Source organism: Perca flavescens, chromosome 3, assembly GCF_004354835.1.
Source record: "Perca flavescens isolate YP-PL-M2 chromosome 3, PFLA_1.0, whole genome shotgun sequence".
NCBI lineage: Eukaryota > Metazoa > Chordata > Actinopteri > Perciformes > Percidae > Perca > Perca flavescens.
Genome location: NC_041333.1, coordinates 33849980 through 34138337, shown reverse-complemented (window position 1 = coordinate 34138337; position 288358 = coordinate 33849980). Strand labels below are relative to the sequence as shown.

The window sequence follows — 288358 nt, the reverse complement described above, 5'->3', positions numbered from 1 at the left end:
TACAAAAAAGAGACTTCAGATACAGTATTAGGGGACCACTAAGGTCTATATAAAAGATACTTCAGATACAGTATTAGGGGACCACTAAGGTCTATATAAAAGAGACTTCAGATACAGTATTAGGGGACCACTAAGGTCTATATAAAAGCATCCAAAGAGCAGCATCTCATGGGACCTTTAAGTCTTTGTAATGAAGTAGTCTTGGAAATTGTGACCCTGCAAGATCCCCAGTCTTTGCAAAATCGTATAGTCTATGACTAAAAACTCAGTGACATTATGACAGGTTGTCTTTAGATGTGAGGTGAAGTCAGACTTTAGTCTTTTCAGAGTCAGTTGTCCCTACTTGAATATATAAGTTTAATACAACACAAATGTGGCTAGAGAAGAACTTGGTACGGAATGCACAGATACAGTCAAGTACAGAACAATCATTTCAGCCTCATAGTGTGTGTGTGTGTGTGTGTGTGTGTGTGTGTGTGTGTGTGTGTGTGTGTGTGTGTGTGTGTGTGTGTGTGTGTGTGTGTGTGTGTGTGTGTGTGTGTGTGTGTGTGTGTGTGTGTGTGTGTGTGCGCGTACCACGTCTTACCAAATCACGTGTAATCACGCCACCTTGGAGGAAACACAACAATGCTGTTTGTAACCCTTGGCTCACACTGCTGGAGTCAGGAAAATCTACGTCCACGTCTTATCTTAACCTCGAGACACCCACAGCCTCCTCACACGCATGCTTCACAGGCAGTGAAGGCCTCTGAACATCAACCAAAGTCTTGATGACATTCACATAACTTTATAATTAATCTTTCTACAACACTCAGTTCTTATGCTTTAAAAGAAAAAAAATCAAACACATTTCTAACAGTCTAATTTATAAATAATAAATCCTCAATATGTCCATTTTTTGACATGGTATTCAAACTCTACTTCCACATTTGGTTTTGTGGAGGTGTTGTGTAACTTAAAACTATTGTGATCATAAGTTTCTTTCCTCACTGATACTGAACCACATTTTAGATCAGGTCCCTTAACTGTATGAGTGTTGTAGTCTTAGGTGTATTCATTAACATGAAAAAGTTCAGAAAATAGTACCCAAAAAACATCTGGAGACAAAAACCTGATACTAACTGTAAAATGCATTCTTACAACCTTAGTTTTATTTTGAAATTGTACATATATGTACATTTTCTTATATAGAGGATGTTTACGGAGTATATTTGGGTATAAACAATTTGAGAATGAGCCCTTAAATTGTCTGGCTTCATTTCAGTTGATCCTGCAGTAGAAGCAAATTCTCCGATCCTCAAGTATCAGCGACTTTCTTCTTACCACCTTGGGAATGAAGATCGATATTCTCTGAATGTGCTGAAGCGGCTAATTCCTCGCGTACATTCTCCAAGTTTATTGGTCCGTGGAGATGTTTTTGCTGAGCACGCTTGCTCTTCTCCAGCTTTATGTCCCTGTCGTGTTTGCTTGGCTGTTTTTTTCACTGTGGATCGTGTTTGTCCTTTAACGTTGCGTGCATGTTTCTGCCTGTTCATGTTTGATTTCTTGGGAGTTTTTTTTCTCTTCACTGCAGAAAATTGTTTTGTGTGGTTGAACATAGCTAAACTTTCCCCAAAAGCTATTATTGTAAATATGAATTTGTTTGGATGTGAACTGAATTTAGGTCACGTTAAAGGTCAAAGATGAAGCGTTACAGTGTGTAGTTGGACGCTGTAAGTTTTATAAAACAGCTGGCTAAAACATCTGTCCCTTTAAAGACAATCTTTTATAAACTCAACTCTTGATTTTTTATTTATTTTTAAAGATTTTTGGGGGCATTTCAGCCTTTAATGAAAAGAACACATAGATGAGAAAGGGGGAAGACATGCAGGAAATCATCACAGGTCGGACTCAAACCCTGGACCTTCTGAATCGAGGTATTACACTTCTATATATGTGCGCCTGCTCTACCAGCTGAGCTAACCCGGCCACGACTCTTGATTTGTTTGTTTTTTTAAGAATTTCCATTTTGTGCAGCTTTATACTTTCAATCCAATACATCTCAGAGGTAAATATTGTAATTTTTTTACTCCACTACATTTGTCTGACAGCTTTAGTCTTCCTGAATGAACTTACGCTCTCAGTTCATCCTGCAGTCATTTCTTTCTACCACCAGAGAACATGGAACCTTCTCTCTCTCTTTTTTTTTTTTTTTATTCATTAAAAAAAAAAATCCCACATTTATTATAATTAGTAACATTGCAGCAGCAGTGGATTGAGCGCAAGAGCAGCAGATGTCATCAAGCTGATCTCCTGCGCTGCAGATGCATGGACTCATCTGAGGCAGTATAGCGGCTGTAAAGTGGCTGAATCAACACAGAGCTGATTTCCATTTTCAGGGCACGGCCTCCGAACTGCAACGTGACAGGAATGGGTTTCAGGTGCAGAGCAGGTTTCTGTCGGACAGAAGAGCTGCAGCTCAGTGCTGGTAGAAGCATTCAGATCACTTACTTCAATAAAAGTACTGATACCACACTGAAAATACCCCATTACAAGCAAAAGTCCTGCACTCAAAACCTTACTTAAGTAAAAGTATGTAAGTATTATCAGCAAAATGTACTCAAAGTGCTTCAAGAAAGAGTACTCCTTGTGCAGTAAAATGTTCCCTGTCAGTATTTCCCTGTTATATCTGATGTTTCTGGATTAATATTACCTGCTGCATTCATGTGTATGTTGCATTTAATGGCTGTAGATGTTTACGGTTGTGCTCATTTTACCTCCTGTATATACTGTTTAATCTACAGCAGTGCATCATATTCTATAAGATCATCATGTTTGTAGCATCGCTGTCCTGTGAGAACCACGTATCTCTAAAAAGTTTTTAAACTTTTCATGGGGTCAGAAAAACAGCCCTGTTTTCAGCTTTGTGACGAAGCATTTTTCCAGCTGATCAGAGAGGCGTTTTGAAAGACTTTATTTAGTTTAAGAAGTAGGAGAACTTTCTTCTCTTTCTCAACACATAAATAAAACATTTCATCCTTCAGTTTATCACAGACATTCAACATCAACACATCTGGAGATACATGGTTTTCACTGGACAGGGAGGGGAATGAAAATCTATCATTTGAAAAGTATGTAAACCTAACGTCAGCGTGGCCTTTCCAGTGAAATGCCCGTCTGGTATGTCGGCACAGAATGACATCACGCGGCCTGCACCGTCTCATCTGCTGACAGCGGTCAGAATGACGACACCCACACATGGGAATAAATGCATAGTTTATCATATCATAACAATAAATTCTCAAGGCTACATCGTAAATAAAACAGTCTAGTAGATTGAGGGAGTGTAGCCTAAATTATGAAACGGGAAGTGAGGTGGACAAACCGTGTCATCAAGAAGAGGTACAAACGTGACGTTGCATTGACTATTTATATACTCATTCTGTGAGGAGCTGCAAGACAAAAGTTGCTCTAAAAAGGTTAAATTGCTGCAACTACTGAGAGTATACTGAGTGATCGCCTTGCATTTCATACAGCTACGAGCTACCAGAGATCACAATTTTAGGCTACTTCTGCTACAGTACAGTATCGCTTTAAGTTCCTCTAGATACCTGAATAAAAACAGCATCCTGCTGTGGAAACAAAAGAAAAGTCAACCATTCATCTATAGGCATATTTAAAAATAGGGGGGCTCCAGGGGTCTCAGTGGTGCAGACCACTGGGGTCATAAGAGATTTCTCAGGGGTTACATGATTTATTTGGGGGTTTAAGAGTTCTTGAGGGGTTGCAATGGCTATAGACCTCCATAAGGGTGCTCTTAAAGGTCCCATGGCATGAACATTTCACTTTATGAGGGTTTTTAACATTAATGTGAGTTCCCCCAGCCTGCCTATGGTCCCCCAGTGGCTAGAAATGGTGATAGGTGTAAACTGAGCCCTGGGTATCCTGCTCTGTCTTTGAGAAAATGAAAGCTCAGATAGGCCAATCAGGAATCTTCTCCTTATGAGGTCATAAGGAGCAAGGTTACCTCCCCTTTCTCTGCTTTGCCCGCCCAGAGAATTTGGCCCACCCATGAGAGAGTGAGATATCATGGCTTTCAAAGGAGCAAAGTGGCAGTTGGTCAAGGCCACACCCCCACCCTCCACCTTGCCCCCCCCCCCCTCTCCTCCTCAATAGCTACAGACACAGAAATGGCACATACTAAGGAAAGCTCAGGCTTTCGGGAAAGAGACTTCAGATACAGTATTAGGGGACCACAAAGGTCTAAAAGCCTCCAAAAAGCAGCATGCCATGGGACCTTTAAGGTTCTATAAAGTCGAGAGTCCCGGGGGATGTTCCTCAAGGTTTAAAGGGGGGGAATCAGGAGTTCTTAAGGGGTGGGGGTTTAAGTGTATTAAGTTGTTCTTGTGTGGGTTCGAGGAGACACCAAGTGGGTTTCTTGAGGAGGCAGAAATGATAGCCTAGGCTTCTTTAAAATCACTGGAAAAGTGCAAGAGTTAAAGGATATAGACTTTCAGAAGAACCACCATTTTATCCCTCACACACATATATTCAAGCATTAAGTCAAGATCAGAAAAAAAAAAAAAAAATTCCTTTAAGGAGGTCTCTTATTGGATAGGGAAGCAAACATGTTCTTCAGCTCCGGTGCCGAGAACACACTAAAAACATATAAACCCCCTCAGGACGTTTGGGTAAAGGTGGCAACAAAAATAACAGTCCCCCCCTCCCCATCTGCATCCTGCAGAACACCGATGCATCCCGGCAGCACCTGCCCCCCCTCCTCAGTCAGCAGCCCAAACTCTAGATGCAGTCATGTCTCTGTCCGCTCCGATCCGATCCGTCCCCGCTGCAGACGCATGCCAGCTGTGTGTGTGTGTGTGTGTGTGTGTGTGTGTGTGTGTGTGTGTGTGTGTGTGTGTGTGTGTGTGTGTGTGTGTGTGTGGGTGTGTGTGTGCAGTCACCTACATAACGTGTGCAGATGCGTGTAGTTAGTGTCCTAACGTCGTCAACAAGCAGTCGGTGCGGTTCGGCGCCTCGGTGCTGGTGATGTTGGACACCGGGTTCGGTGTCCAGAAGAACACGTAGTAAATCACCAGGATGAACGCAGCCACTGACACGCAGAGGAAATAGGCGATTGCCATCGCCACTTTCACCCAAATTTTAGTTGACATGTTGACGTGTTTGGCCCGCAGCTCCCCGGGATAGCTCGGCCTCCGCTTCATATCCCCGTTCAGCTTCTCCGCGGTCGCGGTGGCGGTCGCCTTCCTGCCGGCCGCTTTCATCTCGCTGTTGCCGTTATAACCTTATCCAGCGATTTTCCTCTTGCGGAGTGTTGTGTGTTCATTTGAGTCAGGACAGCAGAGCCAGATGCCCCCCCCTCTCTCTCCCCTTCCACGGCTCTCCTCTGCTCCGGGGGAATGGGATGCGGTCTAAACCGCAGGGCAGCCTGCTCGGGTCCCGCAGCCTCCTCCGGTTCCGTGTCCGCAGGACGGTTAGATCTCTGAGCCCTCTGAGTCCTCAGTGCGCACCGGACAAGCTGAACTCAGGGAGGCTGTCTCCGGCATCAGCTGGATGGGACCGCTGTCAAGCAAGCCACGGTTAGAGAGGCCGTTTCCGGTGGGAGTTTTCAAAATAAAACGAACTGTAACTACAAGAACGCAAATGATCAGACTCAGAAATCAGAATCAGAAAAGGATTTAATTATTGCCAAGTAAGTATAGCACTTACAAAACTGCCTTGGTTGTTGGTGCATACATACACATTAAATATTAGTATGAAATAAACTTAACAATAAATACAGAAACAAATACATATAACTATTTTACATTCAGAAAAAAAGACTGAATAGATTAGTGCATGATTAACTAAAAGTATAATTATTTATGTAAATAAGAAATAAAAGGTAAGATATGTGTATAAAGCTCAAATAAGAGTAGAAAAGAATAAATAGAAAATTATGGGGTGTAACGATACACTCAACTCATGATTGAATGATATTCTCACAATTTGACAGAATGAGCTGCAGACAAATGACTGAAAAATATAAATTCTATAAATTGTGCAAAACAAAACAACAGTGCCCTCTTATCAAAAGTGCAACTGAAATTGTTTTTAATCTCAAATAAAAAAAATGTAATAAAAAATTTATAATTTGATTTTCAAAACAAATCCCGCATCGAAATTACTAAATAGAAAAAAATCTCTTCAAATAAATCCATCTTATTATCTTATTCTGATGGAAAACTCGACATGTTTCCGGCGCCGCTCCTCGTGTCTCCGTCTCACTTGACGCAGCTCCGGACGAGGAGGGGCTGAAAGTGCGCAACACCTAACGATTGGGTCATAGTTTGAGAGAAACGTCCCGCAGCAGAAGATTGGAGAGATGCAGTCTTCATCCACACATTATCACTGCCTCTGATTTCTTCTCCAGCCTGCTAAATCTGCACAGCGGCGGGCAGCGAGAGCCCAAAAAACGAGACATCTAAACCCCCCCCCAAAAAAGCTTTCCCTTCACAGATGAGTCACCGGCTGCAGCCATTCAATGTAGGCTAGGGTGTGCATTGAGCGCTCTTCACAGGATTGAAAGAAGAGCTACGAGGCCATTCTTCTTCTTGTCCTGCAGCAGCCTGCAAGGTCAAAATGCACATATTCAGTATGTGCATGTGGCAGAATGGTTTTATACTGACACACTGCCTGGTGAGCAGGACATCAATTCATGTGTCTCTATGAAATGGCTGAAAAGAGAAGCAGCAAGGTTATCAGCACACCTAGTGAATGTAATCCAACATGGATGCATGCTATAGCTTTTAAAAACCTCCCACCGGACACTGAGTGGCTCACACACTGGAGCCCACCACGTTTGGAAAATAATGCAGCAAAAGTGCCCTCTTGGATGCCCTTCCAGTGGAGAAAATATGATGATGTACCCTCTACGAGTCAATTCAATTACATTTTATTTTGTGTCAAATCATAACAGACATTATCTCAGGACACTTTACAGATCCAGTCTGTCTAGACCACACCATTATTTACAAAGACCCAACAATTGCCCCAAGAGCAAGCAGTGGCGAGGAAAAACTTCCTTTTCAGGCAGACCCTGTTACTTGGTGGGTGGCCTTTTGCCACATCCTGTGGGGGAAAGAGGTGCCCTTAGTGGAGAAAATGTGATGATGTGCCATATGGAGCACTTTGATTAAAGAAAACCTGTGTCCTCTAGGATGCCCTTAGTGGAAAAAACGTAATAATGTACCATCTGAACGGTCTTTACAGTGGAGAAAATGTCACACAGTGCCTGGTCTTGAGTGCCTTTCTAGTGTATAAAACATGATGATGAGCCCTATACGGCACTAGCCTGGCTCCGCCTTACTACGTACTTCTGCTCAATTTTCATTTCCCTTCAGTACTCTGTACAAATGAAATGTATGAGTCTGGTAGGACCAGGTCAATACGGCGCCCTTCTAGTGGAGAAAACATGATGACGTGCCCTATACAGCGCCCTTCTAGTGGAAAAAACATGATGTTCCCTATACGGTATCCTTCTAGTGGAGAAAACATGATGTGCCCTATAAAGCGCCCTTCTAGTGGAGAAAACATGATGTACTCTATACAGCGCCCTTCTAGTGGAGAAAACATAATGATGTGCCCTATACAGTGCCCTTCTAGTGGAGAAAACACGATGTGCCATATACAGCGCTCTTCTAGTGGAGAAAACATGATGTGCCCTATACAGCGCCCTTCTAGTGGAAAAAACATGATGTGCCCTATACGGCGCCCTTCTAGTGGAGAAAACATGATGACGTGCCCTATACAGCGCCCTTCTAGTGGAATAAACATGATGTGCCCTATACGGTGTCCTTCTAGTGGAGAAAACATGATGTGCCCTATACAGCGCCCTTCTAGTGGAGAAAACATGATGTACTCTATACAGCGCCCTTCTAGTGGAGAAAACATAATGATGTGCCCTATACAGTGCCCTTCTAGTGGAGAAAACACGATGTGCCATATACAGCGCTCTTCTAGTGGAGAAAACATGATGTACTCTATACAGCGCCCTTCTAGTGGAGAAAACATGATGATGTGCCCTATACAGCGCCCTTCTAGTGGAAAAAACATGATGTGCCCTATACAGCGCCCTTCTAGTAGAGAAAACATGACGTGCCCTATACAGCGCCCTTCTAGTGGAGAAAACATGATGATGTGCCCTATACAGCGCCCTTCTAGTGGAGAAAACATGATGTGCCCTATACAGCACCCTTCTAGTGGAGAAAACATGATGTGCCCTATACAGTGCCCTTCTAGTGGAGAAAACATGATGTGCCCTATACGGTGTCCTTCTAGTGGAGAAAACATGATGTGCCCTATACAGTGCCCTTCTAGTGGACAAAACATGATGTGCCCTATACGGTGTCCTTCTAGTGGAGAAAACATGATGTGCCCTATACAGCACCCTTCTAGTGGAGAAAACATGATGTACTCTATACAGCGCCCTTCTAGTGGAGAAAACATGATGTGCCCTATACAGTGCCCTTCTAGTGGAGAAAACATAATGATGTGCCCTATACAGTGCCCTTCTAGTGGAGAAACATGATGTGCCCTATACAGTGCCCTTCTAGTGGAGAAACATGATGATGTGCCCTATTCAGTGCCCTTCTAGTGGAGAAAACATGATGATGTACCCTATACAGTGCCCTTCTAGTGGAGAAACATGATGTGCCCTATACAGTGCCCTTCTAGTGGAGAAAACATGATGTACCCTATACAGTGCCCTTCTAGTGGAGAAACATGATGTGCCCTATACAGTGCCCTTCTATTGGAGAAAACATGATGTGCCCTATACAGTGCCCTTCTAGTGGAGAAAACATGATGTACCCTATACAGTGCCCTTCTAGTGGAGAAAACATGATGTACCCTATACAGTGCCCTTCTAGTGGAGAAAACATGATGTGCCCTATACAGTGCCCTTCTAGTGGAGAAAACATGATGATGTGCCACATAGGCTGTTACCTTGCATGGCAACTGGATTCTCACGATATCACACGGAGATCCATCTTGTTTGGCTTCAGGTAATGCGTTTGTGTCCAAATCAACCGTGGCTCGGATCGGTCAGCGTCCTGGGAGGAGCTACTGGCATCTACTGCGGGGTTTCGGGGTGTGTGACGACATAGAGAGGCGACTGTTTCGTTCACAACAGCAGCTCCTATAGAGGTTAGCGTAGATGCTACAATAGCATCAGTTATATTAGAAGTGGAGAGAATTTCTTCATTGAAATAAGAGCAAAGAACAGGACTAAAGGCTTCTCTCGATGGAAAAGATGTTTTCGCTCTTCTCCCGACTGGCTTCGGCTAGAGTTTGACAGGCGGTTCATCAAATCACCAGTCAAGTGTTTTTTTTAAAGTGCGTGACCGCTTTCAATGCAGCTTCTCAGATCGCTCTGTGCAAAAAACATCTAACACGTCAGGTTATATAGGCTGCCCTTCATGCTAGAACACCTGCACATTGGTGCCACACTGCATGAAACTGGTGCTATTTTTATTTTTCTCGTCCCTAAGACAGCCACTGGTCTCACAGCTAGAGAAGAAATCAGACCAGACTTCAGACATCAGAGAAATACATTTATTGGCTAAATAGGAGAAACAAAAACTGCTAAAAGCAACTGCGTGCTTTACATTTCATGTGGGTACAAACATTAGGGCTCTCTCCGATGTGATGTTGGGGACATTTATTTAATTGATGGCTTTGATAACATTAAAAAGCTAAAATTTTGGATTCATGCTAGTCCTGATAATCTTTCTGAAAACCACAACCTTGTTAGTTCTTAAAACAATTTCATGTATCAAACAGGAAGACGTGGTAGAAATAGATTAACACGTTGAAATTTCTCCTGCCTAAGTTACAATCAGTCATCGAAGCTCAGAAAAACAAATATCCATATGCAAAAAGAAGTTTTTATAGCTCACAGGCTACATTTTGCCCCAAAGGTGGAATGTTCATTTCCATTTACAAACTGTACATATTGCCGTTCCTTTCGATCCAAATGCATAATTTCTATTCCTCTGATACAGAACACAAAAACATTAAAGCAACCCATTTATCCCAGTGTCCACAGGCATGGTTCAAAGACTTTGCAGAAACCAAGCACACTCAAAAACGAACCAAAAGCCCTTGGTTTGCTGAGGTATGAGTGAAGGCTTTCATACCAAAATAAAACGGCTCTGTCTTTCTAAATAAGAGACAGTTATGATCTCAAAACATGGCTGTTAAACAAAAATATATATATTTAACGTAAAGCCAATAACACTCATAACGTAAAGCGAGATCCTTGATTTTAAAAACAATTAAAAAGGCAGTGTGTCCCCTATAGAGAGGGGAACTCTTCCCAAACAGATATGAACAGATTTCTCTCTAGAAGTGAGGATTCACAAAATGACAGCGCAGTCTGCGTCAGAGAAAATCAAAGTCACATCTTTTTAGTAATCATGATTGTGAATTAAATAATTTAAAAACACGCAAAATGGACCGCCGCCTCTAAGTACATAATAGGTATTTTGATGGATTTGAGACGAGGGGGATGTTGTAGCAAAGTGCCCTCAAGCAACACATCTTAATCAGTTAATCTGGGTGAGAACATCTCAGATGAATGGCTGCTCATTGAAGTCGGTTATTCAACAACAGCAGGCCTGCACAGCTGGCTCTGATGCAAAACATAAAAAATAAATTACACTTAAAACATCACGATATACCTGCTGCGAAGCTCATGTAAACAGTCAGGGTGAAGATTCTTATTTTTGAAAGATCTTTAGTGTGTCCCGATGTCAGTGGGTCTGATATAAAAACTATTTCCATGTCCCAATAAGTAAAAGCCACAAAATAAAACCAAAGAGCAATGCAGGCTGTAGTCCCATCTCTGCATCATGAACACTAACTACTAATTAGACTGCATTCACTGTTTCCTAGGTGCTACGGTAGCATTTAGTTATGCTGCAAGTATGCTGGTTCCTACGAGTGATTGTCTGTCCGCATCGACAAATTAAGAAAACATCTACTTTAGACAGCTAGCCAGGATGTGAGGTCTTTCATTACGTTAGGTTTGAAACTGGTGCATTAGGCCAAATTGAGTGACTACACATAATAACGTAACACTCCGTTATGTTTTTATTTGATCACGGGTTTACGCGATTGGCCACTGCAGCGAGACGTCGGGTTGCAGTTCTCCATAAAATTCATTCTGTTTCAACTTTTGCCCGTGCAGGTTTTTTTTTTTTTTTTTTTTTTTTTAAACATCCCTTGCGGTCCCCTGGCACTACCCACATTCAAATGAATGAGAGGACTGGCATTTCCGCAGCAATGCCTGATTTGGTGTGAATGCAACCTAATGGTGATCACTGAGATTTGAAAACAGTCACAAGATGGAAATCACTCACAGCCGAAGCTTTAAAGTTGCAACAAAAAGATTAGCGCAACTGCAACGAGAGGCGTGACGAGTCAAGTTTTAAAATAAAAAGATTGTTTTGTCGGTGGAGGTTAAAATTAACGCGGTCTTGTTTTAGTCTCTAATCCAACACTGGGACTTGTAACCAACAAACAAAAACTCGCAACTCAATTAATAATAAAAAAGGTGTTCCCCCGATATTACACATCAAAAGTCTGTTTACAGATGTTGCTCCGGGGGGAGCTGCACAAAATCTGATAATCTGCGATACCTCTTGTCGGTGGTCAAATTGCATTGTGGGTAACGTTATTGGTGTTCAGCGCTAAATCTTTAAAGAGAGTACTCTTTAAAAATATAGCTACAGTAGTAGCAGCTGTTAACACAAGCTTCTATTAAATATGTTAGACTTGTTTACAACAAGACAGAAGGTCGCCACATGCTATGGTTAACTCATGAATAAGCTGGCACTAGTTAAGAGGCTGAATTAATCCAATCAATCGTTAATGAAGGGATTATTTTCCAGCCAAAACACAGAAATGAGCCACGTCTGTTCTGCTCCTGAGGCAGCTGAGCGGTATGTTTAAAATAATAAAAACATGTGGACCTCCAAACTGGTCCTCTGAAAGCTTCTATATAATAATCTCAGGTCAGGTAGGGCTTGGTGTTGTGAGTTTTCTACATACAGTACAAGTTCATTGCGAAACCTGCCCGCATATCCTGCTTCATTCAGCGTGGACTGGCCCGGCTCAGCAGGCATCTGCCTGGTTTAGGGGTGTTATCAATGGGCAAAAGACTGCGCATCAGAATGGATCAGCCTACAACATGTCAGTGCTTCAAACCACAATTGTTATCATCACCTAAAACACCTCTTACAGACCACCAGGTCAACCGCATCTGCATTTCCCCTTCTCCGGTCAAAAAAGATTTGGACCGGAGAAGGGAAGGTCGGCCAATTCCAGCTTCCAGGCTTGATGGGCTCAATTAATACAGTTAAAATCTATAAGAGGGGAGATTTGGCTTGTCGCCGACTTCTTTGAAGTTTTTGAGTGTGTCATTTTTCTTAAATGATCGGTGAAAACATATCTACACGTGTGGTCATTTGACAAAATCAAATGACGCTCCGTTCATTTTACCAGCCCAGAAAACCTTGAGACTCCACGGTGAGAACAAAACATTTTGAAAACCAGCGACTGACGCCGATTTCACTCTTCATATCTTAATACTTAACAGAGAGAGACAGAGCATGGCGGCGGCCCAGAGGTGATCAGACCCACTGATCCAAAAGACACAGCTGAGAGAGAGAAAGAGACAGAGAGAGAGAGAGGTCCGTCCACGGCGACGGCACAGTCCATCTCATGTTTCCATCCGCCTCAGAAGTGAGTCCGTTTGTTCCCAGCAGCTTCAGCCTGTTGACATAAACACAGGCAGTAAGTGGTTTGTGTGTGTGTGTGTGTGTGTTTGTGTTTAATACTTTGATCTAAAGCACATCACAGTAACATGATAATATAATAGGCTTTATTATTCTGAAATGGGAATCTGAATGCTCCTGTGGTACTTCTTCCACCACTGGTTGGTATATTAAAAGGGTTTTCTTTCTTCACACACAATTTTCAGACACAGCCCGTGCAGTGTAGTACATGCACGGTTTGCCCTTCCATCATCTGTTGCTGTCTGCCTCTCTCTCCACTGTGACTTCAAGAAATTGTGTTTGTGCAAAGTTTAATAAAATGCATAGACAGTATATAATGGACCAATAGACCCTGTTGTTCTGGACAGAGACCAGTGAAGGATATTAGAAGCACTTTACTGGTGCTGGCTGAGTGTTACTGCGCAGCCTCCAACTGAGAGAGACAACGTAGATGTGACGTGAGCAAAGTGTCTGAAAGTGTGAAGTCTTCTGGTAGCTGTGCCAAGAGAAATCTCAATCATTCCCAATCTTACAGAGACGGAGAGCGTAGGTATATGTAAGGAGATAACATGGGCACAGGCTAATTATTGCTAGTTAACTAAAATGCTAGTTAACATTAGTAATTAAACCTAAACAGCTCATGTAAGTCAAAACTGCCTGCAAGCTTCTGTACTAAAAACGGTAATTCCTCTACTATGTGACACAATCGTTAGCCTGTTTTTATAAAAACGTCTGCTACGGAGCCATAACGTGAGATACAAGATAATGGAGCCTTTTATACAGTCGTGTTTCTTTAGAAATAAACAACGGACAAATAGAGTCTTTAAACGCTTCAGATGTAAAGTTATTCGCTGTCAAAGTGACACCAAAATGAATGGCAGTCAGTGGAATGCTAATGGCGGGGTAATCGCTTTGTAGCGTCAAAATGGCGCCATATGAGGTTCGAGTTCTGAAGCGAAGCTCACCCCCTTGGTAAAATGAACCGTTGTTTACCATTTCAGTTCCTTTTAGAGCCACGCCTTTACGTTATGCAACGTGAGGTTTGTAAAATAAAATGAAACCTACAATCATGAACAGAAATGCACTTCATATTATAGATCAACAGGCAATTTCTAACTTCTTACACTTCCTTCTCTTAGAGAAATGAAGAAAAAAAAAAAAATGATTGTTGTTTTGTTTTTTTCCACCTGGACCTGTACGCTCTGTCATTTCTCCTCTGCTCTTCCAGCTGAGACTGTCACTCAGCGCTGAATCTGAACACTGACCGCGACACCACTGGAACCGTTTATTATTTTTTTTTTTTTAAATCATGGTGTTTGCCATGAGGGTCAGATACTCCACTGTGGAGCCTCACAATCATCACAAGATTTAATTCAATCAGACTTCAAACGGTCTCCGTTCTGTCTGCACGATCATCTGTCCGGCAGGCTGCAGCTCATTTCCTCTGAAAAGCCTTTTAAAAACTTAATTGTGCCTCTAATTTCCCCTGGTTTCCTGATCTCCACCCTGACACACACACACACACACACACACACACACACACACACACACACACACACACACACACACACATCAGATCAGATGTATGTGTGTGTGTGTGTGTGTGAAACACACACCATGCACTCATGAGCTCATCTGTCTTCTGCTGTTTATCACACATGAGTCATCAGAAGAAGTGTAGATGCAATCAGTGGCGTTTACACCAAAGAACACAAGACAACAGAAATCTGTCCTTACAATGTTTCATCTTACATTTTCTTTCACGTACTTTTACTGAACATCAGAAATTGAAAATTAAATAAGAATATCAACATGTTTCAGCCACACGTACAGTGTGTGTGTGTTGGGTTAATACACACAAACTGGACACAGTCTGTGGGGGTAAAATGGCACTGAGAGTCAACTAGGTCTGGACCTAACAAGATTTGTCATGACCAAATAAATATATTTATTGGTTGGTCGGTAATAGAGCTGAAAATTCCTCTATGTGCATGGCAAATTCAGGCTGAACTTAAAAATTGCTTTCCTAACTTTGTAAAGCAAAATGTAACAAAAAATACATAGATATATATTTACTGAAATGTTACTATTAAAAGTAGGTATTACAATTCGAGTGTAAACCTTTTAAAAACACAAAATTGAAACAGGAATTAAAATTACAGGATCTGTGCATCCCTATAAATTATTCACCCTTTGCAAACACGTGACCACGACCACGTCACCGGAAGCACAAGCTAAACAGTAGTAGGCGAGCGGAAAGTTTCATTAGTTTAAATCAGTAATAACACAAAACTTTATGGCTTCTTCTATTGAACAAGTTGTCGTGCTGTTATCGGTCAAGGTAGGGCATCTGGTAGGTGCTCACAAAGAGCGCTATTTGGAGAAGTTGGAGATTGCAGGATTGGATACCGACCTAGGGGTGGGAGATATTGACAAAAATGAATATCTCGATATTTTTTTTCATTATCTCGATATCGATATTCAGACGATATTTTTGAAATCCTTCTAGAAGTTAAAAGAAGCCCTGTTCGGAGGCTATTTTGGTGGTTCTCTTGGGAAAATGTACAAGCAAGATGAAATCATAACAATAAACAAAGGGCTCTGTTCTGTAACATATTGCACTTATTGGAAGCAGTCCTGGAGCTGGGACAGGGCCGGGTCAGACTAGGTTCTGATAGTCCTTCTGACTGAGACTTATGCTGGGATCAGGAGTTGGATGTGATCTGACTGGCCCAGGTGAGGGAGAGGAGCAGTTCTGTGTGCTTTTTTGATGTTAGAGTATATATGGTCTAGTGTGTTCTTCCCTCTAGTAACACAATCTACATGCTGGGAGAAAGCTGGAGGGGAACAGACTTTAAGGACGCCTTGTAAAAGTCCCCTGTATCCTGTATCCAGGTGATCGCACTGCAGTTTGTTCTCTATGGTTAGCAGTGAACCAAACTTTTGCTAACGTTAGCATCGGGGGCTATGTAGACGGCAGTGTGCTGTTTTCGTAGTAAATAAAATGGTCAGTATATTACCGACAGGGCTCCAGGTCAGGTGAGCCGTGCTGGGCAACGATCCTGCAGTTGGTACGCCATTCATTGTGCACAAAAATGCAGTCCTCCGCCTCTGGTCGTGCCGTACTTATTTTCTCATTCTGCCGGTAGATAGCTAGCTCGACGTGCTAGCGCCGACAACAACCTGGAGGGCTCGGTCAGGCTATGTCCTCCGGGATGTTATGAGCCGCCTGGAAGGCTCTCATTTAAATTCTCAATTCTAGATTGACAGTGGGCATTATTAAAGAGTAAGGGAAGAATCAATCAGTCCTCTTGTGGTTCTCTGATGTTTTTACTACTACTTCCAGTTGGAACAAGTTGACACAAAATCATTTGTTTTCCAAAAACTTAGCCATTAGCCAAAGTGATAAGGGCACAGCCACAAGCTGAGTGGTTGGAAGGAGAGCGTCTAACGACTAGACTTCCTCATCTTGTTTGTGGATTATTCACTTAGCTCACTTTTAAACCGCTCTGTGCAGAAAACAGAAGATGGGAAGATAGATCATATGAGCGCGAGTGGTTTCTATTCCCATTGGTGGCTGAAAATGTACACACTAATGAATCATGGTACAATCATGAGATGCTTTGGCTCCAAGTGCCTGAATCTACTGCATCAACCTCAACAACAGTAAAGGCTTTTTAGGGGGGTTGCATTAAATAAAGAGCACCTTCCCAAAAAACAACCCAAAATCACGCAGAGTCCCATCCCAGTCACAACAAAGTGCGACATTGTGAGGCCATGGGTTTCTGTTGGGACAGCATGTGATCTCATCTGCAGCTGTACAAGGCCTCAGTCTCAAAAACTATTCCTTTTTTGTCAAAATGATCTTTTACTATGCTCATCGTCCTCATTTCCTAAACAGCTCTCCTCTCACAAGATATCTCTGCATGAAAGCTATTTTCTAACAGGTTAGGACACCCCTGAAGTCCTAAATATTCCCAGGGTTCCCACACATTTTCAATAACATTTCAAAACTTTTCCATAATAAAATGTCCATGACCATTTACAATGTATTACATAAACATAACTGTATACTAATGTACTTAAATCCAAATGTTACTTGTTGTATGAAAACCTTTTTCAATCTCTAAATGTTTATATTTACTTCAAACTACTTAATGCATTTAATTATAAAATCATTTCTGGACGAAAAACCTATGTAATACTTAATATTTCATGGCTCTCTAATGACAGATACAAGTTGCATTGGTCATTAGAGAGCCATGAACTTTGAATGTACACTTGCTCGGCATGATTACTATAATATATCAGATTCAAACATATCAGCTAGCTGGAGGGAGAGATGGAACGCAGGGAGAAAATAAAGAAATGTACATGATAGTAAACAAAACGTCAAGCATATTAGAGCTACGTTACGTCAACAGCTACAGAAAATAATACACGGAAGATTATCCACGGAATGATATTGTAAAAATTAACTTCTTAAACAAAATTCTAGTACTTTTCCAAAACGTTTTTTAGATTTGACTAATTCAATGACTTTTCTAGAAAGGTGACTAATTGCTTTTACTTCTAGACCTAAAAGACGGACAAAAAACTGCATCCCTCTTTGAACTGACGTCCTACTGTGAGGCGCTTGATAAATACAGGCCAGGCCCTGATTTGTGAACAGATCCTCAATTTGGCTCTGCTCAGATACAAGTTGTCAGCCATGTTGGCTGAGGCACCACCCTCTCAATCTGTGCATCTTAAATCCAGATTTGTTTGGGACACTCAAAGGTAACTCCTGCCAGCTAACACATAAGGAGCTAACTCTTTGAGTCCTAAACATAACAGGTTTATCCCCTGGGATTGTTAACCTGACTCCACCAGATGGATCGCTTCGCATTTGCTCGGCATATCCATCTGGGAACTTTCCGTTGGAGAACTTTTGGGAAGGGGCGAAAATACTGGTTAGCTGTCTATCACCACCTAAACCCGCCTCAAAACCAACGCTGATTGGTCGGTCGTTTGGCGAACGGCTCCAAATTTTCTCTATCTCAAGATGCCAGACTGATCTGTGAGTGGAAAACTGGAGCTCGCCAGATCAGGACGGTCTCACGAGGCTATGGGATTGTTGCTCAAGACCTAGATACAGTCGTATACATTTCATTTATGAGAGTAAAACATTTAAAGATACGCAGCAAAGTAGCTGATGATTTTAAAATTTGGTTTGTTTGGTCGGACAATTTAGCTGGAGACATCTGGTTCCCAGGATGCCATGAATGTACAGAGAACAGAAAACAGGCTCACATTTCACTTTGATACCACTTTTCTCGCTCTTCAGTAGCAGCAAATATGTCATTTGATTCCCAAACTCTCATCAACCAGGAAAACTGAAGGAGCGAGAATGAGAGGAGGTAAGGGTTGGTCATGCAGGCAGCACGCCATGCATAGTCATCACAGCCACAAAAGGATGAAAAACAAAGAAGCAGAGAACAGGTGGAGGAAGGACAGGGGCAGTATACACCACACAGGGAGTAAAATACAACAAAGACCATCAGAGGAGGTGGAGTTAGTACTTTCAGTGCATCACAGGAGGAGCAGGAAGACAGCCAGGTCCAAACAACTTTTTGTGGTTTAAATATATCTTTGCATGTGTCATGCCACCAAACAGCTCCCACCATTATTTATTTAGACGTGAAAAAAAGCAAGGAGAACCACAACAAGAAAAAAAAGAAAAGAAAAAGAAAACAGAGTGAGGAGTGAGAGGATGTGAGAAGTACGCAGGGGGATTCTAACAGTAAGCCATAGTCTCAAAGTCCCTAATAATGGCCGCGCGTACCTGAGGATGTCTGCTCGGAGGACTCCACTGCCTCTGCTGTCGGAGCAGCGTTGCTCGGAGCAGCAGGCGCCGGGTCGTCATCTTTCCCTCCTGCTGGGTCAGAGGAGCTCTGGTCCGCCTCCAGGACGGCTGGAGACGGAGGAGGGGTGTCCAGTTGGTCTTCTGTCAGAGAGAAAGTAGTGTCTACATTAGTGTCTCATCTATTCGATTGATTTCTTACATGGTTTTGGTTTTTTTTACCATCCAAGAACACTTGATCCACCGCTCTGGTCCAGACCGAAATGTCTCAACACCTATTGGATGGATTGCCTTTTAGATTGCCTTAATGTTTTGTTCAGGCATTCGTGGTGCCCAGAGGATGTATCCCACTGACTCGGATGATCCCCTCACTTTTTATTTTAGTGCCAACATGAAGTTCTGAGTGAAATATCTGGACAACTAAAGGATGGATTGTCTTAATATTTGGTACAAACATTCATGTCCCCCCCCCCCACTCAAGATAAACTATAATAACTTAAGTGGTCCCTTACCTTTTTTTTACTTTTAAAGATTTATTTTTTCCAGGCTTTATTTTTGACAGGACAGCTGAAGACATGAAAGGGGAGAGAGAGAGGGGGAGTGACACGCAGCAAAGGGCCGCAGGTCGGAGTCGAACCCGGGTCCGCTGCGTCAAGGAGTAAACCTCTATATATGGGCGCCCGCTCTACCAACTGAGCTATCCGGGCACTCTGTGGTCCCTTACCTTTTCCTCTAGTGCCATTATCTGGTCAATTTCTTTTAAATTTGTCCAATATTTTGGTTTATGACCAAATACCTGCTAAATTATTGGCACTCCCATCAGCCTCAGGACAGAGCAGGTGTAAAAACAGCGTTTTCTCTGAAAACAATGCTGTGAGAGTGAACCAAAACAGTTATGGACCGGACAGTAAACAGAAACTGTAAAGCTCTGTGGCGCTGAGGGGAGCTAGCCTGGTGAGACTGTCCTGATCTGGCGAGCTCCAGTTTTCCACTCGCAGATCAGTCTGGCATCTTGAGATAGAGAAAATTTGGAGCCGTTAGCCAAACGACCGGGCCAATCAGCGTTGGTTTTGAGGTGGGTTAGGTGGTGATAGACAGATGGTTTATCCAATCAGCTAACCAGTATTATCAGCCAGCGGTAGCCCTAATTCTGTTAGCCGCTCGCTAATGCTTTTTTTCTCTTGGATCCTTCTTTTGGAATATGGTCCGGGAACCTGAAATGGTGCCTTTTATTCCTAAATTCTCGTTCACATGTTGCTTGCATGCTGAGCTAACGAGCTATGCTTTGCCTGCAGCAGCAGGGGCTTGTGGTTGTATTTTCATACGCTTTGTGGATCTGATTGGTTGATTTGGCCCGTCTATCACCAACATAGGTGATAAACAGATGGTTCATCCAATCAGCTAACCAGTATTTCCGCCCCTTCCCAAAAGTTCTCCAACGGAAAGTTCCCAGATGGATATGCCGAGCAAATGCGAAGCAATCCATCTGGCGGAGTCAGGTTAGAGGGGAGCTGTTGTCCAGGTGAGATTTCTCTGTAGGTTCATCACTAACAGAGACACCTTTCACATTGACATATTATTATTTGATACATTGTCATTGTAAAAATGACACAGATGATACTCTAATGTTCGATGCATTTAGTTTAGAGCACCACTCTAAACTAAAAGTGCAGCCTCACAGAGCCGCTAGAATAGCTTTAGACTCACAGGGCCTTATTTTAACAATCTGAGCGCACGGTGTAAAGCGCCTGGCGCAGTTGTGTTTAGGGCGTGAACAAATCCACTTTTGGTAGTTTGACGGCGGAAAAAAGGGTCCGTGCGCCGGGCGGATGGCTCATAAGGGTTGTACTTAGTCTTCATTAATTCATAGGTGTGTTTTGGGCGTAACATGCAATCAACCAATCAGATATCATCTCCCATTCCCTTTAATAGCCAGGCGCGTTTGGACCTTGGAGCATTGCTGTTATGATGGAGGATTTGCACCGTAATATTTTTATTTGTAATCTTCTGCATGTGTGTGTGCTGCTGGGTGCAAGATAGGACCCTTAGGTTTAGTTTTTTTAATTTATTTTAGGTCTGTATTACCTTGTGATGGGGCAGCAGGTGCATCCTGGTCATTCGACACAGCAACCTCACAGGGAGCGGGGTCAGAAACCTCACAGGGGGCGGGGTCAGAAACCTCACAGGGGGCGGGGTCAGAAACCTCACAGGGGGCGGGATCAGAAACCTCACAGGGGGCGGGGTCAGAAACCTCACAGGGGGCGGGGTCAGATGGCGGTGCGGTGGGGGAGTCTGTGGGGACGGACTCTGGTTCTGACACTATCACGGTCTGCTGGGCTTTAGTCTTTTCTGAAGGAGAGGAAATATCTATGGCTGAGCATGGGAACACAGAGAGGGAGGGGTGAGGTGGAGATTGGGGGAGAAAAGGATAATAAAGTAGAGGGGAGAAGGTGAGGAGGCAGGGATGGAGAGAGTAAGAAGAAAAGAGAAAGGAGAGATAAGATTAAGGTGAAACAAAGAAAGTCGAGCACAGAACAAACAGAAAGAGACAACTGGGCCGTATCCTACCTGGGTCCTCCTCTTTCTGTGGCTCAGCGGGTTCACCGGAGCCGGCAGCTTGGCTCTCTGTCTCCTCCTGCAGCTCCTGCTCCTTCTTTTGGGGGGGGCTGGCCTCAACGCTGGGGGGTTTCAGTGGGCTCTCGCCCTCCATGCTGCTCCGGGGCGATAGCATCTCCATCTCCTCCCCCCAGTCTGACACAGGCTGGTGGCCGTCCAGTGGGTAGAAAGGGCTGAGGGGCTTGCCTCCCTCTGGTGACTCCTGAACTGCCGACGGTGGGGGGATGTGGATCTTGGGCCTGGGGGGCCGCTGCTCTTTGGGGCTTCCTACCGACGTCCGTCGGGAACGAGGCGTGGGAGGTGTACGGGAGTTGTCTTTGCTCTTGGTTGGTTTCTCTTTCCCGGTGTCTTTCTTCTCGTCGCCCCTGGAGTCGTGCTCCGAGTCGCTCCCCTCGTCGTCGTCTCCGTCACTGGCGTCCTCCCATTCTTCGTCGTCATCTTCTCCGTCTCCATTCTTGGACTCCACCTGTGCAAAAAAAAGAAAAAAGAAATAAAAGGAAGGAAGGAGGGGATTACTGGGAAAGTCATTTTAAAGAGTTAAATCGAAAACCTGCAACAACGGAGTTTTTGGGGGAAACGAAACGAGCTGTTGATCAGTTGAACTTGAACCTGTTAGCAAACGGCTAGCTATTTACACATTCAACATTCACTCTCCTCTGTTGAGCTTTTAGGTTTGGTCTCCACCAACTCCTGAGGAAAACATCTGGCTCTGTAGCTGCTAGATGCTCCAGTATGTTCACGTGCTAGTTGCTAACTTTCTCTGTCTTCCATTTGTTGCTAAACAGGTAGAGTACAGTGGGTTTTTAGAACGTTGTGCTCTAAAATACTAAAACACCTCATTGAGTTGAGGGGAATTGCAGAGTCAGGTGATAACTCTGCAGGTTCATCACTACGAGCGACTTGTTTCACATAAAAATTGATTATAGTGGTTTTAAATGTGTCCATTATCTGCCCTAAAGCATTATTAAATGAAATGTTGGTTTCTTTGAGCAAGTGATGTCCGTACATGCAGTCTATGTGCCCTAGGTGATTAAAGTGCTTGCTGAGAGTTCCACTTTTTCAGGATCTCTCCCTTTTAAATAAAAAAACATATCAAACATGTCCAGTTAAGATGCCTGCCTGGGTCTGACTGCAGCTCCCACCACCTCCTGTAAGCTAACGGTGAGGTTGTTTGCATTTTTAATGAAGAAGCCCCTCTACCTTCTGTGCTGTGGGAGGTTTGGATTTTCCTTCCTTTTCCTCCTTTTTGGTCTTCTCCTCTCTCTTTGTATTGTCCTCCTCTTCTTTCTCTCCTTCCCAGCGGTTGTCGTGCATGCTGTCAAAGGCATCCAGGCATGTCAGAGGTTCAACGCACATCAATGTGAGAAGCAGCACACACAAACAACAAAGGAGCATACGAGTCTCCCCACATACACACAAATCAAAGCATTTTACAGAGTAAACAAATCAGGGAAGAACATGTATGAAACACCCAGAATTGTCTCGAACACAGCCGAATGAAAAGAGAACATACAGGCAGACGGCAGGATCTCTGCAGATACATACATTGCATGAATGTGTTCATCTCTTTAATGCTCTTTAAATGTAATAACTTTATATACATTGCTGTGTAGCTTCACATATTAGTTGATTTATATTATGTATTATTAATCAGAATCTGTAAAGTAACTAAAGCTTTCAAAGAAATGTAAAAGAGTAAAATGTACAATATTTGCCTCTGAGATGTATGGAGTACAATTATAAAGTAGCATTACACTAAAAACTCAAGTAAAGACCCTCAAAATTGTACTTAAGTACAGTACTTGAGTAATTCTACTACATTCCCCTACTGCCAGATTCACAATAACAAATTGAAACCTTCATCAATGAATCAATCTCGAAAATAATAATTAGTTGCATCATTAACGCCAGTAGTGTCTTCTATCGAGTTGGCGGTCCAAAGAAACACCGGCATCATCCTATCAGTTCTACAGTAGACTTGTTGTAGACAAACTATGGATCATTTTTGCTAGAGGAGAGACTGTGACGTCTGTGTGGATTTACCTGTAGCTCGGTTTCTGTCCTTGGCCCCTACCTCTGCCCCGCTCGACTCTCTGCCCTGGGGTCCTGCCCTGGGACAGGAAGTCGCCAATGGTCGGAGCTTTAGGAGGCCGCTTACTGTCGTCTGGAAGAAAAATTCAAAGGTGAGTATAAATCAAGTCAGTTGTAATACTTGATCTAAAACGGTAGGCTGAATCAGAGAGGAGAGGGAGTGGAAGGTGAGAAAAGAAACGGTGAACGCGTGTGGTCAAATACTCTACAGCAAGCAGTGTTTCCTTTAGGATTGTTTTTAGCAGTGGGGGCAGGTCTGTCCGAACAACTGGACGGGCCCAATAACCTCTGAATATTTGTACTTGTTGTTAAATTGCAATGTGAGCGGCAGCCAATGGGGGTTGCATTATGTTGGCAGGATAATTTAAAAAGCAACCACAACTACATTTTTTTTGTACAGCCCTACTTCTGATATCGTGGTGGCAGAAATTTTGCCATGGTTTGTAGTGGGCCACTACAAAATCAACATAGAGGAAAAACTGGCAAGTAAAACTTTTTGAAGCATAGTGTGTCAGCGGAATTGACCTTACCTTCGGTAAACATACAGTGTCATGGCATCTACATAAAACCAAACCTCTTAATAGAATGGCTGAAATTCCATGCTTTTTGGTCTAAATGGCATACCCAAATTAAAAGTAGTACAACTCCCACATACTTCGGAGAACAACACTGACACCACATTGAGCGTCATCAGCCCGGAAGTGAAATATTGTTTGCCGTGCCTTGGTTTTATTTTAGTTAGCCTAATAGCTGGTTTGATTTGCATTGAGAGATGATTTTATCGAAAGTACCCCATGCCAATCTCTAGGTATGGTGAAGGGTATGTGATGATGTGCGGCTATTTTAATTCCAAAGGCCAAGTAAACTTTATCAGGATGCGTAGTATCCTGGATCCATGAAATAACTGGCCTTTAAAAATAATCTGCCTGCCTCTATGGGAATTTAACATAGGGGTGTCTATACTTATGCCCTCTTTATTTTAAGGAAGAACATTTATTTATTTACGATACATTATTCATTCTCAAAGATGTTTTTTTTATTCCTCTTTTTAGTCAACTTTAGCATGGGTTCCTAAACTTATGAGCACCACTGTATTCCATACTAATCATGTTCTGTGTTAGGAGTGGCATTCTTTAATAATTCATCTATGATAAGATGGAAATTTATCCCGAGAGAAATTGTTGTGCAGCGGTTGCAGTACAAAGTAGGTAAGAGTGCAAATATATAAATAAAAACAAAATATAAACAATAAAGAGTATCAGTAAACAGTGTAAAAATCAAATGAACATGCCAGACAAAACAGTCCATTTCTGATGCTGTGGTCGGAGAGTCGATGTCTTATGTAACATCAGAGCAGCTGTCAACCTGCTGCAGAGTCCATCTGAACTCTGGGACGAGGTCAAACGTCTGTTTGTTTGTTAGCTAGTGGGTGATGGATGGCTCCGAGTGGAAGGGAAGGAGAGATCAAACGGATTTCAAAGGAGCGCTTTAGACTGGCTACCATGATAGGGATACTGCGTGTGACATAGAGAAAATACATCTTTTAAAACAGATCTGCTCTGGATTATGATTGGCTCAGCTGCATTCGTAACTGTTGGAAAATACTTTAGAAAACGAAGTGCATGACATCAGTAGCAGAACTTATGCATTTTTTGTTGCTGTGGGTTTATGTTATGAAACATTGCGAGGTAACCATTTTAGAAAACAATAAGCCCCAAGGTTTACCGTGATTTTAGAATAGCTAAGCTAAACTAGCTAAACTACAGCCTTTTGGGGCTTTTTTTAAACTTTATTCTAATGCCCTTTTAAGACTAACATTACGGCTACAAAAATACTGAAACACAGCAAATGTGCTGCGTTCGAGTGAAGGGGTGAAGCATACTAGAGGTTGTAAGATCAACATGAAAAGTCCAGTGTACAACATAATTAGGGTTCGAGTGAAATAGTGGCTTTATTCGCTTTTCAGATGTGGTGAATCATTTTGTTTTATATAAATGTAATAAATCTGGGATGACAAAACAACAGACCTTTGTTGGCAAAAAAAACATTTTAAAAACATCGGGTATGTAATGGTTAGTTTCCCAGTTAAGTAGCTACGAGTACCACATTAGTGGGTTGTACGTTGTTGGAACAAACCCTCTTAAAGTAATATTTTTTTATTTCAGTCGCAATCGTTGCTACAAAAAGGAAAGATCGATCCATCTCTCCCCTGATGATGAAATGAGAAAGATGCTAGTCTGGGAGGGATGTGACGGAGAGAGGAAATGATTACGAGAGGAAGGTAAAGTAAATAAAAATTAGTCAAAAGTGACAGAAATAGAACAGATGAGCAGCTTATGGAGGGAAAGAAAAGTACAGAAAGATAGCGATGGAAAGAAAACCATAGGAAGTGTGAAGGAATGAAAATGGTTACAGTTAAGGAAAGATATGAGAGGAGGAGGAGGGAGAAAGCAAAGAGAGGTCAGAGAGGAGATGCAGAGAGAGGGAGGGAGGAGGATAAGAGCTCAAAAAGGAGGAGAAAGGAGGAGAAGATGTGATAAAAAAAAGGTCAGGAAGAGAAAGATACAAGTACAAAAGAAATGAAGGGCTCAGTGAGGAGAAAAGAAAAAAAACGGAGAGGATGAAGAGATTTACCGGAGCAGCTCGGGGCTGTGAAGAGGACACTCAAGTCATTCCAGAAATGGTGAATAAAAAGAAACACACGCACATCACACAGCCAAAGCGAGTGCAGGCTTTAATGTGGAGCAGGTTTAATGTTATAATATCTTATATACTCAGAAAAAAAGAACACAAAGAAATGAAAGTAACCAGGACTGAACAGCCTTTTTTTTTTTTTAACCTCCTCACAGTACAGATCAGCCTGTAAGAACTGACTGGTGATTGCTTTTGACTGAGGATTCGACTTTCTGGCCACAGAAAAAGCAAACATCACTCATGAGATACTCCGAGAAAGTGGCAGTAGCACTAACGGTTCATGTCCACAGGGGACGGGAGGGACTGCGCTGCGTGACGGGTGTGCCTGTATCCAGACACAGCAGTTGTCAATTTCTCTTTCATGTCTAATGATCAGCGAAGGGAACATACATGCTACACCCTCCTACAACCGCCGAAAACACTTTGCTGCATCTCATTCGACGAACGCTTTCCACTCGCTGGCTTTCTGCTCCTGGATTTCAAACCGGTCAAACATGGCGGCTCGCTTGGAAACTTTTTTTTATCGATACAAAAAATAGTTCCTCAAAATGGGTTTCTTAAAAACCATTTCAGGAAAGATCAACAGGTTTTTGGATCTCCGCAAACATTGCAACGCCAACCTTTTCAAGAAGGTGGTTGAAGGAATGAAAGAGGGAGGCTGGGCGCCTGGGCAGCTCTCCTGGTACAGCGGGCGCACATATACAGAGGCTTAGTCCTCGAAGCGGCTGTCGCGGGTTCAAATCCGACCTGCGGCCCTTTGCTGCATGTCATTCCCCCCCTCTCTCTCTCTCTAATAAAGGCCTAAAATATAAAACATCTTTAAAAAAGAAAGAAAGAGGGAGGCTGTGTTCCAACAGTCGAACAAGGCCGCCAACGGTGGAAATATTTGACAAAAATCCTATTTTGACAGCTGCATGTAAACAAGAATATTTATATATATATACAGTGGGGGAAATAAGTATTTGACCCCTTGCTGATTTTGCAGGTTTGCCCACTTACAAAGAATGCAAAAATCTACAATTTTAATCATATGTACATTCTAACAGTGAAAGACAGAATCCCAAAGAAAATTCCAGAAAATCACATCATATGAATTTATTAAAATTGATAACCATCTGATGAGGAAAAACAAGTATTTGACCCCCTGGACAAACAGCATGTTAATATTTTGTAGAAAAGCCATTATTGGCCAGCACAGATGTCAAACGGTTTTTATAGTTGGTGACAAGGTTTGTGCACATTTCGCAGGGATGTTGGCCCACCCTCCCTGCAGACAGCCTCCAAATCATTCAGGTTCCGAGGTTGTCGCCTGGCAACTCGAATTTTAAGCTCCCTCCAAAGATTTTCAATCGATTCAGGTCTGGAGACTGGCTAGGCCACTCCAGAACCTTGATGTGCTTCTTCTTCAGCCACTCTTTTGTTGCTTTGGCCGTGTGCTTAGGGTCGTTGTCGTGCTGAAACACCCATCCTCGACCCATCTTCAGCTCTCTCACTGAGGGAAGGAGATGTCGGGTCCAGAATTCCACGATACATGGCCCCGTCCATCCTCCCCTCAATACGATGGAGTTGTCCCGTCCCTTGGCTGAAAAGCACCCCCAAAGCATGATGTTGCCACCACCATGCTTGACGGTGGGGATGGTGTTCTTTGGGTTGTACTCGGTGTTCTTTGCCCTCCAAACACGACGAGTTGAGTTGAGGCCAAAAAGTTCTATTTTGGTCTCATCTGACCACATCACCTTCTTCCAGGCCTCTTCTGAGTCGTCCAGGTGGTGAATGGCGAACTTCATGCGGGCCTGTACATGTTTCTTCTTGAGCAGGGGGACCTTGCGTGCGCTGCAGGATTTCAATCCATGACGGGCGTAGTGTTTACCAACCGTTTCTTTTGTAACTGTGGTCCCAGCTGCCTTCAGTTGATTCATCAGTTCCCCCCCTTGTGGTTTTGGGATGATTCCTCACCGTTCGCATGATCAGGGACACCCCACGAGGCAAGATCTTGTATGGAGGCCCAGACCGAGGGAGGTTGGCGGTTGTGTGGTGCTTCTTCCATTTCCTGATAACTGCACCGACAGTTGATCTTTTCTCTCAAGTTGCTTTCCGATTCTCTTGTAGCCCATCCCAGCCTTGTGCAGATCAACAATCTTGTCCCTGATGTCCGTAGAAAGCTCTTTGGTCTTGCCCATGGTAGTGATGTTGGATGCTGGTTGTTTGGGTGTTCACAGGTGTCTTTTATACAGGTAACGAGGTGAGGCAGGTATATTTGATGTAGATAATTGGTTCGGATTGGGGCTGTGTCTTAAAGAAAGACTAACTGGCTTGTAGGAGCCAGAATACTTGCTGTTTGTCCAGGGGGTCAAATACTTGTTTTTCCTCATCAGATGGTTATCAATTTTAATAAATTCATATGATGTGATTTTCTGGAATTTTCTTTGGGATTCTGTCTTTCACTGTTAGAATGTACATATGATTAAAATTGTAGATTTTTGCATTCTTTGTAAGTGGGCAAACCTGCAAAATCAGCAAGGGGTCAAATACTTATTTCCCCCACTGTATATATATATAAATAAGAGGAATATTTTCTTCATGTAAACGCAATCACACATCCTGAGGTTAGTGCGTTAGCAGTCAGAAGTTTTTTTTTTAGGTGTTTAACAGCCTCAAGGAAAAATTAGCAAATCTTTACAGATGGTCGCCCAGTTCCCGAAGCAAAACCCTGAGAAGGACTGGACTGTGTTTGAGGTCAAACCTCCACTTTAAGATTTGTACGGCCGGGTATTTGCAGGTTTCAGAGAGCTATATTTAAGACTTTGTATGAGCTTTAAAGATTAAACAGCCCTATTAAAAAACAAAAACATAAAAATGGGGAATAATATTAAGCAAATAAAAGAAGAAAAAAAGGAATTACTGTACATTAAATTAAAACAATTTAAGTTTTAAGATTCAGATTTTTACACAGTCACATATACACAAACTATTTATTTATTTAATAAGTTAATGAAAATTATAACTTCTTTTTTTCAGGAGGCCGAGTTAGGTTTGGGACTTTGGTTTTGGGTGCAGTTGTTGTGCTTCAGACAGACAGACAAATGGAACAAAATAATAATAATAATAAAAAAAAAAAAACACACAGCAAAGCAATCTCAGTCCCATGCTGTGGTCTAACCTGAGGCCCTGCCCCGAGGCTCTGTACGAGAGTTACGCCCCCGGGCTGCAGAGAGGACACACACAAACACATTACAGTACGGCCAACACACCCACCTTGTCCACGAGACAAATCAAAAGACATCATAACCATGTAAACATCATTAATCTTGCTACTGAGCCAAAGCGTATTATCACTACAGACGTAAACGCATGTGAGACACCAAGATGAGTGCTGTATCGTGGGGTAAAGGCTGCTAAAAATCGAAGTCTCATATAATACACATGTTGATATCATAATTCATTTATATACTGTAACTGTATTCCAGCGTTTAAAGAATTTGAATTGACGTAAAATGGTCTTCACTTTCAGTTTAAAGAACACTTGAAATGTACATATCTTTAAATAAAAAAGGCACTATAAACTAAGGCTGGGTAAAAAAACTTGATCTTCATTTGAAAGATCATATATTGAGTGATGAAATCCAGAGATCCACCCAAGAGACGCGCGGGAATGCTGGCGATCTCGGCAGACATTGCTGTCTTTTACTGGCTTTCACGTTTTAAAGTGAAGATACAGTAGGTATTATTTGAAACAACGTCCTAAGGCATCTATTGGTACCAACCGTGTGATGCTACTGTAGCTTGTTGGGAAGGGGGCTCGTAAGATACGCTAAGTTTTGTTGAGGTAAAAACTGGAATGGCCATTTTCAAAAGTGTCCCTAGACCTCTGAACCTCTGAATGATGAAGAAGATGATGGAAGTTTTTTCTCCTGCAGTACAAATGTATTAATTTTTCCTATTATGAAACGGTGTATGTGAATATATTTCTGCATACTGTGGTTCCTAAACAGTCTTGGAGTTGCATAGATTTGGTATGACTGGAAAGCTGGAACTCCTATAGATTCAATGAGCCCATTTTTATTCATGTGTGATGATGTTAGTCCACAAAGTGGCCATTTCAATGTAGTGAATCTATTTTTTTGAAACTTGACCTCACCTTATAAAATAAACCTGTTGTGACATCAAGAAACTTTGAGAATATCTTTCATATCCAAGCAAAAATTGGTTATGTAACTGAAATATTCCTTATCAAATCGATATTGAATCGAAATTTCTAATCCGTAAATCAGTGGTGATGCCTAACCCTACTCTAAACCAGAAATGTTATTTCTGCACCTGATCAAGTGGAAGTCAAAACTATGACTGAATATTTTATGATTGTGTAAGCCTGGAAAGATGATTACTTAAATTAAGAAAAAAGTTCTTCGGTTATTTTTTTAGCATTTTATTCTGTCAACATTGAGCGATTTTCTCGGGCCACTACAGCAAAACTTCCCCAAAGAAACGCCTTAGTTTTTCATTTTTATTATCTTTTATATTTTAATCATTCCAGACTGACTATTGTTTCATTAAAATATCTAGTTGTACTTGTTTAAATTTACATTACAAGCACCAAGCAACAGTAGAAGGGAAGAGCAGCATTAAAGATGCAAAGCCACTCAAAGGGACTTTGACTTGTGTCCTGGGATTACCACAGTCCCACAGTGAATTATTTTATCATCTGGATGACTGACTAAAATTACCAACACACATGAGCAGAACAAAGCCATAATAAAGCTGCTTACATTGTAAAGAGACTAAATGTGTTTTACTGGCCGCCAGGGTTAAATGTCAATTCACACAAAGACAGGGCTCTAAAATTAAACTTCTTAGTTTTAAAAACTTTTTTTCATTTACAAAGTAAAAACACAGACTGTTTTCGCAAACTTCATGCTAATACTGCTTGTGTTTTACATCCATGAACTGCAGATCAGTTTAAAACAGTTCAAGAGTTATAGAGTAGTAGTTAACAGAGCAGTTTCAGAGTAAAATGAAAGCACTTTTAAGTTCCCAACCAAAAAAATATAAATATAAATGCAAAAGATTACATTTACAGAAATTCTTTGATAGCAATCAATCAATGCATATTGTCAGTTTGTTTATTTTACCAGCTGCTCATATGAACTTTCTGTTTTAATCATGATTATTTAATGCTGGGTTAGGGTTAGTCTCGTGTGAGAGGCCAAGAGATAACGAACAGATGACGACAAGTTCTTTTCATCATTTTAAATATTAAAATATTTTTGGTTTACATGAGTGATTGTGTTGGTGAAACACCTGATTATGTTTGTTTATACGTATATTCAAGCATATTCCTAACTGAGAAGGCTCTGATTATATATATTTGTGTATTTGTGGCTGGTTTATAATGGTCATGGCTGTTTATCCACTTGTTGTTTCAAAGAAAGACTCAGTTGGCCCCCATAAAGGCAAGCTGGGGTCATTCTGAAAGCTCCTCTCAGATCAGCATTACCGCGACTTAAAAAGGTTGATTTGGACTCCAGGGAAATACAGCGATCATTTACATAACGAGCTTAATCAACTCTCATTTACATAACGGCCCTGATTAGCTGGGTGTTGCGTCCTGTGATGTGTTTTTACGATGTGCGTCTATGTGACGACGTGTTGAAGCGACATTGTGTCAGACGAGCAGAGACATGGGATGGAGGTCACCAGCTGTAGTGCAACCACAGCTACAGGACGTGTGTGAGTGTGTGTAAAATGTGTGTGTGGACTTGCCTCTCCTGCTGCCTTGTTCGGGTGTGATGCCCTCTGAGGCCCCATATGGGTCCTCCTTGAACCTGTGAAAAAAGCCGCAGGGTTAGAAAGACCAGACCAACACACACACACACACACACACACACACACACACACACACACACACACACACACACACACACACACACACACACACACACACACACACACACACACACACACACACACACACACACACACACCTCGTCATGCCTGTCAGTCTGAATAAGAGAACGACAAACACTGTCTACCATGTGGAGGAAGTATTCAGGTCCTTTACTTAAGTAAAAGTACTAATAACACACAAATGATTATTTTCATTATGGATTAATCTGCTGATTGTTTTCCCCATTAATCAGTTGTTTCGGTTGTGAAAATTAGCGAGAAATGTTCATCACAATTACCTATAACCCAAAGCAACACATTTCACAATGTTATTTTGTCCAACCGACAGTCCAAACCTCCACATTATAACTAATACGTTACAATTATTAACATTAATAAAAAAAGGAAAAGATGCAAATGTTCATGTTTGTAAAGCTGAAACCATGATATGTAAAAATACGTAAAATCTATCAATCGTTTAGCTATACAACTCACCCGAATCATCATCAGCACAAATGGCTGATGGGCCCCTACGATCGTCAGAACAGTAATCATGATAATCGATGAATCGTTTTACAGAGACGAGGCACAAATTTTTCAAATGTGATGATTCACTGCTTTTCTTTGTCATCGGATTGTAAACTAGATATTTTGGGGTTTTGCACTATTGATCAAATAAAACCGCAATTTGAATAAATCATCTTGTGCTTTGGGAAATTATAGCAGACACCTTCCCTTTTTTTTTTTTTTTTTTTTTATTGACAAAACGATTAATCAATTAACCGAGAGAATACCCGTCAGATTAATTGATAATAAAAACAATTGTTAGTTTCAGCTCTAGATAAAAAATAAATAAAAAATCTTGTTTTTAAAAACACATGCACTCAATGGCATGAGGCACACCGAAAAATCATGAAACAGCAGTTGCTCTGCATTGCAACAAGTTTCAGGCTTCTGCTTGACGCTCCTCCTCCGGCAGAAATCTATCATAGAAATAAATTCAAATTGAAGATGAAATGTTTTCTTCCTCACATGTTCTCTGTCTTCTGTGCGTCCCACTCTCGTCTCCACTGGCCTGTGGCGTTACGATGGCGTGCTAGTCTCTCCTCGTCAATCTGCTCGCGCTCCTTCTTCCAGCGCAGGTACTCGGCTCTCTCCCGGCCGGTCATTGACATGGTCATGTCCATAGAGCCTTTCTGTCCGGGCCTTCGACTCTACAGACAGGTCACAAAGTTAGAAAAATTAACAATGCTAGAGGAGGAAGCATAAGAATGGGTTTGGTTGTTAAAACGCTTTTCTGGCATAGGACCTTTTTAAAGGAACGGCTCTACTCACGGTCCACTCTTTTTCCAGTTCAGCTCCTGTCTTCACGTTATCAAAGTCCAGTCCTCCCCAGTTTCGTACATGTCTCCTGCTGCCCTCCTTGCGGTCTATGTCTGGCGCTGGGCCTGAACGTCTCGGGTCGTCCAGGAAGTTTCGGATCGGCTTGTCTCCATCCTGCTAAGGAGAGGAATTCTAAATGTGAAGCTCTGTCACGATTAAATAGCTTCCTCCATGTTCATTTTGGACACAGCTTGCTATGATCAAAATGTTGAAGTAAAGCCTACTTCGTTTCTCCCCAAAACACAATATCAACACTAAGAATTTGTACATTTATTATGAAAAAAAACAGATCACAGAAGGTCAGCAGATATTAAATCTGGGACGACTTAATAAAAAAAAGGGATTCAGTATATGACAGTTTAAAGTTTATTTTTAAAGCTGATTAACAGGCTGCCAAATGAGATTCTAAGGAGACAGATGCTAGGCAGGAATCTCTGGATGGGTTTGAAAGACAGACAAACCACCAAATAATGTGCTAAAACACTATAAAAATCATTTTTTTAAAACAGGGACTCTCATACCCGCTGTCCTCTCTCATACTCTGCTATTTTCTCCATTTCTTCATTCATCTTCTCAATGTTCTGTCGTCTCTTCTCCTCCCATTCCTGTCCAAAAATAACAACAACACAAGCTGCATCATTAATGACAAAGTCCCCTGTGTTGACACTCCCACTGCATCGCAAGCCTGGCTACATCAAAATGATTAAGGGCCAGGTTTGTCCATGTAGGATTATCGTTGATTTGAACGAGGCCTTAATCACAACCACCACTTTCTCTAAATGACCAGGTGTATCAGAAGATTTTCTAAGAAGAAATTCTAATCTAAATTCGAATTCTGCATTTGTGCAGTTTTACTGTGACTTCATATCAATAACGTTTAGTTATCATGTACCACTTAGTAAAGTAGTTAATCCGCACTCACCTTGGATTTCCTGTCCATGCCACCTGGTGTCCCTCCTCCTTCTCCACCTCCCCCACCTCCTTCTCCTCCTCTTCCTTCGCCTCCTCCTCTTCCTTCGCCTCCTCCTCTTCCCTCGCCTCCTCCTCTTCCTCTCCTTCCTCCTCTACGTCCATGTGCTACTAACTCCCCAGGTTCTCCATCTCTAGGTGTCCTGGGTTCCCATTCTCTTCTTTCATTGCGGCCTCCTCCTCCTCTCTGACTTCCCCGACTCATTCGTCCAGACCCCATCCTCCTTGGGGGGCTATGGCCGTCGCTGGGCCCTCGGTGTCCATCATTTGGCTCACCTCGGTGGCCATCATTTGGCTCTCCTCGGTGGCCATCATTTGGCTCTCCTCGGTGACCATCATTTGGCTCTCGGTGGCTGTCGCTGGGCCCTCGGGGGCCATGATTGGGCCTTTCTCGGTGGCTGTCGCTGGGCCCTCGGGGGCCATGATTGGGCCTTTCTCGGTGGCTGTCGCTGGGCCCTCGGGGGCCGTGATTGGGCCTTTCTCGGTGGCTGTCGGTGGGCCCTCGGGGGCCGTGATTGGGCCTTTCTCGGTGGCTGTCGCTGGGCCCTCGGGGGCCGTGATTGGGCCTTTCTCGGTGGCTGTCATTTGGCTCTCCTTTGTGACCATCGTTTGGCTCTCCTCGGTGGCCGTCGTTTGGCCCTCCTCGGTGGCTGTCGCTCTCCTCTGAGGTCTTCCGGCCGCGAGGCACTCCGGATTTCCAATCGTTCACGACTCTCTTGTCCTGCAGGAAACACACACAGTACTTACAGTGTGGACAGAAGGTTTATGTCGTAGTTACCGAGTACCATATTTTAATCATTTCAGTCAGCATGTGGAGCAGGAGGTCTCAACATGACGGCCGGGATTTTAAGGGGTCATAGAAAAAAATCCTTGCACGGTCAGAAGATGATTAGGATACATTCAAACTTAAAATTTAAATCCTACCAATGAAAAATAAATACATTTATGTTTTCCTATTCACACTAATAATAAATCACAGTGCACATTTACATTGTAGGCTGTTATGTTTGGTGGGTTGGTTCGCCTATTCACTACTCTGCATTAAAGAATGTTTTGGGTCTCATAAACCAAACAGATTGTAAATCACTGCAAGTCATCTGTAAACATGACTACTCTATCATATTCTAGTCTAGAAATTATTTTGGTTATTATTTGGCTGTGGTAAATGTCTCCAAAATTGAATTTAGCAGGTAAAACAAGTATTCCTGTGCTGAATGTACTTTTAATTTAAACAGAAAACAATATCCTCAATCTGAAGAATTGGTGCCACATAAAAAGTACAAAAACATAATCAGGGCTATGGATTATACAAAACTACAACATTACGAACTCAGAGAGCGAGACAGGGAGAGGCAGCGATTGCTCATCAGTTTTTTGAGGAGCTCTTCAAGCTCGAGGATCAGGAGACCGTTGTCAAGCATTGGAAAAGGCTTAACAGAATAATGAACTGAGTTTGCCCTTTTGCGATATAAATATCCATTCAGACTGGTGCACATGTGCAGAAGGCCCGTCTTTGTCTTGTAACCTTTGCAGGTTGAACACCGGGGGTCTGCTGTCATCAGTGGCCATTTTTGAGTCAATCTGGACCTCAGCAGGAGTCGACGGCACGGTTACGCCACCAACCCTCTTGGACTTGATTAGCAACTGTCCTGCTGCAGGAAGCAAATTAGAAACCTGCAACGAGTTTCGATCTCTAGTTGTCATCATTCATCTTTATGCTCTAGTTATGTACAGCAGCCTATTTTCATCATAATGTATGAAATGACAATGTGAAAGGTGTCTCTCGTAGTGACAGTTTTAATTTTGCAGAATCTGCAGCTCCTCTCGGCTTTACAGAGCTTTAAAGGTTTTAGCTCATTGTTAAAAACAACTGTTCTGGTTCCCTCTCACCGCTCTCATAGTATCATTATGCCACTGTACGCTACCTGCTAAAAAAAATCTCACTCGACTGAGGGGTCACCAGCTGATGATTTGATTTCAGTGGCTAGTCCCGAAGCTTATTATTCTATCATAATTATTTATCACACAATTTTTCAATTTCATTAATTTCTCAGAATGTGCATGTACGCTTTATGTGAGGTAGGACTGCACAATTATGTCCAAAATAATAATCATGATTTTGATCAATAATACTTGAAAATGTACTGATTTTAGGGACAAATAATTGTATGGAACACATTTAAATAAACAAGCATAAGAGAGCACTGCTTTTACTTCCGTGTTGTGCTACATTCTTGCTTATATACAAATCTTTCCATCAAAATAAGTAGGGCTGGACACAAAATACAACTATTTGCATATTCGTTCGAAGGGTAGGTATTTGGTTTTCAATTTTGGGATTCAATACTGTAGAATAACAGAATCCTAAAAAATCAATACCTTTAATTAAACCGAAAGACACCTGTTGCAGTACAGTGTTGTCATGGGTTAGTTTAGGAAACACTTGGATTTGATATGCAGTGGGGTTTTCTATGAGTGAAGCTCTTATTTTAAACGTCAATCTTGCAGGCGATCATGCTCATTTCACTGTGGGATGCCAAAATAGTGATAGTGATTAATATTCGATTAATTGTGCAGCCATAATGGGAAGCCAATGTCAATGCACTCCAGCCACTTTCCTTTTTTACGATTCAAAAACTGCCTAACAATGTAGCTCACAACATGATCTGTATGTGTTCATATGGTGCTGATGGTACACGGCAATGAATTTACATACCATGTGGTACATGATAACAGATGTAAGCGGGACTTAATTGCATACTTATCAAACATAAAGAGTTGGATAAACAGATTACAGAGCTTGGTTTGTGTACTTTAATATGTTGAATCAGAATCTCATTAACAGCATGTTGCCCAAACAGGTGAAATCATCTCAGCTCTATTTTAAGACAGAAAGGTTTGCCAAACCAAATCTTTGTACAGGAGAAGCAGAGCTCACCAACACTAAACAGAAAACTCTCATCTCATTAACTCATAAGCCTGTAATTCTGTGCCAAAAAACATAACCTCCTTGGCACAGGCTATTACTGACACAGGGCATGATGGGTAGAGCAGCAGGCGTGTGGTTGGTAAACAGATAAACAGAGTAATGAGAATCTATCAGCTGCGTCTTCTGTCTGCAGGATCATCACAAACCAGATAAAGAGGTTATCTTTTTTTACAGCCAGCAAAACAACGCCCAATGATGGAAAGATGCATCACGGAATCGTGGAACGGATATTCACTTAGAGCTGGGCCATATGGACCAAAAATCTTATCTCTATTTTTAGGCTGATGGAAACATATATAAGGATATATATCATGGTATTTCCTAAGAAGTGAGCTAAATGTTCAGTTGTAAGTCAAAGCCACATATGAGATGTCACAAGCACTGACTGCGATCAAATCAAATGCAAAGACAGGCGTTTCTTCCCTGTTTGACAATATACAGCTGCAAAACATATACATAACTAAATTAATATAAATACCCTACAATAAATAAAAATAGGCCTATCTCTGACAATGTTGTTTTCTAGAATAATAACTGACTCAGCACAAATTACAGTTTTCCTCTCCTGCTTAACCGTGAAACCTACGCTGTAGTTGTACTTGAAAACTTTACAGCTAATTCCTCCTTTGCTCTGACTCAAGCAAGAGCTCTCTTCCTCTAAGCACATCCACGTCTCTCACTGTCTGTCCCTCGCACACCGTAGGCTACACACTGAGCTATTTCCCAAAGGTAACTCTTAGAAGTCATCATTTTCGACCCAGTCGTATTTTACTCGGAGACGCAATGAATGTTATTTTGCGTTTCAACTCGCATGTTGTTTTAGGATTGAGCGCCATTTCATCTTTGAAGTAAACGAGCCTTTTGGTGTCTTTGTTCGCGCAACAGACAGAACAGAGGAAAGTTTAAAGAGTAGAGCCGACACACACCGCACTCTTTCAAGCCACTGGCCCGGGCTGATTGTATTTACTGGTCCAACGTAACTTTTTACTGGCTCCGGAGCATCGGTCAATCCCTATTGTTGGACCCCGTTGTGAGTGAGTGAGCCGGACAGACGCAGCGGAAGAGTGGCAGCGGGGTTATGCACAGTAGGGCTGTCCTCGACTAAAGAAATTCTTAGTCGACTAACACTTATACGATTTTGTCGACTAATCGATTAGTTGATTTAATTGACAGAGCTGTGCGCTTTGAGAGGTGGTTAAGACTAGAAAAGCACAAAATAAATGTAGTTAATTAACCATCTGTAAAACTGAGTTTCTCCACAATTAATCCTGCAAAAGCACCACTTTAAATCTTATGTTTACCATAAATGTGCTCATGAGTTTCTTGGAAATGAGTAATTAAGCATGAATATGCATAAAAATGACTTATCAACTAAAGAAATCTTAGTCGACTAAGACCAAAACGACCGATTAGTCGACTAATCAACTAAGATTTGGCAGCCCTAATGCACAGTGTGTGAGAGAGACGCACAGGCACAGCTTAGCAGAAGAAATGGGTCACGTACCGCAACATCAAACTACTAGGATATAAAACGGAATAGCCTCATCCTATATCTCATTTGAAAATATATCGATATGATTTAAATAGCCGATATACCGCCCAGCCCTATATTCACTGTGTTGTTTCACAGTTTTAAGGAATGAATGTGTGCATCTGTTGGATTATGATTAATCATCTCTCTGACTCAATAAAGATCTACATCAGGTCTTACCCCCGACTGCTTCGAAAGGTCGACTGTGACAGTGAAGTTTTCCTTGTCCGTCTTCCTCCTGTCCGTCTCTGGCTCGTGGGGGCGGGGTTTCCGAGGTGTTGTCACGGCGATGCCCTCCTGCTCTGCCTTCTTCTTGTCTTCCTCTATTTCCTGTTGAGGGTCGTGGGACAGAATGAGTGAGATGAGGCTACAGCCGCGTCGCCAAATCTAAAAACTCCAGATTAATTCTGAACAGGTATTTCAAGCAGTGTGTTCAAACTGGGGTTGCAAAATTTCGGGAATATTCAATTTTCCTTGCAAATTGACTGGAATAAAATAGAAATATAGGGGTTTTCTGCTCAGGCTGTACTACAACCCTTCTACTACCATAAGCAGATAGTAATTGTAAATCCTTCTACTAAAAACGAAAACCAACAATTAAGTTGAGTTGAACTTTAACTAAAACTCATAGAAAAAGGACACAAAAACCTTCCCTATTACATATTTGTCTATTTGCATGTGTTTTCTGAAGTTGCAAGGCGTTTGCCCCTGTCGGCCACCGTACTATGCAATATAAAATTGGGACACATCGAATGAGGTCAACACCATATTTTGTAAAATGGTGGACGTACCACTCTGCTGCATTTAAACCACAAACATATCATGTCAGCTAAATTACATGGTGCAGAGCAAAAGCTGGTCTTTTGCAGGTTGAAGAAAAAAAGTAATTCCTTTAAGCTAACTGAACTGAATGTAATTTGATTTACAATTAAATAAAAATAAAAGCAAATCTGGAGAGTCCACAAAGCATACAAGTTTAAAGTGGTTAAAGAGATCTGTGAAGTGATTGACAATACTAATTTTTTAAGTTCAATAAATGCAACACCTTTCCAAAAGTCAACGAGTAACCGTGATAAATAATCGTGATTATGATTTTTCCATAAACAAGCAGCCCTACACGATGATTCATACAAGTTACATTTTGCGTGTGTTTGTGTACAGTAGAGGTACTCCGTACCTGATACCTCTTGACCAGAGCTTCATTCTTCTTTCTCAGAGCTTCAATTCGTTTGTCTAACTCTGCATCCTTCTCCTCCTTGGTCTTAAGATCCACCGCTGAAGACTGGCACAGAGAGAAGGAGAGTTGGGAGAGCAAAGAAATGATGAGGAGGCCAATCTGTCCTTAATTAAGTACTAGAAAAATATAGATAATAATGTTGTGTTTACAGTTTTTAATTTCTCTCTCTCTCTTACTCACCATAGCTGCCTGTGACTTGTCTTCATACACAGGTGGCTGGCTGCTTGTTCCTCCTGTGGCGAGGAGGATGAAGAGGATGCTGCAGCACAAACCAGTCAAGGATTAGTCCATTAGTTACACTTGCATTTTTTAAAGTCTACCATCCACTACTGCCGCTTCACTTGGATGTTTGAGCTTTACTGTGCAGAGTTTGACACAAAAGTTGCTGAAAGGGGAAGGTTTATCTGAGCTCCCCTTATATTAGCATTTAACTTGGTGACATTAAAACTACTTTAGAGGCCAATCATGTGTGTTGTGGAAACTTAAAGCCTACACAGAGAATTAACTATTCGGTGAAATAGGAGAAATCTTTTTTTTTTTTTTTTTCAATTCAACTTTTGAAATAAACAATGTTTAAACATTTTTCAGGATTATTCGATATGAAAGAAAAAGTAGATTTAATGTTAACATAACCGTATCAATTTATATACCTTTACTTACTGTTTAACTACATTACTACATTCCTGTTTACATTGCATTGCTTATTCATTTTGTATTTATCTGTACCACAAATATATACAATTTTATACCTTTATTAGAATGCACTAATTTGATACTGACTCAAGTAGCTAGATCCGGTAGGTCAGTCACAAATCGGGGCCAATCCATCCAACTCAATTCTATGTTTATACTATATACATCATATACTTTCTATTTTAATTCCTGTTTAGGTTTTGAACAATGTGTTGCTGCACTTAAAGGTTCTCACTTAAATTAAAACTCCTGTTTATCCAGAAGATATTTTACGAAGTTGCTGGTGCATGCTTTATTATTTGTATGATAAATGTTAATTGGGTATGTATTTATTTGTTAGGCCCTAAAAAAGATGGATTGGTGCATCCCGAGATTTAAATTCTGCGCTGTTTTGTGTCTTGAACACTGGAGGGTGTGGATGATTGGGCCCAATTTAGAAAATTTTGCCCTACCTGTAATTCCTGCATATTTACCTAATACAAATACCAAACGTGTTGGTCACAGCAAGAGAAATGTGACTGCCATCTATTGCTAAACAACAATGAAGAGAACAATGCACAGATTAACCAGAAATGTAATCATTAAATAGCTGTAGTAGAATTGGCTCCCTATTACCTTTGTGACCTGAGTAAGCAAGGTTACAGCTGATCACAGAGTTAGGTTTCAACCGTGTGTGTGTGTGTGTGTGTGTGTGTGTGTGTGTGTGTGTGTGTGTGTCACAAGAACCCAAATGAATAAATCCTTCTGTAAGCGTATTAGAGCCGCAGACAGAATAGAAGTTACCTGAGTCACAGAACAAGCAGCCATGGTACACAACAACAACAACACAGACCTGCCCGGGACATTAAACCCTTACTGTACTTCCATGTTATATTTATTTTGGTTTTTCACTCTGCTGGGAAGTAATGTAAGCACACTGAGCCATGTCTGTTCGGATACAAAGCGCCGAACCGCCACGGTGAAAAACACACCACCCAGCCGACACCCCCGACACACACAAAAACAGAGAAATAAACATTTAGAGGCGTTTAAGCGACACATTGTAAATATTACCTGTATCAAGGGGAGCTGTAACGACAGTAAAGAGCAACGTTTGGACTCGTTACTCTTTTCCAATTCCTGCGCCTGTCCTCATTATTGTATTCGGCTTCCTGTTAGCTGCTTCTTCGTCTTGTGGCGTTATGGTGGGTTGTTGGAACGGTGCATACCGCCACCTAGTGTACGGGAGGCGTCTATCGTTTAGGTTGTAAATGTCGGTACACGCATGGTTCCCATTGACATATATAAGATGGGTACACCATAGACAGTATATAAGAAAGAAGGGGTACACGCATTGACATATATATAAAAGCGAAGCTTACCCATAGCTTACCCCCTTTGGGTACACAACATACACTTCTTCTTTATTTAATGGCGGGCTACAAACCAACTTTATATGCCGCCACATACTGTATCGGAGTATGCAACATTAACCTGTTACATTCACATTCTAATGGATAGAGAAGAAATAATTAAAAAGGAGAAGAAGAAAAAGACAAACCTACTCATATTCTATTTATTAATTTTGTTTCATGTAGTAAACATAAACTCATCACCCTTGAAGAGGAAACACATGTTCCAAGAATTTAAATAAATACTTTTGTAGTTAAGATAAGAGTTACCTCTCTTTTCCAGTTCCACCTAAGGCTAAAGAAGTGTTTGGGATGGTTTTCAATACTTGTTGACTAATACTGATCATAGTATACAGATTCTAATATATAAGCATATACAATTTGGACTCCAACTGAAGGACCAGAAAACAGTACTTGGGGATAACAATTTAATTATCTCGGCAAACTATTTTCCATATCCATATATAAGTGTCATTTCTTGAAAACCAGTCCTGTTTGCTGCATGTCTTAACAAAATAATACTGTATAAGAATTATGGTAAATGTTGTAAAATATCTGTATGAAAAAAAATATATGTACCTTAATGACCACTTGTGAGTTTTGTTTTTTGCCATTATTATTTATTACTATTTTAAGATTTCTTTTATGTGTTATTAATATCACTCGCTCGGTTGTATTTTCTTGAATATGCCTTTTTGATTGTAAAATTGTGAATAATTGAATGATAAAAAAAAGTTGTAAGACACTCATGCTCTCTGCTGCTCCGCCTTTACATGCTCGCAGTCTTCGCCAGGCCACAGTTGTCATGCAAGTTGATTTGCAAAGTGGATGCTTTTACACAGAGACATGGGGGCGTCTCACAGACACCCAGAGACTCAGAGAGAAGCCCAATACTTCTCCAGGCTTTTATCCTCTTACATAACATCATTACAGTTTCACAACATTCACTCTTAGGTTAGAGTTGATTATGTTTTGGCAGCTACAAGCACACAAGCACTTACCACAACAAGTCCCATAACATGACTGTTGAGTTAAAATGAAAGTTTGAGCGCTATACTTTAGTTTGCTCATATTCTCTGCTTTTTCCTCTACTGAAACTGCTGTCCTGCACTGGGCCTGAATATTTGGATTGTATGTGTGCACACACTTTTTTGCAACCTTTATTTAGTGCAATTAGAAAACTATATTTCTTAAAGCCTGCATGCATGCCCTGAATACAAAAAATATATAAAAAAAAGTAGCATGGAGTAATAGTGAGTGATGAAATGCAGTAAAATGCAATCATACAGGCACCGATAAAAATTATATTTGTAGATGTTGGTAATCTAGTTTTAAATTCAATTTAAGAGACATTTTACATACCAAGATATGTTGCTTATAATAATTAAAATCAGAAATCAAACTCAAAACAGTAAAAACTGGGTCTCAGATTATATCGTTTAATATAACATTTATTACATAGAAAATTGATTATAGATTAATAAACCATGCAAGTATATAATACTGACAACACTGCAATGTAAAACAATTATAAATGCATTAAAGACAAATTAAATTTCTGCACATATGATAAAAAAAAAAATCACAATCAGTACAGAAACACAAGATAAAACTGTAAAGGTAAAAAAGGTTTTGGCAAAAAACACCTTAGGTGACACTAATGTTTAAAGGTTAATTACCACCATGTTAAACAATATTTTAAACAATATCACATAACATAGCAGCCCCCTCCTGTGGGTTAGGGTGCAGCCCAACAGTGATCCCTATAATCACATCACAACAAAATTAAGAAAACAACCAACATATATATATATATATATATATATATATATATATATATATATACAATATCATATAATAAATATATACAAAACACCCTGTCACGATCAAAGGTTGACTTCTAACCTGCAAACCTTATTTTAGTAAATATATCTCCGTTTTTTTCTCCATTTAAATGTTGTTTTTGTTGCATAAATGTCTAACATCCATTGTTTTAAAATCAAGTCTATAACACACTGCATTACAGACAATGATGAAATTAACATATCTGATGTGAAAGCTGCTCTCCTCTCCTGGTCCTCAGGTTCACAGCGACTACAGCAGCACAGAGCATCAGCAGCAGGACACTGAGCACTGAGCATCTCACTTTGAAGAAGGTGGAGTAAATCCCAAAGGGCTCCATGTACACTAGAAGAGTTCTGCTTGTTGACACACACTGATCATCTTGGTCAATAACTAACCAACAGTACTCCCCTGCGTCTTCCACTGAGACATTAGAGATAACCAGGCTCCCATTAGACCAGCTCACTCTGCTCACGTTCAGATCAAACTGTATATGAAAGATTCTTCCTTCTGTTGGATTTGAGTTGATGAACCAAAGGCCCCACTTACCCTCTCTCCAATCTGTGCATCTGAGGGTGACTTCTTCTCCCTCTGAGAAGAGCTCTACAGCAGGTGGGCCAAATCTGGGGCACGCCACCAGCCAATACGTTTGCTCTCTCATAAAGGGCTTTACAGTTGTACCAATCTGAGTGATTTAATGTTAGAGATGAAAACACCAGCGAGTAGTTTTAGTCCACTGAAGGCGCAGTGTGGTTTTGTTGTCCTAGGTACGTCTCAGAGAGTGTTTTTGGATTAAACCTCTTCCAACGTAGGGGCTGGTCATCAGTGGCATCAGGGAGAGTGCACGGCAACATAGCTGTCTCTTCCACTGAGTGGTAGATTGTCTCTGATTGTAGGAACATCTGTACAGTGTGACTGCTAACACACTGCTGTTGGTTCATCACCAGACAGGTGTACCCTGTAAAGTCTGTCGCTGTGACGTTAAATACACAAAGAGCTGATGTATTTGTCACCACTTGGTATCTTCCTTTAACATTGTCCATCACTGATGTCATATTGTCCCCAAAAACTCTGGTCCAGATTTCTTGCTTGCCACTAAGCTCGAGCCACTGGATATCCAGGTTGTCAGCCGCTCCCTTCCACGGCAGGTCCAGTGTTTCTCCAAGGCTCGCTCAAATAGGTATCGTCTCATCCACTGAACAAATAGTAATACTAACGTTTTTATTATACGTCACTTTGCTCTCAGTCCAACAGTCCTCTTGGTACAGGCCGGAGTCTGAATGGGTCAGATTGAAGATCATGTAATAGGAAATATCTGCTCTGCTGACAAGTCGTTGTTACAAGTCTTCAGGTACTGTTGAGTGACCAGAGGTCAGAGGTGTTCCACAGGACGAGCTTCTCATCACCAACAGATCTGGAGATCAGGCAGAAGTCGGTGTTCGTTGGGAGATTAGAGAAGTAAGAGTCCTTTTCCTTTCGGATGATAAGTTCTTCTGCATGAATGTTGTTGATGAGCACAAAACAGCAGGAAAGAGAGCTCTGCGACTGCAGCCATTCTGCTCTGAGGTCAACAAACACTGACACCAGTTAATAAAAAATGTATCACAAAAAAAACAAAAAACAAACAAACACTGAAACCACTCAACTCATAAACTCTACATCAACCCTCATCAGCAGCTTCTAATTTGTGGTTTTAATAAACATGACTTCTTTATTTCATCATCATAGGACATTTTGAATCATTAGGCTCTCTATCAAGTAATCTATATCCTTTGGGGGTTTCTAAAAGCCTCGCAATATGTGCCTAATCTTTTGACCTGAACACTTTCAAAATGTAATCTTGAGTTTACTCAGAGAATTACTCAAATAATTACTAAGAATGTTTCCATTCTGGTTTGCTGCAGGTATGCATAGTTTACTTGCAACACATCTGACCTGTCTTAGTTAGCTGTGCTTAATTAATGCATCGATAAAACAACAGCAACATGGAGCTTTAAGTTTGTGTCATGCACAGAGTCTGTGTTAAGCAATAGACAAGACTCCAGACATGCCAGAAGCTCTGTGAGGCTGTACTTTGGCCTGTGAGGCTGCTAACATGCTCACATTGACAATGTTAACCTGCTGATTTTTAGCAGGTATAATGTTTACCATGTTCACCATCTTGCACTAAACACAAAGAAACAGCTGAGGGTGATGGGAAAGTCATTAGTTTGGTAGGTGTTTAGCCATGAACCAAGGTACAAATTGACATTTTGAGCTGAAATGTCTGTGCATTTTATTCCCCTTTGCTTAAAACTTGAATTAAAGGAGCAAGCTGATACATTTGGGTGAGAACCCCACAGATGAAAATCACATTGAGACAATTCTTCTGAAACGTTATGTTAAGATATGCATTTGAGGCATTATCTAATGAATTTAAGAAAAATCTACAAGACACATATAGACAAAGGGTAATGTAAAATAAACACCCTAATGTGTATTTTGGTAGTTTTCTTTCCACTTGAAAGAAGACATGTTATGGAAGCAAAATAGGCCAAAAACTCAAAATTGACCAGTGCATGAAAAAACTATGTTTTTCCTTTGTAATATTCTAATGTCATCATCACAAGCTACCCATAGTCTCTGTTAGCTTGTTCTTCTGCAGTTTGATCACAGGTGTGCAGTATAGAATGGTGTACAACATATTCTGAACAGGGGCAGAGCGTGGGATGGCTTCTGGCTTCTGGCTTCTAGGCCAACTTTACTGTCTTTCAGAGGCTGTAGTGAGTTCTATTTTAAAGCTAGAGTTAAGCTAGATATTAGTATCATATGAAACTAAATACTGTTTTAAAGTTAGTCTTATTTTTGAGGAGGATAAATCTGGCATGGCAATTTTTCAAAGGGGTCCATTGACCTCTCATCTGAATGGAAATGGGTTCTATGGGAACCCACAAATCTTAACTGACTTTACAGGCATGCTCACTTTCTGACAACCTCATGCGGTTTTTCCTTGGCAACTATCATGCTTTTCACAAATAGTTTACAGATTTTGAGGCATTCTATTTTTAAATCCCAGAGGCCCCCTAGGTCTGAGCTGAGCCCCGAATGTTTACAACATCTTACTCCGCCCATGGCTCTGAACAGAGACATCTTCAGTCCCTATGTACACACATTAAACTTGCGTAAAAGACATTACATATGCATCATGCAGTTTTGCCATAGATATCTTCATCCTCTATCATTTTTTCTGTAATTGTTTGCCATTGCACTATGCTACTATATGTGTGCCTTGTCTTGTATCTTGTTTTGTACCAGTTTTTGTATCTGATGTTTGCACCTCATGTTCACTCGTGGATTTGTTTAATGACTGTTTTACATTTTGGTGAAGAACGATGAGCACATGTGATTCTTAAATCCTCCACCAGAGAGCACCAGTGGCCAGCAGATTAACTTGACAACCCGGCAGTTATCAGGCTAAATATCCTGCGTCCTGCAGTTTCACTTTTGAAAAATAAAATAAAAATGTGCATATTCATAGATTAAAAACAGGCAATTGTGAAAGAAGTACAATACTCTGTTACAAGTAAAGGTCCCGCATTTACAGCCTATGAAAAGTAAAAGGACTCATTATGCAGAGTGACACATTTCAAAATAATGTTTATATTATTGAAGTCTTATTATCAATGAGAGCAACTTTTACTTATACTTTTGCTTAGCCTACTACCTGTTTACGACATTCCTGTTTATTATTATTATTATTATTATTATTATTAATAATCAGAATCTGCGCTGCGTCCTCCTTCGTTCTGTGGGCCAGCAGACTCTTTGTTGCGGTGTCAAACAGCGTCAACACTTATTTGACAGTTAATTTGTAGCATTCAAGACGCGGACATACCATTGACTCAACTTGGTGGGGAAACGTCACGACAAATTAGAAACACAATGCTCCTCCTGGGTAAAATTCTTGTGTTTGTTTGTCCTTACGCAAATATTTGGCGCTCTCATACTTCGTCACCTTACTTTATGCTTTGTTCCCGTTATAATTACTACAGCCACTAGTGGGCACTACCACTAGAAACGTAAATATAGGTCGTAATTGCTGCTTGAACAAATAACCTATGGGAGCGTTTTTCGGGGGAGGACAGTCTCGTCATGGCTTACAGGCAACCAAACAGATGCCATTGTTAAAGTCACTTCTAGTAATGTGTAAATAAAGCTTCAAGCTTCAATTAGTTTTATTTGTTAACCCGACTAGATGGCACTGTTGGTTTAAAGAAAAATGCTCAAGGACAATTCAGTGTTTTCAACCCTTTGTTGAACAGAGAATGCCGTCTATTGGACTCAGAAAAAAAAAAAAAATGCTTCACCGAGCTTGATTTGGACATCACTGGTCACTACTGACACCTGTGTTTTTCCTACCGGACAAGGCAAACTGCTGTGAATAAGGCCAATTAAAAAAGGATAAAGCAAAAACTAGTAAAGTGTTGTCACTGGTTAGCTTTAAGCAAGCATTTTAGTTTGGTTTTAAAGTTGTGGCTTGTGACTGCCCAAATGATGTGCAACTAAAGGGCACAGCACAATATGGAAGATACTCTTGAAAATGTCGTTGTTAATACCTATAATATCATTTTGAATTCAAGACTTGCACTTTACCCACATACACTGTAACATCCTCCCAATAGACACAAACACAGATATCATAACTGGATTATAATACACAAGGTAATTGGATCAATCACCTTCATGACTAAGCATATTTCAATAACCTCTCTCGCCTTTCAGTAGGATGACGCACCTGTTTTGAACAGGTAAGTACTAAGTCACACACACACACACACACACACACACACACACACACACAGACAGATGACAGACTATCCTGCGACCTACTTTCAATCAAAACAAACAGTTACGGTGTTGCGAGGCAGCTCACTATGTAATGACCACACACTATTTGTTCATCGCTTGATAAGGTCGTGCAACCTGAGCTGGGTGACTGTGTCTTCATATCACCTGCAGACATGCAGATGGGACCTGCTGCCAAGGTAAAGGTGGAGACAGGTGGACAACAACAGACCGCAGCAACGTTTACACTGATAAGACTGGTCTTATATCAAAGAGAGGATCAGAGTTCTCTCTAATCACAAAGTAACGAAATTTAACACAACTTCACATTACACAATGTGCCTTAAAGGAAGGCTAGGTAACTATTTCCAATATACACTTTTTATATTTTGTTTGAATTTTGTCCGACAGCAATACAGTCAATAACTTATGGGCTCTGAATAAGGAGCAAAAAAGATCCGTCATCTGTAGCTCCTGTAAAAACGCCCACCAATCACTTCACAATCCGCTGGAAAGAACCAATGAAATACCTTCTTGCCCCTGCCTTCGAAGGTAAAGGTACTTTATTTGTCACATACAAGTACATGTAGCGAAATTCATTCTCTGCATTTAACCCATCCCTAAAGGGAGCAGTGGGCAGCCAATGACAGCACCTGGGGACCAACTTCAGATCTGAGCCAGTGCCTTGATCAAGGGCACTGACTGGAGAACCTATAACCTGTTTTTGATGGTGGGGGAAACCTGAGCACCCAGAGGAAACCCACGCAAACATGGTGAGAACATGCAAACTCCACACAGAAAGGCCCTGGAACGACCTGGATTTGAACCCAAAACCTTCTTGCTGTGAGGCCACAGTGCTAACCATTGGGCCACCATGCTGCATTGCTGCAAAGAGATTGTACGGATTATTTTAAGTGGGGTCGTGAGAGGTACTTATCCATAGTCAGTGTATTACTAGTCCGGATCAACGGAAGTACATTTCCAGTATAAAGCCTGACATCCGGTGCTTGTCTTATGCGCCAGATGTCAGGCTTGTCAGGATGCCATCGCTACGGGAAACAACAGCTTCGAGTTAGCGAGCTACACGCTGAAAATGGCAAGTTTGAAGAAAATTTGGATCGTGCAACAAGGCAGGCCTGCTTGGTTCTTTCTGGGAATGATTGTAAAGATTTACAAAGAATATGTTCACGCAATTAACTCTCCAACAGGGACATTTTGGGGCCGATTGGCAGGAATTGCTTTGTACGAAATACACACAGCGATACACTGGTAAGGGCAAATTAAGTTAAGTTGAGCTGATCTGATGCTTCACTCATCTCTTCAAAGCCACCAGACTTTCACATCACATCATGTGTTGTCATGTCATGTTATCTTGTCATTACACATCACATCATGTTATGCTACGTGACCTCACATGACATTGCATCACATGACCTTAGATGCAATTGCATAATATACTGTAGAATATAGACTAATGTGATGTCTAATCTCCCCATGTTACATTGCATTACATATTATGTATTTTATATTTATATTGACATAGTATGATTCTCAAAGTACATATGGAGAATAGAACAGCCCAGAAAATATTATGTAATGACCTCATCCCTGTAGCATATTGTTTTTCATTTCTTTCACACATACTACACTATTCTAAACTATAAATTATGTAAACACGCTCACACATTGTTGAGAAGGCACATTTCACAGCAGTGTCTCAGTTAACAAATAATCTGATCAGCTTGTTAAAAAAAAAACTTACTAAAACATTCATGTTGCTGATTTATTAATTGTGATTCATTGATATGGGTCAGCAGCAATCCACGTACGCTGGATTAATCATAGTTTAATTATCTGGGAGCTCCACACACTGGTTTGAAATGGCAGCTTGGTGCAGAGTTGTGGATCCCCTTTCAGGTGGCGAATGGATGCAGAAGGGGACTCAGCGATGAGCTCATTGTTGTGAAAGCCAAACAGCAGCCTCCCCGGGGATAACATGAATACCCTTGAGGCTCCGATCACGGAGAGAAGAAAGTGATGATGGTTTCTCTTGTTGACATAAATAAACAGTTCTCGGGGGTTAACAGCAATGACAATGACTGCATGGAGCTCTTACAGCTGAAATATCAATTTATATGGGGGGTCACTAACTTTCCTCTAAGAAATGTGGATAATACCTGAAGTCTGCCTCTGCCCTACTTTACTCAATCACTTGTGTCTTTTTATTTTTGCCTTTGTAACTTTATAAAGCACTTCTATAATATAATTCCACACAGGAAAGTGATTACTGCGATCCTTGCACATTTATCTATCAAAATCCCCAACAGAGGATCCAAAGATGATATGATACGAATTCTTTAAAATCTCAAGCAGCACCAACAATAGGTTCACCAGATTGGTTTGTGATTTGTTGGATCCTCCTAATGAAAGTGATCTTAAGAAAACATATTAACAGTATATCATGTATGTATTTCACATGGACTGTAAAAATAAGGGACGAAGCTTCTAGGTCTGAAAAGTGAAGCCAATGTGGAAGAGCCTTAAAGCTGCATCTAATTTCCAGCAGGGATTATTTTCATAATGAGTTTATGGTCTCAGTCACTAGTTTCAAGTCTTCTGTAATACAGCATGAGGTTAATTTAGTAAATGATGGTCCTAATTATTTGAAAATAGACGATAAAGCAGGGGATGTTTTAGGGGTGTGGCTACACGTTGACTTGTCAATCAGGACAGAGGCTTAGCAATGCTAACCATGGCACTGTGTCAATTATTATATTATAGGCGTCATTCAAATGCAATTTCCCCATGCATTTTGTGTCTCTTTGTGGGTTTTTGTATCTTTGTAGTAGAGTTAACATTTTGGTTATTTTTGTTGTCTTTGTGGTTGTTTTGAGACTCTGTAAACATTGTGTCCCTTCGTGGTAGTTATTTTTACACATTATTTTGGACCGTTGTTGTCACCATAACACACAATTTTCACTCTGTTTCAGCTCTGTTTTTGCTCTTCAACTTCTCTGGTAAAAAAACTATGTTTACCAGCAAGTAGCTAACTCTGTCTGCCGTTTGGTACTGGGTATTTAGAAGAGTCGTATACCTCTTTGAAGGTTTACATTATTGAAATCATATATGAGGTACTGGAGATACAGGAAATACAAAAAACACAACTTGAGTCGAGGTGCCTGGGTTAGCTCACCTGGTATAGCGTGCGCCCCATGTACAGAGGCTCAGGTTCAACTCCGACCCACTGCCCTTTGCTGCATGTCATTACCACTTTCCTGTCTTCACCTGTCCTATCAAGGCCTAAAATGCCCCAAAAATAATCTTAAAAGAGAACACAACTTTAGCTGAAGTTGTTAATTTAGTTTGAACTATATTTTATTCTAATTATCAAAATTACTGTCACAATTGATTTGGTGTGTGGGAGGAAACCGAAGCACTTGGAGTAACCCAAGCAAACACAACGCTCCCCACACTGAGCCACGAACATGCTGCACCACGCCGCTCACCGCAGTGAGCTAAGACATGGCGCTGCTTTTTCCGAGGAGGAGGTGTCAAGGGGGAATGGAGGTGGTGCACAATTTAGAGGAAGTTTTAGATGTCAACCGTTGGGAGATCACTATCCACAAACGGCTTCTCACGAAGGATACCATCCTCCAAATAAGGATGTGGCTGCGAGGATGATGATATTGTGTCATCTGCACAGGGATGCACAGATGTGACACGGTATTGTCATCAGGGAGGCCTGGTGGCGGCCAAGGGGGTAAGCTTCGCTTCAGAACTCGAACCTCCGATGGCGCCATTTTGTTGCTACAAAGGTATCACCTCTTGTTAGTATTCCACTGACCGCCTTTTTGTTTTTTACGTCACTTGACTGTGAATAACTTTACATCTGAAGCGTTTAAAGACTCTATTTGTCCATTGTTTATTTCTAAAGAAACACGACAATGTATAAAAGGCTCTATTACCTTGTACCTCACGTTATGGCTCCGTTTTTATAAAAATAGATTGTGTCATAACCAAGTGCCTAACTGTCACACAGTAGAGGAATTACCGTATAGTACAGGAGAAGCTCGCAGGCAGTTTTGACTTATTATTAGCTGTTTAGGTTTAATTACTAATGTTAACAAGCATGTTAGTTAGCAATAATTAGCCTGTGCCCATGTTATCTCCTTACATACACCTACACTCTCCGTCTCTGTAAGATTGGGAATGATTGAGATTTCTCTTGGCACAGCTACCAGAAGACTTCCAACTTTCAGACACGTTGCTCACGTCACATTTACGTTGTCTCTCTCAGTTGGAGGCAAAGCAAGAGATCACCGGAAAAGTGCTTCTAATATCCTTCACTGGTCTCCGTCCAGAGCAACAGGGTCTATTGGTCCATTATATATATGTCAATGGTGGCGGTCAGTCACCTGGGAGAAGGGATGGTGGCTCCTCTGCATTCTTTGAGACAACCTTGGGTTTGTTGCAGGACTTTTGTTATTTATCCACGATTTTACCTTTCTGCAGTGGCTGCGTTTTTTTTGCCTTTTCGAGAAGCTGCTTTGTGTCTGTGAGTTGGGCTTTTAACTTTTGCAGCTCCATCAACGTGTTGTTTATCAATCTGATCGAGGAACTTTGGTCGCTTTTCACTGCTCTCCTAAAACTCGAATCTTCACAGCGTTTTTTGCGCCCCAGAGGCATTCTGGTAGCACCCTCTCTAAATACTGATCATTTGGTCTTTAGCAGCACTCATTTTTTCTAAGCCCAGTCTCAGTGTTCTCATGGTATCACTGTCTATGTAGTGTCTCATGACATCCAAGAATTTACGTATACATTTCTTGGGGTCAGAGGTATGATCCGTGCATGCCTGCAGATCGGCCTTGTAACAGATCATAAAGGTGATCATGTTTCTGTTCTTATCTCTCTCCTTAATCAGGTCTGGCTCACAGGCCCTCACTTTGTATTTTAGATGTGTGACGGTTTCAATCAGGTCGATATTCTCTCGGATGGCCTTGTTCAGCTCCTCTATTGTTTCTTTGAGATCAGACTGTGTCGTTCTCGAATCGTCCTCAACATCACTGAGGTTGTCCTTCACTTCGTATAATTTTAAGATTATTTTTTCGGGCATTTTAGGCCTTTATTTCCACAGGACAGAACCCGCAGCCTGCTGCGTCGAGGTGTAAATCTCTATACATGTGCGCCAACTCTACCAACTGAGCTAACCCGGCAAGGCACTTCGTTTAATTTAACAATTAGAACAGCGTTGTTGTCCTTTCTTTAGCCCAATCCTGTTGTAATTGTTTATTGTCCTTCATTAAATGAGATATCTACATTTTTTTCCAATTATATTTTGTCTGTCTACCTTATTCTCCAATGCAGAAACCTTTTCGGTAAGATCTTCCTTATACTTCAGACCATTAATCGTATTCTTCAGCTTTTCAATGTTCATCTCCAGTTCTTTGCGCTTAATTAATTATTTCATTAATTTGCATATCATTCTTTATTCTATTTTCTCTAACAATGAGTTTCTCTCTTTTTCATATGTTCTCCACCACCTCTTTGTACCATGTCTCCACTTGGAAGTCATTCATTTTCAATGGAAGCTGGCTTCTCTCAGCTGCAAAGAGCGGCAAATCTGTCGGCGTCGCGTTTTGGCTGTTTCGAGCGTCCAGAGCTTCAATCAGAAAGTTGAAAGTAGGTCAACTTTATGGTAACGAGCAATGACGCAGTTCAGCGGCAAGCAGCGGCAAACGCCAGCAACCAATCGGAATATAGACGTCCTTTGCGCTGGCTGATTCTGGAGAAACATACGATGTAAACTTTCGTTCCTACCAAGACATTAGTTCCATTAAAATGGAGGAAACGCTCATAATCGCCGTTGCTGGGTTCCCCTATCATTTATAATATGACGTTGTTTGCGTATATGGACCAGTTAACGTTACCTGCCGGTCACATGGTCTCTAAACAGTCCGCTCACGGTGAAGTCTTGCACGGGTCAACAGCTGGCGGCTGCTCGCTCTGCCTGCATTCTGCTGCGGTTCAGCGGCTAACTGCTAACAGACACCGCCGCGACCAACAAAAAATACTAATTCTGTCCTTATATATGTAATTTAAAAAGGTTTCTAGAGTCAACGTATTGGCTGGGCAGTGGCTGCTTGTGCTTTGTCTTCAATCGTGTGTTGAACATGATCGAAGAACGCTGCCACGTCAGAGCAGCCAAAGCGTCAAAAAGCCTCCCCGGACTTTCTGACAAGCGTCCTCGACAGGGCGGCCAGAGCTTCTTTGCAGCTCAATTCGGCGGCGGTGTGTACGTACAGTAACCCTAAAGCTGCTTACACATATAGCCAACGGCCGACCGTTGACAGAAAAGCCAGTCGAAATTATCAGTCTCCCCGTGTTGGTCCAAAAAGTGCCACAGAACACACCAACGAGACGAGACGAGACGTAATACATCTCTATAACAGCAGGCGGCGCTAATTTGTATTGTTGCCCAGGAAATGAAAACCGGCAGCTGATTGGACAAACGCGTCACGTGGGTTTGTTTTCTCCGGAAATTCAAAGCCAGACTGTCATGGCGGCTCGTTCAGAATACGATCTCATATCGTACTAAAATAGTTCACTGAAACGTGTTTCTGAAAACATTTTAAGCGAGAAATAGGCCGTGATGCAGCTGCTGAATCTGTCTTCATTTCAGATCAACAAAGGTCAGTTTAAAAGATTTTGAGAGACTCTAGTCACCTCATTCTGCTCCCCATTTCCGGGTGAGTCCCGACGGCCCTGCCGGCGACTGAACATGTCAGGTCGGCCCAAATAAACGCCGACAGCCCCCCAGACTGACGACGGCACGGGACACACCGAACAGATTCACGTCACTGACCTCGCCAGACTGTCCAACGGCCGATAACCGGATAAATGCGTCCCAGCTATAACCCTCTGTGACTGAGGATCTGAAGAGGATTGGATTAAGCAAGACTGGAAACCATTTTCTGGGTCACTGGACACTGTCAAGTTCCCCTCATCTGTCCCTCTACCTGACTCAGCTCTCCCTTGGACACACCTTGGACTTGTCCCTCTGAAAATGTGCACAATTTTTTATTTTGTTATCATTCACACTCCTGGCTCTGTGTTCTGTGTCTGCACCTGGGTTCTAAATTACACCTTAACTTTGTGTTGTTCCTGTGTGGTATACACAACTGTTGTGTTCACTGTTGCTGGTCGACATGGAGACCGACATGAAGGAGGAGGAGTTCAGTGACCATCCAGGTTGTTTTGACTGGAGAGAGGAAGGAGTTCTACCGCTAAAGTGAGACACAATGCGACAGATCTCATTTACATGCTTATCACAGCTGTCAGCGAGAGGAGAGCATGTACACCTTATCTGGTGCTGTCATGTCTCTCTAGTTGCATAGCTGCACTCAAGTTACACACACGCACATGCACACGCACGCACACATTACAGGGCAGAAAACAATGTTGATGCAGACTGGAACTGAAAACCTGGCAGATGACATCACCTCAGATGGTATCAGTCATTGGCATCAGCAGGTTTTTCGGGTGCTGACCCTTTAGCCTGCACTTGTTCCACGGATACAAATAAATAAAGATCCAAAACATCTTAAGAATGAACAAAATCTGATTAAGATGCAGTAATTAATACAATTTGATCTCAATATGAACATCTTTATGGGTGTGAAGAGAAGGTGTCAGTATAAAAAATAAACAATGACATGAATGACACATTTTACGTAAAGGAACTGTAGGGAGAATTGCGAAGATCCTGGACTTAGCCAAAATATTTGAACATCAACTTCTCAGTCCCTCCTCCTCCCCTTTCCGCTAAAGCCCAAAATCGTCTTCTAAGCCCCACCCCCCACAAGGGAGAATGCGTGTGCATGGGCACAGAAACCTGTGAACGATGAACACTGACAACATATTCTCACTCCATCGCGTAAAATATGGAAATATGGAATATGCAGCGTCATAACTAAACACGCTTGGTCGGAACTATTGGCGTCACCTTTTGATGCTATGGGTCAGGAGGTACGTTTAACTGACATGTGGCACAAGAACGGGACAGTTGTGTTTAGGAAAAGAAGAACAGAACAGTTGGGGTCAGGAAAAGATCGTGGGTAAAAAATGACACACAGGACAAAAGCAGGACATGAATCCTGGTCTCCTGGGTGAAAGTCCTGTGTTGTTTGACCCCTCCACCACCCCAACCACCCTCCCTACACGGCATTTCAGGCTTTCATACTACTCGCTACCGTATGTCACTCTTAATACTACGTCTTCTTAAAGCACCGTGGAGCTGCTGCTCTGCCCGGTGCGTTCCATACACATACTGAAGGGCGCTTTTTGCGTCGTATCAGATGCTGAGAGGCACTGCCCAAGTGTCCGTAATTTAAAAGTTGGGAGTGAGAACAGGTTGACACTGAAGGAATCCTAACTGGGTGAAGCTCAATGCAACGACGGCAGTGGTAGTGAAGACTGTCGGTACACAATCCGTTCTGCCTGCACGATCCGTTCTGTACATGCGCAAGATATTACTGTTTACGACCTGCACGATCTGTTCCACACTAACCTATGGCTAGCCTCCACCGGGAAGCTAACGTTAGTTTAGCTAACAGCTAATTCGGCTAACCGCTAGCTGAGAGCTAGATTCAGTCAAAAATGACGTTAAGTCAAACTTAATGGGAAAAGCAGGCTACAGCTACATTAAGACTTTACAGTAATAACAATAAAGACAAGTATTGAGTGATTGTATTTTAAATGAGCACAAGTAAAGTAGAACTGACGTAACAGCTGTTATATATGTTAAGGTTTATTTTTACGTTTTATTTTGAGGGTCTTTTAAAGTTATTACATGCTGTCTCAGCTAGCGGTTAGCCGAATTAGCTGTTAGCTAAACTAACGTTAGCTTGGCTGTCGACCGGAAGCGTGGAACAGATCGTGCAGTGTTGTAAATCCTCGTACAACAGCGCCTGCACGAACATTTTGCGCATGTGCAGAACGGATCGTGCAGGCAGAACAGATCGTGTACCGACAAAGACAACAACTTCCATGATCCCAAGCTACTTCACGACGTCACCAAACTGCACCTTTTGTTATTGTTTTGATAGAGAGACCCCTACTGGCAGAAAATGGCATGTACATTTAAGTATATTTATTCTAAAATTTTGATTTGTGTGTCATTGCTGCCATCAATTCAGATGTTGTGTCTCTGACATGTGAAGGATGTGGTGTGACCCACTGACAATAATGATTTTAAAGACTGATATTACAAAACGCAACAGAAGAAACTATTAATGAGACAGACAATACATTTGTAAGCACCAGTGACTTATTTTTGAATGAAATTCCTGGACCTGAGAATCTTTTGACAGCGTATAAGTAATCCATGGTTTTCATGATAAAAGAAAATCTGCAACAATATAACAAAAGCTCCCTAACAGGATCTTTGATGGCGACAGTGTTGACTTCCATTAGCATTCATTAGCTTGTCTCTACAAGCTTACTGTTCACCACGTCATGCAAAGTGTGTCTGTCTCTAAACTGGCAGAGGATGTTCGCCTGGGCATGTATCTAAGCGGGGACCCACCCCTGTACACTCCCCCGACCCCCTCCCCCACCACCTTCTCTCCAAACAGGGACATATGCACCAATCTGCTGCTGGAGGAAGTGTATATGTGGTGGTGGTGGTGGTGGTGTGGGGGGAGGGGGGGTCTTGAGACAAGCTGCCATTTCCAGGCGATTAAACAGCCTCCGACCCCACCACTGGGCTGAGCCACCCCTGTCTCCTGCCCTGCAGCTGAGGGGTGTGACCAGAAGACAATGATCTGATGGTTGGGGGTCAAAACAGTGGGGGTGTCTGAAGTCATTTGGGATGCTAATGTTATGCAGAGTTTTCAGACAAAAGGGTGTTAAAGCTTGAACAATTAGGCTGCTGTTATTATTGCAACTTTAACGTTGTCTGATATAATTGTTGCAGCCGACAGCCTGATCATCAGTTTGTTACGCGTCACAGTGAGATTAAAACATAAGCAAAAGAAATGCAAGTGCATGTGTATTTTAAAATGTGCCTGTAAAGTATTTATTAACTGCATGTGCCACGTGTTGGTGGCTGACTACATATTTGGATTAAGCGATTTGACATAAGAGGGTTCCAGTTTTAACAAAACATTCACTAATAACGGATTATAATTTCTAATGTTTGGGTTTAGGAAATCTATACCACATGCCATCGAATGGATTTCAATGGAAGCTTCAAGAGTAAAGACTCAGTTTGCTTTTCAGAGAAACTCTGGTTGTGTATAGCCATTACAGTTACCTCCGAAGTAGTCTATATCCTCGACGTTCCACTTCCGGGATTGCTCCGTTGCCGCAGGAAATTCCTCCAGATGTCCTTCTTTTCGGCCGGATGTTACCTTCAGCTTTCTTTGTGTTGCCGTTCTAAACTCTGGTGGATTTCTGAGAACTATGGTTAACTGCTCCTCAGATCTCTGCAGGGTGAATCCAGACAGACAGCTAGACTATCTGTCCAATCTGAGTTTTCTCTCGCACGACTAAATTAACTTTTGAACGTAAACATTCCCACAAAACAAGTTCCCGAGGCTATTTTGCAGCGGCTCCGTGCGGAGCTTAGCACCGCCCATGACAATTGTGATTGGTTTAAAGAAATGCCAATAAACCAGATCACATTTTTCTCCCATCCCGGAATGCTGTGTGGACTAGCCAGACCCTGTTTGGTCTTTGTCTGAAGGTGGAAACGGATTTATATTTGGAACCAATCCACTGTTGGACAAGCTGACATTCAGGGAAAACAAATGTTTTAATACTGAGCATGTGGACTCTAATTACAGTTAGTCAAGAGTAAATACTGAGTCACTGTTTGCACAAGACCGCAATTTACAGTTGTAATTACACGTCACCGCTTGCCTTTTTTTTGTGACATCGATTCCACTTTTACAGAGAAATTTCCAAAATTGGAATAAATTCATGAGAGTCTTGCTAGAGTTGCGGTGCGCTCCAGTCGCCTCAATTGTTTGGTGTAATGTGATCATAAAACTCAGTCCGAGTCATTCTTTTTCCTGTCTTTGCAAAATCTTATTGTCTGTGACTAAAAAGTCAGTGACATTATGACATATGTCTTTAGAAAGATCTATTCAAAGTCTTTTCAGAGTATGGGTGGTGATGGTGCAGTGGATATGTCATATGCTTTTGGTAATGTGGAATCCTGAATATTTTAATCATACAAAGGCTTGTTTACACCATGATGAGAGTCTAGCAAACCATCGGAAGTTTATCTTTCTTGGCATGAACCACATGCAAAACTAAATCCCAACTGTCAGAAGTAATTATATGTACTAATGGTTTTCACACTTGCAACAAATTCGTTATAACAAACAGATCTACTTAACACAAAAGGCTGACTGAGAAGGAAACTAGGGGAGAGGCAACTGGTTGATTCCAGTCATATGATGTGGAAATGTCTTGCGTCCTGACAGATACAAAGTTAAAGAGGGAGGAGGGGAGGGAAAATACAGCATGTGAGGAACATTACCTGACAAATGGTCTCTTGACAATAACGTTTTGCTGGATTGAGTTGACAGCCAGAGACAGACATGGACACATGGAGACACACAACTAGAAGAGAGTTAATATAAGCAATACAACTTTGTTTTATTTGTAATGCTGCAAGGAAGTCGCAGGATGTTGCAAATAAAAACAACAGAGGAAAGAAAGAGAGGGGGAGAAAGTGAGATAGCAGCATCCTGTCGGGGAGCATGTCAGCACTTGTCGAGGAAGAGGAGAAGGAAGTCATCTCAACTGCCCATCAAAATAAAAGCAAGTTAACTGGACTTGAAAAGACAATTTAGGTGCATTATTGGAGAGTACAGAAAGAAGCTCAAATGAAGAATTAAACTGATACTGAAAAACATTTCAGTGTTGCAATGTTGCAAATTAATACATGCACATAAAGCAAGACAGCATGTTTAGTTTATGAATGTCATATTTGGCTATGGACATTTTATGAGTTTATATTTATTTTTTCTACAATGCAAATATTCACTTTAAAACAAACAAGTGCATGTGGTCTGGACATTTTTAAATCTTTGGTATAAATGATACACAGTTAACATACATTTTATTCCTTTAATTTGCCCATATTTCACAGTGATTTACACGCAATATTATTACTGTTTGACTGTCTTAATAAATATATTTTTCATTCAACCATGTGCTGAAGCATTCAGACAATTGATCATGCATGTTTAGACCTATAAGATCCTACATTTGAACTACTTTAGTTACTTTTCCACCACTGAACACAACTGCGCTGCAAACTTTTTAACATACTACAGCAGTTTAACACTATACATCAACTGTTTTAACTGTTTTTAATTGTTGTTTTGTATCTGGTTTTATTTATTTTATTCTACGTATTCTTACGCACGTCTGTATGACTCTTGTCTTTTCTTGTTGCGCTGCAAGTGGCTGGTGCAGAATTTTATTTTTCATTTTTCTTACACAATGAGCTATGACAATTAAAATGAATCTGAATACAATCTGAAGAAAGACTTTTTTTCTCCACTGGGTTCAGTAAAGGTTGACGTGCGTTTTATTCTGAAAATCCCTACCGGAAGTCGGTTCTTGCTTTGACAGTCAGCAGAAGAAAACCGCTCAGACTGACACCAGCCCGGACAGAAAAGAGCACCGACGAGAAGCTGCTCCGTGATTCGGTACATCTCGCCCGTATTTTAGTTTTGATGGGTTAATCTAACAGAAAAGCAAACTGAATATTAACTGAAACAATCCAAACCTGGAAACTTGAAATGGAATGACACATTTTCACCGGAGTGGACTTTTACATCTTGTAGATCCTTCGCCGGTTGTTTAGGCACATTTTATCCCCTCTGATGTCCACCTGCTGCGGCCGGTTTCTGACCTGCAGACAGCCTCACCACGGAGCGTCAGATAGACCAAGTAAGTGCTTTATCTGTGGATGAAATTAATCTATTTTATTGCTGCTGAAGTTTAGTTCAGAATCTGACAGCTCAAACTTGCATCATCTGTCCAGCTGTGAGGGGAAAAAGCTTGGCTGAATGAATGTCACGCGGTACATATCTACTCTAAAATGATTTGCTAGTGTGTCTTTTTTTTTAATAACAGATCTACAATATTGACCATAGCTTGGACTGGACCACTTTGGTTTTTATTGTCAGTGTTCTTTCTTCGACTCTTTCGTGTTGTTTATTTAAATCTTTGAGACAACTCCGGACTTGATCAGAACAGATCATCGGCTGAAAAAATAAAAAAAAAAATAAAGAAAAAATTGATAGGCCTATAAATATAGTCTAATGGTTATTAGATATTGCTTTTAGCGATTCAACTTCGGTTATTTTATCTCTTTAACCATTTTCAAATTTTTATTCGGATGTTATTTTTTAAATGCTGACCCGAAATAAACCGTTTTTTTCGTGGAAAAAAAAACATTATTTTTTTAAAAATAACATTGGGCAACTTAGCCTACAAAACGTTACGTCGAGGATTTAGTCACGCTGTTTTGTGCTTTGAACGATATTTATCTTTATATTATTATTATTTATATTATATCATTAGTTGCTGTTAAAACGCAGAGAGAGACCCGCGTGGCTCGCCTTTTAGTGTGTGTGTGTGTGTGTGTGTGTGTGTGTGTGTGTGCGTGCGTGCGCGTGCGCGCTCTCCTCGTGCTCGGGCGGTACGGATCTGTTTACAAACAAGTCTCGTGATCTCATGAATGGGACCCGCCGCCGCCCCCTGGCGTCCTCCAGAAGAATATAGGTCGGTGGGTCAAACTTGTGTAGGAAGGAATTAAACAGAGTTTATGTATTTTATGCCGAAAAATACTTGAATTTTCTACTGTGGCCAATTTGTTGTCGAGTAAACTTTTAATATATTTAATTATTGATTTTTTTTTGAGTTACTTTTTTTGGATTAGTTCTTTGGCACTTGTGTTTTTAGTCCTGTGTGGCGAGCTGCATGGAAGGATTCACTCAGGAGGCAGAGTTACCGATTTTTCAAGCTATTTAATTGACATTGAACACACACTCACTGCCCAGAGGGCATCAATCCCCAGCCCGGGTCTCAGTCATGGTAACACCAACAAAAGTAGATAACCATGAACACATAAATCGACCACACAACACTAAAACCCAGATAACATAAATGCACACCCAGAACATGAACAGGACATCCTTAAAACACACTTTAACTAGGACAGGAACAGTTCAGAACACGGTCCTGTGAGCCTTTGCACTCCTTCAGCACCGAACAGTCAATATAGGGCCAACGGCCGTTACACTACTTATTATTTTGTAGTTTTTACAAAGGGTAAAAACTACAAAATAATAAGTATATAATTTTTTATAATAATAATAATTTTTTTTTTTTTTTTTTACCATTCCAATCTTTGGCTAATTTGTTGTTGACTAAACATACAATTTACTTTCTAGTGTTTTTAAATGTTTATTAGCAATATTATTATTATTATTATTGGATTTTATTGTAGCATATCGCTGTCTCGGTGTGTATTTATAGGTGCATGTCTGTGTGTGATTTAGACTATTACTGAGATGGCCCGTGCAGAGACCATCGAGAATGTCGGGGAAACTGGAGGAAGTGGAGGAAACGGCCCTCTTCCTAGCCACAACACCTGCCGCATGGAGCTGCCTCGCCCCTTCTACAACTGGCCCGGCCTGCTCACCACTACCAGCACCTCCACCGGCTCTGGGACTGGCACCGGTTCCAGACACCTCTACCATAACCACCACCATGTGCACCCTTTGCAGGCTCTCTACCTGTCTTACCCACTGGCTTATCTCCGCCCAGAGGGCCGGGGCGAGCCCCAGACTCACCAGCAGTTACCTGCGTTATCGCCATCACCAGAGCCTCCGCGCTCGCCACTCTGCAATCGGAGGGAAGGGAGGAGCAGAGGCGCAGTTGCACCCAGTGCCTTCTCAGGAGAGCAGTCGGGTAAGATAATGGTATTTACCTGTAATTAAAGGAAACGCGACATGAGTTGATACAAGTGGGATGATAAAAACAAAGCTTAGAGCAGGATAAAAAAAATCTTACATTAATAGTAAAAAGTAGGGCCTGGGTATCACCGATGATTTCTCGATTCCAATTCAAAGGACCTGATTCGATTACATTTCCGATTCAATTCAGTTACAATACCAGTTTAGCTTGGATATAAAAGAGATTCTCAGAGAACTAATGCTGTAAATTGTACAAGCAAGAAGCAAACCTCAATATTTCTTATAATGCCCCACCAGGTTAATGTTTACATTAAGAATTGACCCCCAAAAAGGAGGTTAATCCACCAGATCCATGGCGAAAAGGCATATATTAAAAGATCAATTTTGTGATTTTATCAATCGATATCAGATCACTAGTCCTACTAAGAATACGTGAGTTGTAGCATGGCGTCATTAAAACCACGCAGGTTAGTTCTCCTTTTGTTTCAAAAAACGGGTAAAGGGGGCAAATGTAACACCAAGCACGTCAGTAAAGATTTAGCCTGGCAGAACGAGCAACAACAGAGCCAGCATTGATTTATCAGCAGGTTCTCTGCTGTAAGAATACGCTGCAGATGATAAGCAGTGGAAGCAGTTTCTGGCAAAACGGCGGAAAAGATGTGACTCACATTTTTGCCTTTCAGACCTTCACCCTTAAATAAACATCAAAGTTATCAGTTAGCAGGGGAGTATCGGTTTATGTGCGTGAGGCGCCTGGGGCTGTGTTTCCATGACAGGAGACTGTTTGGCCAGTGTTGATGGGGGCAGGTGGAGGGATGTGTTACAACTCTAACAGAGAGGAACTTTTGGCCTTGTACCAGTAGACCACTGTGCTGCTGTATCATGAAGCTATTCGGACTATAAAAACTGCTCAAACCGGTTTTGTTCACTAGACAATGTACAATGTCTGTATATCTTGATGTTAATGTCTTGAGTTCATGAAGTGTGACGAGCTTACAAAAATAATAAAACATAACAACATACATAAGATAATTAAGTTCATAAGCAGACCCAAACAGAATCTGCAGATTATTATTATTATTATTTTCAATTTTCAGTGTTGATCCAGAATTAAAATGGGCATAATTTATTGGATTGTTTTGTCCTTGAAGTGGAGATATGTAAATATTCAGAGTTTTTCTTGTTGTTTAAATTCTGTGCATCTGCAGATTCCGTGTGGCCCTGTTCATCAGAAAAGTAGTACATATGGGAGTAGAAAAAGCTAAAAATGAACTACATCAATGAAAATGCCAGCCTGAATAAGTAGGTCTTCAGCTGATTTGTCAACAGAGCTTGCCAGGGTGTTCTTTTTCGGTTACTTTAGGAACAGTTAAAATACCAGTATCGGAGGACCTGAGGGCTCTTGTTGGTTGATAAGGGGATTCAAGTCTGAAGTGTAAGAAGGCTATATCAATAAGTCATTTATTCATGATTAGATCACAAGTACTTTGGGAACAAAATCTGTCACTCTGGATAGTAACAAAAATGTCTATGGGTTGTGAACTAATGTCTTCGGTTGTTTGTTTCTTGCCATTACAGTGATTCTGCCACAATCTCTGACAGTGAGTGATTTTCTTTTGGCTGCAGGAAGAAATCATATCCCAGTTTTTCATGTTCCGTCAAATCAGGAGCGCTTTGAGTTTAGTGAAGAGCGATCGTGGCCTGTGTCATGTAGAGTCATTTTAAACTTCAGTATCCTGGAGGGAAATCTGGAGGCTGTAAAAAGGGAAATTCAGGTGGCAGCAGCAGGTTTACATTTGGCACTAAGCCACTGTGTTGTGACAGATTTAAGACAAGTTACTCCACCTCTTCTCCTCCTCCTCCTCCTCCTCCTCCTCCTCTCAGCTGCAGGTCAGCTGTGCATCTCGGGCATGTTCAGACTTGTCCTCTGCAGTCTGACTGCAGCAGAGAAACAATCTGCTGCATTTCCTCCTGCTCTGAGCCCTCAGCGAAACAGCACAATGTCCAGTCAGTCAGTCAGTCAGTCAGTCAGTCAGTCAGTCAGTCAGTCAGCCAGTCAGCCAGTCAGCCAGTCAGTCAGTCAGTCAGTCAGTCAGTCAGTCAGTCAGTCAGTCAGTCAGTCAGTCAGTCAGTCAGCCAGTCAGTCAGTCAGTCAGTCAGTCAGTCAGCCAGTCAGCCAGTCAGTCAGTCAGTCAGTCATACTTACTTAGTTCACAAGAGGTATAATTGGCCTTTCAGTCAGGCTACAGATTTCTCAGCTCACTTGTAAGCCATTTATTTAGTCAGGTATTTAAGCTCTCTGGTTTAGTTTGTCAGACTTATCAGTCAGTCTTATTTATTGTATTTGACTCTATTGTGAAGCACTTTGTGATTTTTGTCTGTGAAAAGTGCTTTATAATTAAACTTTCATACTTACTTACTTACTTACTAGTTAATCAGTTAGTCAGATACTTGGGATAATCCACGAGTCTCCTAATGAATCAGTTAGATACTGTAATTAGCCAATTAGTTAATTTATTTGTACAGTCTGTACACGTCCCTGCACGGACCAAGTACAGAGTGTGGACTGGTAGCTGAAGAGGTGCCAGTTCATCTCTTTGGCACTGCCGAGGTGCACTTAAGCAAGGCCTCCAACCCCCAACTGTTTGGGGGGGGGCTGTGGCTCTGACATCACTCCATTCAGTTATAATAATATTAAACTTTATTCATGTAGCCCTTTTCAAAACAAAGTTATAACATGCTTAACAAGACTAACTAAAATGGCAGACAAGCAATGATACATTTAATGCATGTGTATAGTTCCTGCTTGCATGTGTGTTTGCTTGTCGGTTAGTAAGTTAGTTGGTTGTATAGGTCTGCAACTAACGATTATTTTCATTGTTGATTAATCTGTTGATTATTTTCTGGATTAATCGATGAGTTTGGTCTATAAAATGTCAGAATAAATGGTGAAGAATGTGGATCAGTGTTTCCCAAAGCCTCAGATGTCTCGTTTTGTCCACAACTCCAAGATATTCAGTTTACTGTCACAGAGGAGAGAAGGAACTAGAACAATATTCACATTTAACAAGCTGGAATCAGACATTTTTTTACTTTTTTCATAAGAAATGACTCAAACCGATTATTAAAAATAGTTGGCGATTAATTTAATAGTTGACAACTAATCAATTAATCTTTGCAGCTCTACACTGGTATTGTTGGTTTTTAGGTTATTCGTTGAGTCAATCAGTCAGTTAATTAGTCATTTTATTGGTAAAGTAACAACATAAGTAAAGTTCCAGCTCACCATTAAGCTTTTATCTGGATTAGTCTGTTGTGATTTTTAATGCCGCCCCTCCACCCGGCAACCAAGTCCCCCTCCAGTCTCCCCTGCCTCCCATTTCTAACTGGTCACAGGATCTCTCTCTGGTCACCTTGTCAGTCTCTCAGCCTATCAAACAGACAGGTTTACCCCCAGCCTCGCCCCCTTTCTCCCTCCACCCTATCACAGCTCAGCCCCCTACTCTGTCAGCCAATCGCATAGAGACGTCTCCAAGAGTGCTGCCTTAGAGTTACCTTGGCAACAAGCCAGGGTTTTCCCATTTGTTGTTTCTTTCTACCGCTCTCTCTTTTTTCTCTCCGTCTCTGTCTAGTCACCTGCATCTTTAAAGGATCAGTTGTAATCCTCCTAGAAAGGCAGATGCTGTGGTTGCCAGGGGTGCTCGTTTCTGTGGCAACTATATAGTTGTGGTTGCCACAGGCGCTCCGCTCTGTGATGGAGACGGATCATTTCACAGGAAAGCTGTGGACAAAGTCTGAAACAAGTGACATAGAAAGGTTAGAACGTGTTATCTAATCATCTTAAAGAGAAGTCGTAGTCAAAAGTACACAATGCCAAAGACATTGAAATTGAATTCAATATAATTAAACACTTTTAAATGTTGGATGGATAATCCAACAAAAGAAATAACAAGAGTGAGTGGAAAAAAATTAAAATAAAATTCTGTGCCATTAAATAACATTTGGGAAGTACTTTTAAATGTGTGTTTTCATTGTAAAAAATAAATGAAAAAATGCAGAAAGACGAAATAGAAGAAGTTTGCTGTGGTTTAGTTGAATATTTTAGTGGTTCTGATGTTTACGCTACTTCTACATTATAAAATAGGGTGTAACTGATTTAAAGAAGCAATATTAAGCAAGAAAACTATCAAAATAAGAAAGTGGGTACACATAAATAAATAAGAAACAAATGAATACTTTTTAGAAAAAGTTTTAAAACACAGCAGCTCTCATAAAAATCACAATTTCTCTGATTGCTTTAGGCCTGTTTGTCACACTAAAGTGACCAGACAGAAGGTACAGGTATCTGTTTAGAAAAAAAAAGTCTGTACTCAACAAACACACACACACAGTTCCTCTCAATACCAGACTTATTAAGCAGATTAAGAGATTACTCTCCAAAGTTCCATGAAGAGGATGAAGTCACCCCATCAGGCTCCTTAAGAAATATTGTGTGGCCAGAGAGAACTAAACAAACACCAGTAACTATTTTTGGTATCTTTTTTAATATCTATGTCTAAAGGTCAGTGTTTTTTTTGCAGATTAAGAAGATTCACTTACTGTTCTTTCTGCATCAAATATGTTAAACTTTAAAGTTACTCTCCACTTTATGCAAGTAAAAACATGCATGTGCACACACACACACACACACACACAAAAACACACACACAAAACACACACACATACACACATTTAACCTTTACAGGTATTTATCTCCGTATATTAAGGTTCTTTATTGGTCATTGTTTGTTATAAACAGTAACGGGCTGAAAGCAGGGTTTCTGCTGGGTCTTAAAAAGTCTAAAAAAGGCTTGAATTAATTCTCTGAAGTATGGTGTTCTAGGTCCTAAATAATTTTAAACCGGTCTTAATTTTCCCACGCTAAGGTAACGCTACCTCTAATGCTCATTGAAATGTCCCCGCAGTTGTAGTTCTTTCTGTCGCTAGTCCAAATATAATTCGCTGAATTACGACTACAAATGAGACCAACATGCAACTTATATTGCAGCCAATCTAGACACCAGTCCTTTAATGCCAATGAGGTAATCGGGGAAATGTTTCAGACAACATTTCCAGGAATCTGACATCTGACTGTTTTTTTTATGTTGTGATATAGGTCTTAAATGTCATTCATAATGGTTAAAAGATCTTAAAAAGTCCTACATTTGACTTGGTGAAACCTGTAGAAACCCTGGAAAGTTTTTGGGAAGTCTGTGTATGATGTTGTGTTTGTTTTGGATGTGTAAGGTATCTGTTGCTTGGCAGCCTGGTCTGTACAGCCTGCCTATGTGTTACTATATGTGCACAGATCCCTCCACCTTCAACAATTGAATTAATTCAATTCAATTCCATTTTATTTATAATATCAAATCATAACAAGAGTTATCTCAAGACACTTTACAGATAGAGTAGGTCTAGACCACACTCTATAATTTACAAAGCTCCAACAATTCCAGTAATTCCCCCAAGAGCAAGCATTTAGTGCGACAGTGGTGAGGAAAAACTCCCTTTTAGTGAGAAACCTGGGACAGACCCAGATTCTTGGTGGGCGGTGTCTGACGGTGCCAGTTGGGGCTGTGATCAACAGTGGCACTAACAGTCACAATAAAGATAATGGAACTATGACTAGAAATGATTAAGAATCACCAGAGGCTCTGTCTCTGGCTCTTCTGCATGGCTTTGTATAACCAGTATATTCCCCACTACATGAAGTTTAAATGCGTCTCACTTAGAGCATGAAATGTGGTAAAAGCAGGTGACCAGCATGCACTGCTGAGCCCAAGAGTCTACTGCTCTCTGGGAATCCCCACTCCCCTCCCTCTGACTCGTAGCAGATAGCAAAGAACCATGCTCTTCATACCATACTAGGGGCAGAAGATAGCAGAGAGAGTGATGAGTATGATATAATGCCAAACAAAAGTTGGATCAGGAAGAAATAGTCCCACTACAGAAGATCAGGTGCAACCTGAGGAGGGAGACACAAAGGGTATGAAAACTTGCCACAGAAGCTGGTTTTTAGTTCTGTGTGATGTGAACTTGTTTGCTTCATAAACTGAATAAAACAACTCTTAGCAGCATTGATCTCTGCTTAATTTTGGTGAATGTTTGGGACTCCTTGCTGTCTACCTTCTTGCTGAAAAGTTTGGAGGAGAGGGTTTCAGACTTTTCCACATAGCTCAGCTTTTACTCGCCAATGTCTTCTCAAGAGAGAACCAGAGAGCCAGAGCATAAGGGAAAACAATGGTAAATGTTTCTTGTTTCTTTGTTAGTATCTTATTTTCTGAATTAATTTCGCCGTTTTATGCTGCAGAATCGTACAGAGAGGAACGCCAGGAGGCCTCCAGCCGGCAGGGACCTCTGCCAGACCTGCTGCCCCAGAATGAGCACCCATCCTGGGCTTCCCCACATCACAGAGCCCCCAGAGGAGAGCCAGTGCAGGACCTGGAGGTCAGGAGAGTGGCCAACCAGCTGAGGGTCATTGGAGATGAATTTAACGCCACAATCCTCCTCAGAGCGGTAAGACAAGGGACAGGGCTTTGATGTGTTTAGTTACAAACCGGTTACGCCGCCTATCATGAGTAGGCGGCTTAAGAATTTCCTTAGTCAGGGACCGCCCTAGTTGACTGTTACACATATCGTCAATAAACAGAATTTTTTTTAATTATCCAATTGTAAACAACACCTGAGCATTCAGTCTCATTGCAGTGAACCTACAGTTTGTTTGAGTCTATGTCTGATCTATTGTGTACAGTGTTTTCGGTGTCTGTAAATGCAGCGCAGTCACATTGATTCTTCCTCTCTCTTTCTCTCTCCCTCTCTCTTTCTCACACACACACACACACACACACGCACACACTGTTGTGTGTTCTTGCATGGATGAGCATGTAATTGTGTGTGTGTGTGTGTGTGTGTGTGTGTGTGTGTGTGTGTGTGTGTGTGTGTGTGTGTGTGTGTGTGTGTGTGTGTGTGTGTGTGTGTGTGTGTGTGCGCATGTGAGGCATTAGTGAAGACAGATCAATACTTGCGCTTGTGAGTTAATCAGTGTCATCTATCAGCCTGTTTTTCTCTCATTTCACAAATTACAGTCATACTAAAAAGTCTTTCTGCCTCCCTCCTCTCCTTTCCCTCTTTGCCTTTCTTTCCTTCTTCTTTTCTCCACCAAAAATGACAGAAATTAGAATACTTTTTTGGAAACTTTATTACATAAACTACCCTCTATATTCCTTTCTTCCTACTGTCCTCCCTCATCCAATTTCACTCTCCTTTCTCTCTCTTTTGTATTTTACACTGTTTCCTTCCTCGTCACTTTTGCTCCACTCTTTATCATTCTCAATATGGATTTTATAACTTTATTAGTATAATAGTTTGTCAGAAACCGCAGTGTGAAAAGAAAACTGTGTCCATAAAGACCTAAAAACAACAAATGACTTCTACATTCAAACAATACTCAGAATAAATGAGTTTTTGTCTTCACTGCTGTCTGTTTCCTTTTATTGTTATGTCTTTATCTCACCCCTTCCTCCCTCCCTCCCTCCCTCCGTCCTCTAGATCGCGTGAGGAGTTGGCAGCAGCTCTTCACCTCCCCCACCACACACACACCTCCCCACTGCTCTCTCTCTCTCCCTCGCCATCCCGCCTTATGCACATAAACAAAGCTGACGTCACCTAGTCTTGACTCACCCTTAGACACGCGCGTGTGTGTGTGTTTGTGTTTGAGACAAAGACAGATATTTTTTTCTCGAGGGGAAATTGGGGAAATCGTGTGTGCTGTTTACAACCCAGCTGGGCCAAAAAAAGCACAATCAGGCACTTTTTCTTAAGCAGTTTAAAACAAAAGGAATGCGGGATGGATAACCACAGGCACAAGGTTCAGGCAGATTAGAGTAGCATCTTTAACACAGATACACACTTGTTTATCATCTTGTTCAAGCTTGTTTCTCTCTTTCTCTACCACTACATCCTTCTCCTTTTCACTCCTCACCCCAAAAAATGACATAATCTTTCCTCCATCTTTGCAAGAAAGCAAAAAAATCAGCTTCAAGGATTTCTTTCTTTCCAGCCAGGTAGTCATGATCTTGTTTTCAAATTATCCTTTTTTTTAAACATTTGGCACGTGTGTTCAGAAATGCTGCAGCGGCACAGACAGCTGTACATTATCATCTGATGCACTTTGAGAATAATAACAGTCAAACTTATGTAAACACTTAAAGGATCCAACATCTTGGTAGATATCCAAGTTCACTTTGGAAAAATGGATTTTGAACTGTTTCTCCTAGCTGCTGCTTCACATGCCAACAGGGACAAAAGGGAACAACATTGACTTGCATGAAGTTGCAATTATGTGATTAAGTCCATTATGTTTCATGAGCTGTTTGTAGGCCGTGCTAATAAATGCACATTTTTTTAGCATCTTGGCTCGCCTAAAAAGGTCAGCTATTGAATAATCCAACATGTTTTATCCGGACTAGTCTGACTCACCAGATGTAAACTGTATAAAACGATTGTCTTGGGCGGTGCTAAGCCCTGGATGCAGCGACGGTGCCCCCTGCAAACTAGTGTCGGGAGGGAACTTGTTTTGGTAGAATATTTGCACGTGGGGAGGCGAGCCCTGGCATTAAAATGGCTAAATCCCCACAAAAGATATATTATTCATTCTTTGTTTATCTTTACAACCATTCACCGAAAGAACCAAGCAGGCCTGCCTTTGTGCATGGACCAAATCTTCGCCAAACGTGCAGCGTGTAAGCTGCTAGCCTGGAGGTTGTTAATGTTGTTTCCCGTAGCGAAGGGGAGTTCAAAAACGGTAACACGCAGATAGCTGAAGGGGAGGACAATGCAACACAAAATGCGCGGCCAATGGCACTGATTGGTTTAAAGAACTAGAAACAAGCCAGTAGGGCTGCCACCTCTTAGTCGATTAGTCGACTAATCGGTCGTTTTGGTCTTAGTCGACTAAGATTTCTTTAGTCGATTAGTCATTTTCTATGCTTATTCATGCTTAATTACTCATTTCCAAGAAACTCATGAGCACATTTATGGTAAACATAATATTTAAAGTGGTGCTTTTGCAGGATTAATTGTGGAGAAACTCAGTTTTACAGATGGTTAATTAACTACATTTATATTGTGCTTTTCTAGTCTTAACCACCTCTCAAAGCGCACAGCTCTGTCAATTAAATCAACTAATCGATTAGTCGACAAAATTGTATAAGTGTTAGTCGACTAAGAATTTCTTTAGTGATAACCGGACATGAAAATGGACTGACATCTCTTTCTGTCTTTCTCTCTCACAGCACGCCGCCCCCCACTGGCAGGACTGGAGAGACGCTTGCCGAGGACTCCTCAACTTTGTCGCGCAGACTCTCAGCACTCTCTACAGGCTCACTTAGAGAGACAGAGAGCCGCCTCACCTGCGCGTAACCGGATACCTTGCCGACTTTATACATTCAGGACTTGGCCACGGACCGTCGGACTGTGGCTAGTGAACGGAAAACAACCCCGACTGGTTGCTGCGCTGTCATCTATTTGAACCCGGAGGATTCACGTGGCCTGAAAATCAAAAACATTTTTGTTCTGGAACAAAGAATTTAGTGAGGACTAGATCAGCAGCTGGAGGTGTCGGCGCCGCCTGTGGGCTGGATCGGGGAGCTACCTGTGGAAAGTGGACCCTGCCTGTCTGTCTGCCTGAAAGTCCGTCCGTCCGTCCGTCAGTCAGTCTGCTGGTACAGACTGCAGCTCACGGACCGACGGTTGCTTTCCTACCTGTATATTTTGTAAAAACCACTTGCTTTCACTGTCTTTGTCTCGGGGCTCGTCTCTCAGTCAGTGTGTGTGCGCATGTGTGTGTGTGTGTGTGTGTGCACATGAAAGACGTGGGTCAAATGAACAGGTGTATAGTTAGATATCAGTGCAAAAAAAGCTTTCATCCATTTTGGAAAATCGCCTACAGATATTTCACAATTGGGCTTTCAAAACCACAGATGAGTCTGATTGTAAGTGACCTGTTTTTGGAAGTGAAGGTCTTCATTATCTTGTGGAGCTTTTTCATTTAGCTTTAGCATCAGCCACCATTTTTCTGGAGGCAATTTTTGAAATAGATGATATCTCTTTAATTCTTCCCTTTGATGATGCAAAAAAAAGAAGAAAAAACCTTTAAAAAAAAACTTGATTTTGATTTGACCCCCATCTGATGTGTGCGTATTACTGTTGTGTCTTTATTTTGCCCCCTTAATTCTTATAAACTGTGAAACTGGAGTCTGTGTGTTTGCATCGCAGGGGACAAAAAAAGGCGGGTGTTATTCCACAGAGGGAACCTCTCTCCCAATCTGAGACTCCTTCACTTCATCATACAACGTGCCTTTCTGCTCAGTGCTCCGTTGAGTCCTAATCTCCAAAAACTAGGACAATCAGCCACACACACACACACACACACACTTCAAGTGCTTTGTTTGCAAGTGGTATTTGCATTAGCAAATGCTCCAGCGTCAGCACGGTTTAAGGTCATTTAAGGACAGAAATTGAAAAAAAAGGAAATTATTACAAATTATAAAAACAAGAAATGAGTGAGAACGGAGAAATGAGAGTGAAATTGGAGGAGGGAGGACTGATAAAAATTCTAAATTACATAGCTTAATCTCCGCCACACATTTTGCCAATGTACATTCCACCCCGTTCGTACTGCCAGTGTTGGGAGCTGGCAGCGTCTCACCCGCCCGCCTGTGTCGACAGTGTTTAGAGTTACTTGACTGCTTGTAAATATTCTTTTGGAAGATGAATCTGATCTAATTCCAATTTTTTTGATGGACTTTAAAAGTACTTGTGAAAGCGAGAGAGTTCACTGTGTTTGGGAGATCTTTTTTTGTTTTTTCTGAGCGGCCATTGGCGACAGTAGAGCGGGTTTGAATTTAAATCCAGTGGATTTGAGATGGTATTCAATGAGTTAAAGAAAAATATATAATTCGGATTTTTCTGATTGTTGAAAAGTATTTGATGATGTTTTGTAAAAAGAAATTACCCATTCGATTATTTTCACTGTAGTAGGAGAATATGTTCAATTGCTCACATTAAGAGCAATATTTATCTTTGGAATGTAGCCTGAATCTGTAGCTTGATTTGTTTGGTTTTCCTTTTTTTTACGTTAATGTATTATTTATTTTTGTCTTACATTCCTGATCAGAACTATGAATTAAGCTGTACTTGATTTGCAACTGTTAAAACAGAGATTAGATTTTTTTTAAATGGGAGCTAAAGCTGTTAAAATGCACATTGAAAGTGGATACATAATTTTGAAAAGCAGAACAAATGAAAATGTCAGCCTAGAAATTGTTACCTTTTTTTTCCATGTGCTTGAGATAAAAAAAAAAAAAATCTATCATTTAAAACGGTACTATGTTTTAAAGCAATGCTCATAATATTATTTACAACGTTTCTGGCCTCACTCACATCTTGTTTTTGGGAAACAAGAGGTGAGTGTGTAACAGGAAGCCACAAACCTCTCCAGACACCAAAAGTGAAGTATTGGCTTTCCATGTGTATATCAGGTGCAAAAGTACCCAAATTCCCCTTTTTTATTATACTCTTTTAAGCACAAAGAAGAAAAAAATCTGACAGTTAGCAATACTCTAAACTAAACTGAAAGTCCCGGTCATTGAAAATCAACTGGGTATTTCTGATGTCAATTGAATTCCAAACTATTTGCTACTGCTGCTAAACACGCTAAAAGTCATGTACTGTAACATACTTTTGATTAAAGTGAACACTTGGTGGAGCATTTTAATTTTATTTCAAGAAATATTTGACTGAAACGTGGACACTTACTGATCTATTCCACTTAAAATGCCTCAATAATTCAACAGGGATTGGCTGTTTTATGTTCCCACTCTCACTTGGCCTTAGCCACAATGTTTTATATGTTTGTAGCAGGGCTTTTTTATTTTTTTTTATTTCTGAAAGCCTTGATGTATAAAGTCCTAATAATACCTGCAGATGTTCAGCTAACATGACGCTTACAGAGAACAAACTACGCTAGCAGCAGTAGACACTTGTTAACTGCTTGCATATTCATATTTTTAGATCGGTTTGCTAGCAGTGCTTTTAGCCATGTTTGCTGTCATCGCATAGTAATGTTATGTGGCCCTGGTTCAGGGCTCGCCTCCCTCCCACCAACGATGCTCAGTGTCAGTCACATGCAGTTGCTGTTTTTCAACTTTTTTCTATTGTCAACTTTCTACATGAATTTTGTACTTTTTTTTCTTCTATTTTATACAATAAAGATACGGAGAACTACATTCACTTGTTTGGTGTTTAATGCCTAACATTAGATGCAGTAGATGTATTGTGTGTTGTATGAATGTAAGACTAAATAAATGACATATATATTTGTGTGCCTATGTTATTAGAACTAGTATTTAACTTGTTTGATAAAATATAAAACCATTAACAATTAAAGCTAGTTATTGTGCATAAACCTAACCAAACTGCGACTGTTTCTCAACGTTTTCTGGTTAGATATGAGGTCGTATTTCCTGCCACCACTAGGGGCGTTAATATATGAAACGCTCCTGTGGATGGGTCGTGTTAATTAGAGCATGGGTCAAACTCAAAGCCCGAGGGCCAAATACAGCCCCTCGCAGATTTTGATCCGGCCCACTTAGGTTCAAAATAAATTTTGGCCCATCTAGTTTTTGTTTCCTTTTCTGAACTTTTTGTCATTTTTCCTACGTTATTGGTGCTTTTTCTGACGTTTTTGTTGCTTTTTTTCAATGCGTTAAGCGCTTGTGTTGACGTTTTTGGTGCTTTTTTAGACAATTTTTTGCTTTTTCTCACCTTTTTGTCACTTTTTTCTATGATGGCTAAGGAACTTTTATGCCGGCTTTTTTGGGGCTTTATGAGGCCCAGACTGTAAGTGAAAAGGCTATTTGAGACGTGCAATAATCGGTCAAAATATTTGAGTTTTTCACTTAAATAAAAGCATGTCAATAAACTATACATGTCTGATTCTTATTTTCCAGTCTGGCCCTTTGTGAAGTTGAGTTAGACACCCCTGCATTAGAAGGTAGGAATAAATAACATATAAGGTCGTATGGTTTGGAGGACTACCTCGAGTAGATGATGACTTTATTTTGCTTGGAGATGAACTTTACACTGTGGGAATGTCATTTTGAGATGCCGCGGCCCGCAGCTCCCAGAAGATGTTTACAGATGTTAGTGGCTCTCTGGGGGTGGAGAAGCCGCCCTCTGGCCATGCGTGACATCGATGTGGCCTCCATCACATCTGGAGAGCAGCATGGATTAACAGACATGAGGTCAAGTCCTCACTGCTCTCACACACACACACACACCACAAGTGTTTACAATGATGGTCAACATGACAATCGCCAAGATGTGCTTCAAAATACTCCAGAATGTGTTTTGATGCTTATTAGGAGGCCTTGAATAACCCGGCGTATTGCACTGTGGATACAGCAACGTTACATCGTTCATTCATTTTTTTGACACACTTCATCTCATAAATAATAATAATAATACATTAACAGCAGGAATGTATGGAATTATTGTTTTTTTATCACTATTGATTGACTTCGTCTAATTTGTTTTTATAAAAATAAACATTAGAAGAAACACAACAAATGCATAACTGGCAATTTGAAAAAAATGTGTCTTTGGAAATTAAAAACGACACATGAAATGTTCTCTGATGATCCTTATCTGTTACTTCTTAGTAATAATTTGTTATTTTCCTTTAAATAAATGTATGTTCCGCTGCCATTATTACACATTTATAATTCAATTCTCAGGACACTTTACAGATATATCTAGTCCCCCCACCCCAAAATGTAAAATTTTCTGACACTTTATAGATAAAACCATTATTCAATGAATTGAGAAAATAATTGGAAGGATAATCAATATTGAAAACAACAGTTAGTTGCAGCCCTACTAATCTTTACATAATAAGCAAAGGCAAGAATTAATCAGTTTTAAGAAATAAGAAGGACCTCCTGGCGAGACACACACACACACACACACTCTGTAACTGAGTCAACAGGCAGCATTGGGACTAGATATCCTCACTTAAACTCCTCTACAGAATGAGCCAATCATGTAGCTCTCAGAGCAAAATCAGGGATCTGATTGGTTGCAACAACAGGCACTGTCTTGGTCTTTGCCGCTAACTGGAGAGAGTGACCACACAGCAGGAGCACTGGTCTGGGATTTAACTGTGTGTGTGTGTGTGTGTGTGTGTGTGTGTGTGTGTGTGTGTGTGTGTGTGTGTGTGTGTGTGTGTGTGTGTGTGTGTGTGTAAGAGAGATAGATAGAGAGAGAGCAAATGTAAGAGGACAGAGAAGACATGAAAGAAAGAGAAGGAGAGGAAAACAAGAGAAATAAAGTATAGCAGAGTCAGCATGTAGAGGGCATTAAGAGTACATTGAATGTGTGTGTTGGCAGATAAGAGTTTAGGTATAATTAATGGGGCAGAATGAGCTTAAAGGAACGTTCTATAATTAATCTTCTTTCCTAATCCCAGGAAAAGAGCAGTGGCACCCTGTGCTGCCTAACAGCTCCTCTCAGGACGTAAACACCACCCAAAAGTATACTTGTGTTACTTCAAACTGTACTATCTGTGTTGAACTTAAAATCCAGTGTATGAATGGACACACTCGTGTCTTAATTCAAATAAATTGTCACACATTACTGCAGCAGCTGTACAAAGGGACAGGGACTCACATTTGCTTCATCAATTTAACATTTATTGACTGATTGTTCTTTTATACCTTTACAGGAACAGTAAATATAAGAGAAACATATCTGACCATTTAAAACATTTACAACAACCAGTTACTATGTAATTTTGACTGACTTCTAAGTAATAATGTGCGTTATTAATGGCTAGTCCACACAGCTTCCGGCATGGGAGACAAACGTGCTCTGGTTTACTGGCATTTTTTTTTTTTAAACCAATCACAATCGTCATGGGCAGCGCTAAGCTCCGCATGGAGCCGCTGCAAAATAGCCTCGGGAAGGATTGGTGGAACATACGTACGTTAAAAAATTGTTTTAGTCGTTCAAGAGAAAACTCAGATTGGACAGATAGTCTAGCTAGCTGTCTGGATTTACCCTGTGGAGATCTGAGGAGAAGTTAACCATGTAGTACGCTCCATTTGCCTCGGAAGTCGGAAGCCGAAGCTGGGAATGACGTCACGCCCGAATTGATCGGATTTTCATTGTTTTCATTAGCAATGAAACGCACCAGAGCCTTTGAAGGGCTCATAAATCCTCATAAATCCACCAAGAGTTTAAAATTACAACACAAAAAAGCGGAAGGAAATGGACATCGGCGAAAAGACATGCATTCGGCAGAATTTCCTGCAACACCAGAACAATCCCGGAAGTGGAACATCGTGGATATAGACTATCTATTATATTATTGGATTATTAATCATGCATTAATGTCTAATTCTAATTTTTATATACTGTTGGGTAGTTTAATCTGTTACAATATGACATATTTTATAAGATGACGACACGTTTTCTATGTTAAATCTTAATCTGTGAAGTATCAAGTAACTAAATCGAATGTCAAATAGGGATATCGACTTTGTATGTTTATTATTTGGTCGACTGATTTATGCAATCTAAACCCAAACTGACTGAATGCTAAGTGCATTTTTGGGTGTCATGTGGAGCAACGTGTGTTCTGCAGTTTCCACCACAAAAAGAAAAGTTTCTGGTTTTGCAGAATGGACCATTTTAAAATAATAATATATTGTTGGATTATAATTATTGATGCATTAATGTGTTCTTCACTTTAATGTTGCCGCTGGTAAAGGTGGCGCTCACTAATTTAATTACTTTTTTTATTTATTTAACCTTTATTTAACCAGGAAGAAAATCGTTGAGATTAAAAATCTCTTTTTCAAGACTGTCCTGGCCAAGGCAGGCAGCAATACAACCACACATACAGTACATGCAAATACAAAATACACAGAAACACTAAAAACACAACTTTATATACTGCTAAACATCTTAACCTATAATAATATATCACCTCCTTCTCTCTGCTTCGCTCCACCTGCTGGGACTTGCTCTGTAGGTTTGACTGCAGCGCTGCGACTCCAAATGTTTCTTCAAATGTGACGTAGTGTTTTTGTAGCTAGATAGCACTTTGTCGCCACCAGCACAGAGTGTACAACCAACCTTGATATTGCCGTCTTTAGCTGACACAAACTCTAAATAGTGACTGGACTTCCAGCTAGAAAACGCGCATCTCTCTCCTCCCTCCATTGTTGTGTACGTATGTGTCTCTGCGTGGTAAACGTGAACTGTCCTCATGCTGAAAACGTGACTTGTCGCATACGTGACTTCACTCCCCGAGACGCAAGAAGAAAGCAAAAATATATATTTTTACTAAGGAAAATGACAAAAATAGTAACGCACAGTGACTTGGATAAGTAACTTTAATCTGATTACTGGTTTGGAAATATTAACGCGTTAGATTACTCGTTACTGAAAAAAGTGGTCAGATTAGAGTAACTCGTTACTAGTAAGCTTACTAGTTACTAGTAACGTGTTACGTGGCATCACTGTCTATGATTGTTTGATTGCTAACGTTAGCTCAAAACGCAATTCAAGTGACAGCCTTTGTTGTGTTTGATTGCTAACTTTTAGCCAGCAGTCATTTCAAAAACGTTTTAGCTATCTATGATTGTTTTATTGCTAACGTTAGCTCAAAACGCCGTTAGCATCTAGTAGGCTACTTGTCGCAAAGTGATGCATGCGTGACTCTCATCGGCACTCGACTCACATTGGGCAGTGACACCCTCCCCCTGTCCTTGGGGCTCCATCTTAAGGCCGGGACACACAGGGCCAAAAATCGGCCGTTTGACAGTCTGGCGAGGTCAGTGACTCGAGTCTGTTCGGTGTGTCCCGTGCCGTCGTCAGTCTTGGGGGCTGTCGGCGTTCATTTTGCCCGACCTGACATGTTCAGTCGGCGGCAGGGCAGTCGGGACTCACCCGGAAATGGCGAGCAGAATGAGGTGACTAGAGTCTCTCAAAATCTGACAAAAATCTTTTAAACTGACCTTTGTTGATCTGAAATGAAGACAAACAAACAAACCCATGTGACGCATTCGTCCAATCAGCTGCCGGTTTTCATTTTTTGGGCAACAATACAGATTAGTTCCGCCTGTTGTTATGGAGACGTATTACGTCTCTTCTCTTTGGTGTGTTGTGTGGCACTTTTTGGACCAACACGGGGAGACTGATCATTTCGACTGGCTTTTCTGTCAATGGTCGGCCGTCTGGCTGGTGTGTCCTGGCCAGTGATGCAGTGAGTAACGAGTAATCTAACGCGTTAATATTTCCAAACCAGTAATCAGATTAAAGTTACTTATCCAAGTCACTGTGCGTTACTATTTTTGTCGTTTTCCTTAGTAAAAATATATATTTTTGCTTTCTTCTTGCGTCTTGGGAAGTGAAGTCATATATGCGACAAGTCACGTTTTCAGCATGAGGACAGTTCACGTTTACCACGCAGCGATACAAACGTAAACAACAATGGAGGGAGGAGAGAGATGCGCGTTTTCTAGCTGGAAATACAGTCACTATTTAGAGTTTGAGTCAGCTAAAGACGGCAATATCAAGGTTGGTTGTACACTCTGTGCTGGTGGCGACAAAGTGCTATCTAGCTACAAAAACACTACGTCACATTTGAAGAAACATTTGGAGTCGCAGCGCTGCAGTCAAACCTACAGAGCAAGTCCCAGCAGGTGGAGCGAAGCAGAAAGCAGGAGGCCCCCCCACCACCCAAACAACTAAAGCTGGACTTCGGTGCAAAACCAGTAAGTGGGGGAGAGTTGAAGAAGTTGGTCGGGCAGTATGTTGAAGAGGAAATGCTGCCCTTAAACACGTTTGACTGGCTCTCTTTCGTGCCATAATAAACCAGATCCTACTACTGGCAACGCCGAGCTGCCTCACAGTAAACCGGTTGTCATGTTTATGTTGAGGCTGTGGGGGGGGTTGTCGGCAGTTGCTGCATGTAACTAATAAAGTAATCTGTAAAGTAACTTCGTTACTTTTAAAATCAAGTAATCTGTAAAGTAACTAAGTTACTTTTTCAAAGTAACTGTGGCAACACTGGTTCTGGCTATAACCCTCCCCCCTGGCCTTGGGGCTCCGCCCACTCACAGACGTGCACGAGCATTGCTGCGACGTTGCTTCCGAGCAGAGCGGAGAAAGGACCGCAATTTTACTTATATGTCTCATTCACCAGTAAACAAACACATACATAGGCTAATATTACCATACTGAATGTTTAAAACAAACATGACTACTGCTAGTAATGCAGCAACCACGGGCTTGTACACGGGAGGGGTAGGTACAGCAGCGGGGCAAGGAGGCATTTCATTGGTTCTTTCCAAGCGGACTGCGAGGCAGTGATTGGTGGGAGTTTTCACAGGATTACAACAGCTGCAGATGACGGATCTTTTTCACTGTTTTTTTCAGATTTCATTAATTCTTTATAGATGTCGGGGTGTAAAGATAATTTCAAACAATATAAAAAAAAAATAGTGGAAATTGTTACCAACTCTGCCAAATACTGTACTTAAGGAAATGTACTTAGTTACATTCACACACTGCAAAATTCACGTCACATATGGTAGTGAAACTATATTAAACTAAACCAAAAAACAAAACAACTAATGACTCAGTTCCCACACTGCTTTTGTGGGTGCAGAGGTTAAACTGCATCCAGATAAGTGTCATTTGTTTCATCTACAGTAACACACATCTCTCCCATTCAGGTTTCACAGGTCTGGCAGGTAAAACAGGTTCCTGCAACGCCACTCCTAGGGGACGAGGTTAGACACCGGACCACACTGCTGGTTTTCCCCCTGTAATGCTCTGACTGTTGTTGTTTTTGCTTCTGCTATATTCTGAACAAAGAGGACAGGAAATGCCTTGAGGCTCATTTGAATGCTGTATCGTCACCGAGACAGCAATGTATGGTTTTGTGAGTCAGGCGGTGGGAGGTTATGACCAAATACAGTCATACACTCTGCGAAGCATCATATGAATTACTGTATTCCCCCTTCAAACTCCGAATACTGACTTACTGTACATAAATCCACCTCACTGATTCCTTGTAGTACAACAAGTCGCCCAAAAGCGACTAGTTTGCAGGTATGTAAAGTATAATTCAACTGTAATAATTTTGACTTATGTTTGTGTTAAGGTTTGATTTTTTTTTTTTTTAGAGAAAATAGCATGCTGATGCAACATTACAGCGAAAGTTGTGGCTTTAAAAATTCCCCCAGCAGCAAATGAATGCAGCACAATTATGGCAAAAATATGTGACTACACATGGTGGATATTCATCACCAAATGCTGATATACAGTCATAAAAAAAACATGATTGTTATTTAATAAATCCAGAGACCTGAAGCAGAATTATTTTACTAAACAATGTTTTATTAGCAAATGTAAAAAAGAAATTCACTGGGTACTTGAGATCAAATGCCAAAAAAATGAAACAACAGACTAATTTTATGCTTAGTGGAGCACAGACTGATATAAATAATCTGACGGAACAAACTAAGGGAAAGACAGACGTTTGCTGGACTTGTATTTGCATGTAAAATTTTTTAGTTTGGTCCAAAGTAGTCGACCACGCCGTTGCCTTTACGACCATCGAAGAAGAAGAAGTTTCGATGTGGAGCATCTCTTTGGGAGAGAGCCTAAAGGGAAAGACAGGGAGGGAGGGAGGGAGGGAGGGAGGGAGGGATAGAGAGAGAGAGAAAACAAAGGACATATATTGTGACAATATAAACTGCTGGTCAAAAGTTTGTAATCTTCTGCCACAAAAACTTGATTGGGTCCAATCTGAGAAGACTGCTCTATATGTTTGATGGTCTTTGATGCTTTTAGGTTGTAGAAAGCCCTCTTTACAAATAGATGTTATTTAGTTTTGTAGATGGAGAACAAAACGCTGTACAATGGTTCAACCAGACTGACAACAAAGATCCCTCTGAGCAACAGTTGAATAAGAAGAGAAGAAATCAGCAGCAAAGAAACTGGAAGCTTAGCATCAACATGTGGGCAGAGTTAAACAGGAACAGCTTCCTGTTTAAGTGTCAAGTGCTCAATAATATAGCCCATAACAAGCTGGAATTAACATTTAGCAGAAGCCTTCTTCAAACTTCACAATAGAAACAGAAGGTTAGTCTAAGGTTAGCACTGTTGGAACATCAGCTGAACAAACTATGGACTGATAAATCACAGTTTAGACCTCTTCAATCTAACCACTGAGCAGACTGCAGAAGGACCAAAGTAAAACACAACAACTCAATATTTAGAGCCACGTTGCACCGCTGTGCTTCAATAATGATCGAGGGTAACTTAGGCTTTTCTGGACTGGAAAACAGATTCCAAGTTCCAACAATAGTCTCCCATCGTGCAACACTGTGGGGAATTTGACTAAATGGAAGTTTGAGTCATTTCGCCATTCTTAGTTTTGGGGCAAAAGTAATTACTATACATTTGGTGTCTGAATCATACAGTTTATATCGCTGTTAAAATAGGTCCTATTGAAAGAAAGAAGAAAAACATCAGGATAAGAGCTAACACAAGGTTGTGTACATAGTAATGAAGTAATCAGTCAGAACGCCACAAAATATTTTGGCAAGTCAAATTGTAAACTAAGTGAAAGTTTCAATGTACCAACCGGTATGAACACAAAGAACCATTTTAATGCCAGTTTTCCAGTTTTGTGGGAGCATACAGACACACACAGCCCCGTCTATCTCACTTAAAGTTCAGCTCATAAGGTGCGCTTCATTTTCTGTGTGCGAGTGAAAATAATCAAGATTCACCCAGCGAGACATCGGTCGGCCAGTTGCAGTGGGTTTCATCATCATCGTCGAGACGGCAGTCGGCGTTCTGCCATACAATGCACTCAGTCCACACACACACACACACACACACACACACACACACACACACCTGACCTCCTGTTCACCTCAGCACACACACACGCACGCACACACACACACACACACACACACACACACACACACACACACACACACACACACACACACACCTGACCTCCTGTTCACCTCAGCCTCAGGTCAGCATGCACACAGCTCAGAAAGAAAACTGTTTCTAATCAACTTCGTGAACTCTTATTCAGGTCACTAAAGAAATCTCTCTCTCTCTCTCTGCATTAAATAATGATACTGTTTTCATCTGTGAGATGAATCTTAAAGACCACAGTCACCAAACTGACTCTGTGAATCCCATCTGAGGAAACTTGCACATCCAGCTGCACATCAAAATCTAATTTAAAGACTTATCAATAATTATATTTCAAGACCTTTTGGCTGAAATTTAACAAAAACAATGGCACCAAATCAAGATCTTGTCAATTTAAGAATTCATGGTGAAACTACGTAAGTTAACTAAGGAAGGGATGATTGATCAGTGACTGGCTCTCAAATATCACCAAAAACCCATATTGGTCAGGCTCTAATCTATATTCTGAGGGAATACTATGTACAAATGATGTGAATGGAACGGTTCAGTCATACGTTTTCCACTGGATTTCCCTCTGAAGACCCCCATTATGTTCTTATATGCTGAAACGTCAATGTGTTTATTATGTCTTTCAGCTTTGTAAATCATTTCCCCTTTTGAGACACTGCTGCCGGAGCGTCACACTGAGTTTCATTGTGGTCACGGTGAAAATCATTTCTACACACAGTCGCTGCAGTCATTCTGAGGCTGAGCCAGAAGCCAGCGGAGAGGCCACCTGTCGGCGGACTGACTCCCTCACATGCCAGAATGGCCGTCTCCATCGCTTGCTACAGCACAGTGAATATCATAAGATGCGTCAGAGATCGTTTCCTGGAGTTACGAAGCTCCTATATGATTGTTGTACATTTACAGAAAAGCTTACTTTTACATGCTTACCTTGACAACTTCCTGTCCCAGAACTCCTCCCACGACGGCGCACACTGGAGACATCTCAGAGAAGCAGTAGCTGAGGACAAACATAGAAAGAGTGATGTTGATGAGAACCTCAGAAAGGTAAATGTAAACAAGAACTACCGACTTCACCAACCAGTCTGTCCACTGACTTGATTCCCATTGTGCCAAGTTTGAAAAACGTCTTGCATAAAATACACAGAGTATCGTATGCATTGCTTTCAGCCATGCCGCAAAATCTTGGTTAGATAGCCAAATGAGTTGAATTTGCACTTCACATTCATGTTGTACCAGTCCAATAGGACAGTGAAATAAACCTTGTGTTGTAAGAAAACTTTTTTTATTTGTTATCAATCTATTTTGATGCGTTTTCCCATAACTTTTGTAATTTTACATAGGTTTAAAAATATCGAAATGAATATCGATATCACAATATTCATAATCGATATCGCAATATTCATAATTGATATTGCAATATCACATTTTGTCAATATAGTGCAACCCTAATCTGGATCTGCGTGACGCTAATGCAAGAGGCATTCAAAACGATCATGAAATTGCATTTTTTAAACTTTTTAAAGATTAATTTAAGACATTTTAATACCTTTGTTTTTTAGATTATTGAATTCAAATGGTTTTTAAGACTTTTTAAGGATCCGTGAGAACCCTGTGTTAAGGGATCAAACTTACTTATTTTTTTTTTATTATAAATAAACCAACCCACATCTGTTCACACCACTGGTTACAGCAAATTAAAGAACCACGATAAAACGTCTTTAAATTTAAACTCAAGGACACTTCCAACAGGACATTTTGGTGTTATGGGTCTCGTGGGTGGTTAAGTGTTACCGAATCCTGCTTCAACGTTTTGCTTTCAAGACCCTTTCAGCACTGTGTTGCACACAAGCATGTACTTCCTATGCAGAGCGAATAATCCATCCAGTGTCTCACTTTTAAAAAGACACAAGACAGGTGAAGACGCTTTCTACCTGATGAAGTCCTCATTCAGGAGGTCACTGCTCACTGCCAAGGCCTCCAGGACGTCATCGCGGATCTGTCTCAGAAGCTGACTGTCCTCTGGAAAGGATTGTGGGTCGGGGTCACGGCCTTTGTCGGTGCGAAACTTCAACAGAACTGTGGAGACGGAGGGAAGGGGGGAGCGGGTGGCAGGAGGAACATAAACAGAAATAAGCGACAGGTTTAAGAGGCCGGAAACGAGTTTAAACCATTTTTCTAAAGCTATATTTTCCATATAATCTATTGCAGTACTGCCCTTTATAATTTCAACACGCTTTCAAGAGACTTCCACAGTGAATTATCATCTTATGGAAAGACAGCATCTTGTCTCTGAAACAGGATAAGATCTGTATGTGGTTGCACCATTTCATCCGATTAGACCTACATTTCCCCACATCAAATTAAGAGCGTGCACACACACGCAGACTGCAAAGACGCACACATACACCTACACATTCAGTGAGGAAATATTAGGTTGAGAAAGAAAAAAAAAAAAAAACTCTTTCCTGTGTTTAAGAGTCGGCTGCAGGACTGATTGAGAAATGAAAAATCAGAAGCACGCACTGCACTTTATTTGGTCATGAGCAATATTTCAAATAACCGACTTCTCCTTGCCAACTGTGCCACACAGACGCACGCATCAACACTTCGCCTACATGTTTCCTGTTCGTCCATTAACTCAAACCACATGAGAAAGTCAAGTCCTCCCACGGCCATTTCCACCAGCGTGGCACACACGCACGCACGCACGCACACATACACAGGCAATGAATCACGTTCGCACCTCAGCTCTGCCCTTTAATCAGTGAAACTTTTGTAAGTAAAACAAAGTTACACACTCGGGTCTGTGCCAGGCAGGAAATCAAACAGAATTTCATAACACAGAATATAACAATGTGCATATGGATGGAACAATGATAGTATCTTTAAAACTACACATGTAGTAGTGATACGTAATAAAGACTCCAGATTGAAGTCGAGGGACACACACACACACACACACACACACACACACACACACACACACACACACACACACACACACACACACACACACACACACACACACACACACACACACACACACACACACACACACACACACACACACACACACACACACACACACACACACACACACACACACTTCCTAGTCAGACAGGAAGCAGTTGTAACAGAGGAAGAGCCACTTCCTCATCGGCCGCCCAAAACAACAAACCGCTGGCTCCAATTATAGAAACAGCGAAGGAATAATAACACTGCCTCTCATCTCACATTTACTAAATAAAACAACAACTAGGCGTGTTTCCACTCAGAAATCAGACTGAAGGCAGGGTGAGGCTACAGTGGGTTTCAGAGTGGGGAGTTATTAGACGGCTGGCACACACCTAAAATTAACATGTGCACACATCAGTGGTGGAAGAAGTCAGGGTGGTTCATGGAAAGATTGTAGATTAGCCCAATTTATTTGAAAGTGTAGAAATTATGATCTGATAAAAACACTACATGTTGCCGTTATGCAAGAGAACACTAGTTAGCGAGCGAGCACATACATTTAACCAGGTAGCTAAGAGTAATGTAAAAGTAAAACTTGTAACATGTAGTAGTTTTGTTAGATGTACTTTTTGCAAAGAAATTCCTGATAAGAGATCAATATTTTAAACTGGTGTGCTTTAAATGTATTATCAGAGTTCGTACAGCTTTTTTAGAATACAATTCAAGCACTGTCAAGTTGCCTAAATCACACACGAGTGGTTGTGTCAATTGAAACACCAGATTACGTTGAAAATCAAGCATTTTTCAAGGAGTATACTCAAATATATTTCTAACCTTGAAAACATAAACACTTAAAATGAAACATTTTCCAAACTTTTAAAACTCCATAAGACTTCTGTATGATATTAGTCTATATACACGACGTTCCACTTCTGGGATTGCTACCAGAAATTCCGCCGGATGTCACTCTTTTCGGAGGTCCCGTTACCTTACGCTTTCTTTGTGTTGACATTTTAAACTCCGGTGGATTTCTGAGGACTATGGTTAACTGCTCCTCAGATCTCTGCAGGGTAAATCCAGACAGCTAGCTAGACTATCTGTCCAATCTGAGTTTTCTGTTGCACGACTAAAACTACTTTTGAACGTACACATGTTCCACCAAAACAAGTTCCTTCCCGAGGTGATTTTGCAGAGGCACCGTGGCTCCGCTCGACGCTTTAGCACCGCCGAAGAAGAGTGTGATTGGTTTAAAGAAATGCCAATACACCAGAACATGTTTTTCAACCATCCTGGAATGCTGTGTGGACTAGCCAGACCCTCCTCCGCAGCGCTGTGGAGGAAAGTCTGGCTAGGCCTGACTAGTGGCATTTTTCCATCACATGGTACCTGCTCGACTCGCCTCTACTCGCCTATTTTGGTTTTCCATTAAGAAAAAAAGTCCCTGGTACCTGCTAACAGGTACCTTTCTTAGTACCACCTCCGTCTGAGCCGATACCAAAAGGTGACGTGAGAACCTGCAGACTACTGATTGGTCTGAGAGAATCGTCACTAATCACTGCGTCATCATTGCTATAGCGACGGACGGGGATGTCCTGAACAAACGCGCCATTTTTAAATAGTTTAGCCAGCGATGTTTTTTTTTTTTTGCTGCCTCCAGCTTCTTTTGAAACAAAATGTGTCTTCGAGAATCAAAAACCACACACCTTCGACGTTCTGTGTGTGTGTCGCGTTACGTCACGGCAGTTTCCTGCGGTGTCGCTATGTGGACCAGCCCTGCTCGCCTCACGCATGAGGCGGTACCAAATCTGCGATGGAAAAAGGAGGACGGGGCGCCGCGGCCGAGTCGAGCCGAGTAGAGCTGGTACTAGGAGTGGGTAAGCGCCAGAATAGGATATAAACCTGAACCATATCTTGCATTTAGTATTTGGGGCCTATAAACCTGCCAAAGTTTAATTTAAATTTACATTATTTACTACATTTATGTAGAAACAGTTTTATATTAATTATTATTAATTATGTCAGTTTTCATAAATCATTTGCACCCAATAGCCATTTATTGGATATTTCCTGCTCTCATACGCTTGTCATGCAGTGTAGGTGTCAGGCTGTTCTCTATTCTACGCTCAGTGCACATGACTGGCCATGGACAGCCTGTGATGGAAACTAGCATGTAGTGTGTGGGGATGGTGCAGGGCCAGGTGACAGGAGAGACAATAACAACTCCTAAGAGAAGGGCATCAGACACTGTAAATAACCTAAAAAACAGGAAGGTACTTTTGAGATTTACTTAAAAGAGTCAAAAAGTTCCTTTGGGTTGATGGTTCCTAAATATTTCACAGATTGTATGCGAGTGGTCATGTGCAACTCAGCGTATCGATATTCTATTTTTTCTTCTCCATCATATTTTGGCCCGGGCTTGACATTTAACGGTTTGACCTTCTCTCTAGAATGACATTTTATTAAACAACCTTTATGGAAAGGATTTTCCATACACGTGCAATGATAGCTTATCAGCTAAATTAGAACCAGTGACTTTGCATGTGCATGCTATGCGTTTCAGTCTCGCTGCAGGGATCCTACGCATTTTCAGTTTCTATTCTTGTTTAGACCTTTCAGGATTCTTCGTTATATTTGATCAATTCTCTGTATGGAAATTCTGTTTGTGTCCTGCCTCCTACACAGAAGACGTTTCGTGTAGTCTACCGCTCATTTAACTGATAGTTGTGTCAACTAGAAGATCACTTTTACTGAAAGAATTAATCTCTTAATAATAATTTGAATCCACAGAATAACATAAAATACATCGCAGACGATAAAGCTAATTTTTCAAATTTAGAGTCTGTTACCACCCCTTTCATATTAAAGCTGTCCTATTAATTAAAGGCGGAAATACCCCCAAAAAAAGGAATATATATATATATATATATATTTTTTTAAAATACCGTGAAGCATGAAGTAGTCCACTGGTGTTCGCTTCATCCCGGCTTTGGCCTTCTCAGTTGTCCAGTCGACCTCCAGAGCCTCCTTCAGTGTGCAGAAACTGGCCATCTGATTGGTTGGAGATTAATAACATTAAGGAGGTTAATTTAATTTATTCCATACTCATCTTTAGAATGAATAAAATTAATATCTGGCGGTCCTTTAATAAAGGAAAGAAATGTATGTGGATTCTCTGTATATTTAGATGTGTGCGGGCTGATTACTGACTAGAAACAACAGAAAGCAATACAAAAGAAAGACTGCATTCCATTTTGGAAATAAGATAAATGATTAGAAGTATTTTTGTGTAATTTTCTCAATATGTACCACTCCTAATATCTATTTATTTACTATATTATTTTTTGTAGTCCAGCCAACATTTAAAAAGGAAGTCATTTTATCCACCACCCATATGGTTTATTTTTTTAAGCCAAATAGATGGAAATCATTTTTATTTATGCATTTTCATAACTTATATATGTAAATAATACATTCTTTATATCAGGTTGGCTAATGGAATAAAATAAAACAATATGTATCTGTGAAATATGGACTTCCATGGTTTAAAGACGCACTCATTTACCTTTTTCACCATGGTGGTCTCATTGGGGTCGACTTTGGCTTTCTTTGCCTCTGGACCATCGCTAGAATTTCCAGTCGGTTTCACCACTTTAAGTTTCTCCCTAAAAAGTGAGAGTGAAGAGAAAGATGTCCTACATTACCGAAAAACACAACAATTACATTAGATATCAAAACTCACAGAAGGAGAAAAAAACGTGGTTTGGTTTATTGGTATTTCTTTAAACCAATCACAATCGTCTTGGGCGGAGCTAAGCGCTGGTAGGAGCAACGGTGCCGCTGCAAAATAGCCTCTGGAAGGAACTTGTTTTGGTGGAACGTGTGCATGTAGGGAGGCGAGCTCTGGAATTAAAATGACTGTCGAGTGTGTGATGAGAATTTTACCCCCAAAAAAAGATGAATATAAATGTTATTGTCGGTTGTAGTCTGGAGGATGTTTCCCAAATCGACCGAAGTTTAGAACGCCAACACAAAGAAAGCAGAAGGTGACGGACATCTGGCCGAAAATGAGGGACATCTGGCGGAACATCTGACGGCACCGGAACAATCCATTAAATAAAACGTCGTCGAAATAGACTACGTATGCTGTAACCATTGGGCTACCAAGGTGTAACGACCAGTCATTGTTTTATTCTCCACCTCCCCCTGTAATGTTAAATGTAAAAATCTAGACACACCCTAGCAGCAGCAAATGTAATTTGCAGCCAGGGTCAGTCCAGCAACTCTCCGTTGGCTTGTGAGCTGGAAAAACCAAATTCTGGTCAGGCCAATCACATCGTGTATAGTGTCGGTGGGCGGGGCTTAACATAATGACGGCAGAGTTGCGACGGTTCAGCGTGAATTCCCCGCTACTTGAAAACAAAGAAGATGGCTGCTGCTGCTGCTGCTGCTGCTGCTGCTGCTGGCTAACAGCGGCCTTTGGAATCGGCTTTGGCCGCGACTCTGGAAGACTTGGAGTTCAGCTTTTCTTTGAGAAAAGAACAAAGAACGGCACTGAAGTCATTCTTAAAAAAAAGGAAGATGTGTTCGGAGTTTTGCCGACCGGATACGGCAGAAGTTTAATCTATCAACCAGCGTTGCTCTGCCTGGTTGTAGCGCTATCCTATCGCGTGCAGAGGGAATTTGAAAGACAACCATTTATCCCGCCCCTTGGATTGAGCCCTGCCAACGGTTTGTTCCCAGACCCAACATCTTGATGTGTCTGGCTTGTCAGGCTAAATATCTACTGCAGTGCTCTCAAGCAAGGCACTTAACCCGCAGCAACTCCCACATGTGTGACAGTCACAAATTCAAGCTAAGCACACACGCACTTACTCGACGTAGTTGTGCTCCTGTCCGAGGTTGCAGAACATGTAACCATAGTAACCATAGACGTCCCCACAGAAGACCTTGATGTTGTGCTGAGAACAGAGCTGGTCGACCCGCACCATCAGGTCTCTGGAGCAGCCTGTGAGACACACCTGAGGGAGACAAAAACACACACAGTGGAAGTTTTGATCAGAGAGGCTGCCTGCTAGACAAATGGTTGCCTGATCAATAGTCTCGCTTTGTCTGGAGGAGGGTCTGGCTACTCCACATAGAGAAAACTCAGATTGGACAGATAGTCTAGCTAGCTGTCTGGATTTACCCTGCAGAGATCTGAGGAGCAGTTAACCATAGTCCTCATAAATCCACCAAATCTAAAATTCCAACACAAAGAAAGTGGAAGAAAACAGAAAATACATGCATCCGGCAGAATTTCCTGCAGCAACCCAGCAATCCCGGAAGTGCAATGCGAAGCATATAGACTACCTGATCAATTACCAGTATTGCACCAGTAATGCCAAAGTGCTTCTAAACAACAGCAGCTGACCCCTTAAACTGCAAGTACACCAACAAATATCCATCATTTTACAAATATGATCACTTATAAAGCAAAAAAACGACAAACGTGTAAGATGAGGTGAAAAACGTTGCAGATAGATAGAAGGGGTCAGCTGCTGCTTTTTCCCCCTCATTTCTATTTAATGCTTGTTTGACTTTCTTCGTCAGCACATCTTACTGTAAACAAGTACTATTTACATATTTTCTGTAAGATTTGTATTTTCTCCACCTTTCAGCACCTTTAATCTCTAAAAATGAAAATGTATGAAACTGAACTCCCACTGTGTTGGTCTGTCTGGCACTTTCTCCTCCTCCACCAGCCTTTGCCTTTGTTTATCTGCTCATTTCCATTCCTATTAATTAATTAATGGCTTGCAGTAACAGAAAATATCAAACAATGTTGTCTTGCTTTTAATACTTAAAAGGGACAGACACATTTTACGGTAACAATTTATTTAAAAGGGGTGTGCATAAGACTGACATGACACAGTCATGAACATGAAGGAGTCTTTGTGAATGTTCGGTAAATGTGTCATTTGGTAAATTATGACACTTTTAATGCTAAGTTAGCATTGTTTGAGATGTTTGTGCTATGACAACTTGACACTAATCTACATCATAACCTGTCATAAATATGTCATGGCAGGTCTAATTATCAAACTTAAATAAACTATTTTATGAATGAAGTGTTACCCATTTTAAAACAAATCCATCAGTAGCTCAACAGTGGCTGATCAGCTATCAAACTGACCACGACACATCTACTGCAGCAGCCACAGCAGCTTTTGGCCATAGCTACCCTCCCCGAATAAACCACCAAACAAGGCTAAAGCTAACACAGCGACACAGTGTGCCACAGTAAGACCAGGGCTGGTGTCTGGCTGAGTGTAAACAACTGACCGGTGGGCTGGGTCCACCTTATCCTGCACACCCAGTCCAGCACACCCAAAACACCCTCAGCTCTCTGATAAGACTGATGCTGAATCACACAGTGTTCCCAAATACAGAAAAGTATTTAGAGTAGGACCTCATACTCCGTTAAATAAAACGAAATGCGGGCGCCCGGATAGCTCAGTTGGTAGATAGATAGATAAATATATAGATAGACAGACAGACAGTAGGGCTGCCACCTCTTAGTTGATTAGTCGACTAATCGGTCGTTTTGGTCTTAGTCGACTAAGATTTCTTTAGTAATTTTTTATGCTTATTCATGCTTAATTACTCATTTCCAAGAAACTTCTGAGCACATTTATGGTAAACACAAGATTTAAAGTGGTGCTTTTGCAGGAGAATATCAGCAATTGTGGAGAAACTCATTTTTACACACATTTATATTGTCGATTAGTCAACAAAATCGTATAAGTGTTAGTCGACTAAGAATTTCTTTAGTCGAGGACAGCCCTAATAGATAGATAGATAGATAGATAGAGGTTTCCAACTTGACGCAGCGGGGGCCAGGGTTTGACTCCGACCTGCGGCCCTTTGCTGCATGTCATTCCCCCTCTCTCTGCCCTTTAATGTCTTCAGCGCTCCTGTCAAAAAAAAAGGCCGGAAATGCGCCCCCCCTCCCCCCAAAAAAAAAAAAAAAAAAGTCTTTAAATAAAACTAAATATCCCAATTTTATACAAAGTGCAACAACTTTAGAAGAAAATCTTCTCTTACAGCCTGTTGGATGCACAACATCAGCCATTAACCTCCAAACTTTTCCTTCCTATGAATGATTTGTGAGCATTATTTGACCCAGAGCCAGCGTGTGGTGAGTATCAGAAAAACAAGGAAGTGATGCGAGAAAAGCTGGAATCTTCCTTTTTTTAATTTGTTTATGAATGGTATTAAAAAGGCAAAGAAACACTATTTTCTTAACTAGAATCTTACTTTGAGCCATGCAGTCCAACATAAACACTGGCGTATTAGACAAATTAGAAGAAAACTTTGTTCAACGTTTCTTTCATAAAAGATATTTTTGGATTTTTTGTTTTTGCTCTTCTTGTCGGGTATTTCCATGCAACAATCACAATTTAACTACAAAATAAATCTGAACCTGTTAGCAGTTATTAGTATGTCTTATTATATTAGTCTGTTTGTGTTGCAGGGATAAACCCTTTCGATCAAATCTGAGCATTTGACTGTTAAACTCTTTTTACAATTAATAATTATCTTTTTAACTTTACATTTTATTGTTACTTATTTAGTCACAAATATCTACTTTGCAGAGGATTACTAAGAATAAAAAAAAAAAAGTTATCGGGAGTTGAAAGAAAGAAAGTTGTTAGACTTTTAGGACTTTATGTATTTTTCTGTTCCTACTAAGAAATTAAAATTAACCACAGGAGACAAAAAAAAAATTAAATTGTACTGTAAACATGCTAAGAGAGTGACCAAGATTATCCGTAGTGAGTCAGCTGTACTCTGCAAGTTCCCGGATGGACAGAGTGTGTTTTTCTATTGTATGTCATCCCTCAGTAATACGTACTGTGGCCGAGACGGTTCAACACAAACACAAAAGCCACAACACAAATATACAGTACATACATATGGAAATACAAAGATATTGAATAACATTGCTTATTTGTGACAATCACATAGCGACAGTAATCATAATAAGCAAGGAACCATGTTTAACTTACTTCTCAAACATACAAGAAACAACAACGTTTGTCAACAGCACACTCACTTCCACTGTTACTTATGTATTTATTTGTGTTGTAGCTTTTGTGTTTGTGTTGAACCACCTTGGCCACCGTAAATAAGGCCTCTCATATGAAAACTGTGACCACACTTCAACCACTCCACTTTAAATCACCCTCAATCTTCCTGCTGAGCCACACAAAGATACACTGGAAGCAGATAAAAGTGATGACAGTCTACAGCAGATGTCTAAGCTATCCTATGTGAATAAAGGCCTAAAATACCCCAAAAATAATCTCTTTAAAAACTATAATCACAAGATTGTAACAATTATGTCATCATGTTTTATAACGGTATATACCCAGTGGAAATCGAAACCATAATCCTCGATTCACACACTCTCAGAGATATAATATTGTTGCTCATTCGCAAATTCTTTGCAAACAATCAGAAAACCCCAAAGGTTCTTGCAACCACAGTTTGAGTTATGATACGATAAAACCTTTTATCTTCTCAACATGGTGACTCTGTCCTTGAGCACCCTTAAAGCTGAAATGGTTTTTAAGGATTTTTAATCATAGCCTTTTTGCACAATCCACCAATTTTTGAACAGTGCAGCATGACAATGACAGTTCAAATTTTCCACACTGTTCACCCAGTGTGGATGTAAAACATGAAAGGCCTCATCTTTGTAGTTTCATCTTCATTTCATTTCCGTTTCAAAGCCGAGGTTCTAAAATACAGAGCAGCAAAAAAATGTCTCTTTGCAGTTCCAGTTGTTTAAATTCACCATTATACAAATCCCAACTCCAATGAAGTTGGGACACTGTGTAAAATGTAAATAAAAAACAGAATACTATGATTTGCAAATCCTTTTCAACCTATATCTAATTGAATACACTACAAAGAAAAGATATGTAATGTTCAAACTGATAAACTTTATTGGTTTTTTTTTGTAAATATTCACTCATTTAGAATTTGATGCCTGCAACACACTCCAAAAAAGCTGGGACAGGGGCATGTTTACCACTGTGTTACATCACCTTTCCTTTAAACAACACTCAATAAGTGTTTGGGAACTGAGGACAACTGAGGACACATGATGTTAAAGCTTGGTAGGTGGAATTCTTTCCCATTCTTGCTTGACGCACGACCTCAGTCCGGGGTATTTTGCGCCACACATTTTCAAAGGGAGAGAGGTCTGGACTGCAGGCAGGCCAGTCTAGTACCTGCACTCTTTTACTAAAGTAGGGCTGTGTATTGGCAAGAATCTGGCGATACGATACGTATCACGATACCATACATTTTAGGGATGCACCGCATATTCGGCCGCCAAAAATCTTCGGCCGAAATATTTTTATCACCGAAACAATACGGCCGAAAATGTTGTGATGGCACAAACAGAAACCGCGACCTGCACGTGTGTCAGTAGCCGATCCGTTCCACCTGCAAAGCGTCTCCTCAGCAAAGAGGTTGAGACGGACCACGGAGTGAAAACAATGAGAAGTACTTAGAGCTCTTAGAGTCGGTCAGCACACGTTTCAGTCAGATCTATTCGGATCCTCTGCACTTCATCGCGACTGTACTTGATCCGCGTTATAAAGACCATTACTTGGATGCGGAAATAAAGCAGGGCGCACGAGAAATGATCCAGGCCGCGATGGATGAGGAGAACCCGCACGGAGATGGAGACGGAGCAGCGCCCAGCGCAGGAGGAGATCAGAGCGCAGAAAAAAAGACTTGTCTCTCTGCACCAGATGAGGGGCATGCACCCTCGTTGTCTGATATGTTCAGTGAAATCCTGCAAGAAAGTGCCTCAAATAATAATAATAATAATAATAATAATAATAATAATAATAATAATAATAATAACAATAGGTAAGCTATTCTGTTCTTAGGCTACTATATGCTGTATGTGACTATCAGATTGTAGCCATATTTCTGCTAGATTTTTTTTAATTCAACTTTAATATTAATTTATATAATTACAATGCCTTGATTTTAGTAAAGTTAGTACACAGTCATAGCCATAAATGCAATGGTACTAATAATTGGCATAATTTCTTTCGGTGTTTCGGTTTACGGTCTTGGTTTCCTCTTTTTCAGTTTTCGGTTTTGGCCAAGAATTTTCATTTCGGTACATCCCTAATATATTTCGATACTGTGCGTAAGGCGATATATTGGGATTTTTTTTAAGTATAATTTTAGAAAAACTAATATTTCAAAAAAGACATGATGTTCATAAAAGTCAAAGAAGATTACTTTAGGTAAACAATTCAGTACACAGAAAATCTAAGTTTGGGATTGTGGTTCACAGGTTCTTAGTGAGCTAATTTGTATATGCTAAACTAGGCTAAAGTTCAGCCATAGCTACATTGTTAGCTTCTAGCAAAAAGTCAGGCACTGTTAGGTAAGGACACTAGTGGTGCATCTCAGCATAGCCACCTAGCGGTAGGGGGTTTAAACACAACATAAACGTGAACCACTGTCTTACATGAATATTTAACGTGAAAAAAATAAAATAATAATCGATATTGCCTTTTTGAAAATCGATACAGTATTGCAAAATAAAATATCGCGATATTCAAGTGTATTGATTTTTTCCTTACACCCCATACTACAGGCCACGCTGTTGTAACACGGGCCGAATGTGGCTTAGCATTGTCCTGCTGAAATTAGCAGGTATGTCCCTGAAAATGGTGTTGCTTGGATGGCAGCATATGTTGCACCAAAACCTGTATGTACCTTTCAGCATTAATGGTGCCTTCAGATGTGCATGCCATGGGCACTAACACACCCCCATACCATCACAGAGGTTAGCTTTTGAACTTTGCGCTGATAACAATCTGGATGGTCCTTTTCCTCTTTGGCCCGGAGGACATGACGTCCATGATTTCCAAAAACAATTTGAAATGTGGACTCGTCAGACCACAGCACACTTTTCCACTTTGCGTCAGTCCATCTCAGATGAGCTCGGGCCCAGAAAAGTCGGCGGCGTTTCTGGGTGTTGTTGATAAATGGCTTTCGCTTTGCATGGTAGAGTTTTAACTTGCACTTGTAGATGTAGCGACGGACTGTGTTAACTGACAATGGTTTTCACTCTTCTGAAGAGTCCATCATGTTTTTTTAATCCTCCGTGTCCTCCTTGGTTACAAGCAACTGTGTGAAGGGAGCGTGGTTGCAGTGCGCTGTCACGTAAGGTTTGTATCATGTGGGCACGCCAACAGTTTTGTTTTCTTAGAAGCACTATCGCTTTAAGTAAAAGTATGTAAGTATCATCACGAAAGTGTACTTAAAGTATAAAAGTACTCACATTTTAGAAACTGGAAACGATCCAAACAGTTCTGTCAATCAACTAAGCGTGTAATGGTCTAATAATTTTAGCTGTACTTGTAGGCCGTTATATTGTTTGGTAGTTTCATTTATAAGAAAACATATTTTATAAATTACTGTTTGTAATGTGTTTTGTGTGAGAGAAAAAAAAAATCGGATTTTGTAAAGTAACTAAAGCTGTCAGATTAATGTAGTGGAGTAAAAAGGACATTTCTCTCTGAAATATAGCGGAGTAGAAGAAGAAAGCGGCATGTATAGAAAAGACTCACGTAAATTGCCTCAAATTTGTACTTAAGTAGTACTTGAGTAAATGTACTTAGTTACACCACCGTCACTAGCAAATACTCCTCCTTCTAACCCTAACATCTGCTTTTAAGAAAAGCCCAATCATTCAGCTTAGCTCTTAAATATCCCATTTCTTTGCTGACACTGCACATTTTCGAATAGAGATGTCTTTCAGTTACCCAGTCTCAGTCTGAATGTCTCGTATAAACCTTCGTTTCCACTCACCGCATCGAATTGCAGAAAGAAGTCATCTGGTTTGTCTTCGATTCGGTCCGGATCTGCGTGGACCTCCACCATTGGGTTAAGGTTCTGCCCTCGCTCCAAAGAGGCCCGGGCTCGGTTCTGACCCTGAGCCGTCACTGGAACCAGGAACTGAGCACGACATGACTCCTCCGTTACCTGGTGAAAAACAAACAAACAGGGAACACATAGCAGGGTGAGGATTTTACTGGATGTGAATTAGCTTAAGATTAATATACACTCTGCATTCAAAGGAAATTTGTCTCCTCTAGAAATTCTGTTTCTATTGTTTAAAAATGTTATTTTTTTAATATATATATATATATATATATATATATATATATATATATATATATTTTAAATATGTATCAATTGTTTAGTCACACAGCACCAAATAATAATAATACATTTTATTTATGGACGCCTTTCTCGACACTCAAGAACACCTTAAATGTACAAATAATAAAAACAGATGACAGCAAAGAGAGCAAATACATGCATGCTGTAGATTAAATATTCAATTCAAAACGTGATATGAAGACAGAATTAAGCTGTTCTGGCAATGTTACCTGAATAATTATTAATGCAAAATAGCTGGTTTGTTTCCTTACTGAAAGTGAAAATCATTACTTTGCTACAGGCACCATCTAATGGACATACAGTACACATACAGTACTGCAAAAACTGAAACTGCCAGAAAAGGCCATTTACTATTCCATTATTTCTATGGGCTATAAATATATCGTACAGATTTTTAGTTGATAGCTGCAAACAAACAATTTCTAGATTAAAACTGATGCCCAAGCCCACTCTGTAGGCGACTGTAACCTTTGATGAGGACAGCGAGAAAAGCACCCGAGTATTTTTTTTGGTGTGCACTGCGTGAGCATGTTTACCTGTTCATGATCCAGCAAAGTGAGTGCTTTAACTCCAGCCAGGATTAAGTTCTTGGCCACTTCAGCCCCCAGACCACCTAAACCTGCCAGGAGCACACGGGACCCTCGTAACCTGTATAACAAACATGCATGGGGTTGAAAATCGGTTTTGGAATGCGATCTTGTACAAAATGGGTTTTGTTTTTAAGGAATTAGTTAATAAACTAACTGCAGGTCTCATTAAAAAAAAAAAAAAAAATCAACTTTGCACTGATGTTGCTTATATAAATGTGGAGACACAGATGCAGCATCAACATAAAAGGCAAAAACAAAATTGACTTCTATTACAAGCAAACCTACGATCAGAGTTAATAAGTACAATATGTAATATACTTACTGCAATAAATCCAAAGATGACCCCAATGCGTCATCAGATATTAAGGAAACATGCTAAGTTGGAACACTCTTTTCTGACAACAATGTTAATGCCAGTATTCGAGCTGCAAAGATTAATCGATTAGTTGTCAAATCTTAAATTCATCGCCAACTATTTTGATAATCGATTAGTCTGTTTGAGTAATTTTTTTAAAACAAAAGTAAAAATTCTTTGATTCCAGCTTCATAAATGTGAATATTTTCTAGTTTCTTCTCTCCTCTGTGACAGTAATCTGAATATCTTTAAGTTGTGGACAAAACAAGACATTTGAGGACGTCATCTTGGGCTTTTGGGAAACACTGATCCACATGTTTCACCATTTTCTGACATTTTAGAGACCAAACAACTAATCGATTAATTGAGAAAAAAAATCAACAGATTAATCGACTATGAAAATAATCTTTAGAAATTTCCTTTCCGTGAAGGAATTTATGTTTATGTTTTGATCTGTGTGTTGTTATCAACGGCCCAGTCTGACAGCCAGATATACCTGTAAAAACGTAAACCCAGCGCGCTACAGCTGTAACGTTAACACAGCCATGAAAGCAGCAAACAAACCAACAGGATCGACGGAGATAGATTCTACATGACATAAAAAAAGAAAACAGCATGTTTCTAAAAGTTGCGTGACCAGAGACGTTACAAACCCCTGGTAAATATTGGAGATGTATTTGAAAGATGGAGACAGCTTAGAGCCCAGAGTTAATTTCCTCCTGAACAGGTAAGCATTAGCTTCAGGCTAATTTATCACGGCACAGGCATTTTATGTAATTTCAACATTTGTGTACTCACATTGAATTATATAGCTAGAGTACCTGAGTTGGTTAGTCGCAAAAACAATTGAGACACAGCCAGTAAAGTGATCCTGACTGGTCCTGGCTAACGCCGCCATGCTAACTGCTAGCTAACGTTACCAGAGGACCAGGCAAGCGGGCCACGGTTGTTTAGAACGTGTAGCCTGTTCAGCGGTCGTATTTTAAGCCAAGAGAGGACCGAGACTTTGAAGTGTGTTAAGCAATTGTTGCCGTAATTCTAAACCAATAGTGTTATTTTTAGCTGTTTCTACCGTAATTCTAAGCGTAGGAAGTGTGTCTGTCCGTCGGGTGGAGAGGACGGTGAGGTTGTTGTTTTTAGCGCTTCCTACCATAATTTTAAGCCGAAAAAGTGTGCCTGTCAGTTGGGTACAGAGTGCCGCGTGCGTGACCACGGGCTTTCATGACCGTCAATATAGCCAGCATCTAACATTAGCTACTCCGCTGTGCTGTGGAGTAGTAATGGCCAAATGAAGCTTTGTGTACCATTTTCTTTATTTTCTGAGCCCACTAGGCGCTCTTGGTTTTAAGAGAAAGGCCTAAGGCATAGAGAGCCGAAGTCACGCCCCTTCCAGTGGACCTCATGGGACCTTCACTCAGAAAAAATATGAACGGTAGTGAACTGGGAGAGGCAAATTATTTTTTGATCCCGTTTGAATTGAGCCATGGATTACAAATATGATGTTTGTCAATTTAAAAGATAATTTTTCAACCAAAGAAAGCCTCAGTTGGCCGTAAGTTTGTCATAGTACCACTTAGTTTAGTGTGAAACCGCTCAGTGGACTACATCTCCCATCTCACACAATCTACCTCACCTAGCTTGATGCTCTGCTTGCTCGCTAGCTAGCTAGCTTAGCTCTGTTCCACAACACATGTAACGTTATCTTACCTGATGTGTTTTATCCAGTGAAGTGTTTTCAGCAGATAAGCAAAAGAACAAGCGAGATCCTCGGCTCATCAGAGTAACGTTACATCCCCGGTACGATACACACAGACATCGTAGCTTCAGCGAGACGTCATCCATGAGACATTGAAGTGTGTAGTCTTTTTAATTACGTATTGTATAATGCAAAGCAAAATTCCTCATAACTGTGTCCTCATAACTGGTAAATAAAGCTGATTCTGATTCTTCTGATTTCACGGTCTTATACCTCAACAGTTTAACAATAAACGGAAACTTTCTTTGGTTGAAAAATTGACGAATTTTAAATTGACGAACATCATATTTGTAATCCATGGCTCAATTCAAACGGGATCAAAAAATAATTATTATCTCTCTATTGACTCTCCTTCATATTTCTTTTCCAAATTAAGGTCCTATGGACCAGAAGTAGAGGGCGTGACTTTGGCTCTCTATTGCTATTCAGTGTGGTTTCAACCCTTTGTTGAACAGAGAGTGCCATCTGGTGGGCTCAGAAAATAAAGACAATGCTTCACGAAGCTTCACTTGGTCATCACTACTGGGGAGTAAGGTCTGACTATGTGAGACAAGCGTCCAACAACATTGTTGTGGATGCTGCGGTCTCAGCCTGGCAACCTCCATGAACTTCGAGTCTGGGGAGGAGGGGGCGGGGGAGAGTATTTTGAATTTGTACTGCAGTAACTATTTTAAACACTAGCGGTCAGTATTACATATTACACCTTTAAGGGTTTTCTGTTTTGACTAAAATGTAAGTCAGATTTTAGGATTCGTGTATTTCATTTACATGGAGCATTACAAGTGCTGTTTTCTCAATATAACCTAACGATTAAGAGTCCTGTGACCACTTATAAATATGTAACTGTATGATTGGTAAGCCTGAATTGAAATAAATATTCGGGCTGTTATTAACGTTACCCCCCACAGCACAACCATGCAATCAATGAATACTCCCCACACTAACACTGCCTACTGAAATAATGATTAAGTCCCCAAACTTGTTAAATCAAACAGTTTGGTCAAACCCGAGCAAGAGTGCAACAAATCAAACCTTCCGATGCACCGATTAGCCTGGCGAGCGAACTCCGCTAACTGACCTTTTCTGGGCATCTAGCCCCCACAAACGGATCTGGCGGTCGTACTGTGCCGCCTCCTCCTCGCTGATGACCGGGTCCTCCTTCTCAATCATATCGATCATTTCTGATATCTCGAAAGACGATAATCAATGTGTAAAGTAGCCTTTTTTTATGCAGCTATGCTAGTAGATGTTTCAAATGCCGCGACAGTCCCGCTGAATGAATAGGCGCTGAATGATGACGTCATCAATGTGTTTTCTACGGTGTTTTTTTTTTTTTTATTAAGTAGCCCAATCGATTTTTTGACATTTTCTTCTTTTATTTTTCAATTTGTTAAATGACATTACTTTCCATTTGTCTTTATCGTTGCGTTAGGTTTTTTAAAGTCTACATTTGTTTGTAATGTTCATTTCAATCTGTAAAGGCCACTGTTATGTTTTAGTGTGTGTGTGATTGGTGTAAACCATGGATGTAGCCTATAGGCCTAAATAGAACCAATAGCTTTTGTTCTACATTTCAAACAGTCCAACAAGCTGGCAGGCCTGACACTTGGGTAGGCCTATATTTTCCCTGGATGTAGTCTTTTAACATCCTCACAGGATTTCACAAAGGACTTTGCTTGTTATGTGCCTTCAGACAGCTTAATTAATCTAACACAGACAGCTGAATGAGCAGTCAAGGAAGCTATTTTATACAAGTCTTATCTAGGCAGCAGCATTATACAGGATGCCTGTCCAGAGGCCTGAATGATATGTGTATATGTTTTCTATTGCAACAACTAAAATCCAATATTACACACCTGCTCAGCCTGTTAATGTTTTTAATTGGGATCATTAAACCTTTACCCAAAGTTCTCCTTCCCTGTCATTTCACAAAACCATTATAGGCATAACATTTTATAAGACAGACACCTATTTATTTACTGAAGTCCCCAAAGTACAATATTTTAGACATTTAGTGATACTGCTAACAATTTTATATTTGTGAGACTGAGAGCAACAGCAAAATGAACAACAGTAGAATTGGTTGAATAATGCACCTCTAAAGCATCACTTGAAATAATAACAGAATAACCTGCAGGCCAATCCTGCATTAGCAGATCCTGAGAACATTTATCGAGGGGCGGCTTTGTTAAAATCGTGTATTAATATTTTTTATTTTTCAGTTGACTTTTGTACCAATATATTGCCAAAGACATTTGTGTTTAATCAATTTTTAAAGAATCTACACAGCAAACCTCTAGATTGTATTTCAGCATAGCCCCCTACTGCAGGTTAATTTTCCAGGATATCCAGCCTGAAATAGAAGATGAAGAATAGAAATGTAGTGACGTCTGACAGCATATTCATTGTACATATTTATTATAATTACATAAAGCCAATACAACTCAGCAACGTGCATATATATATATATATATATATATATATATATATATATATATATATATATGACTGTTTTTTTTCACCTATATTTTTTAATTTTTCTCTGCAACTGTTTGCACTGTCAGGATTATAACCTAATTCCACTGTATTTTGTTGTGCCATGACAATAAAGGAATTCTATTCTATTCCAGAAGTAATATATAATAGGCCTATGTAAACAAGTAAGGCCTAGTAAAACAGTAATTAAATGTCTATCAAGGTAAAATGACAATTTCTCACCCAGCATATTCCTTGGAGCACGTTGGCACCAAGATCTTGGTTGCAGCTGTCGCCGTGGTCCTGCTGCACTCCCTGTCAAGCTCTGCTGGGCCCTGGAGTGTCATGCTGCGTCCTGCTACGTCCATCCATGCTCTGCTGGGCCGCGCTACATCCTGTAACACCCTGCAGCGCACTGATATGATATGAACTACTACGACTATCATTTGAAGTATTCCTTATCTTTAAAGTGACTATTATTGCCTTTGTTTATCACATCCCCAACCGGCATCGTCAGACACCGCCTACCAAGAGCCTGGGTCTGTCCGAGGTTTCTTCCTAATAGGGAGTTTTTTCTCACCACTGTCGCTCTGCTTGCTCTTGGGGGAATTATTAGAATTGTTGGGGCTTTGTAAATTATAGAGTGTGGTCTAGACCTACTCTATCTGTAAAGTGTCTTGAGATAACTCTTGTTATGAATTGATACTATAAATAAAATTGCATTGAACTGAATTGAATAAGGTGCAAGTGCACTTGACAATCAAACTTGGGGCTCATTTTACCCATTGTACTCCCCATTCGGCAATTTCCTTTTTATATCAATTGGCAAAATGCAAAGATAGATGCAAACAACATTACCACAGATAAAAAATAATTCATACAAAAAAATAAAATAAGGTGGGAATATTAAGGACAAATTACAACAACAACAAAAAAACAGGATTACATGTATACAAAAATAAAAATTCCAGGCGGATGATTCAGGGGGAAAAAAGCGAATTTCCAAATTGTCCAAAAGACAAACAAACTGAGGGACTTGAGTACAGAATTCAGTTCTATGAAACATGTTTTGTTAAAAATTGGTTATGAATCAGAAAAGCTCTGTTTGTGAAGATAAAATGTGGCATCTAGAATAATGAAATTAATCAGATTCTCAAGAGCGCCATTAACTGGATTATCATGAAAACACGGTAGATGCTAGATCGGATCCGCTAGATGTGTCGACGTCAAAGGACGTGCCTCATGGGTCGTGGCCCGCCTTATTCTGCCTCTGATTGGCTTACTCTGATATTGTAACCTAACCCTAACCAATCCCCACTCCCCACGCCTAAACCTAACCACATCTAGCAGATCCGATTTAGGATCTACCTGAAAACAGACCATTCGGTAATTTCCGTGAGAAGCGTACAAGAACGTCATTATGTCATTCTCGGAGAACCCCAACCCCTTTCTCTTCGGAAAAGACAATCGGCCATTTTAAGTTTATCAGTCGTCATTTCACATCTCAGGACGGAGAGTTAGGACTTAATTTCACCATGTTTCTTTTCTAACTGTGGTGGAGAATTGTCTACTATAAACTGAAACTCTTCCTAAAATCAAAAACAAGTAAATCCCAGTGTTGAGTTGTTGCACCTTAATGTAGCTAGAGGAAATGGCTGTGGAAAGCATGACTGTCCATCCAAACTCCCCAACTACCAACCACGAACACAACAGTTTCCTGACTGACGAAAGGTCGAGTAAATCTACAATCATATTTAAATGAAATTCTTTATCTGTCCTGTGCAAAGTAATAAGTATATGTATACAGAAGGCTATGTAAACAGATAGCCTAGTAAAACAGTAAGTAAAGGTAAATGAAGGTAAATTGATAATATAAAAGGTAAATGCCTAAGAAAACTGTCATTATTTAAATATTTTGTAATCACTATTTGCTCTGGAAGTGCACTTGCGAGTCAATTTTTTTTTTAAATAAAAAACATTAATATTAAAAAACACGAATTAGACAATGTAATCACATAACATATAAAACGTAACAGTAATCCAACTTCATAAATTTGATGAAGAATACTATGAAAAATGCATACACATGAAACGCAAGGCACATCCGGGGCAATGACTCATTAAAAATTATAACACAAGGTGATCTTCAAAGTTTTGCAGTATTTTTATGGCTTCCATGTTTGTTTGTTTTACAAATTTAAATTATCGGACAAAGTATTTATTTCATTATCATTAGTATTAATTACAGAAGATATGTAGTATATTTTCCAAATGAAATAAGACCCCAATAAGATTTTTTTTAATGATTATGATAGAAATACTGGGTCTTACGAGTCAAACTCGGGGGCTCATTTTACCCTCTGTATTCCCCATTCGGCAACTTCCGTGACAAGCGTACAAGAACGTTATTCGTCATGATGTCATCATCGGAGAACCCCGCCCCCCTTTCTCTTAGGAGAAGACAGTCGGCCATTTTAAGTTTATCAGTCGTCATTTCACATCGCTACTGTAGGACGGAGAACGTCAGGACTCAATTTCATCATATTTCTCTTACAACTGTGGTGGAGAATTGCCTACTATGAACTGAAACTCTTCCTAAAATCAAAAACAAGTAGATCCCAGTGTCGAGTTGTAATTTTTTGCACCTCAATGTAGCTAGAGGAAATGGCTGTGGAAAGCATGACTGTCCATCCAAACTCCCCAACTACCAACCACGAACACAACAGTCTCCTGACTGACGAAAGGTCGAGTAATTCTACAATCATATTTAAATGAAATTATTTATTTGTCCTGTGCTTTTACACAAAAAGCCCGGGGTTTCTTTTTTTTTTTCTGTCAAAGGGATTAAACTCGCCTTTTTCTGGAAAACGAGTGCAGAGGTAAAGAACGCCATGTTGACACGACTCCGCCAACTGGGACGCCAAATAGCACTTGGGATAATAACGTTGTTATTCCCTGTATTTTATTACGTTATCACAATCAACGATCAATCGACTCAAGCCAACTTGTCTGAAGAAAAAAAGACGAGATTGAAACAGCTGATTAATCAAACTTTCACCGCCTTTCAACGGTTATAAAGCATCGGTTAATTTATTGCCCATTGTTAACAACACTTAACTAATTTACTTTAATTCAATTAAGTGTGTGTATGGTAACAATTACTTCTAATGCCGCAGATGCCAAAAAACATTGTCTTTTGCTAACGACGGGCCTAACTTCAGGCTAACTTAGCAACATGGCTAATGTTACCAACGAATACAATTGGCATGAGAGAGAGGCTAAGCTAACGGCTAATGTTTTTTGCTAATGGTAATTTTGACGTTTCAAATCGCTGCATCGTTGAATTAAACATGGCGTTTACTAATATTATGAGACCAGCTTGGTGAATGTTGGATCAATCAGTATGGGCTACTAGCTAACTGTTAAAGTATCTTATAATCAAAGCAACGTGTCGCTCAATTGACGGTAGCTAGCTTTAACGTTAACTTACGCACTTAGAAATAGTAGTCGAGTCGTCGTCTTTCGGCCTAAATAACACTCATTAGAAAGCTTATTTAGCTCCCGATCGCAGTAAGATGAGGGATTTCTTCCCCTCGAGTCTCAAATTCTAGCTATCTTCAAATAATGAGTTTTTGTAAAGTTGCCGACTAATCAGTTTTTTAGCGTGTTAACAGTAATTTAGCCATCTATTTTAAACGCGTTTGTGCAGCCTGCTGTCATGGATATTTGTCTAACCTATCACTTTTATTCACAGTCGTGCCCACACTGACTCGTCCCAAACATCCACAAAAGTCCCCAGAAAATGTGTAAAACGTCTGCAAAGCATCCCAGAAGTGTTTCAAGTAAAACACAAAGTTCCCTTTTTTCCACAGTCCCCAGTTGGCAAGTGTGCTGTATGTAACTCAGTTGGCCCCATTTCCAAGTCCCACAGACACCAGTAGTGTCCCTAAAAGATTAGGGGAAAACTTTTTTTCAATGGTTTTGAGTGCAAAATGTGAAGGAAACCTGTCACAGTAAGTATTCCCCATTTTAATCATGGCCCTTTGCTTCTAGAACTATTGAGTTATGGACTCACCCAATAAGCTAATAATGTACCATAATGCATAGTTAATCCTTTGATTCAATCATCCTTAATAGACCAGATTAATCATGTGCTCTGTTGAACTTTCAGGATTTGTCACAGTTGTCTGCTTGTTGTTCAGAGACGTTAACCATTAGTTTGATATATAGTTAATGGATATAAATGGAAACTTGTTTGGCATATTTTACATGGGTGACATACGTCACAGACCTGAATTCTACTGCACTTAGCAGTACATTGGTACTTGTGTAGGGTCTAATAACAGTTTTTCCTCTCATAGGTCTATTAAGCCAAAATGTGTGTTGGTAAACTATTAACATGTAAGTTTATGCTGACCTGTCAATTTTTTTTTTTTAGCATAGAGAAGTCTGGATGGTATTTGTTTGCATTGTAAGTTTTTCCTTAAACTGGGACATTGTTGGCGGCAGGTGATGTGTGTATAGTATCTCGACAGGCCAGAGAGGCCATCAGCTTCTGCCTGTACTGAATCCCAGCCACTCCCTATTCATAAAAACCTGCTTCCATAATACAGTGAAATCCCTGTGCTATGATTGAGAGGCCTCCATTGTGACAGGAGAGTTATCCTTGTGACAGGTCTGTGGGCCTGATTCTCGCAGGTTTTAATTAACAGGCCAGCTTCATCGCCCATACCAATTGTGAGGTAGAGGAGTGACTTGGCTGTTGAGATGATACTCCTGAGTTTTTGGGGTTTGGATTTAAAGCTGATAGCTGGTGCAGGACAAAGAACCTGTTTGAGTTTAGCAAAGTATTTGAGACAGGGAGATAAAAAGTTTACGTTTTAAGCTATTTTGAGGGAAAATGCTGAATTTGATACTGAGCTTTGGAGCGAAGTTGCATATAGAATGACAGCGGAAAGTTGATAAAGGTAACTGAGATTCTTTTTCAGGGAGAGCATAGTTTATTTTGGATTTCATTCCGTCTTTTGTTCCAGAGCAAAACCAAATGAGCCCAAACGTGAAGACGTGCTTGTTCAAGATTGTGTTCTATAATAAACAGCAGATAACGAGAGTTTGTTCGTGGAGCAATTCTGGGTTTTATACCCATTCTAAAAAACAACAGGTTTACTAAATTATCTGGATAACTTTGCTGCATAAGACCTGTAACTCCCTTACATCTTCTCCAAGCAAAGTTACCCAGAGTAAATTCACCTCTTAAAGCAAAACCCTGATGGTTTTTTAGTCTCTGCAGTGGCTTCAGACTCATTAAAAATATTTTCTTAAGTTCACAACCTCTAATAGGACTTCCCTACAATGTTAAAATGATGATTTTACAAAAGTTGTTTACTTTGAATTTGTTTTCGTTTAGTTCCAAGGATGAAATGAAGTGATGAATGCACTGGTAATTGGAAACACGGCTCTGTATGGTCATTAATGTATTGCTTTGCAGACGAACACTTTGTTCAGAGATACAGCGATTAAGCACAGATTACTAAGGCTGATCACTTAGGATCTCGTGGTCCTGCCTGGGCAGTTGACCACAGTCACAACACATCAGTCATTTCTTGTCAGTCCCTCAAATACTGCAGTAAAGTTTGGGATCCTCCCAGCCTTGGACATTTTGTGGGTTTGACCTTTAGCGTGTGTTGGTGCACTTCAAAACCCTATGCCAGAAGGATGATTTGTAACTAACTATTTGAAATAGAAATTACATATGACACATATGTAGGTAGACCTGATGTGACAAGAAAATGAAAATTCCATGGCTTTCATATGATGTGGTTAAATCCAATCAGAAAGGTGTTTTTGACTCAACTTGCCAGCTGTACAAAGACTTTGTTAAAGTTTGCCTTGAGTTGTTTTCAGTGCAGGTAATGCATGTGAAGCAGTGACATTTGTGCATAATATTAACTCCTAATTAATTTTATTGACTTATTTTCATGTGGCAGCTTGTTTAACTGATGACATTGACAGTCAGGTGTGTAAGCCAAACTGAAGGCATTCTTTATAGCCCCACTGCGGAGGATTTTCTGTTTTTTGTACTAGTAAGATTATCAGGGTTCGTACTTAGTCTTAATAATTTGAAAAATGCTTAATTTACTAACAAATACACAATCTTGCATTTTATGCCCCCCTGACATGAATCACCAATCGTAGTACACAGTGTTTGTCTCGCCAACAGTGTGTCGAGTGTTTTTTCTAAGATTCAAAATACATAGCCTTGTAATCCTGTGGAAATGATGCAACTCTAAAGTGGCTGTACTTGAAAAACTGAAAAAAATAAATAAATAAAAACAGCGGGCTGAGATTGCCTCTACACGGCTCTCACAGACCGTTCCCCAGTTCGTGAAATACCTAAATTGTTTTGCGTGCGGCCGGACCGACCTTCAAAACAAAGAACAGAGAATCTCGGAGGGAGGGTGGGTGGAGGAAGGGTGACTTCATTCTCTGCTTAGGACGCCTTACTCCACTATTTCTTTACACAGCAAATATTGGTTTGCTGCTATATTTATGTTTTGAATGTCAAGTATAGCCCTTTAAGAGTGGCGCTGCGTAAATTAGGAATCCTTAATCTATAGACTTAATGTCAACCTAATCAAGCATCTGTACTCGTTTTCGTATCTGTGATCGTTGTTTTTTTATCATCATCACAATGTCAACTTGCGCAATAAACACATCGCAAACGACTGCGATATTGCACTCAGGGATTTTTTTTAGTTAGTTTAAAGAGTAGAAGTAGTATCTGTAGAAACTTGCACTTTAAAATGTAACTAATTACATTATTATTTCTTGACATTTTTTTTAATGCAACAAGCACATTTGTATTTATGCAGTATACTAACCGCAGCCAAAAGGCAGAACTGAATACACTTTTAATATTTTTATTAATGGGAAGTAATATCGTTATCGCGATAATTAACAACGTCATCGCATATTTTACTCATGATGTGCAATTTAAAAAAATATATAAATGTCCCAAAACTTAGGATGTGGCTGAGCCACATCCCATGAGAAGATGACATATGTAACTTCCCGCCTTGTGTGTTCTTTACATATACAGGCCAGAGGATGGAGAGCTGGAGGAGGGCGAGCTGGAAGATGATGGGGGAGATGTGGAGGAGGTGGAGATTGGTGGAGGTACGTCCGCAGCAGCAGCTGCAGGAACAGGAGGAGGAGGAGGAGGAGGAGGCGGCGTAGATGGCGGCGATGAAGCAAGCGGAGGAGGTGAAGCGGGAGGAGAAGAGGCTGGGGAGAGGCCTCGGCGAAGTAAGGAGCGCCACGCCAGCAGCAATTCAGATGATGAGAGATCCCACCGTCGCAAGAGGAAGAGGAAGAAGGAGAGGGAGCGAGAAAGGGAGAAGAGGAGGGCCAAGAAAAAACGCAAATCCAAGCACAAAGTAAGATTGTTGACAACTGTCGAACTGAAATAGACGCACGTAGTTATTCACACCCTTCTATCTTGATTTAAAAAGTATGAACCTGTGTCTGTCTATTGCTACCACCTTTTCTCTGAATATATTTCTCTCTCTCTCTCTCTCTCAGCGTCATGCATCCTCTGATGACGACCACTCAGACTTCAGTGACGACTCTGACTACAGTCCCAGTGAGAAGAGGAAGTACAGAGAGTACAGTCCACAGTACCCCCCTCCTGTAAGTCTGAAGAACAAACGTTCTTCACTCTCACAATCTCTATAAATGTATCTCAATCAAATGTTTCTTATGTAACTTTCAGTATTGCCGATATGTCAATATGCAATAATGTTTTGTGTAAAGTAAAATCACCTGATGCGTTTCCTCGTCTATAGTCTCATGGGGGCTACGGCTCAAAGAAGGGCCCCTACATGAAGATGGAAAAGCAGAGCTACGGGGGCTACGATGACTTTGAAGAGGACAACTTTGAGGGAGAGGAAGAGGAGGACATTGGGGATGAAGACTATGACGACTTCACCAAGGAGCTCAACCAGTACCGCAAGGCCAAGGAGGGAGGAGGCGGCCGCGGGCGAGGTGGGTCCACGGCAGCCGGGTTAAAGCTGTCGAAGTTGAAAAATAGACTCGGTATGTTGCACATTCTACTACACGTTAAATATTTGCCCAGCTGAGATTTAATCCAGTTCTCAGTGAGATAAAGTGCATAAACTGGAATACACCAGATGGCAGAATTACATTTATGCCAGATGTTGGGGAAAGGTCCTCTGTCTGTACCTTTTTGTTTATTTAGGCATAATATTATACTTCACTGACCTTAAGGAAAGTAAATCAGCTTTTAAAAAAAAGAAATGAGCCACTGTGTGACAAAAGCTCGGTAACATGTTCGTCCCCTTGAGATTGCTGTTTGACTTTTCACTTCAGTTTCATTTGCACATTTATGGACAGACAAAGTAGCTTATTTGCCAAAAGTTTCTTATCAATTCAAATTCTACAGATAAGTTACTGACTTGCCTGTGTAGCTTACACGTTTCATTTCTCTCGGTGTCTCTGCAGGGGGCAAGGGTCGCATGAAAAACCAGAGAGGCCGTGGAGGAATGAGGGGGGGGAGGAGGGGAAGAGGAGGAAGCAGAGGAAGAGGAGGTCGAGGAGGAGTTGGAGTTGGTGGTGGAGGAGGAGGAGGAGGAGGAGGAGGAGGAAAGATGGGAGGAGACAACGACGATGGAGAGGGCTATGGAGAAGACATGGAGGTGAGGGTTAGAATTCATGAAACCTTTTGTCTATTTGCTTTGGTCAAAGTCCAGGAAGTAATTTGTTCATCTCTTGTTGTATTTTGTGTATTTGCACAGTTGTTTAAATATATTTCACATGGAAAAATTCCAGTGAATAAAAGAAAATTGGAGCCGTCCATTTCCTTTTTATTTGTTTTATTTTAAACAAATAGTTTATTCTGTGTTAAACAGGAACAAGGAACATCTGTAGAGACTGTGGATTATCCCCTTGTGCTGGCTAGCACTGACAAATCAAGCCTGTTGGTGGTCTTAGGAGGAGTGATTATTTCATAAATGGAATAATACTCTGAATAACTAATAATCCTCGTAAACTAATTTTAAGTCCTTTGCTGTGTTCTCATCCTCTAACCACACAACAGACATGTCGTATTTAATTCAGGAAAACAAGCTGCATTACTTTTAAGATGATGCTGAAGTAGAGCTGGGCAATATATCGATAATATATCGATATCGTGATATGAGACTAGATGTCGTCTTAGATTTTGGATATCGTAATACGACATAAGTGTTGTCTTTTCCTGGCTTTAAAGGCTGCATTACAGTAGAGTGATGTCATTTTCTGAACTCACCAGACTGTTGTAACTTATATTATTTGCCTTTACCCACTTAGTCATTATATCCACATTACTGATGATTATTTATCAAAAATCTTATTCTGTAAATATTTGAAAGCACCAACAGTCAACACTACAATATTGTTGCGGTATCAATATTGAGGTATTTGGTCATCAATATCATATTTGATTTTCTCCATATCGCCCAGCTCTATGCTTAAGTTGTATTCTCTGAAGCCTTGTGCAAGTGACACTCATTAAGTGACACATGTTAAATCTGTCCCTACAGTATGGAGATGATGACTACGACAACATGGGTGGTGGTGGTGGTGGTGATGATGACTACGATGACTACTCGAAAGAACTTAATCAGTACAAAAAGTCCAGAGGCAGAGGTGAGTTTGCACCTCAGATAGTTTTCCAATTTTGTGTGTGTGTTCTTGAAGAAAAGTTTACACCAGAGGTCTTCAACAGGGGGTCCGGGACCCATAGGGGGTCCTCAGAGTTAAAAAAACAAAAAACAAAATAAAATGTCTTAACATGAATCCAACATATTATTAAATGAATAAATCAGCCTATTTGTGGAAATCTATAGGTAAGGTAGTCACTAAGGTAGCTATCCACATACACAGATTGAAACATCATTTATAAAATCATGCCAACAATTATTATTTTAATAGTTTATTCCATGTGCTAAAGGATGTATAAAGGCTTTAGGCCGTCCACACGTTATTGTAGGCCTAGTTTAATATGCAACTTGATTTTATACAATAGGCTTTATGTAGTAGGGGGTCCCTGATCCTACTCTCTTTTCAGTCATGGGGTCCTTGGCTTAAAAAAACGTTGAAGACCCCTGGTCTACACAGTTCCTTCAGTTTACGTCCTTTTAGAGCAAGAACAGACTTACTGTCTGTGCCTGACAGTGTTGACCATCTATGTCGCCCAAAAATTCACTCACTCTTTCTTCAATTTATGCTCCAGGAGGTAAAGGTGGCCGCGGACGAGGGAGGGGTAAAGGAGGGCGGGGTATGCTCAGAGGAGGAAGAGGTCGAAACCGCGGTAGAGGAAGAGGTGACATGGGGAATGAGGACGACAACAACGGGGACATGGACAACGGGGTAAGGCTTCTGTAATGCTGTCATCTGTCAGCCCAATCAGCTGCTTCACTCTGGTTCCCTCAGGACAAATTCCTTAATATTTATTAGACTTGAGGAATAAAATGTCACTTCTCCTTCTTACTTACTGCTTGACGCTCTTTCCTTCTGTGTTTGTGCCGGTTTCTGCGTATTTAGGACGGAGGTGTGGGAGGTGATGGACCTGGACCAGGACCAGGGAGGAGAAATCACAATGAGAAGCACCAGGATAAGAAAGGAAAGGCCATCTGCAAGTACTACATTGAGGGACGATGCACCTGGGTAAGATCACACAAATTTTGCAGAGTCACAGTTGTAGACTGACTGTAAGACCCTACATTACATGTCATTTAGCTGACGCTTTTATCCAAAGCGACTTACAATTAAGTGCAAGACAAGAGGTTTTGTGATTTAGACACTTTTTTAAGTGCTACACGTTCACTGGCTGCTTTCCAAAAGCATTTCTTCATTGAAATTTAATATAATTTTATTTATTTTTGCATTTTTCAGTGGCTTTTCTAAATCGCCAATGCTCAATAGAGATTCACAGATTCCCCCCAAAAGGCAGAATTTTGAAGCTGTTTGCAACCCAGTTTTAGTCAACACATTAAAACTTCAAATGGCCTCAGGAACCACCATGGTCTAATAAATCGTTAAACTCAAATGGAAATTGGGCAGCAGTGAACTGAAGCAAGATATCATGAATGAGTTAAGGCTGGTAAAACCCTGGAGGCAAATTTCTACATTTAATAAGACGACAGAGAAATTAAGTAAAATGTTTGTTGTTTATTTTATCCTCTCTGGTCTATAAGTAATCTATAGGCAGCTCTCTCTCATGTCGGACATTCAGATTTCATTATGGCATTTTCAATCACCAGGGGGACCACTGCAACTTCAGCCATGACATCGAGCTGCCCAAGAAGAAGGAGCTGTGCAAGTTCTACATCACTGGATTCTGTGCCCGAGCCGACCACTGTCCTTACATGCATGATATCCTTCACTAGTAACCACACAGAGAGGCTCTTTATTAGTACAAGGGGATTATGGGTAAATTAAAGCTGACACTTTTTAGCAGTATGAAGTTGCATGCAAATTCCACCTAACTGAAAAGATGATAGGTTTGCATTCATTTCAGAATTCAGTTGAGGTCATCCAGAAGCTTTGTGTCCAGTTTTTTTGTGAGTGTCTCTCCTTGACCCCCATCCTACGTGAATTCCCCTGTAAGCTGTTCCACACCACAGGGAACTGTGTCAACGGCGACGAATGCATGTTCTCCCATGATGCCCTCAATGATGACACCCAGGACCTGCTCAACAAGGTAATTCTCTCGCCTATTTTCTGTTAACTCTGTAGATCTTTAAAAGGTCTGAAAAATATTTCTTATTAGTATTATATGTATGTCCAGTTTCTTTAAAGGTCAAAAATATAGTGAAGCCTTTTAATTTATACAATTTGCTAATTGTTTAAGTTCACCAACAGACACCATGCTTGATAGAGCTGGGACGATATGCTTTTGTCCCGATTTGATTCTTTCACGATACATGGGTGCCGATTTGATTTGTATTGCGATGTTCATTTATTGCGATTCCATAGTACTGATAATTGCGATTTTCTTTTTCTTTAACAAAAACAAAAGTTGAATAATATACTTCCAGAGACAATATATCATGAGACATTTCTAAAAACTGATTGTTTTCTAAGAAGAATGAACATCACACGTCAGTTTATTTATTTCATTTGTAAAGAAGAACATAAGATGTATCTTCTGCTTTTGGTCTGTTTTGCTGGAAATGGATATGATGTAGTCGCCTTTGGCAGTACGGTGTAAACAGAAAATATTTAGGTGAATCATTGGTAAAAAAAAAAAAAAAGATTGATTCAGGAAAAAGAATCGATTTAAAAATTGTTGCAAAAAAAAAAATCGCAATACATATGATTTTCAATTTCCCCCCCCCCCTAATTTTTGATTTTATAAATGCTTAAGAAAACATTTCAGATAAACTTTGTTTTTTAGATGCTGGAAGAAGATGCGGAGGCCGGAGCGGAGGATGAGAAGGAGGTGGAGGAGCTGAAGAAGCAGGGGATCAACCCTCTCCCCAAACCCCCTCCTGGAGTTGGCCTCCTCCCCACCCCTCCTCGGCCTGTTCCTCTAGAAACCAACACAGGTTCTGGGGATTTTGGCGGGCCTGCGCCGGGTGACTTTGGGGGTCTTTCTGCGCCTAACCAGGGGCCCATTTCTAACAAAGGTCCCCCAGGACCAGGGCCTATTCCTGGGCCTAACCCCTGTGCTGGTCCCCCTCTCCACGGCCCTGACGGAAGTCCCTTCCAAGGCGGGCCCCCAAATCCCGGTGGCCCTCCTCCCCACATGGGCCCCCCACCTCCTTGTGGTGGAGGGGGAGGTGGCATGGGGAAGAAGATCCCCTCACTGTTTGAGATTAAAGTTCAGCCAACGGGACAGCTGGCTCATAAACTGGCCGTCAGGTAAGAAGTCCAAAAGCAAACCAACATTAAGAATAAAAGATAATATTTTATATTCACATCTGTAGAAAATGCCGCTGGGGATCTTATCAAAGAGTGCAACAGTCACAAAAGTTCTCATGTTCAGATCATTCAAGGAATACTCCATAGAGACTATCCTTGGAATATCAAATGCACCCCGTAGGCTTGAAAGATGTCTGTAAACACTGTTTTAGCTTGCTCCTGTACCAAGGATGGCAGCAGTTTAAGCCAGTTGTAATTCTCCAGGAGTGTTAAAAGGTGGCTCTAAAGCCTACAGGTGATGAGTGTTTATTACTTAAAAGATAGATTTTCAGTGGACTACTCCTTTTTTTTTTTTATATAACCAAAAACTAAATTACAAAAATTATAGTGCATATCGGTAGCACCACTAAAATACCTCTTACTATAGTGTAATTATAGTACAAGGTAAAAGGAAAATAACTTGTGTTGCATTGAGCACTAGAAAATTGTACCAGGATCAGTAGATGGTTTAATGAAGCGACTGTACATAACTCCATACATGATGTACCAACTCAAAAAAGTTTATTTAGTGATATGTTGATCTTTAACTTCTCCTGATTTGTCTCTGGAAAGTCTCTTTGCAATCCACTTTGTGAATCCTAACTCCTGCTTTCCCTTCTGTCAGGGGCCAGACTCCCAGTGGCAACCAGGGTCAGACTGCAGCACCTGGACCCCAAGGGGCACCTGGTGCCCCTCCCCCTTGCTTCCCTGCTCCCCCAGGCATGATGCCCCCTGACATGCAGAACATGGGACCCAACCTTGGGATGAACCAGGGGCCCCCCAACATGGGCCCAGGCGGACCGCCCATGATGGGAGGATTTGCGTCTGGTGACGGTCCTCCACATGGAGGTGCTATGCCTCCAGGTCCTCCTCCGGGCGGAGGAAACTTCTTCAACAGCTTCTTCAATCAGCAGGACAGTATGCAGATGGAGGGAGTGGTGCAAGAAGGTGAGAGTCCATTTACCTTTTAAATTTTTCAAGTTACAAAAATCAAAGTAATTGTTCCTGTACTAAAACTCGCTGTTCCTTCTCAGGTGACAACTACCAGGGTTTCGCCGGTATGGACGAGAGAGGAGGAGCGGGGAATGTTGGTCATCCGTCGGGTGGCAGTCAAGACAGCTCTGCTAATGGAGCGTCAGCCAATCAAGGAGGGATTTCTGTGCCGGACTTCCTGCCTCCAGCGCAGCGCGTCCTGTTCATGAGGATCCAACAGAAGCAGCAGGAAGAAGAGGAAAGAGCTCGCAGGATGGCCGAGGGAGGAGCAGAGAAGAGCAGAGACATGGAAGGTAGAGGAAAAGCATCTGCACCTGTTTGTGTATTAGTCGTACCTTTGTTAGGCTGCGTTCAGACTGCCTGCGTCTGCCGTCCGAAAGGTCTTTCCATTCATTTTGAATGGGGGTAGTGTGTTCAGGCTGCGGTGGGGGTTGCCACAGCAGTGACACAAAAAAAACAACAAAACACAAGCACTGAACTGCATGGGAGTTTGTGTAATAGCTGAATGTTTCCTGCAACAACAAAGCACTCGCTATGTCTCTCTCTCTCTCTCTCTCTCTCTCTCTCTCTCTCTCTCTCTCTCTCTCTCTCTCTCCCTCTCCCTCCCCCTCCCCCTGCCCCCGTTGTGAAATAAAGCTGCCTTCAAGTGCGGTCGGAAACGTCGGAATCTATAAACGATTGGGAAAAAACAGTAGGGGTGTGACGAGACACCCAGCTCACGAGACGAGACACGAGATTGGGTTCACGAGATCGAGACGAGATTTTAACACTATTTTAAAGAAAACTTCAAAGAAGAAATAAGACTGGAAAAATAGTCCTTTATTCAATCAAACGTCACTAAATGAAAAACGAGCACCGAAAGGTTTTGCCACAAACTCAGATAACTGGCTTCTCTCCTGTATAACTAACGGTTACTTATTCGATATGTACGGTGGAGAGCGAGTCTCTTCACTCAGAGAACCAAGGTTACAGCGTAACCAAACGTTTTCTGGCAGTAGTTGAGACCAAATGTTTTGTACTTGAATTTGTCATTGTACAGTAGATATAGAGAAATAAAACTTATTTTACTATTGTTTCACATTGATTAGGTTCTAAAGAACAAATAAATGACCATCAAACACTCAACAGATGATTTTTGTGAAGACAGATGCTCTTTTCTCATCCTCTGCATTTTCTTTATTGCAGCAGTAAACAAGGAAGTAGGCTACTCTAGTATCGATTTATGTCCATTATAGGACGATGGGAGAACATTGATCAGAGAGAGAGAGAGAGAGAGAGAGAGACTCTAACGCTGGGTTTTAAGGTGTGGACACACTAGGCCGAAATCGGCCGTTGGACAGTCTGGCGAGGTCGGTGACTCGAGTCTGTTCGGTGTGTCCCGTGACACAGGGCAGTCGGGACTCACCCAGAAATGGCGAGCAGGATGAGGTGACTAGAGTCTCTCAAAATCTGACGAAAATCTTTTAAACTGACCTTTGTTGAGCTGAAATGAAGACAGATTCAGCAGCTGCATCACGGCCTATTTCTCTCTTAAAATGTTCTAGGAAACATGTTTTTTCAGTGAACTATTTTAGTACAATATGAGATCGTATTCTGAACAAGCCGCCATGACAGTCTGGCTTTGAATTTCCGGAGAAAACAAACCCATGTGACACGTTCGTCCAATCAGCTGCCGGTTTTCATTTCTTGGGCAACAATACAGAGTAGCGCCGCCTGCTGCTATGGAGATGTATGTTTCTCAAGTTGGTGTCGCCTCAGTGTTTCCCGAGGCAGTTTTTTGGACCTCGGGGTCTGATCATCTCCACTGGCTTTTCTGCCGAGGGTCGGCCGTCTGGTTGGTGTGTAAGCACCTTTACAGGCAGCTTTATGCACCAGCAATATGCTAGCTACTACTAACGGTAGCGTTGGAGCCTGAAGTGACTGTGCGAGACACACAGCGCAAGAATTCACGAGGGGAGGGGCTGGAGCCAGGTGGTCTGAGTGCGCTGTACATTTTTTTCGCCTATTCATGTTTTTAACACTAGGCTGCCCGCAGATGCGCCTGCCTATTAATCGGCTTGATATACTGGGATATTGGCCGATGCCGATTATGTAAAAAAAATGCCAAAAATCGGCCGATTAATCGGTCGACCTCTACTCTGCACTTGTGTAACTTTATCGCGAGACACTTTTTACATTGATCTCGTCTCACCTCTAAAAAACGGTAATTGCGAAATATAAAGTCTACGTGTGCTTTGTTGGGGGGGCTTAAGAACATAACGGGACTAGGGCTGTCCTCGACTAAAGAAATTCTTAGTCGACTAACACTTATACGATTTTGTCGACTAATCGATTAGTTGATTTAATTGACAGAGCTGTGCGCTTTGAGAGGTGGTTAAGACTAGAAAAGCACAATATAAATGTAGTTAATTAACCATCTGTAAAACTGAGTTTCTCCACAATTAATCCTGCAAAAGCACCACTTTAAATCTTGTGTTTACCATAAATGTGCTCATGAGTTTCTTGGAAATGAGTAATTAAGCATGAATAAGCATAAAAAAATGACTTATCAACTAAAGAAATCTTAGTCGACTAAGACCAAAACGACCGATTAGTCGACTAATCGACTAAGAGGTGGCAGCCCTAAACGGGACGTCACAAAAATAGGCCGTTTCATTGACACACACCCCCGCAGCACCACCCTGCGGCAAATTGACGCTTTTCTTGGTGTTAATTTCCCCATTTATATATTAATGTAGTGTCCTTCTTTGCATAACTTTATTTGAATTTCTTTAAAAAAAAATCCCCTTTCCATATATTTCTCCTCCTACAACACTGAACATTTAGAGGGATTCGTCAGCAAAGTTGTACAAAAAACTAAATTGAGTTAAGTTAAGAGTTGAGAGAATGTTTAATTCATTGTAGGGCTGCAACAACGAATCGATAAAATCAATAAAATTCGATTACTAAAAAAGTTGGCAACTAATTTAATTATCGATTCTTTGTGTCGCGCAACTATTACGCCACCTAGTCGTGGAGATAAAAAAAAAATTGAGTTGAGCGCAGAGCGGAGTGAAAGAAAAGAAAAAAGAGCAGAGCGGGGGTAGAGGAAATACGGAGAGAGACCGGAGAGACCCGTAACGTTGTTCTGAAACACTCGGCGGAGGCAGAGAAATCAGTACGACCCAAGTCATCCAAGGTGTGGGAGCATTTCACACTAAATAAAAAAAAAAAAAAAAAACGTGTTAATTGCAAGATAAGCAAAAGCGACACGGCATGACACGGGCGCACCACGGTGATGAGTCAGCACCTAAAACGTAAACATGTTGGAGTCCTTGATGAGGAGGAAGGGAGTTCAACAGCAGGGTAAAGTCACTACACTATCCTACTTCTGTTCCGGTCTGAAGGGAGGAACGTACCGTCCCTCCAGTAGCTCTTCTGGTGCTGCTGTTTACTTGTTATCCAGCTGACTAGCATGACAAGCTAGCGTTAGCTCGGTAATAACAGTAATAAAGCAGGGGTGGTATACTTTGCAAGACTTAAGACACGGTTTTGTTCACCCGCCTTTTTTGGCCCATTCATTTTTCAATCTGTTGTCATGTATATATTATGTGCTTTGTCCCATATCAGTTATTGTTGACAAATATAATAGTGTGTGGTGTATAAATGAACTTAACTTGCACTTACTACAATGATGGTAATCATTTTGTGTGTGTGTGTGTGTGTGTGTGTGTGTGTGTGTGTGTGTGTGTGTGTGTGTGTGTGTGTGTGTGTGTGTGTGTGTGTGTGTGTGTGTGTGTGTGTGTGTGTGTGTGTGTGTGTGTGTGTGTGTCTTGTCTGTATCTGCTATTTGGGTTACTTACCTTTACACAACTATTAACTAAAACAACAAGTATGCTATGTATTGAGTTGATGTAAATTAATGTTTTTTTTTTTTTTTTTATCCGATTCATCAATTAATCGAAAAAATTATCGACAAATTAATCGATTATTAAAATAATCGTTAGTTGCAGCCCTAATTCATTGCCCTATTCACAGTAATAATGTACAGATGTGTCTGTCAATAAAATAAGCAGCAAAATAAATATTTCACTGCTATATCTACTAGATGTGTGCACAGTGTGAAAATGATCCCATTCCAAAGTTTCTCTCTCATGCTGATGGCTTCTCAACAGTCAACAGAAACCTCAAATGTGACGTAGGGCTGGAAAAAAATCGATTTGATTTAAAAATCGAGTTGGTAGGTCAAATCGATTCATATTTTCAAAAAATCTATTTTTTTTAAATCCAAATACAGTATAAATAATTTGGATGTTTAACAATCTTTGTCGCACAGTGACTTTTCACTTAGAGAAAGGGTTTGCCTTTGCAATTTTGTTTATGTTGATGCCCTTTAATTAAATACAATAAATATATATTTTTAAAATATATTTACAGTTCGCAGTTATTTTGTTTTAAATGGAAGGGGGTAAAAATCGAATCGTAAATCGAGTTTTTTAGAAAAAAATCGCCCAGCTCTAATGTGACGCCTTTCAAAGATTAATTTGAGGTTAATCAAATGTGTGTCTGATGTAAAGTGTATCTATTTGGGTTCTTGACCTTTCCAGAGATGAACACTCAAACATGTGCGTCCTTCTTTCCTAGGTGACTCAGGGAACTGGTACTCGAGTGAGGATGAGGATGGCGGAGGTAGTGTGACCTCCATCTTGAAGACGCTCCGTCAGCAGACCAAGGCTCCTCAAAAATCGGACCCCCCCCCGAGCGACCCTCGCCTCCAGAAGGCCCCCCCTGCCGGCGCTCCGGCTCGGCCGGCAGACCCCCGCTTGGCTCGGGACCCACGCCTGGCACGTGCTGCGGATCCGGCCGACTCCGCCCACTCAATGCCCGCTCTGTCTTCCTCTGGGCCGCCTGCGGACCCCAGGTTAGCCCGGCTAACTACTGCTGGTTCCGCGGGCTCCACCTCCCACTCGCATTCTGCTCCTAAACCAGAGCCTCCCCTCGTCTACAAACCCCCGCCGCTTACAACCCCGGCAGCGGAGGAGGAGGAGACGGAGCGGGTGCTACGGGACAAGCCGGTGCCGATTCCTCTGGACCCGCTCATGGGTATGGCTCTGAGAGACCCACGCTCACAGCTGCAGCAGTTCAGCCACATCAAGAAGGATATTGTTCTCCACATGCCGGCCTTCGCCAAAGCCATCGCCTGGTCTCCTGAGGACCTTCTTCCTCTCCCCATACCCAAGCAGGACCTTCTTCCTCTCCCACCAGGCATCCCTCCAGTCTCCTCCGTAGACCCACGTCTGTCCCGCACTCAGCCGCCGCTCCAAACATCGCTCCCTCACTCACAGCCTCCTCCTGTCCAGCCTCCTCCCTCCTCCTTGGACCCCCCTGCTCCTTCTTCCTCCACCTCCTCCCTCCCAGACTTTGAACTCCTTTCTCGTATCCTGAAGACTGTCAACTCCAGCCCGTCCCAGACTCCCTCCCCTCCTCTCTTAACCGCCCCTGTTGCCCCCATGTCGCTGCTGGGTCCACCTCCCCCATGCCTATGCCTCCCCCATCTGCAGAAAAGCCCGTTGACCCCCGTATGTCCCGTAAAGTCCTCTCAGACCCACGTCTCCAGCCCCAGAAGTCAGCACTTAAGCAACCATCCGACCCTGTGCCTCCTCCTGTCTCCTCTACCTCTCCAGCAACAGCAGCTAGCTCCTCTCCCCCTACCATCGCCCCCTATGACCCCAGGCTGCTCTCCTCTGGTGGGGCAGGCCGCGGTGTGGGCGCTGGGGCACCAGGGGGAGCCAGCGTGCTGAGCAACATCAGTCTGTATGACCCGCGGACTAACAAACCAGGCAGCCCTGGTACCAGCAGCGCCTCCAACAACTCCCCCAACTCAGCCAGCACAGAGTCCAAACCCAGTGACCCCCCGGCAAGTAAGCCTAAATCCAAGGAGCCCCTGTTTGTTCGGAAGTCTGCGTTGGACCAGCCAGAGCCGGAAAAAAGTGCAGAGCAAGGAACCGATCGATACAACAGCTATAACAGGCCCCGGCCTAAGCCTGCACCCTCGCCCAACTCCGCGGCCCAGGGAGGGCCCGCTGCAGCAGCAGCCGCCACCGCCGCAGGCCAGGGGGCTCCTGGAGCTGCTGGGGATCAGGGGCCCGCAGGTGTCCACAACCTGCCAGTGTCCTCTTTATTTGGTGTGGTGAAGCAGGCGGCCAAGCCAGGCGGGACGGGCAGCCCCTTTGGAGGCAGCAGTCCGGTGCAGTCTGACCAGACGACCACGGAGCAGGACAACGCCTCGCTGAAGGACGTTTTCAAAGGCTTTGACCCCACAGCCTCGCCCTTCTGCCAGTGACCCCCCCCCCCCCCCACCCCGACCATTGAACCCTAAAGCCCATCATGTGGTCGGCCGATGGCTCGTTTTAACATTTTTGGACACTGAACAGAACAGTGAAAAGGAGAAAGAAAAGCGCACTGAGGCAACTACCTGTAAGACTGGTTAAGAAGACCGACTTTTGTGAACAAACTGATGTCACACGATATGTTACACACACACACACACACACACACACACACACACACACACACACACACACACACACACACACACACACAAACACACACACACACTTTACCACAGTGTTGCAGATTCAGATTCTATAAAAGACTCTTGGGTTATGGGAAGGGTTTAAAGTTAAATCTCTAAAGCTCTATTTTAAACAAACATATTGATGTATACATAAATGTATTCTCTTCTTCTCAATGCTTAAAGAAAACAGTTATTCAGACAGCAGCAAAAACACATTTATATGAAATGAACGTTTTAGCTTTAGCATTTTTTTTTCAAATTCATTTCATTTCCTTAATTTTCTCCTCACCTTTAAACTGGTTGATGTGCTTGTCTGTATTTTTGGGCAGTCAGAGTTGACAATGCTCTTGGGAACAAATGAAAGGCCAGGAATTTTTCCCAACAAAATATTGCTTATTTCTGGTGTTTTGTGATTAAAAGAACAGCACTGACTGAACGGCAACTCCTTTAACACTGTTGCCCATCTGAAACAAATGACCCTCTACAGCACTGCCTTTATATCTCTTTAACCCATGTCCAAAAGTTTTGTCAAACTATAGCATACATCTTTTCATTACAACTCACCATGTCACATTTGCTGCAGAAACAGTTGCAAATACCTAAACTTAAATTTATATTCTGCGTTCTTTTTGTATTTATTTTTCTACTTTGCACTGTCGGTTTGTGTCCTCCGAGGGCTGTATTCATGTTTTTAATGTCTGTAGCTCCTACAGCTGTTCATATACGGTTTTATTTCAGGTATTTAACTCTTACCCAAAAACGGGTAACTGCCGGTACAGGAAGTGACTTGTGGTCTTTCAGTACGGCCTCTCTAACCACTACGCCACTGTTGATACTTTTTTTTTCTCTTTTTTTTTTCTTCGGCAGTCCTTTTGCTACAGGGAGAAAAGGCTTTCATGTGAACATTTTGTTTAATCTTTCTGTAAAAAATGGAGCGTTCATAACTGACAGCTTCTCTAGCTTTAAGGTAGAAAAGATGGAAAATAACCCCACGTCCCTTTACAGTGGCAGATTTTAGCTTTATACCATAGCATCCGTAGAGGACATTAAACAAGTTGGTTTTTTTTTTTTCCCTGCTGAAAGGGTTGCCTTAAAGGTGCAACCTGTAATTAGTCAGCCCAGGTTGCTTAATAAGAATAGGACACTTTGATTCACTGATTCAGAATTCACCATCTAGCCTTTAGTTTTTTTTTTTTTAGTTTTTATTTTGATTTTATTAACTAATTTGTTAAGACTGGTTAAAACAGGACAGGACTGCAGATTTCTGAGAGTGGCTGGTGGAACGGAGTCATTTGCAGCCTCACAGCATCAGTTTATAAGCGTTTGGCTTTAGTGGCTGCTGACAGTGTGACAATCATAAACTAGACTTGGACCTACAAATCAATTAATGCATGAATCTCACGTTGACCTGCGTAGGTGCTCCCACTACGGTCAGTCTGAGCGCTGCTTAAAGAAAACATTTTCAAATAAAATGTCAGATCTTAACATTACCTGTGTTTCAAAACAAATACTCAATACAGACTGAACCGTTTTTTTCTTGCAGCTAAAGAAGTGCACACGATGAGTCTTTACATCTTTTCTCCAGAACCTCTCTTCATAGTTTTCTAGTGCAGCGTCTGAATCCGTCTGAGTATAAGCGGTTATTCCCGTTTTTTGCCCGATTTAATTGCCAGGCTTGTTTTGAAAATCTTTAAACGTGGGGTCACTGTCGAGGAGCTTCCTAGAAGTTCCAGACTTCCAGAAGGTGTCAGGATTGCCGTCGACCGTCTTGTGTATAAATGTTGATCATTTTAATTTATTTTTTTATACTTGGGTAAATATACTATCTCATTTCACATTTTTGAACAGAATCATTTTATATTTCAGAAATATGCGATTGACGCTCACATCAGTGGGACATAGGCAGCCTGTGACCGTGTGAAGAGAGGAGAAAGACATATTTTTTTATTTGGTTTTGTGTTTAGAGATTCAAACTAACAAAAGATTCACTATTGCCCCCTCCTGTCAGGCCATGAAAAAGCCTGTTAGAAGGCGGAGAGTCAGCAATGGCAAGCGTGAAATTGTTGATTTGTTCTTTCCTCATGGCTTTGTTGTTTGTTTCTTTTTTTTTTTTTTTTTCCTATGTAAATTTGACCATTATCCTGTCTTTGGAGGAATGGAGTTTTCTAACTGTACACTGTAGGTTGTTAAAGTATTTAAATAAAGTTGATAAATGATCAACCAGTTAAATCTATTTTACCTGACTTCATTTATTTGACCAGTTTATATTTATGAAGCAATTTTGTTACCTAAATTATAAAATAAAGAAACATGCTCCATCCTCTGGCGTCATCCTCAGACTAAACATTACTTGTCCCAAACCCCCCCCACACACACACACACACACACACTTGCAGTCAGAATTTAAGAAGTTATTTCCATCTTCTATCCGTACAATATTCTGCAATTAATGGAACAGCCTCACGTTGACGCTACTGTGTCTATATACTATAATCCAATTATTTTTTTACAGTCTGTTGCCCGCAGAAACTGCTAAAGATGTAAAAGCTGTCATGTCTGTCATCATACCAGGCGAAAAATAAACCCATTTTGTTCCCTTGTCATGTAAAACAATGCAGTTTAAATGGGACTGTGTAGGGTTAGTATGTTTTTTTTTTAATACACCACTAATGCTTATTTTAAACTACTTAGAGAACCAGAGGGGTGGGGTTTAGTAAATCAGGACTATTCTGGTATTGACTCCGTGGTCACTGAATTGACCTTTCTTAAATGGGACTATTTAACTTTTCCTTCCGTTAATTGTCACCCTGGCTTTCCGGTTCTCCTGTTAAATCAGAATCCTAGTCCCCTTCATCTTTCACAAGCAGGCATGCGTTGCTGTCACTTTTTCTGTTTTACGGTTTATATCTTTTTGTCTTCAGGACAGAGTGAAGCTGTGCGGCTCTCTGCTCGGCCTCTGTGGATTTGGATCAGCAGCTCGCAGCCTGTTTCCTGGTGGGCTACGATCCTCTAGTGACTCACTTCCTGCTCCCCTCCCATCCTGCAACACTGGCTCCAGGAAGACAAACTATTCATCCAGTACCTCGAAGGTTTCCTATCACACAAACAAACACGCACACATGCTCTGAGCTGCCAATTTATTGGCAAAATGTAGTGCAGTAAAAAGTACGATATTTCCTTCTGAGATGTAGTGGACAAACTATAAAGTTACATACAAGGGAAATAGTCAAGTAAAATACAAGTACCTCGAATTTGTACTTAAGAACGGTACTTGAGTAAATTATGACTGAGGGTGTACCCAACAAAGTGGAAACTCAGGATAAATGTCACTTCAGAGCAGCTAATGAGTAATGCAAGCTGACTGAGGTCTTACCACATTCTGTACCTGCTGGATTAATCATTGTATGTCTTAGATACAATTCCTAGATTCATCTATAATTCAGCTGGGTGGATTCCTGTATTGTGCAACCATCAGCTCATCTGTGGAAGTGTTTGTGTATGTCTGTGACTTACAGTATTCTGTGGGAGTGTGTGTGACTTAAAGCAGGGCTTCCCAGGGTTTTGACTACACGTACCAGACAGCAGCTGTCCTATTTCTGACGAATCGGTGTGTTCTTACCCAGGTGTGCTGAACGATGAATCCCACTTGATCATAATTGTTTGTCAGCGTAGGTAACACCACCTTACGGAGCACCATAAGGGACATGGAGATTTTTTTTTTTTCTGGTGCGCACAAGATACTTTTCTCGTGAGCACGCAAAAGAATCTCATGCTTATGAGAAACCAATCTAAGGCTAGCAAAATGATGCTAATCAAGTACTGCTAACATGGCTATAGGTAATATTTCACATTCACCGCATGAAATTGATTAACAGTAACCTTATTATCCTTAAGTTTGTTGATGACACTATCAGGTAAATTTTTTTACGTTTTCAGGAAGATGAATACTTCCTCCTTGGCAGCCATTCTGACCGCTCTTCAGATTGGTTTCACATGAGTACGAAATATTTTCTGGTGCGTATTCCATGCCCCCTAAACACTTCAAAACGGCAAGTGTTTTGTGCAACAACTTTGGTACATGCCCAAGAATTGGAGAGATGCCAGTAAAAAAAGGCTGTCAAAAGGAGGACTTCAGCCGTAGTGAAATTACATATTAAATAATACTTATGCAAATAATCGACAATTGGCCACGTGCCTCAAATTTATGGTCAAGTGGGATCCATCGTTCAGAACACCTGGGTAGGAGCAGGTTTGGATGGTTAGGAACGTCTGGTGCATGTGTGGTTGACCTTTCTTATTTTTTCTCTCAGTCAATCGAGAAAATATAAGAGAAATTTAAGAAACCATTGCTGCTTGAGGCCAATTTATTGCTATAAATAGGACAACTGGCCACCACACTATTTATTTCCGATTTCTTTATATCATAAAACACACCAGACCTTTTCTTGCATGCCCTTCCCCTTATTTACTGTCCTCTCTCTACTGTTGCCCATCCAATTAATGGCCAAACAGTTTCTACATGAGAAACAGTTTCTCATGTAAAAAGAGGACAGAAAACAAATTGCAACATCCTCAAAGAATTTGATGACAGTGTCTCAGTTCTTGTTGATTATTATAGTATGACAATAAATTCGGCATTGCGATATTTGTGCTTGCTACTTGCAATTTGTTACGTGGAGCAATGATTTAGAAATATTACTGGGCCCATGTTCTCTATTATCCCAGAGTCCCCTGAAACACTGACAAGTTGTGTATTCACTGCATCTTTTATCAGTAATCTGCTTAGCTCCCTCTTCAGGGAGGCTACCTGTGGTGAGTGTATATATAGAAGATCTGATCCTCTTAGAGGATGACTTCAGCTGGGCTTTGGAGATTGACGGCCTGTAAGCTGTAGTGCTGTTTCCACGCTTGTGGGGGCGTTGTGTGTCAATACTGATGCTGAACCTCCAGCCTCCATTCAAAAGATGAGTTATGTTTATTTCTCTCTCTCTCTGCTTGTCTGTCTGTCTGACTCATTAACCTGGAAATCTCTGCTTCATAAATGACACAGCGGTTAAGGAAATAATGGAGATTTATTCCACACCCAGTACTTGCGATTACTATTAAAGACCTTCTTTGCTTAAAATCTATTAAACAGCTCAGCTTATGCAACCACATGCGTCAAACAGAAAAAAAAAGTAAAGCACACATTGTTTTCCCGTGATAGTTTTCTCTCCACCAGTCTGGAGTGTGTCTGTGTATCTCTGTGAGCTGCTTGTTGTAAGCTTCTCCAGATAAGAGCGCCTGTTAAATGCCAAGAAATGTACAATTGTAAATTCCTGCCTCTGACTCCCGTTCTGTCTTTGTCCTATTATGTTGGGGGACAGTCGAGCTGAAAAGCTGACTTCACTTGAACATAACTGACTTTCCAAATCCTGTGAAAATGCATCACAACCTGTGACAAAATCCACTTAAATACATCTGACGTTGCTTAAATGCTGTACAATATCAACACAATATTTGGGCTGTTTTATCACCCTGTTTACCGGACTGGTAGGAACGGTTTGTGCCGGAGCTGACATCCACATAAAGGTCATCATCGCTATGTTATGACTTGAAAGTTCCTGTATCAGTACGACGTGCATGTGGCTGAAGATGACCTCAAATGTCATCTAACCTGATTAGTGGTTTAAATGACCAGTGAGGTATTTATGATGAACCTCAAACCTAGATTACAATTGTTTGAAAGGACCAGATTTGTTGTGTTCAGGAGGTAAAAATCCAAACATTTTGTTTAAAATCACCAATTGGTTAAAATTCTATCCCACAGGACATGCTTTTGTGGTTTCAGCCGACAGAAACAAGTTAATAAACTTTTTTATAAAAAGAAAATTACAAGAAGCCGGTGGGATAGGATAAACTCATTTCCAACCCAGTGTAATATTTAGCCTTTTTTTAAGCTATTACATTTCCAGCTAGTGCTTTCTGCTGGTATCTACTCCTAATCTTATTGGATTCACAAACATCAGCTTGTTTTCATATCATTTTGTCTGCAATAATGAAAAATTGTCGGTGACATTGTGATGGTCAAATTATAACATCAGAGTCAGAACAGTCCGTCTGCACAAACACCTCAGGGTCAGCTTACTTACTTAGCTGGTATCTTCAGGGAAAGGTACGATTTTTAATGTCGCCATGAATTCATCAACACATTTTCATCTTGAATGAAACAGGAACGATTCTTAGCATTGCATTTGCTCACCTTAGAGCACCAGGTTGGTGGGGTTTACAGCTACAGCACAATTTAGTTAACCCTTGTGCAGTCTTCCCGTCAATCTTTTTGATGCCTTTTTTCACAGTTTGTTTTTGCTTTTTCCAATGTTTTAAATTGTAAAATTTTTCTTCTTTACATTTTCAGCGCTTATTTCTACGTCCCATATTTTCTGATATAAAACAAAAATTGAAAACGGGTCAATTTGACCCTAAGTCAACACAAGTTAATATCGAAGTTGTCAATCACTTAACAATACAATGACGTCTTATATATTGCAAGGCAACTCCACCGTTTTTGGTACTGATCAAATTATACAATTCCCATATTTTATAAGTCTGAAGAACAAAAGATCTTGTTAACATGATTTTCTGCAAACTCTTCTTTTTCTTCTTTTAGTGGCTTGTTGGTGAAACAAATACAACCAGTTCAGTTGTTGTTGAGTATAGTTTTTTCTTAATAGAGCTGGTTTGCTGCCATTTGAATTAAAGTTTTTAAATATCCCTCAGATTTTGATAAGTTGTTTCCTGTGTGTTCAGAAGATTTTCCCCCTGATGTGATCACCTGAAAACGGTTTCTCTAAACACTTTCGGTATAGTACCTTTAGAATTCAATTCAATTTTATTTATAGTATCAAATCATAACAGAGTTATCTCGAGACACTTTACAGATAGAGTAGGTCTAGACCACACTCTATAAATTCCAAAACCCCAACAATTACAGTAATTCCCCCAAGAGCAAGCATTACCAGTGGCGAGGAGAAACTCCCTTTTAGGAAGAAACCTCGGCAGACCCAGACTCTTGGTAGGCGGTGTCTGACGGGCCGGTTGGGGGTGTGATGAACAGTGGCAAATAATAGTTACATTAAAGATAATGGAACAGTGACTTCAAAGGTAGTCGTGGAAGTTCATGTCATAGCTGGGCACATCGTGTCATACTGAGTAGTGCAGTCTCCTATACCGGATCCTGAACTGTAGTTAACCCGCATGGACATGTACCTAAACACTATATCTGTTGAGCGTTTCCACCACAGACTGTAATTCTCTTGAGTTGTTCTTAGTCACTTTATTTACTGGATATGTTTATTCAGGATAATAATTTCACAGCCAACAAAATATCAGACAACAAAAACAAATAAATGACCTCAAGAAATGTAAACAAGTGTCAGTGTCTTGTATGCCCTCCGTTAGCATCCATTATTGCATTCACTTGATGGGGGCATGGAAGTGACAGGGGTGTTGATTTTGCCCATCGCATCCCACTCTTCCAATAGTGCTGTACGAAGCAAATGTTGCCCAGGTCGAGGTCTGTCAGCGGACGCACCAGTCTATGCACAACGCATCTGCAGGCCTGCATCTGTGAACACTGAAAAGCCTTGAAGATCGCAGCATGGTGATGACTTGTTCCCTCCTGTTTGTGCTTAGCGTGGCTTGATGACAAGTGGTGATCAGGGCTGCTCAAAACCCCTAAATAAACTCAAAGAAAGTTTAACAGCAGTGGCCAAACGCAGAACTAAAGGGGGATTTGACTTGACTTTATTGACTGTACTGAAAATTGTTGTTCCATTGGTTCAATATGCAAGGGTTATTGTTAACAGAACATTATATATATACGTTATTATATATATATATGTGTGTTTTTGTGTATATAAAACAAATTCTATAAGAATATTTTAGAAATACTCTGGTGGGTTTGGCATTAATGCAGTTTCACAGAAGCTCCCATGTCATCTGAAGATCCAGAGAATAAATGATTGTTTTCTGTTGGAGACACATACATCTGATTTTACTGACCATGAGAGACTCGGATTGAAAGAAAAAAGACGTGTTCAGTGTGGCCTTCAGCTGCAGAGTTTCTGATGAATAGATCAGCAGTCTGAGGTTGAGATGAACAAACTGACATCACTGTGTTGGTATGTATCTGCTCAACATGTGACAGGGGCCTTTGTGGTAGCCACATGCTTGTGGTGTGTGTGTGTGCATGTGTGTGTGTCTGTGCATGTCTGTGTGTGTGTCTGTGTGTCTGTGTGTCTGTGTGTGTGTGTGTGTGTGTGTGTGTGTGTGTGTGTGTGTGTGTGTGTGTGTGTGTGTGTGTGTGTGTGTGTGTGTGTGTGTGTGTGTGTGTGTGTGTGTGTGTGTGTTCCTATACCTCTGTACTGCTGTGCTGAACCTCACACAATTCAGTATTTGTGTCTGCTTGTGTGACTTCATATGCGGGGTGTTTGGGTCCTCATTTACAGTGAATATACATCTCACATCAGTGTTTTCCTATCAAACCAACATGTACGTGCAACTTCACACCAAAATACAGTCATTTGAATAGAATTGTCACAATCACCGAAGTAAATCTGCACATGCCCATTGTTGCTTTGTTTAATGAGCCTGTGCCAAAAACAACAACTGCGGACTACCGGTGTTGTAAAGTGACGCTAAGCAGCGACTTGGTCAGTGTAACGCTTATCAGTTCAATTTTCTAAGCACAAACGGACACAAACAGAAAAATGGGTTCAAATATCCAATTTAAAAATATTTTCCACCTTGACAAATTAAAAAATTGCATCTTTAACCTGTTTTTCCAATTTTCAGTTTTTTATTCAGAGGATCAGAAATTGAGCTCCAAATATTCATAATACTGTAATGGTATTCTCTTCCTCTACTTTGCGGAATATGCAGGTCATTAACCGCATATGGACCATATGGCTAGGCGGAACGAGGGAGAGAATACCATTGCAGTATTATGAATAATTGGAGCCCAGACGCAATTTTGTAATTTTCTAAATTTCTGATCCTCTGAATAAAAAACAGAAAATTGGAAAAACAGTTTAAAGATCCAATTTTTTCATTTGTCAAAGCGGAAAAAAATGAAAAATTGGATATTGGAACCCATTTTTCTGTTTTTCCAAATGTCCGTTTGTGTTTAGAAAATTGAACTGATAAGCGTTACAATGACCCGACTCCACCTCGTCATCTGTCCACACAAATGTGTCACATTTTGGTTTCGCCATATTACCTTGAGCTGTGTACCAGAAAGATGTTAAATAAATAGGTATCAAATATGTATAAATGCTAAAATAATTAGTTTTGTTACACTGTTGTTTGATTTGTTAATACCACCAAAAGCAAAATAAGCTCATTACACATGCTCAGAATCTTCTTCTCTTGTATTTGACGTATCATTGACGTAGCCTTTCTCACCAGTTACTGGACCATTTTTGCATTCTAATGTGGATGGAGACACTTTGTAAAGCAAAAGTTCAATTCAATTCAATTATACTTTGTTGTCCCCTTGGGTAAACTTTTCTTGGACTCTTGAACAAAGTCAGTAAATAGAGAAAAATAAAAAAAACAACCATCCACAAGTAAACAAAGTGCAAGTTGTGTGGACAGATTTGTTGAAAATGTTGAAAAATATATATTTATTTTTCAAAAATATCCTGTGTGTATAGTCAGGGCCTTAAATGACCTTTTGTGCCCCTGACCTTGTTTGGGACATCCTGTTCGTTATAAATGTGTTTGATGTTTTAGTCTGAAGTCTTGTGGGCGGCTTATAAACACCAGGGTCAAGTTGGACATAACAATTTGCTAATATTGTCTGTCAGAACTCAAGTGTGGACTGAACCAAGTTATCTGGATTAGTGTAAACACGGACAGATAAACGTGCTGTTGTGTGTGAGAGAGACAGAGAGAAAGAGATGGAAGTCCGCATAACAGTGTTTTTTCCTCCAATGTGTCATGCTAAAAGTCTGGGATTGCCAAGTATGCAGTTCCCATGTGGACTTGACACACACACACACACACACACACACACACACACACACACACACACACACACACACACACACACACACACACACACACACTGCTTCCTGTCCTCTGAGTGAATTCCAGCCATCATTGCTCTCATCCTGGTAAGACTCCTCCTTTCCTTTCTTTATATTTCCTTTCCTTTCCTTCCCTGTCCTTTTCATTTTTCCTCCTTTCATTTCTTTCTGTTTGCACTGGAGTTACTGTAGTTCATGTTCATGGCTTGTTGGTCACTGTCCTCGCTCTCAGCAAACCAAATTATTTCCATATCTCCTCCTGTTTTCCTTTTCATGCTCGATATTGGTCAGACTGGGACAAGCCCATTTCTCCTCCTTGATGGATCAGTTTGCTAACAAACTAAACAATGCTGTGCTTTGATGCCAAATGCAATAAAAGCATTATATTATCAGTAAGGATGCAGTCAGTCTGTCTGCTAAGAAACCCTGTATCCTCTTAACATTGTTTCCCTCTGTATAATGACAATCATCATCATCATCCATGAATTGAAAGTAAATGTCATCATTTAAGTACTGAGTGTTTTTCGGAAACCTGCTAAAATCCTGCAGCATATAAAAAAACAAACATCTGCACGACTTTCTCTATTTCTGCTGCTGCTGATGCACCACTTCATCTTGCATAACTTGTTTTTATTCTGATGATGTTCTTTGGTTTTATGATGTCAGTTCATCAAACATCTGGTGAATGTAATATGAGAGGTTTTTTTTTAGATTGTGGCGCTGGTGTTCATGTTTATTTACACAGCAGCAGTCAACAGAGCATGCTCAGAACAACTAATGTCTTGAGAATGAGGGGAAGGATATTTTTGAGGAATAAGGCAAGAATACACAATGCAAATGAGGATTTGTATTCCTGAATGAAGAGCATGATTCCCTCTATTCTGAAACTGGCCACTCTGCATCTTGATCACTTTTAATTTTTGTACTTTAAGCTCTAATGCTAAAACTGTTGCACCTTTTACTTTGAATGCAGGACTTGTACTTGGAACAAAGTGTTTCTACACTGTGGTACTGCTACTTTTACTTTCCCGTCACAAACTGAGATGCTTCCTGTCCTCTTGAGTGAATTCCAGCCATCACTGCTGTCATCCTGGGAAGACTCCTCCTTTCCCTTCTTTATATTTCCTTTCCTTTCCTTCCCTGTCCTTTTCCTTTTTCCTCCTTTCACTTCTTTCTGTTTGCACTGGAGTTACTGTAGTTCATGTTCATGGCTTGTTGGTCACTGTCCTCGCTCTCAGCAAACCAAATTATTTCCATATCTCCTCCTGTTTTCCTTTTCATGTTCCATATTGGTCAGACTGGGCCAAGCCCATTTCTCCTCCTTGATGGATCAGTTTGCTAAGAAACTAAACAATGCTGTGCTTTGATGCCAAATGCAATAAAAGCATTATATTATCAGTAAGGATGCAGTCAGTCAGTCTGCTAAGAAACCCTGTATCCTCTTAACATTGTTTCCCTCTGTATAATGACAATCATCATCATCATCCATGAATTGAAAGTAAATGTCATCATTTAAGTACTGAGTGTTTTTCGGAAATCCTGCAGCATATAAAAAAACAAACATCTGCACGACTTTCTCTATTTCTGCTGCTGCTGATGCACCACTTCATCTTGCATAACTTGTTTTTATTCTGACGATGTTCTTTGGTTTTATGATTTCAGTTCATCAAACATCTTGTGAATGTAATATGAGAGGCATTTTCTTAGATTGTGGCGCTGGTGTTCATGTTTATTTACACAGCAGCAGTCAACAGAGCATGCTCAGAACAACTAATGTCTTGAGAATGAGGGGAAGGATATTTTTGAGGAATAAGGCAAGAATACACAATGCAAATGAGGATTTGTTTTCCCGAATGAAGAGCATGATTTACCCTCTTCTAAAACGGGCCACTCTGCATCTTGATTACTTTAAGCTTTGATGCTAAAACTGTTGCCCCTTTTACTCTGAATGCAGGAACAAAGTGTTTCTACATTGGGGTACTGCTACTTTTACTTTCCCATCACAAACTGAGATGCAATAGACCCACTGGAGCGCTCACTTTAGTTAAACTCAGGGTAACAATTTCAAATGACGTTGATACAACTTGTGTTGGCGTGCCTGGTCATCCTCCCTTCCCAGAGACTTATAACATCAAAATCTTAACTTCCTGTTGTGGAGCGGATTGAAACAATCCGCGGGACAAATTTAAAACTGGCTTGTTCCCAAACACAAGCTCACTCCAACACACACACACACACACACACACACACACACACACACACACACACACACACACACACACACACACACACACACACACTTCAGCACTCGGGTGAACATTGGCACCGGACTGCATTTTGGACTCTCCTCTTGTGGGTGTTGTTAAAGAATGGAGATGCCCACTTCTTATTTTCAATGTGTGTCTCTCTCTCACACACACACACACACACACACACACACACACACAATTATACCTTATCCCTATTGGAAGCATTCCAGCATCAACGAGGCATGAGCTGGATGTTTGTTTGTCTTGCAGTTTAGCCATTAAGGTTCCCAGGTCTATTCTGTCCGTCAAGCACTCTCCCATAAACACATATGTTTGTACTGTGTAAACTGTTGCCCCTTCCCCCTTACATTATCATGACACAGTAGTGACCTTAACCTTTGAACAAAGTCTCAAAGGAAAATTCGACACTTTGGGGAATACTCTTATTCGCTTTGCTGAGTTAGATGAGAAGATTGATGCCACTTGTGCAGTAAATATGAAGCTACAGCTAGCAGTCAGCTAACTTAGCTTAGCATAAAGACTGGAAACGGGGAAACCACTAGCCTGGCTCTGTCCGAAGGTAACTAAATCCAACTACCTTGACCTTTAATGCTCACTAATTAACAAATTAACATATTGTTTGTTTAATTTGTACAAAAATGATAATGCCTAACAAATATATCTCTTTCTCTCCCTGACCCTGTCTTTCACTGGTTGAAATTGTAAACAAATTAATAACATAACTAATTACACTGGTGGGACTGTTTCAGAATGATACCTCTGGTTCAGGCTGGTCCTCATCCTCAACGCGTGCCTTTTTCAGTCATGGAAAATACTTTACAATAGGCAACTCATCTTGATTGAAGCAGCAAACATTCAGTGTAAGAGTAAAAAATGACATAACATTATTTATAATACGTTTATTTGATTCACAGCTGCTACATATAGCGTTTTGACCTCGATAACCCAACTGCATTTTACTGCAAACTTGCAACTAGTTCACTTTCTAAAGCGGGCACAATCGCTTGTTGAGAGTCGGGCAGGTGATTGTGAATGTGTGATTGTGTAAAGGTGTTCACGAGATAGATACCAACCTTTTGTGAACTTGTGAATTTCGACAGCCGTCTTCTCTCCTTGATGGAGTCAGACGTTATGTACACGGTGAGCTCGATGGTGTTTTAAGCCTCCAACGTTACCTTACAGGCAGCTAACCCTCACCTTAACCCCAACAATAACCATTGCCGCGCTGCCTGGAAGGCGACATTGGGGGCTAAAAACACCAAACACCGCACGGTGGGAGGAGGTGTGTGTGTGTGTGTGTGTGTGTGTGTGTGTGTGTGTGTGTGTGTGTGTGTGTGTGTGTGTGTGTGTGTGTGTGTGTGTGTGTGTGTGTGTGTGTGTGTGTGTGTGTGTGTGTGTGTGTGTGTGTGTGTGTGTGTGTGTGTGTGTGTGTGTGTGTGTGTGTGTGTGTGTGCGTGCGCGCGCGCAAGACACAAGTGACAGAGAGATGGAGCAGAACGTGTTTTAAATAGCATTTAAAAAAAAAAAAGAGTAACGCAATGTGCGGCGGCCAGTGTTGATAGTGAGGCGCACCGCCACACATTAGTCTATGTGTGGGAAACACTGAGCTATCATTTACTCACAATTGGTTGGCCGGGTGTGTGGGCGGGACATCGATACCGCGGCTCTTCCACCTGATTACTACTGCGCAGACGCCGGCTCCAAGTAACCAAGTCACCAGTGCAAGATGGCAGCACCTGTCATTTCTAAGGTCAGGTCGTGTCTAGATGGTAACCCAAGAGTTGCGAGAGTCTCGCGAGATAGTTAAGGTTAAGCATTGAACTTGAATGGTCTTGAAAGTCTCGCGAGAATTTTTGCAAATCTAAGGTTAACATCTAGACACGACCCTATGGTCATAATTTTTACACCTTTTTTTTTTTAAACAAATACAAATGGACAGAGCCATGGCTGGCTGTTTCCCCCTGTTTCCCTGGTAAACTAAGTTAGCCTGCTGGTGTTAGCTTTATATCTACCTTACAGACATGAGGTATCAATCTTCTTATGCAACTGAAAGCATATAAGAGTATTTCTAAAAAACGTTGAACTAGTCTTTCAACCCTCAAACAGTCCTGGGAAGACATGTCTCCACTTTCCAAGACTGTCCTCACTCTAAAGATTTAAAAGCTATATACCCACTGTGTCCATTCTTGATTCAGGCTCAACGATAAATAGAGAGGTGATCATCCGGCCACGTCCCTTCCTCTCTTTCTCTGCCCTTGTCTATTTCGGTGTGTTTGTTCCAGGCGGGCAAAGGCTCTGACCCACCGGACAACCCCTGAGTCTTGACAGAGGAGGGGAGGGAAAGAGAGAGACTCGCAGGGAGGCCAGAGGAGAGGAGGGGAGGATTGTGGGAACGGAAGGAGACTAGAGAGGTGGGAGGATCTGCCCTGGATGTTGAGGACGAGGAGGGAGGAAGGGAACGGGAATGAGGTAAAAATGTTGAAAACATGCATCTCTGAGTGTGTTTAAGTCAATGTATAAACCTTTGTGCACATTATTTAAATTCTGTAATAGCATTTATGTAATAGTACTCTGTAACAGTGACACCGTCCTGTGTACATGTGTGTATATTTAGGCCTATGTGTTCCCCTGTGAAGTGTTTATGTTAATAGCTCAGTATTTCGAGGCTGGACGGTGTCCTTCTGTGTTATTTTGCCCTCTTACATCATTCATTGTTTTGCTTTCCACTGCCTCACTCTCCGGAAAACACCGCAGGAAAAACTAAGAGCTACACTGCATTTACAGTCACAGCCAAGTGGCATTATAAACCACTTTAACTTTCCCTCCTGGGTCAAAATTGATTGAAAGCTGAGATGGTTGGCTAATTTCAAACATTGTCACCAAAGGATAGTAAAAAAAAAAAAGTGAAGTGGCACAAATGGAAACTATTTTTGTGGTGATGAAATTACTTGTGTTGTAAGAATTTACCAATTCTTTATTTATAATAATATTACAGAGCGGGGGTAATATTCCAAGAGAAATTTCCCAGATTAAAGTCATCAATTTTCGTGAAAAAAACTTGGATACTCTCTGAAATGAAAGTGGTACTTTTGAAAGTGAAGCGATGTGGTTCCTTGAAAAAAAAATTGTGAATTTAATCTCAGAGAATTTCAGATTTTTTTTTCTTGTCGCCGGTCAATCATGTTGTGTAGTGTGAACAGTATAGCAATCTTTTTTTTCTATCATTATTATTATTTTTTTTACAGCTAAATGCTCCACTATGTTCACCCTCTAGTCTCTTACTGTGTCTGTCTGCTGTTTGGTGCCAAGCAGGTACTGTACAGTGGGTTTTTCTCTAAAAACAGCTGCCTGTTGTGGCTGAAAGCTACGCTATGAGAGCAATGGGAGTAAACCAAAACAATAAGCTTGTGTGCAGAGAGAAGAACAATGAGCTAAAACTTACTATTAAACTGTTTGGAGATAATCATTTCACATACAAGTAGCCATGTGATCCATCGTTAATATGAAAATATTGCTTATAGCCGACAAACACAACACAAATCGCCAAGTTCAACCCATTTTTACATTTATTCTGTTGGAAAGAGGGATTACTGTAGGTCAAAAGTCAACAGAGGGATGCTTCCATGTTTCTGAATGAGTCAGGTTACAGTGTTTCTCTGATGGAGGAAAACAGCTGGAAACTACTTCCTCTCTGAGGTCAGCTCTCTGGTCAGAGGGCCTCCTTTCGTTTTTCACCTCTCTCTCTGTTTGTTGTTATTTGTATATCTTAAATACAAGCTGTAAACATAAGAAAAAAGGATGGTTAAAACATTTTTTTTTCTCTCTCTTCTTTTAGCCCTGAGGCTCTGCAGTTTGCTTCAATCACAGCCAACTAAATGGAAACACATGACAGCTAATTTACTCACAAATTCCCAGAATTCCTGGCTATGAGGTCACTCTTGGTCTCAGTTGTGCGTCGTGACTTTCAATGCTCGGAAATGAAAACACAAACCCCACGCTCACCAGGAACCACTGTGGGCCAGATGTTATGTGTGTGAGGACTATTGAGGCCAAAGCATTTTTTTTTTAAGATTTTTTTGGTTATTCCAGCCTTTAATAGAAAGAACAGCTAGAAATGAAAGGGGAGGGAGAGGGGGAAGACATGCAGGAAATCATCACAGGTCGGACTCAAACCCTGGACTTTGTGCGTCAAGGCATACGCCTCCATATTGTTCTACCAACTGAGCTAACCCGGCCACGAGGCCAATGTATTTTTAAGGTGATTTTCAAGTCTGATTTATTTAGATGATGATTTTTAATGTTCATCTTGAAGTGCTTTTAATGACACAAGGGATAACAAGACAACAAAAAACTAACAAATAAACTCAGTAACAGAGTTTCAGAAAATGTTATCATCATTATTCTTTCAATTGTAATCCCAATGTTGTACCCCAATATATATTAATCCTTCATTGCAGCCATGTTTTGTTTGGATTAACACTGTTCAAATTCAAAGAACTTTATTTTATTTTGTAGTTAACATCCAAATCTTTAAACGCTAAATGTAAGTCTGAAATATGGGAAATAAAAGAAAACGATGCTTAAATCATCTGGGATGTTGTTATGTAAAACGTCACATTTTAAATTATTGTTTAGCTTTGGTGAAGTGTTGAAGCAGATATGGAATATTTACAATGAGATTTTGTCATTTACTGTGAAGAACATCAAGGAAAAATAGTGACATTTAAGTTTGTGTACAAGTTTTAAAGTCCCATGACATGGTGCTCTTTGGATGCTTTTATATAGGCCATAATAGTCCCCTAATACTGTATCTGAAGTCTCTTTCGATGAAGAATTACAGCCACTAGAGCCAGTCCCACAATGAGCTTTCCTTAGGATGTGCCATTTCTGTGTCTGTAGCTATTGAGGAGGAGAGAGGGGGGGCAAGGTGGAGAGTGGGGGGTGTGGCCTTGACCAACTGCCACTTTGCTCGTTTGAAAGCCATGATGTCTCTCTCTCTCTCATGGGTGGGCCAAATTCTCTGGGCGGGCAAAGCAGAGAAAGGGGAGGTAACCTTCCTCCTTATGACCTCATAAGGAGAAGATTCCAGATCGGCCCATCTGAGCTTTCATTTTCTCAAAGGCAGAGCAGGATACCCAGGGCTCGGTTTACACCTATCGCTATTTCTAGCCACTGGGGGACCTAGGCAGGCTGGGGGAACGCATATTGATGTTAAAAAACCTCATAAAGTGAAATTTTCATGCCATGGGACCTTTAAAGGGGTGATAGAATGCAAAACCGATTTCACCCTGTCATAGTTGAATAACGACAGTTCGGTGGGTAAATAGGACATACATAGAAGCTCAAAGTCCCACTGACACCCCTTTACTATGAAAATCTCATATTTTGAAACTGCCGCTGAAAACGGGCGAATCCCAACAAAGCTGGAAGTTGACGTCAACCTCACAAAAAACGGAACCTTTGTCAGCCCACGGGTGTATTAAGAGAACGGTCACGCCCCAACATTTACATAGGCTACACAACTGACCTGAGATCAGTCCGAATCTAGGTCGCGCAGATCTCTGCTATTCCATTACAAAATTCACTTCTGAAACTTTTTTATGCGAGAAATCAACTATGTAAGGCTCAAATATGGGCCGTTTTACGAAAATGGATGGCTAATTGCAAATTTTGTCCGACTGTGTGTTGGAGTTCAGCGCCGGTGCTGCCTGTGTTGTTGCCTTGCCGCCTGGCCTGCCTTCCTTCACAGACCCCGGCCTGCTCTGAGGTACTTGGAGATCCGTCATGACTGGCAGCCCACAGCACTCCATACCCGCTCAAAGTCACCGGTTTTAGGATAATGGACTACTAAACGCTGGTGCTCTGACAGAGCTCCAGGGCCTGCAGCTCCCCTCTTCCTGCTAGCTAAATGCCCGGTGTGTGTGAGTGAGAGCACGGTCAGCGAGCTTGTTACGCCAGCAATCTGTTACCACAGGTTCCAGTTAATCTTTTAATGTGTAATTATAATGTGTTGAGTTATTTAAACAAACGATTGGGGAAATAAACGTCGCTTGTCCGCGAGTCTCAATGATAGAGCCTGCGGCTGGATGTAGCTCTATCAATGAGAGCTAGCTCCTCTTAGAATTCCTCTGAAATTCACAAATATTCATTAACTTGAAATCGGACACCGTTGTTAGCTTTATAAGACCTTTAGGGAGATGTTGTATAAGTGGCGTGATGAAATTCAAACTGTAAATATACAGAAGTTACGCCAAAAATGAAGCTAACTATCCGTGATTTGTAGCTAGCTACACATAGCTAGGATTGAAGGGACAGTCATAACTAACGAAACCCCCACTGTTCACAAAAATTAATTAACTTGAAATCGGACACCATTGTTAGCTTTATAAGACCTTTAGAGATATGTTGTATAAGTGGCGTGACAAAATTCAAACTGTAAATATAGCTAGTTATGCTGACAGCCAGCCAAGATTAACTGGAACTGTGGTAAGAGATTGCTGGTGTAACAAGCTCGCTGACCGCGCTATCACTCTCACACACGGGCCATTTAGCTAGCAGGAAGAGGGGAGCTGCAGGCCGGGGTCTGTGGAGGAAGGCAGGCCGGGCAGCGAGGCAGCAACACAGGCAGCACTGGCAGCTGAACTCCGACACACAGTCTTACCAAATTTGCAATAAGCCATACATTTTCGTAAAACGTCCCATATTTGAGCTTTATATAGTTGATTTCTCGCTTAAAAAAGACTCAGAAGTGAATTTAATAACGTAATAGCCCGACAAACAATGTATAACTTTGCAATGAGACCTGTCTCCCATGTGTTTCTATGTAGTTTGCTCAAACCAATCAGCGCGTAGCTCATTCTGAATATTCATGAGCATACCATATTTGGAAGAAAAGCTCTTGTTCCAAATAGAGCCATATTCACAGGGTAGTTAAGGGCCTGATAAAATAGCATTCGGGCAATTTTCAGCCCAACCAATGTTACATACCCCATTAGGAGACCTTAAGGAACAGTGTAAAATACCCTATATAATCATTCTATCACCCCTTTAAGCAGCAGGTAAGTAAAACCTGGGAAGGAGATTCGAAGTGATTCAACAGCGGGACTTTTGCTCAATCTTGACTCTTTTATTGTGAAATCTATGAGACTGCATGTCTCATGACGACAAAATAATTCCACCTGGCAACAGGCTCACCTGGAGTGAGCCTGTTGCATAATAACTCACAATGAAAGAGAACTCTGGCTCTGGCGGTAGTCCTGTCTGCCAGGGGCGGTTTGCAGGACCAACATGGTGCCATGTTACAAAGAGCAAACAAATATAATGTCCTTCTTGCTCTAACTCTGTTTCTTCTACTTCCTGCCTCTCTCAGCAATGTTAATAGAGGCACTAAAAGAAGATGCTGTCCTCCACCTTTCATTTAATTCTTCTCTTTATTCTTACACAACTTTCTTGGGATGAAACTCAGTCAGAGAATTCACACAGGCGCAAACCTCCACCCCCCACGTTGCCTCTCAGAGCTGGACGAACGGCAACCTCTCTGGGGGTCTTAGCATGGGGCGAAACCTGGGGGGCTGGAGCCTCGCCATGGGCCTGGAGACAGAGTTCATGCATGGATCCCCATGTGGCCCCAACCCATACTGCACGTATTACATTTTGATTTACTTAGGTGATGTCATGTGTGTGTGTGTGTGTGTGTGTGTGTGTGTGTGTGTGTGTGTGTGTATGTCTGTCCCTGCTGTGTGATATAACATAGTTGTAGAGACTCGTTTTAATACTCTGCTTACCAGGTTTACACATTCCAGTCGGCTTCAAACACTTACAGAGAGTGAGAGTGATACTGTGAGCGAGAGAGATAAAGAGTGCGTGTTCTCTTTAGGTTTGTCTTGTTTTAAGAAAGTCCAACCCAAAACCCTGAAGAGGTCAAAACTCCAGCAACACTTGCAGTATAAAGAACTTTGTTGTGAGACAAACCTGCACAAAATACACAGCTGTGCTGGAAGCAGAGGTGTCAAAAGTATTCACATTCATTACTCAAGTAGAAGTACAGATACTATGGTTTGAAAAGACTTCTGTAGAAGTATCAACTCAAGCTTTGTACTCAAGTAAAAGTGTAAAAGTACTGGTTTCAAAACTAATTAAAGTATAAAAGTAAAAGTAATGTAAGGGGGAAAAAATGCCATTAAGGACAAAAGCTTAGCCCGCCCCACAAGGGCCTAATAGTGCACTACCCCACCTCCACAAAAAAAGGAGCACCTTGTTCAATTGTATTTGTCTGTTCAGTATGTTCAAAAATATAAAATAATAAAAAGTTGATCTAAAAAAAAAAAAGGAGCACAAGGCGACATTAAAGAATGAAGAAACAATAACTTATTTCAGACTGAGTCTGTGTTTTTCAGACAACGGCAGCTACAGTCTGGTGTTAGAATCCTCTCCAGAGAAATACACTTTTACACCGTTTAGCTGTCAGCATTGTAACCGTGTTTACTCCAGCTGCTAGCTAACCGTAAGCTAACGTTACCTGCTGTCGAGTCTGGTGTTAACTAGCTAACGGTAGGCTAACGTTACCTGCTGTCGAGTGTAGCTTGTGTTAACTAGCGTCCCGTGCGGTTTCAGTTCCCTCTAACGTCCGTTTTCGGAGCATCAGAGAGAAGCACGGCACCGAAATCCGCGTTTCTATTCGGTCCGTTCGTTAAAGCACCAGTGCTGTATTAGCACCGGGTCTGTGCAGGTGCGATGGATCGCGTACAAACCAATAGGGTGTCGGAATGGTTTATGTTTATACTTCTCATCCAATCACCATCAAATTCACTCTCCGGATGGCGCGATTTATCTGGATAGGGTTTTTTTTTGTGTGTGTGTTTTTTTGAACAATCGACGTTCGACGAGCCGGAATGAAAACAAGCTGAACTGAAATAGGAGCAACAAGGCTATTTTTAAAATGTAAGGAGTAGAAAGTAGCTACAGATAATTGCGTGAAAATGTAAGGGGTAGAAGTAAAAAAATCTGCTGTAAAATAATTACTCCAGTAAAGTAGCCTATACCCAAAATTTCTACTTCAGTAAGGTAACAAAGTATTTGTACTTCGTTACTTGACACCTCTGGCTGGAAGTATTCAGATCATTTACTTCAGTAAAGGTACTAATACCACACTGTGAAAATACTCCACTACAAGTAAAAGTCCCACATTCAAAACCGTATACTTAAGAAAGGTATGTAAGTAGCTAAATGTACTTAAAATAAAGTAAAAGTATTAATTGTTTAGTAAAATGTCCCCTCTCAGGGTTTTCCTTTGTGGATTAATATTCCTGCTGCATTCATGTGTATGTTGCATTTTACTAGAGATGGTCCGATACTTACTAAACTTACTGGTATCAATATCGGGCAGTACTGGAGTTTATGCACCGATCCGATACCACGTAATAAAGCCCTAAAGAAAATCTACGTTAAAGTAGTTTATTTCTGTTCTTTCTCCGTTATAAATGACTGTCAAACTGGATAATAAGAGAAAGTTCTGTCGCGTTCATTGTTTGTGTTAGTTCATGTTTCACAAAGAGTTTAACCTGAGCCAGACCGACAGCAAAGATAGAAATCCTGTTACATCCATACAGGGATAGTATACAGTTGTTAAAACATAATAAAATACATGACGCACTGGTATCGGATTGGTACTTGGTATCGGCCAATACGCAAGTTCAGGTAGCAAAAATGGTATCAGGCCATCTCTACATTTTACTGCTGTAGATGTTTTAGATTTCCTTCTCCATGCACCTTGGAAGTGAGTGAAGTTGTGCAAGAAACTACAACTCTGATACCCCAAACCCTTAAAGTAACATTGCACGTTGCGTCACATGCTGCAGTTTAATTGTGTGATGCTGCTTCAGCGGAAAAAGAACACTCAACACAAAAGCACACTCCAGTAGTAAAGAGGGAATGGGTTTCATTTGCCTAGCAGGCATCCCGCAGGAGCTGTAAACAAGAAGTGTCTGCAGTCTGACCCACGAACAGCAAACGTCTGCATTCTCCATTTGTTAAATCCTCATTACCTCGCTTTAATTAAGCTCAGTGCCAACCCTGTTGGGGCCATCAGAATGAGCCTCCAAACTTTATGCTCCAGCAGGTCTCGACTGAGCCAGCAGTAAAAATTTGAGGGCCCATTTAAATGTCTAATTATTCCTCATAATGCTGAGACTTTGTAACTCTTTTGAGAAAACATAGTCAAATGTTGTGTTTGATTGATTATGCTGCTGTAGCTGTAGATACACACATTTTACAACAAAAGGGCACAATGAAATGTAAGCTGTCACAATGTTAATGTAAGTGTTGTTTGCTTGCATGGCTCCATGTACTGAATAGTGACGTCGTTGATGTATTACTCTACTAATGTTTTGCTGCTTCCTGTTGCTCTGCACGACTTCTGCACTGTCCTGAGAATGCTTATTTTGTTGCTGCTGCTGTCTTTTTGTATTTTGCTGACTTCTACAGTAAATCTTAACCATCACCTCAATGGTTTCGAAACATCTCATTAAAGGACTGCAGGTGAATTACAGAAATGTTGATTCATGTGCGTTGTCCTCATGAATAAATAAATTAAATGAAAATATTTCCTGATACTGTACTCGCAGTAGAATTTTATGTAAGCAGACTAATAAAGATTCGTTAATTTGAGAAAATTTTTTGTTGGTGAGCTCTGTTTTAGCCCCATGAACTAGTGCAGCTTTTAAACGCATTCAAATAACTCTTGTATTGCAAAGCTGCAGATTTCAAAGCTGACTTTTCTAATGCAGCTTGACAATTATTCAACTGAATAAAAAGTCTGGTGGCTGTTGTCTCTGTATGAATAATAACCAATGTCTGCCAGCTGCTAATAAAAAAAACAAACAGTCTTCATTATCTCCAAAATGTCTGTCACAGTGAGACAGCTCTCTAATTGGCTGGATGATGTGAAGAGGTGGTCCGAGAAATAACTTAATAAGACTCATTTCAGCTGCCTTGGCCACATTCTGATATTATTTTTTTTGACCTTTCATGGCTTCACACCTGTTGTGTGTTTGTCATCAGTTGTACTCGTCTTGATCAGTAACATTGTCTCATCCCTCCTAATCCTCTTCATCAGAGCAGTTCTAAATTATCACGCACTGATTTAAAGACCCGTTTAATGATATATTTATCCCTCTTCCAAAGTGATACCGGAAGCAAGGAATTTCTTCTTTTCAAAATAAAACAACGCACGTCTTGTTAATGTTTGGAAACAATACATGCACAGTTTTTTTCCCCATTTAAGAAGTGCTAAGAAGTGCAGTACTTAAATACAATTTTGATATACTTGTACTTTACTTAAGTATTTCCATTTCTGCTACTTAATAGTTCTGCTCAGAGGGAAATAATATACTTTTTACTTAATTTAGGCTATCTGATAGCTTTAGTTACTAGTTACCTCGGCTTTTTCATAGAAAAACATATGATATTTCTTTTTACTTTCGGTTTGTGTTGATTCTAGCGGCCTCTTTTCGATAAAAGTGATAATGTTTTTACCACACCTGTTGTCATAAAGATCTTTTCTTTACGTGCTTTATTGCCCACTGTAGATTACTGAGTTAGCATTACGAGGATGAATGTTTTGCTCAGACAGATAATAATTGATTTACAATAAGAGAATAAACGTTACAGATGCATCTTTGCATTTCAAGTGTTTTATACGGTAACTTATTCTACTTTGGATGTATGTGAGCTAAACCGGGTATCACTGTCACTGTGTGATGAGCCAAAGCTTTAAGAGTTTGCTGTAGCAACCAACGTAATAATAACTCAGATTGATATAGAGCATTTCATGAAACCCAAGGACTCTTTACACAGGTACAGGGGGACAAGTGAAATGATAACAGTAGGCCAACACAAACACGGACTAAAAGGAAAAAAACATCTGTGCTAAGTGGAAGGGGGATGTAATTTAATGTCAGCTACTGACGTACAACCACATCGCGCATTGTAAAGTTATTTTATTAATGAAATAGACATATCACATAACTGAGGGCCAATTTGGAGACGTTTTTGAATCATTTACTATCCTGTAATTGTCTCCATCTTTTGGAAGCCCGATCAAGATTGACCCAGTTTCGCCCGTCGTCTTTCACTTTCCCTTTTAGCTTTTAGTTGTCCTTTGTTTAATTTCCTTCTTTACTGTGATGGCCCTGCCCCAGTATCAGCCATAACTACAACATATAACTTCTAAAATAAAATTTTAATATAATTAGGCCTATATAAAGAAATCTCCTGCTACCTTTTACCTGGCTGGATACAATAACACAGGCTTTTCCGGTGTTACACCTAAATCTGTGTCCCTTCAGAACGCGTGCTCTGTAGCGCCGTCTACCTGCCGTAAATCATTCTGTGACTTTGCGGGAAAAATCGAACCGGGCAGAGGCATTAATAAAAACTATATAAAACTAGCATTCTTTTCACTGTTAGTCTCGTTTGCTGTTACAGGTCATTTATGATCATCAGATGAAAAAAAATACTCAGTTTCAGAAACATTTAAAAGTTACATATAGTCACTTTAAAATTGACTCATTAACATTAAAATGTTCTTACATATTTGTTAGTAGGCCTAATGAAAAAAACTAAACAGAAGAAGATTACTGAAAGGAGACGTTTTACTTACTTAGGCTAGGCTACTTACTTAATTTTGGTTTGATGCTACTACTTTTGTACTTTTACAAATGTTCACAGACAGAAGAAGACAGAAAATCTTAATTTGAAATTCCAAACCGGACGTTGTCGGTGCTATATTTCCAGCTGATTTGACGGCGCTCCTTGTGTGTGAGCATAGACAGTATATAAGTGTGTGAGAAGCGGATCTTAACTTTCTCCGTCCAGAGCGCTCCAGACGCATTAATACCCCGCCAGTAAGAGGTTTACCTGCCCTGAAGCTGAGGTCTGTGTCGGTGGATTGTACGACTAAACTCTAGTGATTTTATTTCCTCAAGAAAAAACAGAGCGACGTTTTACTCTGGAGGTAAATATCTTTATATTTTATGTTTATTTTGAGGCGTTTGTGGTACTTTTTTTTTTACATGGGTTTAAACGTGGTCAGTGGTCGTTCGGTGGCCGCGGCGCATACATACCTGTTGTTGAATAGACCTACTGTTTTCTATTATGTGACTAACAAAAAGAGAAAAAACTGACTAGTGAAACATTTTGTTTGTTAACATAATAGCCTGATCGGCTTCACTGCGCGTGACACTCCCCCAATTGTTTCAACGTGCGCAGTTTTTTGAGAGCAAAACCTACATATACACATTTTACTTCACTCTTTAGACAGACGTGATTACAACCAAATATTATCATCTGTTGAAGCTCTGAGTAATAACCTATATATGACAAATTATAGCCTATATTTGTTTCACCCATCAGTAGCAGTTTATAGAATTTAATGTAGGCTGCAATCTATTCAATTCAATTCAATTTATAGTGTCAAATCCTAACCGACGTTATCTCAGGTTATCAGTAGGTCTAGACCTCACTCTATAATTCATTTCTAAGAAGATCAAGTGTTACAGAAGCAGTCAGAGCTTTCCCTGTGGTTTGATTTGATTTTATTAGGATCCCTAACAAAACATCAGCTACCCCCCAAGAACATAAAACTCCATTTTCAGCAAAAACAAACAAACTTGCAATATTTGTCAGATATACATTGGCGAGGGAAAAAACATAAACTAAATACAAAAATTATGGTTACAAAAAATGATCCAGGTTATGATTATCTCATTTCTAAGAAGATTTTGTTCAAAAAGTGTTACAGAAAGTTTCCTATACAAACAATCAGGTATTTTTAATTCAGTCAGAGCTTTCCCTGTGGTGGCATTCACCAAAAGGGAAATCGGTAACCCATGCAGTTACTCAGACTACCTGCAGTGCTCCAGGAATAAACTGCTCTCTGTTGCCAAAGACAGGAGGTCACCGCAGTCGGCAGGCAGCCAGAGTCCCGCTGCTCTCTGACACAGTGGAAGTGCTCCAGCTGCACACTAGTTTGTTTTTTAGAACATCTCACACACACACACACACACACACACACACACACACACCCCACACACACACCTCCTAGTCAACTTAGCACCATGGGTTGTTTGTGAGGGTCAATATTGATCATTTCATCCTAGTCATCATCATCATCAGAAGAAGCATTCATGATTTGAAATAGATGTGCTGCTGTATGACTTGATGCTGACTGGATTAGACTAGAAAGAGACAGATTTTTTCCACTTGTACAGTATCAGTCAGTTGGCGAGAGAGTCTTCAGGAAGACGAGTGAGAAGCTGCAGTTGCATAATGAGAGAGAGAGTTAATTTGAGTTTATTCTTAAACTCACTATGTTTTATCTCTAATCTTAGCGCTTAGCAGTACATAGACTCACTGTGGATCAGGTTTTGTTTTGTATTGTTATACTTGGCACTCATGAAGTAGAGAGAGAGAGAGAGAGAGAGAGAGAGAGAGAGAGAGAGAGAGAGAGAGAGAGAGAGAGAGAGAGAGAGAGAGAGAGAGAGAGAGAGAGAGAGAGAGAGAGAGAGATTATCTAAAACCTGTCCACATGTTAGTAAACCCGTTTTCCAACGCCCTGTGAATCACAGCTTCAGATGACTCAGTGAGTATGCAATTCCCTTGCCAGGGTTTTACATGAATATTAACTCATTCATAGTTTTACTGATAGTTAACAGTGGGAATGTTCATTAACTTACAGACACAATATATAGTGGAACCTCACTGTGGAAAATAACTAAACAAAATCAGCTTAATTTCTATGGTAAAAGCAAGCAAAAGGATTTTTTGTCAACAATCGCCTGCTGTGCGCAATTACGCTTGACGCAAGAGACTGCGGAGGACAACAACAATGAAAGGAGCCGCATGTTTGCGTCAGTAGGCCTAGCCTAAGTGTTTGTCCTAGAAGTTGACAGGGCTCAGTGGTTCTCTGTCCTGTTGTAGCGGACACATGCAGCAAATGGAGCCTGAGAGCAGAAACAGATGTCAGATCAGCTTCCTCTGTGGCTAACTGCCTCAGCAGCAGCGTCCTAGAAAAAACGGTGAAGCATGGAGGAAAGAAACACCAACTACAGTACTGCTCATGAGTATAGGAACCCCTGCTAAAGTTGACTAAAATGGATCCAGGATACTATGCATCCTGATAAAGTTCCCTTGGCCTTTGGAATTAAAAAAGACCCCCATCATCACATACCCTTCACCATACCTAGAGATTGGCATGTTTTTTTTCAGTTAGCCTAATAGCTGGTTTGATTTGCACTGAGAGATGATCTTATGGAAAGTACCCCATGCCAACCTCTAGGTATGGTGAAGGGTATGTGATGATTTGGGGGTATGGTGAAGGGTATGTGATGATGTGGGGCTATTTTAATTCCAAAGGCCAAGGGAACTTTATCAGGATGCATAGTATCCTGGATCCATGAAATAACTGCCCTTTAATAATAAAAATCGGCCTGCCTCTATGGGAATTTAAGATAGGGGTGTCTATACTTATGCCCCCTGTATTTTAAGGAAGACCATTTATTTATTTACGATACATTATTCATTCACAAAGAAAATTGGTGTTCTCAAAGGTTGGATTTTTCCTAATCTTTTGAATTAAGGCATTAAGATCAATTTCCAAAAGATGATTTTTTTTATTCCTCTTTTTAGTAAACTTTAGCAGGGATTCCTATACTCATGAGCAGCACTGTAGCTGTCTGAACTATTTTCTCCTTTATGGTGATCAGTATTTTAAACTATGGTCAACTAAATGAGCAATATGCAGGATTTTATGGGGGAAGTTTTGTTTGGACCTCACTTCTTCAAAGGGCTTGAGGGTTCAGACTTGGGTAAGGTTAATTAGTTTTAGATTAATGTTATAGGGTGGTGCTAAAGGAATATAGTACAGATTACAGCACAGATATGTGTGTGTTTGTGTGTGAGATAGACAGATTAGACCTGGGAACCTTCATGGCTGAACTGTAGGACAAACAAACATTCAATTCATGCTTCATTGATGCTGGAAAGCTTCCTGTGTGGTTACGTGTGTACATATGTGTGTATTAGTATCTCATAAAAAAATAATGTGATAACTATACGTAAATTGAAATATTTATTGTCTGTACTTTTTTTTAAATTATAAAAAAACTATCTATCTATAGTTGATGCCACTAAGGAAACAAAATGAGGTTTTGACATCCAGAAACAGACACAGATCTATGACTCAACTTTCCATATTTTGGATGAACAATTCCTTTGAAGGGCAGGTCGCCCACATCCCATCATCCCTCTGAGTCAAACACAGTAATTAATGAATGGGAAATATCTTCAAAATGCAACTCCGCCCTTGGTTCAGTTCTTCACTGGTATTCACTGGAAGTTTTTTGATAAGCCTATATATTTTAACCGGACGAAGGATTTTAGTCATCGGATGTCTGGATCTGGATGGAAGAGAAACAAGCCCAGCAAACGTTAGCCGGAGAATTGATGCAAAACATGTAAACTTTATGGTCGTTACTTCTGTGTTTGTCTTTCAGTTGCGATCAAACCCCATCCTCTGTTATAAACACCGCAAACACGAGTTATAACGACATTCAACTTCTCTTCCCTGATTATTTCTTTAAAGTATCGACGTGTTGATAATCTGAACAATTTTCATGGAATCATTGCTGCCATGAAAAACAAGATTATCCCACTCATGAGTTTTTTGGTCTTTTTATGTAACGGTTTGGTTTTTGTCCATGCAATTTGCTAATACTTAAGTAGTTCCACTTCCAACAAAAGCTTTGCAACATGAACAACTGGACTGACGTTATGTCTTCATATCAACATTTAAAGAAAACCTGGGGGTGAAAACGGGTCTCCAGGGCGGCTAACGTCATTCGGGGGCTACACATGAAAGTCTGTTGAGCTCTACATGCTGCAAAGGGAAAAGCCTCCACCTAAAATGAAATAAAGCTTTGGGTTGCTGACAATTTGTGTTGTGTTTGGTTCCCAAAGAGCTTCCTGTAAAAGAGCTGCAAAAAAACTGTGATATTAATTGCAACTGGTAAGAGTGTGACCCAGAACACAATCACTGGAGGATTAAGGATTTTTTTCAGATGAGCTGGAAAGAGTGAAAGCTGCTATATAAATACTGTACTTTCTACCTATATATCTATATATATCTATCTATCTATATATATATACACACACACATACATATACACACATATATATATATATATATATATATATATATATATGTATGTATGTATGTATGTATGTATGTATATATATGTATGTATATATATATATATATATATATATATATATATATATATATGTATGTATGTATGTATGTATGTGTGTGTGTATATATATATATAGATAGATAGATAGATAGATAGATAGATAGATAGATAGATAGATAGATAGATATATATATATATATATAGGTAGAAAGTGTCGATATACATTGCTGTTACAGTCATTCCCCGGCTGCAATGATGGTGCAGAGACTGATGGTACCATGAAGCGTCATTTCCACGCTTCTCATTCATTGTCTACATTAGCAGCCGATCAATGCATTCTGCTGGCGTTGCAGTGATTTTGGATAAGCGGGGTGTCAAGTTGCCCACTCCTCATTTGCATAAAGTTGAAAACATTATACTTTATGCAAATGAGGAGTAGGCAGCTCAACTTTCAAAAACTACCAAAATTCTTTTAGACTGACCATTCTCTGAAACGAAATCTGAAATGAACAGAAATTCAGCAATTGCAGCTTTTTCTCGCATAAAATGTTTTCCGAAACATATTTCCGTGAACTGTTTTCGTAAAATAAGATAAAAGTTTCCGAACGACCTGCCATGACGGTCTGCTTTAAATTCCAGGAGCAGACAGCCCCACGTGAAGCATTCGTGAAATCAAGTGCAGCCATTGCGGTTGTCGGAGGGTGTAGCATGTTTTCTTTGTTTATCAGTGGTCCGTGAAGAGAAACTGATAACTGCTATTGGCAAGCCAGCTAGTGTACAATGCTGGGAAGCGGGGCGATCCCTGCTGTCAAAAAACAACTATGTGGACAAGAACCATTCGAGATCGCACATGTGAAAGACCCGGATACTAACCAGTCAGAGCAGACTGGGCTTTTTCGGGAGGGGGGTGTTGCGGCTGTAAGCAGTCCAAAAAAGTGCTGCCGCAAGGGGCTAAACACTGAGAGATATACACTGTGACGCGCTCGAGATTGTATTGCAATGATTTTTATTCTTCTTCTTCCACATGTAAAATACACTTAGCACTGCAGTTACCAAATGTAATTGTTACCTGGTGAGTAGAATCATTGCATTAATGCAGCGTGATGCAGTCAACAAAAAGTGTTCGCTCCCAGGCTCACCCCCTCTCTGTCAATGCCCAAAAAACCCAGGTGCACAGGTGAAGCCAACAAATAGACTATCACTTCCGCTCAAACCGCGATGAAAACGCCCACCACCCACAACATCAGGGCACAACACAATAATCAACAAACAACATGAATGAGACCATAAACAACTGCCAATATGTGGCTCCTACAGGGGGCTTGAAAAGACATGCGCTCAAACGGAGCATTTCAGACAGAGGGTGAATACAGGTATATTCAGACAGAAGCATGTAAACATGTTCTAGTAGAAACCCAAAATGCAAGTATGAACCTGAAAATGAGCATGATATGGGACCTTTAAGTAGGAGTTTCAATGCAGTGTATTTCTACAGTGTGGTACTGCTAATTTTACTGAAGTAAAAGATCTTAGTGGTTGTTCCTTCCACGGCTGTTCTTTACCAAACAGGTTTTTAATCTGTGTGAAGTTCACAGTAACCTGAATGTGAACCCTGTGTGAATATTCACTACACCATCTCAGATGCCGTTGTGGGGATGATACTAATATTTTGTTCCTGTCAGTTGAAAACTCTGGTTCTGGGTGAAAAATAGGCAGTATAAATAAGACTCCCAGAGACAAACATGTATGTCATAGTTTTACGGTTTGTTATTAACACCGGAGTGCACACATTCCTCAGTGCATCGTCAACATAACGTAAAAGGGCCTGTGAACCCAAAGTCAGGCAGTCACAAGAGAAACATCATTACACACTGATTTATGAAGCTCGTTTTCTCTTATTTTTAAACAATGGTGAGCATACATCGAAGACACTTTGATTTGCACAGCATTCAGACAATGCCAGAAACATGATCTGAAAGTTAAGCATACAAATAAAAAACTGTATTCATGACTAAATACCTGTTTTGTCGTCCAAGGCGCTTTATAGAAACTTTATGCTTGATCTATGAAGTGTATTATTAATACATGTTTCAATGCTTTTCTCAGACTACAAAAAGAAAGTGATTCTTAAATTGCCCTTTTTTTTCTCATCATCTATAGTCTAGCTATGTTTTTGTGATTGAATTCCTTGAATTTTGTGACAAGACCTCTGAACTCTGAACATAAAACAGTGGACTTCTTTATCTTTAAAGAGTTAAAAACCAAAGGAATACTTCAAATGGTGATGGGATCACAAGATCAGAGAGCCCTCGGGGCGAGACACGAATGTCGTAACTCAAAGTGTTTGTCTCAGGAAAGAGACTTTAAGATGTTTCACTGATAACAGGCGGGTTGTTGCAGAGGCCAAAAGCTTTTTAAACCAACAATTTCCATGCAGTAATTTGTGTTTCTACTAACTGAGTTGAGGGGTCTTTTGGGAATGCATGACTAATTTTCTGCAGTGATGCATGGAGTGACTCATAAGAGCAGCCTCAAGACCTCAAGTCACACATTTACACATAATTTGGGGCCAGAGACCCCTTTTAGCCAACACTCTCTGAGGGTTTTCCATCATATGTCCTCACTGAAAAGAAGGTTGTAAATCTCCTCCTGCCTTCATTCCTCTCTCCCCCAGCTCCTGCCTCCTCCCTTCCCCTTTGCCCCATCTATCTCCCTTTTTGCCTTTCCTCCCTCTCTCTTCATCTCGCTCTGACGCCCTTTTTCTCTCTTGTTTCTCCACACAGATTTCCAACGTTTTCATGTCACATTCCTGACGTTTCTGAAGAGGTCGGCCGGACAGCACACAGCGAGGCTGCCGGAGAACAAATCCTTCATCGCTTTTTTTCTTTTTTCTGAGGAGGGATCAAGACCAGAGTGCGTGTGTTATGAAGGGAAGAGGACCCGGTGTTTGCTTGAATATGGCTTTTCTGTGTGTGAGAGAACGACACAGGGAGCTGATCTGAGGTCAAGGCCTTCTTCCTCTCCCCCCGGAGTCCCATGACAGCTTGAGGCACAACCCCCGGGGTTGCTATCGCTACGCTGACCGACTTAAATATTTGAATACTCGTTGGGAGAAGCAACACAGTCTGGATCTCTCAGCTGGGAGTGGAAAGAGCCAGAGGAGCTTCTTAACAAGTGAGTTTGCTTTGTAAGCTGTTTGTTTACATTCAGCTTCATTTCTTCGGCTGGTTTTAATCACCACGAAAAACTGACTTCTACCCAAACATAAAGAGGTGTTACCCAGTGAGTGGACCTGAGGACACTAACCTCTCCTCTCAGATAAAAAGAGACTTCTCTTTGACCTGTCAACGTCGACCTGTCAGAAGCAAAATGCCGGCAAAGACGCCAATGTACTTAAAAACTACAACTCCCAAGAAGGGAAAGAGACTGAGGCTCCGTGATGTCCTCTCAGGTGATATGATCAGCCCCCCGCTGGGCGACGTGCGTCACAGCGCCCATGTGGGGCCCGAAGGGGAGGGCGACATGTTTGGGGACGTGGGTTTCCTGCAGGGTAAGATGAACATGCTGCCGGCCCTGAGTCGGGTGCAGGACGGGCGCTCGCACAGCGTGGAGAGACACCTGGATGACGGCTTCACCGCGAGACAGGACACGCACAACTACGCCTACAATGGTTACCACTACCAGCACGCCTCCACCGGCCTCCTGAAGACCACCGTCTCCATGCCTGTGTTCATCTCCCACGAACAGGCTCCACCTAAACCCCCACGCCTCCACCTGGACGACCCCTCCTCGTCTTCTCTGCCTTCCCAGCAGAACAGCTTCCAGCGCCATCAGCAGCCTGCAGACACGCGCCACAAACAGGCCAACGGCTACAGGCGCACCGACAACCGCGGCCAGCTCTTTGAGAACGGCGTGGTGGGCCGTTTGGCATCGGAGCCCTGCCGCGACATCTCCCTCTCCCCGGCCATCCGCATGCTCGTCCCCTCCTCTGGCTCCTTCTCGGAGGCCTCGTCTGAGGACTCCACGTCAGAAACCTGCGGGCCCCTGGAAGGTCGCCGGGGCCTCAGCCTGGACTCTGATGCCGGCCTGAGCAACGAGGATCTGAGGAGTGAACGCAGCGAGTCGCCGTGCGATGCCTTCCATCCGGCCGGTCTCACGGTCTCCTCCGGGGTGTCACGGTCAGACTCTATGGCGGGCTTAAACTTGGACCTGGGTCCGTCCATCATGGAGGACGTCCTGAGTATCATGGACCGCTACAAGACTGAGGACAACCGCTGTGAGCTGTGAAGAAAGATTAAAGGGTAACTTCTGTGTTTTTCAACCTGGACCCTATTCTCCCATGTTTTTGTTCCTAAGTGACTGATTTGAACAACAATCTTCGAAATTGGTCCAGTATTAAGCACGACGCAATACGCTGCAATGTAATGTAAATGGGCAATTGAGAACCTTTTAATTTACGTCCACAAAAAGTCATGTTTTTGCCACAGACAGGCTCAGATTATAAGTGTCTGACAACATTATGGAAAGCATCTGTACAGAGATAGACCTTTTTGTTAAAGAATAAGATCTCTTTTGTTAAATTTAAAACTTGCTGCGAGCATATCACTCCGCCCAAGTACTATATTCTTCCGCCTGAGAATATAGTTCCCGGTTTGTTTACAGTTAGAAGACGGCTGTGTCTCATGTTACGTTGTTTTTTGTACACGCTGTGACTCTACAAATCACGACATGTAAATAGGAACATGTTGGCGTTATTTTGTCACTTATTCGGAGCAGTAGGATTACTGGAACCATTCACCTGCATGTTCTGTGCTGGCCTGATGCCGCTGGAGCCGTCAGACAGCATTACAGCACGCACGGAGATGAGAAGGATATGTATGGACTTGTCTTACTCTGGGGGTTACGGTGAATAAGCTAAATTCCCAATAAGTCGGCGTGTTCCTTTAAGTGTTGGGATTGCTGCCCAACATAACAACAGCCAAGGCAACGGGCTGGTCCTCAGGAGCCTTTATCGAAGCTGAACCTTATAAACACTTAAACTGTAAGATAACAAAGTCACCTTGGTATCACAAACACATTCCCCTTTCCTTTGGACGAAACACCAGCCACAACCCACATTGTGTTGTCTATTAATCTGACCTATGCTGAGAATTTTCTGCTTGTTAATGGTTAACAAGTTGCCGACTCAGTCAGATATAAATGTGTCAAAGCGGACTCGGGAGAAATGGGAGAACTCAGCAGCTGTGAGGACAATTCAGGAGCAGCATGACTCACTTATCCACTGTGGAAACTACAGCTACTGATAAATAATGTCTTACAACTGCAGATGTTTAAACTACACATTCAGTCACACTAAGCTGAATTGCAAACATAAATAGTTTTATGCTGAAGGCCATATTCTGTCCATATTCGTCTGAAATGTTTCAGAAGACTGAATATTCATATTTTATTTACTGTACTGCTTCAATGCCAGATGAATGTGAAAACTTCTGATTTTACTCTCCTTTTGTAAAAGATGTAAGGTAAAATAGTCTCTAGTGTTACATATGGGAACAGCAGCACCAACAGGCAAACTGAAGAAGCTTATTCTTGTAGTTTAAATAATAAAATGATTTACGTTTAAGAAATGTGTCGCTTTGTAGGCCATTTTTTTTCAATTATCGGTCTTTTTAAAAACACTCCTCTTCCATGTTGTCGCTCACTGTCAGCCTCCCTAACATTTACTGTCTGCATTATCACAGCAGCCTATTATTCAAATGTCATTTAAGCTGTATAAATATATCACTGTAAATGTAAGAATAAAACGTTTCTACAAAGAAAACTGAGGATGCATGGACAATTCTTCACACAAACATAACCACAGACGTAATTGTTAGGGATGTAACGCTCAACTCACGATTCAGGATTTTAAGTTCACGATACGATTTTCTCATGGCTTTTTTTTTTTTTAACAGAAAGAGCTGCAGACAAATGACTGAAAGATATTTCTTTATTTATATAAACTGTTCAAAAAAATCTCTCTGATTCAAACATGTGAACTCAAAAGTAGATTATCCCCAAAAGGCCAAAATTGCATCGCAATTCTTTTTTTTTTAACCTCAGTCGGTTGTAATCTTTACACATATTGAATTGTAAGGGTTTCGCGGTGCATCGTTACATTCCTAATAATTGTGCTTGATTATAATTAAAATATAATAAACTATATTGTGTTTCTTTAGTTATACAACAGTCAGTGGCTACCACTCCCTGTATAATGTAGCTATATATATGTAGTTAAGAGCATTAACATGTTAAGAACTCAATAACTGTCAAAATTTGAGGTACTTGTACTTTACTTGAGTACTTTATACTTCTACTCCTGTTAAAAGTCCCCAAGCAGAGGCCACCTGACCACACCTGAGACCACAGGAAAGATAAATCAGACACCCCTGCATGGGAAGGAACCGCCCCCTGTCGGTGCAATCAATCAACCCGATCAAGGGCTATAGCTGAATCTCATTTCCCTTAAATTGGATCCACGGTTCCTCCACTTGCTTCTCTTCCTCGCGTCTTAGTCAAGGACCACCACACGCCGGGAGGGACTATTTTAATGAAAAGTTGCTCACTCCATTGTTCTAATGGCAACATGTGATGCCAGGTAGCCTATCGGTTATGGACGGCATGCGATGGTGCCGTTTTCAAAGCGAGTACATTTGGGTCGATGCTGCTGGACCGCCAGGTGAATCTGCCCCAACCAGCTGAAGTTCCTGGGACCGGAGTCCAAATCCCCCACGTTATCGTTGCTGATGCTGCCTTCCCCCTACACTCCTGAGTTTCTCATGTGTCCCTTTCCAAGTATGGAAATACAATTAATTAAAGCATAGTGTCATGTCATTGTGTCTTCATAACATGTTTGTTATACCTATGATTGATTGATCCCTCTCTTAAATTGTTATTGTATATTTTTTGTAAAGTTGTAAATTCTATTGTATTGTTAGCGCATACTTAACAGTATTTTTTTGTTATATATTTCTTACTGTCCCAAAAAAAATTATATATATATATATATATATATATATATATATATATATATTTATAGCCTACACATCCACTTGAAAATCTATCGAAAGTACACACATATTTATAGCGAACAAGATTAACGTCAAAATTGGCCGGAATTCTCCTTTAAGGAATGAGGCTCTCCACTTACAACTAGATTTTGACACAGCTCCAGTGTTCAGTGCTCTCCAGTGGTCACGGTGCGTAATTACACCCGTGTGTATTTTATTTTAAAAACGTTTAAAATGTAATTTAAAATGTTTAATCTAGAATGATGTTGTATCATTTTACATAAGCGTCTGTTTTGTTGCTATTGGAGTGTAGTTGTGGTGGAGAACAGTAAAAACTAATGATTATTCATACATTGCAGTATATTGTTTACAGTATGTGTGCATTACATGGTGCAAGGCTTTATATATATATATATATATATATATATATATATATATATATATATATATATATATATATATATTGTCACTCCGGTTATAGAACTACAATCGTGTGAAAACACTTCACTAGAAAACACAGTAAGTAGTAAATGTAAAAGGGCATATAAAATATAATCAAATATTAGAAGCAGTAGAAAAAACATGATGCATATTTGAAATACATATATATCATACATATATAGAATTTTGATCAGATTGTTTGATTTTTGTCCCTTTATTTTGAAATCACCGGAAATGATTAATATGCTCTAATGCTTGCAATGACGCTGAATTGATTAATTTAATGTGTTGCAGTTTCTCATTGTGGCCACTAGAGGGCAGTAACGCTCCTCAATCAATACCACTTACGGTCACCTCTCGATTGTCGGGCTGGCTGCGCCCTCTGGTGGTCATAGTGTGAAACTGCAACACATTACATTAGTAAAATTTGCGTCAATGCAAAGATGATAGCACAGTAGCATTTCCGGTGAACCCTTTCAAAATACAGTAACAAAACAAGCAATTAGAAATGTACAGAAATGGTGATGAAATCCTCATGTTAGTTATAAAATACAGGTCAGCCGCTAAGACGTGCAAGGCGAGGGTTACGTCATCGACCAGGGTAGTCCATATAATCAATCAGAGCGCGAAATGTTTACTGTTACAACATGCAACACACCTATATAAAAAGTGGGAGATTTTTACTGTACATACATTTATACTAAATTGTTTTGCAGTTATGGATCAGGGGTGTCATTTATAAAACTGTGCGTAGGATCCTTACTATAAGTGTACGTACGCCCAAAAGCCCAAGATTTATAAAACAGTGCGTACGCACACTTGTAAGCAATGTTCCCTTTATAAATCACAGATTGATTACAAGTGTGCGTACGTGGATCAGCCTCTTATCCCGCCCTGTACACGCCCATTTTCAACCATAAATAGTCAATGTTAAGCACCTCGTGAATGTTGATAAGTATGTTAGTGACCCTGGCAGTTGTTCTTCGTTACACCGAATCATGCCGAATTATGACGACTGGCGGAGAAAACAAACAAACAAAAAAAAAAAACTCAGACGTTCGGGAATTGCTGCCAATTGAATTATAATTTCGGCCTGTTGTCGCACAGCGTATGGAAACCGGATCTATAGACTACCTTTATTAATAAAATCTCCCAAATCAGCAGGCATTATATAATAAGTATATAATAAGATTTAACAGAACTATATATTATATCCAAACAAGCCTTAGTGATGAAGTTGAAGATTATATATAATATTTATTTTAAAAAAAACACTTAGCTGTCAGACATTTCCCTCTGGAAACAGCCGGTTTCACCCAGAATGGCGAGGACCTGTATTTGGACCGGAATGGCACGGTTCCGGCGCGTTGCCCTCTCTACTGGACCCAATTCAGTAGGCCTACATAGATCCAAGAGCGCAGCTATATTTCTATTACAGCTACATTAGGGAATCGTCATGGTCCCTGAAGTCTCTTTTTCTCCTGATTCTTCCATTGCTGTCCTCCTGCAGGGCCAGCAGTGCCATCATGCAGCATTACGCACGGGTTCACCGCAGGAATTTAACAATTTGTGATTGTTAACACCTTGCTAAAATCACAGCAACAACTAGTGGTATCCCCCACCCCGAGATACAATTTGAAATAGAAATGTAATAAGCAAACACACTTTTCTTCATGCAGGGTTTGTTATAAACAGTATTACATTTTAGACCGATAACAAGGACATAGCGTAACGATTGCGCGAGAGCTTAACGGCTGTATTTCCAGACTTTGACATTTGATGATATATGCACAGTTTTAAAGACATATATTTAGTTATATACACTGTGTTCTGGCATTATCTAATGCTAGGGTATTTGATGCTATCCTGTATTCCATGCAGTCGGGCCATCTCCTCCTCCTGCGCTCCGTAGCGGACAACGGCCCTCATTTATCAACCTAACGTAGAAACCAGCGCAGATATGAGCGCAGAAATCTTCTTACGACAGGCTTCACGTGGGATCCATGAAAAATTCGTATCACACCAATCCGAGCGTAAGAATGGTCGTACATTGATAAATGCGGCGGCTGGAAACAATCGTCATTTAAATATCACGCCCCAATATATTCTGGGTTTTGAGGCCTCGCCCCTACAATTTACGACATGGCTAGACGTAATCCGGCTGAGAAGCGGAACTTTTCAGAGGTGGAGATTGAAACCCTGATATCTCAGGTTCATTTGCACTAACGTGTGGACTATTTGGCAGCCTGAAAACTGGTATTAAAGGCTGTAGAAAGAATGCGGGATGAAAAGAGATCACTGATGCGGTCAACAGTGTTGCCGTAGTAAATCGGACTCCATCTGAAGTTTAGCCTATTTAATTTATACATCCTTGACACATTTTCTATAGTCCTAATAGTAATATACAGGCTTATATTGCAATCTATTAGGCCTACATGTAGGTGTACCTATAATTAAATAAACACACGGTAGCGGAGTTTATGCAGTGTCTTTTATTTTACTCGTGTTCGTCGGAACGAGGCAAAAGCTGAGGGAGAGCGCGTGTCCTCCTTGAAGAACTTGAAGAATAAATAAAAATTGTGTGCATTGTCATGTTTCCTGTATTGAATATCATTGCCAAACATAACACTATAGGCTACCTTTTAAAAGTGAAGAATAATATCCTGTCTCCTTCATATAGCCCTCAGTTGGGGCTGTTCTGGACACTGCTCTCTGGGCATCTGCCATTGCTGATACATGATCAACTGATGACTTCTCCTTCTCCTGTTAAACTGATTATATGCTGCACCGCAAGTCCACACTGACTCGAAAACTTGCGTACACGAGTTCAGACCAGACGTAAGATTTGATCGCAGCCTACGCTCACGTCCAAATTGATAAATGCCGAGCTTTGCGTAGGAATCGTCGTACGCCCGTCGTACGCCTGTTTTAGGTCGTACGCACGTTTCATAAATGAGGGCCATTCTCCCGTCAAGTTTGTTTTTTATAAATCACAACCTTTGCGTGGGAAGTGGCGTACGCACGTTTTCAGCCCCGTTTTGTGCGTACGCCAAGTTTATAAACGTTTATAAATGAGACCAGGGGTCTCATTTTATTGTGCGTACGTCCCCCCCATTTTGTGCGTACGCCACGACTTCAGGGACCATGACGATGACTGGCTCATATGCCGATTTAAATTCCCTAATATAGCTGTAACAGTAATATAGCTGCGCTCTTGGATCTATGTACTGAATTGGGTCCAGTAGAGAGGGCAAAGCGCCGGAACCGTGCCATCCCGGTCCAAATACAGGTCCTCGCCACTCTGGGTGAAACCGGCTTTCAGAGGGAAATGTCTGACAGCTAAGTGTTTTTTTAAATAAATATTATATATAATCTTCAGCTTCATCACTAAGGCTTGTTTGGATATAATATATAGTTCTGTTAAATCTTATATAGGTCTGGTATATCAAAACTGTCCCCGAGTGCCGTAATGCCTGCTGTTTTGGAAGATTTTATTAATAAAGGTAGTCTATAGATCCGGTTTCCATACTCTGTGCGACAACAGGAAATTATAATTCAATTGGCAGCAATTCCCGAGCGTCGGCTTTTCGGGTTATAGTAAGGATCCTACGCACAGTTTTATAAATGAGACCGCTGATCATTTAACCCTGAACGTTGAGTCCAGGGTGAGAGTGTTTACGAGAGTGGTACGCACGTTTCATAAATGAGGGCCAATGTATTCTTCATCCTGTGGGCAGCGGTAATGGGTAATGCGCATGGGAGCGTTTAATCATAGAAGAAGAAGCAGAAGAGTCTGCGTCGGCGCATCAATGCAGTCTGTGTTGTGTTTTTACAAACACTAAAGTTATAAATGACAATATAAAAACAGCAAAAGTGACATACAAAGAAGAGGAGCGGCTGCTACACGTTTTACAAAAATGAAGTGAGTGTTTCTACTAAAACAGAGAAGAAAAAACGGTCCTTGTAGACAAATGTGGATTGTTTGTGCTAGCTTGGTCTCGCATTGCCAGAGCTAGCTGTCTCCACAGCGCTGTGGAGCGCTAGCTTGATTGCATCAAGTATTACATTAACGTCTCCTAACGTTGCAGCTGACAACATTTAGCTAAGGAAACAGTACGCATGATATTGACACCTGCGTTTTATTCAGGTCATCCTCTTAAAGCCAGTGTTTGTGTAGTAAATTAGCTAGCTGTGAGTTATCGCTCCAGCGTCACTTTAGCTTAGCTTGGCTAGTTGTATCTGCTATGTGCTGCATTCATGTGGTGTTGGAATAATCGGAAAACTGACCACCGCAGTGGCAGTTCACATTAATGCCTCCTTAAGTCGTAACAGCAACTCGAAAAGTCGGCAAAAAAAATGTACTACACAACTTTCCGCTTTGGCAGTAACATGACGGACAACATTACATGTCAGAGTAATGGCGAAACACTTTATATTAGGCTATTATAAGTAGTATTATAAGTATACTTATAAGTATTCAATGTACTTTTTTTGCTCATAAGTAATTTGTAATATGGTATTAGGTTGTAACCGTTAGTTGTTGCCCACATAGAGTGACCTATATTGGTTAGAAGGGGTATTTATTACACGGAATGTACTGAGGCAGCAACAAGTTTGCGACAGAATCGTAATTTAGAGCTTCAAACTGGAAATAAATACTGGAAACGGCTTTTGATGAAACGCTCTGAGCAATACAATATAACACATCTTCTTTGTAGCGTCCATATTTTTTTTTTCCCACATTACGACTTAGAGCCTCATGAACACACCGAGGTCGGAAGAACGACTTTCCAAATTGGGAAAAGGACTATCTGAGGAGCACCTGAATGCAGCATAGTATCGTTTCGGTGCTTTTACACACAGATGATGAGAGGCAGACTGTCTGAATATGCAGCATGTGAGGAGTCCGTTACTATTGTTTTTATTCCAGGCTCAACATCGAGGGTCTGCTGGTGTATTTCCCATATGACTACATATATCCTGAGCAGTACTCCTATATGCTGGAGCTGAAGAGGACTCTGGATGCCAAGGTGGGTGGTCTTTACGTGTCTCTCAGTTGATTCTACAGTAGGGCTGCTCGATTAAGTTCAATATTAGAATCATATTACGATTTACTTTTGGAAAGATGTTTCATTTATTGAACTTAAAACAACAGTGAAAGAATTAAACAAATCAGACGTGAAAACACCTTGAACTGTGAAATTTACCTTAATATTTTTCCCATTTGAACTTTTTGAATTTCCCTTCACAACATAAGACAAAATAAAAGTTTACTTGCAAAATGTAATGTGCAAAATAATAGTTTTGTTCTTGATTCCATTGTTTTTGTCATTGATAGGAGCCGATTAATTGCACAGCCCATATTCTACCGGATACAGTAAATTCAGTGGAGTTATAAGCAGTGTTTTAGCTGGGGAGGCGAGTGCATTAAACACACATAAGAAAACACAATAAATTGTCAAACTTAAGATAGCATGTACAGTGTACACATACTGTCCTAACACATACTCTAGTTCCAGTCTCTCTATCAGAGGAAATAGTGATTGGTTCACATTTTTTCCCCTCTGTCTTAAAAGTGCAAACATGCCCCCGAATGTATTTTTAATTAATGAACTATTGGTAGCTGTAATTATTAATCCTCTATACTGGACTCGTTACTTTCTAAATCAAGCATGAATCTTCCAAAGTTAGTCTTTCCTACAAAATCCCCTCTTGTGTTACTGTGTTGTATTGTGTTTACTACTCCAGAGAAACAAAGAGAATTTTGTTCTAAAAAAAAAAAAAAACAAGACACAGTTTACAGAGTTTGTCTCTTAGCCGCTGATTAAACACGAGTCAAGGGGGGAGTTCATACTGTTTTCAGTTTTTGTTTTCTACTCCATCAAAGAGAGGACAGCTACATTTTGTGTGTGTGTGTGTTAGTTTGTCATCCCATGCTGTTTATGTTCAGGGTCATGGAGTCCTGGAGATGCCATCAGGAACAGGGAAGACCATCTCTCTGCTGTCTCTCATCATTGCCTACCAAAAGGTGGGTTTATTATCTCATGCTCCACTGTGGCTTAGGAACGGCCAATGCCACATGTGTACCGTATCAGGGCTACCAGTAACTATTATTTTCATAGTTGGTTGTTGTTTTCCAAAAACCAAAGATGACTATATAATAATATTCACATTTAGAAATTGGAATTCTGAGATTTCTTTTTTAAATGACTCCAACTGATTATCAAAATAGTCAGCAATTTATTTAACAGTTGACAACTAATGGAATAATTGATTAATCTTTGCAGCTCTACACACTAATATATTAGTTTCTCTCTCTCTCTCTCTCTCTCTCTCTCTCTCTCTCTCTCTCTCTCTCAGGCCTTCCCTTTGGAAGTGACCAAGCTAATATACTGCTCCAGAACAGTTCCCGAGATCGAGAAGGTGAGTTAAAGTCAAATAAACTCAGCACAAAGTAAAAAGTGTAATTCAGAGGACATAGAGGTTTAATCCTAGCAACAACTATTCATCATGTCTAACTTTCCCTACTGCCCAGAATTCACATTCTCAACGAAGAAGAGAAGAAAGAAGAAACACATTTAAAACCGCATTGAAAAGATGCTTTACAAAAATCTGAACTTTTGTCGTATATTTCATCCGCTTTCTGATCAGGTCGTGGAGGAGCTGAGGAAGTTGATGGAGTTTTATTCCAAGCAAACTGGAGAGAGCAACAACTTCCTGGCTCTGGCTCTTTCCTCCAGAAAAAACCTCTGCATCCACCCGGAGGTACAAACAGCTGCTGCACAGGACAAATCAGGACCTTGCATACAACACGGGCAGAGCATGAACACACACTAACATACACGTTTAAAGCTGACAGAAATTTGTCTTTTAGAAACAGAATTAAGCTTTCTGTTCTTTGTGTCTGATATGTCTTAACGCTTAAATGAATGCTTCGTCTGCTTCTCTCCAGGTGAGCGCTCTGCGCTTCGGTAAGGAGGTTGATGGGAAGTGCCACAGTCTGACGGCATCGTACATTCGCGCACAACGCCACAGCGACCCCGACATGCCTGTATGTCGCTTCTATGAGGTAAGAAGTCCCCGAAATCCATCCAGTTCAGACCAGCTTATACTTTTCAAGTGGAAGTAGGTTGAGGGAAAGTTTGTGTACAAACATTATAAATGACTGCACCCCATTACAAAATAATATCACTCATTACCTTGATACCTAACAATATACTAAGTGTCGTAAGAGTGTACTAACACACTTAAAAATAGGGCTGGACGATTGATCAAAAATGTATCGACATTGAAATTCTGAAGCTGTCATCTACGTATTTTTCCCATGACTATCATTTTGATAATTTATTTCTGTTGATAGGCCTACTTTCTGCTTAAAAACATTCAACCACATGTGTATGGTCCGAAATTAACACTCGCCAGTCGCCAAATGCGGGGGTGGACCGACACGCACACAAACACTGGCGCACACACCAGACACAGCCACTACCTTCTGTTTACTGATAGCTAGCGTTTAACTCAGGCTAATTAATTAGCTGGTAAGTGGTGATTTTTGGCAGCCAGCCTTCCAAAAGAAAGCACAATGAAATTAAATGTTAACCGATCATTAACCGTTGACCGACAAGCAGGAAACGGAGTCTCTGTTCACCGTTCGGGAGCCTCTGACACACTTTCTGCACTGTGTCTGCAGACTAGTGATGGGCAAACGAAGCCTTGTGAAGCCTCGGAAGCTTCTTCCTGATTGTATTGCAAAATGATCCAAAGCATCGAAGACAAAACAGTGACATCCGGTGGTCAGCAAAAATGACAGCGGCTATCAACTCGACACAGCCAAACAAAGCTTATAATATGAACATAGGAGAGACAGAATGGACACATGCATATGGCAAGACTTGACTGAACTTGAATTAAATGACATGAACATGACACAACGGAAATTAAAAATATAAAGCTTATGTTTGAATATAACCTAATATAATAATATAAACTACTGTGATCCGGATTTGAATCTAAGTATGTTTAATTAGGCTAAATATGAATTCAATAAACTGCAGCAACAATGCCACCTTCTACAGCTACGTAACATTACGTACAGGTGTAATTCTAATTCTAGGTCTAATTTCCATTAATAGGCTTATCAAATAAATTGCAAGCCACACTCAAACCCTGCGATGTTCGGGCTGTTGGTAAACACGCATCGACATGAATTCAGCAAACCCTTCTGGAGTTTCAGTGACGTTCGAAGCTTCGGACTTCTCCAGCGCCTCCACCTGCAGGTTGTCAGCTGTGTGTCTGCCTGGTGTACTCTCACATGTCCGATTTTTAACTCGCCGGTCAGCTGCGGGCCGCCGATCCCCGCGGAGCTCAGTCCGGGCAGCGGCATTTGGTTGTCCAGCAACCCACAAACAGTGACTTTGCTCCGGCCACAGAGCCCCGCGGGCTGCTGATATCTCTGTGCCCGAGTAGCAGTGCTTCGACTGTAGCCTACTTCCACCCAATATAGTCCCAAGTCAATATCTGCCTAGGAAATTGTCTAGTCTTAATCTGCATTGCTAGTTTTACTCGTTGTGAATACACAGGCCACAAGAAGTAATTAGGTTTGGTTTTGTTGTTATTGGGGTCACTTTTACTCAAAACATGCTAATGGCAACAAAGGATTCCATTAATTACGGCCAGAGTTGATGTGATTCATCCTGTGTTGTTGTCAGCGTTAATGTTTGTGCTCGTATCTGTCTGCTGCTCTTGTCACGACGCCCCCTGTCTTTCTGGTTTGTGTCTGTAGGAGTTTGATGCAGTCGGACGACAGGTGCCTCTTCCTGCTGGCGTCTACAACCTCGACGACCTGAAGGAATTTGGCAGGAGGAAAGGCTGGTGTCCTTATTATCTGGCACGCTACTCTGTACGTTACACTACAGACTTCTGCAAGCATGAAACATGTAGCGTGGTTTGGAAAAAAAGCTTTCTTTGTATTTTGGGAAAGCCATTACTGGATGGATTTATGGTAGTAGTATAGTTTAAAACAAAGGCCGATATTTTTCAGTGATTGTTTTATTAATTGAAAACTTGTATTCTGCACATTAGAGGTGCTCATAGTTAGAAACCTTACAATAAAGTATACAATGTTTCTCATCAAGAGGAATTGTTTGTTGATGGCTGTTACTCTTTACTGAGAAATGTAATAATATAAAAAAAAAGGTTGGTGTTGTATCTCTTATTTTGTCCCGTTTTCTTTCTCCTGTCTTTATTTCCTATCAGATCCTGCATGCCAACATTGTTGTGTACAGCTACCACTACCTGCTGGACCCCAAGATAGCTGACCTGGTGTCCAAAGAGCTGGCCAAGAATTCTGTAGTGGTGTTTGATGAGGCTCATAATATAGGTGAGGAGATGAACTGAGTGTTGTATAAAGATTTAGTGCAACCAACCAAGGCAAAAACGTGCAAATAGAAGCTGGGCTTTTTGCCTATGGAAGTGCTTGGCCCCGGTTCTCTGAATCCTTTGGTACCTTCAAGTACCAGTAGGTGAGGCAGCTCGCAGTCTAACAATAATGAAAACCTAATAATTTTGTCATCTTACTAGAGTTAAAGATAACTCATGGAAAAGCTCTTCACATCTTCTTGTCTTTTCATCCTAAACCTCTCTGTCTCCTGTCTCCTCAGACAATGTGTGCATCGACTCCATGAGTGTGAACATCACCAGGCGAACACTTGACCGCTGCCATACCAATGTGGACACTCTTCAGAGCACCATAGAAAAGTAAGAGGCTGGCAAAGGTCCGTAGCAAATGGACTGAAACGTTGAACTCATTGAGTGCATCTCAGTTCCCTTAATTCATCTAGGTTTCCTTTACTGGTGTCATTTCTCCACATCTTAGTCCCCCAAGGAAACTAGTGCTGCAACGATTAGTCAACAAATCGATTAGTCGATCTATAGAAAAGTATGGTAACGCTTTACTTGAAGGTATCTACATAAGAGTTACATGACAGGGTCATGAACACATGAACCCTAACTGTGTTTTAACCCAAACCTAACCCTAACCATAACTTGTCATGACAAAAACCGAATGACACTTAATAAAAGAAGCGTTATGTCATAAACGTTTATGACTTGTTTATGTTTATGACCCGTTCATGATTGTGTCATGTCACTCTTATTTAGATACTTTCAAGTAAAGTGTAACCAAAAGTATGAACTATTTTGATGAATTTTTCATAAAAAATTGCAGAAATGCTGTTTTCAGCATCTCGAATATGACGATTCCCTGCTCTTTTCTGTGTATCATATTAAACTAAACCCAGGCACATGGTTGTTCTTTAGAAGCACATGTGACTGAATTTCACCAATTATTTAAATTCTGCCTGTAATACTGTACGTGTTAAAAATAGAAATGACCGGTCATAAAAAGGAAAATCATTCTGATTAAAAAAAATTATGAAGGTTATTATTTTCCACATTGTTAATCAGACCTTTTTTGGGTAATAATCCACTGCAGTTCAATTTAAACCCTATCCTTGATAAGTAAGGAATGGTTGAATTGGGATGGGCCCGTTATTTCTGCGTGGTGTGCATCAACTTCCTGATGTCATCTCTGCTCCGTCTCCCCTGCTGTCTGATAGGATAAAGGAGACAGACGCTGCTAAACTGAAGATGGAGTACAGGCGATTGGTGGAGGGACTGAAGGAAGCTAATGTTGCCAGGGAAACGGACGTCTACCTTGCAAATCCAGTTTTACCAGATGAAATTCTGAAAGGTACGACCGTCACATCATCATGTTTTTGGTTTTATTCCTTAGAGTTTAGAGGGATGATTCAGATTAAAACCCAAAACTAGCTGACATAGCTGTTTTCTGCTCCCTTTCCCTCAGAGGCGGTCCCTGGCAATATTCGCACAGCAGAGCACTTTGTTGGTTTCTTGAAACGTTTCCTGGAGTATCTGAAGTCCCGTCTGAGGGTCCAACATGTCGTACAGGAGAGCGCGCCGCAGTTCCTCAAAGACATCTTCGACAAAGTCTGCATCGACCGCAAGCCTCTCAGGTCAGCGTCTGCTACACTCGGTTTGCATTTCTCTGTTAATTGAGCATTTTCATACTTTCACAGTACTTATATAGCACTGTGACTTGATTTATCATGAAAAAAACAAATTGAAATCTTACTTTTTACAAAATAAGTCTCCAACCTTTTTTTTATAACCTAGACAAACTCTCCAGACAAACATAAGTTTTAAACAGCGATGTGATCATGTAGTCACTTACTTTCTTGCTCTTTCACTTTCTCAGTCTCTTCCTCAGTTGCTTAATCACTTCTTTGCTTTCTTGTTCCCTCATTTTTCTTAGCAGCTTCCTCAGACCCTTATTTAGACCTTTTTCTCTCCATAATCTTGTATCCATCCCTCTGTGTCTCTTCAGGTTTTGTGCAGAGCGGTTACAGTCGCTACTACGAACTCTGGAGATTGCTGACATCGCAGACTTCTCAGCTGTTACTCTCATCTCTAACTTTGCTACCCTGGTCAGCACCTACAGCCAAGGTACTAAAACACTTCTGTACATCTTTAAGTACTGAAACCAGACACTTATCAAATATATTGTTAGACACTATAGTTGCAGTAAGATGTATGGTAGAAGTAAGATTTAGATTATTAGGTTTTGTGATGTTGTTTTTAAGTTAAACTTAAAACGGTTTTGAAATCCTTATTTTAACTAAAATAAGTGTTTTCTCTCTGTCTCTCTCTGTCTGAAGGTTTCACAATAATCATTGAGCCCTTTGAAGACAGAACTCCAACCATTGCCAACCCTGTGCTGCACTTCAGGTGGGGTAGAATCAATGCTACTAATAGGTGTTTGTAGCATAATAAGCATTTAAAATGTGAATTAAAAAAATGTATCTACATGTAACAACACCACTTAAATGTAGTTCTCAAGATGAGTGGTTGTTGATCAGAACCAACCTCCATTCTTCTTCTGAACCAGGGGATGAGATTCCAGGTTTTCCCATTTTAGGACAAAAACTTTCTGCCATCGGCAGACTTAAATTTGGAGCTGTTCAACAACTGAGAACTGCCTCTGTGAGCAGCTGACCAATGTTTCAAGATATTTTAGCTATAAAGATGAGAAGCCTCATTCTGAAGTTCATTAAGTTTGATTATTTTTAACACTATTTTTTCACAATTATAACCTTTTATTGTTATCTCCACCAAGGAGGTTATTTCTTTTTGTTGGCAGAACCCATTACACACACATTATTTTTCACTTTAGTTAACATAGCCATTCAAGGCATTGTGCTACATTTAAGTGGTGTCGGAATAATTGGAAAAAATTGTTCCCGAATGGGAAGATTCCGGTGAATGCCCCCTCAAGTGGTAACATTAACATTGTGAGATAGGGCATGCTTAGACTTGACTATTAGACATTTCTATTGGATCTAAGCTCTATTTTGTTGATAACAGTTGATTACATGTTCCAGGAGATCAAACGTGAGACCATGCAGGACTGAATCTGTGTGATATGAACAGTGAAACGCCAGGTTATGACTGTTCTGATCTTTGTCTGTCTTTCTATCTCTTTCAGCTGTATGGATCCGTCTATTGCCATCAAACCTGTTTTTCAAAGATTTCAGTCGGTCATTATCACCTCGGGGGTAAGTTAGTCACCAGTCTGTCTCTTTCTTCTTGGCTCAGTTTTCAGTGCTGTAATTAACAAGAAGTGTTTGTTTTAAGTGTTAAAGTATCACAGTTGGTAGCAAATTACCATTTTTATTCACACCGGTGGCCTGAATATTATATCTTTTGACGTGCAGTGATAACTGAATTCCTGCTCTCATTTTGACTCTCCTGTCCTTCTGTTTAACAACTTCAGACTCTCTCTCCGCTGGACATCTATCCCCGTATCCTCGACTTCCGCCCTGTTACCATGGCATCCTTCACCATGACGCTGGCACGGACATGCCTCTGTCCTCTGGTGTGTAACTACCCTCAGACACACACGTTCAAAAACACACTCACTCTGGTGGATTACAAGAGAAATTATGGAACTAGTCGAGGACTCAAATTGACAAATCGTGTCAAAAACTGCATTCTTGACAAAGTTCAAACCCTTTATTGCATAAAATAAATTCATATTATATTTCTATTATTAATTGAATTATTGTTGAAGTTTTTTTATGTTTCTTCCTCTGTTTTGTTTTTAACATAGATTGTTGGCAGGGGAAATGATCAGGTGGCCCTGAGCTCAAAGTTTGAGACCAGAGAAGACTTTGGTTAGTAGAAATGTCTGTCATTCTTTATTGTCCTAAAGGCAGTATCACATCATCATACAAACATACAAATAAAATGTTTTTGGGTGAAAAGTGCAACTAAGACATGCAAATACACACATTTCTCTTTCAGAACATAATATCCAAAAACTGTTCTAAAAACAAAACTTATTAGTCTTTGTTGAAATATAATGACATTGTTTTTTTTTTTTTTTTTGTTCCTAGCTGTGATTCGTAATTATGGCAACCTACTTCTAGAGATGTCAGCGATCGTTCCTGATGGCATTGTGGCATTCTTCACCAGCTATGTCTACATGGAGAATATAGTGGCGTCTTGGTATGAACAGGTCAGTGTGTTGAGACGCACACACACACACACACACACACACACACACACACACACACACACACACCTGGGAGAACATGGATCCTAATTTAGCTTCGCCCTTTATTATAACGATAATAATCATTGAAAGAGAATAGTATTTGTGTCAGCAAGCATTTTGTACAAGTTCTTCTATTCTTAAAGCAGAATAGAGCATTATCTCTTTGTAAATAAAAGGAAGTGCAGTTTCCTTATGTGTGTTTTTGTACATGTTTTGTTTGCAGGGTATCCTGGAGAATATCCAGAGAAACAAGCTGATCTTCATTGAGACTCCGGATGCTGCTGAGACTAGCATGGCCCTGGAGAAATACCAGGAGGTCAGAGACACCTGTCATCTTAAAGTATTATTTTTATAAAAATAAAATAAAAAAAGTCACAAATCCCTGTAGTTTACAGCTGCCAAGGTGCTAAACGAAGGTCAAGTTGGTAAAGACGGATAACACAATGCCTGTGATTGTTCCATTTAGCTTCAGCAGTGCTGTAAAGGAATAAAAGCAAACTCGAAAAAAAACCCCGATATTTTATCTTTCTGTTGTCGTGGTGGTTTGCAGACCTTTGACCTCTGACCTTTCGCTGTCTGTCTCCTCTTCAGGCATGTGAGAATGGCAGAGGAGCGATCCTCCTGTCTGTGGCCAGGGGAAAGGTGTCTGAAGGAATAGATTTTGGTATGCAACAGATTTCTTTATGGTTATATACTATGTAAAGATTTAGTAAACCTAAAAAGTAAGCCTTATATTGGGTGTACAGTATGTTCTGTTGTTCACCATAATAACTTTGAATCTTGTTCTGTTCAGTGCATCATTTTGGGCGGGCCGTCATCATGTTTGGAGTGCCTTATGTTTACACGCAGAGCCGCATCCTAAAGGTCAGAACTATCTATGTCTGCATCTGAAATCAGTCATTCTTATTAAATTCACAGTTTATTTTTTGAGTGCCTGAACTGTGTGTAAAATTTCCTCTATAACATAGGGGGGGAAAAAAGGTTAATGGCTTATACACTACTTTTTGACAACGATACCACAATTTGAGAAAAGTACCGATGTGCAACTCTCCACCTGTCAATAACACAAAGTGATGATGATGATTAAATTAAGTTTTTAATCAAGAGTTGGAAATCTCAATTTGCTGCTCACTACAGAACAAACTATTTAGCGTAGGGAATAGTGAACAAGGGAGTGATTTTTGGACAGAGCCCATATCTTTGTTTCACCTAACCACAGGACTGGTCAGTGTTAAACAAAGTCAAGTCAGTTTATTTATAGAGCACATTTAAAAACAACAAATGGTGATGAAATACACCAAACGCACTGGCACCATACACTCATTAGCTTGAACTAGATCAGCCCGATGTATCAGCCCATTAATAAGGATGAGGGTATCTCTCAGTATAACGCATTACAGTTCTATTGTACCACAAACGACACCCTCCAAAATTACCATTAAGTGGAATCTACAAACGGATTACTCTCTAAAACTGTTTTTCGAGGGAGGATTTTTTCACAGGGCTGTTAGTTTTAGCTTAGTGTTTACCTAATAATAAACTGGCAATTGAGTGTATATTTAATTATTTTCAGGTCCTGAAAAACTTGGAAACATAATTTAAGTGATGATTCACCAGTTACAAAATATATAATATGGTTAATTGTCATGTTGATTTCATTTTATTTACTGATCTCATTTAACCTGTGATAACTTGTATAAGGATTTGTTTTAGCAAAAATATTCATGTTGTCAGAAAAAGGAACAAGGCCAGATGTTCGTGTGTCCTATTCCTCATTCTGACTGTTCAGTTTTATGGTCCTCTCTCTGTTCATAGCTTGACAATATTTCTTCCTCACTGACTCGGATGTTTCAGGCTCGTCTGGAGTACCTTCGGGATCAGTTCCAGATCAGAGAGAATGACTTTCTGACGTTTGATGCCATGCGTCACGCAGCCCAGTGTGTGGGCAGAGCCATCCGAGGAAAGACCGACTACGGACTCATGATCTTCGCCGACAAGGTGTGGGATGTTTCTGCCCACTCTACATTTTGTCCTATGACCCTGCTTGTCGTACATGCCTATAAACACATTCTTAGCATCATTTTGCTTCACATTCACGGCTGACATTAAGATTCTTCTAATTTGAAGCCTTTAAAGCAGTCGGCGGTTTATTACCCTCAAGTGAAGATTGATCAGTATGTGATGACTGCTTTTCCCATTCGCAGCGTTATGCCCGAGCAGACAAACGGGGGAAGCTTCCTCGCTGGATACAGGAACACATCAATGATGGCAGTCTGAACCTCACCGTGGACGAGGCCGTCCAGCTGTCCAAGCACTTCCTGCGGCAGATGGCTCAGCCTTTCAGACAGGTACGACTCGCACAAGTGGAAAATCTGCGCTTCAAATTAAGCATGTAGCAGCTTCTTACTTTACCCTATTCAAGTTTAAGTCACTTAGAGCTGCGTAGTGAACAGCATGATCAACCAGAGGTCCTCAGCAGTGTCATTTAGCAAGACACTGAAATTTGTTGATTACTATACTTAACTTTTTGTTCCCATAATTCTTACCTGTCTCGAATCTAATAATCTCTTTCCCCAGGAGGACCAGTTGGGTCTGTCTCTGTTGACTCTGGAGCAGCTGGAGTCAGAGGAGATGTTGCAAAAAAATCGCCAAGATCGCTCATCAGACCTGAAGTATATGTACTGTTAACGCCCATGATGGGGTCAGCACCCGTTAACAATGATGTGCCGAATGGCAGATGCAACTTTAATTAAATGAAAAAGATTTTGTGTGCTAGATGTACAGTACAGGGTTTACCACATCAGAACAGTTTAGATATGTCAGAGTTGGTTGATCACTAAACAAACCATGACAAGTATTTGAAACACATGTTGGCTCAGCTCTGGTGGTTACAATAATGATTTCTGATTGGATAATTGTCAGTCGGTGTGTAGTAATTACACAGAAAAGACACAGGCTGTCAGTATTTCAGGTCACCCACTGAGTGTACAGAGTATTGTCACCGCCGCTGTCACCCACACCCTCTACGTAGTGCTGCGTTTCTCCACTCTCTGTATGGGAAGACATCACATCGGATTCAAACACATTTAGTCAGATTGTAACTGATTTTGCAGTTTTATGGAGATGGTCCTAACATTTTGTGTATTCAGTAGTACAGAAATAATTAATCCTTTCAAAAAACACATCACTTTTCATACCAAAAATGGTCAATGCATGTTGCATGCATGCAGATGTGTTAAAAAATAAGTTCATCAGTGGGTCAACATGTTGCATTAATTACAGAAACGTTATTCCATCTGTGGGTGTAACATTGGTCCATATAGCGTCTGTCATACAGACTACTGTACATGAATACTGTATGCACATTTTATACTGAATGTGAATATTTGTGTATGTTTTTCAACCAATTTGGAATATAAATATTTGTATTTAACACTTGACTTGTTTTTTTTCTTAGGAAAGTGTTTTAATCATCAGAACATTTTGTCTAGGGCAAACACAGTAACTATTCAAGCAGAAAATGAAAGCCCTTAAATTAAAGAAATACTTGTCAAACCGTAAAAGACATGAAACAAACAATATTTCCATGCAAACCACACAATCTGAGAATATAAAACACTCACTAAAAAAAGCTTTAATCTTCTTGTAATTTATTTTGCAAATATAAAATACAAACATTCATATTTTCCAGAATAAACACCGCATCAGGAGATATGTATATAGTCCACTGTCTAAATCCCATTTTATATGTAACATTCTCACAAGTGATTTATTAATAGATTAATGCAGCCCTTATCGAACAGCAGTGACAACTTCATCACAGCAGATGTACAGCAGTAGTTCTCCATCATGGGAAAATAGGATTTACAGTATTACGTTTGAAAGAAAAAGGAACAAAATGGAAGTTGAGTTTTGTGGAATGAAATCCATTATGAACAGGTGTTAACATCATTTTCAGGAAGCCAAGATTTCCTAGCAGCTCTCCTTTATTTGCGTCTGTATCTTGCTTTAAAAAATTCTGAGGATTAAGTGAACATTTAAAATGATAGTTTTTGAAGGCTTAACATAAAAAGGAAGAAGCTATTGATATTTTGTTAACGCAGTGTTGTAGTTGTGTCACCAAATCTCCAGTTTGAATTTAAGGTTCAAGTGATTCTTGCTATAACAAATTATAAACAGCACAAAGCAATCTACGTGTCACATTAAAAGCTAGTTTTCTATTTATAGTAGTGAGTTGCAGTAAGTTGTGGATTTCAGGCATTTCAGTGAATAAGCATAGATGAAATAGACATACTTAAGTAGGCCACCTGTGCCTCAAAATAGTTCTTCAGCCATGCTACGGTAAGCTACCTTTACCACTCTGGGGCAGATAGACTGCCCTCTAGCTGCTAGATGTTCCGACTGTCTTCACACACTAGCGTTGTATGTGTGTCTTTTTGGCTTGTGTAAGCTTTTTTGCTGAAACATTTTGAACTAAGGGAGCGTTCAGACCAAAGAAATCGATCCAGCGAGTCACTGTAGGGTTGTGCGGTGGTGGGTTACTTAACTTACTTCCTGTTGTGTTGTTTAAACCCCCCAATTTAGCATAAGCAGACTTTTGTCTACTTTAACTTTACTCAACTATATTTCCAACCGCACTTGAAGGCAGCTTCAATTCACGACGAAATAGAGACAAGAGAGGGGGCGACTGGGTTATTTTGTTTGGAAACCATTCAGCTATTAGACAAACTCCTGGGCAGTGAAGTGCTCGTGTTTAGTTTGTAACGTTCTTGTGGCAGCGACGGAGACAGTGATGTTTACTTACGGACCTCACACCACCTCAAAACGAACTGCAAAGTCTATTCGCCATGTACATACTTGCGTTTTACCACCTGATGGTATGTGAACGCAGCTTTACACAGACGCTCATTTGCTTAAATTTATTTTACCTACAAATTTGCCTCTTTGTGTACAGTTGTGCTGTGACGTTTGTCTTTCACAGGGTCGCAAAAGAGTGGCTATGAGTAAATGCTACAGGTCTGTCAAGTCCAAGTGAGTCGCTTTACTTCAATCCTAGGCCAGCTGAAAGTTACCAACATTGGCTCAGGCACACAACAATAACTTTGGGTATCCACATAGATTTAGGGCTGCAGCTAACGATTATTTTCATAGTCGATTAATCTGTTGAATATTTTCTCGATTAATCGTAGTTGTTTGGTCTATAAAATGTCAGAACATGGTGAAAAATGTGGATCAGTGTTTCCCAAAAAGCCCAACATGATGTCCTCAAATGTCTTGTTTTGTCCACAACTCAAAGATTTTTGGTTAACTGTTACAGAGGAGTGAAGAAACTAAAACATATTCACATTTAAGAAGCTGGAATCAGAGAATTTTTTACTTTTGTCTTGAAAAAATGACTCAAACCGACTAATCGATTATCAAAATAGTTGCCGATTAATATAAAGTTCACAACTAATCGATTAATCTTTGCAGCTCTACATAGATTTAAACTATTTTCTGAATAGACTTAAAAAATGTGCAATGCAACAAATGCATAATTGCTGAATATTGAAATGTGTACTTTAGGGATGTTAACATTCAAGTATTGATTGATTTACCACAGTTTGATTGATCAAGAATATATTAACTGACAATGTGCAAAATACTAAACTTTTAGCAGTACCATCTTTAAATTCAGATATGTGCATTCGTTTTGTCCAGCTGGTGTTTATACTGTATTTAAGTTAAAAAAAAAAAAAAGTTGGTCCTTACTCTCATAATGTGGAATGAAAAAACTGGACTGTGGCGAAGTAAACATTTGTCTTTTTATAATTAGCTTTAACATAATAATTAGAATGACCTGCGCATTTTAAAGGCAAAACACATTTAAATAACTTCAACAGTCAAACTTGATAGCTTAACTTACTCGTGAACCAAATGTAACATTTTGACATCATGTTTTGATCTTTGTGCAAATAACTTTACATCCCTGTGCTTCTCAACAGAGTCTATACAATTTAAAAAGATAATCTATAATGTCGATGTGTCCGTTTATCTTTAGAACATCTTAAACATAAATAACATAACTTTTTTCCAGTGTTAATAGAAATGTACCTAAAAGGGCACACTAGCATTAGGAAACAACATACTGTATTAAAGATTAAAAGACATGGTCTGGTTTAAATATAGAAATGTAAAAACCTTGAAAGTGACAAACAATTTACAGTGTAAATGCTAGTGTTATTTTAAGTATGCTAAAATGATTTTTTTTTTTTGTCTTAAATTTTTAAGAGTTAACTTTAAAATCAGGAAACTGAGTTTGTTTCTAACCTATAACCAGGAATTAATGTTTTTTAAATTTCAAGTGAAAAAGGAAGGAAAGGTTATAGTGCAATGTAGATATGTCAAGGTGTAGTCGGTAGGTTACTACACCATTTGAATCACTTTCTGGAGAAACTTGTCATTACCGGAGGCAAATGTGTGATATTACTAAGCTGGCAGTAAAATTTCCTCAATGGCAAATAAAATTGCCATTTTGCCAAAATTTTTGTCTCCAGTAGTGACAACTATCTCCATTTTTCTTGAGGGGACTGAAAGTGGGGAATCCACTTTGGTGTAGAACATGTGATTCGAGCGATACGTGTGCGAACATCGGTCCGGTTCTCTATTGTGCGTGCGCTAGCTGGTACCACCGAGTGAACCTCGTCTCGTCAGGCTCTGTGTGCTGGAGCTTAGGCCTCGAACATCTGTCAAACGGCTCGACTAAGGAACAAAACAGAAACACACATAATAGATGTTCTCATGTTATTAATTTCTGGGACATTTTATGAAATTCTTTTTTTGACAAACTATGACTTTTTAGGACATACTATTCTATGACTTTTCAATCACTTTTTTTCGACATACTTACTATACTACGTCTTTTATGAATTCTTTTAATACATACTATACCATGACCTTGTTTTACCATCATTTATACATCTGGTACCTGGTCTCTACCTGGTTTATTGGTCAAATACTTGCAATAAAAGTACATGCAGTGGATAATTGACCTCCTGTTTCTTTAATTGTGCCATAACATACATATAAATAACCATAAAGTTTCAATATATAGTAGCCAAATATGAACTTCAAGTGTCCTTGTGTTGAAGATTGTGTTTCTAGTCCTTGTGTATTACTGATATTACTCTTTGTAATAAACCTTGTCTGTGTGTTTAGTCACTCAGTTCGTGCTCTCGTGCTTTGTTCCCATCCCAACTATCTGAATTATGTTGCATTAATACAGTGGACCAAGGAGTTATCACAAACTAAGACAACATATGTTATGTTGATAAAGCCCATTGTATCATTGGTCCCCAACAGTGTGCTCACCTGGGCGCCGTCCTGACTCTCTCTAGCTCCAACATTCAACACATTCAGAGAGTTCGCCCTCTTCATTCTGAAAACATGACAAAATATCATAATTAACTCTTAATATTTACACACACAAAATTTCTACAATCTCAGTTTTACTGATTTGGAATAAAGTTTTTTTTTTTTGTTGGGAACATGTACTGCGGCCAACACTGGTTTAACATCAACAGGAGTGAAAAAAGGAGATATCAAATCAAGAGACTGAAAGGCAATTTAGAGGCTTATAGACAGAGGTCATAATTTAAATATAAAATAAAATATGAAAGAATTACTTTCAAAAATTAGATATCCACTATTTGAAAACATAAAAAACTTTTTCTTTTTGCATTATTTGTGTTTGTAAAATTATTCAACAGGGGGATGTTCATTTAACTTGAACCAGCAAACTTCTGTAGCAAAGTCAGAGAAAAATATGGGCAAAAATATTATATATTACCCAGCATTCCTCGGGGTCGTTTCCTCCAGTCCAACTCCTTTCAGCTTGCGGACCAGTTTCTCGCTGCTTCTGCGTATCGACTCTCTGAGTTTGGTGAAGGAGCCGCTGCGCTTCAGGTTACTGAGTCCATCCTGTCCGGAGCCACCGTCCTCACCACCGGTCCAGCTGGGACGGCCATCGCCTGGAGAACCCACAGACACAATGACAAAGAAATCAGCGTATATACAAACAGTATGCAAAAACAAGCTCTCGGTGTTGGTGTTCTTGTCTCCTAAACCATGCATTTAAAAAAAAAAAAAAAAAAAAAAAAAAGTATATTGTAAACGCTAATACAAAACTTCAAAACAATGTACCTTCTACAGATCCAAACTCCTTTTCATGTGCTCTGGTCAGGATCTCTTTGTAAAGAGCTTCAGCTTGTCTGTATTTGCCCTGCTTTAGATAGCACGATGCCTGAGAAAGAAAAGTAGATTATAGAAAAAGGTTTGAGTGAAAAAGGGACACAATTTTTTTTAAATGATGTAGTTAGCAGCATTTAGACTTATTTTGCACAAAAGTAACATATATATAATTTATAATGTATATATAAAATAAATGTACTGTATGTAATGTATGGAAGCAGTTGATAATTTGATGTATTTCATATTGATATTTGATGAAGCTGACTTGCTTTATTCTTCCACTTTTGGTGTTGTACCCACATGGTTGAGTGTGCTTATTGGATAAAAATGAATGAAATGTAATCATTTATTTTTAAATTTGTCATCACCTTTGTGAATTGAAAATCTTGACTAATCTTTAAGCAGAATTCCAGACACATTTTTGACAACATTCATACATGAAGGTTCCCTCTCACCAGGTTGTTCTTGGTCTTGGCCACGTTGGCGTCGTCTGGTCCCAGTTTGCTCTGGTAGATGTGCAGAGCGCGTTCGTAATACTGCTCCACCTCCTGGTACTTCCCCTGGTTCTGACACAGCAGAGCCAGGTTGTTCAGCTGCTTGGCCACATCTGGGTGGTCTGTACCCAGAACCTGAAGGAGCGTTTAGACACAAATTACATACAAAGTCATAGTGTAGTATGTTGTAAAAACATCATAAAAAGTTAGTTTGCGTGGGTTTCCACCCACCCTTAAAGACATGCATTCTAGGTAACTAGGACTTCAGTTGAAAATTAGTCGACTGGCTAACGATGCATCTACAAATATTTATTAATGTGCATTGTCCTAATGAATGAATAAATCTTTAAGTATATTAAAAAAGTCATGAAAAAGTCATAGTAAAGCATGTTGAAAAAAGTAAAAAAAAAAAAAAAAAAAAGGTCATAGTATAGTATGTCGAAAAAAGTCATTGTATAGTATGTCGAAAAAGAGATAGTCATAATATAGTATGTCGAAAAAAGTCATAGTATGTCATAAAAAGTCATAGTATAGTATGTCGAAAACAGTGATAAAAAGTCCTAGTATAGTATGTCATAAAAAGTCATAGTTAAGTAGGTCATAAAAAGTCATAGTAAAGTATGTGAAAAAAGTAAAAAATAGTCATAGTATGTCGAAAAAAGTGATAAAAATCATAGTATAGTATGTCGAAAAAATTTATAAAAAGAGTCATAGTATAGTATGTCGAAAAAAAGTCAATGTATAGTTCGGCAAAAAAAAGTCATAGTATAGTTACTATACTATGACTTACTATAGTATAGTAAATTACTATGACTATGTCATAGTATAGTTACTATACTATGACTTTTTTTCGACATACTATGCTCTGACCTTTTTTGACTGTTTCGATATATACTATAACTTTTTTCGACATACTATACTATGACTTTTTTCGACATACTATAATATTACTTTTTATTACTTTTTTCGACATACTATGACTTTTTTGGCAAACTATACTATGACTTTTTTTGACATACTATACTATGACTTTATTTTTTACTGTTTTCACACTGACTTTTTATTACTTTTTAATTACCTTTTTTCGACATACAATTCTATGAATTCTTTTTGACATACTATGTCGAAAAGAATTCATAGAAAAAGTCATAGTATAGTTTGCCAAAAAAGTCATAGTATGTCGAAAAAAGTAATAAAAAGTAATATTATAGTATGTCGAAAAAAGTCATAGTATAGTATGTCGAAAAAAGTCATAGTATAGTATATATCGGAGGAAAGAAATGGCCCCTGTGTAATGTGTGCAACTGTACTAACATGGTGAAAAATGTGAATTTGGGATTATCGAAGGCATTTCTTCTTCAAAAAGTATAGTATGTCATAAAAAGTCATTAAAAAAACCCTAGTACATATTCACAGTAAAAGTCATTATTAGGAATTGTAAGAATGCGGAGGGACCTCATAACTGCAGTATAAAATACAAATGTGTGTGTTCTCTCACTTTCTCTCTGATCTCCAGAGCTCTTTTACACAGCGGCTCGGCTTCCTTGTATTTTCCTCTTTTCCCATAAAGCACCGCCAGGTTGTTGAGCGTTGCTGCCACCTGCACAAACACACAAAAACAGACAATATACATTACATACCAACTCAGTATGTCTGATACACTAAAAACCTTAAATTGGAACAATGCAAATTTAATGGGGTAATATAGAAAAGTTCCCAAGAGACTAAACATTGCTGCCAAATAAAGGTTTTATGTTTTTTTTGTTTTTTACTTACACAGTGATAAAACAAAATGGTGAAAATCAAGTGAAATATCGAGAAGAAAAGAAAAACACACACACACACACACACACACACACACACACACACACACACACACACACACACACACACACACACACACACACACACACACACACACACACACACACACACACACACACACACACACACACACTTTCAGTTGTGATTGAACTGTATTTTTTGAGTTACTATATAGGCCAACTTTGATGTTGACATATAGGCTACGCATTCTGTAGCAAATAACAATAAACCCACTTTTAATTATATTATCTTAAAGGAACACGCCGACTTATTGGAAATTTAGCTTATTCACCGTAGTTACCCCCATAGTTAGACAAGTCGATACATACCCTTCTCATCTCTGTGCGTGCTGTAAGGCTGTCTGACAGCTCCAGCGGCATCAGGCCAGCACAGAACATGCAGGTGAATGGTTCCAGTAATCCTACTGCTCCGAATAAGTGACAAAATAACACCAACATGTTCCTATTTACATGTTGTGATTTGTATAGTCACAGCGTGTACAAAAAACAACGTAACATGAGACACAGCCGTCTTCTAACTGTAAACAAACCGGGAACTATATTTTCAGGCGGAAGAATATAGTACTTGGGCGGAGTGATATGCTCGCAGCAAGCCTGTCTGAGAATATAGTTCCCGGTTTGTTTACTGTTAGAAGACAGCTGTGTCTCATGTTACGTTGTTTTTTGTACACGCCAGACTTACAAAATCACAACATGTAAATAGGAACATGTTGGCGTTATTTTGTCACTTTTGTCACAATTGGGAGCAGTAGGCTAGTTGGAACCAGTTACCTGCAGGATCTGTGCTGGGCTAAGCTAATGCTGGAACCGTCAGACAGCGTTACAGCACGCACGGAGATGAGAAGGGTATGTATCGACATGTAAGTCGGCGTGTTCCTTCAATGTAGTGTAACTACTTCAGCATGTAAATAATGCACCTACAATACAAACGTTCTCCGACATGCACTCTACCGTGGGGGGCAGAAATGTTGCCGTGGGGGGTTGCCACAGTCAAATCAACAGAGAGGAAACACTGGTATGTGTCAGTGGTAATTAAACCATCTCATTAGAATGCAGCTGGTTTATTAAAGGAGGCTAACTTACAGCCGGATGGTCCACTCCAAGAGTTTTCTCTCTGATCGCCAACGCGTCGTTCAGCAGGGTGGCTGCTTCTTTGTATTTGTTCTGGTCTCTGTAGAGAATAAAATGTTTGCCACCTCAAATCAATTTTTTAATATAAAATCACTTAGTTTGGGTAAATAAAGTTCCTTGTTCTTAGTGCAGGAACATTGTTGTTTTGTTGAATATTATATAATTTCTGCTCATTTTATTCTATAAAGAGCTTTAATATTACGAAAGGTGTAAACAATACGTTTGTAGTTATGGTGCTGATGAAAAAGCTGACATCAGTACACAGCAGAATAATGTTATACAATACATTATTTATATTACAGCAACGTAAACAGAAAGTGGAGACATACGTCAGAGCTCCTAACAACCTCAAACTTCAGTTAACAAAGTTGTAAGAATTAATTTGCTAAATAAGGTCATCAATACCAGACCTGTCTCCTCTGCCTTTCACGAACATGGAAAAATGTCCATTTAGATAATAATGAATTGACTCCTAATGTTAGAAGGACACCTGTAGGGTGGGAATGTAAGTAGAGAGCATTATCAATTTTTAGGGGGTAATGTTTATCTAAGTGTTGTTTGCTTTGGTGACTGGTCTCACCTGTATACCAGCGCCAGTATATTCAGCATGGTGGCTACGTCTGGGTGGGTGTGGCCTGAGGACTTCTCCAGGTCTTCCAAAGCCTGTTGAGACATTAAAATAATGATTTACATTTTTAAAAAACTGCGTTCACCTATTGATTTCTGATCTCTCGGTAGGGGTTCCCCCAGGGCAAACTGTTCTCTGAGAGGGATTCAATTTTAACGCAGGTCTTTCTTCTTCTTTCTTGGAGAAACACAACCCAACGTCACCCTGCGGTGGCAGTCGCGTAACTGCCGGTCAGACTTGTCTTGAGGCAGTGTGAGAGTCCCGTACAGTAAACGGTAAACCTCATTGCCTCTAACGCTGCCACAAGAAAGTTTTAAAACCCTTTCGGGGTAAAAAACCAAAACACAAGCACTTATCGAGTTTGTGTAACAGCTGACCGTTTGGTGCAACAATAAAGCACAGTTGCTCCGTCTCTTGTCTTTCTGGTATCAAATGCGGTTGTAACTGTCAATATCTAAACGATCTGATGGAAAATAATGAATGTGAAATATAAAGGCTACTTGTTTTGCTACATTGTGGGGGTTAAAGAACACAACAGGACATCACACAAATGGGCCATTTAAGTGACACACCCACCTGGCAGGGAAGGAGCCAGAGCTGTTGCAGGCCTCAGTTCTGTTTTTGCAACAGTTACGAGATACAATACAGAGGACCAGTTTGAGGTAAACGCCCCTCTCACCTGTTTGCAGAGTGGCACAGCGACCTCGTATCGACCCTGGGATGCGTACTGGATGACCAGGTTGTGGAGTGTTCGAAGGCGGGCGGGAATCTCGTAGCCACCCTGCTGTGCTGCGGCTGCTGCACTGCTGTGGTGAGGCTGTGACACTGAACAGCAACAGACAGACAAACACAAAGAAATGCAGGATTTGATATGAGCCTGGACTTAATGTAAGCAATCAATTACAAGTTTGAGTCACATTTCATTAATGTAAGTACATTAATTAAATCCGAACCATTAACTGAAATAATTGTACAATTATCAATATCAATTAACATTTTTTTGTCTTAAAGACCTCTAAAGTTTTGTCAGTTTGAGACTTTAAATTAACTCTTGCTGTGTAGCTACAATACAAAAGTGCCATGTCTCCAGTCATGTGACAATGTGACTATCCACTCATGTGGCATTGTTTTCAGAAAAATAAGGTGCTGTTATACAAGAGAACTTCAAAAAAGATTAACAATTACATTATTTGCCTGCATCTAAAGAACAAAGTTAGCTGAAAGAGAAAATAATTTTACCATCAGGTTTTACTCTGAAAAGATCCCGATGTGCAAACTCATTATCGCGGCATGTGACTAAAATTTGACATCAGAGCTTAAAATGTCTTAGCTGTGTGTGAAGAGTTGTTACTCAAAATATCATAAGCAGTGGCATACAGTCGCACAGAGTTTATCTATGAACAATGAATACTGCTGCACACCTCTAGTAAAATCCTACATTTACACATGAATAACACGTGTGATGTTGAGCTCATTAAAGCCGTTTTCACATATGAACTCCTGAAAACGTATGACACGTCCAGCTCCGTCTTATGTTCGTATTATAGATAATTTCAGGTTTGCAGTGCATGTGTGAAAGAGGCACATGACGTTTTCCGACCAGTGATATCTACCCATGCAGTCAGTTTGAGTTTTATTTTCTGAGCTTTTGAGGCTTCTTACACCATCCTGACAAAATCAAGGTGATTGGAAATTCTTTGTGATGATGCTAACCCATTAATAGCTGACCTTCCTTCGCTTAGACAAACATGAGAATGTCACATTTATGCTGTGACTGATTGAAAAGCATACTGCATATTACTGGTAGAGAGACATTATAGTCTTACCATGTGACTGTTCCTCGTCCTCGGTAGGAAAGAGGTCATCCAGAGACTCTTTGGTGGAAGTCGTGCCTTTGTCATCCTGAAGTGAGAAACAAACACACTCAGCAAAGATGGAACAGCAGATAGATTATTCTATCACATTGTCAATATTTCTCAATGTGTGCTTCACAGGAGTTCCTCTCCAGAGTGAGAGCAAAGGAAAGAGGAGAAAAAAACCAGGGCTGGAGCACAGCTGAGACCACCTGTCTTATAGCACTGTGGTAGCTGCGGTAACCACTCGTCTCCACTGCCTTCTCCTCAACAAACCGTGCATCTCACTTCCCTTATTTGATAGCTCCTCGCTACTCAGTTGAACCGGAAGTTGTTCTGGCCCTCCTTCGTAAAAGCCATGTCAAAGCTCTTATTCCTGCCCCAAGGAGCAAGGAGCGAGCATCGAGGAGGGACCTCCGAGGAGCTATAAGCAAGGATACACAAGAGCAGCCTTCCTGGAAGCCGTGCAGCTGAAAGCCGTCGCTAAACTCCGCCCACAGAGCTGACGAATTAACGTGATGCTTCAGAGGAAAGGACCTTTCATCCCTCTAAAAACTAATTTCCTTGTTTCCTCTCTCCTCGCACGATTTCCTTGCGTTTCTCCCATGCTTCCTTGGAGGGGCGGATTAAGACGCGAGGAAGGGAAGCAAGTGGAGGAACCGGGCATGCAATTTAAGAACCTGGGATGTACCCAAAGTGTGTCTCGCACCATTACAAAATAAACGACAAAAAAGAAAAGAAGAAGGCTCTCTCTTGAACCAAGTGCCATATTGGATGAACCTATTGGACAGGAATAACGATATATCCATGTGGAAATATACAATCACTATCTGATCAGGCAGGTCGTACTGACGTGTCAAGTGCGAACACACACACGTGGTGACAGCAGATTACCGATCCGGCACATCAAATCACAAAAGTAGCATTGAAAAGACAAGTGTAACCACGGCCCTGGTTGGCTGGGGAAGTAGTGGGGAAGTAGTTTGTCGCCTCCTCACCAGCTGCGGCTCCTCCAGGTCGTATTTGCGTATGGAGGACATGAACTGCAGGTGTCTGTTCTGCTCCTCCAGGGTGACCACTTCCTGCTCCCTGTCCTGCAGCCGCTGCTGAGCACCTGCCAGCTCGTCCCTCAACCACTGGTTCTCCTGACAGAGGCGACGCACCTGAGGAGGAGGGCACAAAGAAAGAGGAGGAGGTGATAAAGTAGGGGGAGGAGAAAGGGTGTAGGGGAGGGAAAGATGGAAGAAAGTAACAAGGAAAGGAAAGAAGATGAAGGAAGAGGGTGGAGAGGGAAAGGAAAAGAAGGAGGAATGGGAAAAGGGTTTGTTGCGGAAGGAAAAAAGAAACGAGGAGAAAGATGAAATGAGATGAAGGAAAACAGGAAAGATGGAGGTCAGCGAGATAGGAGGAACAGAGGAATGAGTAGTTGGAGATGAAGGAAGAGACAGAGGTAAGGAGGAAAAAGGCCAGATGAGGGATGGGTTATGAGGAGAAGAGGACGAAGGAGGAGCATTTGAGTGATCATAAGGATTTACCAACGTCGGAGAACCTCCCGTCTGCTCTTTACATCTTCAGTTATTCTTCTCTTTTTTTTTTTTATAACATGTTCTGCAGAAACTCACCTGAGCGCGCAGCTTCTGTTTTTCTGCCTCCAGTGATCCCAGGTGAGCTGACAACGCCATCATCACCTGGAGGGACGAGAGACAAGTGAAACATGACGTACGATGAAAACAAAGCCTAAGATATATAACAAAAATTATAACTTGAATTGATAATCAAACCAAACATAAAACATTAGGAAAACACATTCCCGGACAAAAGTACGGGGAAGTCCAAAAGGTTCCAAAGAATATTTATTTAAGGAAAATCAAATCAAATACTAGTTAATACAACTTTTACTTTAAACTGTTTTATTTGTTCTTTTTTACTTGGCTTTTAATGTACCTTTTCTACTTTGAACTTCTTCAGCAATCCTTGGGACAAAACCTTCCTCTAGGATAAATAAGTTATAAGTATGTTTTATATCATACAGTAACTGTTGGTCTTTGTTCCATCCCATTTTATTTTTTGTGTACCTAAGCTGCATTTTGAGAGTTGCGATGCATTTTGTGAGATTTGTATTTTGTTTCTAATTTTGAACAAACACTGAGACAAAAAAAACCCAAAGAAATATAAGAAGATAACATAATTAAAATAAATTACACCAGCAATAACTGATTTTTTTGTACTTGAGGGCAGTGGAAACATATAATCGCCTTATAACAGTTGCCTATTTACACATCCAGACGAAACGTAGCAACGTTAGCATTGATCAGGAGTCGTTTTTCAGTCTACCGGAAAAATGTCAGTCCAGTATTCACTCTCCTTTTTGCTCTGTTTTGGTCTCCACCACCTCCAAAGGGAAATATCTGTCTCTTGAGCTGCTAAATGCTCCACTATGTTTGCCAGCTAGTCGCTAACGTTGCCTATCTGGGATTTGGTGCTGAGCAGATAGAGTACAGCGGGTTATTAAGAGCTTTTCCCCTGAAAACTACTGCCTGCAGTGGTCAAAAACGCAGCTATGAGAGGTGAGAGTGATCCAAAAACAGTACAGTTATTGGCAGTGAAACAAAAACAATGAGGTGTCACACGCTACAACGCTGCGCAGAGCATATCTTTTATTAAGCTTTAATTTACCTAAAAAAAAATACGTCAATGACTTTGCCTCTATTCTGTTGTACCATTCGTACCTGTGCCTCACTCAGCCCCAGCTCTATCCTCTCCAGTGATTGGCGGATGATGCCGCTCTTCTCCTGCTCCACGCTGCCGCTTTCCAACACCGGCCGGCTCTCCAACGCCTCCTGCAGGTTCTCCAGCAGACTGCGGTTCTCTCCTTTCAGCGCCTCAAGTCCGGCGATCACCTGCTGCGTGTTGCACAGAATCTCCTCCGCCGACAACATGGCTCCAACTCTGAGGTTCCTCCTCTCACAACAACTGACCTGGAAACAGCACAAAGAGGAACACATACATGATAGAAAAAGTCATTGTAGTAGTTGTAGCAAAAGGAGCAGTAGTGGTAGAAGATAGGGATAGACTGATTATTGGCCCCTTTTTATGGCAGTTTGCAGATTATCTGTATCAGTGTTTTATTTGCCTGATAACCAATAAAGTTAATTAATTAAAAAGTGCACTACTTTGGCTCAGTTATAGCGCTGTGTCTGTCCCTCTGCTTTGGTTTTACTCACCACTGAGTCTGACTTAATGTCCCGCCCACAACACTATCTGACTCTCTTTTACTGTGGATTATGTTGAAAGTTTCTAATTTATTGAATAATTGCTTAAAGCATTTAAACAAAGTTTTGTGTTGGAATTTGTAACATTCCAAAATCTTAATTTTGACTTAAAGATTTTCATTTTCACTGTAAATGCATATCGGTTCCAGATATCAGTTTCATTAACTACTAATAATCGGTATCGGCCTTGAAAAACCAGTATCGGTCGATCCCTAGTAGAAGCAGTAAAAGCAGGACTCATGGTATCAGTAGAGGTAGTGGTATATTCACCAGCTGTAGTAGTATAATAGTTGTGGCACTGCAGTATTTAAAAGTCAGTATACTGTTGTTTTAGTATCAACTTGGCTTTAACTCAGCTGCTGAACGCAGTCCCACTCTGGTGCTGTGTCATTTGATAAATGTAAATGGGAGACAAAAGAAGATGTTTGGATGTGGATTGGCAGTCACCAACTCGTTCTGCAGGCTGAAGCTGCATAGAAGGTGTGTGAATTATTCGATTTATTCAATCTGTCAGCAACTTTACTAAACAAACATGTGATGGTTTCAGTTTCCTCTTTTCTGAGAGTCTGAGAGAAGTGGGTACATAATACATATACAATGCAGACAGTTTACTAGTGCAAACTATTTTGTTGGTTTGGTTTTATTCTGTAAACCACCTCCACATTGTCAAAATAATAAAAATACACTCAATCTCAAATAAATCTATCTATCTATCTATCTATCTATCTATCTATCTATCTATCTATCTATCTATCTATCTATCTATCCTAACAGAAAAGCTGGTGGGGTTTTTAAATCACAGAAAAATTAACAAACTTTTGTGTCTTTTCCAATATTTTGAGACAAATGTGGATAACATTAAACATTAAAATATATGAAAACACAAACATATACATAGTCTCCGTGCGCTGTGTTGACTGTGGGCGGTGCCACAGGCCTCAGGGTGAGTTTACCAACATATCAGCTCAGGAGTAATGTATTTCTATGCTAATTTAAACCCAACACAAGTTTCTCTGCTGATGTAGTGACGACTGCGTCACATTACGAGACATTTCTGTGTATGTTCTGGTTAACACATAATCGGCTACACTGTTACAATACATGTGGTTGATAATTATGTTCTGAAACACGATGTAAACACAATGACAAACACGCAGGCTTCATTTCATATCCACATCAACACAAAGTTATTTATAGCCTACCAGCTAAATCCAGGCTCTGGCGGCGTGGATTCGTCCTTTTGTCCCCTCTGAGCTCTTATTATTACTTTTATTTGGGAAGTGAAACCGGTCATATACAGCGGAACATCTCTGCTCTCAGTATCTTTCGGTTTATACACTGTTGAACAGGTGGGACGGTAAAAACTAGAAGCTGTTTAATGATTCACCTGCTGCCTCCTCGGCTCTTAGCTCCTCCTGTCATCACAGATTCATTAGCATCAAGCTAACATAACAAACATACAACTTCCGGTTCTCCCCTTCAGAGTAAAAGTCTTATCAATGCACCTCAGAGGCAAATATTGTACTTGTTACTATACCGTATTTGTCTGACAGCTTTAGTTACTTTTTCAGATGACAGTTTTTCATCACCTTCCTGTCCAGTATCTCCAGATGTGTTGATGTTGAATGTTTGTGATACACTGAAGGATGAAGTGTTCCTTTATGTGTTGAGAAAATGCTCCTACTTCTTAAATAAAGTCTTTAAAAAACCTCTAAGATCAGATGAAAAAAAAATTCATCATCACAAAGTTGAAAACAGGGCTGTTTTTTAGAGATACGTGGTTCTCACAGGACAGCAATGCTACAAACATATGATGATTATAGAATATGAAGCATTGCTGTAGATTAAACTATCCAACAGTATATAAAAGAGTTAAAATGAGCACAACATTAAACATCTACAGCAGTAAAATTCAACATACACATTAATGCAGCAGGAATATTAATCCAGAAACATCCGATATAACAGAAAACACTGACAGGGAACATTTTACTGCACAATGAGTACTTTTACTTTGATACTTCAAGTACTTTTGCTGATAATACTTACATACTTTCACATAAGTAAGGTTTTAAATTCAAGACTTAAACTTTTCAGTGTAGTATTGCTACTTTTATTAAAGTAAAGGATCTGAGTACTTCTTCCACCACTGCCAGTATCTGTTTCCTATATGTTTTACAAACACATAAATAGGAAACCCCCCAAAATAACTTGAGCCAAGATGGATTATTTACCACAAACTGAAATCCCATTTGTTATTTGGCAATAGGCCTACGGCAACACTGACAGAAAAGCAATAATGTTTAACCTGACTCTGATATGGTAATGTGTTTAGTGACCCTATTTCAGTCTATGCTTCACTCGTCTAATGGATCAGATAATCTTTATTCAGCTTCAATATTTGAAGTTCAACTGTATGTGTTAAGAGTTTTTCCAACAGTTTGACAACAACAATATAGGACGACAGAACAACTCCAACTACATAAACAGTCAAATAAATTGTGAAATATTCAAATATTGTGCAATAACCTGATATATATGTCTAATTTTAGTAGAACACAAATAAATGTATCACCTATATCTGCATACAAACCCAGAGATTTTATTCTGAAGGCAAAGTCTTATGATTTCCTGCATTTGTCCAGTTATGTGCGCATCTCTTGACGCATCTGAGGAGCTTACCTGATCCCATATTTCCCACCATACACCGCGGCACCGGGGCTGGCCGTGATGTCCTGCCCGGGACGCCAAGGCCACCTATCTGTCGGAGAGATGAACTGCCTGCAGGGCGAGAGATAGTTTATTATATTGACAGATCATTAATGATGACAGATTATGAACGGTTTACTTTGACAGTTTGTGTTTGTGGCCTCCTATATATATATATATATATATATATATATATATATATACTACCCGGTCAAAAGTTTGGGGTCACTTAGAAATTTCCATTCCAGACAGAATACCAGCAGAGATCAGTTGCATTGTTTTTTTTAATCAGGGCAGCAGTTTTCAGATTACATTATGTGCTTGCATAATTGCAAAATGGTTCTCGACTGTTGTAGACAGAAGTGGCTGAAGAAATGCTTGAAATTCATGCTTTTTGGTCTAAACGTCATACCCAAATTAAAAGTGGTACAGCTCCCATATACTTTGACACTCAGGGGTGTGCCTGATATCATTGGAAAGGAAACACTCAAGTTGTGTCAGGGTGATTCTAGGCCTTACTGACACAGAGTTACAGAGGCTAGAATGGAGATTTTTTATTTCTGTCCAAGTTATAAATCTGTAAAATTATTAAAATACACTGCTGTAAACACATCTGACAGGTGACAGACAACACAGCATTAGCCACGTCTCAGCTTACTACAGAAAAAAATTCAGAAGCTAAAAGACTCAAAAATGGATTTTATATGAATTCTTTTCTACAAATATGTCTGTGCAAATAAAAAAGCCAAAAAACTACAAAATACAACACTTCTCAAATACACAAACAAACCCACATCAATCACCTTTCCAATGATATCAGGCACACCCCTGAGTGTCAAAGTATATGGGAGCTGTACCACTTTTAATTTGGGTATGACGTTTAGACCAAAAAGCATGAATTTCAAGTGTTTCTTCAGCCACTTCTTTCTACAACAGTCGAGAACCCTTTTGCAATTATGTAAGCAAATAATGTAATCTGAAAACTGCTGCCCTGGTTAAAAAAAACAATACAACTGATCTCAGCAGGTATTGTGTCTGGAATGGAAATTTCTAAGTGACCCCAAACCTTTGACCGGTAGTGTATATATAGTTTCTTTCACATTTTTTACAATTTTTCATGTAAAAAAGTAATTTTAGGCTATACAAATCGCATCACCTTTCTTCTAAGGAGACTTGAATAGATATCTCAATAGATAACAGATACTACCAATTATTAGATGTATCTATAATGGATAGATATTAGATTCTGTACATTCTGTAATTAAATGAAACTTTCTAGGTTATGGCTCATTACTTTCATTTTGACATCATCCATCCCTCTCTGTTCCTCTCTTAAGGCAGACGTTTTAATTATTTTCAAGTTATACTCACATTAAGAATCCCAAATGTATCACCAAATTGACTGAGGAGTTAAACATGTATCTAATTTACTGTTCATCCAACTGATCATAATTTAAAATACAGGTATGTTTTGCTTCCATTAAAAAAAATATCTTATGTTGTATTGATGCCACCATGTCGCAGATTAGTTTGTTCATTCAATCAGATTAACGGGCTGGGCAGTCCGTGTGTGACCCACAGGTCACAGAGTAGAACCAGCATTAGTCTTATTAATGTCATATTATAGCTAAGCCTTTGGAGGAACAAGGTTTTAAGAAATAAATCAACTTAAGTTACATTAAGACTTCATTTCAGCAGCATTTAGTGGGAGTCAGTGGGGCCGAGGCTCAGCAGCTTAATGTAACATAAAGCGACTGCAAACAAACATAATGTAATGTAATGTGCTGTATGTGTGTGTGCGTGTGTGTGTGGAGAGAGAGAGAGAGAGAGGGGTAACAATAATTAACTTTTTAGCAACGTAGAGGTAGCAAGATTGTTTTTGAATTTTGATTGAGAGATGAAGTGGTGATGAATATTTACTGAATGTCTTGCTTTCTGCATTTTTTATTTGGTGACATTTTTGTGGTATTTCCACTATGACTTCCTAAAGATCCGTGTCGGGAGTCCTGTGACTCGTGGGCGGATTATGAGAAAATGGGCCCTTGTGCACAGACATGTAAAAGCCCTCCCACTCCTTAAACATAAGAGCAAGACACCCAGATTGAAAGAGATGACTTCATTGTTAAATTCATGCTGGAGATAAAGAGAGGCTGTCTGACTCCTTCCTGTTTTCCACTGACACTGCTCTTTAGTACAGATATAATATGGAATAATACAGCACACTTTACAAAATATTACAGGATACCATCAGAGAAAACTTTACATTCTTGTTATATTTAGCTCTTGAATAACAGAGCTGTGAATACTTCCTCCTTAAAAGACTCGGATCAGGGTCAGGAGCAAAGACAACAACAGGTCATCCCTACTTTTAACTGAGCTCTGTGACTTTCCAACAAGAACTTTTAATTGTAGTTCTTCTTACTTCTAATAGAGGCTCCGGACTAGAGGCCCTTGGGCCCCTGGGCCTGTGCCCTGTAGGCCCAAAAGTTTATCCATCTACGCTTTGACTTCTTGTTCTTTGAGTTTCTGTTGGTGAAGTTTGACTTTCTAGATAGATGGGGCTGTTTCCTTAGCGCTGTTTCCTTTGTATCCATTCAGTCATAGGGCTGGAATTCTGCTCATGCTAATGACCATAGAGATTTACTAAAACTAGATTTTCAGTAAACATAAAAACATACAGGTTTCCAAGGTGGAGGTGCATCACAAAAACTCCACTTTAAAATCAAATGAAATAAAAACGCACAGAGAGCAGCCCAACAAACAGGAACACTGTGTGTCCTGCTGCCTGTGTGTGACAGTTATACGAGCGGGGTGATGGACGGCTCAGCTGTCAGGTAGGCAGAGAAGCACCAGCAACTGACTGTGGTGGGCCCGGCCATATAAGGTCACCGGCCCCCGGGGAAACTCCTCCAGGCCTCTGTGCTTCCTACAAACAACCCTGTGCTCACCACATATTCACCTATATGGGTCAGGGCTGGGATCAACGTTTGAACACATGTTCCACCAAAACAAGTACCTTCCTGAGGCTATTTTGCAGAGGCACCGTGGCTCCATCCGACGCTTAGCGCCGCTCAAGAATATTGTGATTGGTTTAAAGAAATGCCGATAAACCAGAGCACGTTTTTCTCCCATCCCGGAATGCTGTGTGGACTAGCCAGACCTTCCTTCGCAGCGCTGTGGAGGAAGGTCTATTAAGATCTATTAAAAGATCTATAAAGTGGTTCTGTGTGCACATGAACACTATAAAGAAGATTTGCTATTTGGAATCCACTTTTTCTACTACTACTACTAGTACTACTACTTTACTACTACTACTTTCAACTCCTTGCTATATTAGTGTTAACAACTCTTCTCTCTTGATACCTCCACTGAGAAATGGATTCCTCACTTGATGTCATTATAGGTCCTTTATTGTAAAAAGTAACATTTCCATGTTTTTTTTTAATTATCATAAAACAGTTTGAGGTGCTATATAAATAATGTGGAAGTATCAAAAGGCTCCATCACCAGAGAAATGCACACAGCCCGTATTCAGAAACTTTAAGACTTTAAGCGAGCTGACAGGACTTCTGTACATCTGTGATGTCACAACTATACTATATAAAAGTAGAAAGTGCCGCTACAGTGCCTTTATCAATCATTCCCCAGCTGCAATGACGGTGCAGAGACACAGACAGCCCAGATGCGAAAGACCTGGAAATGCTGACTAATCAGAGCAGACTGGGCTTTTTTGGGAGGGGAGGCTTAAAGAGACAGGTGCTAAAACAGAGTGTTTGAGACAGAGGGTGAATATAGGTTTATTTACACAGACAGTATGAGAAAAATAATGTATTTTTTGAAAATTAAAGCATGTAAACATGTTCAAGTAGAAACCCAAAATACAACATGAACATAAATTAGCAAAATATGGGACCTTTAAACTATGCAGGGCCACCACATATTTCTGAGTTTATTCTTTCCTCAACCTCTGACCTCTGTACAGAAAATAGAAACCACTTTATTTGTTCATCTGTTGCAGTACATCTAATAGCAAGGGTCCACAGCACACTATTACTGTTTTTATGTGAAATTAAGCACTGAACTGAGCCACTTATCTTAATGATTTAGCTTTTCAATTATATATTTTATTTTGCTGGCTTTATTAGGTCCTGATATGCATTTTCTTTCTGTAAATACTAACTGTTTTCTACTGTTGACAACACTGGAATAAGTTTTTAGTTTGTCTATAGTGAAATCCAGAGGGGACAAAAACAGCATTCATGTAAAATCTCCTGAGTAAAAAAGTTAAGCCCTGTTAAATCAGTTCAGCCTTTTTAAATCTCTTCATAAAGCTCACTGATGTTTTGTTAAGTCTTTGTGCATAAGTACAGTATTATTGACTGATTAAATTTTGGCATTAATGTGAACTCATGTTTTCATTTATTTTCTTCCTTTTATGTTCTTGTAAAGTTGCTGCACAAAGAAATTATTATTATGATAGAAATTATATTTGTGTGTGTGTGTGTGTGTGTGTGTGTGTGTGTCTGTGTGTGTGAGAGAGAGAGAGAGAGAGAGAGAGAGAGAGAGAGAGAGAGAGAGAGAGAGAGAGAGAGAGAGAGAGAGAGAGAGAGATGGGTTAAAAGCTGCTAAGCTAAGAAAATTAGATCAATGCTGAGATGAGACCGGCAGTGGGACTTCACACTGGCAATACAATACTGCTACTGACAGCCGATAGCAGAAAGAAATGACACTCTGCAGTCAGTGTGTGTGTGTGTGTGTGTGTGTGTGTGTGTGTGTGTGTACATGCTGTATGTGTGTATAGACATGCACAACGTTAAGCATTAACAAAAAGAACACAGGTGTGTGTGGTAGAAAATAACTGCATGGATATATGCACGTACTGTAGACATGTGTTCAGAAGAATGTTGCAATACATGCACGTACGCGCACACACACACACACACACACACACACACACACACACACACACACACACACACACACACACACACACACACACACACACACACACACACACATACATACGCACACACACAGTCAGTGAAGAACTGCAGCTTTAAATGTTACAGCTGTCTTTTCCAACTTCCCATTGATGTAAAATTAGAAAATGAATGACTTATACAATAAATGGGAACAATGAAACACACACACACACACAGCACAACCAAATGTCCAGTGTCGCATTTTAGGTAAAGCAAAATCTGATTTGATTTACTGTATGTGCCTAAACGTTTCTGAAGAGCTTCTTGTTAAAAGCCATGCATGAGTTATTTTCTTTTAGTATAAATCCTACTAGATTTCACTTGTGACAGTAGTGAAGACACAAGACATAAAGTCATACATATGTGAGAAGATAAACATGAAACATCACAAATAATGTGAATTAATCATAATGTGTATGCTTTCCACAGCTAGTCATAGATTAAATCTCAACGGTTTACGGTTTTGTGTCCATTATTCTGTCTTCTTCTCATCCGTCCTGCTGCTTTGGTAAAGAAATGTAAGTTTTGTCAGTATGGTCAAGTGAAGGCGGATGAACAGATGAATGGACAGAGAGATGGAAGGAGGGACAGACAGACTGACAGCTGAGTCAATGCAATTCAATCGGGTGAACTGGCATTGAGATGGGAGGACCTGGTGAGGCAGCACTAAAGATAGAAATCTACGGTTCTCCCCTCCACCCTCCACCCCCCACCCACTCACGAGTTACTCAGGCAGCTCATGTTTCAATATAAGCTCACCACCATCACTTGCATAGAAACTTGAAACTATTACCCAAAAATAACATAAATTACTTACATAATCAGAAAACAGTAAACAGTTTAACACACACACAGGGTTATGTTGCTCAGTGCAGATGGAAGAATAATCAATAGTGTGATTCCCTCAGGCATTTTAGCACCCATACACACAACACGTCCAATTTATTTCACCATTATGAAAACACAGGGCTTTAAGCTGTGTACCTCTCTGTCATCTTTCAAATATTACTGGTTCTATATACGTTTGGCCTGTACTGTATATATATATATATATATATATATACAGTACAGGCCAAACGTTTGGACACACCTTCTCATTCAATGCGTTTCCTTTTTATTTTCATGACTATTTACATTGTAGATTCTCACTGAAGGCATCAAAACTATGAATGAACACATATATGGAATTATGTACTTAACAAAAAGTGTGAAATAACTGAAAACATGTCTTATATTTTAGATTCCTCAAAGTAGCCACCCTTTGCTTTTTTTGATAGCGCTGCAAACCCTTGGTGTTCTCTCAATGAGCTTCATGAGGTAGTCACCTGAAATGGTTTTCACTTCACAGGTGTGCTTTGTCAGGGTTAATTAGTGGAATTATTTCCCTTATTAATAAAAAAGCAAAGCGTGGCTACTTTGAAGAATCTAAAATATAAGACATGTTTTCAGTTATTTCACACTTTTTTGTTAAGTACATAATTCCATATGTGTTCATTCATAGTTTTAAGTACCACCACAACCCCCTATGGTAGTGAGTAGTTTGCTTTTTCATCAAGTTATGGGCAAAATCTGGATCAGTTCAAGAGTTAACTCTGTTACTTTCATTGAGTTCTACTGTTAACCAGTGACACATTCAACAAAACACAATCACACAAGCTTTTATCTGACAGAAACAATGTCACATTTTCACAGTAGAGCGAATATTACAGCAAATTGGTGGAGATATTCAAATTGAAGTGACACACTGTTCTGTCACCTGTTTTCTTTTTCTTCTTTTTGAGAGGGAAATGTATCTCAAATGTTTTTGCAATCCTGGTCATTACGACCGTCAAGCAGTAAAGTTGTTTTGTGAGAAAATGTGGTGAGACAATCACTGATCAACTAAACTCTTCGCAAATATATTCGGATCATTTTGTGCTATGCTGCATTAAAGTTAATTTGTATTGCAAATAAGTTGTATATCAATATAATTTACATTAGAAATGCATTGTCAAAAAACTTATGCCATGCAGATTATATTTTTTATCAACATAATGAGCAAAGGTTTATAATAAACAAATTTACAAACTGTTTCCTGCCAACATAAAATGTTCATACTAAAGTATGATACATTTTTTTGTTATGTTATTGTGATGTTAGAAAAGATTTTCATTTAAAGTTAAGTCACTGTCGCTGAATGAGGAACACAATGATGATGGAGCCCATGGCCAACTGATGAAAGCCCTTGCATTTGCAGTTTTCCATCATCCAGCAGTAGTTGGTCTGCCAGAGAGGGTAGGCGGCGCTAACACAACTTGTGTGTGAAGTGATGTACAATCTTCCCGGGGCTCTGCTAGCGTTGCGAGTTAGTGTTTGCTATGGCCAAACAAACAAAGAAAAGAGCAAAGACTGGAGATTGAAACTTCAAAAACAAGTGAAAACGAGATCCAAAAACACACCTAACAACTGCAATTACTGCTTACCGCCACAGGTGCCGCATAAAAGAACAAAACGCAGATCTTTGAGATTGTAACTTTAATAACTTAATGCCACCGATTTAGCATTGCACGCTTTTAACATTGACTTTTACATTTCTTTTTTACATAGACTAAATTCGATGCAGCAGAACCAGAGAAAACGTTTTGTTTCACGCATTTTCTTCCCTGTCAGAAACCTAGTACCTACATTACCCACAATGCAACTCGATCACCGACAATTCAGTCGGAGATCTGGGTGTTTTACTGTATACTAGTAGAGGCTAATGTAGCCTCAAGCAGAGATGCGGTTCAGGCGACACAGGTCTGGTAAGCTCACTTCTTTTCAACAACTTGTCAGTACTTCTTTGTTAAGACAACAGTCTTTCCCTAATTTTAGTGAACTAAAACTCCACGTGGGACACAGGATGTGAACAGCTGTCTACAGGTGAATTGTACACCCAACAATGCACCCCGATTACCCAGGCAGCAATTCTGTTTTCTCCATATGGTCAAGCTAATCAATATTACACAGAGTAAACATATTTTGTAGGAGATAAAGTTACAGTGACACAAAGAAAACAATGAAACATTTTCATCACCTTTGATTTATTCAATGTTGTATACAACCACACACCAAACACAACGCCTCCCATCTCATTGGCCAAAACACTGTCACTTCTTCTCATTTACAAGTAACCCCCGCTCATTCCAATCCAGCACTTTTCACTGTGTGACAGACGTAACATGCACGTGTTGACAGAGTCGTCTTACAAATGCTTTGGTCTATTTGTGGTGCTTTCTCAACCTGTTAACATGATTTTTTCCTGCTCTGGCTCAGGACTTATATGTCTGAAACAGTTAGTCCATGTCAAATCTGAGCAATCCAAAGAAGGTATGAGGGCTGCTGCTGCTTCTCCAGATCTGCAATCTCTTTCATAAGAGAATCACTTCCCTTTGAGTTTAGGAAATTATGTCTTTATACGTGGGGTTACGGGTTAGGGGTAAACAGCTTTGGTTTAAAACACAAATGTCAAGTCTTTAAAATACAGCACATGAACTTAAATTCAGGAAAAGGACCTTGAGCTCATTGATTTCTTGTTACATCCTCAGGTTCACATCAAACCAGTTTTCTTTTTTCATTCACTCGTCTCTCTCAGTACAGAAACCACAAGGACAAATTACGGAGTTGTAAGATGCTGTATAATGTAGATAGAAACATACCAAATGTGCGTCAGTGGAAGCCATCAGTGACCAAGACTGCCAGTTGGTCCTGGCAACACCCATGTGTGAATCTGTGAATGCATGTAACCCTCAACTGCTCCCTAAGGCCTTTGCTGTGAATAATGTGCCATCAGACTGCATGCCAGCTCAAATGAGCTTTAAAATACTGTTTATATATTTATGTATATACATATCAGTGACAGGTTATCTTGAATGCTTTAAAACTACATACACTTCTTGTATGTCATAACATTTTCTATGTATGTTTGTTCGTCACGCACACAATGCATCGAAACACATTCACAGAAAAACATACTACATATATATTAATTTTAACAACTACACGTACAGTACAACTTCAGGCGGTAGCTACACCTGAAAAGATACAAAAAAGTTGAAACAACACTTCACAGAGGTTGTATTTAATGCATGACCATTGCAATGGATTGCAATGAAATGTGGAAGTTTCCACCACCTGTATGCTTGTGTGGATGCATGTACACATTTCCAAATGCACACACAATCTGCACCAACTCTACAATCTCCTTTGCGACTCGTAACACAGATTGGTCTATACAAACCATTTCCTCCCTCATCCTGCTGCCTCATATGAATCAGCACCACATTACATCTTTTCTAACAACCTTTCCTCACAAATATATCAGAAAACAAACACTAAAAATGTATTCCATTCAATATCATGTAATTTAATACGTACATAAAGTAATCAACCATCTGACTTTTTTTTTACACACTGTGCTGATGAGATTCAGTTGGAATCATTATAAATGATTCACAGTGTTCCTGGTTACATAACTGTCCTTGGTGCCTGTTTCCCCGGGGCAGCTGCAGGGTTCTGAGGTTGTGTGTGTGTGTGTGTGTGTGGGGTGGGGGAGGGGAGGGGTGTTATGGGTGTGGGGAGTGCTGAAGTATACAATGACAATCTAAACTGGGATACTGGATCTGTGCCAAGGTGGCAAACGGAGTACAGAACTAACTGGTCTGAATGGGCAGAAGACGCACACAGCACATAACACATGTCAGTCAGCATGACCTTTGAGTTTTATTGATGGGGGTTTTGGTAAAGGATGTTGTGGAGGGTAAAACTGTACTTTCATATGTGAAGAGACTTAATACACCCTTTTAAGCTGCTTTGATTGTAGTTCACAAATACTGCTCTGGTGTCACAAGGTATACATATTTTCAAAACAAAGCTTAAATCTGTGTCACTTTAGTTTTCACATTACAGTACATATATTTTACTTTATATAGTGATCACTAATTTCAAGGTTATGTGCACATGGTTGCATATATCATTTTGGGTACTGCATTGACACTATGAGTGATTGTTACGGTAATGAGTAGGTGTGTTTGGGTGTTTATTCATAAGCTATTGTGTTCACAGTGGGTGAACAACATGCAGAAACATGCAGCAACATCATGGAGAAAGACTCATTTGGAAAGTAATGTCTTTGGATGGTCAGGCCACAGCTGTGAAACTGGAGCCTGAGTGTTGATTTGACTCTCTAAATCAGCTGAAAGTATAAATACAACCACAAATGTACAAAACACACCTGTAGTATGTGTGCTAAATGCCAGTGTCTGTTGTAATGCAGTTCCTGCAAACACTGACAAGCTATCCATCTAGTTTATCGCATATCTTAAGTAAAGTTTAGGGATATCCATCATTTGACTTTGAATAGGCACATATATGAGTTTAGAAACTGGGAGTGGTCATTTGTATATAATTGATTATCATCAGCATAGCATGTAAATCCCAGATTTTCAAATGATAAAATGGTTGTAGATATAGAGTACCATTGGGCCAAGAACAGAGCTTTGTGGTGCACCAAAGCTGAAATGATCACCTGGGGATCCTTAAGCAGGTGCTCTACTACTTTTAAAGTTTAATAAACAACTCTGTTGTGTTTTAGTGAAACCTGGATCTTATGTACGACTGCTGTCTGCGTCACAACGTCTATCAGCTCCACCCCAAAATTTCTACTTTGTCACATGATGTGGGTGTGATTTAATATCTGTCTGCAGGTAGATTACTGAGGTCTATCACATTACCAGTGGGGGGTAATGATGCTGGCACTCGTACAGAAAAGAGCTGGACTCAAGGTTTCATAATAAGTAGTGTATAATTAGTAGAGTATAACCTTCTGTGAGCCCAGTCTTGACCAATGGCCTTTTGCATTGGATACAAAGCAATGCAAACATAAACACATCAGACAGGATATTTATTATGATTTATAGTGCTGTTCAAAAGTTTGTAATCTCCTGCTGCAAAGCTTGATTGGGTCCAGTCAGATGTCTAAGAGGACTGCTCTATATGTTTGATGGTCTTTGATGCTTTTAGGTTGTTTAAAGTCCTCTTTACAAATAGATGTAATTTAGTTGTGTATATGGGGAACAAAACGCTGTACAATGGTTCAACCAGACTGACAACTGAAAGATACAAAGATCCTTCTAAGCAATAGTTGAATAATAAGAGAAGAAATCAGCAGTCATTGGTAAAATAAGATGGAAGCTTAGCATCAAAATGTGTTCAGATTTAAATAGGAACAGCTTCTTGTTACAGTGTCAAGTGCACAATAACATAGCCTATGACGAGCTGGAATTAACATTTAGCAAAGGCCTTCTTCAAACTTCACAATAGCACATAACACTGTTGGAATATCAGCTGAACATACTATGGACTGATAAATCACAGTTTAAACCTCTTCAATATAACCACTGAGTAGACTGTCAACAAAGAAAAACACAACAACTCAATATTTAGAGGGTATTGCACAGCTTTTCTGGGAAATAAACTCAAATTCCAACAGTATTCTCCCCTGTCATGCAACACTGTTGGGACATCAGCTAGATGTTTGTAAACATTTTAATCATTTCATTCTTCTTTTTTTGGGGCCAAAAAGATTTCACTAAAATAATACATTTGATTTCTAAATTATACTGTTTGTATATCTGTTAAAATAGTTATTATTGAAGGAAAGAAGAACATCAATATAACAGCTGATTCCAAACTTTTGAATGGAAGTGTATGAATATAAAACTTCTGAGGAAAGCACAAGAAATAGACAGAAAGCTGTGCAATTAAATACACATTTTGATACATAGAAAACAAACAGGAATTTACGTTTTCCCTCCTCTGACTTGCTAAATCACTACATGACATTCCACACATGTAGACACCTCCACTGAGCAAATTGGTAGGTGAAAGGGGCCACAGCTCAATGAAATCCAGTCTGTAATCTTGAATATTACAATAATGTAATCCAAGACAAAGTGGACATGTGCATGTCTATAATAAGTGTCCAAACCATCATAGCCACCTGCTCCTTTCAAATTGACCGGTTGAAAGCAGGTTGAAAAACTTCCTTATCAACTTCACCCTCTCCATTGAATTAAAATTATATTCTACAGCAATATTCAAACTACAGCAAAGATGATACATTAATATTTAGTGTAATTAAAAACATATTTATTTATACAAAGCCATGTTTAATGTGCTTTTTCCGTTTTATGTTCTTTTAAATGTCCATTTAATGTGATTTCATTAAACTGTAAACACTGGACATGTTTTTAATGGGAACATTCATTCCATTGCATGACATTCTCATTTTGAGATCCATACTCTTGATCTAATTTTGCCATTTTTAGAAAATGTTAAGCCTTTTCTACAGTCACTTTCATTGTAAATCACTCTGAGCAAGGTTAAAACATTGACCAGTGCCTACACTGCAGAGAATATATGAATCTAATATCACCACAGTGCAAAGATTACTTTAATATATAAATGTATTAAAGTGCATGTGCTTTTGTCCTGCAAACTCCTAGCAGCTACGAGCAGGCAGAAGGTGAAATGTTGGACTGAGCGGCTGCAGCTGTTTTTTGTCTCTCGTCTCGAGTGTTGCGTGGTATTCGTTCTTTCCTTTTAGAAACTCAGCGAGGCACAGAAGACCCCCTGCGACCAATCAAATGAGGGGACCCCGGGTCTACTCAGCCAATAGGGAGAGAGGTGTGGGTATAAATACTTAAGCCCATCACCTGGCAGAGTTGGGCAACCCTTACATTTGGTTGACAGGATCTGATCCCGGGATCTGTTACCTCTTTCTTTTCTCCTAAGCAGGTAAAAAAAGCCTTTTTGCTAAATCCAAGGGAAAGATTGTGGTGATTTTTTCTATGTAAGTGTGGACAGAAACCTTTTTCTGAGCAAACCTCCTGAAAACAAACCTCTCAGAGAGGGAAACAGTTTTGATTTCAAATGACTGTCAAACAGATTCCTCCACTGGTGAACTCTGGAGCCATGAAAACATTTTTCTCCTCTCACATTTTTGTCTTGGATCCCTCAAATGCTTTGCACATTTTTTCCTGATCTGGAAACTCCTAAACTCTACTTCTTCTATCAGTGCACACTGTAATGAAACTTCTATTTGAAAGACTCGATGCTCTCGGTTTCTTGGATTTACGGGTAGCACTAGTCTGCTGATAATAGTTAAAGTGAAGTGTCACTGAAACAGCTGTGACTTTCAGCTGTTGCTGAGGCTAGCACGGTAGACTTGAAGTGTGTCTTTGAATAGTCTAGAAGCGCTTGATTTAGTCATGGAACTTGTGGAGCCATCTGTGAGGCATGTGATGCTTTGACCTTTCAGTGCACCAGGTGTCATCAATCAACTACACCTCAAGTTCTGACCTCTGTCTGACGGAGAGAGAGGTCAGCTATTCTGACTGATTCTGCAGCTGCAGCTCTGTTGATTCCAGCTATGCATCTAGACATTTTTGTTAAACCAAAAAGGGAGAAGGCCAACTATAGATGAACCATTTTTTAAGCATTAGCAATTTTGTGCTATTTTCAGTTTAAAAAAAGTTGATTTATTTGAATGTTTTATAGCTTTTTGGTACCAAAGTGCTTTATCTGCTATTGCAGCGTTGCTGGGCCAATAACCATTACTAAACAGACTAAACTTGCATTATTCTGAGGCTGAATGGAGTGCGAGAGAAGAGAAACCATTCATCATAATGTGCTGGAGACTGTAGCTCCCTGCAGAGATGGGAGGGGTGCAGTACAAGAGGGGGCACAGCCACACTATTAATAAGCTTCGCTGTGAGGGGGAGACAGGTGGTGAGACAGTCAGACAGGCAGGACAGCAGGGAGAAAAGCATGTACACTGAACAGCTGAGAGAGAGAGAGAGAGAGAGAAAAAATGAGACGTTGTCTCCTGTTCACCAGAAGACTCATAGATAAGGCACTTGAAAAACTAGGAGAAATACCAGACAATAAATATGGTATTCACTGGATCACTGCTGTGTTTTAGGCTGCTTTTTTACGTCGCTTCAACAAATAAACATTTTGAAAAATACATATTGTAGATTGTAAAACTAAAATCTCTATAACATTCTTCTGATTGAACACAAATCAGGAAGAAATGTGACTGCATAGACCTGAGTCGTTCCAGTTTCACCAAATAAGTCTACAAGCATTGCAGATTTTAAAAAATAACATATTTTTCTCATTTTTGTTCAGGTGGAGTAAGAATCGCAGCCATGGCGAAGAACTGTCATAATGACCTCAAGATGAAGTACTCCGTGGATGAGGAGTTCCCCGATCTGTCCCTGCACAACAACCACATGGCCAAGGTACAAAATCTACCCCGACCTTTTCTATCCATGAACAGTGAACACAAACCCACAACACACATCCTGCACAGGCACCAATAACTTGCAGCATGACATTGTGTTTTAGAAAGGCATGACCCTTCAAGTGTACAAAAATATTTTTTAATTGTTGCTTTTGGAACCAGAAGATGCTCTGATTGCTTACATCACTGACCTGCACTGGTTGTCATCTGCTGTATAGGTGCTGAACAAGGAGATCTATGGCAAGCTGAGGGGAAAGTCCACCCCAAGCGGCTTCACCCTGGATGACGTCATCCAGACTGGTGTTGACAACCCTGGTAAGAAGGAGCAAGTCATCAGCATAGATATTAACACAAACCAGCAAAGATAGGGTTTGAGAAGACATAAATTAACTGAAGCAAACACTATTTGTAACTAAATATGAGTTATGATTATTTTAGGTTATGATTATGGATGCTGTTAAACCTGACAATGATAGCATCCATCAATACCTCTAAGAAAACAGGACTTCTTATAAATTCTTTGGGGGATTTCTGTTCTACCCAGTCAGTTATGTCCAGGAACGAGAGGCATCCCTCCGTACATAACAATCTTCAAAGTTAGCAATGTTACTAACTTCCTCATCCTCCCTCTTGTCCCCCAGGTCACCCCTTCATCATGACCGTGGGTTGCGTTGCTGGTGATGAGGAATCCTATGAGTTCTTCAAGGATCTGCTGGACCCCATCATCTCCGACCGTCATGGCGGATACAAGCCCACCGACAAGCACAAGACCGACCTGAACTTCGAGAACCTGAAGGTGAGACCTGCACGATGGTATTGTTATAGATCAGCACAGCATTAAGCTTCCACACTAAATGAATGGCTGAATGAATGAATTTTAAGTTAGGTTCAATAATTTCCAAAATATTGTTACAGTCTTTAGAAACATTTTCTAAAGCAACAAGCTTAACCAAATTCAGTCCAAACCGTCATATGTAAAGCCAGCAAGTTTGTAAATAATAATGTGTGTGTTGTGTTTTCTGTCCTGCCTTCTTCTCTCAGGGTGGTGACGACCTGGACCCCAACTACGTGCTGTCCAGCCGTGTCCGTACCGGCCGCAGCATCAAGGGATTCACCCTGCCCCCCCACAATAGCCGTGGAGAGCGCAGAGGCATTGAGAAGCTGTCCATTGAGGGTGAATGTCAAACTATTGACAATAATGCCAATCTATCACAAGTGTTTGTAGAACGCAGGATATTATTTTCAGAGACTGACTTTTTTTCCTCTGTCTACCTTCCTCTGTTCCTTCCTCTCAGCCCTGTCCAGCCTGGAGGGTGAGTTCAAGGGAAAGTACTACCCCCTGAGCGGCATGACCGACGCCGAGCAGGAGCAGCTGATCAATGATCACTTCCTGTTCGACAAGCCTGTGTCCCCCCTGCTGACCTGCGCTGGTATGGCCCGTGACTGGCCCGACGGCAGAGGCATCTGGTGAGAGACACAGACACGCAGAATGAAAATGAAATTTGATTGCAAATTGGACTCTTTTGGGATTCCCCGAGTTTAGAGAGCAAAAAAAGATGATCACATATGTGCTATAATCATAATCAACTGCAAAAAGCAGATTTTATAAACGCATTCATACACACTCACTAAACAAACGACCACCATCTGAGCTAAATGCTCCCATCTGCCCTTCAACCTTTAACACTTTCACCATCTGTCTCCCACAGCTCTAATATGAAAATCCTGATTACTCCTGTTTTCAAACATTTGTTAAAGTGTGTCATGAATACCAAAGCACAGTGTGCACAGCTACAGCATACACTGCCCCTTACAGTAGCTCGACATCCTGTAAATCAACCACTGTGCAACTCAGACAATTCACATTATCAGAGTTTAGTATTTTGGCTTACATTCTAAAACATGCACACTGTCACTCACGCTTACTGCCAGAAACATTTCTACCAAATTGTGTTCATGCAACATTGTTGTATCAATGGCTGGCGAACATTTTGTTCTATATGTATATCATGTGAAACTGAGCTGGACTTTCTTCCTCCAGGCACAACGACAACAAGACCTTCCTGGTCTGGGTGAACGAGGAGGATCACCTGCGTGTCATCTCCATGCAGCTGGGAGGCAACATGAAGGAGGTCTTCAGACGCTTCTGCGTTGGCCTGCAGAAGGTAAAACACAAAACCATGCATGCATATTCATTCATTTTTTACCAACACAACCATAAGTCTGCACGCTTGGGTACAAGAGTTAAAGCCAATTCACCTCTTATGTGCAAAACAGCGTTCTATGGTTACTCTCTCTGTGCTGTAATTATGTAGGCTACATGGTGTAAATATTAAACCTTTTTTATATTGACCTTTCATGGCTGGGAAACAACTTCATGATGTTTAAGTTCTGTCTCCATTAGGTCTGGTTAGCATTTAGTGCCATGCGTCTAGTTATATTTTAACCACCATGCATTCATAATTTCACTTTTCTCTTTGCTGATCAGATTGAGGAGATCTTCAAGAAGCACAACCACGGCTTCATGTGGAACGAGCATCTGGGATACATCCTGACCTGCCCCTCCAACCTGGGAACCGGCCTGCGCGGTGGTGTGCACGTCAAGCTGCCCAAGCTCAGCACACACGCCAAGTTCGAGGAGATCCTGACCAGGCTGCGTCTGCAGAAGCGTGGCACAGGTACTAAAAAAAAAAAAAAAAAGCTCAACGCTAGTGACCAGGTAGTATTTTCAGAGGAGCCCCAAGAGCTGTAGTTTTAAATGCAACACAGCTGGATTATTATTAGCAAACAATGGATTACCTAATGGATCATTTCCACCAAAATATCCAGGGAGAGAAATCTTCAGGAAGTAGGCCAGTCGGCTTGAATTGTTTTCCCGCTGCATCTCAAGAACTGTGAAAATTAGATCCACTGTAAGGGAGGACTGTTTGTTAGACATACATGTATTTAATTGAAGAAACATGTTCATGTTCTCCAGAAAGTATCCATGTTCAAGGAGAAATACCTGCAGTATAAAGAGGACTCATTCTTCTCCCCTTCTTTTCCCTCCAGGCGGCGTGGACACAGCCTCTGTGGGTGGTGTGTTCGACATCTCCAACGCTGACCGTCTGGGCTCCTCCGAGGTGGCCCAGGTCCAGCTGGTGGTTGATGGTGTCAAGCTGATGGTTGAGATGGAGAAGAAGCTTGAGAAGGGAGAGTCCATCGATGGCATGATCCCCGCCCAGAAGTAAAGTGGACAGACAACCAATGACTGAATGACTGTCTTGTTTTTTTTTTTTTTTTATAAAAAAAATGAACTGGGGGTAGCCTTGTTGTAAAGTTATTTTACTGGTTTCGGCCACCTGGCTACCTTCTGCTTACTTCTTTCCATCAAGAAGACACTCCACTTTCCTCTCCGCTCCTTTCTTAACCTCATCTTTTCCTTTCCTTTTTTTTTTTCTTTGGCTCCTCATTTCCTGTCACTTTAACCATCTCTCATCCGCATCTTCTCTGTAACATCCTGGGATCAATCCATGCATAGTCTGGTCATGACTATGTATCCGAAAAAAAAAAAAATGTTTTTGATTGTAAAATATAACTGACAATTAAACCATGCCCCATGTAACAATCAAACCTCCTCTCTCATGTTTTCTTTATGGGAAACACACATGAATCTTTCGCAACTCCTCATAACAGATTGATAGTGATATGGGCTTACTGTACATGAACTCATACAGTACATTTAAGAGTAAACTAAATCCTTAAATATAAATATTTAAGTTCACTCGACACACATTATACAACAATTCAACAATAACACAAAGAAACTGGTGGGATGCCAGTCAAAGACATTAAATCCATCCCTGAGATAATAAAATAGACATGAAATACAAGGTTGAAAGTCTTTATTTTTGTGTCACACATTATTTCCTAGGAGACATGCAGGATTGCAGGTCGATCATTTCCATAATTTCAGCCCATAAGTTAAGTTTTCTTGACAACAGCGACAGCTTCAAACACACTATACAACAGAATTGTAGCCTTCAAGCATGGCCCTAACTGTTTCTACAGAACAGGTTCTGAGAGTGAGGCCCAGTTGTACACAAAAAATAAAATGCAAAAACTAGCCCTAAATCACAGCTTCACATTTTCAGACAGTGATGGATACCAGCTGCAGCTAAAATCTCCCATTAAACAGAAATTCCTGCAGACCTTACAGCGTGAAGATCCAATATCTGCTGTATGTCACCCAACATTTCCTTTTACATATCCGCGTTTTGTTAAATGCTGCATACTTCTAAAGTACAAATTATAACTGCTTGGCTTCATAAAATTACAGTACAAGTACAACAACCTTTTGATTTTGGAGTCGTCAGTGTCAATATATGATGAATGGAGCACTCTGGTAGTTTTGTTCTGTAAAGAGCAGCAAAGTGTTTTTATAAAAGAAAATTTAATTTCTCCAACATTCGAGGTCCCGTCTTGAACCCTTGCATGCTTTGAAATTATATAGTGGCTTAATAAGGCAGGAATCTGATTGGCTAACAGTCATACACCTTTTACAGTAATACTGGAATCTGATTGGTCAACATATCAGCAATACCAACAATTAAAAAAGAAATCAAGCGAGGGACCCTATTGAGCCGATGCCTATTCAAGTCTAGATTCTTGGCGTTGGGGCTGTATTGCACTACATTAGAGGAAGGGATGGCGGTGGCGTTCTGACAGACTGGGATATTGTTAAGTGCTACCAGTAAAACTCCACCTCCTCCATTTACTCTAAACCAGCATGAGCTACTGTAATCATGTGCGTGGGAAAAATGTGGAATCAAATTAGAATAAGTAGCTTGAAAAAGTAAAAAAATCACTGCTTTTACTGGTGTTCAAATCAACCAATGAAGGCTTTTTAGCTTCATGTTGGATTGGGTTTCTGAACGATGTCACAGTGACCTTGCAGGAAAAGGATGAAGATTTGTATTTTTTTGGATCATACCGTGTTAAATTTCCTTCACCTCAGATAAAAACTTGGATCAGTATTTAATGCAAGGGTTTCTTTGTTGAGCTTTTAAAAAAAAGAAGAAACCATTTACGGCAGAGATTTAATCTTATTAGTTGTCTGGGAACCCTGTGAAAGCATATGATATGGGCTGAACATTTTTATTTTGGAAAAAAAAAAAAAGTATAGTTTAGTTAAATGTTAAACTAACTTTATTTAATTAAACTAATTGATTGTTGTTGAATCAGCATGTATTGGTCTATGAAAAATGTACTCTGGCTGACCTGCTTTTCTAATCTTAATAGACAAAACCTGCTGAGTGAGAGACGATGTAAAGTGGCTTTTTTTTCCAGATAAGAAATTCAAAAACTAAAATAAATACGGGCCAGCTGAGACACCCTGTTGTGTAATAAAAACTCAAATCATTGTTCCTATTGGAGATCCAGTTTTTTTGTAGAAATAAATTCTACTTTGCACTTTAAACCAACTGAATGTTATGTCATTTGATTTTTTTAAAGAGTACTTTTGCTTGTTAATTAAGTTAGCACTGGACAAAACACTGGGCGAAGTAGAGTACATGTAAGGAGCAGAGCATACGCTCAAATGATCAGGTTCCCAAATACAACATATCAGCTGGGTCCTGTATTATTAGGTAGCTTTGCTCCTCTGTAAATACACAGTGGAGAATTCAGTATGGATGGCAGGCAGAGAGGCAACATTTTACCAGAAATGGTACGAAAAAATATATGTATATTAAAATCCCAACTGAGCTGTAAATGGGCGTTATCAATGGATGGGCAGAAAGGCCGCTATGCTTCATTCAGTCTGTCACAAGTCTTTGCATTTCTGCATGTCTCCCTCTAGAGGCCGGAGGTCAGACTGCAACCTCACTTCTGAAATATGTGACGTCTGCTTCAGAGAAACAAGATATCAAACTTCGGCCCATTTTTAAAAGCATTAAAGAAAGAAAATAAACTTAATACACAAAAAAATTTAAAACATTTCTTTAAATAGCAGCTCTTTAAAAAGGAATGACGACAACAAATATGACACAACAGGAATGACAATGTCAACAACAACAAATTATCAATCTTCCATCATTCTCAGCAAAACCATCCTCATCATCATCAAACATGAAATCGTGAAAGAGAGGAAAAAAAAAAGAAAAAACAGACTCCATGGGCTCACGTAATATGGAGGTGGTGGTGGTGTGTTTCAAGCAGGGGTCGTAGGTCACTGACAGTTCCATGGTCAAGGGTCATCATAAGTCTGCCGATGGCGGTCTATCCGTGTCTGTGCATCCGTTTGTCTTTTGATTGGTGGTCTTTGGCGGAGGCGAGGCATCGTTAGCCACTTCAGATGAGGTGGAGCCCCGGGAGGAAGAGGAGGAGGAGGAGGCGATGCTTTCTTCTTTGTTGTTCCTCTTCCTCCTCTTCATCCCTCCTCATTCATCAACCGGTCCAGTCTGTTATCAATCTGCCCCGCCTCCTGTCGCCCTCAGAGCTCCAGCTCCTTGGACACTTTGGTGGCGATGTCTCTAAAGGCTAACGGTGCCCCCCACAGGCGCTTGAACCTCACACCGCTGCTCTGGCCCAGCCCGCTGGGCAGCTGGCAGACCTCGGCCTCGAAGGCCACGCGGGCGCCGGCTGCTCCGTGGGTGCAGGAGAGGAGGAAAGGCCCGGCGAGGTGGACCTGGCAGCCGCAGCCCTGCGCAGCCTCCCGCAGAGCTAGCACCACCTCGGCCGGGTCGCGGGGGCTCCGCACCCTCACATCCCAGCCGCATCGGGGGGTCCGGGGCTCGACCGCTTTCTGATGCCCAGATAGATGGCGACTGAAAGGGGGTGGGTGGGGGAGTGAAGGGACGATGCAAACAGAGGATGGAGGAGGAAATGTAGGAAGATTTGAAATGAAAAAGGAGAGGGCAAGGTTGAGATGGGATGTTTACAGCAGGAGGGTTTAAAATGAAGGAGGAGGAGGAGGAGGAGGAGGAGGAGGAGGAGGAGGAGGAGGAGAGGTGTGAGAGCAGGAGATCAGATATGAATGTAGCGTGGATTTCAGTATAAATGGGTTTTTGAGATAAAGTGAGATGGATGTGTAAAGGTGGTGTAGGCAAGTATGGTTGTATGAATGTGAATGTATGAGGGGTTAGGGAAAGGGAGAGGAGAAGAAAAAAATATTAATATCATACATTATTGGATTTTTATATCTCTACATAGAAATCTAGGTCACAGATAGGTTTTCTAGTCCAAAACATCTCTTTTCTTTAATACTATACAATGGATGTACACAGGGATATGCAAATTAGGGCTGGACCAAATAGTTTGAAGCTTCGTCCATAACCTTAAAATTCTAATTCTAATTATTTGTCTGTCTGTCTGTCTGTCTGTCTGTTCATTTTGTTCAAACTCTGTATTTTTGCACAGTTGCTAAAATAATATTATAAGTAATATACTATTTGAGCTAGATTCCAGTGGTGGCTGCGTAGCATTTTTTCCCCGACTCTTGTCGTAATGTTGCTAGAAGTTTATTTCAAAATTTTTTTTGTCCTTATTGGATCAGCCTGCTGCCTACATGTATTTATGGTGACAAAACTAACGAGTTGTATTCATTGAAGAAAGTGGATTTAATAGAAAAAGACCAACACATTTAATCTGATGAATTAGTCGTTCAAGGCCTTGTTCAAGGAGGGGTGGTGTTGACGTCATAAACGACAAGATTGAAAATGCATTCGGAAACCTCACTAGAAGCTTCAAAAGTTAAAAAGAAAAAGACATTTGGTACAGCGCTAATGCAAATCCATTAGGTCAATCTGGAATTGACAATACAACTGTTTTGTTCCTGAATGAGAGTTTATAATGAAATGTATATAATTAATAACACTTAACATCAACTAAGACAACGATCTCAAAACATCAGCCTGCTGGTGTGGGAGGATAAAGAGTTTTAGGGACTGAGCTCTTGATACACACAAGACACACTGAAAGTTATTATAATTTCTTTCTGTGACGCGGTTCTATCCGCGGGGATCATCTACCACAAGGAGTACCATGGTCTGTTTGGCTAACGTTAGCCTGGTGCTGCTGGTTTACCTGCTGGTTTGAACCTGAGACTGAGACTGGACGGAAGCAGCTGAGGCTGAGAGGAAGTACACAAGACCTTTAGTAACATAAGGATAGGCTATAGACACGGATAACCCCGAGAAAAATACAGTTTAGATAAAATGAGAGAGCAAGATCACTACCAATATAAGCTGGGTCTGGTAAATGCTTTTGTTGCAACTTTTCATGAGAATTTTGGGACGTAACCCATAAAGGAAAGACATAACTTAGATTAAGTTATTTTTTCATAGTTCATTTCTGTTACAGTATTATGTCTTTAAGGTTCTAACCAGTGTCCCTAAAGTAATAATAAAGGTGACTTTATTTACATTGTTGTGTATGATTGTTTTCCGTGTAAAGAGTGAACACAAAATAATGGCTGCAGTTGTCTCCTATGAATTACATGAAATAGCAAAAACTTTTCATTCTAATTAGAACAGCACTGCCAAATGATAACATTCGTATCGTATCATAATTTTGCACTCAGTATTAGGGCTGCACGATATGAGGAAAATATGCGATATGTCATAACGTGGATTAATATCGTGATAACGATATTACTAAATAAACAGATAATAAAGTGCACTCAGCTCTGCATTTTCTGCTGCTTTCAGTATTCTGCTAAAATACAACAAATTGCATGTTAAATAAAAAACAAATGAAAGAAAATCGTTTCCAACATTCTTTTATTAGACGTTTTAACGTGAACACTGAATTGAATATAAAAGGGCAGCACTAAAAAAGAATGAGTGTATATGTTGGAGCCTTTCACGATGCGATGACGGTAAAAAAAAAAAAGAAAAGATACATTGTTCAGCCCTACTCAGTATGATGTACAATCAATAGAGCCAAAAGTTCCACAACGTATGATCATTTGACCATTTTGTGACACAACAACAATAAGCAGTTGCTTTTAGTCCGCGCTGTCTCATTTTAATTAATTTCCCGACATGATCGGGAATGTTGATCTACCACATTCAAGCCATCCAGCACTATGCTGCGCTTTAACAGCATCGAACCAGTAGTGTAAAAGGACTACCCCAGCAGCATGCAGCACACCGGCACAGAATGTAGCAGCCACGGACAGCGGCTCGGAGGTGGAGCTTGAACTTTCTCACTAGGTATACGGTGTTCATGTTGAGTTATTTTGAATGCACAGTTATTTATTTAATTAGCTTAGTTTATGGCCTAAATGCTTTTCATGCAGAATATGAACAGGCTTCCAGTCGTGCTGTGCTATAATTTAATTTTGTAAAAGTAGGCGATTACAAAAATTGTCAGGCTTATGAACACATATCCCCTTCCGCACATCATAGCTACGTCAGCTTGCTTAAAAAAAAAAAAAAAAAACCCTGATGTGGGTAGATATGTAGGCATGTAAAAAAGTGCATGTTTCATAAAATGACACATTTCTGCCTATTTGTTCTCATGGTTATGACTCATGTACGATAATTTTCCTCAAAGTTTTAAGCCTCTGGTACGATAGTTTAATATTTAATATATGGCAACGCTGAGCTGAAATACACAAGTTTAATATCCATAATCTGATTATTTATTCTTTCATTCTTGTCTGCAGCCATTGTGGTTACAGGTGTTTGATCATTTATAGCAATTGTACGTTCTTGATGAGAGCTTTCAAATCTATTTTACTGTATTTCCTTGTGTCCTCACCACATAAAAAAAAAAAAAAAAAAAAAAAAAAAAAAGAAAACTTTAATTAAAAAAAAATCATCACAAGTCGGCATCGAGAGTAGTACAATTCAGGATCTGTGCTGGATACGTAATCCAGTTCCCGTGTTGGATCACATGCAAAAAGTGTGACTCCGTGTAGACTTGTGATGTTTAGAAACTGATCAGAAGAAAACAGTCACACCTAAGAATGAAAACATTTACAGCTGCAGTGTGAACACAAACGGTTCACCATCCTTGTTAATGTATTTTACTCAGATTACAGGAATCAGATTTAAATGCTACAATTTAATTACCTTCAGAATAGTCAGGCTGACAATTAAAGCTTAGGTTAGTTCAACAATTTGGGAAATATTTTCTTTTCTTGCTGACTGACACCACTCTCGTGTCTGTAGCTGGTTATCTTAGCATAAAGACTGAAAACGGGAAAAAACTAGCCTGGCTCTGCACTGAGGAAACCAAATCCAAACTTCCAGCACCTCTAAAGCTCACGTATTTACACCTTACATCTTGTTTGTTTAATCTGAACAAAAACAGGAGTGTAAAAACGTCAATTTGCTGTTTTATTGAGGGTTATGTGCCGGCTTATTTCTTATGACCCCCCCATAAAATAGCCTTTGGCTGTTTTGACACACATATTTTTGAATTGATAAAGCTAGATAAAAAAATATATGTTTCTCGTCAAGACAGCAAATTAGCACATTTCCCAAAATGTTTAACTATTCTTTTAACAACAGCAGTAACGCCGTCATTCACGTGTAGCACACAAAACATTGTCTCTTATCTATAGCTTGAGGAGTTACCTAAAGGCATTTAAAAAGGAACAGATCACCCTCAAAATGGCCATTTGTATATAAATTACTCAGTGTTGCCTTGAATTCATAAAGAGACCTTTGTTGTTGTTGCATGCCTCCACGGTGAATGGAGAATAAAAAAAAAAAGGGAAAAGTCTTGATGAATTGAAGAAGTAGGGCCGTGTTTAACAACAGCAAAACTATATCACGCAACACTTCCATATAAACAGTCTCCCGGTTGCGCGGGCGCGCTACTTGTCCAGAATTGCACGGACAACAAGTGCACCTAGGCAAGCTTCTCAGACGAGTAGCGGAAGGGTTTTAAATAGTAAGGTTTTGGCGAGAATGCATGTGTTTGGGAAGTACTGAGCAGACAGCTGGATGAATGAGACTTTTATACTTTTTATTATACTGCACGGGTCGTGCGAGTTAGTAAATATAGTTTACAAACGATATAGTTTAGCTGTTGTTAAACTCGGCCCCCTATTACTTCAATTTATCACGAATTTTCTCCGTTTTGGAATTCCCCGTTCACCATGGAGGAATGCGACAAAAAACAAGTTTTCTTCATGAGTTCAAGGCAACACTCTGTGAGTAATTGATATACAAATGGTCATTTTGAGGGTAAAGTATTCCTTTAACATCCTTTAAGTACTTGATGGATAAATTATAAGAAAAAAGCAGGCTGCTTGTAATGCACACATGAAATTGAAGATTATTCTACTGTTGCACTTTGGCGTGTCAGTGTTGGAAAATATTGTAAATGTGAGCTCACCTTGTGACCGGAGATCTGCTGATTCTCTCAGGTTCGTCTGTGACCCTCAAGAGGAAGAAAAACGTATCTGTTAGGAATCAATTGTCCAGTCGAGTCTTTTTTTTTTTTTACACCAACACCCCCCGCCAGCTCCCCAACTTCCTGTTTTAATGCACAAATAGCTGCATGGCTAGGTCAGTCAATCCACGCCTATCACAACACAAAACACAACAACTCGTCTTCAAATCACAGATGGATCATCACCAACCTACACTCACCACACTGGAACATTGGATGGACGGGAAACAACAAAATGTCAAAGTCACTAACAAAACAAATGAGATGGAAAGACAAATGTAGAGGGAGTGAATCCAGAGCAGAGAACCAGGTCTGAATGGACACAAAACGCAGCGGTGGCCAGACTTGATTCACACACATATAAATCTGATGCTCATAAAAACACAAATTTGTGTGTTTAAAGAGAACACCAGCCTCATTTAGAGCAACAACAAAAAAAACATTTTACTTTTGCCTGTACTTGATTTTAACTGGTGTCCCAGTGTGGATTAATGAAGAGGTGGATGTAAGAATAACATCTGTAAAGCGTGGTTTCAAAGAGGCTACAGTGCCTCTTGGGATTACTTTCATTTCTTTCTGTGACTGTCAGTAGATTGATAACAACCAGTTGATATCAGATGTACATTAATTGATTTATTCTATGATTTATAATAATTATTTTTGACATGTGGTACGTTTTATAGAGTATTTGGAACTGCATTTCACAACTTTTGTTTGGCACCTTTTCAGTGTCACACTGTTATTTTTGTATGGTTTATGGTAAAAAAGGATAGTACTTTGCAGCTAAGTAATAACATGGAAAATGTTTATCTTCTACAATGATGAGAATAAAATGAAACATTGAACACATGGTTTCAATTATAAATGTAATTACTGATAATTACATATTGTACGATCACAAGATCCTGTAAGTACATAAACTGATAACACAAAGTAGATTTTAAAAGCCCCAATGGCCCGCTGTATATAGGCTCCCCCTGCTTCCTCTAGTTTCTCCCGTCAGGAATCTGAAAGTGAACCTGATTTTAATGGGCTACCAAGCTACATAAACTGGTGTTAGTGTCAGTTGTCTACCTCTTTCCTCACATCCATCATCATTTGGGTTACTTTGATTTGGTTAGGTTACATTTTTTCTTTTACTGCATTCATTCACTACTATTCTTACCATCCCTCCTCCTACATTTTCAAGTTTGACTGAATGTACATGTAGCTTATGTTCTATATGAAAATCATGTGGGATCTTCTTCCTCTTTCGTCCTTTCTTGAGGCCAATGGTGACAAGTCTAATCTTAGCAAAGAAAACTTCCGCACAATTTTTGCCTGAAGATGGACTAGTACCGAAACGTTGCCTACTATTAAACTATATATCATTTTTGCAAGTTAGTCAGTGTGTGGGAGTTTTCTTCTACTTTTGACCTGCTTGTGCCCCTCCGACGCACCTGTCTCATGTTGAAGATGTGCAAAGTATTTTTCTGTACTGACAAGTCTAATCTTCTAATCATATGTAGCTATGCAACTCTTTACTTAGAGAGTAGATTATTGCACATGACACACGGAAGGGCCATACACATCCAGGATGTATGAGCTCATGGTTGCTGCACGGTGCTTTGGGTTAACATATCTTCTAAAAGGACATAACAGTCTGCCAGGTACTATTGAGTTTAAGGCTACGTACTGCACTTGCCTGCATTGGCCACCAGGGGCTCCTGTTGTTATTTTCTGTGTCAACTCAGAGCTTCTTTCCTACCAACCTGGCAACCTGATTTCTATTCCAGGAACTGGGGTTGGCCTGGAGGAGCGAGCAGTAAGACTTGATTTTTTTTCTTTTTTTATTTACTGAAAATGAAACCTTCTGTAATATGACCCTGGCTCTGACTGAGGAGCTGTTGCAGGGCTTTAGGCTTTTAGATCTCAATACATGTTTTATGCGTCACCTCTCTGAAATGAGATGTATAGATCCCTGCTAATCCACAGAGATAAACACAGGGATCCTCCTCAGCATTTATGAATGATTATATATAAATTATCCAGCAGATATCTGGAGGGTAATTCCTGATGGCTTAAGAACACCAGACCTCATTCCAGCAACTCCGTTGGGAACATTTGACTCTTAACACCATTATGTTGCTGAAAGAACAGGTAGCTGTACGATTCTTTTGAAATCTTTGTACTCAACAGTAACTATGTCAATGTTTTGAGACTGAAGTGTCCAACCTTTAATATATTTAGGATTTAGGATGTAGTATGAAGTGACAGGCTGGACATACTCTTGTGCATTGAATTAGGGACTATCTGTGTATAATCTAGGGCTGGGTATCGGTACTTAATACTTTGAAGGTATCGTCCGAAATAAACCCAGTACCATGTATTATCAAAACTTCTCCAGTGAATTGATATCTGCATTCAATCCTTTTTGTATGATGGGTATCAAATGAAGTACTCTACTATATATTGCTATCACTTTAAGGGGACTGGTATTATTATTTAAACAATACCCAGCCATAGTATAAACTGTGCAGTATGTGTGCCAGATTGTGCAATCTGTATGAAGGATTGAGAGTGAGCGAGTGAGAGAAAGAGGAGCAAAATGTGTCAGAGTGAGAGAAGCTAGCAGCTGTGAAAAAGGACAATCGGCTTGTATCTTGAGGGAGAGCTGTTCAAGATCCCAGTATCTTGAGGGAGAGCTGTGTAAGATCCCAGTTTAAGAGAAGGATTAATCCTGGTTGCATAACTAATCCTGATTAAAAACGGCAGTGACGCTGGGTCGGTAAGTCAGGATGACTGGTGCAGGCTTCTTACGAGCATTTAGCTCTTGCAGAGGGCTCAGACACATACTGTGTACTCCTAATGTCACAGGTTCAAAGCTACAATAATGCAGACTCTTTTACAGAATTATTTTAACCCAGACATGAATCTTTAAAATGTTGAGGACAGGTCATTCAAGAGTGGAAACCGTTTTCTCCCCTGTTTTCTTTGTACTGCTATCGCGTTGTTACCATTATAAAACTGAAAGTCATAGCTCACCTGGCTTACTGTTACCACAATATTTCTGCTCTTTACACTGTCAATGTTGTCTATGTGATCACAACAGGTGGCGTAATCTAACCTCAAAACAGCTTTTCATAGTTTTATTAAATAGAGTCTGGTCTGACGCAATTTCGCAGATGTTTTTATGTTTAAAAAAAAGATCTTACTCTTTAACAGAAAGGTCGACCTCCTTAGAAATATTGTCAGACACTTAGAATATTAATCTGAGCCCGTCAGCGGCAAAACAAGCACTTTTGTGAAGGTAAATACAAGCTGCAAAATTGCCCTATTAACTTATATTGTAGCCTGTTTCGCTGCTGCCGACTGCAGCGATCTCGCTTAATACTGGACCAATGTCAAAGACTGTTCCCATCAATCACTTAGACGCAAAAACATAGGAAAATAGGGTTGAAAAAAATGGTAGTTAGCCTTTAATTGACAGATTAGACAATAAAAATCAGTTAATTGCACTAAAGAAAGAGATTATTTTATGATGAAGTATTTTTATTCACTCTTCTGCAGTCATTCCTTCAACCTACTCCTACTTCAGTTATACATTTTCTAAATTTCTTCAAGTGACATTTATCAGTGGATATCACCAGACATTTTGACTGCAACAGTATAAAAGAAAACCTTAATCAAAACACAATGTTGTGTGCTCACATTGCATTCAAGGTCTCTTAACACTGGTATAAAGCACTGGTCTCCACGCCTCTTTGACCACAGCTTTCCTCTTTATAAGACTGTTGTATGTCGGTGCAAAAAGTTGGCTCTAGAAAGAAGCCTTTGCTCTTTGATTCTGAAGGACTGACACCAAAAACTACACCTACTTTTGAAGGTTTTAGATCACTGAAACATTTTAAATCAAACTGGATATCTGGAAATGTGTCAAAGTTGTGCCATGATGTCTCTGTATTGCCAATCATTAACGGTAAAGAGAAATATTCGCCCCTAAAAAACAGTAATGCTAATGCACACTACATTACCAGTAGTAATGAAGTAGTTCACCTCAAAGACAGTGAGTCTCTCTCTCTCTTTATCACTTCTCTTCATCTTCTTACCCCCTACCTTTGTCCTGCATGAAACACAAATAAAGCACCATCCCCCCTTTTCCTGTCTGTCCTGGATCCTCTGCTCGCAGAGATCCCACAGTCCTGCTGTTTTGTTAACAGCATGGGCAAACATTTGGTGTTGATTACATGACTCAGACTTGTACAGTTGAGTTGCAATAAACTCACATACACCTGGCGACACACGCACATCTTCATCGTGTGTGACTAACAGACAACGCTAACATTCAAAGCGACTGTCTAGTAATAAGGGTAAACTTGGACACTTGCATCTAAAAAAAAAATCCCTATAAACAATAAACCAACTTCACAACCTTTTTGTCCCAGAAAAAACAAACAAAAAAAACCGGTTGTGCTATTGTTGGAAGCAGGTAATGATGCTGTGCCACCTACAGCCTCTAGTGAGTGCTCCAGCATAAAGCCCAGCCAGCAGAGACACAAGCAGTCCAGACAGACAGAGACATTCAGGCAGGCAGCTGCTGAGTTTCAAGTCACATAAACACCACAGTTTTGAGATAGAGCTGCTTTACAGGAAGAAATAATCTTGTAAACTGAGTCAAACCTTGACGACTGTCCTAGAAACTCAAGTTTGCTGGATAAGAATTTTGGTCACAGAATAAGCTGGGTTTAAACTGGGCCAGAGCTTAAGCTTCCAAGGCGAGGCTCCTAAATGTGCTCAGTCAGAAAGAAGCCTTAGTTTAGCCGCTACATTTCTACAGAGATGCTTTGAAGTCTGGAGTTTCTAACCCTAACCCACCGTTGTCAGTTTTACAATCAGGGTGGACATATTGACAATACCATAAGACGATAGCAATCCATTTATACGGAGGTAACTATCCCTTTAACATATGCAGTATATGGTCATACTGTAATATGAATGATTTATGGCAAATTGGCATTATTAGAATTTAAAAGATTTTTGCATCAATGTGATGACAAAACCTCGACAGGGTTTCTGCAGTGCTGCTCACCCATTTAAATTTCATATTTTAAAGACCTTTTTAACACCAAATAAAATGCAATTTAATACACGTTTCACAATCATACCAGACAGCATACCAGAAGTCTAGTTTTCTCTCAGACCAATTGAATTCCAATATGCTAAAAGGTTATTATGAACAACAGCAAAGAACGGCCCAACAACGGCAAAGAAAAACTGCCTACCCAAGCTTTAAGACCCCTTTCAATCAAGCGACGGTCTTTAAACCTTAGTCTCTTCTCGGTGGAAAAATGTAACAAAAAAAAGAAGAAAATAAACTTTGTATTTTTAAAGGAAAAGAGGTTCTCCAGTTTACATCAGTACAGATGGACTGTTCTCGATGCCAGAGCACCGCAGGTTAAATTTAACTCAAAACGCTGATTAAATTACTGCCTGTAGAGAAGCTCCTCTTCAGATAAATGTTTGTACAACTATCTCCAACCTTTGACAGACAGCGAATGAGGGGTAAAGGGAATGACAGGGCACTGGCAAGCAGGCAGACAGTCAGACAGACAGACAGACAGAAGCAGCCAGAAAACATGGGAAAGGAAGACTTACTAACTGTTTTTGTCCCCTGTGGGAGGGTGCAGCCCGACATGGACTTGTTTGAGCTCTGACGTTTAGAAGGGTCAAGAGTGACCCTAGGAGGAGAGAGGAAGAAGAGAAGGAGATGAAGAGAGGATGAGAGGAATGGGGAAAAAAGGAAAATTAACAGCAGAACGTCAGAGAGACATTGAACAAAAGAGAAAGCAAGTGAGGGGGAAGACAATATAGAGATGACAGACAGTAAGAAGCACAGGTAGAAGAGGCAGAGAAGTACAAATCAAACTGTATGTACTGTAGTTCAGGAAAAAACAAGGATAGAAGATTGGCAGGTGACTGGCAAGGAAAAGCAAAATTTGTTAAAGAATCAAACAAACAAACCAACAGATAAAGCAACAATAAGCAGCAGAGAAGAACTGACAGTGAAAGACATACAGTATGTCCACCTGACCAGCAGACCTGGGTCCAATAGGTTTGTTTGTACCAGCTTAGAGTCCCACCCGGGTGGGGTTAACTGCATCAGGTAAACAGCTGATGACAGAAGCTGAAAAGTGCACGTTACACAATTGGATTTTAAATATTTTCTTGAACTGAACATAATATTCAACTGCAGAAATGTAACCGGTTTAGATAGAGGGCTGCGACGGGATTGGGCCTTTTATTACTGGTGGCGGCGAGCGGTTAACATCACTTCTGCAGGATACATTTTTTTTATCCATTGACTTCCAGTAAACTATATGCTCCCTAGTTCCAAATGAAGTCAAATTTCTCATTCGCCTACTCTTTTTTCACGAACTCGGAGTTGCTCTTTTTCTCTCTCTGTGTATACATTTAAAGATCAGAAATTACCGTCCTTAATTCTAAACCCCCCAAATAAATGAGTTCTGTCAACGACACCAGTAGTTGTCTGTCTCGTTTGTCTCGGTTGCTAAAAAAAAACATAAAGAGGAACACAATCTGTGGTTTTATCCAATTAAGTTTTTAAATGTTTAACAAGATTTGTCTTTTCATATATCTTACTATTTCATAAGAGCTACATTTGTTGTTTCCCGTGGGAAGAGGCAGACCCATTTTCAATAGAAAATGTTGAAAAGAAATGCTGGCCTCTAGTCTAAACAAGTAAAACCCAACAGAAGTATTAATGTTGAAACACTATTAGACCCAGGTCTGAAGCCTGTAAAGCTTTATCATTCGAGAAGAAAGGCTGGTAGGTTAGTGCTGGTTAAGAAAGAGACGGTGAGAGTTAGCTAAATGATCATCATGGTACAGGTTTCTAGCAAAACAGCTACACTGGTCCAGTTACAAACCTATAAACATACAGGCTTTTACAGGTAGTCTGCTATCACTTCACCACATTTGGATGGTTAGCAGTAATCATCGAAAACATACAACCCTTAAAAGTACTTGGAAATTTCTGAATGAGCAAAAAAAAAAAAAAAAAAAAAAAACCTGCAGTTAAAGGTTAATTTGTTTCTTGAGTTATCGTCCTATCTCTTCCTGTTTTACCTACAGTCACACTTGTGCCTCTAAATAAAAAGTAAAACTCATCCTTTTTCTCCTGGCTTCTCCCCTTACCTGCGGGTCAACTTGGAGGTGAGTTTGCTTAGCAGGTTGGTCGTGGCCCGGGTCCTGGCGTGGGGCAGCGGGCTGGCATCATGAGACGGCGTTGGGGAAGCTGGGGGAGCATGGGATGGAGGACGACGGTCTCTGATCTGTCCTCCGTGGAAAGTGCTCCTCACCGTGGATCCCCTGGAGAGGCGGGAGGAGGGCGTGGAGGACGCAGAGGAGGTCCCAGAAGCACCAGCGATGCTGTGGGTTGAAGGGGAGGCGGGGGGCAGGCGATGGGATATGGAACTGTAGGTAGAGGAGGAGGAAAACCAAGAGAGGATACAAGCAATCAAGATCATTTCAATTCGCAAGTGCAAGAACTTGTGCAGGAATCACATATGCATTACATTATAGGACATCCTGCTAATTTCCAAAGTATTCAATATCTTTATATAATTTGTAATATGTTTTTCTAAACATCTAGGCAGAGGTCTTTTCAGTTTAAATATAATAAAAACATGCTGGCAGGTAACTTTACATTTTGTAAATTTACATTGTCATCACAGAAATGCAGTAACTGTTCAAATCAGCATTACATAAACAGGAACAAACTGCATATAAATACATATTTGGCATGCTAGTGAGTATTTAAAACACCAGGACAGTGTATTGAGTAAATCCCACACTGACTCAAAATACAGTGTCCATGTTTATTGTAAAGAAGGAACATGTCAACCAGTGCAATAGTGTACTCATTGATGTGTTTTTGGACAACAGCGGCACAGAGAAATATCAGGCTTTGGATACACATACAGTACAATACCGGTTAGTAGGATGAATCCTTGTTTTTTGGTCTTTTTATTGGATTTGCTGGCAATAAATAGTGTAGAGTATAGAATATTACCAACTTTTTGAGGCAAATTTATGATACGTTTGTTAAAAAATGTTCACAGTATACCAAGTGAATTAAGGTTTACTGTACTACCTCAGATACAAAAGCCAGTATTATATACACTGTATTTCTGGTTAAACATGCCTCTTTAATATGCCCCTAAATAATGGAAGGCAGGATCTGAGATATATATGCATTTGGTTACATGGCTTTAGTTTTGTTTACTTTTTGGACCACAAACATTTGCATGTGTGTAAAGAATTGTGTTTTATGATTACAAGTGCATTTAAGATTTGTAATACTTGTATAGCCTTAAACTGAGGTAATATAAGACTTTTTGCCAGACTTTTCAAGAAGCATGAATACCACGGAAAGGAAATGTAACAAGAGTGAGAAAGCCAGCTGCTCTTCACATCATGACCAACAGTTTTTCCTAATCTCTGAATGGACCCAAAATGCTCTCAATTCCCTTAGCCTTACACTTTGACACACACACACACACACACACACACACACACACACACACACACACACACACACACACACACACACACACACACACACACACACACACACACACACACACACACACACACACACACACACACACACACACACACACACACACACACACACACACACACACACACACACACACACACACACACACACACACACACACACCTCTGACTGGCTGGTGGCCTGAGGCTGCTTTACATAACGCTCTAGATAACACTGGCACACAAGGTTCAAGTGGGGCAGAACCATTAAACGAATTACGTTGAAGCGCAGCCGTTGCAGAGCAAAATCGTTTAACATCAATGTGAACTATATGCCTACTGCAGCTAACACCAGGGATGGAGGGGGGGGGGCACACCAGGGATGGAGGGAGGAGAGGAAAAGAGAAGAGAAGGGTGGAGAGGCTTGAGAGATGAAGAGTGAAAAAATGGTGAGTGGAGACAAGGATTTAGAGAGGTAGAGTTGGTGCAAAAGTGGGGAATAAAAGCAGACTCCCTTTAACAGTCAACACCTGAGATTTCCGTTTTAAATTTATACAGTTATTATTTTCCTTTTCTGTTGCAGCACGATGCTTATAAAGGTTATGAGTATAAATCATTTACAGGACAGTAAAGAGGGTTGAGACGATCATCAGGAATGACACTTTTAGATTTAACGATCCAAGCGCACGGCGTGAAGCGCCTGGTGCAGGTGTGTTTAGGACGTGTCCAAATCCACTTTTGCTAGTTTGACGGCGGAAAAAAGGGTCCGTGAGCCGGACGCATGGTTCACAAGGGTTGTACTTAGTGTCTCTTTAGTAATTCATAGGTGTTTTGGGCGTAACATGCAATAAACCAATCAGAGATCATCTCCTAATCCCTTTAAAAGCCAGGCGCGTTTGGACCTTGGTGCATTGCTGTTATGATGGAGGATTTGCACCGTGATATTTTTATTTGTAATATTTTGCATGTGTGTGTGCTGCTGTGCTTCCCTGTGTGTGTAACAACCATAGTTTGCGCGTTTTGTGCATAAGCCTAGGCGCATTTTACAAATTTGCTGTTAAAATAACAATGAAATGCTGCGTTATTGGCAGGTTTTTGTTGGTCAATGGCGCGATCACTTCCCGCTGCCTCAAGATAGCAACACGCCATGAATTCACCTGAATACACCTCCCTGTAAGACCAGCACGCCCATGTTAATTAAATTACATGAATTTCAGAGTTCAACAGTATTTACATAAAAAGTAAACTTCAGTTAGTTTAGTAAAAGTACCTCAGCAGGATATTTGGCCCTTGGACATCAGGACTGTGTATGTTTGTCTACATCAAACTGTGCTTTACAATGTGTTATCTTACTTGCAACAACAGTATGTCTTGGCATGATGTCATTTATCTTCTAGTGTTATCATAGATTAGTGTCTGTGTGTGTGTAATAAGAGTATACACTGCAACGTGTGTTTGATACACCTGTATGTTTTATACAAACAAATATGATTAACTACAGTCAGACACACGCTGTTGTGTACATAATGTTTTTTGTGCCTCTTGTGTACCTTTAACTAAATGTGACTGCGTGTTTGTGTCGATGCACGTGTTTGTCCCATCATCCACTCTGGCATGGCATCACATCGACAAGGCCTCTGAGGCAAATGGAGGGTTACGTTGGCACAATGCCAGTCCTCACTTCACCCTGCTGCTCTCTCCTGCTCAATTCCCCTTCTTCTTCTCCCCTCTCTTTTTCTCACCCTTTCTTCTTTTGACCTGTCCCTCACCACCACCTGTTAAATCACAAAATGGAGCGGCAAAGGTGACTCTGTGTAATGCCTGAATGTAATAGTGTTGGGTGTGAGGTCAAATCAAAACGGAGGGGGCGAAACACAAACGGTCTCTAAAACTCCAGTGAGTCAGCGCTCCGTCGAGAACACTGTTTGAGCTTTCTTTGGTATCTAACCAGGCATCATGGTTGGTCAACATGACCATGTTTGTGCAGTGTATTGACTCATGTTCAACAATGTTCTATGTCTTTGTGCAGCTTTAACACAAAGTTTAAAAAAATACATATTTGTACATTCACACATGACTCAGTCCTGTTTCTCTTTGCTGCTTTCAATGAATTCTTGAAAACTCTTCAACTGTCTCTCATCCATTTGATAATTTGAAACACCCTCTGCCTGACCTGCCCAGAGCCCCCCCCCCCACACCAACCCATCTGTAGCAGGAACGTTTTCTACTTGAGGTCAGACGACAGACAGGAACCTTCTGGCTCTTCCTCAGAGAGTGATAAAGAGAAAGTGGGATGAGAAACCGGTCAGCCAGAATGAAAGTGAGAGAGTGACCATAGGGAGACAGGGAGAGGGAGAGAAGAGAGAATGTGGATGCCATGCTCGGACACTGCCAAGCAGACAACCATCTGTCACTGGATACACATACAGTACAATACCGGTTAGTAGGATGAACCCTTGTTTTTTGGTCTTTTTATTGGATTTGCTGGCAATAAATAGTATAGAGTATAGAATATTACCAACCTTTTGAGGCAAATTTATGTTACATTTGTTAAAAAATGTTCACAGTATACCAAGTGAATTAAGGTTTACTGTACTACCACAGATACAAAAGCCAGTATTATATACTGTATTTCTGGTTAAACATGCCTCTTTAATATGCCCCTAAATAATGGAAGGCAGGATCTGAGATATATATGCATTTGGTTACATGGCTTTAGTTTTGTTTACTTTTTGGACCACAAACATTTGCATGTGTGTAAAGAATTGTGTTTTATGATTACAAGTGCATTTAAGATTTGTAATACTTGTATAGCCTTAAACTGAGGTAATATAAGACTTTTTGCCAGACTTTTCAAGAAGCATGAATACCACGGAAAGGAAATGTAACGAGTGAGAAAGCCAGCTGCTCTTCACATCATGACCAACAGTTTTTCCTAATCTCTGAATGGACCCAAAATGCTCTCCCACACACACACACACACCCCTTTATCCTCTCTTGAAGAGACAAAATGTATGTGAGACAAACACTCTGGACCAAACACTCTCTAAGCTCTGTGCAGAAAGAGACGAGCTGTACTGTACCAGTGGAACACATCTTTACAACATTCCTTCACACTGTATTTATTATGAATATGTATGCGTTTCCTAGATTGGGTTAAATATGATGCAACAGGGCAATTCACGTTGACACAATCTTTTTCCTAACCCAAACCTAAATCCTAAACCTAGTCTCAACTCTTGGAGGTCCTTTAGGGAGTTTGGATACAAGATAAGGTTACATTTAGAGCTGGCACAAAGTCAAAACCGACCCCCTGTTTGCTCTTGGCTGTTTGAACTGGCGCTATATACTTGTGGTGATGCTGAAACCTTCAGTATCACTTTTGATTTGCTTATATATGTGTTTATATGTGCTTCATGACCACTGGCTGTGATCTTCAAATTCTACAAATAAAGCAAGAAAAACCGCTGTCTTTTGTTAGGGCTGGGCAATATACCGATATTATATCGACATCAACATATGAGCGTTGTCTTTTCCTGGTTTTAAAAGGCTGCATTACAGTAAAGTTATGTAATTTTCTGAACTTACCAGGCTTACTAGCGGTTTTATTATTTGCCTGTTCCCACTTAGTCATTGTATAAACATTATTGGTGATTATTAATCAAAACTCTCATCGTGTCAACATTTTGTGAAAGCACCAATAGTCAACCCTACAATATCGCCGCAACATCGACATTAATGTATTTGGTCAAAAATATTGTGATCTTAGATTTTCTCCATATCGCCCAGCTCTACCTCATGTTGCATTTGAGAAAAAAAAAAAAAAAAAGAGTTCTATCAAAAAAGAAGAAGAATCACCAAAATGTCCACACTTGTAGCGGTGAGGGCACTTTGCTCATCTTTTACAGTACATACAGTATACAGCTCCTCTCACCTGTTTTCCTTGCCATTTTGCAGCAGTGTGTGTCTATCAGTGCTGGATCGGTCTGTACACACATATGTGTTTCTTCGAGTCATGGCACTGGCAGGGACGTTATTCTGGAGAAAGAATCAGAAATCCAAAATCATATGAATGTATGATCTTGTCAATTGTCTGTTTTAATCTGATGTGGCGGGCGAAAGGAGTTTACAACACAATGAAAGAACATTTATTATGTCTGATAATTTACGTCACAATATTTGTACTGTTACGGATTGCCATGTCAAATTCCTGCGTGTCTGCTGATGCATTTGGCGAATAAAGTGATTCTGATTGAAAAGCCCTAAATTAAAAAAAGGCTTTTATAGAGTTAAAAAAGTAAAGACTTCTCTTGATTGTTTGACCTCAGACAGTCATGTGTTCTGCCTGTAGCTCCCATACAGAACATTAAAGAGTTAATCTCAGGTTAATCTGGCTGCTGTCTTCAACTCTTTCAATTCCCTAGACTGACCCACTCATTAGCTTATTACACAACAGTTCAATATTCTCCATATTGTCCCTGCTGCGTGAATCTACAGTTTGTTATTCATCTATGTTTGCAAGTGTTTTACAGTTAAACTCTTCTCTAATTTGTGAAGGACGTTGCAGTCCCTATAATATCCTTGTCAGTGTAGTCTAATCTGAGTAAATGGGATTAGGATTAGATCGAGGATTCTGCCATCTGTACCTGTTCTATTGATAACGGATTAAAGGTGACAGATGTCTGAATCTGGATGATTCATCACACACACAAAATATCATTTTAGCCTTACTGTGGTTGCGGTAACTTCCTTGCGCCGGTCAGGTATCTCTGCCTTATTTGGGTTATGAGCAGAGCTAACCATGGGACTGGAGGGGGTAGGGATGCTACGAGAGCCAACGGTACTGGTGCTCGGCTTGCGGCTTGACAGCCGCTCCTCCTTCAGGGCTGCACCTTCGCCTACACCACTGGGACTCCGCTTAGGGTTCGTCGACCCTGGAACCGCTGGACCACCTGAGAGATAAGATACCAAGTTCTCAGTGAGGTAGATTTCTGTAGCCCTTTCAACATTTGAGAATGTATTAAACCAACTCGAACTTATCACAAAACGTCAATGATCTCGCCATTTTGCCTTACAGAAGTCAGAGTGTCGTCTCTGGCGGTGGTAAGTGGAGGCGCTGCGCTGCGCCTTGTGGCCAGAGGAAGAAGAAGTTGCAGCGGAGGAGGAGGAGGAGGATGATGTGGGGTGTTTGCTGGTTCCGTTGGTGATGGTGCCGGGTCGGACTCGAGCTAGACTCAGACTGCTAGCTGACCGAGACTCCGTGCCGTCCGTCTGAGAGACACACAGACACAGAAAAAAAAAAGAAAAATGTACACTACAAACGGCTGGAGACAGACATTGATTACACTACTTACAATTTATCTTCTATTCAACCCAGGGCTATAAACAAGACCATGTTAGGCTAGTACAATGAAATCCCAAAATTTGCAATATGAACTGTTGATGACACCCTCTCCATCCTAAATCTGATTCCCATTCTGTGGTATTTCCTTATTTTGTGATATTTTATGTAGTATATGAGCTTATCTGGCAAAAGTTATGACGTACACGGTCAAACAAATGCATAAACCATTACCTCATATTCCACCTAAATACAAAGAAAGCTGCAAAAAAACAAACAGTTGATACACTCACCTCATTCTTGCGTCCCAGCAGCAGGTATGTGGCGGTGACCTCATTGTACTTCTGACTAGACAGTGAATCTCTGATCTCATCTCTGGTGAAGCCCATCCCAACCATCACATCTGGGACGAGACAAATGAACAAAATGAAATTACAAACATTGAAATTAAAGTTCCAATAGCAAGTGACAAGCTACACAGGAATAATGCAGGTTGACCTGTACAATTATTATTATGTGCTCTGCTTGATGTGAACCTTCAGTGCTAGTAGAAAATGTCTGGAGCACTATTTAGGTCATCTTAAGCTTTTAGGATTCTAAATGGTGACGTCCCATAGGACATTCCTGTAGAGGAAGCTTTGACTGATGCAATAAGAGATCTCTAGCATAAGCTTTCCCTGGGAGGTTGAACAAGTGCACCAGAACTTCTTTAACCAACCACACGTCATCATTACAGGCACTGATGACTTTGCAGCCACAACTACAGATATACACTTCTGTACTGGAGGCTTTGAACATGACCCAATCAGATTCCAAAAAAAAAGAAAAAATAAAAAATAAACAACCCTCCAGAGATGGCAGTTGAAGACTCTGTGGACAGGGGCCTCCGCCAGATGTTCCTAGCTTACCCTCAATGAATATTTTTGTTTACTGTTACAGTAACCAGCCACGCGATCCAACTCAACACCAGGCAATTGTGTGATCAACAATTAGGCAAATAAATGAATGTGTTTCTCACCAATGCGGCTGGCATTGTTTAAGTCCTCCACAGGCTCTGTGTGGGGCTTCAGATCCTTGCCATCATAGCCGATATTTATCCACTTATCTTTCATTATTTGCTGGTGAGGAAAAAGAGGGAGAGCTCAATATTTAGACACTAATGTGGTCAATCTGAACTTGCTGTATGTATGTTTCCTCCTCACGTCCAGCGAGCAGCGCTTGGCAGGGTTGAGGACCAGGAAGCGGCGCAGGATTCCCTCGCAGTCTGTAGACATGTAGAAGGGCACACGATATTTCCCCCTCAGGACACGCTCCCGCAGCTCCTGAACGCAAAACATATTGATAAACACAATCAATTTCCGCAACAGGGACATTGAATCTATAAAAGATCGGGACTAGGCAATATTTAAATACGGTTTATTTTGTTATGTGATATTGTAATGCACGTGCATGTGATTAAAATGTTCACTTTTGACCTCTAGTGGAGCTGTTTTTCTACGAGTGGGCCCCGTTTAGTTTTTCTAGGGTACGTGCACACGTTCCTGCCAATGGTTTCCAGTGACTGACAGGTGGTGGCAATGTGCGAAGATATGCTGCAATGTGCCAACAAAGGCAGTGAAGAAGAAGACTGAAGGCTAGTGAACATTGATGTTAACAATGCAGGATTTAAAAATCGGCTTTGCAAATGTTTTCTGAGGAAAGAAATACTGTACATTCATCACATTTGTTAGGCCTGAAGGGTACAAACATCTTGGAATGCATTATAAATGCATGTATGACTTTTCTTTGTTTACAAGAAAACTCCACAAGTCCCTTTAAACACATTCAATAAGGACACTGACATTTTTTTTTCTAATTTCATATCATGCTATTATTACTGTGAAGTTCAATATGACTAACAGCAATTTCATTGTTTTCAAATGTGGAAGCACTTGCTATCTATAATAACTACTTTTATCTGTTATTTTACACCGCCGAGTGTTCTGGCCTTCAAAAGCAAAGTGCAGTGACAGGTGATTGTATCTAAAAATGAACTTATAATAATGTCTCTATGGTACATTATTTTTCTTCTACATAATACTAATAATAAGTGAAGAAAAACAACATAGCACACACATAGTTCTTGTGCAATGCACCCCATGTTCTAACTGGAGTACGCCAGCTTTCTGTCTCCTCAAATGACATTAATACTGGACCAAAACAGCCTCCACGTCACCCACCTTTAGGTTCTGTCCGTCAAAGGGCAAGGACCCACTGACCAGTGTGTACAAGATGACACCCAGGCTCCAGATGTCCACCTCTGGACCGTCGTACTTCTTCCCCTGGAAGAGCTCTGGGGCGGCATAGGGCGGGGAGCCACAGAATGTGTCCAGCTTACTGCCCGCAGTGAACTCGTTACTGAAGCCAAAGTCTGCTATTTTGATGTTGGAGTCGGCGTCTAGTAGCAGGTTCTCCGCCTGCACAAAACAACATAGACAGTGAAAGTATTGTTACTGAAAAGCTGAGGGCATACAGTCTGTTTAATGTGTTAAAATGATTGAGACAGAGACTCGGGTGACAGATATCTGGTTATCTGAAGAAGGTTCTTAAACCCGTTTAATTTCTTTCTTGTAACATTGTGTAATCACCTTCAAGTCTCTGTGAACAATGTTCTTCAGATGACAGTAGTGCACCGCTGAGACAATCTGAGGAGAGAAAAAGAAGACAATAATATGACGATAATTGCACTCCAGGTTTGTACTTAAGATGTAAATGGAAGCTAAACCAGGAGCTCCAGTCACACATTCACACGCCCTCCTTGACCAACAACATAACTCAACATCACCAACAAAAAGCAGATGACGGACTTTCTTTCTGTGCGATTCACACCTACGGTTTGTTTTATTTGGACTGAACCACAGCGGAAAAATGTATTGCATTTCTTCATTTCTGCATTGGTCAGCTTCAAGTTTACACTGCCCAGTTACAAGCAAAGCAAGGACTATAAACGATAAGTCACATCAACTCTGACTCTGAAGTAGCTCAGATTTCAGCTCTTGTAACGTTGACAAGATTAATTAATACAGTATGTCGTCTTCCTCTCTTCTTAATCAGTCCAGACTTTTTTTATTATGCTCAGTTTTCCAACTGCAAGGAATAGCAGGCTGTCATATGTCAACATCTGACCAGGGACATAACTGCAGCTATTATTTGTGTAGGGGACAAACAAACAGACAGACAAGGTATGACGCTTAACTGACCTGTCTGAACTTGGCTCTGGCCTCTTTCTCCTTCATTCTGCCATGAGCCACGAGGTAGTCAAACACTTCGCCTGGAGGGGAAAAAAAAAAAAGAGAGCATGACTGTAGTTCAGGCAAGCATAGAAGTTGCTTAATAGTCACGTAGAACTGTCACCAGCAACTAGGTTATCCTTATTAACAGTTTTGGTTCTCATTCTTTTTTGCATACATCAATGCTCAGCACTGTATCTTTGCTGCGACACCCCTGCCCACTTCCCAGCCAATTCTAACTCCCTCAAGCTCATACAACACTTACAAAATATATATATATATATATATATATATATATATATATATATATATATATATATATATATATATATATATATATATATATATATATATATATATGCAAATTTAGAATGTTTATTCCCTCAGTATGTGTTGATGTGTGTTATAGTAAGTGTTATAAAATCTCTGGTCTCGCTCTATGAGTTTAGAGTCTGGTCTGCGCCAAACTTGCACAAATATGTTTTAGAGCATTACAGGAGCAAATGTAGCAATACCGCAAAGGGTTGAAACCTGGGATGAATCCGCCTACACATGAAAAAAAAGGTAGGGCACAGAGCATAGTGCAGGCACTTCAGACACAATGCGCGGTTTGCAGGTACAGTGCACGTCATCATAGCTTCTGGCTACGTCCTTTCATTGTTGCGCCTTGTAAGGTCAGCGGCAATGATGTCAAAGTTGAAATAATTTGTATCTTGAGCGCTAAGTGGCAATTCCGATCGGCCGCACCAAAGACGGCGCTTCCTTCGAGTTGTCTCCACCGCTCCTCGCATAGGAAAACAATGGAACAGCTAGCACAGCGCAGTTTTACGGCGGATCATGTGTAGGCGGCTTAAATGTGAAATGAGTAAGGGCATATGGGTATGTTTAAGTGGTAACACCTTGTGTTACATTTTTAAGACATGACACATTGAAAAACAATCCTGATATTTCCAAACCTGGTATTGCGGTATTGCATTCATATTCCAGAAACTCAAATGTTTCAATTATTTTTGTGTGCAGGTCTCCATATATATTTTGTGTGTGTGTGTGTGTGTGTGTGTGTGTGTGTGTGTGTGTGTGTGTGTGTGTGTGTGTGTGCGTGCGTGCGTGCGTGTGTGTGTGTGCGCGCGCACTCCAGCCAACCATTTGACCTAAAAATGTAAAAATACGGGCTTCAATTGAGTTGAACAGAGCAGCATGGTCAGCTGGTGAGCTGCTGCCTCCTTATTAGGTACTGGAAGTAAGAGATCACACAACATCCAGAAAGAGCAGCGGAGAGAGATTAAAAGATCACAAGAAGAAAGGAAAGAAACAACAAAAACCTGCAAAAATAGAAAAGTACATGGGAAACAGTTGAACAATGTTAAAGAGCAAGATGAATAGAGGAGCACAACAAAAGGGGAAGTAGAGAAAACCGTAGAGAAGTAAAGAAAAGTGATTTGCCTTTTTCACAGGGAGAGACACGGCATCTCAATAATGAAAATGGAGGGAAAAGGGAATGGACTAAATCTCTTATACCCTAAATTAATGAGTTCATCGGCTGTACTGTATAGCTCAGTCAAAGAAATCAATTTAATTGGCACCATTCAATAGTTGGCCATGATGGTGGTGGTGGGGATGTCACTCACCTCCGCTTGCGTACTCCATAATTAGGTAAAGAGTCTTCTCAGTTTCAATCACCTCAAACAGCTTCACTGTAACACACAAAAGACGAGGCGTTAACACAAAGGCCAGCATGGAAACACACACAAGATAATTATCTGGAGTGCAACTCACCTATGTTGGGATGGTTGAGAGTTTTCATGATGCGTACCTCTCGAAACAGCTGGGAAAAAGAGAGAAAGTGAACCGTCAGACACCATTTTTTTGTGTAATGTCTCAATGAGAAGATTACACAAAGCTCTACGTTCACATGCTTGCTTAAATATATTTTAAGTTACAAAAGACAAAATGATCATAATAGTAAAAGGATAACGGTAATTTAAACTGCTGCATGGCTTGAATTGAAAAGTTGCCTGTGTTATTTTCGGGACGTGTAAATAACTTCAGTTTATTCATTCAGCGTCATTCATTCCAGCAGCAGTCAGACTCTATAATGCAACATCATAATGTAGCCCTGCTAGCGGCTTCTGCAATATGAGCCATCACTGGACAATATCCTGCACTATGCACATTTATCCATTTATTACTCTGTCACCTCCAACTGTGCAATATGTCATCTCTATTCATTCGCACCTTACTCATCTGTATATCTGTGTTTATATACGGTCTGTTTATATAAGATTGTTTATTGTGTAAATACGGTTGTTTTATTACTATTATTATTTTTATAACGATTTCTATTTGGAAAGGGAGGTCGGAATTTGAATTATTCCTCATTTATTCATTGAATGAATTGTTCTTCAGCTAATTCATACAATCCACAGCTGGTGTATAGAGCCACTGTTCCCCTCCCTCATCTTTCCGACCACCTCTAGACCTGGGCCACCCAAGGGAGTGTCTCACTGGGGCTAGGCTGACAGCGGGGCCCCCTCCACTGGGTGTGCTCTCCCCTCTGCCCCCGCCCCTTATCCATCACTGAGCTCCAGACTGCTGCCTCATCCTGCCACTCTGATGCCGTCTCTCTCTCTCTCTCTGTCTAATTACAGTAATGCCTTCGACTGTGAACTTTAAAAGATTACAGAGGGAAAGCGCCATGCTAGAATCCTCACAGTGCACCACGCTGATGACTGGTTAGAATATGTTTTTAATACCAGATGGAAATAGTAAGTAAAAAAACCACCATCATTTCACCACAGAAATGATTACAAATCAGAGATATTACAGGAAATACCAGGTGGAACATCAAGTCAGTTTGAAGACCCTTAAAATTGGTTTTAAAGCTGACATATATGTTTTAAGGTTTTGGGATTTTGCCAACTAACTGTACACCTCTGTACTGCATACAGTATATGTAAAGTGTTAAACAAATGCAATGTAGCCATTCATCCATCATTAGTTGTACTGGTTTGGTTATTAGTGTCAAAGTGAGACATACGGACCCTGAAGGGGAACGAGTGTGTATGTGGAGACATAACAAAAAACAAAGTGTGAGTGTGTGTGTGTGTGTGCGCGTGTGTGTGTGTGTGTGTGTGTGTGTGTGTGTTGCAGAGCAGAGTGTGTCAGGACTATTTCTGTATCTGCAGGAAACTCAAACTGAAATAGAAAATGAGGCAGATTAACAATGCACAGGAGATGAGGGGCGTAGAGAGAGGAAAAGCCAAGAAAACCATATGAATGAAAGCGGGAGGGGCAAAATGGTACACAGCAAGAAGTAAAACTGATGTGTATTAGCATTTTGTTTTGGATTGGAAGTGTTACTTATTGCTCTGTAAACCTCCCAGCAAACCTGCCTGGTTTAACACAAGTGAAAAATGTGAGAGCACAGAAAAAGACAAAGAGGAGAGAAAATTCAAAAGCAGGAATGCACTGATGCCTTCATTTTTGTAGCCGGCACTCTGCTGCCCTAGGAAACACAGCCCCCCCCCCCAGTTCACTCTCTATGTCTGTTATTATAAAATAAAACCAGACACAATCCCCATTCTTTCAAGTTCTCATGGTTACACTTTCTTATTTGTATACTATTGGGGAATCACTACAACCAATCAAGGACCTTAAATCAGTGGTCATTGGGCAAACTGACAATAAACAAATACAAAGATTTTTGTTGGTCTAAAAAGACCAACACAAATGTGGGTTAACTGGCTTTTAATGCATTTTTGTGCATTTGCATTTGACTACATTCCTGAATGCACCACGCTTTAGATAAAAGAGCTGCCATGTGTGAAGCAAGTTGAAGTCACATTTAAGACAGAGGGAGACATTATATAGCCTGACACTCGCTTGCAGTGTCAGTGACTGAGTAGGTATTTAGTTGAAGCTAAGTAAGTAAAGTTGTGTTTACGTAGCACTTTTTAAAACAGTTACAAAGTGCTTTACACACACGAAAAATATAAATGACTGAGTAAAGCAGAAAGAAATTACAATATATAACACCGAACAATTACAGACAGAAAACAAAACAAAAAACAAAAACATTATATTTTAAAAAAATACACAAAGATCACGACAGAATGTTATTTTGTTAAATATTTAAAAAAGTACAAAAAAGATTAGCAAAAAAGGGCAGAAGAGGTCACTAACTGGGAAAGTAGAGACTACAGTGGTACATATTTGATTAACAGACGGATGTTTATATCTGTCTATCCTACTCATTAAGGGAGGGCTGACTAAGTACTGACTTGTATACACCCTGCATATTCATACTGAATGTAATTAATTAATGTAATAGACATATCAGACATGGCAGCTGCTGTGTAGGACCAGTCAAAGACAGCAGAAGCAGAGAAAATACGTTTTTCTTCCTGCATCATTTGTTTATCAATCTTCTTTTGAAACAAAAATTTGAATTCCCTTCATGCCACATGCGCAAGGAATTTTGCTTACTTGCAGTGAAGCAACAACCCTTTCACGATGACATAACTTCACTTTTTGCCCGAGGCGATGTGTGCATGCCTGTGTGTGCGTGTTTTCACAGATATCATCTGAGACAGATTTCTGGTATACAAACACAGACACACACACACTAACTTGGCCATGCTGTACAGCCAAATATACGTTTTGTACCAAGATAAGAGACAGACTACTTCAAAAGACATTTAAATAGCAACAAACAACTACCACACAGGAACTAGTGCAAGATGTTTTATTATAAATTAATTGCCAATTTCGATAATCTATTAATTGCTCAAGTTCTCTGCTTTATATCACTGTAAACTGAAAATGTTTGCGTTTTGGACTGTTGGTCGGAACCAACAAGCCATTTAAATAGGACAGACAGAATAATCATTAGTTGCAACCATATACTGATTTCTATTAACTCCTCATATAAAAAGGCAGGGGTGCACAGCTGGAGTGGGTTGACATCCCGTCGGTTATTTGTAAATTAATTCATATGAAGAAGAACAATGTTGTGTTGGAGAAGCATTCACACATAAGACCCACAGGGAATAGTCTCTGTCTGGTCATGTGTTATAAACATTAGTTTGCTATTCTTCTTATTCTCTGTCAGGTTTTTTTTTCTACTCAATGCTCTTAAAATGGGAAGCTGCATGGTCATAAAACACCCCCACAGGTCCGCTGGGAGTGTGCGTGCAATTGAATTAAGTGCATGGTGCATCAGCTGTTCATCTGAGCTTTAAGAAGAAATTTTGGCTACGCCTCTCCTCCAAAACAGAGTGTGGCTGAAAAGAGACTTGAGAAGCAGAAACCTCAGCAGCTGGCCAGGAAATCGTTGATTCACTGGTATTGATTGAACACGCCAATCAATCCTCAGCTCATACTGCTGTTATGTTGTGCTGTGGGGCAGTAATTTGGTTTCTTATTACACTTTTACATACATGTTGTAGATTAAAAACATTCCTTGGAAAAAGCAAAAAAATGTCTGACTTTTCCCATCACATCCGAATGTAGCATTTGCCCACTGATCCGACAGAACAACTTCACTCTCTTGCCTTATTGTTTTCCCCCCTTTCTTCCTGGTTATCTGCCATGGCAATAACCCCGCGTCACAGTTGCCATGCCAACCCAGGTATTAATCCCTGGGCCTGAATCTCCTGCTTCCCAGGGGATTGTGGGAAGTCATGGAACGACAAGCACATGGAAAGAGCTGAACACAAAGACACACACAGCTGCCGCTGTGTGGAGTCCTCATGTGATAAAATGTTGATTTTTATTGATGAAGGCGAGACACAACAGGCAAAATATCGTTTTATTCATGCACTGCTCAATTTTTAGATTTTGGGCTATGTTGCTTCCATAACATGCCTTACTTCAGTCTAGTGGAAAGAAAACTATGAAGAAATATATGCTTTCAAACTCTTCTGGACAAAATACAAATATTTACTAAGCCCTACTAAGTCTCAGCTCCAGACAATATTTCAATATTTGATCATGGTGTATTATTTTCCAGCATCCTTCACTTTTCCTCTGTTCATCTTCTTCTTCCCTCTTTACTGGCAGAATTAATCAACTTCTGAGTGTTTACATCCTCTCTGTGTCCCTGTCCATGCCAGGAATTATTAATCAACTGCTAAGTCAAAGCTCTCACTGCCTTTCTACCACAAAAGCAACTTAATGACTGACGGTTGAGTTTTTTCCCCTCTTTGCTCTTTCTCACTTTGAGAGTAGTGCTGCGTGGGTTTGATTCATCTGGTCTGCCAGTCTGTCGACCTTTGACCCGTTTATCCAGGCTGTGTAGCTGTATTTTTCCTTAAAGTACACTCACGCAAACCCAGAACAAGAGAGAGAGAGAGAAAATAAAGAGCATGGTGATGTTGAAATGGAGAAATGAGGAATTGATAATGCTTGTCTAGCTGACATATTTAAATAGCCAGCCCTGCCACATCTCTACCACACAACACAGTCTAAAACACTGCCAGTCGTCTACACTTCCTCTTATCAGCCACAGCCAATCATAAGACCAGAGACACTCCGAGAAATAAGGAGGATAGAGAGTGAAAAGAACGAGAGAACGAGAGGGACAAATGAACACACAGGCTTCTCTCTACTCCAACGTCAGAGTGCCTCTTGTGAATAACCCTCTGTGTGTGTGTGTGTGTGTGTGTGTGTGTGTGTGTGTGTGTGTGTGTGTGTGTGTGTGTGTGTGTGTGTGTGTGTGTGTGTATATTAATGTATGTGTGTGTGTGTGTGTGTGTGTTTCTGTGTGTGTGTGTTCTGGTATGATTAAACTGGTCATGTACTGCAACCCTGAACTTATTTAGACATAACCTGGAGAAGCTCTATGTCAGAACGCAATGTCCAAATCAGTTGGACCAGACATTACCCTGACAGCCTCCTAGAGAAACGTCTGTGTAATGTTCGATTGAGCCCATGTGAAGAGAGCAGGTCATTGTCTGGAGAATTCACAGTGAGCGAGTGTGAATTTTGATGACGTTTCTTTTTTTTTAATTATTTTTTGGGCATTTTTGGCCCCTATTTTTGACAGGAATGCTGAAGACATGAGAGGGGAGAGAGAGAGGAGGGAATGACATGCAGCAAAGGGCCGCAGGTCGGAGCCGAACCCGGGCCCGCTGCGTCGAAGAGTAAACCTCCATATACGGGCGCCCGCTCTACCAACTGAGCTATCCGGGCGCCCGTTGATGACGTTTCTATCATGCGGCTGGCAGACAAAACCGGAAGGAAATTAACATCGAGGGTTAAAGAGAAGGGTCATTAACACAAAGACGGCAACGAATATGTCTAACTGTAGAGATGACAAGATTTGGGAACTTCGGTCAGTTAAGGGCTCATGCTGAAATCGCCAGACAAATTCAAGTAACAGCGAGAGACGCGGTTGTTTATGACCAAATCATGAAACAGGCTACTTCTCTACTTCTGCCAGAGACATTTCAGACATGTGTATCTAAAACACAGATAGTCTATGAGCACCTTCCAACACATTTTGATTGCCTCACTCAAGTAAAAAGGCAAACCATAATGAACCAAATGGTCAGTTTCCTGCCGAACGTTTTGGGGCACTCTAATGAGCAACATTACTCAAGGATTCGCCTTCGCGCTTTTTATTGTCGCTGGGGAACATCTGAATAGACTTTTGACTTGGTTTCTCCCTTTGTTGCCTGTTGCTGGGAGAGCTGCCCTTTTACATTATCCCAATAAAACGCCCACTATAAGAACACCCCCCAAAAAAAAATACCTCCATTCCTTTAACGTACAGCAGTAATTGGAGCTCCCAGACTGGTCGATGAGAGGAGCTGAATCGTTAATGAAGAGAAGCTGGAGTTTAATTCAGACCTCATACAGCCGGCTGTTTGACCCAGATCATAAGAAGCCTTGACTCAGCTTTAATAAAGGAGAATGAAATATAGTTTGAATAGGTTTGCTAAACAAGATACAGTAACGGGAGGGAGAGAGGGAGGGAGAGAGCGCACGAGCGAAAGACCAGGGCAGGGCATCATATACTGCTCTTCTTCGGTCGTTCTATTTATCGTTGCTTTGAAGATGAGCTTGTGGGAAAACCTTCTGCTTTGGCTCTGTCTGCCCTCTTGTCCCTTTATTGTCTAATTATTCCCTTTACACACTGGCACAATAACAACAATGCATACAGCAGCAACAAGATGATTATGCACAGACACCCACACCGGGACAATATGCTGCATACAATAGCAATGCAGATAATGGCATTACACGGCCATACAAAAGGTGGAGCAGAGACCGTGTCGGGCTGTGAGTCTATCCGCCTGTTATCACACACGTAGACACACACACACACACACACACACACACACACACACACACACACACACACACACACACACACACACACACACTCTCTGTCTGTTCTTTTTGGTTCTGCTCTATATCTTGTCTTTCTCAGGGTCCCTGCTCCTGTGCCAAGGCCTCAATAACAGCACCCCCACCCCACCCGATCGTTTCGATCCTTTTGTTTGCCTGTCTGGAATTCAGCTCCTGGCTGAGGGGGCCTGGGCGAGGGACAAAAACACACTTCACTGCATTAGATGGTGGCCCAAACATTGTCCCGCATGCACACACATACGCTTTACTTGTGTGCACATACACAACACTGGATGGCTGCCCACAAAATTCTCCTGTTCTCAAAGTAACACCGGGCTTTTGATGGGGCCCTCCATAGTCTGGCAGATTATCCAACAACACACACGGCAGGGAAGAGTGAATTAAAAACACACTTGGTCCTGTACAGTATGTTGCTATTACCGCCGTAAAGTTTTAAGATATGAAACAGCACAACAGCATATTTTAAGTAAACAAATGGGTTTTCATGCACTTTCTAATGTCTGGAACTCTTTTGCTGCTTTCAGGTGTGAGTAGGACAATCTGACCTCAGGATTTCCAACTCTGCTTATAAACACCTTTGCAAATGGATTTATATACTCTTTTTAAGACAATGAACACCCAAAGGCAGATCGTAAACGAGAATAAACCATTTACAGAGTGAGCAGCTTTGCAATTTCAAAGTTGCAAGTTGCAAAATGTGCCCGCTACTAATGCTCTTTAGTAGGTGTGGGCAAAAACAAAAGACAATACTTGGTTGTCCACTCTACCTACACTTAATTAAGGTTATTACAAGTACCAATCAGAATTTAGGCAAATTTAGGTGATGATTTTTGATGAAACCTGTGACGAAGACTCTACTTCATGATTTGATCAATCGCATGGTTTATATTATACATCAACAACAGATTGCCGGATTAAATAAAGATGCTACACCTGCATATTCATGGTTTACACTTAATTTCAAGTCCAGACACATCAAACAACTCCTGCACACAACTTCACTTTGCATCGTAGGATGACTTTTTGGTTTTGTTTCTTTATGTCCACATTGGAGCAGGCTGGCACTTGGGTGAAGCAGGGAGCTTGCACAGTGGCACTTTGGCAGTACTGGCTGTTCTATAGAAACTCAAATCACTAAAACCTTACAGTTCCTACATTATTGAAATAGTTTTAGGAGCCATAGTGTAGTGCTACGGACAGTAGAGGGTACAGCTGTGATTACAGTAGAGCTACTACTGCAACACAATGCCTGAGGAGAAAGGAGAGAGAAGTGGGACACAAAGCTAGAGTAAAAAGAACAAAATAAAGATTTGAAAAAGAGAAAATAAAAAGGGAGGAGTGAGTGGAAGAGGGAGGGGAGAGGGAGAGATAAATTGGGTACAAAATGACAATACAGAGAAGATGGTAGAATATAGACTGATGCGTAACAGAGTGTGAAGAGAAAGAGAGCAAAGAATTAGAGTTGACTGAAGCTACTGTGCTTCTATGTCAACCCAACTGTGAATACCATATAATACATCATATATTTTGAATTTTAATGTTTTGAAAATTAAAATGCAAATTAAAGTGCATCTTCATTAGGTATACTGAAGCAAATAAATCAATCTCCCATGAAAGACAAAAGATTTAATACTGTTGGACTAATACACTTCAGTGTCAGCTAAAGCTACACTTGTTTCATGTTTTCATCCAAAAAAAAACAAACAAGACACATCAGCTGATGGTCACTAAACCAAAAAGAGGCAGGGAGACAGCAGGTCGGATATTTCCTAACATTCCACCAGAGAGTATTTAAAAAAGGCCAGCCTCTCATGTAAATCGTTGATCCAGAGTGATCAAGTCGTTTAAAGCCACTGTCATTTAATCAGCAAATTCATCTCAGTTTCAATTTATCGAGCAACACCTTCATAAAAACATCTTAAAAGTGAGGAGAAATCCTATATTTTAGCTTTTATACTGTACTTGATTTTAAGCAAAATTGCCAAACATTTCATGTTGCTACCTTTCCCTGTTTTATATCCAATAAATATGAACATTTTTGCGTTTTAGACTGTTGTTCAGAAGAAGAAAAAAACAAGCTATTAAAAAGATCTCACCTGGGACTATCACAACTTTCTTTCAGAATTTTAAAGATTAAAAACAATTATACACAATTAATCAACTCCCCATATAAATAGGCAGACAAGCTACTATTCACTAACAATTTATAGATTAAACGAAGAATTGAAAAAATTGAAAAATTAATAGATAAGCGAAATTCAAACTCTGTTTGTAGATTATAGAGAATGTTAAAGCAGGAAAAAAAGAGACCGACAGTGAGAGAGAGTTCAGACAGATACAGACAAAGAGAGAGACAGTGTCACCTGGCAGCATGCATAGTGTGTCCTATACGAACTACAATAATGCTGACAGGACAGGACGCAACTGGCTGCGCTATGCAGTACTAGACCACTACCACTCTGCTGCAGAACACACACACACACACACACACACACACACACACACACACACACACACACACACACACACACACACACACACACACACACACACACACACACACACACACACACACACACACACACACACACACACACACACACACACACACACACACACACACACACACACACACACAACCAGCCTTGTTAAAACCAAGGTCGTAGCTTAAGGATTTGAAGAGCAGATTCAAGGTGTAATTGAGTAGGTATCTTGCTGTTGGGAACAGCAGGCAAACACAAAAAAAGGTGAATAACCACTGTACAGCACAAGAAAAAAAAACCAAGACTAAAAGAAATGGGATTTCACCAGCAGAATATGAGAAACTACATTTATTGGCATCTTTAGTTACATAGGCGATTATATAGGTTTTGTTTTTATTTAGTTGTGACGTAAACAGTCAGCAAGCAGACTGATAAATCCTGCATGTACATGTATAAAGTCCTGGTGGATCAACCAAGGCACAGAGCCAGGCCCCATCAATAACCCAACTCTGTCTTATCAATAGAGTCAAAACCCAGCGTGGCCTGGTTAGCTAACCAGCTGAGTATTCATCAACAGGCTAGCTGTGATGCAGTATCGATCTCGATGATACTCAATGACGAGTGTATTATTTGTTTCAGTGAAGTGGTTGATAAAGAACACTCGTGATCAGACAAGGCCACAGTTTGGTCAGCAGAGCGGCCGCTGAACAAAGAGTGACTTGTATGAACTGTGAGAACAGAACCCATCGCACAAAATACACACAAGGTAACAACTATCTCTAAATGACAAAAAAAAATAATCAGCAAATACTTTGATAACCTATTAACTGTTTGAGGCAGTTCTCAAGCAAAAATGCTAAACATTTGCAGGTATCAGTATAAGTATTTTATGCTTTTCTCTGTTTTGTATAATTGTAAACTTATCTGGATTTTGGAAAAACAAGATCTGAAGAGAAGACCCCAGTGTATTTTGAAGAGCTACTTTTAATATTTTCTGACATTGTATAGGCAAAACAATTAATCAATTGAAAGAAATAATTAGCACATTAATCAAATGTTAGCTGCTGCAACCCTAAAAAAAATGGTGCCAATATTGTGTTTGTTTTTATAATGATCATTCATAACAACATTTTTTTACCGTAAACTAAACTATTAGAAGTTAACCTGCATCGAAATCTTACACCTAATGAAGCATTTATTACAGACAGCAGTAGGGCTGTGCTCGATTGAAGAAATTCTTAGTCGACTAACACTCATTCAATTGTATCGACTAATCGATTAGTTGATTTAATCGACAGATCTGTAAATCTGAGTTTCTCCACAAAGAGTCATGCAAAAGCACCACTTTAATTCTTGTGTTTACCAGAGATGTGCTCGTACGTTTCTTGGAAATAAGTCATTCAGCATGAAAAAAGCATCAAACATGACTAATGGACTAAAGAAATCTAAGTTGACTAAGACCAAAACGGCCGATTAGTCCACTAATCGACTACGAGGGAGCAGCCCTAGACAGCAGACACAAATATTTCAATATTCCAAGTAATATTCCACCAACAAATCCAGATGAGAAAACACCGCAACTGCTTGAAAACAGAATGCAGCCCTGAGGCTTTGTTTCTCACTCAAGTTTGTTTCATTAGATCACTCTCATGCACGCACAAATAGCGGCAGCAGGCCAAGTCCAGACATGAGAGAGCCTAATCTCATAAGAGCTACGAGTGCAACACATGTAGTTAATACTTGGCCCTAGACAAGCATACAGTGACGTACATTACCACAAGTATTTAGCCTAGTTAGTTCCAGTGGACTGTGTGGACAAATGTTGGTTATGTCATACTGACACAAAGCAGAACTCCAAGCTTCACCAGCTTATTGAAACGTCTGTATGAAACTATATTAAAAATTGTACAAAAGAAACAAAAATCACCCATACAACTGGACAGACACGCTGCAGTGCAACAGCTCAAGTTGAAAAGAGGCATTTTCCCTGTGCACAAGCAGGTCTGTTGTCTCAACGTATAACACATCCTCCCTGAAATGATGCAGCCAGTAACCGCTTAAGTAACACTGTGCTTCACATAACAACCAAAAGGTCAAAGGTCAGACAACTGCAGCACGCAAGGGTCATCTGAGAGCTACTTTACCAAAGGCAAAACAACACATGAAGAGGCTACTCTGCTCCGTGATGCAACACAAACAACAAACACACTTAAGGACACCAGACTGACTGATCACACACACACACACACACACACACACACACACACACACACACACACACACACACACACACACACACACACACACACACACACACACACACACACACACACACACACACACACACACACACACACACACACACACACACACACACACACACACACACACTACCTTCTGTAGGCTGGTTGGGTTGAGTTGTGTTTTATCGATGATCTTTATTGCAACCTAGAGGGAAACAATACAAAAATAAATAAACAAAAACAATCTAACAAAGAAAACATATTTGTTGCAACAACGAAACACAAAAATAAAAAATCTTAACAAAAATCTAATACTAAAAGTTTCTGAGAGGTAGTATTAATTCCTGAGCTATTGTACTAGAATGTATTTAAGCACAAAAGGTTTACATTTTTTGGTCAAGTTTATTAATGGTACATTGAAGCAACTACTACAGCATGTTTCATTTTATTATCAATTCATCTGCTGATCATTTTCTCAATTAATCATTTGGTTTGCAAATCGTTTCACCTCTAATTATATGTATTAACCACCGATATATGACCGTCTTCTTCTTTACATGGGGGGAAAACAACGGCTCTCACATGATCGAGACAGCGGACGCGACGAAGTTTCTACTGAGCCTGATGGAGTCATTAACTCAACTTAATGTAGGTCAAGTTCACGGGAAGACTACAGTGTGTTTAAACACACAGGCATATAGCCACAAAAAAGAAAAACATGGCTGTCTCTCTTCAAAGAGTTTGACTGAGCTGTGGGACTAGACAGATTTGGCTGGCTGTAGAAGCTAACAGAAGGTGCTCTGAACTCGATAGAAAAGCCCTTCTCAAAACTCCATCTGTGAGCGCCTGGTTCTTTTCTGGCTCCCAAACCCCCGGTTGTTACCCATTCCTTCAGCCTCATCAATCCCAGCATGCATGGCTTCATTGACCCTTCTAGGGCAGTGAGGAATGGTTTCTGCAGTACTCCTATCTTCCCCTTGCTTTAAAACTCACCTCTCTGCCGGTCAGTATGTGTCGTGCCAGCTTGACCTTGGCAAAGTTTCCCTTGCCGATGGTCTTGAGCAGCCGGTAGTTTCCGATGTGTGGCTGCTCATCGGAGCACAAGGCGATGGAGTTACGACATCGGGCACCAAGCGAGCGGTTCGACCAGCCAGTACCCTTCTCCGAGCGGCTGCTTGACAGGGAGGTATGCTGAGGAGGGAGAGAGAGAGAGAGAGAGAGAGAGAGAGAGAGAGAGAGAGAGAGAGAGAGAGAAAAACAGAGAGTGTCAACCACCTGTTTTTTGCTGGCTTCCCGGGTTGCTGGCCTTTGTAAATGTCCTATTACGTTCAATTACATGTTTTCTATTCCTCCACAACTCGTTTAGAAAATCTGAGACATGCTAGACACGTTGTCAGTAGAATTGTAAGTAGGGCTGGGTACCGTTAAAAAAATGTCAATACCGGTACCGATACAGATACCGGTTCCTAAATAATACTTTTTTCGAAACAAAAAATTACATTATACATTACGGCACAAATCTTTTATTTATTTTTTTTATTTATTTTAGGGAAGAGAGAGGAGGGAATGACATGCAGCAAAGGGCCGCAGGTCGGGGTCGAACCCGGGCCCGCTGTGTCGAGGAGTAAACCTCTATATATGGGCGCCCACTCTACCAACTGAGCTATCCGGGCACCCGCGGCACGAATCTGTGCTGCATGCTTATTGGCTCACTGCCACTGATGAGATTCACTCCTAAAAAGGTATTGAAATTTGGTACTGAATGACGAGGCATTTTTCGATACTCAATACTATAGAGGCAATTTGGTCGGTGCCTAATAAGTATTGAAGTAAGTATGTATGAAGAAAATGGACTACAAGGGTCATCATTATCTAAAAAATTACTGTATAACAAATATTACCAATCGTATCCTTATCCTGTCTGAATTCTAAAGAAACACCATTTTTGCCTTTTAAGACTTTGAAAAATTGTTATACAGTATTTGTTGCATTCAGTGTTCATAAAACATAATCTGTATTAGCGTCAGTAGGGGTTAACATATTTATAGAGATGATAAATGAGTGAAAGAGAGCTACACCTTCCAGATTATCTCCCTCCACATAGTCACCTTGACTCTGGTCCTGTATGTGACTACTGCCTGGTACCAGACACCCAAAAGTTAAAAGCGAGACTAACCCGGTCACCTATGAATCTCACCTGACCCCTCTTAGTCTGCATTCCACACATTCATGTGTGGCTGTGAGGCCAGTGGTGTTAAACATGTGTTGCTGTGTCTGTAAGACACGAGGTGACATCGGCACATGGATCTACCCAGAACGCCCAACACTCTGCAGATACACATGACATAGCTCTGATCGCACCTAGAGCAGAGCATTCACAGTTTGTTTGTGAATCATTGTCTCCTTACAGCAGCAGGGTAATAGTGACAAATCAGGGATGTCAAATTAGATATGAGAAAACTAATATATTACATGCTTGGCACTAAATCTTATACTTTACTATCTGCCAGACCCATCCTCTAACCACTTAAAACTCAAAGGATGTAGCTTTCAGAGATGCAGTAGTAAGAGGAGTGGGAAATAGGGGCGTTGAAATGAATCCCTGCAGGACGTGGACGATTCTGCATCGATGCATTGACAGACCGTAAGCATTACTGCCAACTGATATATGCTGTTGATTTTCTGATCTCTGCTTTTTTTGTTTTTGCCTTTTGTCGGTTGTCTGCTGTGTTCAGACTCCGCTCAGGAATTGTCTTTTTTTAAGAGCAGATACAATGAGGGACAAGAAAAATCTGAAAATCTGACTGCTTGAATGTTTTGATGAAAACCATGTGTAGCGATATACAGTATAATAATATTGAGAAGGTGACGCATTGTGATATCGAATCGTTGACAGAATAATCGTAATTGAATTGAATCATGAGACCACTGAAGATTCGCACCCCTAGTGGGAAAGACAAATCATTTTCAAAATGCCATAAAAACACTTGACATAATTAGGTAGAAAGGGCAACAAAATGTCCTAGTCAAGTAATATTATGTAACACTGTTGAATTTAACAAACTAGGCTACTTAATTACAAAATGTGCTTATGAAATAGTATAATAATACTGTAAGTAGTCTTCTAAATAACTCATGGCCTAATTCTGTTGCACAAAAGGTCACATAAATTATCTATATATTGTTACATAAATTATGAATACAAATTAACTAAATGTAAGTGCATCAACATGATAAATTGATATTGATTGCCACTGGCATGTTTCTAATGTGTAACACATTTCAAAAGCACATTTGCCTTTGAGTCCCCATAAAGACATATATGTCCCTAAATGTATGTAATCAATTATATAATATAATAACGGGTTACTATTTTTTTTCCAACCCTTCACAGACATTGAGCCTGATGCTACAGAACCTTTAAGGTCAGCTGAGGTCTAAGGTCTTGCAGCATAAACATCAAACTGTAATCCCTCCATCTGCTCTCCTCTAAGCGCTGACGGGAAGCACAAACATCCCACGGAAACAAACTAGCTTGAACCTTTCATCTGTAGTGGCGATGGCATGAGGAACAAGGAAATAAAAGAACAGGAAGCATCAGAGGCTCACAGTCGCACTTCAGCTCCCATCAGGCCTCACTACCATAACACAAACACAAGCGCATACATTTCATATGAAGTGTGAACAGTATTACTTTAAATGTTTGTTTTTAACATTGGCCAACTTTCCCCACTTTCACAAGATAAAACTGAGAAATTACAGTGCCGTGGCAGTCAGTGGTATTTAGACAGATAAGACAGTTGGGTCAGTTATCACTATGCAACACCTTCTCAGCAAAGCAGACATGAACGCTACACTTCTCACCAGTTTAACTACTACTGTACTGACAATATTTTTGAAAAACAAAGTTACTAAGTGTTTTACATGATACAGAAGAATACAACATATATACACAGCTATAAACAGAAAGGACACAAACAAACAAAGAGGACACAAGTAAATCACAGCCCCAAAAAAGGGAAGCAGTTTACAGACTCCGCTGATCTAACAGACGGGGTTCCAGTGGTACGGCAAAAGCACAATCATCCTTGGATTTGTGAAGGGAGCGGGGCATGAAAAAGGAGACCTAGATCAGATGATCTGAGAGGCCTTGAGGGGGTATAAGGATGTAGGAGATTGAAGATGTATGAAGGGACAAGATCACGTAGGGCCTTGTATGTGAGAAGCAGTATCTTAAGGTCTAGTAGGATGCATCAGAGAGTGGCTTAAGGTGCAATCACACCTACAGTTTGTTTTCTTCAGTCCAAATCATTGCAGGACAGTTTAAAATGTCTTCTCTGTAAAGTTAGACTCACACTGCCAGATTTGAAATGAACAAGTGGTTGTAAAAGGTACCTGGACTCTGGAAGTAGACAATTTTTTTCAGTGAGGAGTCGGACTGGAGTTACTTGGGCATTATGTTGATGTATGTTAATGATATGGACTGACATTACTTTCATTGGACCAAATCAACCAAAATAAATATGGAAGACATCATCTGAAATCCGTCCAATCGCAACAATTCTGAAATCCGCCACAATAATTAGTTAATGAAGAGAAAGAGATTAACTACAAAAGCACAACGCAGACTTCAATACAGCCCAGCATCTTTAACACCGACCTCCCCTCACTTTCCTGACTCTTCCTGCTTCAACCCAGTTACTTCAGAACAAAAATACAGTCAGCGTTGGGGTTACAGAGTTGCAGCTCTTTGCAAAATGCTGCATATGGATTAGGCCTCTTGGACAGAGGACATATGTAAGAGAAAATAATATAGGTATAGTCTGAACTGCATTACTGCGAGGAAAGGCAGAGGCATAAGAGAAACTGTGCAACTTATGACAAGCCCTCAGCACAATGATTCTCCATTTCCACACTATATGAGAACTACACGCTCTCGCTCACACCCCCAGATCAGAAGTCAGATAAAACCATATCACCTTGAAATGCACCCAATGTGGTAAACACAGCGGTGAGATCACAAGATCAAATGATTTTCCAGCACACCCATGGAGAAGTGCAGAGGCTCAGGACGACATACTATAAATGACATTCATGCTACCAATATGAAAACTGACAGAGCAACGTAAAAAAAAAAAAAAAAAAAAAGGTAAACATTTCTACATAACTCATGTGTAGTACGTTTTAGTGACAAGTAATAATGAGGCCAATCCGGCCATTTTGAATGGATCAGTATCGGCTAAAATAAAGTAAAGTAGATCACTGATCCTTTTTTAAATGAACTTTAGTTTTGTTCACCAGGTTGTAGGGCTTTGCAATTAATCAAATTACGATTTCAGCTCCCGACGATCACAAAAACAATGTAATTGAGAAAAAAAAATGATTTTGCACATTGCGTTTTGCAAGAAAACTCCTACTTTGTCTTGTGTTCTGAAGGGGAATTCAGAAAGTTCAACGGGAAAAGTATTATGGGAAATATTCACAGTTCAAAGTGTTTTCCCTGTTGATTTGAATGTTGAACTGTTGCACTTTTTTGTATTTTTAAGTACAATGAAAGCATCATCTTCCCAAAAACCAATGAGCAATCATGTTAAATAACTGTGATTTCAATATTGACCAAAATAATCGTGATTATGTTTTGTTTTTTTTCTTCATAATCAAGCTACTCTACTACATTCATTCCGTACTCAAGGATTGAACCATGAACATTTCTGAGCTTGGGAATAGAAACAAAGCACAGAAAACTTATTAAAAAAAAATTAAAAAACTTATTAAAAAGTTATGAGCATCGTGAGACTGTAAAGTAACCACTGGAGCAGCTTTTATGGATTTTAAAAGGAAGTTTTAAAAAGGAGGGATTACAGAGGTACTATAGAGGTTCCTTTTCCAATTCATTCCGCTACGTTCATTTTCACCTTCTCTTCACCCTTCCCCCATTTATTCACCCCTTCTTCTCTCTCCCCTGGCTCATCCCATCCCCCAGACAAATCAATTTGCCTCCGTTCCCTCTATTCTCCTCTCTCCGCGCCTGGACCCGCCCTCTCTTTTGTCTCGCGCCGCAATCTTCATTTTCAGCGACCTCACATCAATTTGAGCCTCATGCCGCCCTCCATCTCCCATCTCTCCTCTCCCCTCTCCCCTCTCCCCGTCACACATACTCCTTTCAAGGAGAGCAGTCCATCGATTCAACCACTCCTTCTGATTACCACGCAGTTTCATTCAGGAGGAGGCCTCTGTGTCAGTGTGCGGTTGGGCGAGATGTGATGGGGTCTCTATTGGCTGGACTGGGGCCAGCAGAGGTATTTGGTTTGGGAGTGAGGGGGATGAAGCCCCCTCACATTATTACACATGTAGGGTGACATTTTGTATGGTATGTGATTTGCACATTCAGCAAACAAGCTGCACATTGTGCAAACTGAAAGAAACACGATTCTTTGTGACGAGGTCCTGCATCTCACAGATTAGGGCTGGACGATTAATCAAAAATGTACCGACATCGAAATTATGAAGCTGTTATCAACCTATTTTACCCATGAAGATAATTTATTTCTGTTGATAGGCCTACTTTCTCCTTAAAAACATTCTACCACATGTGTAGGGTCCAAAATTAACACTCGCCAGTCGCCAAATGCAGGGGTGGGCCGACACGCACACACACAAACACTGGCGCACACACCAGACACAGCCACTACCTTCTGTTTACTGATAGCTAGCGTTTAACTCAGGCTAATTAATTAGCTGGTAAGTGGCGATTTTTGGCAGCCAGCCTTCCAAAAGAAAGCACAATGAAATTAAATGTTAACAGATTATTAACCGTTGACCGACAAGCAGGAAACAGAGTCTCAGTTCACCGTCCAGGAGCCTCTGACACACTTTCTGCTCTCTGTGTCTGGTCCACAGCGGCCCGCGGCGTGTATGTCCGAGCCGGTCTCCAGCGCCTCCACCTGCAGGTTGTCAGCTGTGTGTCTGCCTGGTGTACTCTCGGACGGCCGATTTAACTCGCCGGTCCTCATCAATATAGTTTCATGTGTCACATTGCTCTTCACAAGCAGATAAAAGAGGAGCTTAAAACGCAACTTGCTGGTTCAAAGTTAGGACCAGCAAGTTAATTAGCAGTTAAGAAATAGATTGTATAGCCTATTTACAGTTTTATCATGCAAAAGACGTTTTTTAAAACATTTTCCAAAATAAAAAATAAAAAAATCGTTTATTTATCGTTATTTAGGTAAAATCTGCAATTAATTGTGATTTTGATTTTAGGTCATAATGTGCAGCTGTCTTAAACTCTTGATTTTGAGTTTGGTGCTGGGAAAGCTCATGGGGCTGATGGGAGAGCCATGGATGTAACTGAGGCTAAACACAACCCTAACCTTATTTTAAAATCACAGTTGCTTTTAATATTGGTTGCCTCCCTTCTTAATCTAATGTAAATCTTTATACACATTTTTAAAGCTGTTCAGAAAAGCATAATTGTGGTCAAAATTGAAAATCCTCCTGATCAATGTAATTTATGTCACCACGATGATTCGAAAAGTAAATCTACTTTCCTGCACCATCTAAGGCTCTATCAAATGTCATTTTTCTTCATTTGAAGCTCCTACTGAGGGTTTTCGAATGAAGCTTAGAATGTCTCTCATCATATTTTATGACATCACCAAAAAACTAAAATCCTTGAACAGAATCCTTAATTTAAATAAAGTGATTCATTGGACTGAATAAATTGTTTTTTTTACCAAATCAACTTTTTTTAATGAATATAACTCGCCAGTTTCATCAACATAAATACATGCAGACAGCAGGCTGATCCAAAAAGAGCATAAAATAATGATCGACAATTCAAAATAATGATGATAATTAATAATCCAGCCCCTAGGCTTATAGGTACATTATGCTTCGACAGAAACCTGCTCTGGAGTTATTAGAAATGTTTGGCTCACACAAGTCTGAAACAATCCTACGCAGCTTCAAATTATTCCATACAGCCCTAGCACCATCTGCATTTTGAGTAACTTGTGATTGTTAAAAAAAGTAAATATTCATACAGTACATCCAAATGTGTGTACAATTCTGAAGAATTAGAAGATGTAGAAGATAAAAAAGGATATACGATTCATTGTGAAGCTAAATTATCCTGAAATACAAAGAATTTTATAATAATTCCCTAATGGCTTAAACCCAGTTTTGGGCAAATCTATCTACATCAAGTGACTCTGTAATACTGTCCTAAAGCTGGCTCCTGTCATTGTCTAAACAAAGTCAATAAGCCGGCTATTCCTTTAAATTCCTGTGTGGCTGATAGGAATGACAGCTTGACATCATTTCAACAATACAACAAACATGTGACCGTGATTATCAGATGGAAACATGAAACTATTGACCTTTCAACAACAGTAGCATTATCATCGCAACATCACATCTTAAAACATGTTACCCTTAAAACGTAAGTAACACCAGTTTTCATCAAGTGTCAACTTCAGCTAAAAAATGACACACTTCCAACCTGTTAAAATATTTCAGAAACAACCTCAGATAATTGAAAAAAAAAAAACTGGTAAAGATTAAAAGAAGGTCATTTCTTACACTGCAAGAGTTGCCATGGATCATATACAGAGGCGTTATTATGGATCCCACGCAACTTCTAGAAAAGTCACGCCCTACGAAGCAGCCCGATTGGTTAACCAATCAGGGTTAGGCATGACTTTGAGTAGTTAAGGTTAGGATAGTCAGCTGGTCAGGGGATAGGACCTCAACAAATCGGGTTCCTGGCCTGGCCAATTAGTAGCGTGTCAATGCTATAGAAGGACGGGTCTTGTCTAGAAGTTGTGTGGGTTCTATAAGAACGCTATACAGAGATTTGTGCTGCATGTGTAGCTAATGATACATACTAAATAAAATTGCCAGTTTTTTTTATGTACACCTAGCTAAAACTAATGCGGTCTAACACAACAGCCTTGCAATAAAGCCTTCCTATTAAGGCTACAAAGTCACACAAATCAGTTTTAGAGACATGTCAACTCAAATTTATTTTGGAGGCTGCAGTTTGTGGTGCAATTGAATTATATTGTATTATACATAGCAAGAGATACATTACTTACTTTCCTAATTATGTGAATGGGATCGATAAAATCATAGACACACCTGCCCTTAGACTAAAATGTCTCTGCACATAAATGGCAATGGCAAATTGCATAGGTTTTTCTGATTAAATTAGACGATTGCCTGACATGACTGCAGGGTGTTCATTCTGATCATGTGTTGTGTGTCTGCTGATATTTAACCCACAAGCAAAAATGGGTCGGATAAGTTTTCCTTCAAAATAAGAACCCAAGACACAAGTTTCTGCCATTTTTGCCTCGTTTTTAAAACGGATACTAAAAAGGTAGAAGCTGTTTAAGTAAGAAAAGTGTAATCCCCTGAGGCACATCACAAAGCTATCATGAGTTATAGCTACACGTCAATAGAAATAGTTAGTACAAAAGAATAAGTGTTGGGTAAACTATGCATGTTTAAATGTCTGGCATCCCATCAGCTATTTTATAGTACAGCAGTTCTTACATCTGTGCTGGTCTGTGTGGGCGTACAGCTGAATAAAAATGCATATGAATGCATGAATGGAAACTCTCATGAATCTTGTAATATACAGTAGTGCTCTGAATATGTGCCTAATTTGACTGAACCCGATTCCGCTCATCTTTTGTACTTCAAACGTATGATTTCATAAACTGAAATTATGTTTTAAAAACAACTCTGTTGTCATAATTGCTTGATTTTTGTTACATGCTGCTTCTCTGCCATATGGGATCAATCCCAAGCTTCAGGAATATTTATCATATCACTTGCAGTCACTGTAAAAACTGTACGAGTTTTCTGATGTTATTAATGTTATTTTTGCTTATTCTGCAACTGAACCCATAAATTACTTGACTTTCCATTTCTTCCTTGCTTGTTATCGTGGCTTTAAATGCAGCTGGAGGGGGAGGAGACAACTCCAACATTAAGGTTTGCAGCGTGACAAACACAAACACGTTTCCAAACAATGGACCACGCCCTGAGGGAGGTGTCCTGCTGCTGCAGCCTGGATGAACTGGAGGTCTGAGTGTGTGTGTGTGTGTGTGTGTGTGTGTGTGTGTGTGTGTGTGTGTGTGTGTGTGTGTGTGTGTGTGTGTGTGTTGGTAGGGAGGTATTGCGTAAAGACAGGATGTGTGACGTTGATCCCCAGCAGAGGAATGGTGTAACCTTGAGCCATCCTCCACCCGTGCTAACACCCCCCCCCTCCAAACACACACAAAGCCCAGTTTCCTCTTCCTCTCTCTAGCAGTTGCGTCTCTCGGCCTTGTGGCCTCAGACACAAACCTCCTCTATCATGCTGCGCAACAGACACACCGTCTCCACAACATGACAGAAAACAACAAAGAGATAACCGTGTTGGCAATAAAAAAAAGCATGAATGGATAACTTTGAGGCTCAAGTTAACTAGAACATCATGAGATCACACATCTGTACAGTTTCTGTCTGTGGTAATGAATCATATTATATATATATATATATATATATATATATATATATATATATATATATATATATAAAAAAGATTATTTTTTGGGCATTTTCATTTTAGGCCTTTATTTATATAGAACAGCTGAAGACATGAAAGGGGAGAGAGAGGGGGAGTGACATGCAGCAAAGGGCCGCAGGATGGAGTCGAACCTGCGGCCGCTAGGTCGAGGAGTGAAACTCTATATATACACACATGGGCTCTACCAGGAGAGCTACCCAGGTGCCCTAACACGCATCGTGTTAATAAAAAAACAACGGATGTGCTCTGCGATATCTAACTGGGAAGGTCAGGAGATTAGATGTGTCATCATGCCCCAGAGCAGTAGTTATTCATTTATTTATATTATTGTGTCAATACACATCATTAATTCAGTTTATATTCAAGCAGCTCATCACAGCTTTTAAACTTTTTACATGTGTTATCCTCCACCAAAACAGAAAACACAGTGCATACGTACCAGCATATTTGCAACTATTATAGTGTGCATATAGATACACATTCACTCATTCATACATATACAATAATGCAAACATTGCTACGCCGACCTTTACAAGAAGCTGGTTGAAAGGAAAGAGGGGCACTGTGTTTGCACGGTGCAACAAGTCCACCACCACTGGTAAGCTTTGAAAACATCGTATTTTGCACAGCTAACGTAACGTTACATGTAAATGTGAATATTAGCGGAATATTCGCTTTCATCAGCCAACAGCTTAGTCGGAATAAGGGCAAAAACCGGAATGTTATGTGCATGTGAATGTAGTCAATGACCAATACCATCAGTAGTCATACCCTTTAGCACCTTAGCTAATGTTAGCAATTAATTGCAGTTAAACAAAGAAACCGTGAATATGTAAAATAACTGACCATTAGACAATTATGTAATTATTGTTACAGGCCTACCCATTTGGCATATTCACTTTGTCAACCCACACAACACATCCTTCTTTTCTATCGCTAAATCTTGTCGTGTCAAGAGCAGAGGGACGTTGCATGAACTTGACCAGCGTCACTTCCTGTCTTGGAGACCGAGATGTCACAGCAATGACAGTGGAGGTGTCACATTTTGCACTGCAACACTCAGAAAGCGTTTCCTGGCAAGCCCCCACAAGGAAGAGGGAGCTGCCAGAAAAATATGTCAGTGACAGAGAGGCTGTCCGATACTCTGGAGCCGAGTCTCCATCAGTTGCTGAAGTCGTGCTTTGCTCGCAACGTTCACACGATCTGGACTTTTCACAAAGCATTTAATTCCAGAGGATAGATGCAATTAGAGTGTTTATGTACTGTGAAAGTTGTCAGTAATGTGCACTGGTTTTTACAGCAAAAGAAAATACTTAATATCAGTAGTCCTTAGTGAACAAAGTGGTTCAGTCTGATTAAATCAATTCTGATGGAAAATATAATACACTTGATCTGCAAGCCATTATTATCCAGCATCATTCACGGCAACACAAAAAGATCACTAAAAGCATCATCGTCCACTATCATCACACAGAAACCTTGTGATAGTGGCTGCCTGGGGGAATCTCTGGAGCTCAAGTCTCAGCTTTCTACCAAATTCAGGTCTGATCACATAAAACCTTACTGTATTCATCAGTATTCTGTCTTACACACACATCTATATACTTTGTATATTTATTTCTGGCCAAGCAAAGACAAAATACCATAAGCAAACCGTACTAAAACATGTCAGCCCTGACATCTATAACAAAGTCTCACCTGAAACCTTGCATTTTAAATGACCTAGAATTAAATAATACATCACATCAAGTGTATTAATCTGTAACTACTGATGCTGCTTCGGTTTTTCATTAGAGAAAATGTGTGGACGACTAAAGCAACGCAGAAGCTTGACAGACTTTCTTCAGCTTCTGCCACACTGACTCAGGTTCCTACCAATAACCATTAGACTGTGAGTCAGACAAGTTTGGCTGTAAGGCTCCTCTCACTCATGTACTGTATATGTCTCCAGGGCGGGTTAAATTATGTTGGTCTTACTGGAAGCTCAGTCTTAACCTTCTGTCCTACGAGCCAAATGCCGTACCAGTAGCAAAGGTTCATTAAAACTCAACTTTTTAGGAATTTTACTCAGAGAAACCTCATTTGATTCAATCATCAAACTGGAGAGGTTAGCATTCCTGAAATGTAATCATGGTTTTGGAATGAGTTTATTGTGCCCTTAGGTCAGGAAACTACAAAAAAAAAAAAAAAAAGTTCATGTAAAAAAAAATATTTTTTAGGGGTCCTCCTTTAAGAAAAGTTTACGTCAGTTTTGATGCTCATATTGATTTTACATTCATTTAGCCTAGGGGGTGCCAAGAACGGCTTGGGTCCTATGCCTTATTATGTTGGTGGACAATAATCACCCTGTGGATGTGAAGCAGGCTATTCAACATCTTATTCAAAAACTAAGTTTAGATGACCTGTTTTTGTGATACACTACAAAATGTTCCATACAACCAATACATGCATGAATGCCACCATGATGCTTCCTTTGTTGAGCCTCTTTAAGTGGAACATCGTGGATTTAAGAAAAAAACATCATGATTTTCTTAAATTCTGTCGGCTAACATGGTGAGTAACATCTAAATATTATTGCCAACATGAGCCAGAGGACACAAAGTTAAAGACTACAACAACATTGTGGGTTAAAGACAGTCTGCCTTTTCCATTGTGCAATATTTTTTCAATAAAAATATCTAACAAAGACAGTCTGACGTTATCTGGCTCCCACATGCAAAGTGTAACTGGATTCCTGTCTATATACACACACACACACACACACACACACACACACACACACACACACACACACACACACACACACACACACACACACACACACACACACACACACACACACACACACACACACACACACACACACACACACACACACACACACACACACACACAGAAATCTGCCACATTACTTAGCATATCATTCACTGCAGGGCTGTGATCATCAGACCAGGCTGAGTATGGGTCAGATTTATTCTGTTTGGCTCAACAGCGGCGGATTAAAAAGCTGAGTCACTCGTTGGCTAGACCTCGGTTTCCCTCTCTGTCGCTACACAGACTGAATCTTCTCTCTGTAATAATCTGTTCCATAAACCATAAGTGTCGCTGAATGCTCTGAGATACATTTTCAAACGTCTCCACAACTGCAAAAAAGAGTTTTGGCCTTAATTTCTGCTGGTAATGATAACACTGTACTGATGAGATCTTGGCAACATTCCTAAAATGAAGACTGACCGGGCAAGAAACATGCAGTCAGACGATCAGACACGTTGTGAGCAAGCCCACCCATAATGTCAGTAACAATGCTCACTGAACAGAAAACTGTGCACATGCAACCATTAGGAAGTACAGTTGGTCAACGTTTGTTAGCCACTTTTTCCGTTTATTTATTTTTTTTTTACATTGACTTAAACGACAATTCCAGTGCAAAATGAACCTAGGGGTAAATAACATATGTGTACCGAGTTGACCGTTCTCGGGGTTATGTTTTCATGCTAATCGAATGTGTCTCTAGCTTTAAACAACCTACCGCAAAATCGGTGGTTAGCTGCTAACGCTAGCTTGCAGGGCAGATGGTAAATCACTATTTTATACTACTAACAAGGCTCAAAATAGCACTACACTTAAACGGTAGCATAATGAGGGTTCCTACATGTAAACCGAAGCATTGAGAAGTTTTTAAGTGTACAGACAGTTTATTAAAAAGATAGATTATAAAGACAGTAGCATTTGTGTTTACATTCAGACGCCATGTTGGAAACCAGTCATGAGCAGTCGAACCACGCTTCATGGATTGGGATACGGGTCCCATCCAGTGCACCTTACACTTATGGCACCAAGGTGTGTAGTGGAGTCGCGGTGCGCTATAGCCTGTGCCTCAGCCACGTCGGGTATTTTGACGAATTGGTTCAACAGCTTGAATCGTACGGCCCTGCACACCGCGTATACACAGCGGTGAGCGGTTGTCTTACTGACACCAAATGTCTCTGCCACAACCCTGGATACTGCACAGGTAACCAACTGGTACAATGCTACCTCTCTCTCCATTTAACCAAAGAACTTAGCTTCTAAACTCTTTGCAATCTACAACCATGCGTAACGTCATCTTGTGACCAAACTACGCTTTGCGTAGTCTAGCTTATTCGCTCTAAACCAGTTGATGGAAACCTTTTTGACTACTGTAAGGGGAAATCATGACACAGCAGTCGAAAGCACCTACAACATAACATCATCGCTCTGCCATTACCCATTTGATAAAGCACAAATGTCTCTTCAACCCTCAAGGAAAACTCAAATGGGAAATGCTAGCAAAATGATCATGTGACAGACTCTGTGTCTCTGCTAAACACAATTAAAAGGACTCTCCGTTGTTGCAGAGCTCCTTTTCTGCAGCAACTAATGGACACAAACAGTGACAGCGGTTTCTGATGCAACATTTCCTCTGGTTAACATGCACATTACCACACACATAGATCACAGGATATGGTCTATATCACATACTGTACAGCTTAGAGTTAACAACATGAAACATGAAGTACAAGTACACCACAGGCAGGCAGTGGCTACGAAGAAAAACTAATGAAATGTATGCAGCTACCTACTAGATACCATATGGATACTTCACTCATTATGTATGCGATTGGAATGCAAAACAAGCAGCATGAATGGGAAAAAAATGTGGAAATGCAAAAATGAGTTTAAAAGATTTGAAAAAGAATCGCTGTTAAAATTAGGTTTACCCTTTTTCAAGATTCATAGAGCTGTCAAGACACAAACTACGGACGCAAACACACTTATGAGAACAGGAAGAGCAGATTTGGTATCTATATGAGTAAACAGTTGCAGCTCAGGCCTGAAGCAAAAACACTGAGGACAGTAAGCCAACACCTGAGAGCCCGACAGCAGAAGAGCCCCCATTACACAATGAACACATCAAACTGACTGTGTGCTCTGACTGAGAGTCTTTTATGCTTGTCAGCCAGTTTGTTTGTGTAATTGTGCGTATCTGTGTGCTATAATGTGTTTTTCTGCAGGGGTGTGTGTGTGTGTGTGTGTGTTAACAGGGGCTCTGTGAACAGTGTCAATTCTTCACACGGTAGCCTGATCTTCAGAAAACGCCACCTGTTCAGCACTGGGCGGTCGCTGACCAACCTCTTAACTAGAATTACATAATAGCTGGCAGGAAAACAATTTGTGCTGACACAAAAGCCATTTCAGTTGTTAGGCTTTTATGCCAATAAAGTTTATTTATTAACTTTAACCAACACATATTAAGATATGGACTCTTTATCCTGCAGGGTTTCTTCCTTTTGAACCTTCGAAAAGCTAATCCTGAGTTTTATTTTTACATTTGGCTGGTTTACAGAGATGTTAGACACTGGACTGCTAAAAAGGATTTACAGGATCGTACACACACACACGTACACACACACACACGTACACGTACACACACGTACACACACGTACACACACACACACGTACACACACGTACACACGTACACACACGTACACACACACACACACACACACAATAGGCTCGCTTAGAGATACATTATGTATAGTTGGAAGGCAGAAAATAAGTCAATGTACAACCATTAAGCTGAAAAAAGACAATTGTGAGATGAATCTGCATGATTTTTAATTCAAAACTTTGTTGGACCATAACTGTATGCCTTAATCAGTGTGTATCACTGTTGGTTTTTACCTTATATATTTAATAAATCAATACTCCCATGCTTAGTGTACCTTAAGGCTCTGACACACCAACCCGATGGCTGACCTTCGGCAGAAAAGGCAGTCTGACTGACCGAGATGTAATACGTCTCCATAACAGCAGGTGGCGCTAATCTGTATTGTCGCCCAAAATATGAAAACTGGCAGCTGATTGGACCAACGCGTCACGTGGGTCTGGCTTCTCCCTGACCATAATGGCGGCTCGTTCAGAATACGATCTTGTATTTTACGAAAATAGTTCACCGAAACGTGTTTCTGGAAACATTTTAAGCGAGAAATAGGCCGTGCAGTTGTCTTCATTTCAGATAAACCAAGGTCAGTTTAAAAGATCTTTTTTTTTTTTTTTTTTTTTTTTGAGAGGCTTAGACACACTCATCCCGCTCGCCATTTCCGGTAAGTATTGTAACATATGTGCACTGATTCGCTAGTCAGGGGCTAGCACTCCACCAATCAATCAGATTGGCCATTGAGTCCGACTACCTACCCACAGATTCAACATTTGGTCATTTGTAGCTTTTTGGCGGACACATTTTCATAAATGTCTGTTAAATGTCAACAATCAACAATACACATTCACCCACTTTAATACACTCAATACTAAACAAAATGTCCTCTGGGGACAGCAAGTAATGCTATTTATATTTCCGAAAGTATTAATAAATATTTTTGGGAAAAAAATAGGTACAGTACTTGATCAGAGTACACAAATGACAAAAATACTCAAACTTCATAAATAAACTCTGAGGCAGGAGACGACAGAGTGGACACACTGGCGGATTTGGAAAGTGCAATGCAAAAACACAACAGAGAGAAGTTAAGATGTTATTTAAGCAAGTAATACTAATCTGAGCAGGGAACGTTAAGATTTCCCTTAAAAAAAAAAACTGCTGTGCTCTTGAGCAACCCATTTAGAGGAAGGTGTGTGCTTAATCTCTTAAGCTCTTTTCCCAGCACTGCCCTGCTTTACATTCACACTTTCATACGTTCACAGCCACTGACAAGTATCAACAGAAAGCCAGTGAAAGCCCAGTGACTTCATCATGGGCACCATGGTAGTAGCTGCTAAGGCCTAACAGATGGTAATTCAATCACCTTTCCACGGATTAAAGCCGGAAATTTGTAACTGGCCCACTTCTCTGACCTTTGGGCTACTGTTGCACCCGTAACTCAAAACACATTTCAGTTGGGTTAAGCTGGCGAGTATACAACACAGCACACGTCAGCGTGCCCAATATAGGTCATCTAATATCAACCTGCCTAAATTTATAGCGATCAAACAAGGTTCACTTGGCCTCAGTGAACTAGATGATTAAAAGCCTGGGGCTGTTTATCACTGTGTGTGGCATGTTTCTAAGTAAAACGAATGCCAGCGTGGGGCATCATAGGTGGGTGCCAGCTTTTGGGTAACAAGTCAGCACAGCAAGCTCATGAATCTTTCGCTTGTCCGAGGGAACACAAAAGCCCTGCTCTGCCCTGCGGTGGCACACAGAAAGACATGAGAGCTTTTTTTCCCTAAACACACAGAGTTGTACATGTGCGCACAAGCACTTACCCACACCCACTATAGGACTTCCTTCGCGCACACACACACACACACACACACACACACACACACACACACACACACACACACACACACACACACACACACACACACACACACACACACACACACACACACACACACACACACACACACACACACACACACACACACACACACACACACAACTAGCCACAAGCAAAATAGTTCATCTTTTCCCACATTACAGCAACAGAAGCATGCATGCATGCATACCTGTTTTTTCATACTTGTAAGGACCTTGACTGACTATATACTGGCTCTGAACTTTAACTTCAACTTTGTGTCGCGCTAGTGATGATTCCCTCTGACCAATCAGTGGTCTGCAGTGTTTTAACTCCACCTTATAGCTCAGCTCTATTTGGGAACCTGGATCAAGGTGATACCCCAAAAAAAAAAAAAAAAAAAAAAAAGCTTCAAGCTGTTACCATGAAGTGGATAAACGGCGTTACATGTCCTCATTCTTCTAACCTTGACAAAAACACTGGATCCCCAGAAACACACAATACAAATACAAGTCTTGACACACACGTATAGTTCATGAGCTTTATCGCTTAACCAGCACAACAGAATAAGAAAAGGAAACAAAAACTAAAGTTTAAATGCAAACACTTGCAGCTTGCAGGCCGATAAGAGATGCAGGTTCAGCGGGTTAGGTAAAGCTGTCCGCGTTTGGAAATGAGGAAAATAGGAGGAGGAAGATGAACACTGATACAAACACAATCTCATAAATAGATCTGAAGTTGATTTATGACATTATTTTGCTAACAACAGACAAAAATGGACCAAAATGTGTCAGAGGTCACACGGAGCTAAAAGGAAGGGGCTCCTGGTGATTTTGATGATGGCATTGTGCGGGTTTAGTGCATTTTATTAACGGTAATTTCCCAATGCATGCAGATTGGAAAGCCTACATAATTTTTTTTTTGTCATGAAAACAAATTAAAAATGTAGTACAAGTGGATACAACAAATCCTCAAAAGTACAATTACGGGACTGAAAGTAATGTATGAAGAGGACAAAAAAGCAACTGGGTCTTTTTTGACGTGTCTAAGGGGTGAAAGGAGGAGAAGGATGGAGGACTTGGATGCTGCCTGGACTGGAAGAAGGTCTGTCTGCCTTTAGGTCTGGTTTCTGGGACTGTGGATCAACAGGATTCGACGGAGGGGTAACACAAGGAAGAGAAGTGAAGTGAGAGGCAAAAGACTGAACAACGGAAGAGAGGCAGTGGAGGGAACGGGGAGTACGAACATGCAAATTGTGGATCCTGGTGTGAAAGCTCTGGCTGTCGTGTCATGAGTGGTGTGACTGAATTATAAACGTGGTGATAATGATCTCAGAAGACGACAAAGCCACAGGAGGATAAATATCTGGGGTTGAGTTGTGTAACGGCGGGTTTATGACGGTCTCGGATCTGCAGGAGGTTATGAAACTACATCGGTGTTACATGCAAAATACACGCGTGTACATGCACCGACATGTTACTATATGCCAAGAAACGTACATTGATACCTGCAAAAAGTGATGAAATTCAATATCAAGCTCAAAATCACCACATGATCAATCGCAAACATGGAGTATTCCAGAGCGGCATATTTTAAACAATAAGAGCAAACGATAATCCTACAGAAATATGAAGAACACAGACACGGTTTTAAAGGCAAAATGCAATACAGTCGCTGCTTCCTAACCCAGGAAGGAAAGCTTGCAAAAAAATTGCAGATGCTGTAAATACGTAAATTACAAGGCTTATCAATATCACTACCCAATCAGTCAGGCACAGCAAGATCTGGCCATCATTACACTTGTGCATTCCATAAACTTTTGTTGCTGTAGCCTATTCTTTTAGTCGCAACCCTGGCAGTGGTAAGTGATCGTGGGAAACACTGGTCACCATCTATACAATCCATTTGCTTGTTTCTTGTCCTAGGCATTTATGAAATAGATCTTAAGCTAAAGTGAAAGAATAAGGTAAGGCCTCAGCCTCGTTTGGCACCAGAGAGAGAGAGAGAGAGAGAGAGAGAGAGAGAGAGAGAGAGAGAGAGAGAGGGGAAGTTAAATGGTTTTAGTTGTGAGCATCTTAATTACATTATAGCTTCCACTATGAAAGTGCTTATAGAGTCTTGAGTGCACAAGGCAACATGAACACGAGCCATCAATCAAATGCCAAACAGCTAAAACTGGAAAGAAATTAAACGGCCAGAAAGCAGAATAGCTCAGAGAAAATGTCATAACAGAAGATATCACAACAGACTTAGTGAACAGAACTACTGGGTGTGCTAGCTTCCATATCTAGAAGACTGGCTGTGTGAGAGTAAATGAGATGTTCATGTGTGCGTTTGTTTAAAATCGACCACGTTTGACCCGATTCTTTTGTTACTTAACGACGACTCTAAAGTACACCTGCTTGGGAGACAGAGGAAAATTTGGCTGGCCGGCTCAACCACAACCAAGAAAACGATAGCTCAACGCTGGTGTATTTTCTAGACATAGTTATGCTTGAGCTCTCTACAGCAAGGATTAACAATACTAAATCATTAACTATCAGCCTATTGAAAAGCGCAGCAGCGCAAATATCAGACCTAATGACCTCAGCACCACAAGAACTAGAGGAGAGGGACTAGGCAAGGTGGGATTTCTGTTTGTTTATTTGTTTTATTTTCCTCGAGACGCAGAGGGTGGGGCAAGGGGTTTTGTTCTTGTTCAATTTGTGTTTCTCTGTTCTGTATGTTTGCATTAAAAAAAAAAAAAAAAAAAAAAAAAAATAAGTTGATCTGAAAAAAAAATATCGACCAGGTTTGGTGAGGAAGGGGTAATATGGAGGACCCCTGTTGTTGCCATGGTGAGGTTGCCAACAAGGGTGGCTTGTGACTGAGCGAGCACAGCAATCATTGTGCTGTCCAGCTCACAGGCAAATACTTTATTTCCTGCACTGCTTTTAGGAAAGATTCCTCCTCTACCAGATCGGTCACAATTAGAGCGGTCCTCCACTAAAGAAATTCTCAGTCGACTAACACTCATGTGACTATTGACTAGAGATGTTCCGATACTGCCTAAAACGCTGGTATCGGTATCGGGAAGTACTGGAGTTTATGCACCGATCCGATACCACGTAATAAAACCCTAAAGAAAATCTACGTTAAAGTAGTTTATTTATGTTGTTTTTCCGTTATAACTGACTGTCAAACTGGAGAATAAAAGAAAGTTCTGGGGCGTTCATTGTTTGTGTTCGTTCATGTTTCACAAAGAGTTTAACCTGAGCCAGACTGACAACAGAGATAGAAATCATATCACATCCATACAGGGATAGTAGTATACAGCTGTTAAAACATAATAAAATATATGACACACTGGTATCGGATCGGTACTCGGTATCGGTCGTTACACAAGTTCAGGTATCGGAATCGGTATCGGGAAGCAAAAAATGGTATCGGACCATCTCTACTATTGACTAATACATCTGTAAAACTGAGTTTCTCCACAACTCTCCACACTTAAAACTTGTGTTTACCAGAGATGTGCTCATTAAGCTTTTTGGAAATAAGTCTTTCAGTATTAAAAAAAATAACCGACTAAAGAAATCTTAGTCAACTAAGACCAAAACGAGCAATTAGTCGACTAATCGACTAAAAGGGGGCAGCCCTATAGTCACAATGCATCACAAAAAGGGGGCACCTAAATATGACCAGTTCTGTTGTGCAGAGAAAAAACTGAAAACTACTGACATTATAGCAGTGGGACTGATGTAATAGCTCAATGTGTGAGTTTGAGGAAGGAAAGAGGTGAAGACGACTGATGATTATTTATACGATGGCTTACTTATCCTGCTTTCAGTCAGAAAGAAGAGTTCTGTCATCTGCAGTTTGTCTGCAAACGTAATGACAAAAACAGAACTGCATCAAGCATTTCATGGGCACAAGTATTGGTTTACTGCTCGGCTTTGTTCGGGAGAAACGGTTTTATCACACCTGCAGTTACTAAACAAGAGAAGAGAGCCCATCGCTCAGAAACTACTAAACACCACACAGCCGAAAAAAGCCTGTTCAGAACGTGATAGATATTGTACACATTTAAGTAAGTGGAAAAGGAGTTTCCTGTTGTTGTGACTGAGCTTCTCTACTCTTACTATTATTAGAATAAAAGTCTCTATCTAAATGCAGCGTCACTGTTAGGAGTACATTTGGGGTGTGGCCTGACACAAAAGTTCATATGAAAAAAGATTAAAATATCTCCTGGATTCTGCCACATCTGTAAGTGTTTGTGGGTCCTGGTAACTGTATAAATCCACAGTAAGTCAAAAGCATGGTCAAAATCACACAGCAGGTTAGTAAGGAAAGGTGGCAGCAGCATCTACCCATGGGAGGGTACAGCCAGGGCTCAAAAGGCCCCTAAGAAAGAGGGACCTAATTTTTTACGTATGGTTTTCATGTATTTTCCAGGGCTGCCATTCAAAACTTACATTACAGCCTGCAGCCAGGACAGGAAACTATATTTCAGTTGTGTCAGTCTTTTGGTTAGAGTGTCACACCCAAAATATGCTGTAAATTCAACACACTCGTCGCTGTGGGAAAAGGTCAATGTGAAAGCCAATGAAACCAACTGTGAATCAGCTCTACTGGTAGCTGTCATTTGTATAACATGAGACACATACAGGGATTGGGATAGCAACGACATATCCTTTAAATACCCTTTTAAAAAACAGGCAGGAAATATTCTGTATTTTTTTTTCTTTTCGTGTGGCTCTTTGTGAAAGCTTCAAATCCAAAAAGTGTGAGTGATGCTTCAGGCAGCTAGGTCGGTGTGAGCTAGGTGCCCTTGAGATAAAGGTAGGGGTTATCTATGCAGCTACTGATGTCAATATATTGTGAGGAGATATTAGAGAGAAGTTTACATCCTCACATGCAATGCTTATAAAATGAATCTGGTAAAATGCTTCAAAATTGAGCCATTCAACTCAAAGTCCTGTCTCCCCCCAAAAAAAAAACAGACGCTGCCACAAATGCAGAAAAACATCAGCAGGACAAACCAGGCTAGCCTGACACAGCAGATTTCGCAATATTGTGCTGTGCACTGAGCTGCCTTTCATTTAGGGGAAACTACACAGACCAGATGGAGTGAAGGGGGACAGACAAGGTGAAGAGCTGGATGTAAGGTGATGGAGTGACAGAGAAAAGGAGGGGTGGGTGCAGGGCACGCTGGGAGTGGAGAGGGCTGGGTGGCCTTGCATCGGATGCATTCATTATTGATCAGCTGGGGGAAGACAAACATGCGCACTGAAGACACCGGTGGGTTAAGGGGTGGAAGTGAAAGTCTAGGAAGATTTTTTTCATTGATTAAATGTGTGCATTTTGCATGTGTGTGATCAATGTAACACACACGACTCTGCACCCAGTCCACCTAAACCTCCCCCATCTCCCTCCCCATGTTCTCCATCTCCACCCTGTGTGTCCAATTGCAACCTGTCCCAAATGGGCTAGTTGAGATTAGCGCGTCTGTGTCGCTTGCTTGCAGCTGCTCTTTGCACATGGCAGACTAATCTCAGGGCCTGGGGGGCTGAGGGGGTTATTTCAATAATGGTATTCAAAAGCACAATAACACCTAATGGTAACCTGAAGGTGACAAACACACGCACTGTGTTTTTAATTGTCTACTTACATGGTCCGGGTTCCGCTCGTTTCCAGGCAGTGCCGTGCGTAAAGACATTTTCGTCCCTGAGTGCGCTTCGTCGTCCAAGAGAAAATAAATAAATTGGGCTGTAGGTTTGTGTTCACACTGGGTTGAAAAAAAAAAAAAATCACCCCCAGATTAGCCTGGCTGTCAGTCACACTGTAGAAAAGCAGCCTCACTTCTCATACAATCCTCATTGTCACAGTCCGTGAAGGCAGCAAAGATCACCAAGACAGTGATCCAGCTTAAATGAATGCGTACACAACCAAACTACATCCACCCCATGTCGGTCTGGTGTTTTTGGTAACAAACCAAAGCCACATCTGAAGGGAAAAAAAACAGCCCAGACTGAACCCCACCCCCCCACTCAGCTTCTCTCACTTTCCCCCAATCCTTCCCAGACGCTATCGTACCATTTCGGTGGACACGGGCTGGCTTGTTAATAAATCAATCCCAGTGGTCATCGGTTTACTTTCAGCTGCATCCGTCTTGTGGTGAGAAAGGAAAGAAAACTCAACCATTGAGGCAACTGATAAGGGTCAAAAAAAGAGAGAGAAAACAGCCGTGGGCTCTGTGCGCCCACCGCGGGTTGAGTTGAGAAAAAAAGGGGGAGTTTTTGTTTTCCTGTTAGCTAACGTTAAAATGATAGGATTTTCCTGGGTGACAAACGTCAAAGCGGTGACTCCCACAGATGAATAGTAACGGAAGCAGAAGCAGGAAACGCCTCATACCACATTTCAAGACGTCAAGAGATGTGCGGAGCCTTGGGGGGGAAACAAAAATCAATGGAAAATTGCGGTTGAATTAAAGAAAGCGGCGGATGTGCAGCGTTCAAGTCAGTCTCCGGTTCTTCCTCTCAATCCAGTCCGCCCTTAGCTCCTCTCATTCGGGTTGGTTCCAACTGCTTTTGCGGTGAATGTGAAGTCGCCCGGATGAGCAGCGGCGGAACACAAAGATATGTCTTTCCCCGGAAACATAACATTTTTTTTTCTGCGAAGAGGATGAAAGAAAACGGGATCCTTCCTCCGCCTCCCGAAAAACACAGTGACAAGAGAAAGAGGGAGGGAGAAGGACGTCAGCGGTGGCATAGATAGGCAGGGCTGCTGCGTCGCTGGCCGCGCACGCGCACACAGACACGCGCCTTTCTCTCCCCCCCTCTTGCTCATGCTGCCTTCAAGAACCCCCCGTCTTCCGAGTGTCGCAAATCATAACGAACACTTGCTTGTGAGTTAATGTCACAATTAACTTTAAGGATGTCTTACTTTTTCGACGGGTTTGTATACAAATAAACAACAACATAATCCTTATGTTATTTTATGGACAAAATCTCCTGATTTTACCTTCTGGAAAACAACTCGACTCCTATTTCTTTGTCCTACTAATATATCATTACCACCTCCTGGTGGCCAAAAATATAGATATGTAAAAATCGTCACTATCTAATATAAATCTAAGCACGCTGTATACCAGAGATCTTCAACAGGGGGTCCGGGACCCCTAGGGGGTCCCCAGAGTCATTGCAGGGGGGGGGGGCGCCAAATTATCAATTGTTAATTTTTGAAAGTGTTTTCAAAAATATCTTAACATGAATCAAACAACGATAAATAATAAATCCCCACTGAGGATAGGTTATCTGGCCAAAGTAGTCACTAAGGTAGCCATCCACAGCTACAGTTAATCCTAAAGATTCACTGTGTATGTTTAACATTAAAAGACGATTTATAAAATATGCCAAAAAAATATTATTTTAATAGTTTAGTATTCTTTGCAAAAAAGGTAAATATAAAGGCCTTAGGCCGCCCTTTACATTACTGTAGGCCTAGTTTAATATGCAACATCATACCATATGTAGTAGGGGGTCTCTGCTCCGTCTTACCCTCAATTAAGGGGTCCTTGGCTTAAAAAACGTTGAAGACCACTGCTGTATACTGTACTGTAATGTCCACCTAGCACATCATGAGGTTTTATAAAGCAACCTGTTACATTGATCATTCCATATATATTCCACCACCCTTTGCACTCCGCGCTGTGGCACTATTGTTTGTTGTTGTTTACAAATATCTTTGTTTTTATATTATAATCTGGTCAGGTACCCTGACTTGCAGCTAACTAAATTTAGTGTACTCAAAGCAGCACAATAACTATAAATAAATTAACATCTATTCTAACATCACAGGATTTATAGCGCAGGTACACTCAATTAAAGCCTAGTGCATGTTAACAAAATCTAAATTTAAAATCAAAATGTAAGTTAACTGGCGTGCAACAAATGCATCAAAGAGCATTGTTTAACAGGCAGCACCATCAGCATTAAAAACTATCCCATGCTGCCCTGCAGGAAATATACTGTTTGGCCATGCAGCTGGAGATTGGTCTGCAGGCCGATGTTATATGATAGGACCCACAAGACACAAGGGCCCATTCAGAACACAGGACAAAATAAGACTTTACTTGCAAAATGTAATGTGCAAAATAATTATTTTTCTTAATTACATTGTTTTTGTGACTGGGAGCTGACATCGGAATCATGATCGTGATCATAATTAAAATAACTGCACAGCTTCTGCACTTCACGCAGAGGCTCTGGTTGAGGGGCCACGGAGCCCTAGCCCCGATAGGCCCGTTCAATAATCCACCATGATGCCGGTCAGGTGAGAACTCAAGCACTGGGAACGACCCTCTGTAGACTTTTAGGCAAAGGTCCATCCTACTTAGAACTACTAGTGTTCTCCAAAGTCCACAGTTTTACAGAAACAGGACACTGGAGCCGGACTGTCACAATGTCAAGGACACAGCCTCTAAAATGCAAAACAATGTGAATAACAACTGTCTTTGGTCAGGGAATCACTCCATTCACGCAGACATGCTGGAGTGTGTGTGTGTGTGTGAGAGACATGCTTGTGTAGTTTGTGGATACCCCCTACCAAGAAATCTGCCTCATCTGTGTTTGTTGGCTTCAGGATTACAATTTGGCGCATTAAAGACAATTCAACCAACACGTATTCACAACTCAGAAGAGCTATTAAACAGCAGGCCTAATTGGAAGCATTAACGGAACAACACAGTGGTATTTATCCAATGTTGTAGCTCCTGATAACATTTTTACTAAATGACAGATAAAGAGATTTAAACAATCCAGAGATTTAAAAAGAAAATATAAGGGATTCATTCCACAAGGCATGTATCTGCCCTGCTGTAGTGTCCTTGAGCAAAACACCGGGTCCCTAGAAGCTGAGACTGATCACTGACTTTTGCTTTAACACCTTATTTAAAAAATCATTTCATTGCACAGAAGCCCACAAAATCTAATTTTATTACTATAACTTTTGATTTTATGAATATGTACTATTCAGTTAATACATGTCTACATTCTGTTAATAGCACAACTATAAACCTACAAAACATGTGCGTTGGAGCATAATTTTGATTAATTTAGATTTTTTTCTCGACATGAAACATTGATGCAGCTCTTGACCTGTAAAATGCATGTTAGTTGTCTTTGTCAAGCAGCTTTGTTTGTTTGTCTGACTGACTATGTTCCCAGAAGGAGTCTAAACACTGTCACACACACACACACACACACACACACACACACACACACACACACACACACACACACACCAGATGCCAACATTATGATTATTATAATTCCTTTTTTTTTTTTGCTAATTATTCTCTTTCCTTGGTATTAAATCTGATTTTAAATACGAAAAAAAACTTAAACAAGGCTAAAAGGGAGACCCAACATACAGAAACATAGTTTTTCTTCATGCACTGGTCAATTTTGGGCTATTTTGCTTCCTAAACATGTCTTCTTTCAGACTATAGTGGGAAAAAAAACAGTAGTGTATTGTTGTATATTTGTCTATTTGTGTCTGTACATTTATCATAAATTCACCAAAAGTATACATAAGTTTTCATTTGCCCATTTTAAACATAACATTTCAGAAAACTTAAGAAAATAATAATTGTCTTAATGTAATTCAGAAATAAAGCTAGGACAGCACTCCAATTTGATAAAATGTATTGCCACACAACGGAAGTTTTGGGCAGCGCCCCTTCCTCAGTGTGTGCAATTCTTAATGTAATACATCAACTTACAATACATATCTTTAAAGTTTTCTCAAAATGTGTTTTTCTCAGACTCTGAACCAGAAATCTCCACTTCAGCACTGCAGTAGCAATAACAAACACCAAACCTTCCACTTTCATTCCTATTCTGAAGGGTTTTACAGAGGCGTTTGTTAATATATCATTCATAGCCTGATTTACACATTTGAATCCTTAAAACATGGTGAAAATTTATAATTTTTTTAATGGCTGTTGACGGTATTTTCTAATTTATTGAGTTCTAAAAATATATACTGTATATCCAGAATTCCCTCTGTAAAACCCTTTGACTCTAATATGTCAACATGAAACAAGAATTGTGAACCTGGCTATCATCAATGTTCAGATTTCTGTTCTGAAAATGTATGCAAATGAGTGCTTATTTAATAAGATAATGCCTCATTTGCATATTTAAACATGCAATTAACTTGTCATACAGAAAATAATTATCTTAATGTCAGTAATCAACTGGGGAAGTTAGATGGTGATATATATTAATTACATGTTATTGTTTACCTTATTCACCTGTAGTGTCTCCCCTTGAAAACAAGCATCAATGGATTTATGTATTTGTGACTTGTTTTATTCATGACTAAATTACTAATTAGAAGTCTTACCTGGACTGATCTGGACCTGTTGGAGCGAATCCAGGGCCTCATACTTCCCTCGCACCCCTACTTCCTGGTTATGACTGAGACCTTCAGTGACCTGAACCCCCAAAGACTGAGAGGCTGATACTGGAACAAGCAGTTGAGCAACAGACGGGCAGATTCACTGTCATCGCTCGGAGAACAGCGGCAGAGAAAGAGAGTGTTTACCAGGGGAGCAGAGTGCTGCTGTGGAAATGCCGAGAGAATCAATGGTGGAAAGAACAACCAGAGCATAAGTCCATATTTCCATGGGCTGTTCTGAACACTGTGTGACAGAATACACCATGTACAGCATCATGAGCATCACTGTCCGGTCAGCTGTGAATAAACCAATTAGATGGCAAAAAAAAAAACACTGGATGTGGAATCGTCAATACAATCTAATGGGCTATGGAAAAGGAAGGGAGGCGATGTTGTTTCTGTTGCTTTTCTGCACGTACGCAGGGATTGATCGCGCCAGTGGCTCATGCTAAGCCATCTGAGAACTGGGGATGGAAATGGATAAGTTTTTATTGATACCAATGTCATTATCGATTCTGCTTATCGGTCAGATTCTTTATCGATTCCCTTATTAATTCCTGGTAAATTTTCTGTGTGGGGGAAAAAAGTAGGCCTACACAGGTTTTCAGTGTCAACGCAACCGTTTTTATTATCTCTGAAGTCTGAACACAGTGGGGATGAAATGAGAGAACGTTTGTATTCATTTTCATTTAGGTTTTTTTAAGTCAAAGAAAAAACCTGCTAAGCCTCCCTGTGTGGCGCTAATGTTATTATAAAAGGATATTGGCACTCATGCGTATGAGTGTCAAACACATGGAATTCCTGGAATTCAAAGCCATGTTTCGTAGAAAAATGTTTCAGCATATTGCTGGTGTTTCCACCCTTACTTGAAATTATCATTTTACAGACATTACAGCACCACTGTTGTCCGTTTTCTTCGTGAAATCAAGCCATGCTTTGAACTGTTTCTTCCTCTCCGCCATGACTCTGACTCGGTGAGGCCTGAGTGTTACTGAGCAGCCTCCAACTGAGCTTGACGACGTAGATGTGACGTGAGCAACGTGTCTGTAAGTGTGAAGTCTTCTGGTAGCTGTGCCAAGAGAAATCTCAATCATTCCCAATCTTACAGAGACGGAGAGCGTAGGTATATGTAAGGAGATAACATAGGCTCAGCTTAATTACTGCTAACTAACATGCTAGTTAACATTAGTAATTCAACTTAAACAGCTCATGTAAGTCCAAACTGCCTGTGAGCTTCTCCTGTACTATACGGTAATTCCTCTACTATGCAACAGTAAGTTGCGTTTTATGACACAATCTTTAACTTATTTTTATAAAAACGTCTGTTACGGAGCCATAACGTGAGGTACAAGGTAATGGAGCCTTTTATACATTTTCGTGTTTCTTTAGAAATAAACAATGGACAAATAGAGTCTCTAAACGCTTCAGATGTAAAGTTACTCGCTGTCAAAGTGGCGCCAAAACGAATGGCAGTCAATGGGATGCTAATGGCGGGTGATGGCTTGTTAGCAACAAAATGGCTCCATAGGAGGTACGCTTTGTGGAGGCTGGCTTACCCCCTTGCTTGTAACTGCCCTACCGAGGACATCAATACACAAACAAACACATACAGTGCCTTGTGAAAGTATTCGGCCCCCTTGAACTTTTCGACCTTTTGCCACATTTAAGGCTTTGAACATAAAGATATAAAACTGTAATTGGTTGTGAAGAATCAACAACAAGTGGGACACAATCATGAAGTGGAACTAAATTTATTGGATATTTCAAACCTTTTTAACAAATAAAAAACGTATTAAATTATTCAGCCCCCTTAAGTTAATATACTTTGTAGCGCCACCTTTTACTGCGATTACAGCTGTAAGTTGCTTGGGGTATGTCTATCAGTTTTGCACATCGAGAGACTGACATTTTTGCCCATTCCTCCTTGCAAAACAGCTTGAGCTCAGTGAGGTTGGATGGAGAGTGTTTGTGAACAGCAGTTTTCAGTTCTTTCCACAGATTCTCGATTGGATTCAGGTCTGGACTTTGACTTGGCCATTCGAACACCTGGATATGTTTATTTGTGAACCATTCCATTGTAGATTTTGCTTTATGTTTTGGATCATTGTCTTGTTGGAAGACAAATCTCCGTCCCAGTCTCAGGTCTTTTGCAGACTCCATCAGGTTTTCTTCCAGAATGGTCCTGTATTTGGCTCCATCCATCTTCCCATCAATTTTAACCATCTTCCCTGCTGAAGAAAAGCAGGCCCAAACCATGATGCTGCCACCACCACCATGTTTGACAGTGGGGATGGTGTGTTCAGGGTGATGAGCTGTGTTGCTTTTACGCCAAACATAACGTTTTGCATTGTTGCCAAAAAGTTTGATTTTGGTTTCATCTGACCAGAGCACCTTCTTCCACATGTTTGGTGTGTCTCCCAGGTGGCTTGTGGCAAACTTTAAACGACACTTTTTATGGATATCTTTAAGAAATGGCTTTCTTCTTGTCACTCTTCCATAAAGGCCAGATTTGTGCAGTATACGACTGATTGTTGTCCTTAGGACAGAGTCTCCCACCTCAGCTGTAGATCTCTGCAGTTCATCCAGAGTGATCATGGGCCTCTTGGCTGCATCTCTGATCAGTCTTCTCCTTGTATGAGCTGAAAGTTTAGAGGGACGGCCGGGTCTTTGTAGATTTGCAGTGGCCTGATACTCCTTCCATTTCAATATTATCGCTTGCACAGTGCTCCTTGGGATGTTTAAAGCTTGGGAAATCTTTTTGTATCCAAATCTAGGTATGGCTGAAGTGAAACCGACGTTCCGAAGCTTTGTCAAGATCCCGAAGCGCAGATGTTTCGAAACACTGATTCAAAGCGTGATTCAAAACACCCATGTCACGTGACTACGGCTAAATGAAACATCGGAGTGTTTCACAAGTGTTTCAACAGGTGGCATGAATCAGCGTTTGATCGACAGGGTCGGGAACACACAATCGCACATCAGTATAAAAGTGAAGTCAACGCATCGTGACCTCGTGGGTTTTTGTGAGAGGAGTTTGATTTTGAGATAGCGGATTTTTGGTGATATAATGACATTCATAGTGCGAGTTGTTTAGTTATATTTAGGCTTACATTTAAATTTACACATTGACTGATAGGCTAGAGACAGACAGAGTATACATAGTGACACATTAACATATTGATAGGTAGATACATATATAGATACACAGATAGATAGATATATAGATAGAGATATATAGATATATAGATATAGATAGATAATTAGGATTGAAATATAATAAACTGTTGGGACATTCATATTTTTGAATAAAAATCTCTAAAGAATTGAGACATTGTGTCTTGATTTCTTTTATTAATATTCTTTTGTCATGACCAAAATAACATTATGCACAGTGAGGAGCCTACAGGTTACAAGCTTCACATATTAGAAAAATACAATAATAAAAAATGGCTCATTGTCAAGGTTGTTTTAGATCAACACCTGCAAGTGACCACTAGGTGTCATCGTTGAGACAGGTGTCGGATTGTTTCGAAGCCTCGACACAATATGGCACATTTGCTTCAATGGTTTTATTGTTTCACGAAGCCTCGATCTGCCCACCACTATCCAAATCCGGCTTTAAACTTCTCCACAACAGTATCTCGGACCTGCCTGGTGTGTTCCTTGTTCTTCGTGATGCTCTCTGCGCTTTAAACGGACCTCTGAGACTATCACAGAGCAGGTGCATTTATACGGAGACTTGATTACACACAGGAGGATTCTATTTATCATCATTAGTCATTTAGGTCAACATTGGATCATTCAGATATCCTCACTGAACTTCTGGAGAGAGTTTGCTGCACTGAAAGTAAAGGGGCTGAATAATTTTGCATGCCCAATTTTTCAGTTTTCTATTTGTTAAAAAGGTTTGAATTATCCAATAAATTTCGTTCCACTTCATGATTGTGTCCCACTTGTTGTTGATTCTTCACAAAAAATTACAGTTTTATATCTTTATGTTTGAAGCCTGAAATGTGGCAAAAGGTCGAAAAAGTTCAAGGGGGCCGAATACTTTCGCAAGGAACTGTATTTGTATACTTTGATACTTGTAAGGGACCTTCATTGACATGATGTATTCACTAGCTCTTGAGCATAACCGTTACGACTACACGACTAACCTCACCCTTACCCAAATCTTAGCCTAATTTTAACTTTAACCCTAAAGCCAGGAACTGACCCTCAAACAGCCCTTTGAAGAAATGAGAACAGACAAACTCACCTTCCAACAACACCAATGTATGGAAGCCCATATCGGCCAGGAAGACAAAACAAAAAATAGACAAAAAGTTTCTTGACATATTTGTGTTTTATGTATTTTATGTTGTATCTTGCTTAAGTCTCTGTTGCATATGTTTTACCTGGCTGCAAGACTTTCCCTCGGGGACAAAAAAATTCAAGCACAGACATGATGGTTGACTTCTTGACCTTGACAGAAACACGCTGTATTCTGAAAAGAAACCCATTTATATCTTTAGTTTTTATTTACTGTCTAACCAAATCCCCAGGTATTCATATTGATTACCCATTAAAGTGCCCATTTTATGCTCATTTTCAGGTTCATAATTGTATTTAGAGGTTATATCAATAGGTTTAAATGGTTTAATTTAAAAACAAAAACATATTTTTGATGTACTGCCCATTGCTGCAGCTGCTCTTTTCACCCTGTGTGTTCAAGTTTGTTTTAGCTACAGAGTGAGACATCGCACTTCTGTACCATCTTTGTTGGGAGTCGCACATGCACAGTAGGTAGGTAAGGATCACATCAGCTATCTAGCTGTTTCTCTAAATTCAGTTAGTACAAGGCAGGATTAGCCAGGAGACGTCTTCTAAACGAGGGTGCACTTCCCACTTTGTGTTGAATACCTGCAGAACAGGTAACATGGAAGTAGTTCTTTTGTAGATTATGGTGAACTTGTGTGTGTTGTAGCAGTGTTTTACCATTGAGAACGAGTGCTAGCGGTTAGCCCCCTTGTTTCGGCTAGTGACGTAGAAAACCCTGCAGATGGTGAACAGCTCACCCGGAGACTGAAGGCAGGATACATTCAGAAACCCATATCTCACTCAAAAAAGCATAGATGTTTTTTTTCCCAAGTTTGTATGTTTGTGAAAGCACCAGAGACACAGAAATAACACCTCAAATCCCAGAAAAAGTAATTTTTTTATAATATGTGCACTTTAAGTGTATGGAGGTGTATTATCAGAAAACAGGCCGCTGTATAGTTCCTTCATTATTGAGTCTCGATTTCTCTGTAAAAAGAAGTCATCTATTGATGGACCTATTCTGGTTTGTCAGTGTGCAGTGGGGAGTTTTTAGTATCTTTACTAAATGCATGATCGGAAACTGTGCCATGCAGTTACCACATTGATCTGACCAAACTCCATTTGTCGTTCTAAGTCACATAACCACACCTTCCTCTGTAACATATCTTACACAGCATCCTCTACAGTCAAGTATAAAGACAGTCTGCAAATTCAGCTTTTAGCAAAACCACCCTGCAACAAAACAACTTCAAACACTTCCTTCACGTCAATGGTAAGTGATTTAAAAGCAATTACAATGGTCTAACAAAAGCAACACTTGAACATGATTTACTAAATACATGATTGTACGCACCTTTAACACGTTTGACCAGGCCCAAAAATATAAATCTTGAAGCTATTTAGATTGTAACTTATACTATTTCCTGTAAATCTCGGAAAAAAGTATACAATAGGCCTACAAAAAGACACTTTTTGAGAAGAATGAATTATGATCAATCAAGGTATTCTTAAAATGTTCGCATTTCTTCAGGAATATAAAGTTAATTTCTCTTTTTGTCCAACTAAATTGAAGTGGTCACAAATCAGAGACTTATGAGATATGCTTAACCTTTATTAATCCCTGAAGAGAAATTCAGGAAATGGTGGTTCTGGTTATGATTGTTTAGGAATACAACATGCAAAATTAACACAAAAATGATTTAGAATACAAGGTACAACCACTATAGAGAATACTGCTGGATATAGAGAAAAATATATTCGTTGTAATGTTGATTTTTAACTGATGACTAATTTACTTAATTCCCTTTTAAGAGCTTGTTCTCCAAAACCAAAGTAAACTTAAATTATATTTTAAATGAAATACCATGATCTCAAATGAATATTTTTGGGGGTTTATAAAACACTTCAGAATGAAAGAATATTGGAGTGTTTCAACTCTCCCATGCCCATATTTGTTTTTCAGCTTTAGCCGAAAATGTTGACAGCCTTAACTCTGGCCTTCCTGAGCCTTATGGTGTGGCCGTCTAACCTCTGCCCTCCCACCTGTGAATGTCGCCACAACCTGACCGATGTTGTGTGTCAGGAGAAAGAACTGGACCAGATCCCTGAGCTGCCAGAAGGCACAGAGCAGCTATACGTCTCATACAATAACATCCAAGAAATACCCAAGCATGGGCTGGAGAAGCTAAAGGTAAAAGGAGAAAGCTTGATGCCCATTTGGGCTTTCAAAATATTGGGTCTAGCCTATTATCTCACACTAATAATATGACTTTTTTTGTGATATTTCTAAAGAATTATACATAACAGACCTTTCACAAGTCTTCTCACCTCCCTGGATGTTCTATAGGTCCTGGACCTGACTAAGAATCAGCTGAATGTCTTCCTATCCCTCAACCCAGTTTGGCCCAATATGACAAAGCTGTCTAAGCTCTTCCTACGCAACAATGACCTGAGGTTGCTACACCCTGGTCAGTTCCTGAACTGCCTCGCTCTCACCTTACTGGACCTGAGTGAGAACCGGATCGAATATCTACCCATTGGATTCCTCCACGGATTATCTAATCTGAAGACGCTGTTTGTGAACTTTAACCAGATTCAAATGTTACAGGTTGGTGGATTGGAAGGAGCCTTTGCCCTCACTGACCTCCACCTTAGCCACAACAATATAACAAAGATAGAGGAAGGTGTGTTCAAGAACTCCACTGTGTTGGAGAACCTTGTTCTGTCCAGAAACAGAATCACAGGTGTGGGCGAAGCCAGCTTCAAAGGAGTGACAAATCTCCAACAGCTTAACCTGAGTGGTAACATGCTGGTCACTGTTCCAGCTGAGGCATTGAGGGTTGTAAACAGGCTCAGGTATCTGTATCTACAGAAGAACAGCATCATCAGCCTTCCAGAGGATTGCTTCTCCTCATTGAGCCTATTGGAGCATCTAGACTTGAGCAACAACAAGCTGACCACTCTGTCTGAGGGATCACTCAGAGGTCTGAACATACTGCTTGCGCTGGACCTCAGTTTCAACCTCATAGATTCTCTTCCTTCAAAAGTCTTCGAAGACCTGATCAGCCTTCAGTCACTTGATTTATACAGGAAC

At 40.5% G+C, this 288358-nt stretch overlaps 10 protein-coding genes and 1 long non-coding RNA gene across 17 annotated transcripts in view; 6 read left to right on the top strand and 5 right to left on the bottom strand.

Moving 5' to 3' along the window:
* Positions 1–9577: 9577 nt before the first annotated feature.
* ccdc9 (coiled-coil domain containing 9) lies at positions 9578–41967 on the bottom strand. 3 transcript variants are annotated; one of them, XM_028573810.1, is made up of 16 exons: positions 41797–41967; positions 40231–40309; positions 39991–40095; positions 38994–39143; positions 34247–35014; positions 33846–33929; positions 33277–33441; positions 32974–33155; positions 31819–31880; positions 29219–29263; positions 23317–23437; positions 22474–22588; positions 21226–21739; positions 20743–21030; positions 18640–18801; positions 9578–12813 (listed from the first exon to the last, which is right to left on the bottom strand). In XM_028573810.1, exons 2-16 carry the CDS (start codon positions 40231–40233, stop codon positions 12809–12811), a joined length of 2769 nt encoding a protein of 922 aa, XP_028429611.1. In that variant the 5' UTR covers positions 40234–40309; positions 41797–41967; the 3' UTR covers positions 9578–12808. The 3 variants fall into 3 exon arrangements, with proteins under 3 accessions (XP_028429611.1, XP_028429612.1, XP_028429613.1); XM_028573811.1 differs by having other exon boundaries at positions 33277–33438; XM_028573812.1 differs by lacking the exon at positions 29219–29263.
* Positions 41968–61477: 19510 nt separating this feature from the next.
* Positions 61478–76128, top strand: bbc3 (BCL2 binding component 3). Its single transcript, XM_028573536.1, has 4 exons — positions 61478–61769; positions 63386–63797; positions 70152–70357; positions 73135–76128. The coding sequence occupies exons 2-4, from the start codon at positions 63398–63400 to the stop codon at positions 73228–73230; spliced, it is 702 nt and encodes a 233-aa protein (XP_028429337.1). The 5' UTR covers positions 61478–61769; positions 63386–63397; the 3' UTR covers positions 73231–76128.
* A 7191-nt stretch (positions 76129–83319) lies between these two features.
* Positions 83320–104099, bottom strand: sae1 (SUMO1 activating enzyme subunit 1). The gene is made up of 9 exons (XM_028573493.1): positions 103885–104099; positions 100642–100753; positions 99731–99904; positions 92711–92856; positions 91401–91500; positions 90781–90886; positions 86815–86959; positions 85811–85880; positions 83320–83577 (listed from the first exon to the last, which is right to left on the bottom strand). The coding sequence occupies exons 1-9, from the start codon at positions 103983–103985 to the stop codon at positions 83485–83487; spliced, it is 1047 nt and encodes a 348-aa protein (XP_028429294.1). The 5' UTR covers positions 103986–104099; the 3' UTR covers positions 83320–83484.
* A 2627-nt stretch (positions 104100–106726) lies between these two features.
* Positions 106727–128026, top strand: zc3h4 (zinc finger CCCH-type containing 4). Of its 3 annotated transcripts, XM_028573361.1 has the most exons (15): positions 107755–108025; positions 112381–112717; positions 112863–112970; positions 113126–113375; positions 113802–113995; positions 114881–114986; positions 115573–115709; positions 115884–116006; positions 116603–116714; positions 116933–117042; positions 117739–118205; positions 118870–119192; positions 119279–119530; positions 123861–124676; positions 124736–128026. In XM_028573361.1, exons 1-15 carry the CDS (start codon positions 107946–107948, stop codon positions 125557–125559), a joined length of 4239 nt encoding a protein of 1412 aa, XP_028429162.1. In that variant the 5' UTR covers positions 107755–107945; the 3' UTR covers positions 125560–128026. The 3 variants fall into 3 exon arrangements, with proteins under 3 accessions (XP_028429160.1, XP_028429162.1, XP_028429161.1); XM_028573359.1 differs by lacking the exon at positions 107755–108025 and adding an exon at positions 106727–107012 and having other exon boundaries at positions 123861–125101; XM_028573360.1 differs by lacking the exon at positions 107755–108025 and adding an exon at positions 108094–109294 and having other exon boundaries at positions 123861–125101.
* A 13660-nt stretch (positions 128027–141686) lies between these two features.
* On the bottom strand, positions 141687–146737 carry LOC114553275 (uncharacterized). The gene is made up of 3 exons (XR_003692277.1): positions 146699–146737; positions 142039–142144; positions 141687–141910 (listed from the first exon to the last, which is right to left on the bottom strand). It is a non-coding gene; the product is annotated as an uncharacterized LOC114553275 (long non-coding RNA).
* A 4229-nt stretch (positions 146738–150966) lies between these two features.
* zgc:154093 (cdc42 effector protein 3) lies at positions 150967–159936 on the top strand. The gene is made up of 2 exons (XM_028573834.1): positions 150967–151145; positions 158163–159936. The coding sequence occupies exon 2, from the start codon at positions 158749–158751 to the stop codon at positions 159664–159666; it is 918 nt and encodes a 305-aa protein (XP_028429635.1). The 5' UTR covers positions 150967–151145; positions 158163–158748; the 3' UTR covers positions 159667–159936.
* Positions 159937–166462: 6526 nt separating this feature from the next.
* On the top strand, positions 166463–179935 carry ercc2 (excision repair cross-complementation group 2). Its single transcript, XM_028573796.1, is given in 24 exon segments — positions 166463–166791; positions 167800–167899; positions 168820–168897; positions 169230–169292; positions 169521–169634; positions 169822–169938; positions 171652–171768; positions 172125–172248; positions 172529–172625; positions 173486–173619; positions 173734–173902; positions 174274–174392; positions 174605–174674; positions 175432–175501; positions 175720–175821; positions 176056–176119; positions 176342–176463; positions 176726–176818; positions 177094–177166; positions 177296–177366; positions 178357–178500; positions 178707–178850; positions 179080–179142; positions 179144–179935. Coding segments are annotated over 24 exon segments (2283 nt in total). The 5' UTR covers positions 166463–166786; the 3' UTR covers positions 179174–179935.
* Positions 179936–182286: 2351 nt separating this feature from the next.
* Positions 182287–195364, bottom strand: klc3 (kinesin light chain 3). The gene is made up of 14 exons (XM_028573227.1): positions 195156–195364; positions 193411–193659; positions 192304–192369; positions 191680–191844; positions 190655–190730; positions 189508–189653; positions 188781–188863; positions 188153–188240; positions 186724–186825; positions 185187–185360; positions 184684–184783; positions 184331–184511; positions 183853–183919; positions 182287–183243 (listed from the first exon to the last, which is right to left on the bottom strand). Exons 2-14 carry the CDS (start codon positions 193618–193620, stop codon positions 183160–183162), a joined length of 1542 nt encoding a protein of 513 aa, XP_028429028.1. The 5' UTR covers positions 193621–193659; positions 195156–195364; the 3' UTR covers positions 182287–183159.
* A 13991-nt stretch (positions 195365–209355) lies between these two features.
* ckmb (creatine kinase, muscle b) lies at positions 209356–214581 on the top strand. The gene is made up of 9 exons (XM_028572879.1): positions 209356–209459; positions 210855–210967; positions 211188–211284; positions 211611–211765; positions 212011–212143; positions 212265–212436; positions 213011–213134; positions 213458–213647; positions 214021–214581. Exons 2-9 carry the CDS (start codon positions 210875–210877, stop codon positions 214197–214199), a joined length of 1143 nt encoding a protein of 380 aa, XP_028428680.1. The 5' UTR covers positions 209356–209459; positions 210855–210874; the 3' UTR covers positions 214200–214581.
* Positions 214582–214836: 255 nt separating this feature from the next.
* Positions 214837–277274, bottom strand: mark4b (MAP/microtubule affinity-regulating kinase 4b). Of its 3 annotated transcripts, none has more exons than XM_028572876.1 (18): positions 276598–277274; positions 276173–276289; positions 253619–253816; positions 252777–252830; positions 241303–241351; positions 241155–241220; positions 239497–239567; positions 238885–238941; positions 238477–238713; positions 237460–237579; positions 237276–237375; positions 236551–236660; positions 235992–236187; positions 235648–235868; positions 234851–234954; positions 229552–229830; positions 222301–222345; positions 214837–217775 (listed from the first exon to the last, which is right to left on the bottom strand). In XM_028572876.1, the coding sequence occupies exons 1-18, from the start codon at positions 276703–276705 to the stop codon at positions 217442–217444; spliced, it is 2466 nt and encodes an 821-aa protein (XP_028428677.1). In that variant the 5' UTR covers positions 276706–277274; the 3' UTR covers positions 214837–217441. The 3 variants fall into 3 exon arrangements, with proteins under 3 accessions (XP_028428677.1, XP_028428679.1, XP_028428678.1); XM_028572878.1 differs by having other exon boundaries at positions 217736–217775; positions 222301–222337; XM_028572877.1 differs by lacking the exons at positions 214837–217775; positions 222301–222345 and adding an exon at positions 227719–228074.
* Positions 277275–287620: 10346 nt separating this feature from the next.
* The window catches only part of LOC114552927 (leucine-rich repeat-containing protein 15), a 1860-nt gene continuing 1122 nt past the window's right edge, over positions 287621–288358 (top strand). Inside the window, exon 1 of the mRNA XM_028574023.1 lies at positions 287621–288358. This exon is cut by the window's right edge and continues 1122 nt beyond it. Within this exon, the coding sequence (XP_028429824.1) occupies positions 287675–288358 (684 nt within the window). The 5' untranslated portion in view covers positions 287621–287674.

What these genes read in the sequence shown, in the direction of transcription:
- zc3h4 (XM_028573361.1), top strand. Translation starts at nt 107,946, where the DNA reads ATGGCTGTGGAAAGCATGACTGTCCATCCAAACTCCCCAACTACCAAC. An exon ending in ACGGGGACATGGACAACGGG is followed by an intron (nt 115,710 to 115,883) that starts GTAAGGCTTCTG and finishes CTGCGTATTTAG; the next exon opens with GACGGAGGTGTGGGAGGTGA. An exon ending in GGAGGGAGTGGTGCAAGAAG is followed by an intron (nt 119,193 to 119,278) that starts GTGAGAGTCCAT and finishes GTTCCTTCTCAG; the next exon opens with GTGACAACTACCAGGGTTTC.
- zgc:154093 (XM_028573834.1), top strand. Translation starts at nt 158,749, where the DNA reads ATGCCGGCAAAGACGCCAATGTACTTAAAAACTACAACTCCCAAGAAG.
- sae1 (XM_028573493.1), bottom strand. Translation starts at nt 103,985, where the DNA reads ATGATCGATATGATTGAGAAGGAGGACCCGGTCATCAGCGAGGAGGAG. An exon ending in AGACCACCATGGTGAAAAAG is followed by an intron (nt 90,887 to 91,400) that starts GTAAATGAGTGC and finishes CCAACCAATCAG; the next exon opens with ATGGCCAGTTTCTGCACACT. An exon ending in CTGAATGAGGACTTCATCAG is followed by an intron (nt 85,881 to 86,814) that starts GTAGAAAGCGTC and finishes GTTTGTCCTCAG; the next exon opens with CTACTGCTTCTCTGAGATGT.
- mark4b (XM_028572876.1), bottom strand. Translation starts at nt 276,705, where the DNA reads ATGGTTGAGTTTTCTTTCCTTTCTCACCACAAGACGGATGCAGCTGAA. An exon ending in AGGAAGTTACCGCAACCACA is followed by an intron (nt 234,955 to 235,647) that starts GTAAGGCTAAAA and finishes TTCTTTCTCCAG; the next exon opens with AATAACGTCCCTGCCAGTGC. An exon ending in CAAAATGGCAAGGAAAACAG is followed by an intron (nt 229,831 to 234,850) that starts GTGAGAGGAGCT and finishes CTCTACCTACAG; the next exon opens with TTCCATATCCCATCGCCTGC.
- ccdc9 (XM_028573810.1), bottom strand. An exon ending in AGTATGAGAGAGGACAGCGG is followed by an intron (nt 33,442 to 33,845) that starts GTATGAGAGTCC and finishes TCCTCTCCTTAG; the next exon opens with CAGGATGGAGACAAGCCGAT. An exon ending in GCACAGAAGACAGAGAACAT is followed by an intron (nt 31,881 to 32,973) that starts GTGAGGAAGAAA and finishes CTTTTTTCACAG; the next exon opens with GTTCAAGGAGGACCCATATG.
- bbc3 (XM_028573536.1), top strand. Translation starts at nt 63,398, where the DNA reads ATGGCCCGTGCAGAGACCATCGAGAATGTCGGGGAAACTGGAGGAAGT. An exon ending in CTTCTCAGGAGAGCAGTCGG is followed by an intron (nt 63,798 to 70,151) that starts GTAAGATAATGG and finishes TTTATGCTGCAG; the next exon opens with AATCGTACAGAGAGGAACGC. An exon ending in CCACAATCCTCCTCAGAGCG is followed by an intron (nt 70,358 to 73,134) that starts GTAAGACAAGGG and finishes TCTCTCTCACAG; the next exon opens with CACGCCGCCCCCCACTGGCA.
- klc3 (XM_028573227.1), bottom strand. Translation starts at nt 193,620, where the DNA reads ATGTTGTCGGCGGAGGAGATTCTGTGCAACACGCAGCAGGTGATCGCC. An exon ending in CCAAGACCAAGAACAACCTG is followed by an intron (nt 184,784 to 185,186) that starts GTGAGAGGGAAC and finishes TTTCTTTCTCAG; the next exon opens with GCATCGTGCTATCTAAAGCA. An exon ending in GGAGTTTGGATCTGTAGAAG is followed by an intron (nt 184,512 to 184,683) that starts GTACATTGTTTT and finishes TGGGTTCTCCAG; the next exon opens with GCGATGGCCGTCCCAGCTGG.
- ckmb (XM_028572879.1), top strand. Translation starts at nt 210,875, where the DNA reads ATGGCGAAGAACTGTCATAATGACCTCAAGATGAAGTACTCCGTGGAT. An exon ending in TGAGAAGCTGTCCATTGAGG is followed by an intron (nt 212,144 to 212,264) that starts GTGAATGTCAAA and finishes CCTTCCTCTCAG; the next exon opens with CCCTGTCCAGCCTGGAGGGT. An exon ending in TCTGCAGAAGCGTGGCACAG is followed by an intron (nt 213,648 to 214,020) that starts GTACTAAAAAAA and finishes TTTTCCCTCCAG; the next exon opens with GCGGCGTGGACACAGCCTCT.